At 37.8% G+C, this 288,358-nt stretch overlaps 3 protein-coding genes and 4 long non-coding RNA genes across 15 annotated transcripts in view; all 7 read left to right on the top strand.

The window, feature by feature from the left end:
* The window catches only part of tnk2b (tyrosine kinase, non-receptor, 2b), a 110,643-nt gene extending 76,463 nt beyond the window's left edge, over positions 1 to 34,180 (top strand). For 3 of the 9 annotated variants that reach the window (XM_087239613.1, XM_087239611.1, XM_087239609.1), the window contains 11 exons: positions 3,877 to 4,029; positions 8,407 to 8,684; positions 11,597 to 11,723; positions 14,603 to 14,844; positions 16,606 to 16,800; positions 18,366 to 18,457; positions 22,906 to 22,950; positions 25,050 to 26,443; positions 27,114 to 27,209; positions 29,158 to 29,285; positions 32,849 to 33,752. In XM_087239613.1, coding sequence (XP_087095739.1) covers positions 3,877 to 4,029; positions 8,407 to 8,684; positions 11,597 to 11,723; positions 14,603 to 14,844; positions 16,606 to 16,800; positions 18,366 to 18,457; positions 22,906 to 22,950; positions 25,050 to 26,443; positions 27,114 to 27,209; positions 29,158 to 29,285; positions 32,849 to 32,855 — 2,757 coding nt within the window. In that variant the 3' untranslated portion in view covers positions 32,856 to 33,752. Of the gene's footprint in view, positions 1 to 3,876; positions 4,030 to 8,406; positions 8,685 to 11,596; positions 11,724 to 14,602; positions 14,845 to 16,605; positions 16,801 to 18,365; positions 18,458 to 22,905; positions 23,026 to 25,049; positions 26,444 to 27,113; positions 27,210 to 29,157; positions 29,286 to 32,848 lie in introns of all 9 variants that reach the window. The other 6 variants (XM_087239610.1, XM_087239608.1, XM_087239607.1 and 3 more) reach the window with 3 other exon arrangements.
* A 3,594-nt stretch (positions 34,181 to 37,774) lies between these two features.
* On the top strand, positions 37,775 to 55,818 carry LOC141377736 (uncharacterized). Its single transcript, XR_015478160.1, has 4 exons — positions 37,775 to 39,940; positions 54,395 to 54,521; positions 54,618 to 54,723; positions 54,824 to 55,818. It is a non-coding gene; the product is annotated as an uncharacterized LOC141377736 (long non-coding RNA).
* A 13,020-nt stretch (positions 55,819 to 68,838) lies between these two features.
* On the top strand, positions 68,839 to 76,010 carry LOC147836992 (uncharacterized). Its single transcript, XR_015478157.1, has 3 exons — positions 68,839 to 69,828; positions 70,880 to 70,971; positions 72,253 to 76,010. It is a non-coding gene; the product is annotated as an uncharacterized LOC147836992 (long non-coding RNA).
* Positions 76,011 to 91,864: 15,854 nt separating this feature from the next.
* LOC147836991 (uncharacterized) lies at positions 91,865 to 95,621 on the top strand. The gene is made up of 3 exons (XR_015478156.1): positions 91,865 to 94,420; positions 94,542 to 95,045; positions 95,136 to 95,621. It is a non-coding gene; the product is annotated as an uncharacterized LOC147836991 (long non-coding RNA).
* A 24,272-nt stretch (positions 95,622 to 119,893) lies between these two features.
* On the top strand, positions 119,894 to 204,272 carry tmtopsa (teleost multiple tissue opsin a). The gene is given in 4 exon segments (NM_001118899.2): positions 119,894 to 120,327; positions 130,323 to 130,651; positions 179,371 to 179,604; positions 203,943 to 204,272. Coding segments are annotated over 4 exon segments (1,164 nt in total). The 5' UTR covers positions 119,894 to 119,957; the 3' UTR covers positions 204,174 to 204,272.
* On the top strand, positions 184,221 to 186,070 carry LOC141377735 (uncharacterized). Its single transcript, XR_015478153.1, has 4 exons — positions 184,221 to 184,325; positions 184,890 to 184,944; positions 185,060 to 185,123; positions 185,241 to 186,070. It is a non-coding gene; the product is annotated as an uncharacterized LOC141377735 (long non-coding RNA).
* A 70,145-nt stretch (positions 204,273 to 274,417) lies between the features above and the next one.
* On the top strand, positions 274,418 to 280,168 carry adipoqb (adiponectin, C1Q and collagen domain containing, b). The gene is given in 3 exon segments (NM_001045425.2): positions 274,418 to 274,483; positions 276,535 to 276,830; positions 279,416 to 280,168. Coding segments are annotated over 2 exon segments (828 nt in total). The 5' UTR covers positions 274,418 to 274,483; position 276,535; the 3' UTR covers positions 279,949 to 280,168.
* Positions 280,169 to 288,358: the final 8,190 nt, after the last annotated feature.

Genomic DNA, 288,358 nt, shown 5'->3' with positions numbered 1-288,358 from the left:
GTCAAAAACACAATAAAAATATTATTATTATGACAAGTAAAAATTATTATGAGTAAATTTATATTACACTGCTTCACTGAATCAATGTGTATACACTATATAAATATGCTGAACTTATGTACAGTATGTAAGGCAAGTAACTAATTAAATTACGTAAAAATGAAAAGTAATCCGTTTACTTTTTTCAGCAGAAAGGTAATCTAATTAAAGTAACCAGTTACTTTGTAAATAATTACACCCAACGCTGCTTGAGATGGACTCAAGATTGAGATTCAGTTTGTGTTATTGATGTGAGCGAAATTAATATCCCACTAATCTAGATTTTTTGCTCCATCACTTGAAATTCATCAAGTAACACCTCCATGGACTAATGACTGCAGCAGATTTTTGGCTGGAGCGTTGTTTGTGGCACTCAAAAACTGAGATCAACACAAGATTATCTTTCAGGCACTTTGTGTCTGAGATCCCACCTTTCCCTTGGAGTGTTCCAGGACTCCATGTGAACATCCTGTTTCAGGGCTGATCTTTACATGTCGCTGTAGCAGCTGTGTTCTCCGGAGGAGGCTGTAGAGTGGGAGAGACTGGCCTCTAATGACCTGATGAGGGGTCAGATGTCATGTGAACTGAGCCGGAGGCTGTAGTGATAGTCTGCGCTGCACACCAAAGGCTTCTGTCCACATGGGACTCGACTGAGAATATCTATCCTCTGTCCGATCAAACCCTGCTCTGTTACGCTGTACACAACAATGACAGGACAGCTAAGATTTATGCCAACAGATCTTTTTACAGGGGGTCTTAAAATGTTTCAAATGCTGAAATTTAGGTCTTAAAAAGTCTTAAGTCCACTGAAATATTGTGTTGTATGTCTTGAAAACTTTTAAACGGGTCTAATTTTCCTTTGTCCATGTAAAGGTACCCAATCGCTACAACTAACAATCCATCTAAAACAGACGTTTAACAAAAGTACAATTGATGAACTCCATTTACCAATTTGGCTTAATTATCATCCTCACATCCTTACGGTAGCATTTGTTTAAAAGTTTTTCATGCATTTATGCATTAATTGTATGTTGTGAATGAATTTAGTTCATTGTAGTTTTTAAAACTTGTCTTTTTTATTATAAAAAGTTATGATAATAATAAAAATACACTCACTGGCCACTTTATTAGGTACACCTTACTAGTACCAGGTTGGACCCCCTTTTGCCTTCAGAACTCCCTTAATCCTTCATGGCATTGATTCAACCAGGTACTGGAAATATTCCTCAGGTCCAAATTAACATGATAGCCCATCCATCTCAAGGTTGGACGTGTTGTGCATTCAGAGATGCTCTTCTGCAGACCTCGATTGTAACGAGTGGTTGTTTCAGTTACTGTTGCCTTTCTAGGTGTTACTTTTGACCCAAGTTTTGTGTAAAGTTATATTGGACTTGTTTCACATTGATACAAAATAACACCTGGTTTTGAAAGAGCAGTCTTGTGATAAAAATACACTTCTGCAAAAAACATCGAATATCTTTTAAAATGTGTTTTATTTATACAAAAGTGCTACTTTTGTCTCTGCTCTCCCCTACTTTTCTAATTGTTAGATGTATATAGTAGTGCTTGTTATAATCAATGTATCTGTGCACTTCATTATTATGTAAAACGTCAATTTCTGAATATTTTATCAAATAGCTTAACCTTCCCTCATCTCTTAAAACAACTTTTCTTCACTTCTGGTCACATGGCATACCTTTAGGGTAGGGCCATCAGGGCATGTCTCATTTCTGCTCTGCCTCATCCATTCATCAGTCTTCTTTCATTTTGTTAGCAACGCCCATCTTTCAAAAATCGAATTAATTCCCAAAGAACAAAATCATGCACCACCCTACATTTGGTATCTAATTTTCAAGAGTTCACACTTAGCTGATGATTGATTGTAAAGCTTGTTTGGCATGCTGTCCCGGTAGAGAGCCCTGATCTCATAAGGTCCTCGAGCTCGGGGCTCCCTCCTGTTTGCAAGGCGAGACTGGAGTTTGAGCTTAGGTAGATCTTGAACTCCCCTGCTGTGGTAGCTAATGAACAGATAGTGATTGCTCTTAAGAGATAACTACTTAGTAGGAGAGCATGTCTATGGTGCTGATTTGGATTAGTCAATTAACTTAAGTTGCATGCTTTTGGACAGTGGGAGAAAACCAGGGAACCCAAGGGTAACCCATGCGAGTACGGGGAGAACGTGTAAACTCCGCACAGAAACGTCAGCTGGCTTGGTAAGGACTAGAACCAGTGACGTTCTTGGTGTGAGGCAACAGTGCTAACCACTGGGCCACTGTGTCACCCATCTAGGAAAGGAGGAGGAGTAGGGGTGGAAAGGGGGATTCTTCAAAATACAGATTGCTTTTATATGAAACTTAGGGTGTTTATAGTGGCTTGGGAATCGTCTGATTGGTGAATCATAAATTGGATAATGTAGGATCAGCCGCAAGCAATCATAAGCACGTGATCCTCTCGAAATTGCTTTATAAATAAACTTCACTTAGGACCATTTCAAATAGATGTACATAACGTTAGTGAAAAAAACCTTTTCTTCTATTTTATCCCGACTTTAAACTTCTAAAACAGAAAAATAAAACACTTGTGTACAAATCTGGTAAACATGAACTCTGATATGCCTGTCCGGCCATCAGTATAGGCAAATGCTAAGGGCGCTGGACATCCGGGGGGGGGGGGGGGTGGGGGGGGGGGGTGCAGAAATGAGCGCACTTAAGTTGGTTTTGTTTTTGATATTCCTGACACATTCAGTGATAGATGGCAATAACTCGAAAACCTCTTAGCCTAAAAAGATGTAAAGTGTGTTTCCTACAAAAAGAAAAAGCTGGTTATGTTTCACAGCTGTCTTTTTCGTTTTTTTTCGCTCGACATTACGACCACTGCCCCGTTTAGCCGGAGATATGGGTTTAGCCGGGAGAGCTTGCACGGAGTGGAGCTTTCAGTAAGGGACCGTCGGAAAAGTGCTTCTTTTTTTTCGCTTTTTTTTTTTGCTCTGTCCCTCGTGTTTTATTTTAAACACAACTAATTTTCTCTTAAATGTGCAAAAACAGTTACCAAAGTAGTCGAATGCTTCATTCATTCATTTATTCACATAGATCTGGGCATTCTTACATGAACTAATCTGTTATCAAACAAAACACAATGAGAGATTCATCTGCTGCTCTTCACTAAATAACTACAGTAACTTTAACCAATATGCAAATACAATTAAAAGTGAAATAGATTTTATAGCTTTATTTAATTTCTGTATAGGCCATTGATTTTAATATAATTTTATTTTATTGTCAATATTTTCTATTTTTTGCTGTGTATTCTATCATTTAAAGCTATTTGTTGTCCCTTATTTTTTTACATCCCAACGTTGACATATTAATAACGTTAATTGCATTGGCATATTTATCAGATGTTTTTCCAGCTTGTAGTAGTCGATCAAAAAGCTATTTAGATTCTTATGACTAAACACTAGCAGTGGAATTTACTGCGATGTGACGGGGCGCCACCTGAAATCTTGCCTAGGGCGCCAAATTGGTTAGGGCCGCGCCTGTGTCCGGCGATCTGAGCAATGCCAGATGCAACACAATGTCAATCCAAAAGCTGGAACTTCAGCAAGAGTCCGCTGGTGCTCAGGGAGCGATGTTTTCTGTGCAATTATGCACTGAACTCCAGCAACAGAGCTCCCAGAGGGGGTCATTAGCATGTGTGTGGGATTGTTATGTGTGTACAGGTCAGTCCAGCTGCTCTGAGCTCTTGCCCAGCAAAGACAGATGTGTTGGCCTCCATGAAGGGATGTGGGATATGCATTCATTTCCAGTCTGTGTTGTTCTTTCAACATGTCCTCCTCAGCTCAATGTGGCAGTGAAGTGTCTGAAGACGGACGTGCTCAACCAGCCAGATGCTCTGGACGACTTCATCCGTGAGGTCAACGCCATGCACTCGCTCGACCACCAGAACCTCATCCGTCTCTATGGAGTCGTCCTCACACACCCCATGAAGATGGTGAGCGTGTGTATGTGTGTGTTCTAAATCATATTGGCGGCAAAGACCGGGCGCTAAAGTATCAAGGTCTTGAGAAGGGAGGGGTGGGCTAAAATAAGGCTTGACATTTGCATGCTCTCTCAGACTCATTATTTGCTGACACTGGTATCTGGAGTTGTTCCTGATTGGCAGCGTTCATTGTCTCCGGTGGCTAAGATACTTCTCAGCAGATCATTACTTCAGTTTTTATGAATTCAATCTTAGGGCTGCACGATATGTATATTGTTCCAGCATCGATAGCGCAATGTACACATGTGCAATAGTCACACCGCATAATGTGCAATGTTGAGTTGGGATTATACAGTAGCTGACCAAGAGCCACAGTTTAGAACACACAAGATTTATGGGTAACACTTTATAATATCTACACCAGGGCTCGAAATTAACCTTTTTGCTTGGTAGCACCGGTGCTCCTAACTTTAAAAATTTAGGAGCATAAGCCAAAATTTAGTCGCACCCATCAATTATGAGCACCGTTACTACAAGTTTTATACAAACATATTTATTGTATTTGAAATCAACACTAATCAAACTAACATGCAAAAAAAATAATACATATATTAATACATATATGCAAGCGTAAGGAAAATATGTCTTAACGAAATCCCGTTATCACAAGAAAATACATTTTTATAACAGAACCGAGTGACCAAAGCATACACGGAGCGCTCACAGTCCCTGCACGCACTTCTTGAATGAATCAGTTAACGGTATAACTGTGCTGTTCTCACAAGTGCTCTTATGTTGCACTGATGCTTTTGACACATACTGTACCTTATCATTTGCATACATGTTAATAGCAATACCGTTTTTTTATTAGTAGCGTTAGTTTACGTGGTGTACGTGGTGTTAAATTGGACATATTTGCACGGCGGACAGCATCTGGCGATTATATGAAGCATTAAACAGAAGCTCTCGTGCTAGATGTGGCAAACAGTTACCTGAAAACTCCATCTCTCAGACTTTTCATAGCGAACTTGAAGCCAATGGAAGTCTTCTACTCTTGGAAAAGTGTAGATGGTGGATTAACATTCAGCACATGAGTAACATGTGTCATTATTTGTAACTAGATGTTTTCTAAAACTAAATCTGCGAGTGTCATCTTCATTCTCATCTTCAGCGCTTTACAATTTTTCGCGGTAGTAGCTCTCTCTGTCATCCGAAACCAGAAGGCGCTGAGTGATTGACAGCTGATATTAACCAATCATTCGCGTTCAGTGCTAGAGCAGTGGTGGGCCAATAAGAAGAGAGCGAAGGCGTGGGCAAGCATTACGGACTAGGCTAGTTTACTGCAGCAAGTCCACATGACAACTGTTTTAAACCATTCCTGAGCACTGCGTTTCGTGCAGACAAAGAGCTTGGAGATGCATTCTGCGTGAATGTCTCCTAAATCCGCGCATGTGGTGAACATTTTGCAGTAAAAACTGCTCGCACACAACAATTTTAAGCACTCGCTGAAATGCTCCCAAATATATTTTAAGGTCGCATAGAAAAAATTTCGGGCGCATATGCTACCAAAATGGTCGCAATTTCGAGCCCTGTACACACTCTGAATCATTTGTTCATTTATTAATGCAATGTGTATTTATATGTATTGAGTATGGCCGTACACCCAAGCGCTTCACAATCATGAGGGGGTCTCTCCACACCACCACCAGTGTGCAACATCCTCTTGGATGATGTAATGGCCCGTTTCCACTGAGTGGTACGGTTTGGTACGCTTTTATGGCCGCTTCCACTGTCAAAAAGCGTACCAAACCGTACCGTACCACTTTTTCAGCACCCTTACGACAGGGTACCAAACGGGAGAAAGGGTGGAGCTGCAGCTGAACGCTGATTGGTTACAGAGATACGTCATGAGCTCGTGGAGCTACATAGAACGTAAACAAAGGAACCGCCATGTTTTTTTAAATACAAAGCCGAGATGAAAATACTATATGCATATAATAATGGGATGTACCGGGCTCAAACAAACCTTGTCGTCGTCTCGATGAACAGACACACAGCCAAGAAGAAAAATCTGCCGTGTCCTGTTGTTGTTTTACGAGGCCGTCTAAAAGTGCGAGCGGTATTCGCTTTCTTCCTGGAGCTTGCGATCACTTCTATATTTGATATAACGAATCTCTTGAGCTGATGATAATAACATGTGTGATTATTGAAGTGTCTCCGGCGTCTGATCCATTCAGAAAAAAAGGACAAGCGTGAGAGTGAAGTGCAGGAAAAAAAGAGAAGCCATCAAAGCACAGGAGCAAATTTGTTTTAGCAACCTGAATCATGAACAAACTGCCATGATTATCTTCGCCTTTTGGATTATTATGAACTGGGAACGACTAAATGACTCTCTAACAGAGCGTACATGCGCTGCTGAAGATTACAGACACAGATGAGAGGTTTACGCTGACTGTGGGCTATATTACGTGTGTTTTTGAACTCAAAATAAGGACTAAATGTTTGCTGTGTGTAATTTTTCTGTAATTAATAATATATCGGAGACCGTAAGGGGCTGTATGTGTTCATACGTTGCATTTATGTATTTATATAATTTCAGACGTTACAGTAGCTTATTTCGTCATTGATCTGCAGTTATAATCAAATCACGTTCATAGAAAAGTTAGTAATAAACATTTATAAACAAGTATTTATGTGTATAAAGCATCTGTTTTGTGAGAAGTGCTGCTCATTATGATATGTGAACGAGCCGTACAGCTTTACTGTAGACATTTATTCAAACGAGCATGACGTCGACTTAAACTTTGTCATACACCACGCCCACCAAAAGGGTACCCTTTGTGATGGAAACGCAAGCCTGATAAAGGTGACCCATACCGACCCGAACCGTACCGTACTGTACCAGTCAGTGGAAACGAGGCATAATGGCAACAACAGGGCGCTCACCACACACCAGCTACAGGGGGAGTGAAGAGACAGTGATAGAGCCAATTCGGTGGATGGGGATGATTGGGAGGCCATGATGGGTAAGGGCCAATAAAGGGAACTTGGCCAGGATACAGGGGTTACACCCCTAATCTTCAGGAGAAGTGCCTTGGGATTTTTAATGACCACAGAGAGTCAGGGCCTCGCTTTCTATACTGTCTATACTGTCCCATAGACGCTGCATTAGAGATGCCTCGCACAAACGTTTTTTTTTTTTTTTTTTGTCAATTGAAGCAAAAATGATATTGTACCAGGGTTTATACGGTCATGGAAAAGTCATGGAATTTTAACAGGGCATTTTCCAGGTCTGGAAAAGTTTTGGAAAAACAAAAAAACCCACAAAGTTTTGGAAAAGTCATGGAAAACAGATATCTGTATACTTGAATATAGGTTATTTACTTCTTTTCTGTCCTTGGCCAATCACATATTTTCACATTATTAGTGTATATCCAAATCAATTTGACATAGATATAAATATAAATCGAAAATAAATAGATTGTTGCATGTTTTACGATATGCTGTAATAAATTCGAACATGCATTGTTTTTCTTTTAGCACGCATATGTAGACATTGCATGAAACATTAGGTCATGAAAATTTACTTAAGTCTTGGAAAAATCATGAAAATCTCATGGATAAAATGTGTATGAACACTGTAATATGTACAAACTCTAAATACATAGAGTTGAAGTCAGAATTTTTCGCCCCCCTGAAGTTTTAGACTGCTTGTTTATTTTTTCCCCAATTTCTGTTTAACGAAGAGCCATTTTTTAACACATTTCTAAACATAATAGTTTTAATAACTCATCTCTAATAACTGATTTATTTTATCTTTGCCATGTTGACAGTAAATAATATTTTACTAGATATTTTTCAAGACACTTCTATACAGCTTAAAGTGACATTTAAAGACTTAACTGGGTTAATTTGGTTACCTAGGCAGGTAAAAGTAATTAAGCGAGTTATTGTATAACGATGGTTTGTTCTGTAGATTATCGAGAAAAAATTTAGCTTAAAGGGGCTAATAATTTTGTCCCTAAAATTGTGTTTAAAAAATTAAAAATAGCTTTTATTCTAGCCGAAATAAAACAAATAAGACTTTCTCCAGAAGAAAAAATATTATCAGACATACTGTGAACATTTCCTTGCTCTGTTAAACATCATTAGGAAAATATTTAAAAAAGAAGAAAAAAAATTGAAAGGGGCTAATAATTCTGACTTCAACTGTATTAATGTTCATACGTATTTAAAAAAATCTAAATATGAAAAATTTCAAAGATTTAGGATGCAGATGACCGTTAAACGCATCATACCAGGCTTGTGAAAAGGGTCTATTGTGCTCTGTTCTTTCCCCTCCTTATCTTCCCTGATTGACGCTTTAATTATCATCTTTCATTCTCCAAGGTGACTGAGCTTGCCCCTCTCGGCTCCATGCTGGACCGCTTGCGAAAGACTCTGGGCCATTTCCTCATCTCTACATTGTGTCAGTACACCATCCAGATATCCAATGGCATGGGTTACCTGGAGTCCAAACGCTTCATCCACCGGGACCTGGCTGCTAGAAACATCTTGCTGGCTTCAAGCGAGCAGGTCAAAATCGGAGACTTCGGACTGATGAGAGCACTTCCCAAAAACGACGACCATTACGTCATGCAGGAGCACCGCAAAGTCCCGTTTGCCTGGTGAGGGATAATTATTCTCACAACAGAAGGGTTTGTGTTTGAATCTGCAGAGAAGGGACACAGTTGAAGTTCAAATAGGATTTTTCTTTTTCAAATATTTCTCAAATGATGTTTAACAGAGTGAGGAATTTTGCTCAGTATTTCCTATAATATTTTTTCTTCTGGAGAAAGTCTGATTTGTTTTATTTCAGAGTGAATAAAAGCAGCTTTTAATAAAAAAAAAAACTAATTTAAGGTCAATATTATTGGCCCCTTTAAGCAATAAAAATAAATAAAAATCTGGGTGTTATTTTTGATGATGGCTTGAGATTTGATAAACACATAAATGTAAATCCTGCTTTTTTCAGCTTCAACTCTTAACAGGAGTCAAACCTATTCTATCTAGAAGATATATAGAAAAAATAATTCATACTATTACCTCTAGGTTAGACTACGGTAACTCACATATTTTTTTGGAATTAGTCGGACAACTTTATCTCGTTTACAGGTAGTTCAAAATGCTGCTGCAAGGCTTTTAACTGGTACCAAAAAACATGACCACATCACACCAGTCTCTCTTTGCGCTGTTTGCCTGTTCATTCATTCATTTTCTTTTCGGCTTAGTCCCTTTATTAATCTGGGGTCGCCGCAGCGGAATAAACCACCAACTTATCCAGCATATGTTTTACGCAGTGGATGCCCTTCCAGCTGCAACCCATCACTGGGAAACATCCATACACACTCATTCACACATATACACTACAGACAATTTAGCTTACCCAATTCATCTGTACCACATCTTTTTGGACCTGTGGGGGAAATCGGAGCACCGGAGGAAACCCACGAGAACACAGGGAAAACATGCAAACTCCACACAGAAATGCCAGCTGACCCAGCCGAGACTTGAGCCAACAACCTTCTTGCTGTGAGGTGATTGTGCCACCCACTGCACCAACTTCTCTTGGTTTTTACTGTAAATCACCAAATGGCTCGGCACCTTCTTATCTGTCAGATCTGTTGACTGAATATCAGGCCCTGTTTACACTAATGCGTTTTAGTTTGAAAACGCATAAGTTTTGCTACGGTTACGCCAACCGTCCACACGTTCTCGAGCGCCGAAAATGGAGCATTTAGAAAACGCTGGAGAGGCCGTTTTCATTCTGAAACGCTGCTGCTCTGTCTCAGCGTGGATGATGGAAAACGGAGACATCTGAAAACGGAGGCGGGGCTGCAGACATTCGCCTCTCTGATTGGGGCTTTTCCTGAATATTAAGTAGCCCACACACAGTTCAGTCCTGCATTCTCTCCGTGTAAGTTCAGACTTCGCAAGTTTGATCAAGGCTTCTCAGTTTGATATGGAAAAGCAGACTATACCGAGGACACGGGTAAATCTTTAAAGGGAACAGTGTACTTTATAACTTCATTCACATCACCCTGGCTACGTTGTTTCACTTTCTCAACAATAAAATGTAAACATGATTTAAGGAACTGCATATTTTCATTTTAATATTAGCAACTTAGACAGCAGACATGTTGAGGTGTCGTGCTGCATGAGCGTCATCTTCACTGTGTGGATATTTATAACAAAACGGAGCCTATAACAACTGTCTCCTTTCAATTTCAGTGTAAATACGAAACACAGCCTCTCTTTTGCTGAATATCAGTTTTAATAATCGATAATGGCCGTTATAAAAGTATAACATACAATAAGTTTATACATTATAGGAAATAAAGGCAAGCGATCAGTCAATATACAGAATGTACGTGGTTACATTAATCATTAACTTATCTTTGCGCTCAGCCAAAACACGTTACTTGAGAACAAGTAATAGATTCCAATGACCAAAGTCAGGGAATATGTTGTTAGATAAAGACAATAAGATGAATGAAATATCCCGTTTAATATATATAGTGAGATTAGATCCAGCGGGAGATGCTTGATGAGAAGTCCGACTAGCACAGCTCTCATCTGGGTAGATGGGCTCCAGCGCTTGCCCGAGAGTGTCTGTGTGGTCACGTGATGTGCGTTTTCAGCGTTTTGGTGTGGACGGAGAGCAGTTCAGAAACGCTGGGTAAAACGCGAGTGTGGACGCGGATCGTTTTCATTCTAAAACGCCGTTTGAAAACTAAAACGCACTAGTGTAAACGGGGCCTCAGCCTGGTCCTTAGTCATCAAACCAGAGAGTATTAGGTCGAGGCTGAAATGCAGGGGTGACTGTGTTTTCGCAGTTGCTGGTCCTAGATTGTGGAATGCTCTGCCCCTCTGTATTAAATCTATATCATCTGTCTGTTTTTAAATCTAGGGTAAAAGCTTACCTATTTGATTTGGCATTTTATCAGTAAGAATTGTTTATTTTAGCTATAATTTTATGTCTTTCTCTTTGTGATTGGTGTTGTGCAGCACATTGGTCAAACTTTGATTGTGTTTAGTAGTGCTATATAAATGAAATTGACATTGACAATATATATTTTTGATTGTCTACAGAACAAACCATCATTATATAATGACTTGCCTAATTAACCTAGTTCAGCCTTTAAATGTAACTTTAAGCTGAATACTAGTATCTTGAAAAATATCTAGTCAAATATTATGTGCTGTCATCATGGCAAAGATAAACTAAATCGGTTATTAGAAATTAATTATTAAAACTATTATGTTTAGAAATGTGTTGAAAAAAGTCTTATTTACATTAAACATTAAAAAATATACAGGAGTTTAAACTCATTTTGTTGATTTTGAATATATGCAGTGACTTGCCAGAGCTCAGAATACAGATCCATTATGAATGAGGTCATTGTTTGTGCCTGTTGTTTTGATTAAATGAGTTGTGCATGATCCTCAATTAAGTTAGTTTCCCACTGGTCATTTGTTCATTTTCAGGAATTACGCTGCTGACCTAATTTTTCCTCTGGTGTTTTTTTTTTTCTCATAGGTGTGCCCCAGAGAGCCTGAAGACACGCACGTTTTCTCATGCCACAGACACATGGATGTTTGGTGTGACGCTGTGGGAAATGTTTACTTATGGTCAGGAGCCCTGGCTGGGCCTAAATGGGAGTCAGGTACAACTTCCTCATACACTCTGAACTTCCAGTTGCTCATAAACAATCACCGAGTAATGCTTCGTTTACACTAAGTGGTGCGGTAGAGTTCGGTATGGGTCACCTTTATCAGGAATGTGTCTCCACTGCTAAATGGTACCAGTGGTACTCTTGTTCGACAGAAGTTGCAGTCCACATCATTCTCGCTTAAAGTTCTGCCTTTGTGCTTTGTTTTCTTTGTTTGCTCGTTCCTACACCCGTAGACAGCGCTTAAGTCCAGCATCTTCACGTAATAACACTGTCTTGAACAGTGCGGTTGAATGACACTTGCTCTGGGAGCACTGTACAAATATGGCGGCGCTATTAACGCATGCTCAGGGTCCCTATGTGATATCTAGAGTATATATCTATGATTGGTTGCTAAAGGATTTATAAAGCATTTAGATTAGGTCACTAAACCTGATGAAGTTGAGTTAATAAAGCATTTATTAATAGTAGCATTTATTACTATTACTAATATTAATAATATTATAATAATAATTATAATATTAATAATAATATTATATTATTAATAGTAAGCATGTATTAATAGTACGGTTGGGTCGATAGACTATGCCATCATCAATCACCAATGGCCAATAAGCATCACAATGTTGAGCCGGCATTGCGATGCTCCACATATTGCATGAGAAGCACATCTTACTAAACAAATGCTATATATACATAAATAGTTGTGTATAAATGTCAATTACTAACCTTTGTATAACATAATTTGATAATAGCTGCAGATCAGAATTAATGCAAATATCTATATAATATATACTCTCGGGCAAGCGCTCCAGCATTTTTACCCAGATGAGAGCTCTGCTTGTCGGACTGCTCATCAAGCATCTCCCGCTGGATCTAATCTCACTATATTTGCTAAACGTGATATTTCATTCATGTTGTTGTCTTTATCTAACGACATAGGCCAATTCCCTGACTTTGGTCATTGGAATCTATTAAGTTACTTGTTCACGGGTAACATGTTTTGGTTAAGCGCAAAGATAAGTTAATGATTAATCCAGGTACATTGACTGATCGCTTGCCTTTATTTCCTACAATGTATAAACTTATTGTATGTTATACTTCTATAATTGTCGATTATTAAAACTGATATTCAGCAAAAGAGAGGGTGTGTTTCGTATTTTCACTGAAATTGAAAGGAGGCAGTTGTTATCGTCTCCGTTTTGTTATAAATATCCACACAGTGAAGATGACGCTCATGCAGCACGGCGCCTCAACATTTCTGCTGTCTGTTAAGTTTTCTAATATTAAAAAGGAAATATGCAGTTCCTTAAATCATGTTTACATTTTATTGTTGAGAAAGTGAAACAACGTAGCCAAGGTGATGTGAATGAAGTTATAAAGTACACTGTTCCCTTTGAAGATTTACCCGTTTCCTCGGTATGTTTTCCATATCAAACTGAGAAGGGGGAGACTGCAGCCTTGATCAAACTTGCGAAGTCTTAACTTACAAGAAGAGGATGCAGGACTGAACTGTGTGTTAGGCTACTTAATATTGAGGAAAAGCCCCAATCAGATAGGCGAACGTTTGCAGCCCCGCCTCCGTTTTCAGATGTCTCCGTCTTTCCCCATCCACACTGAGACGGAGCAGCAGCATTTCAGAATGAAAACGGCCTCTCCAGCGTTTTCGAAACGCTCCGTTTTCGGCGCTCGAGAAATAAGTCATATAAGTCATATCTCTCTTGTCCCAGAAACCTCAGTCCCAAATGAGAGGTTTTTTTCTGTTGCAGGGGACATTGTAAATGCCCAGAGATACCAGCTTTTACCAGATTATATTTATATGATAATTTTCCTTTAAACCCATCTCTATCTAAGTGAGTGAGTGATTAAATGTTGAATGTGATGAGTTTTAAACAATACTAAATTAAAAACTTTATTTTTTTTTACATGGTTTAATATTTTTTTTGTTATTAAAATTGAAGTTCCTTTTCTAATTTGGCTAATTTGTATGTCATTGACACTTTTGGCACTTTTTTGGAGTATTTTCATAAGTTTTGTTTTTTCCTGTAAATGATTCAATAAATACCGTACCGTGACATTGATACCGAGGTATTACCGTACCGTGAAATTCTGATACCGTTACATCCCTAGTATATATATATATATATATGTATATATATGTATATATATATATATATATATATGTATATATATGTATATATATATATATGTATATGTATGTATGTATATATATATATATATATATATATATATATATATATGTGTATATATATGTATATATATATATATATATATATATATATATATATATATATATATATATATGTATATATATATATATATATATATATATATATATATCATTGAATCAAATTATTTACTTGTGTAAATGTGTGTAAATTTATATTTATCCAGTTTTTTTTTTATTAATGTCAGTTATATTATTGACTAATATGAAAACGTTTGTTGATTTATATACAACATAGTTTGTAAAACAATATTTTCTCTCTTTTAGTAGAGATATTATATGAGAGTCTTATATTGTTCACCAAATAGGTGGATCTAGATGGATTTGGATGTAAACATTAAATAAATGTTAAAAAAGTATTATTTTTCATTTACTAAGTTTTTAGTTACGATAATCCCATTAATCCACAGATTATTATTATTTTTTTTACAAAATTGTCCACAGAAATAGCAAAAAATATCCTCAGATTCTGTCTGGTGCTAAGAAGCACTAAATCCTGGAGGGTCAGACTATAACTGAAAATGATTACATTTACAAGCTCTTATTAGTTATGTCATCATCATTACATTAAACGTAAGGTTGAGACTACAGAAATATGAATAATAAATAACTATGTCTATCACAGATCCTTCACAAAATTGACAAGGAGGGTGAAAGGCTGCCCAAGCCAGAGGACTGTCCTCAAGACCTTTATAATGTAATGATGCAGTGCTGGGCTCAAAAACCAGATGACCGGCCCACCTTTGTTGCTCTAAGGGAGTTTCTGGTGGAGACCATGCCTACAGACATGAGGGCTCTGCAAGACTTTGATGAACCCGACAAGCTTCAAATCCAGATGGATGATGTCATTACCATCATAGAGGGCAGGTGAGTTCATGCACTACAGAATATGACGGAGATAATAGGTTTGTTTATTTGACCCGTTCATTTTGAAGGTAATGATCTTGGTAAACAAAAGATGACACACACATTTATCACACCAAGGTCCCCTCTTTGTCCCTTATGTTTGAGCAGCTCACTGACACGACACTTATAGTGGTTTATGATTTAATAGATAACACCTCTAACCCTCTTATGATGTTTGAGGGTAAGAGGGAAGACTGTGAATGACTGTAGACCTTTTTCTATGTTGCCGCATGGAGGGCACCATAGTGATCGGCACCTTCCGGTAGGATGCTTAGAACTTAGTATTGTCATAAGCGAGAGCAGCGCCTCTCAACTGGGTGTCAATACTGTTTTCAGTGGCTTACTGAGTGTTTTTGTGATGCAAAATTTAAATTTTGATAGAAAGATGTGTGTTAAAGCTGTTAAACTTCTATCAGATCCGGTTCAAGTGCAAGAGAAAAACGTTCTCCTAATTCAGTGTCTGCCCTCAGATTAGATGCTGAAATATAGCATCAGTGTTCCTGACCTGTTATACTGTACTCCGCGGTAGAGATCTGCGCGGGACCAAATTTTGAATCCCGCCCGCACCCGCCAGGTTTTAGCCCGAACCTGACCGCTCCCGCTTATATTAAGAATTTGTTGACCCGCTGCCCGACCCGCCCCGTTTTCTGCCCGCCGCGCCCGATCCCGCAGGTTGAGCGCCCCCTGCTGGCCTCACTAACACCACTTCCAACAGCAACCTAGTGTTCCCTAGTGGTCTCCCATCCAGGTACTGACCAGGCTCAGCCCTGCTTAGCTTCAGTGAGTAACCGGTCTTGGGCTGCAGGGTGACATGGCTGTGGTTCCTTAGCTTCTTTAAGAAGTACAGCCGCTGTTGTGCTTTCTTGACCAGCTGGGTGGTGTTCAGTGTCCAGGTGAGGTCCTCACTGATGTGGACCCCTAGGTATTTAAAACTGCTCACTCTTTCCACTTCAAGTTCGCGGATAAATAGTGGATGATGAGTTCTTTCCTTCCTCATGTCCACTATCATCTCCTTGGTCTTGTCTGTGTTGAGGGTGAGGTTGTTGGCATCACACCATGTCACTAGACTGGCCACCTCCCTCCTGTAAGCTGCCTCAAATGAACTCCCAAATGAACTCCCATTAATACAAATTTTTACCTGGGGTGCCCAAACTTTCGATCCCCACTGTAGTTGAGGACATAATGCTGCCGTTGTCTGTCCCACAACAGCATTAAAATAGTGTAGATTAGTGTAAAATGTTTTATATTTATTTTATAGTCATTTGACAAATTAGATTTTTCTAAAGTAACGCAATAATTACTTTCCCTGGTAATTAGTTACTTTTATAATAATGTAACTCAGTTACTATTTGTGAAAAGCAATTAGTAACTATAACTAATTACTCTTTTAAAGGAACGTGCCCTAGACTGACTACACATTACTATACCAGACCATACCTCTCAGTGGAAACGGCCCATTAGTTATGCCTTTGGTTGATCTACACCTAAGAATCGGAGCTATAATGTGTTTAAAGTTCTTATTCAATAACTGCTCAGAATAATTAATCAATATTATTGATTAAAAACCTGCTAATAGTATTCCCTCTTTTATAAATTAGGCTGTGCTGGTCATCATCAGATCTGCAAAGCCATTGAGCCATTCAAAAATGTTCTGTATTTGCACATCTTTAATAATGAACGTAAAAATCTGGTCTTTATAAACAGTCTGAATGTGTCCTGCAGGGCAGAGAACTACTGGTGGAGAGGTCAGAACAAGCGCACCCTGAAGGTTGGTCAGTTTCCCAGGAACACAGTGACGTCAGTGGCAGGTCTGTCGGCCCACGACATCAGCAGACCACTCAAGAACAGCTTCATCCACACAGGCCATGGAGACACCAACCCGCACCGCTGCTGGGGCTTTCCTGACAGAATTGATGAGTGAGTCCTCATATTCCTATTAACATGTTATTAAGTCCTCATAATAAAATTGTGTTCTTCTTACCTTCAATGTTTTCTCTTAGGAAGCCATTCACAAAACTGCTGCCAATTTTAATCAATTACACATTTATGTAGATGAGAGTAGGGGTCGTATTATTCAGGAAATTCTAGTGGAATAATGATCCACTAGAAGGAAACCACTTGAACCACTAGAAGGAAAACCACAAACACACACACACACACACACACACACATATATACAATATATATATATATATATATATATATATATATATATATATATATATATATATATATATATATATATATATATATTAATATATATATATATATATATATATATATATATATATATATATATATATATATATATTAATATATATTAATATATATTAATATATATATATATATATATATATATTAATATATATTAATATATATATATATATATATATATATATATATATATATATATATATATATATATATATATATATATATATATATATATATATATATTAATATTGTGTGTGTGTGTGTGTGTGTGTGTGTTTGTGGTTTTCCTTCTAGTGGTTCAAGTGGTTTCCTTCTAGTGGATCATTATAGTTCATTTATATCAGGGACGTGGCAAAATGATGTAAACAGGGACCTATTATTCCCCAAAGTTCTTCATACTGTACAGAGGACTTAAAACCAACAGAAACTAAAGAATCTTCAGCAGCAAGTCCGGGAAAATATTGACATACAGGTTTGACGTATGTTACAGCAGAAACTACACTGAAAAAAATATTTAAAGATGATTCCTTGGATTTACTTAATTTTTTTTTTTACGTTGAGTGGTTGTAGACAACTTATTTGGGCTGAATTTAAACAAACAAATTAAGTTGAACATTATTCAATTTAATTTGTTTAAATTCAACACGCATAAATTGTTTGCAGCAGTTCTGCATGCAACACTTTTTTTTCAGTGTCCAGGCTCTCATTTAGGCCCAACAAATTATTCATGTAAATTAATTAATTATTTATGTAAACTAATTATGTAAATATTTTCATTCTAACAGTTATCTGAATTATTTTGCCTTGATCCTATCAAAGATATCAGAAATTATCAAGATTAATTTGTTCTGACAGTTTAACTAAGAAGAATTGAACTGTCATTGTTTATAATCATTTTCTAAACTGTAATAATATAAGAAAGGTCTCTGAATTTATTGACTCTTCAAACAGAAAAATCCCAAGTTTTTAGACACAATAAAGGATATGAACGCTTTGCTTCATCAGCACAAGGTGGCAGTAGAACACAGCACACTCTGTCTCTACCATAAATGTGGTCAAATCAATGGCCATCACAGCTGTAAACACTTCCATAAAACATCCTGTAAAATCAGTGCAACTGTTAAAATATGGAATGTCTTTTTGCATCCTTGGTTATATACTGTCATTAAATCTACCAAATAAAACCCCAGTCCTGTTTTTCCATTGTTCAGACATGAACTCCTAAAGTATATCTGCTGAATGCGTGTGTCATTTGATTTCTTTTGCAGTCTTTATCTTGGGAATCCCATGGATCCGCCAGATGTTCTTGGGCTGGATTTGAACTCTGCCAGACCAACTCAACTCCCCGGACGGGCAAAAAGTGAGCGATTGCCTTTCTATTAGAAAAGATGAGATACTGCCGGGTCCCCGCGAGTCATTACACAGGGGACCTTAAGATGTCTTAAATTTCAAAAGCAAAATTTTAGGCCTAAAATAGTCATAAATTTACAGAAATATTGTGTTGTAGGTCTTAAATCATTAAGTCACTTAATTTTCCTATGTACATGTAGTAACCCAATCAGATCAACACCAATTCAATAAAAGTCTGAGGTTACTTTCACACCTAAACATTTGTTTCTGAACCTGTCTCATTTGACCAGTTAGCGCGGTTCATTTGGCATATGTGAATCCAGCAATTGTGCTCGGATTCCCGCTAAAACAATCTCTCCGAGATCGCCTGAATGAGGTGGTCTCGGCTCGATTGAAACAAACTCTGGAGCGAATCGATTGTGAAAGCGATAGGATCCGAGCCTGGCTATATCACAGTGTATTATGGATATATAATAGGCATATGTCTATATGAAGAGAGATTGATGAGTAGTGCGGGATGTCATTCCTACCGGTAATTATGCGTTTCGTGTAAAACGCGATAGTGAAAGCATGCTGAACTATTAACAATAGCTGTTTATCCTTTAAGAAAACTGACTGAACTGCAGTAGTTTATCTGTTATTTCTCTCTAGAATGTAAAGCCTATAAGGCATAAGCCAACTGCTGTGTATGAGGTAGTCTTACCTCTGCTCTATACTGGGTGCTTTCACATCTGTAGTTTGCTTCATTTGATCCGGACCAAGGGCAATAAATGATACATTGTTGCATTTTCTGCCGACTATGGGTCGTTTTCACACCACACTGATGCTTTGGTCCAACCAATTGAAAAGAACCAAAATGCAGTCATCTGACAAAATCCACATCTCTTATTGGCCAGATGTTGTTGAACATAGTTCCTAAACTGCTTATCGATTGGTCAGAATTCACGTGCGGGAAAATGCCAATGAATTCACATGAACACAGCTGCTGCGCTCGTGCATCCAGGTTAATCATGAACATGCACAATGCACTAGTTGCACTATCGCGGTCTGATTATGTTTCAATCAAGGTTTATATGAATCAAATTGATAACATCTGTGGCAAACATTTTAACTGACCAACATATTAACAATAATACAACCGTGTTGCCGAATTAAATGTATGCATTGGCATGTTACAGCCCTAATGAGTATGATTATGTGAAACTCCATATAGATGCATATTGCAATGATTTCGGGTACTTACTTAGCGATGCACGCACACATATATGCACAATCCTTAAATGCTCTGCTGATTTGGACTCTATAATACCTGTTTTATAACTTTAAACTATCAACAACCACCACTGAGCGATATTCTAGCGATCGTTCTCCCCGCTCTGTGGTGGATTTTGGCATAGTCCATTTCACGTGAGATGGCGGGGGTGAGTGGAAGAAACCAAGTCGCGGGGGGAATATTTTCTACTGAAATAATTTATGATTTCTGATGTGGCCCAGTATCAATTGTTCCACGGACCGGTACCGGTCCTCGGCCCGGTGATTGAAGACCACTACCATAATGCACAGCGCACCGGCCTACGGCAGCTGGATTAGTCCAAAAGGCGCAGTAGTTTTTGCAGTTGGGTCTGTTTTAGTTCGGATCATATTCTCACTTCAAACGAACCGCTCCAGGATTCGTTTAAAAGTGTACTGAGACCACCTCTTTAAGCAGGTCTCGGTACGCTTTTTTGGTAGCTTTTGGTGCGCACTTGAGTACAATTGCTGCATTCACACCTGCCCAAACGAACCGCACCAAGAGGGAAAACAAACTCAAGTGCGATTCAACCAAACTAAATAAAGCAGGAGTAAAAGCACCCTTCGTCTGAGGGTGTCACCATTCCAAATTAAAGCGCAGATTTTCGCTTATATTGTCTTAGTGCTCATCGTCATAAATTAAAACAAAGATGCATGATGGCTGAGCAGGACTCTGCAAAATAAAGCATGAAACTCTGACCAATGTGAGGAGAGTTTACTCGCACGTGACTTGTTTTAGCTATTTTGGTCCGTTTAGAAACTTTGCCGTGTGAAAGCAAACCGCTCCAAGAGCAAAGTGCAACAATGTAACAATTTAAGGGTGCTTTCACATCTGTAGTTCGCTTCATTTGGTTCGGACCAAGGGCAATAAATCAAACATTGTTGCATCTTTCGCCTTTGGGTTGTTTTCACTCCAAACTGCTGGCTTTGGTGCGAATCAGTTGAAAAGAACCAAAATGCACTCATCTGACAAAATGAGGCAAGTGTGAAAGCACCCTTAATTCCTGTTTCGGAACAAATGAATCGATTCACAGAATGTGAAAGCACCCTGATATTTCATTCATAATGGCTTTAAAAAGGTCTTAAAAAATTCATACGTTTGACTTGAAACCTGCAGAAACCCTGTTACTAAATCATCTCTAAATTCAGTTTCATTACGTTTAAGGTTATAAAAAGCATTGAATATCTTCAATTGTAAAAGAAATTTTGTATATGACGGATTAAAATATTTCCTTAATGTGCAAGAAATACTGTAATTGTGGCTTAATGGATTATTGCACGTCAAACGTGAAATATTTACAGTACTTTGATATTACTACTCTTTTTCTCAGAGGTTTAGCCTTCTGATTGCACGTTTTAGGGAGGCTCTCTCAAGTAAAAACATTATAATATGGCAAATTCTCAAAGTGTGGCATTTCAAATAGAAGGATTCTGTTTATACCGGCGAGATCCTGCTTTTGTAGATGAATGTTATTTTGCACAGTCTTGCAATCTCCATATTAGATTCCTGCAAAGATGACAGAAAATGCACCTGCAATTACGCTCCTGTGGCAAAACATGAAGGTATTTGCATCTTATAGCATACATGGACTGCTGATTGATTGCAACTCTGACACACCAGTGTGCAGGGTGATCATTTCTATCTACTGTATGTGCTGTGAAATGATTTGAGTGTTCCTGGATACCTTTTTTTATGTGGACAAAATGCTCCAGTGTAGATCTTGTGTTTCCAGGCCCTGAAAGTATTGGCTGCAAGTTATGAAAATTAATAATGTGAATAAAACAAAATTAAGAACTTTAATGCATTAAATGGCATGAAAAAATATCCAGGTTTAGATATTAATATTCAGATTTCCTAACAAGAAATGATTTTTTTCAATCAAAACTCAAAAATTTATTACAAAATTAAAATGAATGGCACCACAAGGTTAAATTCCTGGACATAAATGGCCCATAAACAGTGAAATTTATTATTATTAATATATATTTTTTTATTTATTTATTTATTTTTTTTTTAAGTTTTCAAAAATCGACTTTCATTCATTCATTTTCTTTTCGGCTTAGTCTCTTTATTAATCCGGCGTCGCCACAGCGGTATGAACCGCCAACTTGTCCAGCATATATTTTACGCAACGGATGCTCTTCCAGCTGCAACCCATCTCTGGGAAACATCCATACACACTCATACAATTCAGACAATTTAACCTACCCAATTCGCCTATACTGCTTGTCTTTGGACTGTGGGGGAAACCGGAGCACCCGGAGGAAACCCACGCGAACGCAGGGAGAACATGCAAACTCCACACAGAAACGCCAACTGACCCAGCCGAGGCTCGAACCAGCGATGCTCTTGCTGTGAGGCGACAGCACTACCTGTTGCGCCACTGCGATGCCTGACTTTAATTTTATTGATTTTAATTACATTACAAAGCCTATTGAACAGTACAGAATATAGGCTTATATAATATTTAAGAGTGTACATCCCCACCATAACATTTATTTAAAAAAAAGTTATACTCTATACAAAATAACACAAAAAATACATTTAAATTTATACACGTTATACACTTACTTTTTTTTTTAATACTTGCCCACTGAAAATAATGACAGGAAAATTATTTATAATTTAAAAAATACTCCTTCCGTTCTATTTTTTCCCCTTTTCTTACAGTACTTGCTACATTTTTTTGGGGGCATTTACTTTCTATCTTTTTTAAAGAGATGATTCACTCAAAAATAAAAAATCATTTTACTCTCCTTTAACTTGTGTCAAACCTTTTGTAAACACAAAAGAAGGTATTTTAATGAAAGCTGAAAACCTGTAACCATTGACATGCATCATATTTATTTTTCTTACTGTGGACGTCAATGGTTACAGGTTTTCAGCTTTCATCAAAACATGTTCTTTAGTGTTCAACAGAAGAATAAAACTCAAAAACGTTTGGAACCAATGGAGGGTGAATAAACAGTGAGTAAATATTCACTTTTGGGTGAACTATCCCTTTAATACTCACCCAGTGAAAGTAATGACTGAAAAAGGGTTTATTGCTATTTTAAAAGGGCAGGACCTCATTCTTTCAACCTTCTCTTTAGTTTTTTTTCTTTTATTTTCTTACCTGCTAATTTGTTTTGCATTTGCTTTCTATCTTTGGCTTACTTGCTCTGCAGAGGAGCCTCCCCCTCGGCCCCCTCAGCCGCCTTTGCTGGTTAAGAGTAAGTGTGGACCCTCAGTTCAGTTTAAGCACTGCTCATGCCCCCTCTGTTCACTTCTAGCACCCCTCATCAAAGGTACAGCACATCTGTATTGTTTACATTTTTTTGCTTGCTCCTGCATCCCTCCGCTTACCTCTCGACTGCTCGCCATTCTCTCCTAAACCTGTGTGTCGTGTATTTGCTGTGGTCGTTTGTGCTGACATACTGTAACATCTGGTAAATGTGTGATGCTTATCTCTCATTTATGGAGAGATAATTTATGGAGCTCTTTACTTATTTGTGAACTAAATAATGATCTGACTGCCACTATGTTCTGCCTATTATAGAGACCTGTTATAACAGACCTCTTTTACCATGTATTTGCATGTTGTTTTGATTATATAACAGGGCTATTACTATTATCTTTGCTGGTACGAACATAGACTTGTGTATTGAGCATTTTAAATTTACTTTGGATGTCAGTGGGACTATACTATGTTAACTTTAACTTGAGCAACAGTTTTGGAGGTGGATAATCTGTGGTCAGGGTAGCACAGTGGCTCAGTGGTTAGTAAGAAGGTCACTGGTTCGACTTCCCAGCCAGTTGGCATTTCTATGTGGAGTTTGCATGTTCTCCTGATGGGGCTGTGGGTTTCCTCCGGGTGCTCCCGTTTCCCTCAGAGTCCAAAGACATGCGCTAAAGGTGAATTGGGTAAACAAAATTGGCCGTAGTGTATGAGTGTGTGTCTGTGAATGGGTGTATGGGTGTTTCCCAGTGCTGGGTTGCAGCTGGAAGGGCATCTGCTGCGTAAAACATATGGTGGAAAAGTTGGCAGTTCATTTCGCTGTGGCAACCCCTGATAAATAAAGAGACTAAGCCAAAGGAGAATGAATGAATAATTGAATGAATGAATGAATGAATGAATGAATGAATGAATGAATGATCTGCGGTCCTTGTACCGCACAGAACCTTGTAAGTTTAGACCCCTGATTCACAATTCATTCTAGAATTTCTATCACAATCTTTGGTGTACAACATGAAAACATACAACATAATAAATGTTGAATGTTGGTGAAAAATGGGTATGAGATGTGGAGTCATTCATTAGTTTCTGAAGACATGTAAGATGATTAAAGGGATACTTAATACCGGAAATGAAAATCTATTCACCATTTACTCACTCTCGAGTGGTTATAAAGCTTAATCGTTTTTTTTCTTCTTTTCAACACTAAAGAAGATATTTTGAAGAAAGCTGGAAGCCTGACATCCATAGTAGTATAAACAAATACCATATCAATGTAAATGCTTACGTGCTTTCAGCATTCTTCAAATCTTACTTTGTGTTCAACAGAAGAAACTCAAACAGGTTTGAAACAAGGGTGAGTAAATGTTGACATAGTTGTGATAACTATCCCTTAAACCAGTGTTTCTCAACCATGTTCCTGGAGGACCACCAGCTTTTCGCCTGTCATTTTTCATGGCTGCGTCTGAAATTGCCTACTACTTAGTAGGTACTGCATTTGAATTTAAATTTACTACTTTTTTTGTATTATTTAGTTTTTTATTTAACATTTTTATAAGATATTTAACAAAAACAGTACAATACCAATAAAAAGAAGAAAAAAAAATACAAAATAATTGACATTAATTTAAATTTACTACTTGACCGCTAGAAAAGTAAGTTCTACACAGTTTTAATGGGAGTAGTATGAATGGAACTCGGACGTACTACATCTGCCATTTTGTCATGATCATGTGACCTACTCGCGTCAGTTGCGTCGCTTTACTCCCATTCATGAATTCTCTCATGGTACATCATGGGATAGTGTAGCGTGCATCAGATGTGCACTTCAGAATCTCGCCGGAAGTAGTAGGTCATCCAGGTACTTCTCGCATACTGTTTTTCGAATTCTATGAATTTGGACTGAAATTTGAATGAAAGACCTGTAATGGGTGCGACAAACAAAGGAGTCATCCAAAACATGCAGTTTTGGTGGTCCTTCAGGAACATGGTTGAGAAACACAGCCTTAACCCTTCAGGACTCTTCTCATGTATGTATGTATGTCTAAATTTCATCTAAACATTAATTTGCCCATGTTTTTTTTATCATCTGCCCAGAACCCTGTTATGATGCTGTTGCTGAAGATGAGGAACAAACATATTCCGCCCTTCGAAGGCTCTCTTTAAAGAAAAAGGGCCTTAAACTCAAACCAGCCGCCTGGGTATCAGCTACCAGATTAGGGGATCGCTCCTCATATGGTGCACGGACTCCAGGGGGCAGCACGCCTACAGAAGTCTCTCTCATAGACTTCGGAGAAGAGTATCCATCAGCTACATCATCACCCTCTCCTGTGGCGGAGATTCAGATCCCAACCCTTGCTAAGCTAGCTCTTGACGCAGAGAACATTTTGGACAGAACTCCTCCCCAGAGTCCCTCGCGGACTCTACCGCGGCCTCTTCACCCTACCCCAGTGGTGGACTGGGACGCCCGGCCTCTCCCTCCACCCCCAGCCTACGACGATGTAGCACAAGACGAGGACGACTTTGAAGTAAGTTCCATAAATAGTGCGGAACGAGCAGATGGCGAGCCTTGCTCTCCACACGCACCCTGCACTCCTACTGGCGAGAGCAAACCTCATGTAGAAGACAATTTATTTTTGCCCTGCAGGCTGAGCAATGCCTGCACCTTCTCGCAGTCCGCCGAGATCTTCCAAGAGCTCCAGCAGGAGTGCATGAGGCACCTTAAAGTACCTGTGAACTCTACCAGTCCTGGACTGGAACCGCATCGACAGATTGTCCTCACTTTTTCTGAAGACAAACCCCAGATACCGCCACGAATCCCTATACCACCTCGTCCAGTCAAACGTGCTGGTGGCGATTACAGTCGCTTGTCTGGTGACCTGTCTCCAGTTTTTGGAAATGAGGACGATAAAGAGCGTCCGCCTCAGATTCCCCCTCGCGACCCATTCTCTCAGCCGGGATCTCGGACACCGAGTCCCCATGTGGGATCTCCTCAGACTCGTAGTAGCCTCTGCTCCGCTGCCTCCATCTACGGCTCATCCTACCTCTCCACCTCACCCGCTAAACTCATGCCGACCACGCAGAGCTTTGCCTCCGATCCCAAATATGCTGCTCCCAAGGTCATCCAGGCACAGGGCAAAGATAAGGAGCCGACCAAAGGGCCCTGCATTCTGCCTATCGTACGTGATGGCAAGAAGGTCAGCAACACGCACTACTACCTCCTGCCCGAGAGGCCTCCGTATCTGGATCGCTACGATAAGTTCTTCAGAGAGGCTGAGTGTGGTGAGGAGAAGAAGCAGGTGAACACCGCCACTGTCAAGCCCATGGTTCATCAGCACGGAGAACTCAAGTCCAACTTCTCCTCCAACAACAACAGCAGTCTGACAGCTTCTGGATTTAGAGGCGGACTGAAGAGCTCCTTTAGCCTGTGCCGAGTAAGCTCCGATGGCTCGTTTAACAAAGCTGACAGCAACCATGACAGAGTCAGACTGGTGAGAGACATAAACTGAGAGATATTTAAACTGATTCTTTTTAATTTAAGTTAGCTAGCTTTAGTAAGCTAGTTTTTAGGTTAGTTTATAAGCACAGATGCTACTATAAGCTGGTTTGTAACAGGAGACAGCACTTAAGGCTAGTTTTTAACAGCAGATAATGCTTTAAGCTAATTTCTTGGCTAAGTTTTAACAACAGACTGGTTTTTAAGGCTAGTTTTTAACATTAATGACTCACAGATCCATCTCTCTGACAGTAAAAAGACGCTTTAAAAGCTACACAATGTAAAGATGATGACAATCGCAAATACCACCTACAGCAGGGGTGGCCAACCCTGTTCCTGGAGAGCCACCTTCCTGCAGATTTCAGTTGCTACCCATATCAAACACACCTGAACCAATTAATTAGGACCTGAACACCATGTGATAATTACAGGCAGGTGTGTTTGATATGGGTTGCAACTGAAATCTGCAGGAAGGTGGCTCTCCAGGAACAGGGTTGGCCACCCCTGACCTACAGTATTGATTAAATAAGTCTCTTAAATGTTGGCTTTGTGTGGTTTTTGAAGCAGTTCTTTGTTTTCATGTTCATTTTATAAAACTTTTATTGTATTTTAAAATATAGACTTACTGAAGTATTTTATACCTGAGTCTTTCTTTTCTTGTTTAGGTGCAGGAGGCCGTTCATGGAGTAACAATTGAAGAATGCCTGACGGCTCTACAGAATCACAGCTGGAATGTGCAGAAGGCTGTGCACTACTTGAAGGTAACAGCCATCAAGAAATTTTTATCCAAGATAGATGATTGTTATTTATACTACATTCAAAACATACACATTTACAAAACCTCTACAAGTGTATATTATAGTAGGAAAACCTTCCTATTTTTTGCATTTTATTCTGCTTCCATTAGATTTTTTTTTATTATTGTGAAGGACTATCGATCAACTACAGGTGTGTTAAAATGGGCTTTATAAATAATGTTTGCCTTGCCTTGAAGATCTTACCTAGTCCTTATCTAGTTTTCATTTTGAAAAATCTGGATCCTAACCTTGTGTAGCCATAGACGCTGGCCTGGAGGACAGAAAGAAAGAAAGAAAGAAAGAGCCATCAAAACTGTCTTGATTTTCTAGCTGCTTAGTTGTGGACTAATTGTGGATGGATGGATGGATGGATGGATGGATGGATGGGTGGATGGATGGATGGATGGATGAATGGATGGATGGATGGATAGTTAGATATATGGATGGAATGATGAACGGAGATAGATAGATAGATAGATAGATAGATAGATAGATAGATAGATAGATAGATAGATAGATAGATAGATAGATAGATAGATAGATAGATAGATAGATAGATAGATAGACAAAAACATAGATAGATAGATAGATAGATAGATAGATAGATAGATAGATAGATAGATAGATAGATAGATAGATAGATAGATAGATAGATAGATAGATAGATAGATAGATAGATAGATAGACAAAACATAGATAGATAGATAGATAGATAGATAGATAGATAGATAGATAGATAGATAGATAGATAGATAGATAGATAGATAGATAGATAGATAGATAGATAGATAGACAAAACATAGATAGATAGATAGATAGATAGATAGATAGATAGATAGATAGATAGATAGATAGATAGATAGATAGATAGATAGATAGACAAAAACATAGATAGATAGATAGATGCGTGGATGGATGGATGAACAGATAGATAGATGTTAACATGATTCTAATATGAATTAACATGTTGTTAGCATGATTCTACTTTTGCTCACATGATTTTAACACGAATTAGCATGTTTCTAGTTTAAATTTAGCAGAAGTTAGCATGTTGTCATCTCATTTCTATTATGAATTAACATGTTAACATGATTCTATTATAAATTAGCATGATTCTAGTATGATTAAACATTTTGCTCGCATGATTGTGGCATGAATTAACATGTTGCTAGCATGTTTCTGGTATGATTTAGTATGTTGCTAGCATGGCTTTAGCTTGTTGACAGCATGCTTCTAGTATGAATTAACACATTGTCAGGATGTTTCTAGTATGATTTAGCATGTTGTTAGCATGGTTTAGTATGGATTAGGATGATTCTAGTATGATTTAACATTTTGCTAGCATGATTTTTTTTGCATTAATTAGCATTTTGTTAGCATGTTTTAGTAAGAATTAGCATGATGGCATGATTTTAGTATGGATGAGCATATTGTTAGTATGTTTCTAGCATGGTTTAATATGCTAGCATGATTTTTAGCATGACTTACTCATAGTAGCCTGTTTTGGTAGCATGATTTTGGCATGATATAGCATATTTTGCTAGCACATTGCTAGTATGAATTAGCATGTTGCTAACATGTTTTTAGTAGGAATTAGATTGGTTGACATTTTTCCAAGTATGAATGTGTCAAGTTGCTAGCATGATTAGCATGTCACTAAAATGTTAGCATTATAAGCATGTGTTAGAACAACTAATCATATGGGGCAGTTGCTAGGGTGCTATAACTGGTTGCTAGGGTGTGGCTAGGAAGTTAAAAGGTCATCAGTGATTGGCTGCTCGCCAGACTAGGTTAAAGAGCCCAGCATTAAGTCTAAACGAATCTCTGTAAAAATCTGATGCATTTTTTTACACAAGCGTATGCATTCCTGATGCTCATGAAGGATCTAAGTTGAATTAGTCTTGGTGTCCAGGTGGAGCAGCTCTTCTGTCTGGGGCTGAAGACCCGGCTGGAGTGTCAGCAGATTCTGGAGATGTATGACTGGAATCTGGAGTTAGCCAGCACACAAATGCTGGACTCCTATGGCTCAGTAAAGCTACGGTAAGACGGTCTTTCACTGTAGTACAGGGCTATTCAACAGGCAGCCTGTGTCCAGCCAGTCTGAATTTGACTTCTGCTGGTATTATATTTTCTTGTTATGAATAACTACTGAAGCTTTTATCACTATATACGGATATATACAAGTCCCCCTGTTCTATTCTTTCTGTACTGCCCTCTACTGGCTATTGAACTTACCTAAATTCATTGGAGGATTTCTGATACTCCTCATCTGTCACTTTTTCAGAAAGCTTGCGTTCTTATCTGCACAGTCAACAAATTATCTCTTCTATGCTCATTGAGCAGATGGCCAAAATGAATTCGTCATACACTGATTGTCTGTTGTTGTTTTTTCCTGACGGTCCAAGTCTGTTCTAATTAATTCACCTCATAACAATGCATTACGATTCCTCAAGCAGTTTGTGACTTTATGCTGCATGCTTCACATGCTGCATTTTCATGTAAGGATTGTGCTGTTAGCTGCAACATTGGATTGGAATTTCTTTATTGTCCCTGAGAGGCAAGTTCATTCACAGCAATAGCTGACACAGAACACCAGACAAATAAACTTAAAGTTAACTATCAATATTAATGTTAACCATAATCAAATAATATGGTAATTATCAGTGTTGGGCATTTGCAGCACCGACATTCGGCATGTAATGGCACCAACATTCACAGAGCTGTGAGGTCAGTGTCTAGCTGATGAAAGTAAACCCATATCATGGCTAGAATGAGGAATTCTTCTGGTTCCTTTTTTACGGTATTCAACAACAAAGTTTTTGTTGCGTTACTGCCACCTCTGCTTGGCGATGTCGCCAACCGAAACTTGCTTGATGGAAAGATGACTGAGGGAGAGGAGTTATTTCTGAAGCAGGATTCCTTGTGACCTCGTGACTCAAGGATCACTTGTTGGAAAAAATACATAAAAAATAAACAAATTCATTGTTTTGTTTTTTGGTATATAAATATAAATTGGTATACTCTGAATAAAATAATATTATACGGTACAAATTTGATTATATATTATATATACACACACAGTGGGATTTCCTGTTCATCTAAAGTTATATTTTGTTTACCATATTTTTAAGTCAAAATAAAATACTAAATAATATAACCAAATCAAGCCCTTTTTATATATATATATATATATATATATATATATATATATATATATATATATATATATATATATATATATATATATATATATACATATATATGTATATATATATATATATATACATATATATATATATACATATATATATATATATATATATATATATATATATATATACATATATATATATATATATATATATATATATATATATATATATATATATATATACATATATATATATATATATATATATACACATATATATATATATATATATATATATATATATATATATATATATATATATATATATATATATACATATATATATATATATATATATATATATATATATATATATATATATATATATATATATATATATATATATTTCCATATATTTATTTATTTATTTATTTATTTATTTATTCATTTATTATTTATTATTTATTTATTCATAAAACTTTTTTTTTATTTTCTGGAATAACTAACTTTACAAAAAACTATTTGTAAAACATATCATTACTGTCAAATAAACATTCTTAAACTGTGAAAAAAAAAAAAAGTGGTCTTACTGCCCAGCCCTACTTTATACATTTCAATTCAGGTGTATAGCACTTTTTACAATAATAATTGTTTCAAAGCAGCTTTACAAAAGGTGCAGATTATTGCGTTACAATCAAATTAAGTTAACCTGAAATTTTATAGCATATAGGTGATGTCTATGTGTATATGTTTAATGAAGTGTATACTTGGACAAAAGTGAAATCATCCCTTTTCTGTTGATCCTGCAGGCACTTTTCCTCCATGTTACTGGTATAGAGGGATATGTTGCTTTTAATACATTTTAGATCATTTTAAACACAAACAAATATGCCCAATAGCATTCCTGTCTTAGTTTTAATCAGTTTCACTTCCTATCATCAATTGCCATCTGCCGTAGACAATTATGCTGTAAGAAGACTTCTTGACAGGGCCTGAGTATGCAAACAAGCAAATAAATTAAAAAATCATCAAGTGTTGAGTGCATGTTATCCAAAGTCAGCACATTTTGTTTTATTGCTGCCTGGAAAAAGAAGTTTATACACTACTTGTACCAAAATCTCTCATCAATGTATTGTTTGTGTAGCTTTTTAATCATAATGCTTTTTTTCCAGCTTTTTTATTTCTTTTTATGACAGTGTTGTGTAAGACTGAAGGGTTTCATGTAAAAAACAACCATCCTAGATGTACTTTGTCTCAATTATTACATGGCTACTTACCACAAAACATAAAAATGAGGCACAAAACATTGTTCTAAGCCATAATAGTTTATTAATCTCTCAATTAAAGGCAAAGCTGACAGAAACAAAATCAGCTGATGGAGTAAAAACTAACCTGCAAATTATTCAGTCACAAGATGGCGCCAAACAGTCAAAAACAAAAACAGCTGATGGAGTATTCACTAATCTGTGAATTATTCAGTCACAAGATGGCGCCAAACTGTCAAAAATGATAACAGCTGATGGAGTATTCACTAATCTGTGAATTATTCAGTCACAAGATGGAGCCAAACAGTCAAAAATGAAAACAGCTGATGGAGTATACACTAACCTGCTCATTATTCAGTCACAAGGTGGAGCCAAACTGTCAAAAATGAAAACAGATGATGGAGTATACACTAACCTGCTCATTATTCAGTCACAAGATGGAGCCAAACAGTCAAAAATGAAAACAGCTGATGGAGTATACACTAACCTGCTCATTATTCAGTCACAAGGTGGAGCCAAACAGTCAAAAGTGCTAAGCTGACAGAAATGAAAACAGCTGATGGAGTATACACTAACATGAGCATTATTCAGTCACAAGATGGTGCTAAACAGTCAAACACACAAAGCTGACAAAAACTAAAACAGCTGATGGAGTATACACTAACCTGCTCATTATTCAGTCACAAGATGGCGCCAAACAGTCAAAAGTGCTAAGCTGACAGAAATGAAAACAGCTGATGGAGTATACACTAACATGCGCATTAATCAGTCACAAGATGGCGCCAAACAGTCAAAAACGTAAAGCTGATAGAAACGAAAACAGCTGATGGAGTATACACTAACCCTTGCATCATTTAGTCACAAGATGGCGCCAAACAGTCAAATACGCAAAGCTGACTGAAATGAAACTGGCTGAATGAAGCATATACTAACCATGTATTATTTATTCAAAAGACAGCATTAAACGGACAAATGATGTGAACAATTTACTGTCGGTCAAAGTGATTCAAAGTTACTGGATGAGCCTGTGTTATTTAGCGGTTGTTATCTCGGAATAAGATATCATGGAATGTCATGACTGACCAATCAGAATCAAGAATTCCAGTCAGCCGTATAATATATTGGTATTAAACTCCTGTATTGTCAATTTAATAATAAATCTCTTTTTTCCTCTCTTTTTTTCATAGACGATGATGTTTGGGAAAAACCTCATGCCCTAAAAGATGTTTGAGAGGGACACTGAGAGCCAACCAGAACTCTATCCTAGCACATTTTACCTCTGTGTGTGTGTGTGTATGTGTGTGTGTGTGTATATGTGTGTGTGTGTGTACAAGACAGTGACTGGGTTCCTCCAGAACTTTCTCTCCAGAGTGCAATACCGAGTTCACAGGTCAAAGTGAATAGCAACAGATGGAAAACAAGGTGCTGCTTGTCAATTTTTCATACTTTTTTATGAAAGCCTGTACTGATGTAAATATTATCAGATGTTTTGCATATACGTGTGCATCTGATTAGAGTTTTTCTTAGATATTTGTCATGTTTTATTTAATGTTGTTCGGGGGTCACCTTTAAGAATGAGTATCATGCGTAGTTCGACTGTTGTGTGTTTGTTTAAACCGTTGAGCTATCATCCTTTGTTGATGTTGTTTTAAGACCCTCGCTTTGCCTTTTTTTGGTATTATTATTATTATTATTTTTGTACTTGTTCATGAGTCACTCATTGTAAGCGTCCGACTTTGCTGGTGCCGTCAGTAAAGTCACCAAATGATTATTTGCACAAAAACTGCTTCCACGTAGAAGGCAAAAAACCTTTGTACGAGCATTAGAAGACCTCCAACGCACACATATAACCGACTGAATCTCTTCTTCTTGCATTTTTTAGTTCAGTGTTTTTTTTTTATTTTTATTACTATTATTTATCTTTTAAATATAAAGCATTACTTTATACTTTATATAAAGCACAACTGTTAGCACCAGTCTCAAATACTTATTCAGTGATGTTTCTGCCATCATATCACTCCAATGTTGGAGATCGTCCAGTGAAGTGTTGGACCTGTCAAACTTCTTTTATAAAATCCCAACAAATTCTGATTGTGTGTGTAATTTATGAACCAGCGAATGAGCCCACAATGAGGTTTAAGAGTAAGATAACCTCCCCCCCTTGTGTAAATGAATGGCCGTCTAAACTGCAGTGCTGTTGACTTTAGCGCCCTTATTTTGTAACTGAGAATCCTGTAGACGCTGCTTCTGTGTTCATGATGAAACCGAACTTATATTTCCGTTTACCCTGCCAAACTCTGTCGTGCATTATGAAACACCATCCAGCTTCTGACCAGATTGGAAGCAAGTCCTAGTCTTACCTTTACGCTGTTGTAGTTTTACGAAGACTGAATCTCCCGGCAACTCCGTTCACATGCTCTTCTTTTATTTTTCTCTATCTCTTCCTGTTTGCTTAAATGGGTTGGCTCCGAATAGCTTTACAAATTAGAACCTTGGTATCGTAACTGTGTACGAAGCATAATAATGCAAAAAATTATGAGTATATAATTTAAATATATAAATGTATTTTTTATTAAAATTATTATTTTTATTACTTTTTCTGTGGAAGTGTGATTTATTTATTTATTTTTCCCAACAGGGAGTTTACCAGAGTGATGAAGCTTTTTTTAATCAGAGTGTCTCTTTACTCTAGTTTTTAAGAATGCTTTATCTTCTCAGCGCAGCAGATTAGGTCTCCACGAAATTATCGTTATTGCGTTAATACTATATGCAATAACCATATCGCGGAGAAGTGTAATACATTTATTTTATGTGCAAAACATTTGTGTGCTGCATGCATTGTTTATTCAAATCTGACCAATCAGATAGGACCTTTACTAGTTTTATACCCACCATTTAAAGCTAGTTATATTGTAAGAAATATCGTTAACACTCAACAACAATTTCGACTGGGAGAAAAAGTCGATGCATCTCGATACTTCCTCTTAACAATTCTAGATCGATCTCAGCAGTTAAGAATGACATTTTTATTAGAATTAGGCGGCTATGAAAACCGAAATCTCAGGTCGTCAAAGACATAGGCCGGGTCCGAAATTACATACTTCCATATTCCATATACAGACCGTTAAAAACAGCCAAGTAGTATGTGCGAATTCATAGAATTCAAAAAACAGCTTTAGAGAAGAACCCGGATGACCTACTACTTCCGACGAGATTCTGAAGTGCGCATCTGATGCATGCTACAATACCCCCCCCCCCCCATCCATTGTGTGGAACCAAACATTTTTTAGAGTGAACCCTGCAAAAAACTATGCCACCATCTTACACGACTTGCGAGTTAACAAGCATGGAAGGCAGGTACGTTTTTGTCTTTTCCTCTTTTTAAAGAACTCTTGATTCAGAAGAAAACTTTTGTTGATGTTACAGCGTCTATACTGTTGGTGTCAGTAAATTTTTACGAGGTAACCCTAAAAAAAAAAAAACAAGTCATGCATGCCTTCCATTTAATGACTGTAGCACCGAATTGCATTCTCAAAGAAATGTGCTGAAGATAAAGGCCCTGGCTCAGTAGACTATTGGAATGCTCTCCAAGGGCATTTATGTGCGCCAAAAAAACTGAAAAAGAACTTTGTTCACCAAAGTCTTCACTTTCGTGTTAGGTCAGGGTGCACTTTTACTATGGGAAATACTCCATTGGTGTGAGTGCAACAAGCAATCATCATATTGCACGTATTAAATGCGCACCCTGACTTGATTGGAAAGAGAAATACTGTGGGAGAACAAGGTCTTGGTGGAGTTGTTTTTGGCACACAGCGCTTTGTATAAATGCAGTTTAACCTCTTAAGACACATGAAAGTTTTTTTACTCCTTTTCTAAACTTTGAATGAGTTTCAATGGTGCTTGCTTAGGCTTCTTTGGCTGTGGACAATATGAACTATGTTTTGTTATCAGAGTTATGGTGTGGAGAAGCCCCAAAGAAGCGTACCACCCAGACTGTAGCATGCCCAGAGTGGAGCATGTGGGTGGGTCAGTGATGTTTTGGGCTGCAATATCAAACTATCAAGAGTGGTTTGATGAACATTAAAATGAGACTGATCTGGCTCCATATTGTTTGGGCTGAAATAGAGCTGCAGGATTCTGGCTAAAATTAGAATCGCGATTTTTTTGCTTAAAATAAAGATCACGATTTTCTCACGATTTTTTAGATGTAAAATAAAGGTATGGTAAAAACAAACATATGGCACAACATCGATAATAATATTATGTGTAGGTCTACTGGTTTCTATAAATAATTGTATTCTACTTATAATAAGTCTGATGTTGAATTATTAGAATTATTGAATTATTATTTGCCATTATCAGATTATATTCAGCAATATATAGGCTAGAGTAGTTATACTGACTTTGTAAACATTTATTTTCATGCACAACTGTGGGTTCGATATGAAAGAAAAAACATATGAAATGCTTGTCGCAGTCATAACTCTAAAATGCGATATGATCATTGAAATGAAGTGCACACTTTCGGTTTCATTTTGACTTCTAAGTACTGTTAATATTTCCCGCACGGCTCCCAATCGACCACTCTGTGCCACAAACTGAATATTATTTACAACTGTATTACCTGTTTCTCGCGACATACTGTATGCAGGGTCTGTTCCTTAAAGTACACGTGCGCGCGTCTATCATTAAGTAGACCGCGCATGCCCGCGCCTTTTCTGCTCACGGTCGGCAGCTCACGTCACGTGTGATTTCCCGGCCGCGAAAACATCATTATATGAAGACAACAATGACATTTTTAGGTGAATTATACCTTATAAATAGTGTATGTGACTCATTCAACATCATTTGGAGGTGTTAATGTCACTGAGCAACGTGTGTGAAACAATGAAAAGACTCGACCGGCCGCCTTTTCTTCCCTCCTGAACTTGAAAATATGATTGACAGAATCGTAGAAATGCAGAATTAAGATCGTCTAGGGGGTCGAATCGAGATCGCGATCTTTTAACGTTTAATTGTGCTGCTCTAGGCTGAAAGCAGGAGAGAGGGTGTGTTTCAGGACACACATTAGATTAAATTTAATTTTACAGGGAGGGTGGATAGTACATTTCCATACACACAAACACAAGCTTTTTGTCAGGAATGCCTTTGCAATCACTTATCCATCAATTTAGAAAAGTGATGTAAAATTATAATTTCCGTAATTTAAAAAAATGATTGAATACTGACATGCAGGAAAACTCCCGATCATATGTGTGTATATGTGTATATCTCCGGCTCTGGATGGCCACAGTCCTTCACTGCAGCTTGGTCCCGCATTCATTTCAAAGGAGCGCTACCCTGTACTAAAATGTCTGCTCTATTGACGCATTCCTTCCAATAGACAACAACAGGGTTGCCGACATCTAATGTTTATATCTATGAGATTCTCCTGGGGAATTTCTTCTGGTATTTATGAAGTACACAGTTCATTGATTTAGGAATCGATTCTTGTTTGATTTAGATACTGTACACAGCAGGAGAACCCACATGAAGACGACGCTCTGTTCCACACTCTCTTTTTCTGATCATTTTCTGCTCTCAGAGCTTCAGACCATTCATCTTTCTGTTCTGGGCTTTGTTCTCCGTCCCAACACCACAGCAAATTATTAATACCTGTCATCCAGATTATTACAGCATGCACAACCCGTCTTATTTGTAGAATCCCCCTATGAACCCCTGAGAAATACGTTTCTGCTGAGCTGCATTTCTGAGAGGGAACAGACGTACAGTACTTCTGTAATCTCTCTCTCTTTCTCTCACTGTCCATCAGTTCAGCACGGCTTGCTCTAATATACAGTACAAATCAACTTCCAAACTCCAGCCTTGAGGTGAAAACAACTGAAGAGGAGATGAAACGAGATGTGTTACCGCTAACTAAACTGACCAGGGCACGAGCAACAAAAAATGATCATGCTTCTGTAACATCACATCACCATTATGGGGGACATATCAGAGTTCAATCGTTGATGCGCATGTTGCTGGTGCATCTGTGACCAAGACGGAATGTCTTTATGATGTATCAAGAGCCACAGTATCCAGAGTAATGTCAGCAAACCACTAAGAAAGACAAAGGACATCCAACAGGAGTAAACAGTGGACGTAAGAGGAAGCTGTTAGAAAGGGATGTCCAGGTGTTAACCCGGAAGTGTGGACCACAACTCGTCGTCTACAGGGTCAATATACATGGCCAGGCTATATAGCTAAACTTTTGGTCACACATGGTAATACCAAACGTCGGTTTCAATGGTGCCATTAGCAAAATTCTTGGGCAGTGGACAGTGTGAAACCTGTTGTTCTCTGACGAGTCCACCTACACCGTCTTTCCCACATCCGGGAGAGTTACGGTGTGGAGAAGCCCCAAAGAAGCGAACCACTCAGACTGTAGCATGCCCAGAGTGAAGCATGGGGATGGGTCAGCGATGGTTTTATGAAGTCAGATCAGTCTCAAAAATAATACATTTGCAAAAATAAAACTCATACATGCACATGTACAATTCAAAACCCAATTCGAATATGCAAAAATCCAAATCAAAAATTTAAAACACCATGTGTGAATCCAGAAATTATTCAGAAATTATAAATACTTCCCCAAATTAACTGAATGAATTTACTTATTGAATTAGCATATTTATGAATTGTGTTTTGAATTTACGAATTAAATTTGTGTATTTATGAATTGTGTTTAGGATTTATGTATTGAATTTGTGTATTTATGAATTGTGTTTAGGATTTATGTATTGAATTTGTGTATTTATGAATTGTGTTTAGGATTTATGTATTGAATTTGTGTATTTATGAATTGTGTTTTAGATTTACGTATTGAATTTGTATACTGATGTACTGTGTTTTGCATTTACAAATTAATTCAGCATATTTATGTATTGTGTTTTTAATTACAGAATTGTGTTTTGCGTATTTGTGAATTGTTTTGCGTTCACAAGTTAAATTTAGATATTTATGAATTGTTTTAAATTTACAATTGGATTTAAATAATTATGAGTTGTTTTTCGAATTTATGAATTTAATTTGCATATTTAGTATAAATTGTGTTTTGAATTTGCGAATTGTATTTACAAATTTATAACTTGTTTTGCATTTCCAAATTCAATAAGCATATTTATGAATTGTTTTTAATTACCGAATTGTGTTTTGCATATTTATGATGTTTTGAATTTATGAAATTAATTTGCATATTTATGAATTGTGTTTTGAATTTGCGAATTCTATTCCTCTAAATGCAAATTGTATATGAATTTTTACAATTTTTTTTGCAAATGTATTATTTTTGAGACTGATCTGGCTCCATTTTGTTTGGGCTGCAATATCATGGCATTCCCTATGCCCAATACTTGTGCTAGATGAGCTCTGCCAATGGCTACCAAACCATTCTGGGGGACCCAATGGTTCAAACATTGTATCCTTAAGGCGGTGCCATGTATCAGGATGATAATGCACCAACACACGCATCAAGACTGGCGACAGTGGTTTGATGAACATGAAAGTGAAATTTAACATCTCCCATGGCCTGCACAGTCACCAGATCTAAATATTATTGAGCGACTGGGGTTTTGGAAAATCGAGTAAGGAAATATTTTCCTCCTCCAGCATCATGTAGTGACCTGGCCACTATTCTGCAAGAAGAACGGCTCAAAAGCTTTCTAGCCACCGTTCCGAACTTGTATCTGTCATTCCCAAGATGAATTGATGCTATATTGGCCGCTAAAAGAGACCCTACCCCATACTAACTAATTAATATTATTACAGGTTGTCATAAGCACACCATACTCCTTGTAAAACATCGTGCAATACTGAATGTGCTCCACACAGGTGAGTGGGCTTGACAAACCACCTGTAGAAACACAATTTCTACTTTCCGTATGCTCACAGTCGCTTTGGATAAAAGCATCTGCTAAATGACTAGATGTAAATACATCCTTTTTAAAGTTACACATCTTTTTTAAAGTTCATTATTTTAAATGTAGACGAGTGACAAAAGCATCTGGCTCCACCCTTTTGGTACTAAAAACCAAGGCCTAAAACTTTGTGATTTTATTTGTTTTAGTTTTTGCCATTTTTCTCTGCAGATTGTCCTTAAGGTTGGATCGCTGCTATCTATCAGTCACTTCTAGGACCCTGCAGAGATGTTTAATTAGGATCATCAAGTCTTGGATTTAAGACTGGCACTGAGGCGTCCATCTAGTCAGAGGATTGGAGTGCTGCAGTGATGCTTTTCTTCAGTAAGTTCCTCTAATCTCCACACATGATCTCTGGAGCTCAGCCACAGTTGCTCGGCTTGGCTGGACGTCCGGTTACAAATGTACCCATTCTGTGCTCCTGAGAGTGTTCAATGCAGCAAATTTCTGTCTCTTTTCCAAGATCAGATCTCTACTTTAACACAGTCTTGTTCCTGAGTCTGCAGGCAGTTCATCAAACCTCTTAAGTTTTGCATCGATATGCATTTTTAATATACAATTTTCACTATTAAACTATATAGCCAGCTGTGTGTTTCCAAATCGAGAGATTTCCACAGTCAGTGTGTTATTAATGATGATCCAGAGTTAAATGTCTGATGTCGCAGCAATACAATCTATCCATTTTCATTACTGTATATAGAGTGTATTGATGTGCAAAATCTGTTTACTGAAGTATTGATATTTAATCATTCATTGACCAGCCAATGTGTTAGATTTACTGTCCGGCTTTTGTTTCTGGTTAAGTGGTTTTAATGAGCTCAGCTTGTGACTGAAGGCTTGGCTTCTGACTGTCACCGCTGAGGCTTGAAGCTCAGTTTCTCCAAAGCAACACGAGCGTTGATTGACATTAATGAGTACCAATCCAGCTAACTGCCTAGGGAATGTAAAGACAGCTCAAGACATTTCTGACACTTCCGTATTATCCTAAAGATAATGAGGCTAAATTATTTGAGCTTTGCATAGACTGTAGATTAGTTTTCATTTTAGAATGTGCCTGTTGACTCTTTAATTTGATTTGTTTACAAGTTATTAATTTCATTCATTAATTAAATAAAAATCACCTAGATTTTTTTAAATTGCTAAATTGATCTTGAGAGATGTTTTAGACAAAGTACAACAATGTCATTCAGACCTGCAACACATGGAAAAAAAGTTGTGACAGGAGCAATTTAGGGCTAGTAACCAGGTAAATTGGTTAAATAATGATACGATTTGATTTGGTTTAGTCCTTTGGGAGCAAAGATGGGCTGAGGATTGCCAATTAGCCAACAAATATGTGAGAATATTATGGAAATGTTTAAAAACAAGGTTCCTCAAAGAATGATAGGAAGACATTTGGATATTTCACCTTTAGCAGTGCAGAACATCATTAAAAGATTGAAGAAATCTGGAGGAATTGCAGTGCGTAAAGGACAAGGGCGCAAGCCAAAGCTAAACAACCGTGATCTCTGATCCCTTAAGCCTGGTTTGAACTTCTGCGTCAAGTGATCAGCGTGACTCACGGTGCATGCAATGCGGGTAGCTGTGCATTTATAGTTCTGTATGCTGTTTATGTTGGTCTGCATTAACACTTTCAAAATGCTAGCTGGCAGTGAGGTGTTTAAGTTCCTCTGTGTCAGGTTTCTTCTCTGGTGTTTTGTTTTTTTCTGAACGCTTCCTTAATGTACACGTGGCTCAAACTCGCTCATTTTGAGGCAGGAACCGGCGGACGTGCAGCAACTTTAACCATGAGGTAAACACAAAACAAAACTTTCAATCCGAAGCTCCTTCCCAGGACTCCACACTTGTAAACAATCGCTGTATCGGGCTCGCGCGACTCTCTGTCCCACCCACACTCATCAGCTCTACCAAGCAGACCAATCACAGTGTTTGTGCTTTGCGTCCTTGCGACGTGTAATTGCATTTTTTAAGAGGTGCGCGTCAGCGACAGCCATGGCGAGGGCTATGCTTCCACGCAAAGGCCGCGCCGTAGCATACGTGTGCTCTTGATTCAGAAGTATAAATCAGCCTTTAGGCGGCACTGCATCAAGGATCATCATGCAACTAGAAGCGATTTCACCACATGGGCTCAGGACTATTACGTAGTAACATCCACAAATGCCAGGTATATCTGTGCTGTGCCAAAAGGAAGCTCTATGTTAACAGTGTCCAGAAGCGACGTCGACTTCTCTGGGCTCGGAGGCATCAAGAAAAGACGATCACACAGTGGAAACATTTACTGTGATGAAGCAGTATTTTTGGGGAGAAATGCACGCCGTGTGCTCTGGACCAAAAAAGAAAAGAATCATCCAGCAACAAGTCTAAAAGCCAGAGTCTGTCATGGTATGGGGTTGTGTCAGTGCCCTTGGCAAAGGTAACTTGCACTTCTGTGATTGCATCATTACTGTTGAAAAGTAAATTTAGTACTATTGTACATATTTATTTTGGAGCCCAATATGCTGCCTTCTTTTCCAGGGACACCCATGCATATTTCAACAAGACAATGCAAAACCAGTCTGCACACATTACAAAGTCCTGGTTGTAAAGGAAGAGAATACAGGTATTTGACTGGCCTGTCTACAGTCCCGACCTGTTTCCAATAGAGAATTTGTGATGCATTTTAAGCGCAAAAAATATTGGGTGTATTGGGTGGTGTTGCACGACGTGTGCGAAGTATTAGGGGACCGGGCGGGATATGCGCCATTTCCAAGAGATTATAATTTGTTCGCGGGCGTCCCACAAATGCATAGAGAGTCCCGGAACTTAGAAAGAGACTTGGGTTGTCTGAAAACTAAAAAAAAAAAAAAAAAAACGTAGCTCCTGGGATGTACTTGGCGCTCTCCAAAAATGTATATAGCGGTACATTTACAGAATGAGCCCGAGTTGCTCAAAACGCTTTTTTTTCGGATGCATTTTTTTTTGATGGACAAAAGTTTTTGATGTAGTGTAAATGTGACTGACCCAATATGACGTCCAATCAGATTGATCCAAACTCACTATAAGTAGCCTAGTTAGAGCTACTGCCTTAACTTCATTTTCCGAAGAAACCCCCCCCCCCATCCACTCCTTCTCCTCCTTTCCTCCTTTACCATGAGGAGCTCTCGAGAACCACCTGATCTCGTACTCCCCTCACATGCTCTATAGATTAGGCGGGAGCCCTGGGCTCAACTATCTCAGAGCTCAGGGTTCTCTTCCGGGACAGCATGCCAAACCTGCTAACTTGCTAACAGTTGTCAAACAATATCTAAGTGTGAACTCTTGAAATTTCAGTTTTGGTTTGCAGTGAACTTAATTTCTTTTTTTAAACAAACAGAAGTGAGTTCACACAGAGGGCAGCTTTTTGTTAATTTTTCCATACGTTCGGTCAGTCAAGTTTATCGCTTCATACGAGTTCCTGTATGGTTGTGTTTAGTTTCATCTCTCTCAGTGTCTCTTCTCGATTGCGGCATGCGAAAGTGACCTCAGGTGTTCAAGGTGTGGGTTTATATTCGAGAAAATGAGCCTTGTTGCCTTGAAGACGTGAGCTAGGAGTGTCTGGCATGAATAATTCTGTGCTCGCCTGTTGGTTTTTACTGTTCCCGTTGTGCTAAGCAAGAAGCTCATCAATTGTTGCTGTCAGTAGCGCAGTATTCCTGAGGGCTCAGGTGTGTTTACTGTCTAACAGGGGAATGTTTTGCGCCTTGCTCCCAGAACTGTGCATCAGCTCTGATCAGGCTGTGTAAACGGTGTGTGTGTTATTTAGTTTGAACATTCTGATGTGTTTACAAGTGCAGTTTCATAAACACGTACATATTTTGCACATAATTTATGGCAAAGCATCAGATTTAACTGTACAAGTCATTTTTTGGAGGCAACTTCATCTAAATGGCTCAGTTTGAAATGTTCTGCTTTGTGTTTTGCTGATAGTGTGCTTTTTTCTTTTGTAATGCACAATGAGTGCCATAAAAACATTACTAGTAGCAGTCAGACAGTAGGAAGAATCTTTTTAGAATAACATACAGATCAGATTGGACTACTGAAAGTGAAATGCTGTGTAGCCTTAAAGGTGCAGTAGGTGAACTTCCACAATGCTAACAGCTTAGCATAAATCTCTGAATCACAGTCCCTCCCCTGGTGTCTAGAGCCACGCCTCCTTAAACACGAGCACAGCAAAAGAACCCTCTCTCATGTGTTAAAAGCGACTAGTGCTTGTCCGGCGGCGAGCAAGCCAAACTGACATGCGATTTCAGAGCGGATATTTAGAGTTGCATGGTAAACAATATAGGGAGAGACTAGGCGGAATAGCGCTATTTACTTGTGTTTTGTTGTTAAACTAATTAAAATCTACATCATCGATGCTGTAAAGGTCCCTCATGAAACTGAAAATAGTCTTGTTAATCTTTCATCTGATGATTTTAGTGGCTGAACAACACTTCTGTGAGGATATAACCTGTTTGTAACAACAACATCTAACGTTACATCGGCTTTGCGTGAAGCTAAACAGTTTTACAACAGAACATTACCTGTCTAAGAGAAATCCTTCAGCCATAGTGTCATCCTTTCTCCAACGTGCAAAGGTAACTCCAATATCGATTCAGGTTTTTAAAAAGTTTTGATATAGCAGGTTTTTACCGATCGCGCGCGTGCTCTCTCTCTCATGAACGCGCGGAGGTCGGCGGAGCTGCGTACAAGCGGCTGCGCAGTTGTTCAAATCTGCTTTTGCTGACAGACAGATTGGGCTATTATCGGAATTATGAGAGATGTCGGCCTGACTCTATTTAAATGGATGAACATTTTTTTGTTTTTTGCCTTACCTAAAATATAAAAGTACATTTAAATACATTTAGATCATTTACTGCAGTGGTACCCAACCCCCGGGCAGCAGACCGGTACCGGTCCATGGATCAATCAGCACCGGGCCACACAAGAATTAATTATCTTTAAGTTGGCAGATAAAGTAGCTGCATTTAAAGCCAAACTGGATTTGTGGGGACAGCGCGTGAACAGAATAAAGTTATTACTTCCTAATGTTATAATAACATTGTAATGTTGAAGCAATGTGCTGATAAAGTTCCATATAAGTACACAGTGGATTCAGGTTTACTGTTGTTATTATTTCAACCCCCGGTCTACAGTAAAATTATCAAGCGTTGACCGGTCCGCAGTTAGAAAAGGTTGGGGACCACTGATTTACTGTAATCATTACTATTAGACTGTAAAGAGACTTTCAACCAGCACAACAAAAAATGCTTTTGAAGACAATCAACTACTGCACCTTTAATAAAATGATAAAATGTATCTTTACATTCGTAAACCTGATGATAACGCCAGAGGCAATAGGAATGGAGCAAGAAAGAGAACCAGGCTTGGGATGTTTTATATTGTGTGTGGCAGAGAGACAAAATGTGAAATTTGTGACTGAAGTTGCATGAGTATATTTGTAGGAATAACCAACAATACAGTGTACACTGAAAAAACGATTCATTGTATTTACTAAATTGTACTAAATGTGGTTACAAACAATTGATATGGGCTGAATTTAAGCAAATTAAATTTAGTAATGTTCAACTTAATTTGTTTAAATTCAGCCCATATCAATTGTTTGCAACCACTTGGCCTAAATTTTGTAAATCCAATGAATCATTTTTTTCAGTGTACAATTTTTTTTCCCCCCAAAAATCATTCAAATATGTAAATTAGGTACCACAAATATATCAAATCTTCATTTTTTGATTAGTATTATGCATTTTCAACTAAATTTTGACTATTTTTAAAGGTGCAGTATGTACATTTGACACCCAGTGGCTTTACTAGGTATTGCACGCCTGATTCAAAACGCACGCAAGCGCAGGTTGCCAGATTGATGTCACCAACAGCACTGTGCCTGACAGCATCAACGCTTCCCATTCACTTTAAATGATTGACTTCATGCGTTGTCTAACTGAATTGTCGTCAGTATTTCTTAACCTTTTAACTGTTAACGAAAACATTAGCCAATCACTTCACTTCATGCAAATACCCCTGTTTGGACAGTAGCGGACTGTGGACTAATTTCATTGCTTGATGCTGCTATGACGATCGTTGCCCCAATTTCGGACACGCCCTCCATCAAGTGACACTGAACACCTATGTGAATTGGGCATAACTGTCGAGCCTAAAGGCTGATTTAAAGGGCACCTATGTTGAAAAATCTACTTTTCAAGCTATTTGGACAGACATATGTGTATATATAGTGTAAAGACCATCATATTGGGGTGATATAAACACACCCAGTCCTTTTCATTTTCAATTTAAAAACATAAAAATGGTGGACCAATTGTAGCGGTTTCCAGACTGACCGCAACTTGACGTAGGAGTGCGGTCCCCCCGCCCACCGAATTGATTGACAGCTGCGCGCATTAACATGTCCCGGTAGTCACATGTATCAACAAGACCAGACATACGCAAAGCAACCAGGAAGAAGAGGTCTGTTCAGTTCAGTAGGATCAGCAATCATCATCAAATGTGATCAAGAGTGAGTTTCACATGTTTAAAGTGTTTTAAAACAGTGCACGTGTGCAATGAAGTACAGCGATTTACTTCAGCTTTACTTCATCAGCACAGCCTCGTGCAGGCCCGGATTGGCTAATCGGGAGGACCGGGAGAATTCCCGGTGGGCCGGTCTGTTTTTTGGCCGTGAGGGCCGGTGTTCCTAGCTCCAGAATCTGTTGCTTTCAGCAGTCACACTTTTTAAAAATAATTTATTTATTTACTTGACCACAGCCTTCTTATTCATTATTTTACCGCAGCTCTGCTCTTTTTATCTATTTTTTATCTAGTAGATAAGTCACTTCTTTATGCACAGCTGTTGTGGTACAGTGGTTAGCATGTTACGTTGTGGCGCTGCCAACCTGGGTTCGATCCTCGCCTGAGAAACACACTTTTTTTTTTTTCATTTTTATTGTTAAGACAATACTGCAATGGTTGTTGAACATTTGAAGTTCTAAAACAGCTGTTTTCTCAAAAAAAAGATGTGATAGTGTAATTAGAAACTGAATTGGAAATGACCTTATTTTAATATAGTCAGTGGTGAACTGAGGTGGGCCGGTCTAAGGCTTGAAACTCCAGGGCTGAAAAAGAGTTCCACTCCGGCCCTGGCCTCGTGTCATTTATAACATTTATAAAAGAAGATGCTTCAATCCCGGTGGACGTTAAATCAGGTTCATTTTGTACACTAACATAATTATGTTAACCTAATCAATTTCCATTGGCACAATTTGAAGGATTTGTGTGGAACCCAGCATTTTTGCAGTGTACATTTTTCAGTGCAGGGTTACACACATTTCATTCATGTTGTCCCAACACAAACAGATTAGGTTAACTTAACAAACGTAAGTGGAATAAACATAAAACAATTAAGTTGTTTAAAAACTCAAAAATTGTGCTGTTTCAGCTCATTTGAAATATAAACCACATTAGTGGCACATTAAATTTGTAGAGTCGTACTGTTTTTTAGTTCCATTAATTACAATTGCAAACATGTTAATGTTATTCACTAAAATGTGCAGGAATTGTTTGCAAATCTAAGCCCCAGTTCAAGCTGATAGGAGCAACTTCATAGAGCAGCTCCTCTAGATGGCGCAGGCTGATAATCCTGCTGTTACCTGTAAAGCTGCACAGCTGACTGCAAACTGGAGCTTCAGCAGCCAGTGAGTTTAAATCCTTGGCCAGTGTTTTCTGTAGGGTCATTCCTTGGCTAAAATTTTCATTTTCATAGATGGTAATGAAAGTGTTTGTATTAAATGCCATGTGGATTTTTAAAAAAATGTTCTTATAACCTAAGAAATAACATTAATAATTTGTCTCAAAGAACTGACCCTGAGGTGACCCATTCTTTAATGTCCAGTCCAGCATACGCATCTGAAAGCGTTCAGTGGTGTTCCGATCAATTGGCAGTCAGTTCATGTGTGAAAACAAAGCCTTCTTTCACAGATTGAGCCCGCTCAATTTTATCATTGTCATCCTGGAAATTGCCCGTGGGGTGCGTCTTATGGTAATTGAAGACCAGGGTTGTTCCAGCAAATATTGATGTCTTACTACTTTTGAAGTTTAAAATTTAATATTGTGCTATATAAAAAGAAATACAGACATGTCTGAAAACATTTCTATTATTTTATGCAAAAAAATTGGGAAGAAGAAATGTCATCAGATGTTTATGTCATCAGATGAAGTATGTTTTACTAAAACACTTAATCCATTTAAATCAACTTAAATTAAAATTTAAACTAAATTAAATTTTTTTTTTTTATAAATATTTCAATAAATATAGGTCATATATTTTGGTCCATTTGAACAAAACAGATTTATTTATTTAAGGGATATATTTATTACATTAATATTTTAGTCACTGGACATCTTTAGTAACAGGAAGATAATGTATTTAAAATCAATGTGAAATATTGGGAAAAAGATTACAAATTACAACATTTCAATAGAATTTTATACATTTTTTGTTTCTCTTGATTTTTGTTCTTTTTCAATTTTTATCAAGTATTTTTCCCTAACATACATCTTACCTGACAAAAGTCTTGTCGTCGATCCCAGTTGTAAGAGCAGCAAATAATAACTTGACTTCTAGTTGATCATTTGGAAAAGTGGCAGAAGGTTGATTTGTCTGTTAAGCTGCATCCCAATCATCACAAATACTACAGAAGACCAACTGGAACCCACATGGACCCAAGATTATCAAAAAATTCAGTCAAGTTTGGTGAAGGAAAATGTCATGGTTTGGGGATACATTTAGTATGGAGGCGTGCGAGAGATCTGCAGAGTGGACGGCAACATCAACAGGCTGAGGTATCAAGACATTTGTGCTGCCCATTACATTAAAAACCACAGGAGAGGGCAAATTCTCCAGCAGGATAGCGCTCCTTCTCATACTTCAGCCTCCACATCAAAGCTCCTGAAAGCAAAGAAGGTCAAGGTGCTCCAGGGTTGGCCAGCCCAGTCACCAGACTTGGCCATTATTGAGCATGTCTGAGGTAAGATGAAGGAGGAGTCCTGGGAGTCCTGCAAGAACACTTTTTTTTGCCATTCCAGATGACTTTATTAATAAGTGATTTGAGTCATTGCAGAGATGTATGGATGCAGTCCTCCAAACTCATGAGAATCATACATAACAAATATTCTTTCTCCACTGCAGCATGACTTTATACTCTACATTGCACATTATTGTAAAAGTGACAAGACTTTTGTCTAAGCAAAGTCAGACTTTACTGTCTTAATTAAATAACTAAAAATCAAGACATGATCATAATTTATTTTGTTAAAATAAGCGTAATCTAAAGGTCTTTGCCTTTCATGTAAGCCACTTCTGATACCAAATGATCAACTACAAGTCAAGTTATTATTTTTTGTTCCTAAAACTTGGATAGGCGGCAAGACTTTTGTCAGGTAGTGTAAATGGATATATTCTAAATATTATTTAATATCGTTAATATCATTTATATATACAGTATAGGCTCCTGAGTGAATTTGAGGTATACCTGCAAACAAAGAGACGTCTATTAATAATTCATCACCTTCATTTTGAAAACACAATACAGAACACTGAGAATTATGAATGCCTCTTATTTTGTATTGTATTTACTACTTTTATCTGCAATAAACCCGCATTGCTTAATTTATGAGCGGATTGATATCTCAGAAAACGGGCAAGACCTCACCATCACACCTCCAGTCTTGATGGATGTGGGATCAACAGGCCATGTATGTAAATTCAGAGCATGTTTTCTGCGCATCGGATGCACCAGTGTCTCTCTCTCTCTCACACACCCACACACACACACAAGCTGACTGACATCCACTTAATGGAAAACATTTCCTGTTTTTGTCTCAACCCTAATTTAAAATAAGTAAACCGGTGTTTCATTGCAAAAAACAAACAAACAAACAAACAAACAAAACAGACATGGGTGTCTTTGATGCAAAAATAATGTTATTCAGAATCCTATCAAATATTAAAGATAAGAATTGTAAGTAGCCACTCAAACCACCTCTATACTTTCTTCTTCTGAAGCGCCTAGGTGAACTGAACCAGCGCTGTGTGTGTGTGTGTGTGTGTGTGTGTGTGTGTGTGTGTGTGTGTGTGTGTGTGTGTGTGTGTGTGTGTGTGTGTGTGTGTGTGTGTGTCTGTCTTCCTATAATTAAAAAAAAAAACATTAGTAGTTCAACTAGCATTATAAAACCAATTTTGTATAACCAAAGGTATGAAGCTAAATCAGTCTAAAAAAAAAATACATTAACAATGTGATCATAGATGAATTAAATTTACAAATTGGAATGCAACACACAATTAGTAAATTCACACGTAAAAATATTGTTGCCAAATGACTCTGATTTGTTTATTTATGAATCGTGTTTTGATTTTATGAAGTGGATTTGTTTATTTTTTAATCGTGTTTTAAATTTACGAATTGAATTTGTGTTTTTTAATGGTGTTTAGAATTTTATTAATTGGATTTGTTTGTTTTTGCATCGTGTTTTGAACTTATAAGTTAAATTTGTGTGTTTTTGACTGGTGTTACTTTTGAATTTACAAATTGGATTTGTGTATTTTTTTTAATCGTTTTTAAATTTATGAATTGGATTAGTGTATTTGCGAATCGTGTTTTATATTTATGAATTGGATTTGTGTGTTTTTGAATCCTGTTTTGAATTTACGAATTGGATTTATGTATTTATAGATTGCGTTTTGATTTTACGAATTGGACTTGTGTATTATTGAATCATGCTTTGAACTTTAAATGTGTTTTTTGGGCGAGGCAGTGGTGCAGTAGGTAGTGCTGTCGCCTCACAGCAAGAAGGTCGCTGGTTCGAACCTCGGCTCAGTTGGCGTTTCTGTGTGGAGTTTGCATGTTCTCCCTGCCTTCGCATGGGTTTCCTCCGGGTGCTCCGGTTTCCCCCACAGTCCAAAGACATGTGGTACAGGTGAATTGGGTAGGCTAAATTGTCCGTAGTATATGAGTGTGTGTGTGAATATGTGTGTGGATGTTTCCCAGAGATGGGTTGCGGCTGGAAGGGCATCCGCTGCACAAAAAAAACTTGCTGGATAGGTTGGTGGTTCATTCTGCTGTGGCGACCCCGGATTAATAAAGGGACTAAGCCAGGTGTGGGCAAACTTGATCCTGAAGGGATCCAACCCTATTCAAACAGAACTCCCTATAGAGTTCAAGTGATCTGGAAGACACTGATTAGTTTGTTCAGGTGTGTTTGACTAGTGTTGGAACAAAACTCTGGACTCAGGCCCGGATTGGCTAATCGGGAGGACTGGGAGAATTCCCGGTGGGCCGGTCCGTTTTTTGCCCGCGAGGGCCGGTATCCCTAGCTCCAGAATCGGTTGCTCTCAGCAGTCACACTTTTTAAATTTATTTATCTATTTACTTGACCACAGCCTTTTTATTCATTATTTTACCGCAGCTCTACTCTTTTTATCTATTTTCTCGCAGCTTAGTGAGCAAGTTGCGGCCTGCAGGTTAATAATGATAAAACTTGGTGTTTTCACTCAACAGCTGTTGTGGTTCAGTGGATAACATGTTAGTTTTCGACCCTGTAGACCCGGGTTCGATCCTCGTCTGAGTAAATCTTTTTTTTTTTTTTTTCATTTTTATTGTTAAGACATATAATACTGTTAGGGTTGTTGAACATTTGAAGTTCTAAAGCAGTTGTTTTCACAAAAAAAGACGTGATAGTGTCATTAGAAACTGAATTGGAAATGACCTTATTTTAATATAGTCAGTCGTGAACTGAGGTGGGCCGGTCTGAGGCTTGAAACTCCAGGGCTGAAAAGGAGTCCCACTCCGGCCCTGCCTGGACTAAGCCAACAAGAAAATGAATGAATGAATGAAATGTGTTATTTTTGAGACTGATCTGGCTCCATACATAGGCTCTGTCTACATATCCACATGTACCCCTACAGCCACACACCGCGTCAGATCCAAATCCCCTTAGCACAGCTTTTCTCCGGCGTACTGTATGAACATAATCTGCCAAAAAACATAATAAAGAACTGCGCTTTTTAATCAGAGTTTACTCAACAAGCCTGTTCGCCTTGCTGGAGGTATGATATCATATATATTGATCAGAGCATAAATCAGATTAAACGCATAGAGTACGTGTTTAAGGTAATTTAACTGCTTGGCAGGATAAATGCTGAAAGCACAATCTATAATTCAGTTTTATCACCTGTTCACACACACTCAGGCTGTTTGTACATCTGTGAGTTGGACTGAGATTTTCCAGGGATGTTCTCTGAACCCGCAGGCCTGCTTTGTGATTCATGGCCTTTTTTGCATTGACTTAAATCCTCATAATTCTGAAATGTCCCACAAAGCCTCAGCACATGATAAGCCTCTCACTCGCCACACACGAATTGTGTCTTTAAGCACATTATCATCACCTCCGCCTCTTCTTTGCTAAGCTATGTAATTGAATCCAGGCTTGAGAATAATCACAGCTTCTTTTCGAGACAATTTCCTGCGCATTTGCATTCGCTGGATGGTGGAAAGCCTTTCAGTTTCCCTGCCAAGAGTTTTGTTGAATGCACAGAATCTTAAAATGGGTTGATTATTATTTCTCTAATTGATTTTTGGTAGTATGATATTCTGCATGCTAATGCTACTGTATGTACGCTCTAAAAAAGGATGTTAAAATGGTATTTAGTGTTGTTTAAATTTAATTGAAACATTTACATTTAGATTTGTCATTTAGCACAGCGGTCCCCAACTTCCAGTGCCAGTCTGTGGATCAATTGGTACCGGCCCGCGCACACGAAAAAGTCATCAATTATTTCCATTTGATTTATTGTCTTGACGAGATAATGAAAGACCTTTTATTTTGAAAAATCTGGTCACCCTTTTATTTTGATTGTCCGTTTGTTGAATTCAAGTTACAATTTTCTTTGTTTCTTTGCGAAGGTGAAAAGGCCCAGTGAAAGACCCAAGAACTGCTAAGGCACAGGTGTCAAACTCAGTTCCAATAGGGCCGCAGCTCTGCACAGTTTAGTTCCAAACCTAATTAAACACACCTTATCAAACTAATTGAGTCCTTCAGGCTTATTTGAAACCTACAGGTAAGTGTGTTGGAGCAGAACTAAACTGTGCAGGGCTTCGGCCCTCCAGGAATTGAGTTTGACACCCCTGTGCTAAGGAATGGATGCGCAACCCATTTGTCAACAAATCGGGTGAATCCAGCAAGTCTGTGCAAGAAAATCAACTGCTGTAGATCGCAAAGGATGGCGGTCATTCACATATAGGGAATATGCCGAGCTAGTGTTTTTCCCATACTGATAAACTTCCGGCGACCTGTTATTGTGAACTTTTTTCTGTTTTATACGGTTCCTTTTACAATATTGATGTTGAAATGTCATTAAAATACATTCAGTTAAATAAACTTTGCCATTTATTTAGTTGCTTAAGCATAAAACGAGACAAAAAGCCGTTTACTCGCACGCGCCCGTCAGAATCGGCAGGCTAGCGCAGAAGATCCATTGAATATACTGGGGTAAAACAAATGCTCATGTTATAAAGACATGGCGGGGGAACATGTTATTTAATGCAGTGCTTCTTGTACAATCTGAGACCCACTTTAAATCGGATATCACTCAGCTAGTAGAGATCGCTGATTTTTAAAGAAAACAGACGTTAAACGCACCGATTTTGCATTTGCATTCAATTGGCCGAAAGCGCTTAACCCAGGTTAATGGCAAATTAAAAGTCATATTAGCATGCTTCGGCATATACCCTATTGCATATTCAAGTTCGTTATTTCCAGTGGAGGTGCGCTGTTTGGATTTTGCAGACACTTTTGGCCAAAGCAACTTACAATTGAAGAGGCATTCAGCGATTCAACAGGAGGCAATACATGCAAGAATTGCTATCTATAGAAATTAGCTGTTAGTGCTTAGAGAATGAATACAATTCATCTTTATTCCTACAGGGTATATGTGTAACGGAGGCCAGCTAGTAAGTGCTGTTCAGGTAAACCTCACTCCTCTGACCTCTAAAGGTGCTCTAGCGACAGACGCTAAAGGCATGGGTCTTTAGCCTCCTTGTTAGAGCAACCGACTCCCATACGAAAGATTATCGGTTCGATACCTGGTCTGAGCGGGTTGGGTGGCGTTGCACCGGCGGGGTTACATTGGTGCTGTGACCCGGATGGGAGTGAGGTTTTTAAGCGGGTGAGTGTAATGGAGGCCAGCTAGTAAGTGCTGTTCAGGTAAACTTCACTCCTCTGACCTCTAAAGGTGCTCTAGCGACAGTTGCTTGACTCATGGGTCTTTAGCCTCCTTGTTAGAGCAACCGACTCCCATACGAAAGGTCACCGGTTCGATACCTAGTCTGAGCGGGTTGGGTGGCGTTGCACCTGCGGCGTTACATTGGTGCTGTGACCCGGATGGGAGTGAGGTTTTTAAGCGGGTGAGTGTAACGGAGGCCAGGTAGTAAGTGCTGTGCAGGTAAACTTCACTCCTCTGACCTCTAAAGGTGCTCTAGCGACAGACACTACAGGCAACGGTTAAAAACTTAAATCACTTTGTAATCATTCAATTCTAAAGGAGAAAAAATAGTTGTGCTGGAAAAGTGAAACAAAGTGCAGCCTCTTTCAATGTAATGTGTCTGGTCAACTCTGATGTCTCCCCCCCTCATGGCTCTGAGCAGATGTGATGAACGCTCCTCTGAGAGCCGTTACAATTTCAGAAAGTTCTTATTATTCTTTGTTTTGCAGTGTGGCATGAGGCTTTATCGGTGCTGTCGTATCTGGAGCAGACAGTCTGAGGCCGAAACCCTTGACTGAATAATGAGAGCCTTGTCTGTCAGCACTGGAAGAGCAGGAGAAATCTGTGGCTTTCCAGGTAGCCGACGTTTTGTATACGTGTGTACACTTGTGCTGTTTTTAAATAAACACCTGAACAAAATCATTTGTTTATTTGTCTTCGACTATTTATCAGGGCACGCCAAGTGGAATAAACAACTCCAGAATGTTTTATGCAGAGGATGGCTTACCAGCTGCAACCAAGTACTGGGAAAGCTAGTGGATTGTAATGCAGTTGTACTGTAAGTATAGTCACTTGTTCATTTATTAATTTTCCTGCAGCTTAATCCCTTTATTTATCAGGGTATTGTTGCTGACAGTGTCCATCCCTTATGACCACAGTGTACTTTTCTGATGGCTACTTCCAGCAGGATAACACACCATGTCATAAAGCGCAAATCATCTCAGACTGGTCTCATGGACATGACAATGAGTTCACTGTACTCAAATGGCCTCCACAGTCAGCAGATCTCAATCCAATAGAGCTTCTTTGGGATGTGGTGGAACGGGAGATTCGCATCATGGATGTGCAGCCGACAAATCTGCAGCAACTGCGTGATGCTATCATGTCAGTATGGACTAAAATCTCTGAGGAATATTTCCAGTGCCTTGCTGAATCTATGCCACGAAGGATTAAGGCAGTCCTGAAGGCAACCTAGTACTAGTATGGTGTACCTAATAAAGTGGCCGGTGAGTGTAGTGCAGATACAGTGGTCACTAAGAGAGAATGAATAAATAAAGCTAATCATTTCTGAGCTTGAAAACACGTATGAAAGTCAGCCGCACAAATTCTGTTATTGATTACAAATAATTGCCCAGAATCAAGAGGTGCTTTAGATATCCTGTCAGCCCGTGTCCAATAGTCGAACTCCAGGAATCATGCTGGCGGTTGATGTGGAAATCGAGTGTGACCAATGCTCCCCCTCCCTGCCATGTGTTTTAACTGGGTTAATGCCATTGATACCCTCACTGAGCTGACTTCAGCGGACTGCTAATATCCATCAGCCCTCTACAGACTTCTTTAATGGATTCCTGAGAGTCAGTGTGAATGAATGCGTGTTTCACTCAGCTCAGGCCTCATTTATATAAATACATGTGTACAAAAACATTTGATCTCAAAGCCACGCGAATGTTCATACTGTATTATTACATTCGGAAGTGGCTAAGCCTTCCCCGATGTCTGTCATATGCAGCCCTTTTCAGAAGCGACATCTTGAGGCTCACCTAAACTCTGGAACTCTGCCTTCGTAGCACAGTTCTGGAGGCAGACACTCTCTGTCAGTTTAAAACTAGATTAAAGACACATCTCTTTGCATTAGCATACACATAAAACACAAATGCTGATGACATCCAAATCCTCTAAAGCAGGGTTGTTCAAAATTGGTCCTGGTGGGCCGGTGTCCTGCAAAGTTTAGCTCCAACCCCAATCAGACACACCTGGGCTACCTAATCAAGCTCTAAATAGGCTTTCTAGAAACATCCTTGTAGGTGTGTTGATGCAAGTTGTAGCTGAAATATGCAGGACACCTGCCCTCCAGGACAGAGTTCCCTGCAGAAAAATCCAGCTTAAACCAGCCTAGGCTGGTAAGCTGGTTTTAGCTGGTCGACCAGGCTGGTTTTAGAGGGGTTTTGGCCATTTCCAGGCTGGTTTCCAGCCATTTCCAGCCTGGTCTTAGCTGGTCAGGTTGGAATCTGACCAGCAAAATCCAGCTAAAACCAGCTTGACCAGCCTAGTTTAAGCTGGACATAGCTGGTTTTGGCTGGGCTCCCAGCCTGGCTAGGCTGGTCAAGCTGGTTTTAGCTGGTCATCTCCCAGCCTGGAAATGGCTGAAAACCAGCCTGGAAATGGCCAAAACCTCTCTAAAACCAGCCTGGTCGACCAGCTAAAACCAGCCAATCAGCCTAGGCTGGTTTAAGCTGTTTTTTTCAGTGGGGTTTGGACACCCCTGCTCTAAAGCAGTCCTGGAGGGCATGTGTTCTGCATATTTTAGTTCTAACCTCAATGAAACGCACCTGAACCAGCAAATCAAGCTCTTTCTAGGTATACTGAAAACTTCCAGGGAGGTGTGTTAAAGGTAGTTGGAGCTTAACTCTGCAGGACACCGGCTCTCCAGGACCGAGTTTGGACACCCCTGCTCTAAAGCTACTTTTCAGCCCGCGACTCCCAAAATGACAATGCCAGTGACTTGCGACCCCCAATATTCTCTGAGGTGGTTACAAATACAGAAACCTAGCATGCAATGGCGCAAACACATCAATAGACCCAAGTCTATTCTCTGTTCAATTTTTATGTATGTCAGTGCTGTAAATTGGCCAGAAAGTTTAACCTGGTGTTATAAAATCTGCTGCATCTGACGGTATTGCTGTGTCTTTAATATAATGTAATTACCCCAGGGGTCAAAATTCAATAGAACTAATAACTATAAAGATCTATAAACTATATAAAACTTTATAAAACTATAAAAAAAAATCTCAGAATAACCTTGACCTAGGCTATCTAAAAAAAATAAAGCATCTTAAACGACAATTCTATCAGCCCAAACAAATTTAAATATTTTAAAATATGTGGGGTATAGCTGATCTCATTATCTTTCATTTAATATTTTAATAATAGAAGCAGCACTAACAAAACTTTCAGGTACAATCCAGCACAAATGAAACGCACACAAACGAGACTATTTTAGTAAATATGTAGCAACTGGGGTGGAGAGACCTCTTAATGATCTGATATTATTTTTTTACAAATAATATTTTTGCAGCACAAACGAGCACAATTTGTGAGCAAACGAAAGTAACATATTTTGTGCACAATTATAAATATCTGATGTTCCTTTTCATGGCACAAACCAGCACAAATCTAACCAAATATTTCAGTTATATCCAAGCAAGGAAAACAAATAAAGTGTTTATTAACGGCACAACCAGCACAATTGAATGACGCCTGTTTTGTGCGATATAGAGTGACGTCGCAGCTCCCGAAGTGTTTTGATTAGGCAATATCTAAACAATACAAACAAACTGTTTATTTTAAATGGCATAAACCAGCACAAATCCAGCACTAAAGAATCACTTGTTTTGTGCGCTTTAGAGGAAATAATGGGGCGCTGAGTGACGTCATGGCTGCCGAAATGTTTTGATTAGGCAATATCTAATCAATAAACGTAGATAAAGTGTTTATTTTAATAGCACAAATCCATCACTAAAGAATGTCACCTGTTTTGTGCGCTTTATCGGAAATAATGGGGCGCTGAGTGACGTTGCAGCTCCCGAAATGTTTTGATTAGGCAATATCTAATCAATACCCTGCTGAAAAATCCAGCTTAAACCAGCCTAGGCTGGTTGGCTGGTTTTAGCTGGTTGACCAGGCTGGTTTTAGAGGGGTTTTGGCCCTTTTCAGGCTGGTTTCCAGCCATTTCCAGCCTGATCTTAGCTGGTCAGGCTGGAAAATGACCAGCTAAATCCAGCTAAAACCAGCTTGACCAGCCTGGTTTAAGCTGGATATAGCTGGTTTTGGCTGGGCTCCCAGCCTGGCTAAGCTGGTCAAGCCGCTTTTAGCTGGTCATCTCCCAGCCTGACCAGCTAAGACCAGGCTGGAAATGGCTGGAAACCAGCCTGGAAATGGCCAAAACCCCTCTAAAACCAGCCTGGTCGACCAGCTAAAACCAGCCAACCAGCCTAGGCTGGTTTAAGCTGTTTTTTTCAGCAGGGTAAACGTAGATAAAGTGTTTATTTTTATGACACAAACCAGCACAAATCCAGCACTAATGGATGACACCTGATTTGTGCGATTTAGACAACCTGGGGTGGAGAGTGACGTCATGGCTCCCGAAATATTTTGATAAGGCAATATCTAAACAATAAACATAGATAAAGTGTTTATTTTAACGGCACAAACCAGCACAAATCGAGCAAAAACAAATGAGACCAGTTTGGTGTGATTTAGACAACATGGGGTGGAGAATGACGTCACGGCTCCCGAAATATTTTGATTATATCTAAACAACGGAAATAGATAAAGTGTTTATTTTAACGGCACAAACCAGCACAAACGACCTGTGCTGTTTTGAAGTCATTTGCGCCACATAGGGTGGAAAGTGACGTCACACGGTCAAAAAAATAATGCTTAATAGCCCCTTTCACACATACAGACCTTTCCGGAAAATTGCCGGCAATTTTCCGAAAAGGTTGTATGTGTGAACAGGTCCTTTTTGAAAATACCGGTAAATTCGTTCTGGCTATTTTCCGGAAAGAGAAGTTGTAACATTACCGGCAATTTGCCGGAATGCTGCGCTGTGTGAATGCAGAAGGAAGATTCCCGTAATAAGCGCGTGCACGTCTAGAACGTGCTGACGTGAGACGTCTGCTTTAGCCAATCACAACAGTCAGACGCATTTACGTCCGAGCGGTTTGTGAGGATAAAAGCCTTTGAATATTTTTCCAGACACATTTAGCTGCTAGAAGTTAGTCAGATCACGTTTATATGTTCTTCTTAATGCCAACTGTGTAAATAATCATCGATGAAATGCTTATGATAAGCCGTTGTTTGTTTACCTTCAAGCTTTGCGTGCGCCTATGAGCGCCTGCACACGCATGAACATCTCGACATGCGAAAGTGATCCTGCGAAAGTTGTTCACAATATTGATCATCCACAGAGTTTGTAATTTATTCAAATGTTTACAAACACAAGCGCAGCCGTTTAAAGCTCATTTGTGGTGAATGATGTCAGAATTTACCGGTATTTTGGAATGGATGTGTGAATGCTCTTTTCCGGAAAATTTCCTTAACGTCCTCGCCTGTGTGAACAGCGCTTTTTTCAATATACCGGTAAAGTCGTTCCGGAAATTTTCCAGAAATTTACCGGTATCACTGTGTGAAAGGGGCTAATATCTCAGACCCCCCCCCCCCAACATTGAGAACCACTGCTGTAAAGGATTGTTAGGCTGCATTAATTAGGGCAACGGGAGCCGGAAACACTTTCCAAAAGACATTATGATTTAACGGCATCCACACTGATGTTAGTCTGTTTTTCATTATCCCGTGGTCTCCATAATCCTAGACCGGACCGTATCCTGAGCAGATGCAGTGGCAGTCATGGAGGAGTGGAGAGCATGAGACAGATTCCTGACAGATGAGAGTTTTTGAGCTGAAAGCTAAAGTTACCTGCTTACTTATCTTTAAACATACTTGGGTATCTCGCATAACCTGCTTTCTGGAAAACTCCCCAAGAAGAGAGGTGTCCTTGCTACAAATCTAGCTTTTGGCCACTTCCAGGCTGGTTTCCAGCCATTTCCAGCCTGGTTTTAGCTGGAGAGGCTGGGAAATGACCATCTAAAACCAGTTTAATCAGCCTAGCCAGGCTGGGAGCCCAGCCAAAACCAGCTATGTCCAGCTTAAACCAGGATGGTCAAGCTGGTTTTAGCTGGTCACTTTCCAACCTGACCAGCTAAGACCAGGCTGCAAGTGGCTGGAAACAAGCTAAGAAGTGGCTAAAACCCCTCTGTAACCAGGCTGGTAGACCAGATAAAACCAGCCAACCATCCTAGGCTGGTTTAAGCTGGATTTTTCAGCAGGGTAATCACATGATTTTCTACTCACCCTTGTTTTCCGAGAATCACTCTTTTGAGAAATGATCTTCGAACACATTTAGGAAAGTCAATACACGGCTCTTTATAAACGAGACCCCTCATGTGTTGTATAAATGCTCATCCCACCCTAGAGAGGTCTAGGAGGCTCGTTTCTCATGTTGGACTGACACATCTAATCCACAGTCATGAAGTTGGGATGAGGTGTCGGCATGTCCACCGAGGGGGCTGAAGTAATCATAGTGGCCTGTGTGAGAGAGATCATCAGGCGTGCCACTTATGTGTAAAGCCCCCTCTGCGTGTGTCTGAGACTCTTGGTTATGGTGTCTTATCAACAAGCCCATCTTCCTCTAGATCCTGTGTGAAAATTGGTTTGGGGGCTCTGCAGGACCTCATGTAATGGAGACAGTGATAATCATTACTGTAGTATTACCTTGATAGCCCATAGACATCATGTGTAGAATGGGACACTGTGAAAGGGATTTCAAGGATGTTGCAGAAGATATCTACTACATAAGCAGTGCATATGAGTGAACGTATAGGCTGAAGTAAATTATGGTTAATATGGAATCTTTCTGGTATGGTCACGCGAGGAGATCAAAGCAAGGAGCAACAGAGACGAGGATCCAAGTACAGATAAAATAAGATTATATTTAAGCAAAACAGGGACAAACAGAAGTGGCTGATACAAAAAGGATAATCCAAAAACGCATAAGGTCAAAAATAGATGGCAAACAGGAATCAAACAATAAACAAGGTTAAAGTCAAGAAACAGGCAAAACAACAAGAAGCTAGGACATGCAAGGTACAAACATCAACATCAAAGACTCCGTACTAAACTGGTGTATGTGTGGTGTATAAATAGTCTGACTGATCAGTCATCACAAGTCTCAGCTGTGTCTCATCAGCCTTGATGAGCAGCTGGTGTTTGGCTTGGCCTGATAGGACTTGTAGTTCCTAAACATGACATTTGTAGTTCACCAGCGATCTGTCAGGAAGGATCACTTGTGAACATGACAGGTTTTTTTAAATGTTGATGTGTGTTAAACATAGGGTTGGGTATCGCTTGGGGTTATTTCAATACCAGTGTTAAATGGATACTTTTAAAATTACACCAGTGCCTGAACTGATACTTTTGAGCCACAAAATTATGGTGGATGACTCTAGAAAAATCTTTTATTTGACACAATTTTTAAAAATTATTTTAATTCATTCATTCATTTTTTTGTCAGCTTAGTCCCTTTATTAATCCGGGGTCGCCACAGCGGAATGAACCGCCAACTTATCCAGCAAGTTTTTACGCAGCGGATGCCCTTCCAGCCGCAACCCATCTCTGGGAAACATCCACACACACACACTCATACACTATGGACAATTTAGCCTACCCAATTCACCTGTACCACATGTCTTTGGACTGTGGGGGAAACCGGAGCACCCAGAGGAAACCCACATGAAGGCAGGGAGAGCATACAAACTCCACACAGAAACGCCAACTGAGCCAAGGTTTGAACAAGCGACCCAGCGACCTTCTTGCTGTGAGGCGACAGCACTACCCACTGCGCCACTGCCTCACCCATCATTTTAATTGAAGGATTTAATTAAATTTATAATAGTTGCATTTTTAAAATTAGTTTTAGTTACTATTTCGTTTAGATTTTTTTGTTTTCAAATTCAGTTAGTTTTAATTAGTTTCTAGAGGGAGATTTACTAGTTTTTATTAGTTTCTATATTTTGAAATTATTTAGTCTTAGTGTAGTTTTTATTAGTTTCAGTATTACCTTTAGTTTTTTTTTTTCCTCAATAAGGATAATTGTTTGGTGCAAGATCCAAAATCAACGAATAAATATTGTATAATAAAAACTCAATTTTTTTAAAAAACTGTATTTACAGAAGACATGAACACTATCATCCACCAATACCATCTACCCATTCTCAAATTCAAATATAACAGTCCACAAGATAGCAGCCTTCAGTACAATATTTGTGCAAGGCTGCTATGAGGTTAGATACACAGTAGTGATGGAAAGTTCAGATTTTTACGCGGATGTTTGGCTCAACATACCTAAATGATGTAGTCAGCAATAGTAATTTCAGTCAGTTAAAGCATCACCATGATACTGTAATTGTCTTACAGTAAAGTTTTGCAACCTAACTGAAGTATGATTCACTTCTTTAAATTCCATTACGACTTTCTGTTATTTAATAAACGTATGTTTTTTCACCAGATCCTCTCATTTAAGTTGTTCAAGTTTAGTTCACTCACAGCAGGCTGTCATGTACTGTTTGTGTTTGGTTCACTAAATCACGTATGTGCAGTATTATCGTTTCACCGCTTCTTAAATTTGATGTCAGTATAATGTTACTGTTCTAATAACTGAATGAGAGTATATATTGGATAATTTCAAGTAAGAGGGGGGTATTACGCTTGTTAAAACGTCGTTTGTGCATAAGTGCTTACTGGAGACACAAATCGTTTCAAATGATTCAGTTCGTTTTGGTAAACTCGTTCAACCGGTTAACTTAGAAGATCCAGTTAAAAGGAGGGATTTTGCATACTCTTCTGCTCGACGCCAGTGAAAATCGATTGGGTTTGAATCCGGGAAAAACGCTGACGATAAACGCAAAAGTGCCCCTGTGTGTTCTAGCCTTTAGAAATAACTGAGAAACTAAGAAATGTTTTTTTTGTCCAAGAAAAAGTCTGTAGAAAAAGCATTGAGGCCACTCATAATTGACTGCTGGAACATTGTTTACAGTACAAATGCAATAAATGCTGCGATGTTATTACAGGGTTCCTCTAACTACACTTTAACAATGACGATTGATTCTTCAGCATGGTGATCTAAATGTAATTACTGGATCGTACAACAATTAAAAGAGGTGGTTTTGGCAAACCAAGAATAAACCCCTTCTGAATGAATCCATTCTTTCAGTAAAGCGAGCCTTCATTGTGGAAGACATAAAAAATGTGCGGGGTCCACTTCAACTGACGTCAATGAGCTGTTAAAGTCAATAGTGTTAGTTACTTCACCTAAAGCCACTTTGTTCAGCTCGCTTTATCTCTCCGCACACCCACATATGTGTGCTTTTAAACTGTTACGCCTGTAAAACAGAGCACTTACACTGTGATAAATCTTTGACCTCTTTCTTCCTTGCTCGCACACTTTTCCTTTCTTTCTCCTCTGCACAGCAGGTCTTCCCTATTCAGATAAACAGATCATTGCTCTCCTTCTGGTCACTGATGCACTGAGTGATGGTTGTTAAGCGATGTACAGGAGGAGACCATGAGAAAAATCCCAACGCCCAGAATAAGTTCTCAAAATCCCTTTCTTTTTGGCTTAGTACCTTTATTAATTTAGGGTTGCCACAATGTAATGAACTGCCAAGTTATCTAGCATATGTTTTAGGCAGCGGATGCCCTTCCAGCTGCAACCCATCACTGGGAAACATCCATACACACTCATACACTACGGACAATTTAGGTTACCCAATTCACCTATGCTGCATGTATTTGGACTGTGGGGGAACCCTGCTAAAAAATCCAGCTTAAACCAGCCTAGGCTGGTTGGCTGGTTTTAGCTGGTTGACCAGCCTGGTTTTAGAGGGGTTTTGGCCACTTCCAGGCTGGTTTCCAGCCATTTCCAGCCTGATCTTAGCTGGTCAGGCTGGGAGATGACCATCTAAAACCAGCTTGACCAGCCTAGCCAAGCTGGGAGTCCAGCCAAAACCAGCTATATCCAGCTTAAAATTGGCTGGTGGGCGTGGCCGACCGGCACCATTTTGTTCGCACGTCATCACACCAACAGTGAAATACCAAACAAGGGAAAAGAGGCGGAGCGTGAACGGAGCTACAGACGCCTGCTAGCATTTTGCTTAGACCTAACTTTTCTTTGGGAGAAACTTAATGAAGTTTAACACTTCATTATCTACGATTGGTTTGTGTTCTGACCACATGTGCTTGGTTGTGCACTATATCAACAAAGTGTTTAGACTTATAATACATTGAGCCACTAAGCATTAATCTTATGATGTGTTTCAACAGGAGGAAAGTGCAAATGACTTTCAAATAGAGGTCTGCATTCCCGCGGCTGTCCCACGGGACAGGGTGCGAATACATACATATATATATATATGTGTGTGTGTGTGTGTGTGTGTGTGTGTATATGTATATATGTATGTATGTATGTATGCGAATACATATATATATATATATATATATATATATATGTGTGTGTGTGTGTGTGTGTGTGTGTGTGTGTGTGTGTGTGTGTGTGTGTGTGTGTGTGTGCGCGAGCTTTGCCTGTGTTTGTGCTTGGTGCTTATAAGTGTGTGTTAGAGGGCGCGCGCGTGCTTATGAGTAAGAGAAAGCTTTTTCCGTGTGTGTGTGCTTGGTGCTGTGCGTGTGTGTGTTTATACAGACAGCTTGTTATAGGCTGTCTGGACTGTATCTTGTTTTCGGTTTTGTTCTCTCCCCGCTCTTTAGCGGGATCGGGCGCGGCGGATAGAAAACGGGGCGGGTCGGGCAGCGGGACATCAAGTGCTTAATATAAGCGGGAGCGGTCGGGTTCGGGCTAAAACCTGGCGGGTGCGGGCGGGAGCGGGATTCAAAATTTAGTCCCGCGCAGATCTCTACTTTCAAACACTTTAAATATAGTCTGTGTTAGTAAATGCAAGACTATTGATGAAATCCACTGTATGACAACGCTTCAGATGACTGTTCTAGAGCCTACAGCTAATCAATCTGTCAGACTTTTTCGGGAGAAATAACAAAACGGGAGGGTGGCGAGAGATGGGTCTAAATGATGGGAGACTCCTTGGAAAAACGGGGGTGTTGGCAGGTATGCTATAAGGGTGCGCCCTGCCTCCCTACGAAGAAACTCATTTTGGCCACTTGTATCCGAGATCTTGTCCTATCGGTCATGACCCAAAGCTCATAACCATAGGTGAGAGTAGGAACGTAAAATTAACTGGTAAACCAAGAGCTTTGCCTTTCAGCTCAGCTTCTTCGGTCGTTGAGTGCGTGAAGTGTCCATCATTACACACTTCATTTTAGCGGCTGAATGAGTGCATCATCTGGGTGATTAAAGTGCACTTATTATTTTTAGACTTTTCAGTGTGAACACACTATTTATACTACAAAATGGCGTAGAATAGTGCATAAGTATGCGATTTGGGATGCAGTTTTTGTTAATGTTCTTCTCCCCCACTTTATCTCCTCAACTTTGTTCCCATGTTCAGCTGGTTTTGGGGGTTGGTTTTCACTCATGTTTGACGATGCTTTGCTCAGGTTATAATAAGGAAAGGTAACTGTTGATCCGGGAGAATGGCTTTTACTCTGCATCTCCCGCACAACGGTGCGTAGCCTCATATGCTAACAAAGGCAGTTTCGCTGTTTTTATTGCTCAGCAGTGCACGTGTAACAGCTAATGTCTTTACACAGGATGCTAGTTTGTTTCATTCTACTGCCTGTATATTTAAACATGCAACTTTATAAACAACTTTGCCTGCTTCAAGACCTAGAGATTCTTTCTCTTTATCAATGATGGTAACAACTTTAATGGAGTCAGATTGATTACAATGGAGTCAGATAAATAATGGATTAAAACACGCCATCCTTCAACTGCTTTCTGTTCCCGGCTATTGGTTCAAAATAGCAGCGTAAGCTTCAAGCCTTACAACACTAATGATATTTTAAGGGATATACTATAAACTAATAAATTATTATTTTAGTGGAGTTCTTTACACAACAACATATAAATTCGTCTAAACAATATCTATGATTTGTAATTTAATACATTAGCATAGCCTCTCCCATCACAATATGCACACTTTTCTGATGAGATCAATCTGCTCGGTTGCTTATTTTGTACTGTGTTGTACTTGATGCAAAGTCCTTAGTTTTAAATCTGGTAAAGGATGGATTCACAAAAGAGATAAAAGTAATGCAAAATCAAGGTAAAGCTATGTGGTCACGGTGTACTTTTCTCTTATATTTGCTTTTGAAAGCACTATTGGTTGGGTTTAGGATTTTGGTCAGTTGATGCATTCGCTGGATGATTTGTATGTGTACAGATAGGATGTGTATATGAGTCGTACAACAAAACGTATGCCAAGTGAAACAAGATTGTCCGTTCTGTGGCTTAGCTGAATGGGTAGCCCCTGATATAGGGGCTCATACTGCATGGCTGTTATTAAACTGCAGCCCACCTGGATTTAAAGCAGACCGTCTGTCCCCTGAGGGTTCCCGTCATGGGCTAATGCATGTGAAACAGCACAAGAGTAAAGACAGGTCACCTCTACTAATGTACTGCTACCACATGTGAAGCAAAGCATAGAAAAGATCATTCTAGAGCAGCACATAGATGAAAGAAATTTTCCTCCTGAAGCAAATAATCCGCCTGTCTGTCTGTCTGTCTGTCTGTCTGTCTGTCTGTCTGTCTGTCTGTCTGTCTGTCTGTCTGTCTGTCTGTCTGTCTATCTATTCGTCTGTCTGTCTGTCTGTCTGTCTGTCTGTCTGTCTGTCTATCTATCTATCTGTCTGTTTGTCCGTCTATCTATACGTCTGTCTATCTATTTGTCTATCTGTCTGTCTGTCCGTCCGTCCGTCCCTCCCTCCCTCCCTCCCTCCCTCCCTCCCTCCCTCCCTCCCTCCATCCATCCATCCATCCATCCATCCATCCATCCATCCATCCATCCATCCATCCATCCATCCATCCATCCATCCATCTATCTATCTATCTATCTATCTATCTATCTATCTATCTATCTATCTATCTATCTATCTATCTATCTATCTATCTATCCATCTAACTTGCAGTTGGGCAAAATAACTCACTTATTTGTAAAGTCCACCTCTGCCCAAAACAATGTTTTACACAAGTTGATGAGACTGCAAATGATTGCAAAATGATTCCTGAATGTTGCCAAAATCTCACTGCATGTCATTCAGGTAAATGGAGCAAACTATGTTCAGAGTCAATGTCTGCCTTCGGTCTATGTGTCTGAAGCTCTGAGATTGCACAGGTTTTTTCAGTCAGGTACCTGAGCAGTACTGCATACTAATCAAACACTTGTGGGCTTCATTACTAGAAATTATGCAAACAATATGCTAAATCTGCTTCTTAAAAAGAACAATGCATACTGTAGTTTAGTCAGAGATGAAAGATGACAGAAAGTTACTTAGATGGCAAGAAATATGAATACAGTTCATTTATTTGACTGGCAGTGAATGCATGCGTGTTGCAGTTTTTCTCAGTCGTTTGGTGCATTTATCACTACACTATTTACACTTGCACAACAGTTGATGCATTTCTCAAAACCATTAGTGCAAACTGCAAAAGCTAGCTGATAACCTGCAAAAGCTCGTCACATTAAAATGGATAGTTCATTCCTCAAAAGCAAGTATTCATGTCAATCAAAGTGTCAGTATCGTCAAAATGAAAAGTCCTGACACCATTGTTTATGAACAAGATAGTCAAATGGCTTAGTTATGTTTTCATTATGACAATTCACTCTGGACATTTTTTCAATGCAAAAAAGTCAGATTTTGGTGACACTTCCTGAAAATGCTCAAGACAGCACTATAGACTATTTGCACAGCCATTTGAAAACTACAGTAAAGTGAGACATCATTGCATTGAGTGAGTTATCTGAGTACAAGACACTAAATATGTATGTTTCACATTTTTACTGCGTTTGCTCTTTGCAATCCTAATTTACTCACAGCATTGTGCAAAAGAATAAACACACCCTTATTTACAACAAACATAAACTTCCTTTAGGTAGAGCTGTGCACAACTGTAGACAATATTGCAGTACATAATGGAACTGAGCCTACAACATACAAAGGTCTGTATATCATTAATCAAATTGTTTAATTTTAAAGACATTTTCAGGAAAATAAAGATTTAAATTTGTTTTATAAAATTTGTTTGACAGATTTTGACAACTAGTTCACCATTTTTGTATGTAATGACTCATGTAATGAAATGAGGACTATTAGTTTTATATGGAGTGACTATTCAGCATTTACAAGTTTAGTTCATTTTGACTGACATGACAGAAGCAAATGATAATGTTATAAACAGCAGAGAGTTGTATGAAAGCAATTGATGCTTGTCCAAAAGCATTCACAATTTGTTGAAAAGAATGAGAAACTGCTACTAGGATGTGCACAAATGACTAATTGTTTTGAGAAATGCATTAACTGTTGTGCAAATGTAAATAGTGTAGTGAGAAATGCACCAAAGCGACTGAGAAAAACTGTAAATCTGTCAAAAATAGGCTTAAGTGTATAATATAAACTCAGTCATGACCACTGGAGTCTCATCAATGGAGAATACGTGTGCTGAAAACTGCTACCCTGGATCATAACCTGCTCAGCAGAATAAGATGCTCTGGCTAATTGCGTAACCTGAATACGAACCAAGTTTCTGGAACCAGTTGATTAGATCATTCCTTTACCTCTCTGTTGAAAAGAACTTCAATTTATGGAACATCATCTTGGCCAAGTTGGGAGATCGATAAGACCATGTTATATTAACTGTGTATTTAAAGAACAGAGGCAGTTGTTTAGGAAGACTAGTTCACCATTTTTGTATGTAATGACTCATGTAATGAAATGAGGACTATTAGTTTTATATGGAGTGACTATTCAGCATTTACAAGTTTAGTTCATTTTGACTGACATGACAGAAGCAAATGATAATGTTATAAACAGCAGAGAGTTGTATGAAAGCAATTGATGCTTGTCCAAAAGCATTCACAATTTGTTGAAAAGAATGAGAAACTGCTACTAGGATGTGCACAAATGACTAATTGTTTTGAGAAATGCATTAACTGTTGTGCAAATGTAAATAGTGTAGTGAGAAATGCACCAAAGCGACTGAGAAAAACTGTAAATCTGTCAAAAATAGGCTTAAGTGTATAATATAAACTCAGTCATGACCACTGGAGTCTCATCAATGGAGAATACGTGTGCTGAAAACTGCTACCCTGGATCATAACCTGCTCAGCAGAATAAGATGCTCTGGCTAATTGCGTAACCTGAATACGAACCAAGTTTCTGGAACCAGTTGATTAGATCATTCCTTTACCTCTCTGTTGAAAAGAACTTCAATTTATGGAACATCATCTTGGCCAAGTTGGGAGATCGATAAGACCATGTTATATTAACTGTGTATTTAAAGAACAGAGGCAGTTGTTTAGGAAGATACAGTATAGAATATGAAGTCATGGTGCAGTGAAAAAAATGAATATTGTGTATGACTCCTATGAGCTTGGAGGTTACATCTCTGCAATAACTCAAAGAACCTATTAATAAAATCATCTGGAATGACAAAGAAAGTATTGCAGGACTCCTAGAGTTCATCAAGATTCTTTGGATTCATCTTTAATGCATCCTCCTTCATCTTACCCCAGACATGCTCAATAATATTCATGTCTGGTGACTGGGTTGGCCAATCCTGGAGCACCTTCTTTGCTTCCAGGAACTTTGATGAGGACACTGAAGTTTGCAGCACAACATGTCTTGATACCTCAGGATGTTGATGTTGCCGTCCACTCTGCAGATCTCTCACACGCACCCATACTGAATGTAACCCCAAACCATGATTTTTCTTTTACCAAACTTGACTGATTTCTGTGAGAATCTTGGGTCCATGCAGGTTCCAATAGGTCTATTGCAGTATTTGGGATGATTGGGATGCACTTCCACAGATGATTCATGGGAAATATCCACCTTCTGACACTTTTCCAAATGATCAACTGTAAGTCAGATTATTATTTGCTGTTCTTACAACTAGGATTGACGACAAGACTTTTGTCAGGTAGTGTGTATAAAAATGTGCACCTTTTTAAAAGAAGAGTCGGTCCCACTTTATATTAAGTGGCCTTAACTATTATGTACTTACACAGGAATTAATAGTTTGTTACAATGTACTTATTGTGTAAATACATCTATTTACTGTGTACTCATGCTAAATACGTGTATGTAATTACATCTGTAATTAACTTTTGTAACTACATTTGTAAATACACTGTTGACCATCCCTTACACCTTAACCCACCCTTAAACCTACCCATACCACCAAACCTTTCCATAACATATCCTCTATCCCAACTCAAGGGCACCACAAGTGTTCTCAAATACATTATAAACACAGTAAGTACATTGAATTTTTTATTTATTTATTTAGTTTTTTTTTTTTTATGCAAGTACATAGTAGTTAAAGACACTTAATATAAAGTGGGACCGGAGAGTCCTGTACATTTATTTTGGGGAGTACATAACAATGACACCTCAATCCCTTTTAAACTAAATGTTGAAACACTGCAAACTTTTTTAAACAAATGCCTATTTTTTACATTATATGGCTAGGGAACAGAAAAGAAGGTTAAAACGTATGGTAAATCTGTCATTTGTCAAACAGAATAAATATTTTTTTTATATATAACTTAAAGATAGAAAACAAACTGAGAAATCCTGCTTCTATAAGATAACATGGCTACACCAGGCTTTAGAGCGAACACTAGGTGATGAAATAAAATAGTTCAACTGGATTATACTGTATGCAATATCATGAAAACAAAAATCGATTTACTTCACCATGTTTTTCTGTGGAACAAAAGATCTCTGAAGAACATCTTGTGAAAGTCGATAGGCTTTTCTGCTACCTTTATGACCCTTTTGGAGCTTTGGCTTGAAGCTTAGAATATAGACCCTTTAAAAATGCTGCATAATCTTCTGCTGTGTTCCACAGATAAAAGACAATAGTAATCCGCCTAACATGACCCATATTCCCCATGTGTATTTTTAAGAGAATGTTGACATAGTGATGAATGTACAGTGTAAACAGCAGGAGGACAGGTTCATTGCTGTGGGTTCCAAACTACAGAGGCAATTTAGGCAAGTAATTACTACTGCTCACACAAACAGTGTTTTTGCTGACATTTCTGAACTTTGGTTTGTGCTTTATTTTAAGGTACAATTAACAAACCAATAAAGGGCACCTATTTTACCCCTTTTTAAGATTTAAGACAAGTCCTTTGTGTCTCCAGAATGTGTCTGTCAAGTTTCAGCTCAAAACACTCTTCAGATTATTTATTATACCCTTAAGAACAGTAGAATGTTCTGCTCTAAACATAATGTAGCTGTTTTTGGTGCCTGTGCCTTAAATGCTGGTTCTCCCAGCCCACCAATCTCACATGCCAGTCAGAGTGTGCCTCAATCTCCGCCTCTGCTGCGTCAGATAAACAGCACATTGACAGACATGAAGGAAGCAGCTCTCACGTAACAATTGTAAGAAATACTACAGTAAGAACTTTAGCAATGATTATTTTATGTATTTGTTGTGGAGTTGCATCGATGAGTCACACACAATGTCGTTACAAAGTTCATACGCACAAACACACACAAACAGCACACACGTTTAACTTTGCACTGTTTTTGCATGGAATACACGTTAATATCCACTGCTGTATGGATATCTGTTAAGTTAATGCACAAAATAAACCTGATTTAACGTCCACAAACCAGGATTGAAGCAGCTTTTATAATTGTAATGACATGCGGCTGTGGTGATGAAGTAAAGATGGTAAAATCACTGTAATTCATTACAAACATGCACTGTTTTAAAAACGTTTTAAACTTGTAAAACTCACTCCTGATCACATTTGATGATGATTGATGATCACAGAGAGCTCAACAGATCTTTTAACGGTAGTTGTTTCTGTCTTGGTGATACGTGTTACTGCAATGACATGTTAATGCACGGCTGTCAATCAATTTGGTGGGTGGTGAAACCGCACTTCTACGTCACGTTGCTTTGGGCCTCAAGGGATCTAATTTAACGTCAGGAAATTTAAAAAAAGAAATGTACTGTCTTTATATCACCCCAATATAACTCTGGACACACTATACCTACACGCAGTCCTGTCCAAACCACTTAAAAAGATGAATTTCATCATAGGCCCCCTATAACTATGACTTTTGCCTTAATAAACTCTTAATTTGCTGCTTATATTGGTAAAGTTTAGGGATGTAGAGTAGCATCATGAAAAATATGTAATTCATAAGTACTAATATTTATCTATATTTATAAAAAAAAATACTAAATACATTGCAATAATTAAATGCTTTGTTTCCAGTAAGAACTTAGAGAAACTTGTTCATGCTTTTATCACCAGCAAAGTGGATTACTGTAATGGACTCCTCACTGGCCTTCCCAAGAAAACAGTTGCAGCTCATCCAGAACGCTGCCTCCAGGATTCAGACCAAACCCAAAAAGTCAGAGCTCATCACGCCTGTTTTCAGGTATTTACTCTGGCTCGCAGTTACATTCAGAATAGATTTTAATGTGTTACTACTAGTCTATAAATCACTAAATTGCATAGGACCCCAATACATTACAGATATGCTCACTGAATACAAACCTAACAGATCACTCACACATTTAGGATCAAGTAAATTAGAAATTCCACAAATTCAGTCAAAGCAGGGTGAATCTGCCTTCAGCTACTGTCACCCCCGCTGCTGGAATCAGCTTCCAGAAATGATCAGATGTGCTCCAACATTAGGCACGTTCACATGTTTAGCTGTGCTTTTACTGAATGAGCACTGTGCTATGTCCCACAGATCGCACCATTATGTTTTTCTCTTTTTTTCATTTTTAAAGCTTGTTTTAACACTTATTGTGTATTTTATTTGATTTAATTCTTTATTTTCTCTTTTTTTTATTCTTGTTTATAAAAATCACTTTGGATCACCATTGGGTATGTGAAATGTGCTATATAAATAAACTTTCCTTGCCAAATAAACTAATAATAGGCAGAAAATAAGGCATTATTAAGAATTGGTACTTTGACTAAAGTGTTTTCGGGTTTTCTGTTGCCATCGCTACCTATAAGCAAGAATCTTCCCAATACATGTGTGTGAGTGCACACATACAGTTGTTGACTTGCTCTTAAATAATCACTGAAGAAAAAAATGCCCTTTGAATACTGATAGACAAATTAAGTCAAGGACAAGGAAGGAATATAAACCCGAGGAACGTGACTCTCATCTCTTTCAATTTAAATCTTATAGCACTGTCTCTTGGGTAATGTGCACAGGTGTGTTATTAATGGGTCTGGGATTGAAATCACAGGCTTCATGCATCCATGAGCCTATATCACCTTTCTCCTTCACTTGAAATACAGCATCTCGCCAATGCCATTGCAGGTAGAATTTAAAGATGATGGGCAATTCAGTTCCTATGAGAATGTACTGTCAACATAATCGGGATGCCTCTGCTGCTCAGGCTCCTTCCATCAGCGATCCACAGCAACCTCAAGATAAAGGCGAGTGACAAAACAATATAGGGAACCCAATTAAATATGTTTTTTTTCATCTCTCCCTCTTAGAAAAGTGATACCAAGAGAGTTAAGAATTGTCTACAGGAGAGGTTCAGGATGGTGCAGTGTAATTATGCAGCCAGATGTTGCCGTGATGGAAGAACAAGTACCTTTCATCCTTGAAATACAGCAAATTCACTCATTACCTTCTCAGCGTTTCAGAGCATGCTCGGCTTTTGCGTCAGTGAGCAGGCAAGGGCGAACGTACCTTTGTGCATTTTATCAGGACATGGCTGTCATTTTCTCGGTGTCAGCGAGTAACGTCTCTATCTTGGCTGGTTGTTAATTTACATGCAGTCTGTACCACTCTATGAGCCTGTCCACGATTGACCTCATGCTTGAACCGATAGATGTAAAGGATTTTTTTTTTCCATTTAATGCACCAGAATCTTTTAAGAATGAAACTCCTGATAAGACTGACACAACTGCCTTTAAAAAAAAAAAACATTGCAGAACAATATTTCTGCAATCTTGGAGAAGAGATCAGTGGGCAAAGACACAGAAAGCCATTTGCCCAGTACTCTCCGCTCATACATCCTAAACCATACCTTTCCCACTCCTTTTTCACCACTTAATTTAAAAAATAATGGGTCTTTCATGGAAATTTGCTGGTACTTGCACTATTGCTGACTGACTCCTCCATATGAATGGCTTTTCTGATCAGTTTGCTTGGTAGCTCACCTGGGGCCTCATGTACGAAGACTTGCGTTGAAATCATACTAAAACATTGCGTACGCACAAAGCTGTAAACGTGCGTACGCAGTAAAAATTTCAGATGCATGAAACACTGTGTACGCCGAATCCCACGCATATTCCCTTTGTACATCCGAATGAATGAACCCCTTCCTGCCTCCGCCCCCGTATGAATATGCTAATGACTCTACTTTGGCAAAACCCAACGAAAAAGCAAAGGCAAAAGCAAGCAAGAAGAGAAACTTTGAACAGAATGTGAATTGGAGGTGCTAATTTCGGAGGTAGACCGGAGAAAAGCGGTGTTATTTGCAAGTTTGTCCTCCGGAATTAATAACAAAAGAAAAAAATGGTGGGAGTGGGAGAGTTTAGCTGGTGCGGTTAACGCAGTTGGGTCTGAACATCCAGCTAGATCTCACGAGAAAACGTAAGTATTTTACGTTTTGCCAGTCTAGTGGCGAATTTTTAAAATCGTACAATTTCGCACGACTGAACAAAGGAGGCGTGGCACCTAACCCCACCCCTAAAGCCAACCGTCATTAGGGGATGAGCAAATCATACTAAAATGTACGAAGTAGATTGTACGAATTCATACGAACTAGCCTCTAAATGAAAAAGTTACGAATTGCCGTGCAATTGGGTTGGAACATCGCACTGAGTAGACTAAAAAAGAAATAGTGCAAAGTAAAGGCGGTCAATTTTGTAGTGTCTTTAACAGCATGAGTGGCGGAGCTCGTAAAACGTATGTCAACATATTTTGATACGTTCGAGCATGAACTCGGTTCGAATCCAGCGTCAGATGAAGACGTTCTTCTTTTTTCCCCATCGCTACATGTCAGATTTTGCCTACTCTTCATCACGAGGAAGACAAGTAGGAATCATTAATAAGTCATTTATCGAATGTAAATGCTTCTGATTCACGTAAACAAATTCGTCTTCAGGTGCCATCTTTATAGCAATGTGTGTGCAGTCGATTGCTCCGATTACAATGGGAAAACCGGCGAGCGCTGCAAATTGCGCTTTAATGTTCGGCTGGTCAACTGCATGGTTTGGAAACCTTATATACCTGCTAGACATGCGGATGAACCTGTCTCATACAGCTGACATTACACGGTTCAAAGATATAGTGTGCAATTTAACACAACTGCCTCTAGGAGTCGCCAATAGAATCAAAACAAACAAAACAAGAAATGTGCGTACGCCAGGTGTAACAGTGGTAATAGAGATTCATTGTGATGAATGACATGAAATTAAGAGTATGCATGATTGATGCTTTGGTGCCCCCTACTGGTTAAGAGTATGCAGGCGTTTTTCTTTAAGATGTCCTTGCGCAGCTACCGTAGTTCAGCAGACGATGGCTGATGCTGCTACTGGTAAGCGTGCTCTGAACATAGGAGTGAAAATATAATGATTAAAGTGTATAACATGATTATTTTTGGATATAAAAGAGTGATTAAGTTGTCAACAAATGTATAATACTTCTAATAGATTTAAACAGCGAATATGTATTAAGAAATGCAACATTATTGAGCTTTGTGTTTCTCATAGTAAAAACCGTATGTTGATATCATAGCATTGTATTAGAGAGTGACAAGACCACACTTAAAGTGACAGTGTTGTTTATTTTACATCTTTTGTTTGTTTCAGTTTTACCTGCAGTATATTGCCGTTACATGTGATGTTATGTGATTTGACTTGTTTCTCAGGTATGTAAAAATTGATTCTTTATAAGTTAATTTGTTTCGTTAATGTTAAAGTAGTTCAGCAGACGATGGCTGATGCTGCTACTGTTTTGCCTGCAGTATATTGCCGTTACATGTGATGTTATGTAGTTTGATTTGTTTCTCAGAATAAAAGAAATGATGAGAATCACTTTTGGAGGGTTTCATTACTTTAAGTTGGTGACGATTGCAGTACAACACAACGCAGAGGTCAACAATCGTTACACAGGCATGAAATTGGCATGGACCAACGCACATTCTCACGTTCATTTCATCGGTAATAAATACAAACGTGAGCGTGAAATCTGGCGTACGCAAAGTTGATACATGAGGCCCCTTGTATGTTGTCAGACTAAAGCAAAACCAAAGTAACTGGTAAAGCAAACCCCCCCCCCCCCCCCCCCACCCCCACCCTCAAAAAAAAAAAGAAACAGAGTGAAATCATGGTAAAAGCATGTGGTCTGTAGTTCATTTGTGAAAAGGTAGACATCATTGGAGCAATGTATTTCATAGTTGCCAAAAGTAGCCCCGTATCTCCAGTGAGCCTGGGTTGGGTTTATGACAGAAAGTAGCAATCAATGTCATTCTCACTCAAAGAAGAAAGCCATACGGGCTCTCTGAAAACTTTTATGTTTTGTTTTTGACAGATATCTCACCAGGTCTCTAAAAAGAACATTTTCATATTTTTTTGCCAGGTGTGACCCTTGGGTTTACACCTAGTACATAATTGTCAGTCTGATCACAAGTGGACAGCGCTAAATGCTAAATTCTAAATGTAAATGGGGTCTGGAACATTTTTGGCTTGTCAACTTTTAACCACTTTCACAATCCGCCAGGGTCTGTCCACAGCACAACGCATCATGTTATTTGAATATTAAACACCAGCACCTGCCAGCTCTCCAGTCTCAGCTCATTGTACAGTCCCATTTGTATAAAGTTAAAAACTTCTTGTTCTCCTCCAGGGTTGTTGTTAGAAGGGATACAGCTGCATCCGTAAGTTAACGAGCATTATCTATATAGTTTATTAAATTACACATTAATTATGTTCGTCACACTTTATTTTGATGGTCTGTTTGTTGAAGTTAAGTTACATTGCATCTACATGCCAACTAATTCTCAACAGATTATAAGTAGACTGTTAGGTTGGGGTTAGGGTTTAAGGTTAGTGTAAGTTGACATGTAATTGCAAAATTTCTTAGTCAGTTTAATGTCTGTTTAGGAGCCGTATCAACAGATATTAAGCAGACAGCCTGCCAATACTCACATGAACCATCAAAATAAAGTGTTACTATTGTATTATATTAACATCTACCCCTACTCCAACCCTAAACCCGTCACAGTAATGTAAAAACTGCAATTATACAGAGTATTATTCATATTATTTATTCTATTCCCGTTAAATTGTTTAATTAATTAATTAAATAATTATCTAGGCAGTAATCAACAATAAAAAAGTGCACAATTTATTCAGAATGTAATGCCACTGACATTGATTTATTGTGACAAAACTTAATGTAAATCATGTAAACTGTATTTTTATATGCATCTTTTTCATTGTCCATGTAGACGTAACATCACCAACACTGACAACCTTATCTTAGGAGTGCTAATTTCAATGAAAAAATGATTTGAATCTTTAATAAAATAGAGTAGAGGCCTGTTTACAATAGCAGGTGTAAATAAATGTGAAAAAACACTGTATTATATTTTAGATCATCAATAATTGTATATAGACTGGACATACGTTTTCAAGAAATTGAGACTTTATTTGTACGGTTTTCCAAATCTTCCACTTTAAATGCACACTTATATTTTCAGGTCCCCAAAATGCCAATCTCATTTACATAGAAACCTTTACTTAAAAACTGATATAAATATAAATGCCCTTTAAATTCCAGTGGAGTTTCCTGCAGTGTATGAACAACTCTTAAGCCGCTAGGGAGCAGGACCACGAAAGGATGTCATAGACGAATGGTGGTTATTGAAGGTGAAGTTCTGGGTGAGGAGGAGACCAGTCAGTTTGCATAGGAAGAGCAGTTCTCCTAGAAGACTGTGAATGTCATCACTCCTCGCAGGAATATGCCACTCTCTAACGTAGATGCCGGTGTGAATGGGATAGAGGAAGGTCATCTATAAATATTTCAGTCCCACCTTTGTCACCGTTCCCCTCTCTTGAAAACCCTGTGGCTTTTAAACATTCTGGACCCCACCGAAATATGGAGCCAGATCAGTCTAAAAAAATTATACATTTATGTAATACAATTTGCAAGATCAAAACACGATGCAAAAATAAACAAATCCAATATGTGAATTAAAAACACGATTCATAAATACACAAATCCAATTCGCTAATTAAAAACACAATTCATAAATACACAAATCTAATTCATAAATTCAAAACACAAATCCAATTTGTAAATTCAAAAATACACAAATCCAAATCGTAACTTCAAAACACGATTAAAAAAATATACAAATCCAATCCGTAACTTCAAAACCCGACTCAAAAATACCCAAATCCAATTCGTAACTTCAAAACACGATTAAAAAAATATACAAATCCAATCCGTAACTTCAAAACCCGACTCAAAAATACCCAAATCCAATTCGTAACTTCAAAACACGATTAAAAAAATACACAAATCCAATTCGTAACTTCAAAACACGACTCAAAAATACAAAAACCCAATCCGTAACTTCAAAACATGACTCAAAAATACACATATTCAATTCGTAACTTCAAAACACGATTAAAAAATACACAAACCCAATCCGTAACTTCAAAACACGACTCAAAATTACACAAATCCAATCCGTAACTTCAAAATACGACTCAAAAATACACAAATGCAATCCGTAACTTCAAAACACGACTCAAAAATACACAAATCTAATCTGTAACTTCAAAACACGACTCAAAAATACACAAATCCAATCCGTAACTTCAAAACACGACTCAAAAATACACAAATCCAATCCGTAACTTCAAAACACGACTCAAAAATACACAAATCCAATCCGTAACTTCAAAACACGACTCAAAAATACACAAATCCAATCCGTAACTTCAAAACACGACTCAAACATACACAAATCCAATTCGTGACTTCAAAACACGACTCAAACATACACAAATCCAATTCGTGACTTCAAAACACGACTCAAACATACACAAATCCAATTCGTGACTTCAAAACACGACTCAAAAATACACAAATCTAATTCGTAAATTTAAAACACAAATCCGTGAAAAAGTGGTGACTTTGGTGGCTTTTCCTTGATAAATATATTAACCTGTGAGGTTGTAAAAATGATTCTTAAATGTAGGTTCTAACCAGAATTTTTTTTAATGTATCTTGCATTGCGGTATTGGCACAGTCTGATTTAAATCTGATCCTGCCTGATGTTAAGTTACTTAAATCACCATGAATGTGTGCTTTTTCCGCTATCGTGACATCAACTTGAAATGATAACGATATAACCGACAAACTTGACGATGATAATTAGTTGACATGTACATTTTCAATCAACTTATTTTTTTATTTTTTTTATTTTACCTTTTAAATGGAGTTGTCAGACATTGTAATTAGCCTACGGTGATTATTTTGGTCAAACTACTAAATTACAAACCTTTATTTAAAAAAAAGAAGTAGATTAGTAATGAATATTTAGCATATGGAAACGATCCTGTGGAATATAAGATTGATCTTCCAAATGTTTATGACCATCATTTGCTCGAATACCAGAGTAAATATGAAGACAATATGAAAGACTGATCAAAAAAGGCAGATTTCCCCCAGCAAAACACAAAGCAAATGTGTATATCTTCACTGCGAAAGGTACAGGTTCTTAGGTCTTACTCACACTAGGTACAGTTGCCTCGAACCGGTCCAAAGCACGCTTGTCCCCCCTCCCGTCTCCCCCGACGGCCCGCACTCACACCACAAATGGGTCTCGGCACGCTTACGTCATCGCTGCTGCGCTGTTCAGTGAGAAGCGCTCTCTCACTCAGCAGCACAGTGGAGATTTCTCTAGTTATATTGTTTCAGTCGTTTATTATGCAGTGACATGCAGTCAAATATTTCGCCAAACAGTCCTTAGGGATGCAGTGACACGCAGTCAAATATTTCGCCAAACAGTCCTTAGGGATGCAGTGACGCGCAGTCAGATATTTCACCGAACAGATCCGCCACTTTTAAACAATCATAATGCGCTCGTGCTTCAGGAATGAGGAGGTCTGCTGAAGCCGCGCAGCTGTCGTGCTGTGAGAAATTTTCGTCTTTAATAAACTACGGCAGTTTGCCTTCACTGAACAGTAAGAATGATTAATAAATCCATATGAAACAGTCCCTTTAAAGTCACGTCTCGCTTTTAGTTTCGGGCTTTGGCGCGTTTTGCACTCACACACCAGTGTACCGTGCCAAAGCCCAAGTGAACCGGGCTCAAGCACACCTCTTCCAACCGGGCCCGGCCCGGCCAAGTGAACCGTGCCTGAGCCCGATTCAGCGCACTCACATTTCTCAAACGATCCGGGAAACGGGCCTGGGCACGGTACGGATGGCAAAGTGTGAGTAGGCCCTTAGTCAGAAAATATTTTTTGGAGATTTGAATGTTGTATGCTAAACTTTGTGCCCAACAAAACAGTCAGTTTGCATGTTTCTTTTTCATCATTATTTTAAGTGAGGTAAACTAATTCGATTTTACAGTTAACCTTTTGTTTAGACTTTATTTGGGGGAGTTGGCCAAAATGTAGGACCTGCTTAATATAATATGAGCTTGTCTTTCTGCTCCAAATATCTTGTGATGAATGACAAAATGTATTTAAAAAGAAAAGAAGAGATTTTAACGACTTCATACAGTCACACAGGCTCCCAAAGACACACTACATGCACTCTGAGCGAAAGCCATTAAAACTCTTGAAGCTTATGTGGGGAAACGTGAAATTTCAGGTATAATTCCTTGCCCCTTCTCCCCCAGGTCCTTAGCCCTTTGTGACGGTCAATTAAATTTCCGCTTACCTCAGTGGTGGAGAGCATAAAACAATCACAAGCTCTGCGGAGGGGAGAAAATGGCCTCTTAGGGAGATGATATGGATCTCATTTTGTATTTACAGGGTGGCTGTCTTGATGTGTTGGGGCAACACATTGAATAATCGGGGCTGTGTTGTCAGCACCTTTGCCCAGGCATACAGCAATTCAGTGGCCTGCCAGTCCCGATGTAGGATTTACAATATTAGCTACATATTCTCAATAGCAACATAACAAACAGGTCATCGGGATCCTGTTTGTGAATTTCGGCTGTTGTATGGATTGGATGGATGGCTCATTAGATCTATCTATCTATCTATACAATCCATCCATATGTTCATCTGTCTGTCCGTCTATCTATTCATCCATCCATCTATCCATCAACTATCTCTCTCTCTATATGTACATCTGTTCATCTATTGGTCGGTCGGTCCGTCCGTCCATCTGTCTGTCTTTCTATATGTCTATCTGTCTCTCTATAAGTCCATCCATCCATCCATCCATCCAAAAAGTAATAGTAAGGGCATAGTAAAATGCACCAAACCACACTGCATCTAGCACGTTTTACAAGCCTTTTTTTTATTCAAAACTTGACACATTTAATTTGGTTGGTTTTGTTGATATAAAAGAGCCCATATTATACATCAAATAGGGTCATGTCTTGGTTGTAAGGGTCTCCAACAACAGTCTAATATGCATGCAAGGTCAAAAAACACTTTTTCATGGCCAGTGATTAATTTGTTCCCAAACCCCTCCTTAGCGCAAAGCTAATCTGCGCTGATTGGACCGATGACAGTCTGTTGCGATTGGTCGACTGCCTCCAGTCAGAGAATGAAATGCCCAACAGCTAATCAGCAATATAAAAGTAATCACAGTTCATACACGCTCGATAGTGTAGGCGTGGATTTTAGCTGCCAGTGGGTCAATGTAAATACAGACGATGGACTTGAAAATACAGACGACTGACTATTTTATTGAGCAAAAACTCCAAAAACAGTTGAGGAGATCCCCTAGCTTGTCTCACTCTGCTCTTTTCACACACACACACACACACACACACACACACACACACACACACACACACACACACACACACACACATTGCCCTCGTCCTTGCGCGTGCACACACACACACACACATACACACACACACACATATTGCCCTCGTCCTTGCGCGTGCACACACACACAAACACACACCTCCGGACGACAGCGCGCGCACACGCACACACACACTACCCTCCTCCACGGAGCTCCGTAAACAAAGCAGCACGCGTCGCGTTTTTAACGTGGCTTTGCATGCGATATGAGAATATAGCCAGTTAACCTGATACAGTACACGCGGTTACAAGTAACAAATCACAACTAAATACATTTGCAAGCTAGAGTAAACTAGGCAACAACTTTAATCGCACGTACTTACACTTGAGAAATGGAGGAAGAAAAATCCATCCTGACAAGTTAATCTTTACTGATCCTTCCTGCTGATGAAGTATTCTTTGTAGTATGTAGTTTCCAGAAGTTTCCAACTGCTTGGTTATAATGCTGAGGTTTCATCTTTAGGTAGAAACTCAATAATATCCATCTGCAGTGTGACTTCAATCAACCGGCATGTTTGTGTGTGTGTGTTTGTGTGTGTGTGGGTGGGTTTCTGTGTTAGAGGGCGGGGCCGCAGGTTTCAAATCTCCCAGGTTTGCGCGTGCACGTGAATAACTTGGTTTCGTTAGTACGTCATGGCGAAACACCTAATGACTCGTTATCAAGGCGACTCGTTTGAAGCACTATGAGTCGACTCTTTAATAGCTGAATCAATAGTTTTAAACACTGTACACTTACAGATTTAAGCCTTAGCTGGATACTTCACTTCACTTCACTTAGAGCTGTGTTACACACTACATGGAAGGGCATTTTCAAAAACCCATAATATGGACTCTTTAAGAACTGCAGCTATTCATGAATAAAACATTTAGTGAATGATGCTGAAATCTTCATGATCTGTTTAAAAGAAAAGTTCCACTGACACAAAACAGAACAGCTAACTCAACTGCTAAAGCAACAATGCTTTCAAAAGTTTGGGTTTGACTAAGCTTTTTGCTTTTATTATATTAGGTTAATATCGTAGGCTTCTAGCGACAGTCCACCTCTGCCACTGATGAATGAAGTTAATGTACAGTACATAGCCTTGCTTTATGTTTAGCCTTACTAAAGAAAGTCATTTCTTTTGTGAATTACTGTACCAATATGGATCCTTTAGGTATAAATGTGTTGCTTTTGTAAAGGTTCTGCCCCAGTGACAGCTTTTGTACCTTTATTTCTGAGACTGTGAAGACTCTTTACAGCGTAATGTTAACAAGACTGCTCTCTCTCTATTCTGGCTAATTTAACATTTGAGCCGAACTCACAGCAAACTACTTAAAGCAGACGTTCTGGCACTCTGACAGGTTGACAATCTGGATTTCCCAGTTTAGTTATCAGCTGCTATCTGTTTGACTGACTGAACTCGAGGAGGAGTTCTTTAATGTCTGCCGCTCCATAGGGACCCCTTGTCTTGTGATTAACAGCCTCGGTTGTGTCTGCAAAAAAGCCATCCATCTGTCCTTGCGCACTCCATCTCTGTTAGGAAGGCCGGCCTCAGTGCCAGGCTGAATTATTATCACTCAGTGGCTTTGATGAGTGTCTCTCGCTCGGTTTCTGCCGCTGAGGGCTGAAGCTCATGTTGATGTTTTGCTGATCGATAGATTTTCGCTCTTCTGTTGGCGAAGTGTGTTTGGAAATGTTTGCAGCGAATATGATGGCAGTCATTGCTGAGTCCACACTGTTTTTCTTTTGATGACTTCATTAAGCTCTGAAGCTGTCAGTTTTGTGTTAAGCATTATATCTAAAAAAAATAGAGTCAATTTATTAATATTTGAATATTTACATGGGGCAGCATGATGGCTCAGTGGATAGCACTGTTGACTCACAGCAAGAAGGTCAACGGTTTGAGTCCCGACTGGGCCAGTTGGCTTTTCTGTGTAGAGTTTGCATAGGTTTCCCCCGGGTGCTCCGATTTCCCCCACAGTCCAAAGACATGTGTTATAAGTGAATTGGATGAACTAAATTGGCCGTAGTTTATGGGTGTGTGAATGTGAGCCAGTTTCCCAGTAGTGGGTTGTGGCTAGAAGGGCATCCGCTGCATAAAATATATGCTGAATAAATTGGTGGTTCATTCCGCTGTGGCGACCCCTGATAAATAAGGGACTAAGCCGAATGAAAATGAATGGATATTGTATATAAAGAAAAATTAAACATTCTATCTTTTAATAAAGAACTTATCCTCTTAAGAATGGTTGTGCAGGTAGAAAATAACTGGATTATGAATGTCTCCAAAGACATACTTATTAATGCACTCAGAAATGTAACCAAAACTGCCATTACACTGTTTACTACGGTCAGTATTGTGGGTAAAACATTACAAGTAACATGAGTTACGAAATAATATTACTTTTCTAAGTAACAAGTAATGCATTACTTAAAAAAATGAAGTGATAATATTTGAGTTACTGTTCTAAAAAAATAATGTGAGTTACTTTTTAATTAATTTGTGTTTTTTTTTAAATAAATTGCTGAATTATAATTAACATAGTCAACGGATGTCCCTTTGCTTTAAACTTTCCTTAATCTGTATATACGGGATGTACAGCTCTAGGCTCAGAAAGTTCTTAGAAGGTATGATTATCCTAAATTATTGTTAATATTATTTATATTAACAATAATAATTATAATATTTTAAAGGTAAACGAAGGTGTAGGTTATAGGTGTTGTTAGTTGCAGAGCTCCTTTACTGAAAGTAAAAGAGTAATGTGTAAAAGTAAAGTAAAGAGAACGTAAAGAGGCTGAATGGAGGAGGCTCGTTCTTTATCCTTGCGCTGCAGATGGTCGGTTCACCTGTTTTCTCGCTAGTGATGCATACATTTTTTCCACTTACAAAGTCCACCATGTAAACGGCAAATGCACCATGGTGCGAATCAACTGCTTAAAGGAAATGTAAGATGAGACATTGATTGGTTTAATGCAGGTTATGATTAAAACAGACCCAGAGAATAACAACCCTGTAATGCTGTGTTCACACCAGATGCAGAAGAAGCGTCAAGCCTGAGTGCTTTAGATGTTAAGTCAATGCAAAGACGCGAATAGACATCCTGCGGCACGAAACGCACGAATGAGTTCGAGTTGGAAAATCTGAACTTCAGCGGACATTCGCACCCTGTTAACCAATCAGGAGCTTGCTCTTGAGGGGGCGAGATTGTGACATAGCGCCTGTTGTTGGTGTTCCATGTCCTCACCGGGCAGACAGAATCCCATCACGCGAATCTATTGTGAAGTGAATTTGAAGCGCGACTGGAGCGGATTTGAAACACGAATGAAGTAAGTGAACTCAAAATGTTCACGCGTCTATTTACGTGTGAATAGCGCAATTTATCTGCGCGTTCCGCTTCTGGTGTGAACACAGCATTAGACTATGCGCCGGGGCATAGAGCATTTTTTTTTGTCCTTAAGATAGCAGAAGTGGATTTAGACATGCTCTTAATGCTTTCGCACCATGCGCTTTAACCTTTGCGCTTAGATCGTTAAAATAGAGCCTTAATGCCCTGTTACCACTGAGTGGTACGGTACAGTTCGGTACGCTTTTATGGTCATTTCCACTGTCAAAAGGCATACCGAACCGTACCGTACCACTTTTTCTGCACCCTTTCGAAATGGTACCAAACACGAGAATGGGTACCGCAAGGTGGAGCTACACCCACAGCTGAACGCTCATCTGGAGCTAGCCAGAATGAAAACAAAGAGACCGCCATGTTTTTATACACAGCCGAGAGATTACAGCATAAAACTATATGCATATAATAACAAGCAATGGACAACCCAAGCTCAAACAAACCTTGTCGTTGTCTTGATGTAGACACAGCCAAGAAGAACAAAATCTGACGTGTCCTGTTGTTGTTTTACGAGGCCGTCTAAAAGTGCGAGCGGTTCGCTTTCTTCTGAGAGCTTGCGATCACGTCTATATTTGAAATAACGAACTTCTTGAGCTCATGATAATAATGTGTGTGTGGGTGTGTGTGTGATTATTGAAGTGTCTCCGTCATCTAATCCATTCAGACAGAAAAGGACAAATGAGAGAGTGAAGCGCGAACAAAGAAGCCTGACAAAACAGAGGAGCAAGTTGTTTTAGCAACCTGAATCATGAACAAACTGCCGTGTTTACCATCGGCTTTTGGACTATTAAGAACTCAGAATGACTCTCTAACAGAGTTTACATGTGCTGGTGAAGATTACAGACACAGATGAGAAGTTTGCACTGACTGTGGGCTATATGTTGCGTGTTGTTTATGAACCTAAATAAGGACTAAATGTATATTGTGTGTAGTTTTTCTGTATTTGGTAACATATCGGAGACTGTAAGGGTTTTTATGTGTTCATATATGTTCATTTATTTATTTATTTTATGTAATTGCAGACGTTACAGTAGGCTATTTCACACTGTTATTGATCTGCAGTTAAAATCAAATCATGTTCATAGAAAAGCTAGTAATAAACAACTGTTTATGTGTATAAAACATCGGCTTTGTGTGAAGTGCTTTTTATGATATGTGAATGACCCATACGGCTTTACCGTAGGCATTTATTCGAGGGAGAATGACGTTGATTAAAACTTGGATGTAGAAACGCAACCCTGGTAAAGGTGACCCGTACCGACCCGTGGTTGTCAACATTGGGATGTGAAAAAAAGGGATATGCCCACCATAATAAGGGATTGCCCACCCCCTTAAAAAAATTCCAAATTACTAAATATGTTTATTTGGAGCTGTTTGATTGTAAATAAACATTTAACTGGTCAGTAATATGTTTTAAAATGACTATTAACAAAAGAAAAATAAATATATACATTAGCAGCAAATACATTAGCAAACAGTTCAGCTTATTAAAGTTAATAAGCGGGTCTTCGCTGAGGCCATCTTCCAGCCTCCACCACGGCGAATGAAGCTCTGCACAAGACTTTTGGCCAGCGGAGAAATTAAAATGGTCGTGCCCAACTGAGTCTGGTTCCCTCAAGGTTTTTTTTCTTCACTCCCATCAGGTGAAGTTTTTTTTCCCTCTCCGCTGTCGCCACTGCCTCGCATGGTTCAGGATTGGTAGAGCTACACATCGATGAATTGGCTCTTCAGTGTTTGAACTCTCAGTAATGATTAAATCACACTGAACTGAGCTAAACTGAACTGAACTGAACTTAAACACTAAAACCTGAACCACACTGTTCCAGTTACTATGACCATTTATGTGAAGCTGCTTTGACACAATCTACATTGTAAAAGCGCTATACAAATAAAGCTGAATTTAATTGAATTGAATTGAATAGCTATTATAATGAAATAGAATCAAGCTATAAATCTCATTAGCCGTTTCTCCACTGTATAACATTCTGATTAAAGAGCAACAAATGAATCTCTCATTTATTAATTTTTTTTTATTACATTAAATAAGAGGTGTCACTTTAAAAATGCACACGTCTAACGTTATAATGAAAGCATTTGACTGCTTTCCTACGTTTTTATGCTCGTTTAAGACGAAATTAGTTGTGTTTGGGAAAAAAAACCCCGCCAAGATCGACATCTTTATATATCTTTATATATTATTATTATTAATTATGTGTATAAATCTGTTTAAACTAGCACCCAAAAGCCAGACTTCCTCCGCTTCAAATCGCGTGTACAGATTCAGTTTGGGAAACAGCGTCTGTTTATCACTAAGGAGCACGTCAGCTGACAGTCCTGCACCCAAATATAACTGTTTAAGGGATTGTATAGGAGGGGGGACGGCACCTGTAATCAAAAGGAAATGGAATTGCGCTGTTTTTAATATTTATTTAGTGTTTTCATTCCTAAACAAAGCGAAAGCACAGAAGACTCACGTTTTAGAGCAAGGGGCGACCCCTGGTGGTTCGGCGGTATAGGTTGTGTATAGGGAGGCTCGGCTGTCCAGAGAAAGACTGAAAATACGGGAAAACACCTTTACGGGATGAAAGCGGGATAGAAAAGTAAAATACGGGAGAATGTCGGGAAAAAACAGGAGGGTTGACAGGTATGACCCGTACCGTACTGTACCAGTCAGTGAAAACGGGCCATAAATGTCCAACACCGCTGCCTGCTCTTTCATTTTGGCTCCCATGCAATGTGAGGGGCAAATAATCAAAACTGGATCTTTAAAGAAACCCTAAAAATGATAACAAACTGTCCATATCCAGTCAGCATAGTTAAGATACTTCAATTCCGTTTAACTCCCTCAAGCAAAACTCTTGGACGTCTTTTAAAAGTATTATGATCAGGACCCTTGAAATATCCCTAAACCCACATAAGGCGCCCATGTATTGAAACTCATATTTCTCAAATGAAATAATCAGCACTGTATTGTAACGCCTTGTCATTTGGAAGATGTAGGTGGGACTGATGTGGCAATCCCATTAGCCATTTACGAAATAGAAAAAAAAATGTAATACGCTTTTAATTTCAACGATTTTATAGCTCTGCAGTGGCTTGATTTAAGCTGAAATTGTTTGACATTTCTCTTTGAATGCTACAACCAAATCCAGGTGAATAATATAGAAAAAGAAGCAGAGGGGGTAATCATGCCTTGCTCCCTGGATGATTGCTTTTGCATGCGGCGTAACAACTCCTATCAACATCCAATGGCGATTGATTGCGAAATTGCATTTTGAAAACATAACTTTGCGTATTGATTCGCTAAGTGTCAGGCGCAATGATTAGCTCTGTGAGCCCGGAGGCTAATGGATTATGATTTATACCTCAAAACACTATCAGAGTTTACCCTCAGTTTATCACGAGGCTGACAATGGGTAGATAATTTGTCAATGCTTTCGTAAAGCGCCAGACGTTTTCAGCCTGAATATCTGGCTCCAAGAATACAGATACCACGCTGTTCCTTGCTGCACTGTTGCATTTACATAAGCTGCGGTTTGATGAATGATGGTGCGGTGGCCTGATGACCCAGTCCAATACAGAGCCCTATTATATTTAAAGGAGAGTGCTACATGTCTAGATCTGCACCCCTGGGATCTGAGGTACACACAGAGCTGGGAAATCAGTCAAAACATCTCCCTAAACCAATGAGATCATTTAGAAAGTGTCCTATTTCTCTTTGTCAAAAGCAGTTTCTCCTCTTCATTATGTTGTTTTATTCAGGTTATCTAGATAAGTGGTTGTGTTCATGTTTTATTTCTAAGTATCATCTTGTAGTTAAGCTGTATGGAGCCAGATTGGTATCAAAAATAATACATTTAAGAAATAAGGTCCCACTTTATATTAAGTGTCCTTAACTACTATGTACTTACATCAAAAAATAAATACAATGTTCTTACTGTGTTTATAATGTATTTGAGAACACGTGGTGCTTTTGAGTTGGGATAGAGGTTGGGTTATGGACAGGTTTGGTGGCATGGGTAGGTTTAAGGGTGGGTTAAGGTGTGAGGGATGGTCAACAGTGTATTTACAAATGTAATTACAAAAGTTAATTACAGAAGTAATTACATACCTGTATTTAATCAAACATAAGTACACAGTAAATACATGTTCTTACACAACAAGTACATTGTAACAAACTATTAGTTTCTATGTAAGTACATATTAGTTAAGGGGCACTTAATATAAAGTGGGACCAGAAATAAAATTGATAAATGCACTGGACTTATTCACATTTACCGAACCCCCCCCCCAAACAAAAAAAATATAATAATAATACAACAAACAATTTGTGAATTCACAAGTAAAAATTATAAATACTTTTACCAAATGAATTAGATTTGTGTAATTCGTGTTTTGTATGAATTGGAGCCTAGGCTGGTTTAAGCTAGACATAGCTGGTTGACCAGGCTGGTTTTTTGAGTGATTTTGGCCATTTCCAGGCTGGTTTCCAGCCATTTCTTGCCTGGTCTTAGCTGGTCAGGCTGAGATGACCAGCTAAAACCAGCTTGACCAGCCTGGCTGGGAGCCCAGCCAAAATCAGCTATGTCCAGCTTAAACCAGGCTGGTCAAGCTGGTTTTAGCTGGTCATTTTCCAGCTAAGAACTGGCTGGAAATGGCTGGAAACCAGCCTGGAAATGGCCAAAACCCCTCTAAAACCAGCCTGGTCAACCAGCTAAAACCAGCCAAGCAGCCTAGGCTGGTTTAAGCTGGATTTTTCAGCAGGGTTTTAATCCAGTAAATTATGTTAACCTGCTACTTTTGTCCTACCTTCTGTCACATTATGTATTTTTGAATCATGTTTTGAATTCACCAACTGAATTCGAGTATTTAACGAATTGTGTTTTGAACTTATGAATTGTATTTTGTAAATATAAATTGCGTTGTGGATGTATATGAATTATATTTTGTAAATGTATTATTTTTGAGACTGATCTGGCTCCATGAAGCTGCGCTCGTTTGCATAGTTTTGCATGGTGCGCGTACATCCCTGTTTGACTTGTGGCATTCCCTCCAGCTCATGAAGGTTATAGCAGAATAAGGTTAGCTGACAGAAACTGTGCTTAACATGCTGCAGCCATACAGTAAAGATACTCTAAGCATGCCTGACAAGCCCAAGACAAGCTAACCATATCCTTTCCTATCTCTCCCACACCTGCCCACAGCTGCGAGCTTCAGCACATTCTTATTCGTATTCCACACACTAGCACACGATACTCGGGCTGCATATTCCCATGAAAATTCATGCGGTGGCTCTAGTGGGCCTGTGATCATTCCGGTCGGTCTAGGAGATGTCATCCGACAGATGCCTTTTACATCATATGAGGGAAACCACCTGTTAAACATTTATGGCTTGAGCTTCGTGCCTGGAATTCTGGCCAATTAGATGCAAAAAAAATAAAAGTATTTCAATTCACATAAAATAAAAAAGAGAATAGACACAGTTGATATACATTGAATTCAGTTATGTGGAGCATAAGAGCGATAATGCAAAAAGATGAAGTCATTATGCATTTATCGGAGCTGATGTTCAGTCGAATGCCAAGACTGGCTTGTCTTTTTCTTCCAAGATCCAGCAGGATCATGGGTTTGTAGGATAACTGTGAACAACACATTGTCACTCCTGACTCGTACAATATAATGTTGGAAAAAGAAATCTCTATAAATCTTTAACTTGTGGGAGAAGATTGTTTTCATCCATTGTAGAACTCAAGATATTAATATTGGGAGAAAATTTTCCAACATGCCCTATTTGTAAAAGCACTTTAACTATTAGATTGTGTTGGGTTTAATTCTGTGTGGAATAAATTTTATTCAGTTCTATAATTAAAGCAATTTTAAGTTAAATTAAACACAATTTTGAGTTTGTAGCAAAAAAATTATTGTAAAAATGTAATAAAATCTACATCTGGATACACTTTTTCTATCACCATCGACAATAGCTCTAGAAGCTGGCATGGTGTGAAACTCAAACTCAAGCTGCAGTCACACTAGAGTGTGATAATGCGAAATTCTGTCGTGCGGGGCTGCGAAAAGGTGCAGGAATAAACAAGATTTTAAAAAGCGAGCAATTGCTCCATGTTTTACATTTGTGTCCAAAGAGGTCATGTTTTGATCCTCGGTTGGTCTCACGCAGTCAAGTGATGCGTTTTCACAGGTCAGAGTTCACCAAGTTTGAACTTTGCACCGCAGCAACCTGCGAAACTTGACGTATGACCCTGCGTTTACGGTCTGACGCATTCGTGTGCGTATGACTGTAAGTCTATGGGAGGAAAAGCCCAGTGTGACCGCAGCTTAACACTCCTTACCAGTGCTTAATTTGTAAATTGCGAGGTCCCGGAACAGTTTAGGGCAGGGGTGGCCAACCCTGTTCCTGGAGAGCCACCTTGCTGCAGATTTCAGCTGTGAGGAGGGGGATCAATAAAATGAGGTGCTGGATCAGATTTCAGAGGTGCTGGATCAGGATCCGGCTTGTTCCGGCACAAATTATGCTTGGCTCTCGAATCATCACATACTGACATATCTGCCAACACTCCTGGAAAACTCACATAATTCCAACAACTCTTACCCCCTTAGGTTCTCAAATTTGGTACAGTACCCTAACCCCACCAGGTGTCCTGGAATTTCAAAGACAAAGTTGGCATGTGGGGCGATGCAGTGGCACAGTAGGTATTGCTGTTGCCTCACAGCAAGAAGGTTGACAGTTCGAGCCTCGGCTGGGTCAATTGGCATTTCTGTGTGGAGTTTGCATGTTCTTCTCGTTTTGGCGTGGGTTTCCTTCAGGTGCTCCGTTTTCCCCCACACAGGTGAATTGGGTAGGCTAAATTGTCTGTAGTGTATGTCCTGGTCCTCCAGGTTGGGGGTTAAGTGTTGGGCTAACGACTTACCTCATAAAAACTATAGATGTTACGAAACACCAACATGGTGCGGCTGGAAATCAACTTTGAAATAAATGGCCCTGGGAGTAAGAATAATTTTAGTTTTCCTGCTTGCTTTTCTAGTTCACTACTTAGGGCGTACTCACACTATGCTATTCAATCAGTGCCCAGACCCATTTCCTGGATCGTTTGAGAAGTGTGAGTGTGCTGAATCGGGCTCAGGCACGGTTCACTGATTGTGGTTTACTTGCGGCTTTGGCGCGGTACGCTTGTGTGTGAGTGCAAAACGTGCCTGAGCCTGGAACTGAAAGTGAGACGTGACTTTTAAGGGACCGTTTTAATATGGATTATTTAATCATTCTTACTGTTCAGTGAACGCAGACTGTCGTAGTTTATTAAAGACGCAAACCCCTCACTGCACCACAGATGCACACCTTCAGCAAACCTCCTAATTCTTGCAGCACAAGGACTTTGACTGTTTATGGGCGTCAAAAGTGGTGGATCTGTTCGGTGAAAAATTTGACTGCGTATCACTGCATACCAAACGACTTTAACGATATAGCTAAAGAAATGTCCACTGCTCTGAGCGAGAGCACTTACTGAACAGCGCAGCGTCGATGACGTAAGCGTGCCCAGGCCCGAATGTAATGTGAGTGCGGGCCATCGGGGGAGATGTGAAGGTGGACAAGCGTGCTTTGGCCCGGTTCAAGGCAACTGTACATAGTGTGAGTACGACCTAAGTCTAGTTGCTTTTTAATTAGTACCTACACATTCTGTTTTTTCTCTGATTACAGTTCACCATGTCTTCCTCAGGTCAGTGTCTGTTACCATTTATGTTTGTGTTGAATTGATTGACCGTTATCCCTCTGTTGAAACATTTCTTCTTTCTTGCCATTGATTAACCCTCTGTCAGGAGATCAGCAAGAGGCCATATTTGGGAATTTATCAGTTTAGTGTACACAGCTTGTTTTCCTGGACACTCACAATTCTTTTTTTCTACACTATACCTAGCAAATCCACCAAGGCAGATCTTCTAGTGGACAGTCCAAGGAGGGATTTTGACATGTTTCTGGAATGGCTGTTGATCTGCATGGTCGAGGACGGCATCACCACCCCCACTCTCTTGACTTGCAGCCAGGCCAGTCACAGCCAACACACTTTACAAAGCAATTGGCTGTGCCTACTGCGGATGAGCCTGCTGTGATGTCAGTACAAGAGGGAATAACCACTATGCTGACATCGCTCTGGAGCCTAAGCCAAACAGATTTCCTGATCAGGTGCGTGAGTCAGAAACACCAACCTTTACAGATATAGTGCTTGTGAAGTTTCAGTGTATTGAATAGAGCTCTGTACACACACTCCCATCACTGAGACGGGACTGCAGCTGGCCTCTGTAGCATTCTTTGAAGGTTTAGGACAGAGGTCACCATATTCAGATCTAGAGAGCCAGTGTCCAGCAGATTTTAGCTCCTACCTTAATCAACCACAATCTAAACAAGCTATTCAAGGTCTTGCTAGGTATACTTGAAACTTCCAGACAGGTATGTTAAGGCAAGTTATAGCTATAGTAAAGTTTGCAGGACACTGACCTTCCAGGACCAAGTTTGCTGACCCTTGATCTCTAAATCAACTTTCTTCACAATTTCTATCCAGCCCCCAGTCACCTGCATCTCTGCTGATTTGGTCGACCTTGAAACCCAAACAGTTGCCTTCCAGGCTACTTCTCCCAACTTTTTTATTCTAGCTAGATCCCTGACCCAGTCTCTGCTGGCTTCCATCACACCCTCAGTTCCATCCGGTTTTGCAGATTCAGTCAAGGTCTGTTAGTTCCCTGCAACATCTTGGGATGAGACATCACCCTTAACTCCACTTTGGCCCTCTGACCCATCTGCACCATGCACCCTCATACACTGCAAAAAATGCTTTTCTTACTTAGATTTTTTGTCTTGTTTCTAGTCCAAATATCTAAATACTCCTAAATCAAGAAGAATTTTCTAGACAAGCAAAACATATTGTCTTGTTTTGAGAAATAATATGCCAAGATTAAGTGAGTTTTTCCTTAAAACAAGCAAAATAGTCTGCCAATGCAGTAAGCAAAATAATCTTACGTCAAAAGAAAAAACAAGATTATTTTGCTTACCCCATTGGCAGACTATTTTGCTTGTTTTAAGGAAAAACTCGTTTAATCTTGGCACATTATTTCTCAAAACAAAACGATATGTTTTGCTTGTCTAGAAAATTCTTCTTGATATAAGATATTTTAGATATTTGCACTAGAAATAAGTCAAAAAATCTAAGCAAGACAAGCATTTTTTGCAGTGTATTCACCATATACAATCATCCTATTGACTCAACAAGGCTGTGCCTTGGTAAGTAGTTGGCGTGCTTTGGCATATAATATAGGCCTGGCATTGCAGACAGCATTTAAGGCTTAGATACACTTTTTTCGCTCTTCATTTTAAGGGAAAAAAATAGTTAGAAAATGCTGAGAAATAGTATACTTGTTTTGCACACTTCAACATCTGCTGCTCTCTCAAAACAACAATGATGGCTGTGAGAGAAAAACTGTTTTTTAAACATCTGGCAAACAGCCTTCTCTGTGTTTTCTGACATGCAATAGACTGAAGGTGCCTAAACTCTGTCCTGGAGGGCCGGTGTCCAGCAAAGTTTAGTTCCAACCCCAATCAGACACACCCGGGTCAGCTAATTAAGCTATTACAAGGCTCTCTAGAAACATCCTTGCAGGTGTGTTGGGGCAGGTTGGAGCTAAAATCTTCAGGACACCAGCCCTCCAGGACCAAGTTTGGACACCCCTGCCATAGATAGACAAAGAATGGAATAATGTTTAGAACTTTAAGATAATGTAATATTGAGATATTATAAGATCAGTCAGTGAAAGTTTCTAGTCAGACATGCAATTTAGCCTGGGATTAGGCTACAGCCTTGTCTGTGAAACCAGGAAATAATGTTTAAATCAGGCATTGGGCAAATCTTGTCCTGGAGAGCCTCGATACTTTAGAATTGATAAGGAACCCTGGGCCTGGTTTTTCAAAAGGTTTAATTCGGATAAAATTGATCCGGATTTGGTAATCCTGTTTTAGCAATCCGTGATCTCGTAATCCAGCTTACTTTGAGCCAGTTTTTCAAAGCAGCATCGCATTGGATCAATCTGATTCGGATAGGAACTTTTCAGGATCACTAAATCTGGATTACCAGTGCTCAATCAGGATAGGAAATCACAATCACAACTATGCTACGTAAAGAGCAACAAGTAGAATAGCCAGTATGGGGTCAATACAACTTTATTTTTATTTAAAATGAAAACACACACATTTGAAAAAAAAAACTAAAAACAAGAAAAACCCCAGTCCATCCTTGTACAGCAATCCGCTCATCTGAGACCTACAACACAAACACTGTACATTGAGGTTATTAAGTTTCAAAAGTAGATGTATTGAATTAAAAAGCCTTAATGTCAAAACCTCCACAATAATTTCAGTCTTCCTCATCTGATGTGGAGAGAGCAGCTTGTCTGAGCGTAGCCTTTAGGAGTCAGATCTCAAGTCTGGCTTTGGTTTGCTGCAGTTTGGTCAGAGTCAGTTGTTCCTCTGCCAGACGAAGCTGTGCTTCTGCAGTTTCAGTCTCTTTTTGCAATTGTTGAAAAGGATTTCAAAAATCAGTCATTGCCATTCTTTGCCTTTTTAAATATTCTAAAAACTTAAAAATTTTCATTGTGATGAATATATATATCAATTAGTGACAGAATAAAATGTATTGTTTTTGGTCAATTTTGACAGCTATTTGGGGGATTATTTTATGAGGCCAAACTCTTCCTACTTTGCTGTAGGACTATACTGAAAGGCTGAATACGTTGAAGCCTACCTAATCACTATAGCCTGATGGTAGAACAAATACAATTAAAACCTTATGAATAAATATATCTGAAAACCCCAAACTAAAGGTTTGATCCAGATCAAAACCAAGATTGGATTACTGGATCTAATCTAATTATTTAATCAATTTTAATTTTAACTCTAATGAATTTAATTACTTGAATCTATTTAAATTGTTTAAAATCCTTAATCTTTTGTAGTGCATAGACAATAAAGGTTAAATCCTTTATTATCTAATTGTAAGTCAAGCATGGCTTGTCAAGTGCAAGCTTCGGTAGAAATGTAAAATAGAATTATACTGCAAAATTTCTCAAATTAAAAAAAAAACTGAGAAAATACAATGAAAAATTAATACTCTGCTTATTTGACTTTATACCTTGAGTTGCAATTCCCAATTTTTGACTCCATTCATTGATTGATTTTATTTAATATGCAATCTTCTTGACTATTGAAACTATCGTTATCTTAAAATATAATTATTCTGTTAAATATATTTGACTAAACAACAATGCATATATATATTTTTTTTTTAAGTAATTTTTTTTTCAAACTGCAAGCTCAGTGACTCTTAAATTTGTACAGTAGTAGTACAGTAAGTAAAGTAAAGCAGGTGGGTAATCATATCAGTCAGGGCATGTAAGACAAGACAGAGGCTGTTGTTGTGAAAGGTGACTGATTTAATAGTATGGGGGATGAGGTGATCTCTGACAGGTGTGCTAATTAAAGAATTGGGTGCAGGTGTGGATCCAGGGGAATCCTGGGTGATGGAGTTCTTAATAAAAGATGATGACTGAGCTAGTGAGAGGGCTGGCAAAAGGGTTCTGCTATAAATAAATTAAAAAAAGATCTTGAGTCTGTTATTTTTAATACATTTTTTTTATTAAGGTCCATCAAATACCTTAATAAGGCACTTTCATACAAAAACAACAACTTAAGTTCTCAAATTCCAGTTGATCACAGATGTTTACAGCCAATTCAATGTAGTTCAAAGTGATCCAATGTATAATCAAAGTCCACGCTTTTGGGGGCAAGTGTATTTAGTGTATAAATATAACAAGACTGTTTCTAATAAAATGTTGTTAACCTTCCCTAGGTGTATGTGTAGAGAGTTATATTACTGGTGCTTGGGACCGGTGCAGTGCTTTGAAACTGTAGAAATGTGTGTAATCGATGCCTCTAATCTCTCGTAATACACTTTACTAACCCACAAAGGTGTTTAAACCTTTAATGTTTGAAGCAATCATGTGGGTATTACACGCCTTATTCTGCAATATGGAAGTGCACTCATTTTGCGATTTTATTTTAAAACTTTTTATTCAGTCGCATAGGGGAGAAATAACTGTGTAAGAAACGGTAGTAAGATACTGAGCAAGAAACGGCAGAAAACGGTCAAACTACCTGCTCTACATACAAGTCTTTGCTTGAATATATACATTATAAAACCCAAAAAGCTAAGGTAACTCAAACCGTTTCAAGAAACCGATTGTAACAAACCATTTAAAATCAAAAACTAATCCTAATGAGTACTGTGAACTGTAAACAAAGCAATTTGAGCACAGTAAAACCTTAAAAATGAAGAGAACTCAAACCAACTGAGTACTGTAAAACCCAATGGGTTAAGGCAACCCGTTTGAGGAAACCAATGCAACAAACCATTTAAGTTAAAAGTAAGTAATTGAATAAGACCAGAAGTCTTGAGCCAAAAAGACTCAAATGGCTGCACCTGCACATACCTGAAGAATAAAGTCAATAGGCAAAAATGAAGCATCGAACATCACTCATCATGTGATTACAAAAACAAAATTAAAATACTAAACAGTACATAAAAGGTTTTATTTTCTGATTTTAACCATTTTTTTTTTATTTAAAGACGTCTCTTAATTTTCATTTTCAAATCTCTTAACTGCAGACTAACTTCATTCATCAACACTCCACATCAACCTACTCCTCAAAAACGTCCAGCAGGTCCTCAGAAGAGATCCCAAGGCAAGCTGAGAAACCTTCAGCATGTCCTGGGTCTTTCCCAGGGCTTTCTTCCAGTGGGACGAGCCTGGAACACCTTTTCAAGTAGGCATCCTGGAGCCTCTTAGTAATTTTGCAATGTGCTACTGCTATGGTCGGTCAAGCAAATGTGTTTACTTTGCGTCTATTTAATGTTATTGTAAAGCGAATTTATTTCAATATTGATGTCTAGAACTCTTTCCCCAAACTCCCCGCTGTCCTGTATCTTGCAGTCTCATTGGCTGTAGGTCATCGCCAATGTGTTTTTCAGTCAGAACTCATTTCACACAGAATGATGACAGGTCCATGTCAAATATATCACAGATTCTCTCTGATTGCCTCTTTGATTATTCACACTGTATGAATGTCGCTCACGTGAACAAGCACTGATTTGCTTGTGATTTCGGGCATTCGTCAGCAATTTCAGAAAACCTGTCAGTGAGTAGAAATCACGGTTTAAATTGTGCAGTGTGAACTCACCAAAAGGGTCCATCCTGTGATTGAAGCTAACTTCTGTCGCTTGTATCCTTGGTCTTGTCTTTTCGGTCGTGGCCCAAAGCTCATCAGCATAGGTGATAACATGAACATAGATTGGCTGCTAAATGAAGGTCTTTGTCTTTAGGACACCTTTTATTCACCACAAACTGGCCGCATCGCTGCTGCCCCGATCCTTCTGTTGATCTCACACAGATTTCCACTCACTGAAAGGTTTGCTGACGAATGCCCGAAATCACAAGCAAACCAGTGCTCGTTCATGTGAGCGAAATTCATACAGTGTGAATGATCAAAGAGGCAATCAGAGAGAATCTGTGATATATTTGACATGGACCTGTCATCATTCTGTGTGAAATGAGTTCTGACTGAAAAAAACATTGGCAAAGACCTACAGCCAATGACACTGCAAGTTACAGGACAGCGGGGAGTTTGGGGGAGGAGTTCTAGACATCAATATCAGAATAAATTCGCTTTGCAATAACATTAAATAGACGCAAAGTAAACACATTTGCTTGACCGACCATAGCAGTAGCACATTGCAGAATTTCTCATCGAGGCTCCAGGATGCCATTCCTCCACCCGAAGACACTTGAATGTTTGAATATACTCTGTCCCAGGTTGAGGAGTTCATTGTAACCTCTCTCCATAATCTTGTTTAAAAAGTCAGTACTTTGTTGTGTATACGATTTTCTACAAATTGTCCGCTTCAAAATGTAGCTTGCCAACTAGTTTACTAGAAGTGGAATGAATAGCTCTCCCCATGCAAAAGTCTACTATGGTCAGTAGGCCACCCCCAATCATGCAAATGTCCTGAAAACTAATACCATGAGTTATCTTCCTCAAAAGAAAGAAACATCGAGCAATTTGTATCAAGAAAAGGGTGAGTAAACTCACAATTTTAAGTTTTGGGTTTGGGTGAACTCTCCCTTTATGACACCGAAAACTGTCTGACTTAAGCAGGGGTCACCAAACTTGTTCTTGGAGGGCCAGTGTCCAGCAGATTTTAGCTCCAACCCTAATCAAACACACCTGAACAAGCTAATCAAGGTCTTACTTGGTATACTTGAAACATCCAGGCAGGTGTGTTGAGGCAAGTTGGAGCTAAACCCTGCAGGGACACCGGCCCTCCAGGACCGAGATTGGTGACCCCTGGACTTAAGCCTAGTTCACACTACAGGATTTTAAACATCAGCAGATCGCTGTGCCGTTCACACTACATGACTTGACTTTGTGTCTTTTAATCGCTGTGGCGTTCACACTACGCAACACTACGTGAATGATCCACGAAGAGGGGGGTCACACACTACATGATCTGACAACAACTCATTTTCCAACAGCTCATTCAAGCTACCAAACCACAGCCAATGAAATTTTGAGGGAGTGGTCAGAAATAGCTGAACACTATTGGCTGCTTGTGTGCTGATTACATCACTGACAGCGTTTCAAGCATTCGAGGAAGCATTTAAAAACATCGTCAAATCAGCTGATGCATCAGCGGATTAATCACTCATCTGCAAGGTTCGAGTGGATAGATACACAGAGAGTTTTTAATTTTTGTAATTTTATAACTCTTTGAAATAAAACTAACATATCTATAACACCCTGCCACTTTCTAACTATCAGTGTATTTCTTTCTGACATTGTTATTTATTTATTTTTAATTACAAAACAGTAAAGAACTGAGCATTTCTGCCTTAAATTACCATATTGGTCAAAATGACTGCATGCATGTCTGATACTTTTCGCTGTGACTTTAAATATGTGTGCATTTTTTTTGCCTGGCAACTTCCTGCTAACATAAACAAAACTTTCTGATGGCAAAAACATCAATTTACTTCAGATATCTTTCAAAACAGCATATTCTGTGCTGTGAAATAGCTCCTGTTTAAAAGTGAAAACGAAAGCCAAGACCTTTGCGTGTTCTAGTATCTTTACTACATATTTATAGGCTGTATTACCAAAAAAGAGCGCCGTGCACCCGCAGATTTCTTTCCGATCACAGCCCGATCCGTCGGCGAGCTCGTTAACTTCCAAATCAGGCTCAAATCAGGCTTAAAATCCTGTAGTGTGAACTAGGCTTTATAAAACATCTTGAAAGCAAAAGGTTTTGTCCGCAAAGCAATTATCGGATCTAAATACTCCCCCTAGATTCTTGCCCACAAACTGTAATAGTCAGCAAAGTCTATTGTTGTTTTGCTGGCAATATTTGTTTTATTTTTACCATTCTTTATCAGTAAAACCCATCTTAGGTCCCAAACAGGGTACAATATGACTCAACTGAGCATTTGCAGCATAATGATACCCTTGGGTGCAGCTTTTGTGCTTGTTACAGAAAGGTATGGTTATGTTTGTGTGACGGCCTTGGACACCAGCAGTTCCTGAATGGCAGGCAGCCATAAATTCCAGGATTATGAACCTCACAGTGCTTATTTTTGGTGGCATTAAAATCACAAAGGTGCTGATGCAGGTCTGTTTAAATTGCACATTTCGCAGTTATCCTTTTAAACAACATCTTGTCTCTGTCCGTGAATTTTTGTTAAGGTTTGTATTTATCATTGTTTGTTAGTAATTATTGTTACTGATAGACCGGACATTCTTGTGCCAAAGTCACACAGGTAAAGTGTTCTGGTCTTTTCTCACATTTTCTTAAACTTAGACACTATTATGTAGACCAGTGGTTCTCAAACTTTTTTTCCTCAAGTACCACCTCAGAAAAAAATTGTCTCTCCAAGTACCACCAAAATGAGCAGTTTTGAAATACAGTAAAGTAGTAGGCCCAGTAAAGCAGCTACAACTCTGCAAAGTAAAAAAAAAACGTGGCAGATTACCTCAGAAATATAGGCTATATGTCATTTATGGCATATTATATACATCATTTTTGTTAAATTTTGAAATGTGTGTAGCATATACATGACATATTTCATTCCTCCGCGTACCACTAGAAGGAAGTCTGCGTACCACAAGTGGTACACGAACCACAGTTTGAGAACCACTGATGTAGACATTACTTGGACCGGGTTGGACCCCCTTTTGCTTTCAGAACTGCCTTAATCCTTTGTGGCATAGATTTAAAAAGTTACTGGAAATACTCCTCAGAGATTTTGGTCCATATTCAGATGAATCTCCAAAGGCTCCATGTTATCAGAGATGGTTGAACGCGTTCCTTTATGTCATTCAAATGGAACAACTACATCTTCTGAAACCACATGGGAACCTATCTTAAGACTTGGGAGTCTGGCATTTTAAGTTTGGAAATTCTCATCTTTATTTCTAACCTATATATTCATGTCACTGGCTTTGTAAAAATATGAGTATTGTCACAGAGACGATCCCTCCTTTAATTTTGTTTATCTGTTATATTTGTTTATTTTGTAATCCGTCAATTATTTTTTTACTATTTTTATCTTATCTTTATTGATAATTCATTCATTCATTTTCTTGTTGGCTCAGTCCCCTTATTAATCCGTGGTCACCACAGTGGAACGAACCTCCAACTTAAGTTTTTTTTCTGCAGCGGATGCCCTTCCAGCCACAACCCATCTCTGGGAAACATCCACAAACACATTCACACACACACTCATACACTATGGACAATTTAGCCTACCCAATTCACCTGTACCGCATGTCTTTGGACTGTTGGGGAAACCGGAGCACCCTGAGCAAACCCACGCAAACGCAGGGAGAACATGCAAACTCCACGCAGAAACACCAACTGAGCCGAGGTTCGAACCAGCGATCTTCTTGCTGTGAGGCGACAGCACTACCTACTGCACCACTGCCTCGCCTTTCGATTATTTATATGTTTGTTTATTTATTTAATTTTTTAAAGTTATGCACACATTCTGAATATGTCCCACTAATATACGTATATTGCAGACGTTGCAGGCATATCACAGTAATTTTTCCAGAAATTATTCACTATTTCCTTGGGGAGTGCACAAATTAATTGGGGAATGCTATGACCAGGGTTTTGCGAAGGGTCAATTGTTGCAGCTGGATGATTTCAAGTAAAGGACATGGATGTTGACTAGTGCACCTTATATATGCAAAGATCTACTGAGGGGAGACATACAGTAGGATAGGATATACACTAGAACCTTGTTGGGTAGGGAAACTTGAAACATACAGTATGTGGTTTGTGCCCTACTAGTAGCATATTCAATTCAGCCTCCAGGGTGAACCGCTCAAGGTCATTGTCAAAAGTAAAGGATATGTTGGCTCCCTGCGGGGAAAGAGGTGAGAAGGTTGTTGAAACACAGCATGAGAGTGTTAATACTGTGTGCTCCACCTCCGTTTATGAAGTGTACTGCCAGTTTTGTCCTTACAAACTGTCTGATTCTTGCTTCTGTCTTGTGACAGGAGGTCCATGATCAGATCTTGAAAGCTACTTGCTATAAAGCAAGTAATAAAAGTACAAAAATGAGGTCCCAGGTATGTGTTTTGGTTTTGAAATGTTGGATATTTGACACTCAAATGGTTCTAATACAAAAACCTAATGTAGTAAAGACAAATGGACACAAATATCACACTTTAATAGATGCTGACATAATGCATCATATGAACACATCTAAACTGAAGGTTGCCTACTTCTGTCTGGTTAATTAGCTGAATTACAGATGTTGCATTACCGGCCACTTTATTAGGTACACCTTACAAGTACCCGGTTGGACCCTTTTGCCTCCAGAACTGCCTTAATCCTCTGAGGCATAGATTCAACAAAGTACTGGAAATATTCCTCAGAGATTTTGCTCCATATCAACAAGATAGCATCACGCGGTCTGGCTATTCTCCTCTGACATCAACAAGGCAATTGCGCCCACAGAACTGGCGCTCACTGGATATTTTCTCTTATTCAGACCATTCTCTGTAAACCCTAGAGATGGTTGTGTGTGAAAATCCCAGTAGATCCGCAGTTTCTGAAATACTCAGACCTGTCCGTCTGGCACCAACAACCATGCCACATTCAAAGTCACTGAAATCACCTTTCACCAGGGAGATGGATTATATAATTTATACAAGTTAAACGTCATTGAATACATAAGAAGTCCATATAAAGATAGCTGTATGTGTGTGTTTGTTGCAGGTACAGTAGTGCACTTCTAGAGCACTTCAAAAAAGGTCCAACAAGAAGAAAGCTATTCAACAAAAACACCAGGGGCCTCATGTATCAACGCTGCGTACGCACAAAAACTTTGCGTACGCCAGGTTTCACGCTCAGAATCGCTCACGTTTGGATTTACTAACGATGAACTGAATGTGGAAATGTGCGCACCTCCACGCCAGCTTTATGGCTGGCGTACGCACATTTTTTGTGCGTGTCTGTTTTATTTCCATTGGCGACTCCTCGAGGCAGTTGTGTTAAATTCCTCTCTACAAAGTGTCTGAGCCTCGCAATGGCAGCTGTATGAGACTGGTTCATCTAGCACAGGGGTCTCAAACTCATTTTACCTGGGGGCCGCAGGAGGCAAAGTCTGGGTGAGGCTGGGCCGCATAAGGGATTTCACAAAAAAAAGTCCTCAAATGTCATTATTAACAGTTTTAATTATTTCTTCTGAACATGAAGTGTCCTGAACATTAATAGAACATTGAGTGAAGATTATGAACAGTTCTTCTGAACATGGCATCTTTTGCCTACTTCTTGCTGCCAGAGACTTGACAGCGCTTCTTCCCACAAATCTGAACCACATTTGGCTTTAGAGCGGAAGTAGTTGAGACCCTCAGTATGGCTTGAAGATGATCATCATTAAGTCATTAATAAGTCAAAGTAACCTGTACTTTGACTTATTGAAGTCCTAGGGAAAAAAGTGGGGGAACTCACTCAAAACTTCCATTCCCTCACCTAAAAAATGAGGGATAATGTATGTATAAATAAAACACCCCCCCCCCACTCCAGTCACATCAGTCTGTACCAGTCTGTATCTACCTATAATATATATAAGATGCAGGCTGTAGCTAGGTAGGTGGCAGGCTGCAGATAGGTAGCTAAGTGGCAGGCAGGGGCGGGAACAGCTTACCTTGGTTCTGGCCGGCGCGAGTTCCCTCCTAACACTTCCCGCCTGTCACAGCGTCTAACAAAGGGGCGGGGTGCGTGGTGACGTCACCGGCATCCCCGCCCCTTTGTTTACATGGCAGGCGGGGAATGCCAGTGACCGCTGTGTACGGATAGAATCAGCGGAGCGGGGAGCGCTCTCTCTCCCCGCTCCGCTGATTCTGTCAGTGAACAGCAGTCGGCGCGGGCCACAAAATATTGCACTGAGGGCCGCAAATGGCCCGCGGGCCGTGAGTTTGAGACCCCTGATCTAGCAGGTATATAAGGTTTCCATACCATACAGTTGACCAGCTAAACATTAAAGCGCAATTTGCAGCGGTCGCCTGTTTTCCCAATGTAATCTGAGCTATCTACTTTACGCACATTGCTATAAAGACACTATCTGAAGATGAATTTGCATGCGTGAATCAGAAACATTTCCATTCCATAAATGTGCAAATAAAATATTATTCACAGACTTATTAATGATTCCTACTTGTCTTTCTCGTTATAAATAGTTGACAAAATCTGATATGTAGCGGGCGAAAAAAGAAGAAAGAGTTCATCAGACGCTGGATTCGAACCGAGTTCATGCTCGAACATGTCAAAACATGTTGACATGCGTCTTACGAGCTGCGCCACTGAGACTGTTCTGAGTACTGCAACATTTTACACCTATAAACCACACTATTTATTTTTTAATTCACTCAGTGCGGTGTTCAGACCCAACGGTTAACCGCATCAGCTAAACTCTCCCACTCTATTTTTTTCTTTTGTTGTTAATTCCGGAGAACAAACTTGCAAATAACACCACTTTCCTCCGGTCTACCTCCGAAAGCAGCACCTCCAATTCACATTCTGTTCAAAGCTTCTCTTTTTGCTTGCTTTTGCCTTTGCTTTTTCGTTGGGTTTTGCCAAAGTAGAGTCATTAGCATATTCATACGGGGGAGGAGGCAGGGAGGGGTTTTGTGCTCGTGCATGTTGCGCTCAGTTTCACGTTCATTCGGATGTACAAAAGAATATGCGTGAGACTCGGCGTACGCAGTGTTTCATACATCTGAATTTTTTTCTGCGTACGCACATTTACAGCTTTGTGCGTACGCAACGTTTTAGTAAGATTTCCACGCAAGTCTTCGTACATAAGGCTCCAGGATTCATAACTCCATGTAAATGTAAGGTGTCTTGGACATGTTGAAAGATTACTACTGAAACGGCTGAAGATTACAGCATACGGAAACTAGTAGGAAGCGTGAGGTTGGTTACAAACCCATCCATTCTGCTGCTACCGATGACTGACAAATGGGAGGTTTTATGGTTCCTCAGACCAATGGAACAGAGGAGATTGGAATCCACAGACACACTAGAATGAAGTGAGTTTAATAAAAGACTGGATGATTTAATTGTGATTGGGACCACACAAATATTGTAAGCTTATACACTGGGAGTGGGCTAGTTCAGTCCTTTAATGTCCTCCAAGAGACCTCAACACATGATGGAATATGATCTCCACGGTCTCAAAGGATTTGGGCAAGTCATGGAGTGATACGGTCCACCACCACCAAGATTCAAGGGAGTCATCAAGGAACCTTGGACATGGCAGATTGAATTCAACCTGTCCTTGTAGGAAATGATAAAGCTGTTCGCTGGCCTGAGTGTACTCACAAAGATGGACAATGGGCTCTGTGGGGGAGTATGTGACGGGATCATCTTATGAATGTAACCCCATGAAATACTAGGCAGGACATGAATTCAACTTTAACCTTCTGTGTTTAAATGCACTGAGGCTGCATTTTGATAATAAAGGTGCCTTAAAATGTATTGATTCATTATGTTAACAATATGATTTATTTAGTTCTCTATTTATTTCTTTATTTAATACATTGTACTATATTGTAGAGCTGTAATCAGGCCATAAAAGTTAGGTCCGATAAGACTCGAGCCCGACAGAATTCGGCCTGAGCCTGATAAGTACATTTTGATTGATGTCTTTTTTAAAAGCCGGATCCTGTTTACAGCGAAATGCAAATGTGCACATGCACACAGCTCTTTTGCCTTTTTTTTTTCAAGAAAGAGTCGTCGTTTATGTGTTTTAACATAGGAGGCAGTCCCTTAATAATGTCTCTGGGGGCCCCCTAAATGTATGGGCCCTTAGAATCATCCTAACCCTCCCCCACCCAGCAACGCCCATGTATAGGCCACTTGGAAAAAAAAAAAGTCCTCTAAATAAGCACTCTAAATAGGTACATACTTATGCCGAGTTCAGACTGCATGATTTTCAAAGTACTCGTGTCTCAGATGTTTTCACACTGCATGACTATCTGGGCTAGCGGTTTGTCGCTGCTTTGTTAACACTTGCAAGATGGATCAGCGACAGGGGCTTTCACATTGCATGACTTTGAATCAAAGATAACTTCCTCCAAACTACGTCTCACAGCCAAAAACACGTAGTATATCTTTTGTTATTAACTACATAACAAGAAAGAAGCATTTAATGGGGTATAAAATCTACATATTTGCTCACCTTGGTTTGAAGGGAATTAGCAGTTTCTCCTCAACTTTCTTTTTTAACTTTATGTGAAACGTCAAACACACCGGTGTTCCTGTCAAACCTCCACTTGTTTTTCCTCCGTTTCTTGGGTCCAAATAAACCGAGCGCTTTTAACTTCTCCATCAATCTCCCGCAGGCCTGCAGGTACACACACACACACACACACAAGTGAATGCTGCTCTCTCATTGGCTGTAGGTGATTTTCAGTCAAAACTCATTTCATATGATTTGAATCGTCAGAAAGCAACTCCAAAAAGTTAGCACGCCAAATATCTCACAGGCATCGGGGACTTATTGGTGGTTCTCTCAGATCGTGTCTTTGATAGTTCATACTGTGTGATTGTCACTCACGTGCACAAGCAACGATTTGCCTGTGATTTCAGGTATTTGTTGCGTTTTCTCAAAACCTGTCACCGTGTCAAATTCGGGGCTAAAATCATGCAGTCTGAACTCGGCATTAGCCTTTAAATTGGCCAACACACCAATAAAAATGAGTCTTTCTTAACAAATTAAAATGAATTATAAATTATGACTGGTATTTGGCAATAACGAAATTAAGATAAAGGCTCTGTGAGATTTGTTCTTCACAATCTAGCATTAAGGCGACAGTGATGATGATTTAAAAACCGGTTTCCCCCACAGTCCAAAGACATGCGGTACAGGTGAATTGGGTAGGCTAAATTTTTTATAGTGTATAAATGTGTCTGTGTGGATGTTTCCCAGAGATGGGTTGCGGCTGGAAGGGCATCCGCTGCGTAAAACCTTGCTGGATAAGTTGGCGGTTCATTCCGCTGTGGCGACCCCGGATTAATAAAGGGACTAAGCCGACAAGAAAATGAATGAATGAATGAATGAATGAATTTAAAAGTCCCTCACTCGCCAAGATTAGGCTTCCTTTTGTGGAGGAACATGATTTAATCCACTGTAAATGGCTTTAGCGCAGTACTGCGCTCACTGAGCAGCACTGAACACCCTTTCACTGCTGCTGCTACCTGGCTGGGATGCATACTGTTCCGGATAATTTAGCATGTTTTGGGTAAGATTCAGTGGCGTAGCGCAAAATGGAGGAATTATTGACGGGGCCCCTTGTGAAAAGGGCAAATTATACAGTAAAGGTTGTGTGGGCCGTCATAAACTGAAGAGCGAAAGGGGGTGGGTGGGTATGATGAGGTTGAGCGAGAAGAGGGTTGCATTGCCAACCCAACACAATGGGCAGCACATTGAACACATTTTATAAGTGGTCAAAAACTTGTAAATAACTCATGAAAGAATAAAGTTACGTTAAAACCAAACAAACCATTGTTTTTCTTGTGAAATTCCCAATAAGTTTGATGTCAAATGACCCTCTTCCTATTGAAAAAAACAAAAGTTGGATCCAAGATGTCCAACTTTAAAAAGGCGACCATGGTCACCACCCTTCTTGAAAAGTTTGCCCCCTCACAAATACTAATGTGCCACAAACAGGACGTTAATATCACCAACCATTCCCATTTTATTAAGGTGTAACCATATAAATGGCCCACCCTGTACTTAAAGGTGCACATTTAGCCAATTAGTTAGTTAGAAAAGTTCTGACTCTGGCTAGACTCTCCATGAATCAGCTTCGATGACTTGAATACAAACAACTATTATTGGATTCAAAATATTGTAAATATTTAATCAGTTTCTTCATCCTCTCAGGACTGAATCAATGACTTTGGCATTGCGAGTGCAAACAATTGATTTTACATGTCATTACAAGGCTCTATTGTCAGCAGTCAATGCAAATTTAACTGCAGCACAGTATTCATGTGTTACATTTTCAATTGGCAGAAATCCTAAATTTTGTTTCAGTTTTAGCCAGAGCATTATTAATTCAGTGAACAAATCCATACGTACAAATTGAACAGGATTTTGACATGGGTAGAAAAATACAGAACGCTGTGCAGTCATATATATTACATGCTGCTCTTGTTGTCCATCATGTTGAACTTGCGTTAAAAGCTTGAATGTTTTAACAAGCCTCTCGATGTGCCGGCATGCAGTATACAAGGCAGCAGAAACATTTAAGAGGCTCTTTAATAGACCTGTTTCACATTACAACGCTTCACTGACAACAGTCAATTAAAATTCAAGCAGTTTGCAGAATACGATTTTTTTACGTGGTCCATTGTGTGTAACAGTGTAATTGTAAATGTCTTGTAGAGTCATTAAAACAATCAGTCACATTTAATTAATTTACAAGATTATGTGAAATGAGATACAAATTGTGAAGGCTTCTTCTCATGCAGCGCAGATTTTAATCTGCCTTTGCCAACCTGATTTCATCAAGTAGGACATGATACTGGATTAACATCTATGTTGTTCCTAGAACCTGGAATAAGCCAATCAGAAGTAAGGGATTCGTTTACCGTTTATGTTAAGTTTAGACTTGCGGTTAGGTTTTTGCACTTCTACATGATTGTTATCCACTTATTATTGTGATTTGAGAATAATTTACAGGTATGGTTGGGTTTAGAGGTAAGGAATAGGTATGGATTACATTTCCCAATAAAAATGGTGCTCCTGGATCAACATATTTTTAATCCAGGATCGCATCATACTTGGAAAAATCATGATGTCTCACAGCCTGTGACACAAATCCAGTTGCAGTTTTTGTAGGCTGTGTAATGGTTAAGGTAAAAATAACTGCATCTTTGAGTGGATCTACAGTGTAACTGTTGTCCAGGTGTGTAGAGAATTAGAAATACTGAAATTTCTGCAAGTGAGTAGTTTTTCTCAGGAACTGTACTTTAGTACTTTTTATTCCTAGAACTGCTCGATCTTGCAGATTCGCACTCTATAACATCAGAAAGATCCGACCCTTCCTATCTGAACATGCAGCTCAACTCCTTGTTCAAGCTCTTGTTCTCTCCAGACTGGATTACTGCAACTCTCTACTAGCTGGGCTTCCAGCTAGCTCTATCAAACCTCTTCAGCTGCTCCAGAACGCAGCAGCACGAGTGGTCTTTAATGAACCTAAAAGAGCACATGTCACTTTGCTGCTCATCCGTTTGCACTGGCTGCCAGTTGCTACTCGCATCAAATTCAAAGCTCTGATGTTTGCCTACAAACCCACCTCTGGCTTTGCTCCTTCTTATCTGCTCTCACTACTGCCGATTTATGTGCCTTTCAGAAACTTGTGTTCAGTGAATGAACGTCGCCTCGTGGTTCCACTTTCCCGATCTCTCACATTCAATCTGCCCAATTGGTGGAATAATCTCCTTAACTGCATCAGAACGGCAGAGTCACTCGGTGTCTCCAAGAAATGACTAAAAACTCAACTATTTAGTCTCTACTTTCCTTCCTAATCTGCAATTGCCTCTCTGGCTACATCACTAACTGTACTCAAAAAACAACAACAACAACAACAACAACAACTTACATTACTAACCCTTTCCTTCTTAGACTTTACACACCTGAACCTTACCTACTGCACTTATTCATTGTTGCTCTTATAGCTGTGTAATTTGCTTCCTTGTCCTCATTTGTAAGTCGCTTTGGATAAAAGCATCTGCTAAATGACTAAGTGTAAATGTAAATATAGTAGTTTAAAAATGTGAAAAACTTGATTTGTAGTTTGAAAAGTTGAAAAATCTCACAACAAAGTTGCTAAATTGGCACACAAACATTTCGCCTATTAAGGGTTATTTTTGGAATGTAACTTCCATGAATAACGAGGGACCACTGTAACTAAAAGCACTACAGAATGTTACGTTTTCAAACACATGCACTGTTTTTAGTATCAGTGCTGCACGAGCTGTTATTGTGATGCCACCAGCTGGACACTTGTCTGTTGTTTGTCAGTGTTCAAAGCAGTGTTGCCAATTTAGCAATTTTGTTAGCAATTTTTCGTACTACGAATCATTTAGTTAAGCCTAATACTCATTACTCACCACCTTTGAGTACTTTTAGAAAGGCTACTTTTTTACCAGTGGTGTAAAGTAACTAATTACAAATAATCAGATTACTGTAATTGAGTCGTTTTTCTCAGGAATTGTAATTTAGTAAGTAGTTTTAAACACATGTACTTTTACTTTCCCTTGAGTACATTTTTACTGCAGTATCAGCACCTTTAGTCCACTACTTTCCTTCAACCTGCAGTCACTACTTTATTTTTTTCTTGTCTATAGAGATTAGAAAAATCAGTCATGTGATCCCTGTACAATCAAATCGCACAAAGAAGGTAAATCACATCATAATGAACTACCTCTAGCAAGGCCGGATTAACCAATGGGCCTTATGAGCACAGTCCCAGGGGCCCATGTGCACTTGGGGCCCCTGTGTGGGGAGGAAAAAAAAGCTAATTTCGGAGTGTCTTTTTAGGCTAAGTGCAAATAGTACACCTAGTCGAATAAGCTGTTCAACGGTTCATCAATGCCTGATCGACAGAGACAGCATGACTACAGAGCAAAGCAGGATTGCAGTGTGAGTGGGGTACCTCGTAAAGTGCACAGCATTATCTTTACACACATTCGATCATCAACCCCGTTCAAATCCACCATCTGCTGAACTCATGCTATTTTTTCCTCTCAGCATTACAAGTCAGATTGGAAATATATTTATTTTAAATAAGAAAGAAACATAAAAAAATAATGCAACTGTGATATAAAGTCACAAGTGCCTCGTGGGTATCTAATAATGTTTAACGTTAGCCTATTTCCTATGTGTAACAGCATCTAAATAGTGATTATATTCTATAAAGTTATTTTCCACCTGGTGTTAAATGTTAGCAACATTAGGTTTGTAATCAAGTTGATCTATGCTGATTGAGTAATCTTTATCACGAGCAGAGCAGAGAAAATACAGGGAGAGGAGGAGAGAGACAGTAAATCATTAATAAGTGTGTATTATGAAAGACTCGGATACATAGAACTGGATTGGAGAGGCATTGTGTGTTAAATGCCATGGCAATAATATGCTTTATAAGTTTGTAAAAGTTATACATCATCTTTACGCACATTCGTATCATCTTTACACACATTCGATCATCAACCCCGTTCAAATCCACCATCTGCTGAACTCATGCTATTTTTTCTCTCCGCATTACAAGTCAGATTGGAAATATATTTATTTTAAATAAGAAAGAAACATAAAAAAAATAATGCAACTGTGATATAAAGTCACAAGTGCCTCGTGGGTATTTAATAATGTTTAACGTTAGCCTTTTTCCTATGTGTAACAGCATCTAAATAGTGATTATATTCTATAAACAGTTATTTTCCATCTGGTGTTAAATGTTAGCAACATTAGGTTTGTAGTCAAGTTGATCTATGCTGATTGAGTAATCTTTATCACGAGCAGAGTAGAGAAAATACAGGGAGAGGAGGAGAGAGACAGTAAATCATTAATAAGTGTGTATTATGAAAGACATAGAATTTGATACATAGAACTGGATTGGAGAGGCATTGTGTGTTAAATGCCATAGCAATAATATGCTTTATAAGTTTGTAAAAGTTATACATCAAAAATTCTCTTTAAAAAAACAATTATCTACTGTCCTATCAAATAAAGGTTAAAACCCCCCAAAAAAATTATTTAAAAAAAGCTACACTTTTATTCGTTGTGAATAAACGCCCTCTAGTGGCAAAAATTACACACAGTGGCTTTCAACATCAGACGTTATCAAATTTATCAGTGTTCCTTTCTCCTAGAACTTTCTGACTTTGATTTATCGCCGTGTAAATCAAAAAATGTCCACTCATCTTTTTACTGCACTGAAAAAGTATATTTGCTACACTTGTATGTAATGCACTTTGCTGTTTGCATTCTCCGTGCTCTGCAAGTTATACGCTAGATTAATGCTCTTGTTGAAAACATGATCCAAAGCTAGCTTGTTCATTTCTGGCTACAATATTATTCACCGAACGGCCATATCCACATTTTCTTTTGGTGTACATATTAAACTTCAACCTGAGTAACAGAGAACATTGGTCCAATTAGCTACACTAGCGCACAGCTGGATGTAGATTTAATATGCTGCTATTATTTTCCATCCCATTGAACCTGAAGGAAATTACAGTACAAAATGGATTTGAAAAAAGCTATACAGCTATACATTGTACAGTCATGATGTGGCAGCATATGCAAGGCTGCAAAAACCTTTAATAGTCTACAACGCTTTCAATCGCACTGTGTATTGACTGGAATCTTCTTCTAACAAGCGCTAACTTATTGTATGAGGTGTATATTGAGACATTATTATTCTCTATGGGACTATAAAAGCGGGCGCTGGAGTTGTGCTCTTTGCCTTGTGTAGCAGAGGAACTAATTAGACCAGTGTGCAGTTTAGTTTCACAAAAAATCTTTACTAGCCCAATAAGCATTGTCCTAGGATGGCAATCAGGTCACACTTTACTTAAAGGAGGTGTTTATAGGAGTGTTATGAAATATTTAATAATGACATGACAAATGAAAGTTTATGACAACAGTCATTAAGTGTCATTCCCTCAGTTATGTCATTTTATTTTCAACACAGGCTTATTGTGAACACGTACCCACGTATACATTTCTGGAGAGCACAAATTATGTAGCCAGAGCTATGTATTGCCTCATTTTGTCTTTAAAATGAATGCTACAGGGCGGTATGATACTGCCGACAGCTTCTGTTTCTTTTTGCACTACCAGTTTTACCACTATGGCTATTCCACTGTTACCAGTTTGCAGCACACTGCGCACATTGGCGTACTTAAGATGTAAAGCGGAGTTAATCGCGGTGACAGGGTTCAAGTCTGGCAAAGAACAGCTCCAGAAAGCATGTAAAACAAAAACAAAATGCAAAAAAAATTTAATAAACAAGTAAATAACAGGATGAGAATGTGGTGAAATGTGAAAACGAAGCCATGAATGGTTTTCTTTTTCTAGAATGCTTTTGAAAACACTGTTGGTTGGGTTTAGAGAAGGCGGTGGGAAGGTCAATTGGCGCTTTTGAAAACACTATTGGTTGGGAATAGGGAAGGCAGTGGGCAGGTCAATCAGTGCTTTTAAAAAACACTATAGGTTGGGTTTTGGAAAAGCGGTGGGTGGATCAATCGGTGCTTTTCAAAACACTATCAGTTGGATTTAGGGAAGGCGGTGGACAGGTTAATCAGTGCTTTTGAAAACACTATTGGTTGGTTTTAGGGAAGGCAGTGGGCGGGTCAATCGGTGCTTTTAAAAACACTATTGGTGGGGTTTAGGTAAGGCGATGAGTGGGTCAACCAGTGCTTTTTAAAAACACGATTGGTTGGGATTAAAGAAGGCAGTGGGTGGGTCAATCTGTGCTTTTCAAAACACTATCAGTTGGGATTAGGGAATGCTGTGGGTGGGTAAATCAGTGCTTTTAAAAAACACGATTGGTTGGGATTAGGGAAAGTAGTGGGCGGGTCAATCTGTGCTTTTGTAAACACTATCAGTTGACAGGCAGCCGCAAATGGCACTTGCAAGAGAAATTTGAGATCTGAAAAAACGTACACAGCGGCTTCTAGAGCAATCGCAAAAAAATAAAAAAAATAAAAATAAACCTGCATAATAACGTACCTCTTTGGATGTATTTCGCACTGTCCAGCAATGTATGCAGGGGTACATATCAATATTGAGCCTGGGTGGTTTATTTTAAATGCAATAGTGAAATTGAGATGTCTTTATGACAATTTGACATTTACAAACACCATAGCCTGTCTTTGTCTTTGACCTGACAACTTAACATCATCAAGACAAGATAACTTGTCAGAAATCTGTCATAAACATGACTGTCATAAGGTCATTGTAATCGTGTCAGATTTTATAACAGCATCGGTAATATTTTTGTTGACCTCAGACACAGTAATACAAGTTGAATTTGTCAAAAAAATGTCATCAAATATTAATGACATTGTTATAAAATGATTTGAGTAATGACACTTTAACTGAGGAATTTGGATGACAAATTAATTTTGGTTCACTGATAAAAAGCGATCAAAAAAATGTTCATGACACACTGTAAAAATTATCCGTAAATGAGCAGTGTTTCATATTTTGTGGTGCATGTTTTTATTTTTCCAGTTTATTTATGATTTTGAATTGCATTATGGGACCTTGATCTTTCTTCCAACAACGTTTAGCCTTGAAAATTTTAAAAGTAACTTTATTAGCATTTTTATATTAATATTTTTATGCCTAATTTACTAAACTGCCAGTACCTTTTCTGTTATTTTAGACTTGTTTCTCTCTCTATTTATTATTTCTTATGCCTTATAATATTTTCTTTTTTACAAATAACACATGCATGAACTCTTATTCATATTCATGACATGTCATTATGAATGCTTTATGACAGTCTTATGAATGTCCCCTTCAAGTAAAGTGAAATATTAAACTAAATACACATTCCAGCTCACCTCTTACTTGCTAATTACTTGCTGTTTTTTTCATTGTGAAACACTGAAGTGAACATTGGGAATGTGAAAAACAGTGAATTAGAAATAACAGTGTCCTCAGCTTTGTTCGTATGTTTTTGGCTTTTCTTCATCCCCCAGGAAGCTCTCAATTGTAGCCTTCTAGGATATATTTAAAAGTCTCTTCCCCTAAGAGCGATGCAGAGGGCTGGTTGTTTGTCAGACACCCTGTCTCCCCATTTTCTGTCTTACAACTCAATGTGTTGTGCACATGCATCTGTTTTAGCCAAGGCAGATTTACAGCCATTCATAAATTTCAGTAAGATCCAGGGCGAGGAACAAACAGAATGTCAAATAACCCAGAAAATCAAAGCGGCTGAACAAAGCCTGCATGAATGTGAAGGGGTTATATGGAAACTTTGCTACACAGAATACAAAGACCACAAATCAAATAACATATCAAATGCACATTCATCATCAACAGGTCTATATATATATATATATATATATATATATATATATATATATATATATATATATATATATATATATATGTATATGTATATATATATATATATATATATATATATATATATATATATATATATATATATATATATATATATTTATATATAAATACATTTGTTTTTTGACAATTTAAATATATGACCCTGGGTATAAATATGGGTTATTTATTTGGGTTTTATGCCAAAACTCAATCATATTAGGTAAAGTTCGTTTTTTTTCTCACGAAGCAAACTTGAGCACCATGGACAGAGCTCAGACCAAACATGTGAACAAGTATGAGCGATTCAAATGAAAACAAACATTGGGTTTTTATATATTTACAGTAGGACATTTACTTAATGTACACATTTGCTTATCACGTGATTACAAAAAAAAAAAAAAAAAAAAACGTGTGAAGTGAGGGCACTGTTCAGGGACTGGGTTTGGTTTTGGGCTAGTTTGAAAGGACACTGGGATACTTTTGTTGTAAAACCTGGCAACGCTGAGTAACAGTGAAGCGAACAGACCACAAGTACGTTCCTAACCACAGTCGACGCTTTGGAAAAATCCTGAACTGCTCAAAAGTCAAAGTTTTTTTGTTATGGAGCAAACTTAAGCACCATGGACAGCGCTCAGACCAAATATGTGAACAAAAATAAGGGATTCAATTTAAGTTATGGATGTCAAACTTGCCCTTGTCTTAAATTGAACATTGCCCTCGAGAGAGATAGAGAGTAAACTAAAATAAATGTTTTGAATTTTTTTCCTCAGGCTTCTATGTGTACAGTAAGTTTATTAACTTTCTTTTATCATAAATAATAGGTACTTTTCATTGCCTTTAAATTGAGTTACTGAACCTACACACACAAACACAAACTAACCCGAGAAAAAAAAGATCAATTACAAAAAAAGAATTGGAATCTGAGAGTCCAAAAACAAAATAGAAATACTGAGGAAAATGGCTAATGTTGTCTAGTGCTCAGTAATACACATTACTAATCAAACAACGGGTTTTGATATATTAACAGAATGACATTTACTTAATACCTACATAGAACATGACTATGGTCTTTACTTAAAATCCAAATGAAATTTGGCATAACAAAATCTTTCATTTTGACCCATAAAATGTATTTTTTTGGATATTACCAAAAATTACCTGTGCAGAATAAGTCTTTGGGTTTATGGTCCAGGGTCACATTTGCTTACATAAATCACATGAAGTGAGGGCGCTGTTCATGGACTGGACTGGACTTAAGTTGAGTTTTGATTGGCCTTTGGGCAACATTTGGTGTGAAAACCTGGCAACCCTGAGTAGCAGTAAAGCCAACAGAACACAAGTACGTTCCCATACAGTCAACGCTTTGAAAAAATCCGGAACTGCTCAAAAGTCGATGATTTTTTTCTTATGGAGCAAACTTAAGCACCATGGACAGCGCTCAGACCAAACGTGAACAAAAATAAGGGATTCAATTTAAGTTATGGATGTCAAACTAGCCCTTGTCTTTCACTGAACATTCCCCTCGAGAGAGATTGAGAGTTAAACTAAAATAAATGTTTTGCACTTTTTTTCTCAGGCTTCTATGTGTACGTTCAGTAACTTTCCTTTATCATAAATCTTATGTTCTTTTTATTGCCTTTAAAGTGAGTTAATGAACCTACACACACAAACACAAACTAACCCGAGAAAAAAAAGGATGATTTAAAAAAGAATTGGAATCTGAGAGTCCAAAAACAAAATAGAAATACTGAGGAAAATGGCTTTAATCTTGTCTAGTGATTAGTAATGCACATTACTAATCGAACAACGGGTTTATTCACAGCAGGACATTTACTTAATACCTTCATAGAACATGACTGTGATCTTTACTTAAAATCCTGATGAAATTTTGCATTACAAAATCTTTATTTAATTTTGACCCAAAACAAATGTAATTTTGAACATAACCAAAAGCATAAGTGTGCAGAATAATTCTTTTGCCTTGTGGTCCAGGGTCACATTTGCTTATCTTGCGATTACAATAACACGTGAAGTGAGGTGTTTGTTTTTTGTGTTAGTTTAAATGGACATTGGGCTAGTTTTAACTGACCATTTCCCTGCTGAAACATCCAGCTTAAACCAGCCTAGGCTGGTTGGCTGGTTTTAGCTGGTCGACCAGGCTGGTTTTAGAGGGGTTTTGGCCACTTCCAGGCTGGTTTACAGCCATTTCCAGCCTGGTCTTAGCTGGTCAGGCTGGGAGATAACCAGCTAAAACCAGCTTGACCAGCCTAGCCAAGCTGGGATTCCAGCCAAAACCAGCTATATCCAGCTTAAACCAGGCTGGTCAATCTGGTTTTAGCTGGATTTGGCTGGTCATTTTCCAGCCTGACCAGCTAAGACCAGGCTGGAAATGGCTGGAAACCAGCCTGGAAATGGCCAAAACCCCTCTAAAACCAGCCTGGTCAACCAGCTAAAACCAGCCAACCAGCCTAGGCTGGTTTAAGCTGGATTTTTCACCAGGGTTGGCTACCTTTGTTGTGAAAACCTGGCAATCCTGAGTAACAGCGAAGCAAACAGAACGCAAGCATGTTCCCATGCAGTCTACGCTTTAAAAAAACACTGAACTGCTCAAAAAGTTGATGTTTTTTGTTTCTCACGGAGCAAACTTTGAGCACCACAGCGCTCAGACCAAACATGTGAACAAACATGAGCAATTCAATTTAAGTTATCGATGTCAAACTTTTCCTTGTCTTAAAAAAACATCTTGAACACAAACATTGGGTTTTAATATATTTACAGTAGGACATTTACTTAATATCCAGGGTCACATTTGCTTATCACATGATTACAAAAAACACGTTAAGTGAATTGAGGTAAAGTTGGTTTTATATTCACACATTTAAACTTTGTCCTTTATAATTTCAGAAAGGTATTATTTGCAAATTTTAAGTAGGGAAATGATATTAGCAGCCAATATCAAAGCACAGTCAATTAAATGTGTTAATGTTGTTTAGAAGTCATACTTGCATGTTAATTCAATATTAAATGTACAAAACAGAGACTGGGTCACAAGTTGTCATTGTTTAAAAATGAATTAACGTGCGAACATAAAACCAACTTTACCTCAATGTGAAGTGTGAGGGCACTGTTCAGGGACTGGGCTTGAATTTGGGCTAGTTTGAAAGGACACTGGGGTACTTTTGTTGTAAAACCTGGCAACCCTGAGTAACAGTGCAGCGACCAGACCACAAGTACGTTCCTTATCACAGTCGACGCTTTGGAAAAACCCTGAACTGCTCAAAAGTCGATGTTTTTTCCCCTCGTGGAGCAAACTTGAGCACCATGGACAGCGATCAGGCGTGCGAACAAAAATAAGCGATTCAAATGAAGTTATGAATGTCACACTGACTTCCCCATCTCTGAATATTCCCCTCGAGAGCGAGAAAATTAATGTATTGCAAACCATTTATTGCGTCGTGCGTCAAAACACAGACGGGCAGATGTGCTGCAGAGGTTTTCTGCTCATAACCTGGATGATGCGTCCAGTAAAGCTCAGTAGAGCAGACAGACTCGGGCGTCAGAGAGGAGGTACACTACTTACACCAACAGTACACTTTCACCGCACATCAGGACTGTAAACACCACACGGTGGAGCAAAGGGACGCCAAACTTTATTCCTACTTTTAAAGTTGAGCAATTGCTAAATAATCGTCGCGCAACACCCAAACTCTTCAGCAAAAATACGATTAGATTTGCAGACTGTTGTCAAAACAGCACATCAAATGTGTCGCTTTCCCCTCAGAAAACAAAGCAGTGACTTATTGTGCTCAATGGATTGCGGATTGCGATGATTGTGTCCAACTTGAGTGTGCTCAGTTGCAGGAGGAACAGCGCGCTGTGTCTCGGTGCAGTGGAGGGACATTTGGAGGCGTCCTCCTCCTATCGCACCCTCAGTCCGACTGGACACATCCTCGTGGCGGTGAGCTTGGGATTCATCGGGACTTTCGGATTCCTCAACAACCTCCTGGTCCTCGTGCTCTTCGGCCGATACAAGGTGCTGCGCTCCCCCATCAACTTTCTGCTGGTGAACATCTGCTTGAGCGATCTCCTGGTTTGCGTTCTGGGGACGCCGTTCAGCTTCGCGGCGAGCACGCAGGGGCGATGGCTCATCGGGGACACTGGATGCGTGTGGTACGGCTTTGCCAACTCGCTGTTAGGTGAGTGTTTCGAGGAATGAATCTCCATATACTGCAGCCTATGTAAACTGCGACCCTTTTAGTTCATCTGTTTGATTGTTTTTGCATGTGAAAAAAAAGCTGATTGAGCGTTTGAAATCGACAGAAATAAATCAAAAACCTGTTGTTGAAATACATTGGTCTCCAGTTGCAGCTTTATGTTTATGAGTAATTCAAGTTATGTGACGTGGGATGCTGCAGCTTGTATATTAGTCGAATAATAGTCGACTAATATATTATTACGAATTAGTCGACTAATATATTATACGAATTAGTCAACTAATATATTAGTCGCTTTGGATAAAAGCGTCTGCTAAATGACTAAATGTAAAATGTAAATGTAAATAAAAAAAGCAATATTCTGAAGAAATGTTTTCCTTAAAGTGTCTGCACGTTGTCAAACTGACTTTGAATCAGTGAAAAAACGTGTTTCTTATTTTCAGAAGCATCATTAAAGGAATGTAACCGTTGTTGTTTTATTGACCTTTAAAATGTTTTTTCCCCTGAATAAATTTAGCAAGTTTGACTTGTCCTTCAGCGAGAAAACATTACAATGACTTGCTGTTAGGTGATTGTTTCATGGAATGAACCGCCACGTACTGCAATCCATCTGCTCAATCAAAGCTTATAGTTTGTGTTTGAAATCAACAGAAAAAATGAATCAAATTATCAAACTTGATATGAAATACATTTCGTCACCTTAGAATTATAAGGTTCTATCTGACATTTTTGTCAAAATTGAGTTATTGACATATTCTTATTAATTAACAACTTATTTATATTATGGGATGTTTTTATTTAATTTAATTTTTTTTTACAAATGTTACACACATGCTGTTTGTTATGGATTGCAAAAACTTTGAAGCTCATTATTTCAAAATCATTCAGAACTCAGATAGAACCTTATATATTTCCAAGGTGAAGATTTGTCTTCATGTTTATTTTTATAAATAATATAACTTGTATGGCTTTCCCAGAGATGGGTTGCGGCTGGAAGGGCATCCGCTGCGTAAAAACTTGCTGGATATGTTGGCGGTTCATTCCGTTGTGGCGACCCTGGATTAATAAAGGGACTAAGCCGGCAAGAAAATGAATGAATGACAACTTGCATATCGTAGGATGCTGCAGCTTGTATATTAGTCGATTAAAAAAGCAATATTCATGAGAAATGTCTTTAAGTGGCATTTTATATTTAAGTGGCATTTAATATTCCTAAATGATGTTTAACAGAGCAAGGACATTTTCAAAGGATGTCTGATAATATTTTTTCTTCTGGAGAAAGTCTTAGTTGTTTTATTTTGGCTAGAATAAAAGCAGTTATTAATTTTTTAAACACCATTTTAAGGTAAAACTTAATACCCCATTTAAGCAAATTGTTTTTCGATATACAATAACTTGCCTAATTACCCTAACCCGCCTAATTAACCTAGTTAAGCCTTTAAATGTCACTAAGCTGTATAGAAGTGTCTTGGAAAATATTTTTTCAAATATTATTTACTGTCATCATGGCAAAGATAAAATAAATCAGGTATTAGAAATGAGTTATCAGAACTATTATGATTAGAAATGTGTTGAAAGATATCTACTCTCCCTTAAACAGAAAAATAAACAAGGGGGCTAGTAATTCAGGGGGGCTAATAATTCTGACTTTAACTGTATATATATATATATATATATATATATATATATATATATATATATATAATTTTATTTATTTATTTTTTGATTATTATTATAAACAGTCTAAACCAACACAATCTCACGGCAGTTCGTAACTTTTTGATTTAGTGGCTAATTCGAATGAATTTGTACGATCTAATTCGTACAATTAATTTGTACGTTGCTCATCCCCCAATGACAGTTGGGTTTAGGGGTGGGGTTAGGTGCCGTACAATTCATACAAATCGTACAATTTCATCCGACTGAACTAGGTAAAATGAATAAACTAAATCATCCGTAGTGTATGAGTCAGGGATGGGCGATACCACAAATCTTTAATTCGATACGTTACCGATACTTTTTGTTAATTTTTTTACGATTCCGGTAAAAAAAAAATCATTACATGGAAATCTGATTTATTATTCTTATTATTTATTATTTGTATTTAATTATTATTATTATTATTATTATAGTTATTATTATTATAGTATATATTAATATACTATACTACTATTTGCTTACTATGTTTATACATATATATATATATATATATATATATATATATATATATATATATATATATATATATATATATATATATATATATATAGCAATTATTGCATTGAATTGGGGGGGGGGGGGGGGTTGCTTCCTTTTAAACTCACCTATATTGTCTTTTGTCAGACAGAGGGAGACTGAGCAGAGGAACACTAGACATCTTGTTTTTGTTTCGCTTTATAAGTTTCAGGTTGTGTTGTCTGTAAGTGTTCATAAAGGCTGCTTGTATTGTTGTTGTGTACGACTTTCCAAAAATATTGCTCCTTCATCGCTTTTTCAGCTGATGAGCACCACAACTCGCTGCGTTAACTCTGTCATTCCGTAATGCAGACGTGTTGACTTGCGTGTGTTGCGTACGTAAGTTATCTGAAAGGCACATGATTGCTCACGTCACGTTCCGCAGCAGATGGATTGGTGTAAGGTCTTGTATACAAAGCGTGACAGCGCTAAAACATTAAGTTATACAGAAATTATTAAAATATCAATACTTTTAAAAAAATATCAATACTAAATAGAAAGCTTCTAAGTTTCGATACTCGAGCATGGATGTGCACATCCCTTGTATGAGTGTGTGTGTGAATGAGAATGTATGTTTGTTTTCCAGTACTGGGTTGCGGCTGGAAGGACATCCGCTGCGTAAAACATATGCTGGAATAGTTAGTGATTCATTCCTCTGTGGCGACCCCTGAAATGGAGACTAAGCCCAAGGAAAATGAATGAATGAAAGTTACTATGACATTCAGAAAGTGAAAATCTGTTAATCATACCACAGATGTTTGTTCAAACCAGTAGTCTGCTTAAATGACTGGCATAATAGTTTTTAAATACTCTAAGACCTAATGAGAACTCATAGACAAAATCCACAAAAGCTGCATTGATAGAAGGAGGGAAGTGTAGTTTATAGATATGTATGAGGGTGATGGATATTTTCCCTTTTAGAGGCGGTGAACTGTATGCCAGAATAAATGCTGAATCTCTGATGTGATTCTTTGTCAATAACTCAGCTGATGAAACACAAACATTTGCTTATTGGGTTCAGTGGGAGACGGATTGAAATCACTATTTATTAAATTTCAGGAATTGTTATGTTCATCGTTATTAAAAAATGAACTGAAGCGAGGCATGAAGAATCTGATCACAATTTGAAGATTGCTTGTTACTGGTTTCACCACTTGACAAGCATGCTAGCCTAATAGCTTGTATTCAAGCCAAGTCCAGAGTTTATTGTCATTCTGCTATATGTGTGGACATAAGAGTGGAATGAAATGTTGTGTCTTGCTGGACTACGGTGCTACATAAATAAAAATAATCATAAATATGAACAACTTTGGGCACAAGAGCTGTTATAAACGTATTATAAACATAACTGACATATTACATATTACAGCAGTAATCTAAGTATACTATGCATGTACTACATAACAGTTACTATGTAAGCAGCTAGCTCTCTGCAACTCTCACATGGTCGCCCACTGAAGCTAAGCAGGGCTGCGCGCGGTCAGTACTTGGATGCGAGACCACATGGAAAAGCTAGGTTGCTGCCGGAAGTGGTGTTAGTGAGGCCAGCAGGGGGCGCTCAACCTGTGGTCTGTGTGGGTCCTAATGCCCCAGTATAGTGACAGGGACTCTATACTGCTCAGTAACCTGTGGTCTGTGTGGGTCCTAATGCCCCAGTATAGTGACGGGGACTCTATACTGCTCAGTAACCGCCGTCTTTCGGAAGAGATGTTAAATAAGAGGTCCTGACTTTCTGTGGTCGTTAAAAATCCCAGGATGTCCTACGAAAAAGATTCCTGGCCAAATCTGCCCACTGGCCTCTGTCCATCATGGCCTCCCCATATCATAATTTCCTTCATCACTCTGTCTCCTCTCCACCTATCAGCTGGTGTGCGGTCTGGAGCAAAATAGCTGCCTTCGCATCATCCAGGTGGATGCTGCACTCTGGTGGTGGATGAGGAGATTCCCCCCAATGTGTAAAGCGCTTTGAGTGCCCAGAAAAGCGCTATATAAATGTAAGGAATTATTATTATTATTATTATTATTATTATTATTATTATTATTATTATTATTATTATTATTATTATTATTATTATTATTATTATTAAGATCAGGCTGGTTATTTTTACATTGACAACCCCAGCTCATTGTGCCTCAGCCTTCATTTTTACAAAATATAAAAAACGTTGCTCCGGGTACATTTCGTTGTAAGTTTCAGATGCATTTCGTCTTTAAAATGAATGCAGCGGGGCGGTATGAATCCATTCCTTTTCTTGCTTACCAGCTGACCACTTACCTCCATATTGATGGCTTTTCCGATGTTACCAATTTAGCTCGACACGTACGTCGGCAGACTTTAGACACAGAGCGGAGTTGACAGCAATGACAGGGTTAGAGTCTGGTGGAGAACAGTTTTAGAAAGCAGGCAAGATAAAAACAAAAGCCAAAAAATAAAGTAAACAAGTAGAGAACAGGGTGAGAATGTGGTCAAGCGTGGTCAAAATCAGGCTGCAAGGTCTTTTTTTTTCTGCTTTTGAAAACACTGTCGGTTGGGTTTTATGGAAGTGGGTGGGCGGGTCAATCTGTGCTTTTTAAAACATTGTTTGGATTTAGGGAAGGGGGAAGGTGGAGGATCAGTTAAACGGTCAGTCAGCCAGTCGACAGCGGCCTCTGGTGCATTTATGCGAGAACAGCAGGCGCGCATGGTACTCGCGAGAGACATTTGAGATCTGAAAATTGTACACAGTGGCCTCTGGTGGATTTGCGAAAGCAAAAACTGCAAAAAACATCCTGGGATGTATTTGGTGCTCTCCAGAAATCTATACAGGGGTACATAATCAGAATGAGCCTGGGTTGTGTTCAATTTTCCCCACTGTCTCCAGTGGAAATTACCTGCCTCTAAATATCATTAGCGTGAAAAGCAATAAAAGTTGCTGTCATACTGCCCCCTAGTGTTCATTTTACCTAGAAACTGCTGTCAAATGTATGTTGAAGTACACTTTTTTTATGTGGTTTAACAAAAATGTAGGCTGAAGCACGTATTTCCAGTGAGCCTGTGTTGTAAGTTCAGTATGGTGAAATACTTCTGATTGTATTAGATCTCCAGGCTGCATCACAGATCAAACCAGCCCATGTGCAACTGATGTTCTCCACAAATGTTGCATCGGCTGATGTCGAATTAGGTGTGAAATGGAAAAGTCTGGAGAAGTATCACCACTGTTATAATTTGATTTGAACAGAATTTGTTTTTCATTGAAAGGCTGCCAGTGAACGCAGGAGAGCATCATTTCTTTGTCTGTGGGACAAAAATCACCTCTTGGCAACTTAACATAACCAGAATATTAGATTTCTGAATCCACCTCAGTGTTGCAATATTGAGATCTTATGCAATTTTTCAGGCACTTGCCTCATCAGATTCATCTCCTGCGAGATGTTTTGTAGGCAATTTATCATTAGAACAAGCAAGGGGAAAAAAAAAGCCTCTCGTCTCATAAAATGCTGTTGGTTTCATCTGGAATCGGTTTGAAGCAAGTAATCAAAAAGCGATCTTAAACTCTGATCCCCGAAGAACGCTTTAACAGTCTGACTGTGAGTGAAAAACCAAAGTTACATCTTACTAGTGCAACTGTTTGGCGGCATTTTGAAGCAATTGACTGTTATTTTATTCACTCATTCATTTTCAAGAGTTCACACTTAGCTCATGATTTATACATAGCTTGTTTGGCATGCTGTCCCGGGAGAGAGCCCTGAGCTCAAGGGATCCTCGAGCCCAGGGCTCCCCCCCTTTTGCAGGGCGAGTGGAGATTGAGCTCAGGTCTATCTCAAACTCCCCCGCTGCTGAGGCCAAGGCGAACTTCCTGAGAGTAAGACATTATAAAAAAGGTTTAGGCTTGTTTTATCTATAATATAGAGCACATTTGGGTGGTGGGAGGAAACCGGGGAACCCGGGGGAAACCCACGCGGACACGGGGAGAACATGCAAACTCCACACAGAAATACCAGATGGCTCAGCGAGGACCCAACACCATTGGTATTCTTGCTGTGAGGCAACAGTGCTAGTCACTGGGCCACCGTGCCGCCCATTCTGGATAAAGGAGGAAGAAGGGGAGGAGGGGGGGGTTTCTTCCAGACGAAGATAGTTGTAGAAAGGAAATGAGGATATATATAGTGGTTTGGGATCCTTTGATTGGAGGATCATAATTAGTTAATGTGGACCAGCTGGGTAAATCATGAGCACATGCTCCTCTCGAAATTAGTTTAAAACTAAACTTCACTTCGTTTCGGCTTAGTTTCTTTATTAATCAGGGTCGCCACAGCGGAATGAACCGCCAACTCACCCAGCATCTGTTTTACGCAGCGGATGTGTCTTGACTGTGTTTGTCCACCGGATGCCACTGTAGTTCGCCAGCAACCCCCAGCGAACTACAGTGGCTTAAGAACTACATATCCATACATACATCGCGCACACATCGGAATTCACGTACACTGATATGCAACCACAGCTGTCCTTGTTTACCGATGATTACCTGGACTATATATTCTGTCATTCCACCTCTGTTTGTTAGTTGGTCGTTGTCATCTTTGGTATGTTGTTCCTGATCTCGCTCTTGTATCTTGTTAAAGTCTAATTCGAGTTTAATCTGTCTTAGTTTCTTGCTTTGTTTGTTTGTTTGCCATTTTGTTACTTTGAACTTTAATTTTCAAATTGAACTTTTAATTTTTGTTACTTAACTTGAATTTTTGGTCACTGTTACTGCAAAATTCTATATTGAATCTGCACTTGGATTCTACGCCCGTTTTTGTTCCTGTTTTGATCACTCTAACGTGACAGGATGCCCTTCCAGCCGCAACCCATCACTGGGTAAATGTTATTTTATGATTGATTGATTTATTTAGCAATGTTTGTGTGTGGTGGCTCGGTGGTTAGCACCGTCACCTCACCGCAGGAAGATCACTGGTTTGAGTCCCGACCGGGTCAATTGGCATTTTTGTGTGTAGTTTGCATGTTCTCCCCATGTTCGCATGGGTTTCTTCTAGGTGCTCTGGTTTTACCTCAGAGTCCTAAGACATGTGCTATAGGTGAACTGAATATGCTAAATTGGCCATAATGTATGAGTGTGTGTGTGTGTGTGTGTGTGTGTGTGTGTGTGTGTGTGTGTGTGTGTGTGTGTGTGTGTGTGTGTGTGTGAATGCGAGTGTGTATGGGTGATTCACAGTACTGGGTTGCAACTGGAAGGGCATCCACTGCTTAAAACATATGCTGGAATAGTTGGCGGTTCATTCCGCTGTGGTGAGAGAGAGTAAGCCGAAGGAAAATGAATGAATGTATGTGTGTGTACTGGTTTTAGTGGTTTACAAAGAGATTTTTTTGTATAGTGACGTGTGTATGACCTAGTTGTACTCTATTATGGTGGTTTACGAGGACATGTTTGATGTCCAAATGCTCCAAATTCACACTTAATGGAATTTCTTGATGTTTAAATTTTGCCACAGGTTTCCTGTGAGGGTTGGGTTTACGGGTAGATGTGGAGAAGGGCTTTATAATAAGTGTTTTTTTTACTGGATGTAATACATTGTGGCTACTGAGAGTCCCTGTAAACCACTAATACCAACCTGTGTGTTTGATTTGTGCAGCTTATACCAGTGTTGCTGATCATGATAGTTAAAATTCAGTAAACTTTAAGGGTATAAACATAAGTTGTGAAGTAGTAGTTTTAAGGGAGAATTAAGTTGTTGTTTTTTTTGCACACGTTGTTCCAATGATGGAGTACGTAGTGGCTCAGTGGTTAGCACTGTCACCTCAAAGCAAGAAAGTCATTGGTTCGAGTCCTGGCTGCGTGGAGTTTGCATGTTCTCCCTGTGTTGGTGTGGGCTTCTTCTGGGTGCTCCGGTTTCCCCCACAGCCCAAACACAGCCGCTATAGGTGAATTGAATAAACTAAATTGGCTTTAGTGGATGAGTGTGTACGGATGCTTCTCAATACTGGGTTGCAGCTGAAAGACGTATCAACTAAATAGTTGGTGGTTCATTCAGCTGTGGCAACCCCTGATAAATAATGGACTAAACTGAAGGAAAATGAATTAATGAATGAATTGATAAAAAAACTCTAAGGTCATTATTATCAGCCCACTTTATTATTTTTATTATTTTTCAGTTCCGATTGACTACAAAAGCAACCTCTGTTGTGCAATGACTGACTTAGTTAACCTAATTAGGCCTTTAAATTACAGTTTAAACTGAGAACTAGTATCTGGAATAATAACTAATAAAAAGCAAAGATAAAAGAAATTAGTTATGAAAAATATTATGTTTATGCATTGAAAAAAGCATGTCCCTTAAACAAAACTTAAGAAAACATCAACCCAGGCTCATTCTGAGAACATAGTCCCGCGGACGTCTCTGGAGATAGCGAAATACGAATCTCGGGAGGTATGTATTTGTGCAGTTTTTGATTTCATGAATCCACGAGAGGCTGCTGTGTGTGCTTTTTTGCATCTCGAACGCCTCTTGTGAGCACCTGTTCACGCCCGCGCTGTTCTTGCGTGAACCTTCCAGAGGCCGCTGTCGAACAACCATTTGTCTGTCTGCCTGTCTGAATGACAGAATGATTGACTGTGCGACCGGCCAATCGGCTGACCCACCCTCCTCCTTCCCTAAACCCAACCAACGGTCCAGAACAAGAAAAGCCCTCGTCTGATTTTTTTTTTTTTTTAACCACGTTTTCGGATTTTACCACATTCTCAACCTGTTATGAACTCATTCACTTTATTTTTTGGATTTTGTTTTTATTTTCTTACCTGATTTCTGGAACTGCTCTTCCACGGACTCAAACCCGGTCGTCGCCGTGGTCAGCTCCTCTCTGCACCTCGAGTCTGCCGTCATTACTCAACGAGCTAACCAGACAAACTGGTTGCAGCAGGAAAGCCCTCTACATGGAGATCAGCGGTTGGCCGGCCGGCCGGCAAGCGCGAAAGGGAACATCGTCACTCCGTTTGCTTAAAAGATGAAATGCAGCCATACGTACCTCTGGCTACATAATACGTCTCCAGAAACGTCCGCGGGACTATGTTTTCAGAATGAGCCTGGGTTGGAAAACATATAAAAGTATAAAAATGGGTTAGTAATTCTGACTTTAACTGTACATACATTTCTTTGAGTGGCATTTTTATCAAATCACCCAATTATATGCATAAAAATTGTCATTCAAAATATATTTTAAATGCCACAGAAAACTATAAATCATAAACTTTTGGAAAAGCTGAATAATGATGACAGAATTTCAATTTTGGGAGTTTCTTTAAGATCTGAAAGTCTCATAATCATGGCGGTTGTCAGACCAGCGCATTGTTTTCCCTATAGATCCTCTGAGCTGGTTTATTTGGTACTTAAGTCATGCTCTAGTGGTTTAGTTAATGGATCAGCAATCGAGCTGGAGAAGGATTAGATCTCCATTGTGGTTATGCCCTTGAGCTGGTGCTTAAGTTTATGTATCATCCCCATTACACCATCACACAGTCAGATGAACTCACAGTATACACAGCTTTCAGAAACATCCATGCAAAACCATTATGTGACCTAAACAAATAAGTGTGGTAATATATAAGTGTTATAAGTGTAAATGAATAGGGGCAATAAATAAACTTTTCAGTGATGTATAGCTTTTTAGGATACTGCATGTAGTTTAAATTCCACAGTACTATATACACCTTATCATTAAACCAATGTCACAGCCTTATTTTAATGTGATCTTAAATTGTTTGCAGGCATTGTATCGCTCATCTCTCTGGCTGTGCTGTCATACGAACGCTACTGTACAATGATGGGCTCCACAGAGGCTGATGCGACCAACTACAAGAAGGTGATCGGTGGGGTGCTGATGTCCTGGATCTACTCTTTAATTTGGACCCTGCCTCCTCTGTTTGGGTGGAGCCGCTATGGCCCCGAAGGCCCCGGGACAACCTGCTCTGTAGACTGGACGACCAAGACCGCCAATAACATCTCCTACATCATTTGCCTCTTTATTTTTTGCCTGATCGTCCCCTTCCTGGTCATCATATTCTGCTATGGGAAGCTGCTGCATGCCATTAAACAGGTGAGTGAAACATTATTTACTCGTTGTCAGCGCACAAACACATTGACTCTCAGTCGGGATCCCTGCTTGACATTCTTTGGGATATCCCGATGGCATCAGATTAAGACATGCAGAGTCCTCCATTGTTTTAAATGAGAAAACGTTGGCCTTGACGCTAAAAGTAAATCTCAAATTATTATTATGATAAAAGGGTCCAGTGAAATGTTGATGTTAGTAAGGGTGTTGCTAGTTTAAAGGATGTCGTGAGCTCCAAAAAAGTGACAATATTTGCATTTAGAAGATGCAAAACTGATTCCGACTTGTTACTTCTGCCGAAACGGAGTAACGATTTTATTCACGTCACCTCATACTTCAGTTTGTCATTAAAGGGTCACGAAACACCAAAACACATGTTTTGAGCTGTTGACAGCCGTATGTGTGTCCCACACTGCTAAAAACACTATTAGGACACCTATATTTCACTAAAAAGTGTAAATTGGTTGTTTTTGTGTTATTTCAAGCAAATTCGTACTTCCGGTTTGAAACGAATTTTTGAAGCTGCGTCACGGTCATGACATAATAGCGTGTATTCCAGCGTGCAGACTGGACGTCTGTGCCAGAGTGTGCCTTATTACGTCTTACACTGTGCTGCATTAATGCATGAGTAAGGATTGGTTCAAACCAATCAGCGCGCTCTATTGTGCAACTTCATTAATATTCATTACTGTCACAGTGTTTAGACGACAGAGACGCCACGTTGTGTTGGCAGAACAAGCGTGAAGTGTTGCTTTTATAGTTTGCTGCCGTTAAGTTTTGTTTTCATTTTCTCTCTGTGAGAGCTCAGCTGGAGTCACGTGTGGATTAACAGTGTATGCGACGCTCGACAACATTAACTTACGTGTCTGAGGAGGCACATTGTTTACCTAAGAGCTGTTCTCATCTGCAAACGCTGAGATCCGGATTCGCTTGTAGTATTCTCTTGTTGCTGGTGATTGTCCTGTCTCTACAGATTTGGTAAGTGAGCGACCAGCGCTCTTTGCTTATTCAGTTTGTTCGTATCGAACTAAGTTAACTATTGCACCGAGTGTAAACATGTTAGCACCACAACCAAACTTTAAACTCGTGTAGGGTTTTCACAGCATTTAGTGACCGGAATAACACACGCGGCTTTCTGATGCTACCTGCCGTGTGCATCTAAGTTTCCGGGAATGCAGAGGTTTTTTTTTCTCTCATTCGCCGTGCGGTATCAAACATTGCATGAAAAATACACGCTTAGAGCAGATCCTCGAATCAAATATCTCGTTTGTCGCGAGGGGCATGAATGAATTCCCTGAATGAAAGAGCCAAACTGCAGTTAAAGTCCACCATTTAATAATTTGGCAAATAATTCGACTACAGATGTCCATGTAGGTTAAACACCATCACTTTCTACTGTGTGTGTGTGTGTGTGTGTGTGTGTGTGTGTGTATTTTGACTCTGAAACTCACGCGTGCCCAAATAGACACTCCAACACCATCCCACTTTTCTTCCTCCGACACTCCTCCCTAAACAGAGCTGGACACTCCCACTTTTCTGACTTTTTCCAAAGTAGAGGTGTGAAAACACCCTGCTGAAACGAGGGGGTTTCATGGCCCTTTAAATCTTCTGACCAATCAAATGCTCTCTATTATCTGACATGCCCCGCCTCCTTTAAGATGCTTCTCATTTTCCTTTTATGTGATGTGCTTGAGCTCAACCACTCTCACAGGCAGGGTTGTATGAAAAACGGAACGCTATAGAGGAGATACTAGCCTACATCACACATGACGTCACACGGGTTCTCGGTTGCAAAAAAAAAAAAAGGCAGCTTGCAATAGCAAACATGTCGTGTTGTGCGGTAGGATGCCAAATTTGAATAGAAAACTTAATGTTTACCGTGCACCACATTGCTTTTAATGCCAACTTCTTTGGCTAAAAGGGAGGTGAATGGAGTGAGGACCTAATTAATTAATTAACAAAACTATTTTACGCTTTGCCAGTTTAGTGGCTAATTCGTTACGTGGTACGTTTTCCAAAGCATCACAAAGTAAGAAGAGATTTTAACCAAGGACCAGTATCTGATGGGTCGGGACTCAGGAGTGAGAATGGGTTGCACTGAATGATTTCTTGAAAGTGTTTTCCCCTAAAAATGTTGCATTTTGTCCTTGATAGTGCGGATAGTACCTAATAAAGGTTATAATTTCTGTCATTTAGCAGCTGTTTATAGTTTACTTACTGCAGGGAGCATCCTGGGGTTTTGTTCTTTGTGCAAGGACACAGTATTGGTAGGAGATCTCAATAACTTTCGGGTTGCCTGCCATGATCCCTAAAGGTTCGCAAAATGTTCACCTTAAAATAAACATGTGTTTCTTTATTTAACTTCTCTGTGTGTTGTTTTAAACATGTATTTTCACCAGAACACAAATATATCTTATAGTTTTATGCTCCGATTACATGGTTTTTAAATTAAAACTACAACCAAAATTACCAGTAATACTGTAGCAATTTTGTACAATGTATGTGTTACCACAGGGAGTGACACAGACAACTGAGGTTTGGATCCAAATGCAGGTTTAATCAGTGGTCAGGCAAGCAATGGTCAATACAGGTGCAAACAGGTATATGAAGACTCCAGAATCGTAGTCAAAGTAACAGGCAAGAGGTCAGAAGGCAGGCGGCAGACGGAGACAAAAGGTAAACAAGGTCAAAACAGAGAAACAAGACAAGGAAAACGTGTTGTAGTGTTACTATACAGTTAACAAGACTCGGCAAAGTGAAGGAGTGAGTGTGTAGCTTAAATAGTGTGTGCAATCAGTCTCTGACAATCCTCAGGTGGTGTGAATGTAATCAGTCTAGCTGAGGAAGCATGTGTAAGTGTGAGCGGACTCAGCGGAGTGCATGTATGAAAATGTAGTCCAGAAATGGCGGATTTGTAGTCCATGCCCTGCTGAAAAATCCAGCTTAAACCAGCCTAGGCTGGTTGGCTGGTTTTAGCTGGTTGACCAGGCTGGTTTTAGAGGGGTTTTGGCCATTTCCTGGCTGGTTTCCAGCCATTTCCAGCCTCGTCTTAGCTGGTCAGGCTGGAAAATGACCAGCTAAATCCAGCTAAAACCAGCTTGACCAGCCTGGTTTAAGCTGGACAAAGCTGGTTTTGGCTGGGCTCCCAGCCTGGCTAGGCTGGTCAAGCTGGTTTTAGCTGGATTTAGCTGGTCATTTTCCAGCCTGACCAGCTAAGACCAGGCTGGAAATGGCTGGAAACCAGCCTGGAAATGGCCAAAACCCCTCTAAAACCAGCCTGGTCGACCAGCTAAAACCAGCCAACCAGCCTAGGCTGGTTTTTATAGTAGAGTGGTTATTGTTAGTAAAATCCAGCGATCTTATGAAATACGATCGCTGGTAATCGTGACAGTATGTACAGTGGGGAAAATTGAACACGTCATTTTTTCATGGGACTAATATTTCTAAAGGAGTTGTTGACATGTAGTTCAACCAGATTTTTAGTAAAACCCAAACAATACAGACATAAAAATAAAACAAACTAAACCATTTAAAATGAGTTATGTGTAGGGCCAGACATTTAAAATATCTGGTTTCTGTTAAAAAAAAAGAAAGTCAAACATTTTTGAAACAATTAAAAAAACGTGTAAAGGATTGAGCAGACTCCAAACTCCAAAGAGAAGTACCTAGAAGGTATATTTTCTTAGTTTAAAAGATGTAATGACACACTTGAATAAACTTATATTTTTTTAAAGGGTTATCAAAGACACGATCTGACAGAAGCAGTGATGTTTCACTGATGCCCGTGAGCCTGCTGAATATCTGGACATCGCTGTGACTCACAGTTGTCACAGTCCTGCAGTGTGAAAAGTGTTTTTGACTGGGAGTTGTACTGGCAATGACCTCAAGCCTGTGACAGAGCAAGATACAGGGCAAGGGAAAGTTCAGGGGGAGGAGTTGTAGAGTTGACACAAAACCAACCCAGGCTCATTCTGAAAACGTACCCCTATATACATTTCAGAAGAGCACCAAATACGTCCCAGGAGGTACATATTTTGCAGTTTTTGTTTTCGCGAATACACCAGAGGCCGCTGTGTACGCTTTTTCACATTTCAAATTTCTCTTGTGTCATTTGCGCCTGCTTTTCTGACGTAAATTCACTGTCGACTGACTGACCGACTGACCGATCGACTGACCCACCCTCCTCCTTCCCTTCTTTTCAAAAGCACTGATTTACCAGCAACCACCCACTTCCCTAAACCCAACCCATAATGTTTTTAAAAGCAATCCAGAAAAAGAGAAGCCCTCGCCTAATCTGTTTACCACATTTTCAGATTTCACCACATTATCGCCTTGTTATTTACTTATTTTACTTTTAGCTTTTGTTTTTGTCTTACCTGCTTTCTGGAACTGTTCTTTATTGGACTCAAACCCCGCCATCAGAGTCAACTCCTTGTTGCGTCTCTGGTTTGCCAACAAGCCACTGGACAAGCAGGTAACAACGGAAAAGCTGTTCACATAGAGGTAAACAGTCAGCTGGTAGCACGAAAAGGAATGCTGTCATACAGTACCACCCCATAATGTACTTTTAAAGATGAAATGCAGCCATATTTACTTCTACATAACTCAGCTACGGCGAGGCAGTGGCGCAGTAGGTAGTGCTGTTGCCTCACAGCAAGAAGATTGCTGGGACGCTGGTTCGAACCTCGGCTCAGTTGGCGTTTCTTTGTGGAGTTTGCATGTTCTCCCTGCCTTCGCGTGGGTTTCCTCCGGGTGCTCCGGTTTCCCCCACAGTCCAAAGACATGCGGTGCAGGTGAATTGGGTAGGCTAAATTGTCTGTAGTGTATGAGTTTTTTGTGTGAATGAGTGTGTGAATTTTTCCCAGAGATGGGTTGCGGTTGGAAGGGCATCTGCTGCGTAAAAACTTGCTGGATAAGTTGGCGGTTCATTCCGCTGTGGCGACCCCAGATTAATAAAGGGACTAAGCCGACAAGAAGAAATAACTCGGCTACATAATTTGCGAAGTCTAAAAGTGTATATAAAGGTACGTTTTCAGAATGAGCCTGTATTCTGTTTTCATAATCATATTTTCTTCTCAATTTTTATTTATTTTATTTCTTTCACTGCAAATCAGCAATACAACTACAACTCTTTCCTTTCATTGTGGTAAACACACAATATTTAGACCTATAAGATTTATGTATTCTAATTGCATTTAAAAATTTTATCCATTTGGATTACTTACTTTTTTTATACACAGTGGTAATTCAGAGTGTCTTACATAAACAGGAATAAAAGAGACAAGAATAAGAAAAAAAACAAAGAATAAAAGTGATTGAAAACCGATAAAAACAGATCACAATGTGTTTAACAGGTTACAAAAGAACAAAAATGTAAAGAAACACTAACAGTGCGATCTGTCGGATGTAGCACAGTGCTCATTCAGCAAAGGCACAGCTAAACAGATGGGTTTTCAGTCTTGATGTGAACGAGCCTAATGTTGGAGCACATCTGATCATTTCTGGAAGCTGATTCCTGCAGCGAGCGGCGCTTTTAGTAGCTGAAGGCTAATTCACCCTGCTTTGACTGACCTCTTGGAATTTCTAGTTGATCCTAAAGTGTGAGTGATCTGTTGGGTTTGTATTCAGTAAGCATACCTGTAATGTATTGAGGTCCTTGGCCATTTAGTGATTTGAAGATAGGTAATAATATTTAAAAATCTACTCTGAATGTAACTGGGAGCCAGTGTAAAAACATGAGGACAGGTGTATTGTGCTCTGACTTTCTGGTTCTGGTCAGAATCCTGGCCCTTGCGTTCTGGATGAGCTGCAACTGTCGGACTGTCTTTTTTGGCTGCAACAGTAATCCACCCTGCTGCTGATAAAAGCATGAACAAGTTTCTCTAAGTTCTCACTGGAAACAAAGTATCTAATTCTTGAAATGTTTTTGAGATGCTGACTTACTTGCTGCTTTGACATAACTATTAAGACTCAGATCTGACTCCAGAATCACACCAAGATTCTTGACATTATTTTGTGTTGTTTGACCCTTAGAGCAAAGGTACGCATTCAATGTACTCCTTCCAGTTAAAGTCAGAATTAATAGCCCTCCTGGATTCTTTTTCCCCTCATGTTTTGTTTAATGGAAACAAGATTTTTTCAGCACATTTATAAACAATATAATTCATTAATAACGCATTTCTAGTAACTGTTGATTTGAAGTTCTTCTTTTGTCCGCATTTGTACAGTAAGTCACTTTGGATAATGAATAAATGTAAGTGTGAACTTGTTTTTTTTTTTTTTTTTGCTGTAAGTTTTTTGGTGGGTTACAACTTTTGACAACACATCTCAAGTGGCCAAGACTGAACTAAAGAGAAACTTTGTCTTTCAAATGCAGGACTGGTAACCAAAATATAGATTTTTGCAGAGACTAACTTGGACACCCGAGTTTTAATCCCAAATGAAAACACTTTACAAAGCACCACAAAAAGGAGTGCTGGCAAATTTGAAAGTTTCCTGTGATTTTACAGAGTTTTGTTAACATGGCTTCTATCGCCCACCATGTTCGACTTCTTCTAGAAGATGAGGAGACTGCTGTGCAGAGAAGTGGCATGGGAGAGAAGTGTAAGAAGATACTAGGAAGCAAATCATTCTCAGCGAGTGAGGGTGGGCGGAATTTAAAGCAGGAAAATGTCTGTCAATGGTGAGTCTGAGTGTTGCTTCTAGTGCAGCTCTACTGCAGTGTTTCCCAACCTTGTTCCTGAAGCCACACCGACAGTATACTTTTTCAGTCTCTCCCTATTCAAACACCCCTGAACCAACTCAAGTTAATGGGACAGATAAGTAGAGTCATTGGTGTGCTTCGGGAACAGGGTTGGGAAACACTGTGCTACAGAACATTGCCAGCAGAAAGATCTTGAAGATCTTAAGGCCTTTTTTAATCCTTTATATTCTTTTCATAGCAACTTTGAAAATATTTTTTCCCCCGCAAGTTCACTCATGCCTCACAGCAAAAAGGTCACTGGTTCGAGCCTCGGCTGGGTCAGCTGGCATTTCTATGGGGAGTCTGCATGTTCTCCCCGTGTTTGCGTAGGTTTCCTCCTGGTGCTCCGGTTTCCCCCACAGTCCAAAGACATGCGGTACAGGTGAATTGAATAAACTAAATTTCCTGCAGTGTGTGTGAGTGTGAATGAGTGTGTATTGGTGTTTGCCAGTGTTGGATTGTGGCTGGAAGGGCATCCGCTGCATATAATATATGCTGGATAAGTTGGCGGTTCATTCCGCTGTGCTGATCCCTGATTAATATAAGGACTAAGCCGAAAAGAAAATGAACGAATGAATGAAGATTGGCGACGCAGTGGCGCAGTGGGTTGCACGTTCGCCTCACAGCAAGAAGGTTGCTGGGTCGCTGGTTCGATCCTCGGCTCAGTTGGCGTTTCTGTGTGGAGTTTGCATGTTCTCCCTGCATTTGCGTGGATTTCCTCCGGGTGCTCCGGTTTCCCCCACAGTCCAAAGACATGCGGTACAGGTGAATTGGGTAGGCTAAATTGTCTGTTGTGTGTGTGTGTGTGTGTGTGTGTGTGTGTGTGTGTGTGTGTGTGTGTGTGTGTGTGTGTGTGTGTGTGTGTGTGTGGATGTTTCCCAGAGATGGGTTGCGGCTGGATGGGCATCCGCTGCGTAAAAACTTGCTGGATAAGTTGGCGTTTCATTCCGCTGTGGCGACCCCAGACTAATAAAGGGACTAAGCTGAAAAGAAAATGAATGAATGAATGAAGATTACTGATCCACCTGGAAAACATCAAAGAAAAACTCATAGGCCCAGTTTCACAAACAGGGCTTAGATTAAGCCAGGACTAGGCCTTAGTTAAATTAGGCTATTTAAGCCACATTTATAAAAATGGCCTCAGAAAAATATACTACTGGTGTGCACCTGGTGATAAAATATGGCACTGACATATTTTAAGACATCTCACCGCAAGTTATTTTGAGTTCATACAGCTCAAACATGCAATTTAATCTTGACTAGCCTTAAACCTTGTTTGTGAAACCGGGGGATAATGATTTTTGTTCAGCCGTCTGTTTCTTTTTCTTCAGCTGGCTCTTTTAAATGGACTAATGAAAGCCTCTGTAGCTGTAAACATTCACTTTACCGATGCATCTTAATTGCTGGTGTCATTCTGCCTTTACAAATGTGTGATAAATAACAGTTTAAAATCCATTCAGCTACTGACATAAATACTGCTCACTGGTATATTATTTATTTATATTGACCTTATTCTAAAATGCGGAAGTGTGCCTGTTTTCGCGATTGTCTTGGTCACACTTTACAATAAGGTTCATTTGTTGATGTTAATTAATGCATTTACTAACATGAACAAACAATGAACAGTACATGTTCATGTTAGTTAATGTTAGTTAATGAAAATACAGTAGTTCATTGTTAGTTCATGTTAACTCACGGTGCATTAACTAATGTTAACAAGCATGGACTTGGATGTTAATAATGCATTAGTAAATGTTCAATTATGATTAATAAATGCTGTACATGTGTTGTTCATGATTAGTTCATGTTAGTAAATGCATTAACTAATGAACCTTATTGTAAAGTGTTACCATTGTCTTAGAACTTCTGTTTCAGTCGCCTATGGGAGAAATGACAAGGAATAATAAACAGCAAAAAACGGTCAAACTACTTGCTCTACAAACAAATGTTTGCATGACTATACAGACCAAGTAGAATAATATAACAAGGAAATATCAGTTTGCAACATCAAACAGCGAAACGAGCAGTTTTTAATGTCTAAAAATGAATGATACCGGAAGTCTCGTGCCAAAAAGATTCAAATGGCTGCGCCCGCTCCTCTGCGGAGAATAAGCTCTAAAAATGCTGAATTTTTAGACACACACAAAACATTGCATGGGGCAACTTTTTGAGCAATGCTGCCAGGCGCTATTGCAGGGTAATGTTGCTTGACTGATGCAAATTTCTAATCAGCCAATCACATGGCAGCACCTCAATGCATTTAGGCATGTAGACATGGTCAAGATGATCTGCTGCAGTTCAAAGCGAGCATCAGAAGGGGGAAGAAAGAAGATTTAAGAGACTTTGAACATGGCATGGTTGTTCGTTGCCAGACGGGCTGGTCTGAGTATTTCAGAAACTGCTGATCTACTGGGATTTTCACGCACAACTATCTCTAGGGTTTACAGAGAATGGTCTGAACAAGAGAACATTTTCAGTAAGCAGCAGTTCTGTCGGTGCAAATGTTTTATTGATGTCAGAGAAGAATGGCCAGACTGGTTCCAGCTGATAGAAAGACAACAATAACTCAAATAACCAAATGGTGATAGTGGTGTAATGGTGTGGGGGATATTTTCTTGGCACACTTTGTGCCCATTAGTACTAATTGAGCATCATGTCAACACCTGAGTATTGTTGCTGACCATGTCCATCCCTTTATGACCACATTGCACCCATCTCTGATGGCTACTTCTAGCAGGATAACGCGCCATGTCATAAAGAGCTAATCATCTTAGACTTGAACATGACAATGAGTTCAATGTACTCAAATGGCCTCCACAGTCACCAAAGCTCAATCCAATAAAGCACGTTTGGGATGTGGTGGAACGGGGGATTCGCATCATGGATGTGCAGCTGACAAATCTGCAGCAACAGTGTGATGCTATCATGTCAATATGGACCAAAATCTTGGAGGAATATTTCCAGTACCTTGTTGAATCTGTGCCACAATGGATTAAGGTGGTTCTGAAGGCAAAAAGGGGATCCAATCTGTTATTAGTAAAGTGTACCTAATAAAGTGGCCAGTGAGTGTATATATATATATATATATATATATATATATATATATATATATATATATATATATATATATATATATATATAGCATAGTTTTCTTCAGCATTTACATACCTTAGGTTTTTACATTTTAAAGAAGTAATTTTAACTAATTAACTAATTAAATCAATAAGGATAGAAACCCTGCATTTTAATTATAGACTGTTTAAAGTACAAAATATGAGGTCATTTGTGATTTTCGTTTGTGTTTGGACTGCAGTTGCTTGCAATTATCAAGTTGAATAATAATACCTGTGCCAACTGAATATTTTATATATGTATATACATTAAGTTTGTCTCAAGTTTTAAATCTACATACATTTTCACAGTAAACGGATACAGGGTAGGGCTTTTCATTAATAAGGATGACTATGATTAATATTTGCATGCATTGCATGCGACTGTGTAATATTTATACAGTGCGGTTTTTGCATATTCAGTTCCTTAGGTTTGCATAGTTCAGCTTTTGCACATATTCTTTGTGCTTTTCCTGTATGTTTGACTCTGATCAATACCACAGAGTTATGATTTTGCAGTTTATACTGGTTTTGACATCAGCTTGACCTTTTCAACAACACTTGAAATGATCTTCAATGCTGTATGGAAGCACTAGCAGATAGCTGATTCCTGTTCCTAATTATTCAGAATTTTAATTTATAACTTGATCATCTTGGTGATGTGATTATAGTGTGCTTGATGATGAACTTACATGCATAAGCTTAACTTTCTTTTGCACAACCCTCATCACAGCTGCTTTTCATACAGTGTAAAATTTACCACACACATTTCTGTTCTAACATCTGTGAATTAAGTCTGGAATATTGTTAATGATATATTATGATGTACAAGAATCCTCATTATCATTAGTGCATTGCTTGAAGACGTGGCTATAAATACAGCAGCAAAAAATGTCCCCACTACTTTTTTTTTTTAGTCACTGTTATAAAAAGCAGAAGACTAGATTTTTGGTAACACTGTATAATAACTATACACGGTCCCACTTTACATTAATTGTCCTTAACTACTATGTATTTACATAAAAAAAAAAAAAAAAAAAATATATATATATATATATATATATATATATATATACATATATATATATATATATATATATATATATATATATATATATACATATATATATATATATATATATATATACATATATATATATATATATATATATATATATATATATATATATATATATATATATATATATATATATATTTATAATGTATATGAGAACACTTGTGGTGCTTTTGAGTTGGGACAGAGCAGGGGTTGGCAACCCAAAATGTTGAAAGAGCCATATTGGACCAAAAAAAAAAAAAAAACAAATATGTCTGGAGCCGCAAAAAATGTAAAGCCTTATATAAGCCTTATAATGAAGGAAACATGCTGTATGTATCTATATTAGCCTATTATGAATATGTCTAAGTTGGCTACAAATACATAATGAGCCTTCATGATTAAATAGCCACTGAAATCAGGAGGTTGGTGTTTATTTCGTTGTCATTTAAACACTTCAGCACAGCCTTTGGTCTTTCAGTGGTATTAATTTGATCATTTCTTCTTGAGGCCCATCAGAGTTCACATACCTGCATAAACGCGCGTTGAATATCGGTCACATCACAGGCAATTGAGTATGCTGGCACTGAATTAATGTCCTTGGTTTGCTGATCGGTGATGTTACCTGCCATTTTAATAGCCCTTTCCTTCACTGTCTTAGCGGAGAGAGGTATATCTTTAATTTTTTGTATTATCTTGGTTTTGTTTTTGAAATCTGCAAATAGGTGTTCTAATATGTTGATGAATGACTCCTTCATGTAGTCACCACTGGTTTTCCATGCTTTATTATCTCCCGGTTTGTTTACAACAGCCACCTGCCTGGCATCCCGCCCTGCTGATACGTGTGTCGCAAATCTTCGTTGACAGAAATGTTGAAATTAAATATTAATTCTACACACTTTTACAGCATTTGAAAACTTTAAAAATGTTTGTCCTCCTATAGAAATAATATTAAAACTGAAAAAAATATATTAACCTCCCCCATCTTTTTCCATTTTCAAACATTTTTTGAAAAAGCTCCAGGGAGTCACAAGGGCAGCGCTAAAGAGCCGCATGCGGCTCTAGAGCCACGGGTTGCTGACCCCTGAGATAGAGGTTGTGTTATGGACAGGTTTGGTGGTATGGGTATGTTTAAGGGTGGATTAAGGTGTAAGGGATGGTCAACAGTGTATTTACAAATGTATTTACAAAAGTTAATTACAGACGTATTTAATCAACCATAAGTACACAGTAAATACATGTATTTATACAATAAGTACATTGTAACAAACTTAATTTCTGTGTAAGTACATAATAGTTAAGGCCACTTAATATAAAGTATGACCCTATACACTATTAATCATTCATTGAGCATAAGCATCTAGTGAGTTCATTATTTGTTCAGCATTAACTCTACATATATGTTAGTAAGCAGTTTATAACTGCAGTTACAAATGCTGTATTTTGTTTTTATGAACGCTTCACATTTGATGTGCTTGAGCTCAACCCAGGCCCGGATTGGCTAATCGGGAGGACTGGGAGAATTCCCGGTGGGCCGGTCCGTTCTTTGGTCGCGAGGGCCGGTGTCCCTAACTGCTTGCACTCTTAGCAGTTGCACTTTTTTCATTTATTTGTTTATTTGAATATAACCTCACTCTTTTTATTCATTATTTTGCTGCTGCTCCACTCTTTTTATTTGCAAAATGCAGCCCACAGGTTAATTTGGGGTCATTCCACCCCAAACAGCAGCACCTTAGTGAATATTAATTAATATTAATAAATATTACACCTGCTCAATGAAAATCAGATGATTCACTACATTAATAAATCTGACATAACTTGATCAGAAATCTAAAAAGGGGAGAAAAAGAGTAGGGTAAAAAAAGAGAGTAGACATAAATAGCAGCAGATAACAGTGCAATACTTATTCTTTATTCCGAACACCATCTCTTAATAGCGTCTTAATAGCATCTCTTAAAACATATTTTTTTCATTTTTAGTGTTAAGACATATAATACTGTTTGGGTTACTTATGTAGAGGTACATTTGTGTGTGTGTGTGTGTGTGTGTGTGTGTGTGACGACCGTTACAAACGACTGGATATAAAGCATTAATCTTCTCATATTTATGAAAAACATTTGAAGTTCTAAAGCAGCTGTGTCCTTGAAAAATGAGTGATAGTGTCATTAGAAACAGAATTGGAAATAACGTTATTTTAATATAATCAGTCGTCGACTGAGGTGGGCCGGTCTAAGGCTTGAAACTCCAGAGCTAAAAAGGAGTCCCACTCCTTAATAAAACCAAACACAATTGGCTGGTTTTTTTTTTGTTTTTTTGTTTTTAAGGGGAGGAGCTACTATATGCCCTATCCTTTCTTTATGTTTTGGTTGAGATTATGTCAAACATTAAAATGCACATTTCAAAACATTCTTATTTAGCATTAGCTTCCTTTTTTTTTTTTTTTTTACTAACTGCGAAAAGATTCCCTTCACGTTAGGATTGAAAACTCGGCTACTATCACAAATGACTTGAGCTGCAGTCCACAGCTCTGAACAATGGGTATAGCCTGAAGGTATGTGTCAGAACACGGGGGTCTGGAAACAGGAGCTTGTCAAGAGAGGCAGGGGAGGTGTACTGTAGATATAAATTCTAATTAAAGGACGATTGTACTGTTCCTCACCAGTCTGGGGAGCACGTAACCAACAGGGCCTGCATCGCTGTGATTCAGCAGCGCAACATGACAGAACTCAGAGTTTGGCCTCAGGTGCTGGTTGTGTTCAGAGACACTGGACGGAGCCGTTTGGACATTATCAGTCCTGCTGCAGCTGTGTGCGCGGTACGATCTGGCCAGCTCATTGCCTTGGGCGCAGGCTTCTCACACACAGATACAAATCCACACGTGTTTGTACAGCCTGAAGACTAACAGCCTAACCTATAGGGGAGGGAAAAAAAGCTTGTGTGAAGCGAGAAAATTAAACAAGTAGGGCTGCATGATACTGAAAAACTGACATTGCGATATTTTGGATTTCTGCAATATACAGTGGGGGAAATAAGTATTGAACTCATCACTATTGAACATGACATACTTCTAAAGGTGCGGTTGACGTGAAATTTTCACCAAATGTTGGTAATAACCAAAGAAGTTATGCATAATAAAGTGAAATGACGCAGGGAAAACGTATCGAACACATGAAGAAAGGAAGATTTGGAAAGGCAGGGAAGGCCCAGACAGCAGCTGAAATCTCTCAGTAGTTCTTTAGCAACCCACTGCTCTTTTGCATTGTAACTTAATTCCTGGAGGGCCGCAGCCCTGCACAGTTTAGTTCCAACCCTAATTAAACACTGAATTAAACTAATCGAGTCCTTCAGGCTTGTTTGAAACCTACAGGTAAGTGTGTTGGAGCAGGGTTGGAACTAAACTGTGCAAGCCTGCGGACCTCCAGGAATTGAGTTTGACATCCCTGTTGTAAATGAATATCAGCTGCTTCAGTCCAATATCTACATTAGCAGGATGATGAGGATGAAACCAGGGTGGACATTTCAGCAAGACAATGATCCAAAACTTCAAGCGTAAATAAGTACAGTACAGACAAGCTGTTAGATATTTCTCTCAGGACTCTATAAATCACTGCATTAAAGCACACTAATAGTTATTACTAGAGTGTTTTTGATCCATACTAAAGCACTTGAATTATTCTGTTGTGGTATTTCTATAGTTGATAGTAAAGTACGTTTGAGGAAACATTATGGACCCTTCAGGTACAAATATGTACCTTTTGAAAAGGTACTGCTCCAGTGGGCGAAGCAGTGGCGCAGTAGGTAGTGCTGTCGCCTCACAGCAAGAAGGTCGCTGGTTTGAGCCTCGGCTCAGTTGGCGTTTTTTGTGTGGAGTTTGCATGTTCTCCCTGCGTTCGCATGGGTTTCCTCCGGGTGCTCCGGTTTCCCCCAAAGTCCAAAGACATACAGGTGAATTGGGTAGACTAAATAGTCTGTAGCGTGTGAATGTGTGTATGGATGTTTCCCAGAGATAAGTTGCAGCTGGAAGAGCATCCGCTGCGTAAAAAACTTGCTGGATAAGTTGGCGGTTCATTCCGCTGTGGCGACTCCGGATTAATAAAGAGACTAAGCCGACAAGAAAATGAATGAATGAATGAAGGAATGAATGAATGACTGCTCCAGTGACAGCTCCTGTACCATTATTTCTGAGAGTGTAGAAATTAAACTTCGTTATGGTTGTCTGGAGAGTCTAACAGTATCGAGGGACAAAAGTTAAATAATAAATGTAAAATAGATAAGAATGTCCAGATCATGTGATCGTAAATCGGACCCAATCACATAGTTTCAGATTTGATCGAAATAGGACGTAACCTCCCGATTAAATATATATATATATAGTATTTTTTGACACATCTATAGACCGCTTTCTTGACTTCACGCAGAAACAGCAACGCATGTGGCATGACATCACTTTGTTGCAGAGACGCTGTTAGTTAAATGTCAGCAAAGTAGAACACGGAAGCAGCTTGAGTTAAAAAGCGCGAGTATGTCTGCAGTCTGGTGCTATTATAAAGTTGATGATGACAACATTGCCAAACAAACTGTGAGATATGTAAACTTGGAATTGCCTGCTGGGTATTTTAAGTTGAGGTGCTCTTAGTTTTTATATTAGACTAATATTTATACAGAACTTTGAGACCTTAAAATCATACCAACACAATCTCACGACAATTCTTAACTTTTTGATTTAGTGGCTAATTCGTATGAATTTGCACAATCTAATTCGTACAATTTGCTCATCCCCCAATGACGGTTGGGTTTAGGGGTGGGGTTATAGGCCACGCCTCCTTTTAAAAATTGTACAATTTCATACGACTGAACTTGTACAAACTCGTACAAATTAGCCACTAAACTGCCAAAACGTAAAACACTTACGTTTTCTCGTGAGATCAGGCTGAGCATACACGGCTGCCACTGCTTGATCCGTAAAAACTAAAAACTGCAGAAAAACTTGGCTCCTGAGGCGTGTTTGGCACTCCAGGAATGTATATAAAGATACGTTTTCAGAATGAGCCTGGGTTGGTATAATTCTTTGTGCTCAAATTGCTTGAGCTTTTAGTCACAGGCCCCAAAAATCTCTATTAGGGTTAAACTTTGCATGTGTTCTGAACTGTTTTCTGGTTAATTTATCATCCCAACTTGATATTGGAGATCCTGCCATGTGACTATTCTCACACATCGATGCTGAAGTGATTTATTTTGCAGCCCTTGAAACAAGTGTAATTCTCTATTGGTAAAAGAAATGGGTTTTTATGATGTGATTTTAATTGGGTATGAGCTACTGCTAATATCACCAAGCTTTTTAAGCGCGACCGTGTAAAAATGCTTACATAATGTTGCATTCTGATTGGCAAACCAAGCTTGTAATTAGCCTCCTCCAGAGCTCTTTTTTTTTCTTAGATTACTTAGCACCTTGTGGGTTGTGTGCTGAGATTAAACCTACTATGAATTGCAGTGAAGCGCAGTGTGGATGCCTGTGTGTGTGTGTGTGTAATTCATGCTTAGGGAACTTATTATCCTTGTATTAGTGTAAACTGTACTTGGCAGATCGCCTGCGCCAGGTGTCATTAGCATGCATGATTATCTGACCCACTTAATTTTGTTCCCTTTGCTGGTTGTGAGTAGCACATACGGCATGAGAAGTTTATCATTACTGTTATACAGCACTTATCAAATTTCCATCGTTGCGGTGTATCGATTTCTAGTAAATACACTTGGTTATGCTTTACAGTAAGTCTAACTGAACCAGTTAGAAAGAAAACTTTTTTTATGAATGTTTACTTTGCGTGACACAGTGGCGCAGTAGGTAGTGCTGTCGCCTCTCAGCAAGAAGGTCACTACAGTAGTTCGAGCCTCGGCTGGGTCAATTGGCGTTTATGTGTGAAGTTTGCATGTTCTCCCTGCATTCGCGTGGGTTTCCTCCTATAAGAGCCATGAGTTCATTGTTTTATTTATGTTAAATTTGTAATTTTGTGAAAGGCAAAACTTGAAAATATTTTGATAAAAGTCATTTAATTTTTAATATAAAGTATATGCTGATGTCACTTCCGGGAAGGAAGAATTTGTGTCATGAAGATGGAAGCAAGACAGTTTTTTGACCGTGTAATATAGTTCAGTTAAGTTGTTATTAAACATTTTCAAAAGGTGAGGCAGTGGCGCAGTAGGTAGTGCTGCCGCCTCACAGCAAGAAGGTCGCTGGGTTGCTGGTTCGAACCTCGGCTCACTTGGCGTTTTTTGTGTGGAGTTTGCATGTTCTCCCTGCCTTCGCTTGGGTTTCCTCCGGGTGCTCCGGTTTTCCCCACAGTCCAAAGACATGTGGTACAGGTGAATTGGGTAGGCTAAATTGTCTGTAGTGTATGAGTGTGTGTGTGTGTGTGAATTTGTGTGTGGATGTTTCCCAGAGAAGGGTTGTGGCTAGAAGGGCATCCGCTGCGTAAAAAAACTTGCTGGATATGTTGGTGGTTCATTCCGCTGTGGCGACCCTGGATTAATAAAGGGACTAAGCCGACAAGAAAATGAATGAATGAATAAACATTTTCGAAACGACATCACTGGACTGTATATTGGGGATACTCATCCCGAGGTCCTCAGATTATGCGGAGTCACTGATTGGATCCAAGACCAGCGACGAGATGATCCCAAGGTTTCCATATCCGGGACCAGGCCATATCCTGAGCTGCTGCTGCGCTGATGGTCGTGGGGAGTGGAGAACATGTGTCTGATTCCAGTAACGCTCCAAGGACAGATGAGTCTTCGCTGAGGCCATCTTCCAGCCTCCACCACGATGACTGAAGCTCTGCACAAGACTTTTGGCCAGCGGAGAAATTAAAATGGTCGTGCCCAACTGAGTCTGGTTCTCTCAAGATTTTTTTTCTTCACTCCAATCAGGTGAAGTTTTTTTTCCCTCTCCGCTGTCGCCACTGGCTCGCATGGTTCAGGATTGGTAGAGCTACACATCGATGAATTGGCTCTTCAGTGTTTGGACTCTCAGTAATGATTGATTCACACTGAACTAAGCTAAACTGAACTGAACTGAACTTAAACACCAAAAACTGAACTACCCTGTTCCAGTTACTATGACCATTTATGTGAAGCTGCTTCGACACAATCTATATTATAAAAGCACTATACAAATAAAGCTGAATTGAATTGAATTATGTTACTCGCGTTCAAATCCTGCTATTTCAAAGAGAGAAACAAGACAAGAAGAAATGGATTGATGGCACAAACACCTCCGGTTTCCTCCACGGTCCAAAGACATGCAGTGCGGGTGAGTTGGGTAGGCTAAATTGTCCTTAGTGTATGAGTGTGAATGAGTGTGTGTGGATGTTTCCCAGAGATGGGTTACAGCTGAGAGGGCATCCATTGCGTAAAAACGTGCTGGATAAGTTGGTGGTTCATTCCGCTGTGGCGACCCCGGATTAATAAAGAGACTAAGCCGAAAAGAAAATGAATGAATGAATGTTTACTTTGCCAACAGCTGTAATAATATGGAGGAATGAAATATTGGCGCTGGCTTACATCAGACAATATATCTGATGCAATAAATAAATAAATAAATAAATAAATAAATAAATAAATAAATAAATAAATAAATCAAATAAGGATGCTAGCCTTCTGTAACTCAGAAGACCGTAATAAGCTATTTTGGATATTAGAAGCATGGAAATGAATATCCAATCATTAGGGACTTATGGTCAGTTGAAGTTCTAAAGAACCTTTTTAAAGGTAAACACCTACTTAAAGTATTTATTATAAAGCACTAATTTAGGAAGAATTGCAAATGTTTTTTTTATTTTGCTGATTTTTGCAGCCTGTTTGAACCTCAACGTTCATATTATGTCATTACTTGATTGTGTATACTTGCAGGCCTATTTTAATAAAATAGAAAAAATATATAATAATTAAATATAAATCAAATGGTGTAAAATTAGATTGCGTATGTATATTTGTTTTATGCAGCGGATGCCCTTCCAGCTGCAACCCATCACTGAGCAACATATATACACTCATTCACACCACATACACTACGGACAATTTAGTCTGGAGGAAGCAAGTGCAAATCTGCAAATAAAGTGACATTTAAGGCTTAGGTTAATTAGATTAACCAGGCCAGTCATTGTATAACAGTGGTTTATTCTGTATGTATATATATATATATATATATATATATATATATATATATTTAAAAAAAAAAAATATATATATATATATATATATATATATATATATATATATATATATATATATATATATATATATATATATATATATATATATATATAGCTTAAGGGCTAATAATATTGACGTTAAAATGGTGTTTAAAAAATTAAAAACTGCTTTTATTCCAGCCGAAATAAAACAAATAAGACTTTGTCCAGAGGAAAAAATATTATAGGAAATTCTGTGAAATCCTTGCACTGTTAAACATCATTTAGGAAATATTTGACAAATAAATAGAATTCACAAGAGGGCTAATTACTTTGACTTCAAATGTACATAATAAATATATGCACATATATTTTGGATGCGAATAATCGTGATTAATCTTTCCCCAGCACTAATATATTAGCTAACGTTAACTTATGAAACCAATCATTCATCATACCTTTTGCTCATGCTGTAAGCACATAGTTATAAATGTAACGTCAATAACACCCAAACCCCATTACTGCTGCTTTCAGCCATCGTCAAAAATCCCAGCAATTTGCATTTCATTATACACAAGACCTGGACAAATCATAACTAAAGTTCATAGGGAATAACACCATGCAATCTTTGAGCACTTAGAAAGAATTGATTTCCTAGAGAGCAGCCGTCCTATTCATTCACTGTCATTTTATCAAATTAAAATCACATGTATGGTGCGCAGCTTCGACACGCATTGAGAAAAAGATCAATTATTCACCTGTGAGAAAGGCTGAGTGACAGGTGAAGTGGCGGTTGTGTCAGGAACTTGACTCCCGGTATTCAGTTTGAGGAATGGCTTCAATTGTTGACTTTTGTCCCATCAATAAATCCAGCAGCCCATGACTGTAATTTACATTCAATTATGTTGTGTCTTACTCTTTGACTTTTTCTGCTGGCACAACAGTTGACAGCTTCATCTCTCAGATCGTTTCCGGTGATTTTTTTCAAGCCAGAACAGCAATGTATTTGAAATATTTGTTGAGATTAGTTTGTCAGATGTTTCTCAGATAGGAAAATGGCTTAAACTCTGTCATCGACTTTCGCACTAAGATTTAAAGGGCTAGCATTGCACCAGACACCCGTAAGTGGTTTCGTTTGAACGTGTAGAATCTATATTTTATGCACATATGCATCACTTTGGTTTTTATTCCACTGTACAAAAGTTATTTACACTTAAATACACAGTATTTTGGATACCCGAGCTGGGTATTGAACATTGGTTCATTTTCATATTTTTCAAATGACACATGTAGAAGTTATAGCTCAAATGAAAGCTCTTGCCGGTGCTCATACAGTTCTAGCATTCTTTTTACTGAATTATATTCACATATCAAACAGTTGTTGAATGAATCGCGGTGTTTCCATGACACAGAAGTGAAAACAATACATTCATGATCAATAAGCAGCCCCAGATAGCACAGACAGCTGTCATCTCTTACCTTATGCTGTGCGCTTCAGGGCCATTCTCCTCTGTTTTTGAGGTTTTGTGCATAAGTAATCCTTTTATATGTCTGATGTGGTCCAAACACAGTGAATTATGTTTGATTAAACAAAAGCATAGTGAAATATGAAAACAATGATCGCTCCCTGTGGCTTGTACAGCACCTCTCATCGGTTGGAATCCAATAACTTTTGCATAGATTATGGTGGAGACATTTTTCTTTTTTCCTATGATTACAGACATGTGCAGGAACCACCAACATTAATTACAGCACGTTAAACCACCTAAAAGCTACACTTTCAAATTTAAGTTTATAAAAAAAAAAAAAATACAAAAAGCGCCTCTTTTTTGTGTTTATTATAACACAGACAACATATACAGATATTTCAAACACTTTCAATAGTGTTTTATGAAAATTCAAAGGGTTTTCTTTAAAATGAGACCAAATTTTTGCATTTACACCTCTGCATGTGGATTTGGGAAGCTTTTAAATTTGGGTAGGCAAAATAAAGGTGGAAATCCCAAAATAGCACTGGAGTTTAAGAGGTTAAATAGTAGCTGCTTATCAAGGCCTACTACATTACTGTTTCCATACTGGTCATTATGGTGGTACTTGGAGAACGTTTTTTTTTTTCTAAAAGCTTGACGACCACTGTTCCATATATTAGTATGATTCTCTGTGAGAAAAGTTGTTTGATACGAGCATTGGTTCATTATATGACAGTCTCTTCAACACCTCTTGTGCTCATGTCTGTAACAAATTGAAGTTGTGTAATTGTTAGTACTTCAAAACAAAAGCAAATTATATGAAATACGGTAAATTAACATAAAAATTTAGAAATTTTAAAAGTTAACTTAAAAGTTACATTTCGACAACCACAGCTTCTTTTACTGTAACTTACAGATCATTTTGTTTTTTGATTTTTTGCTGAGGAAATTTATTTTTCAACTTAATAAGGTTACATTTATCAAGACGCTTGGAAACAATGAACTAAACAAAGATGTGAGAAATTATTTTAAGAAAATACAAGGTACACATTCAGAGAAGCAGAGTGATAATGTGCATATATTTAAACTATTTAAACTAAACTACAAAAAATATTTTAATCAAGTAAAATAACTCCAGATTATACTTTGTTTACATACAGTCATGATGACCACAGCTCCACTCTCGAGTTTTACAACCTGCGCTGGGTGTGTGTGGTGTCTGTACTACTATGCTGTGAGCTAACTCTGACCTCTTAGCGGAGATACAGCGGAAGAATATTATAGTTCCCTTTCGTGTTCCTATTTAAATAAATATTTTTATAATATGCAACGCTTTAATTATTTAGACATTCTTAAATCTCTGATCACTCAGTAAGAAAACCCCCCAGAAAGATAGATACTTTTACTTCAGGATCGATCCTTTTGATACATTCCCAGTATCGAAAATAACAATATTTCAGGGTCGATCTGCCCATCCCTACCTGTGACAACAACAAAAAAATCCAACACAGTCTCATTGTGAATATGTACCACCGTATACATTTCTGGAGAGCGTGAATTATGCAGCCAGAGGTACGTTTAGCTGCGGTTCGTCATTAAAGTAAACGCTTCAGGGTGGTATGATGCCGCAGATGGCTTCTGTTTCTTTTCTTTCACGCTATCAGCTGACCACGTACCTCCATGTGGACAGCTTTTCCGCTGTTACCAGTTTGCACAGTAGCTCACCACCTACAGCGGCAGACTTAAGAAGCAGAGAGGATTTGATTGCGATGACAAGGTCTGGCGAAGAACGGTTCCAGAAAGCAGGCAAGACAAAAACAGAAGCCAGAAAATTAAATAAATAACAGGGTGAGAACGTGGTAAGATTTTTCAGGTTTCTTTGTCTGCATTGCTTTGAAAAAACACTATCAGTTGGGTTTAGGGAAATGGGTGGTTGGGGTCATCAGTCGGTCGGTTAGTCATTCGACAGCAGCCTATGTTGGATTTACAAGAGAACAGCAGGCACGAATGGCACTAGCAAGATAAATTTGAGATCTGAAATAGCGTATACAGTGACCTCTGGTGAATTCTTGATAACAAAAACTGCAACAACAACAACAAAAAAAAAAAACGTAGCTCCTGGGACTTGTTTCACAATCTCCAGAAATGTATATAGGGGTACATGTCCATAATGAGTCTGGGTTGAAAATGTCTGTCTTTCAGACGGCTGTAAAAATGCAACATTTTCCTTTTACCTTTTTATCACCAGTATGCTACATCATTTTGTGAATGACCCTTAAAGCAGATGGGGAATGGATGGACTGGATAATGGGGACTTTTTCAGGAAGATAAATCAAATGCAGGGCCTGCTGCTGAAAGCAAATTTCTATGTTATGTAAATGTACCCACTTATAAATAGAAGAAAAAAAAAGAAGTTTCACCATGTTTAGGCCAACCCAATTAAGTTGAGGATCCTGGTGAAGACTATAGTAAATCTGTAGGCAGCGCTGCAGCTCTGACACACACACACACACACACACACACACAAACACACATTGCACATTCATAGCAGGTTTATAGGATTGTGGCTGCTCAATTCCACCTACCGCTCTCATTGAACATGATTTGTGTCAGGGTGCACTGTCTCACTTCTGTATGCACACCACTTTTCTCACCTATAAGGGGCTGAACACAGTGGGCGACAGATGATACTGTGCTGAACAAGTTAATTTTAGTAAACTGATTAAACACACACACAATGAAATGTGTTCTGGGTGTACAACTCTAAAAATAGGAGCAAATTTGTTGCTTGTGGATGAGCTTTTATCACAACTAAAAGATTCTTTCTTTATTTTTGATCACCAGCAGCGCCCTATTTTCATTCCTATTTTCGTTTTAGATATAAAATGATAGTAATGTTTATAATAATACTAATAAACAATCTAATCTAATAATACTTACTTTTAAAAAATTGTTTAAAAAGAGTGTGTTTTTTGTTAGCCAAACTAAAAGAAACAAGACTCACTCCAGAAGAAAAAATTATAATATTGGAAATACTGTGAAAATGTTCTTAGTCAGGTAAACATCACTTGGTATATTTTTAATAATACAACTTTTACAGGAGGACTAATATTTTTTATAATAATTTCAGAAAAATTATATATATTTGTGCTGTCATATTATTAATCACAATTAATTGCATTTAAAAAAAAATCTCTTTACATAATGTGTGTACTCATTGTGTATAAATGTTAAGTATTATATAAATTATATTAAATACCAAACCAATATCTTAAATTTATACAAAATAAATCTGCACAATATAGACACATGCCGTATTATATAAATATAATGTAAATATAAAATATACAAGCTTTTTTTTGGATGTGATTAATGTTTTATATATATATATATATATATATATATATATATATATATATATATATATATATATATATATATATATATATATATATATATATAGATTCGAATACATTTTGGATTCTAAAGTCACGGTTCGATTTGATTTTAGATAATGAATAATTAATTAATAACAAATTAAATATTTGTAGCCTACCGTTTAAACTACCTGACCTGCATGGTCTTTGTTTTACCCATAAACAAATCATACAGTAAATGAATAAAGGCAAGATACACACATAATTACCACCTGTCAATCACTTTTTCTGCGGGACTCGTGAATAGGCAGTGATCTGTGTCGTTATAATGGCGTCGGTAAAAAAGACGCACAACCAACAGGAACCAGCCAACAGTATCTGAGGTGTTCGCTAAAATGACTAAGTACAAGTGAGTGAAAGATTGAAGCAGTCTACTGACCATCTGACTGCCTGGACTCGCTGTCTCGAGCGCATGACTGTGTGTGCGTCTTTTTGTGAATGAGTGTGTGTGGTCACGTGATGCGTGTTTTCAGCGGTAGTGAGGAAGGAGGGCTGCTCAGAAATGCTACACGCCAGTGTGGATGTGGATCGTTGTTGTTCTAATATGGCATTTAAAAACAAAGACCTATTAGTGTAAACAGGGTCTGAGTGTTTACTTTTCGCTAGCGGATTTGCAACAGGGGCAAGGCGGGGCGGAGGATCGCGATGCGCCCATCGTCTATCGGCCCAACCCTAATACATACATAGCAGAGCTTGCAAACTGCGTTTTTTTTTTTTTTTTTTTTGTCGACAACACGAACGTTGTCAACATAACTCACTGGATATCAAAAATAGTTTCACACCGGCAACTTTATAAAAAGAGGAGAGGGGTTAAGTTCTGGCGATGGGTCTCCTGCGTCTGCAGTTCAACAAGCACTTCAACAAGCCTGTTTTTTCACGCTTGGCTGACGTGACATGGGGGTGTGGCAGCATCGACGATTCTACTTTTTGTTTCGATAATCGAAATTGAGCATAAATTTTAATCGATTTTAAATCAAAATCGTGACACCCTTAATGTATATATATATATATATATATATATATATATATATATATATATATATATGTGTAGAGATTGTAACAAATGCAGTTTATTTATAAGGATAGTGCCTATTTCATGCCGTTTAGCCTTATAACCCTAAAATCACCAGTTTTGTCATTACTTTAGACATCCGCTAGAGAATCATAGGTAACGTTAGATTAGTAATAATTAGGTAGTAAATTAGTAATGGCTTCTGCTATACTGGCGTCAGCTGCATCATTCATGTGAATGAATGGTGGAAGAAAGTAGTTCCTCATACAAAAGGGTTTTCGAGACTCTCCGTGTTTGGTTTTCTTTTTTTATAAACACGATAATGTCGTCGAACTGTTGTATAAACGCAATATCACACTCGTAGCAGTGCGATATTGCTGTATATGCTACTTGTGCTGATATAAAGCCACATCACACATGACACATCTAGTGTGAGTGTGATGTTGCTCATATATACTATGCAGTTTTACTATGGGGTTAGGCTGTGTGTCTCTATTCCAGAATAGCTGGAATAATTTTTTTGGCGATCAGATCTCTATGAAGGCCTCACCATCTGTTGGTGGATTTGGATAAAAGTTTAAACAGAAATGGGAATTATTATGATGTTGGCAACAGAAACTTTTGCAAATAAGAAAAGTTGTTACAACTTATTTCATGAATGATTTTCATCATTAACTATGACAAAAAAAAGTTACTTGCGGTTCTGAGATGCCGGATGGCTCATTTAATCGAGCTCCATATTCATCAAAAGCAGCTTATATGAGGGTTAATTGGTTAAGCCAATTTTCTAATAACATCCTTCATCTGGAGAGGACCGCAGCAACGTCCAAGACCAAAATTGCAATGCTGTTTTGATCTTTTTCATATCCGAGAGCACGAAGCCAAATGATCATGTCAAGCAGTGCACACCATCTGTGTATCATCTCCCATCCAACCCCCAAAATGAAGATGTGACACATTTGCAAGTTCCCACATGATGATAAACATGATGATAAAATGGACAAGACAAACTAATTCAGTCAATTAGATGAGCAATATCGCACGACGTTGTGCTGTAGGTAATTACAGCCATGTTGATATAGGGCCATATCGTATGCAAATGAGGGCGATATTGCATTTATGTAACTATATAAGATTGTAAATAAAGAAGAAACGACACAGAAACCCATCTGTGTTAGAAATGATTTCCTTCTGCCACTGATTCAACTCTCAAATTGACATTTAAACAGCTGAGCAAAAGCCTACAAGTTCATAAACATCTCTTTAGGACTGGTAGCTAAGCTAAATTGAGTTTTTATGCGTAGTGTTGGGTAACAATTTAGTATAGGAACCAATTCAGTTTAGTATAGGGACCAATTCTCGCTATTAACTAATGGCTTATTGCCAGAATCTGCAGACATTTTTTTTGCTATTTTTGCACAGAAGTTTGTAAATAATATCTGCAGATATATGAATGATTTTGAGAGTATAGTAACTAAAAATGCAAAACATGTCACTTTTTAATTCACGGTTTACAATACAAATCTAATTCGAACCGCTTGTTGAGCATAAAAAGTCATTCTCTCATAAAATTTGTTTACTAAAAACAGAAAATATCCCTTTTATGAACTGTATTGTAAATAAACCATATGCACATTAGCATATTATCCAGTAATGTTACTAAAATTAACATAAAAATTAATGAATATTTATTTATGCACATTTAAGTTCAGATGGCAAACTTAGAAAAGGTTTCAACTGCTCAGATTAATGAAAAGTATAAATAATAATGATTTTGCCCAAAAAAGTCGCTGTTAACACACCACACAACACAAACAAATATGATAAGAAAATCTTTAGAACAACTAAGATAATCAGGACATTACCCAGTAATGCAGGAAGAAGATAATTGCAACCCAGGCTCATTGGAAATATGTGCCCAGGACTACATTTTTGAGAACCAAGAAATATGTAGCCTGGACTACATTTTCTTGTAGTTTTTGTTTCCACAAATGTGCGCAGTGTAAATTTTTTTACCATTTCAAATATGTTACTGAGCCACATTTTCTCATACATGTGTAGTTCCTAAGCCACCCAACCTGCTCAGAGTTGGGATCGAACCAGCAACCTTCCACATGGCAGTTGGTTGCTCTTCCAAGTAGGCTAAAGACCATTGCCTCTAGCGTCTGTCGCGAGAGCACCTATAGAGAAGTGAAGTTGTAAAATGGTGCTCAGCACTTCACTAGCTGGCCTCTGCTACACTCACTCCCCTAAACCTCACTCCCATCCGGGTCACGGCACCAATGTAGCCCTGCCGGTCCTACACCATCCAACCCGATAGTGTTTTCAAAAACCAAACTATAATAGAAAAGGTTCTACCGTGACCTCACGCTGCTTTTTTGTGCTTTGTTTTACCTGGATTCTAGAACCTTCTTTTGCCAGACTTGAAACGAACCCCAGTCTGCTTGTTTTACACACAAAATGTAGCCATGTGTACCCGAGAGCACATATTTCTCGGTTCTCAAAAAATGTACACCACGGCACATTTTCCTAATGAGCTTATGTTAAATAATTAATCTCAAAATCATCCCGAGTATCTTGTGGTCTGTGCTTGTGGTCTGTTTAATTCTGTTGTTGTTTGAAAAAAAAAACATATCCAGGACGCAGCTTTCATTCATTTGAGTGAGTTGAGTTTAACTCGACAGATTACAGAAAGTTCACCCTGTCAACTTTCAGATCGTATAATTCCCTTCATATACAACAATCAGAGGAAGCGCCACTTCAGAAGCTTCTCTGTATGTATGAAGGCACATTATATTGTTTACAAAATAATGAAATGCACAGATACATCATTTATAACAAGCTCTACTATATACAGTTGAAACCAAAAGTTTACATACACTAAAAAAAGGAACATATCCATTTAAAAATATATATATATTTGATGGTAAATCATACTAAATGTTTACTATTTTAAGTCTGTTAGGCTTACCTAAATGATTTACATTTGCTAAATGCCAGAATAATGGCAAACAATAAAAATAAAATTGTTATTAATTTCTAGACTGTCAAAACTTTACATACATTTTCTTGGTATTTTTTAGCCTTGCTTTTAAACTGTATAACTTTGGTTAAATGTATTGGGTATCCTTCCACAAGCTTCTCACAATAGTTTGAAGAAATTTTGACCCATTCCTCCTGACAGAAGATTTGTTGGCTGTCTTGCTTGCACAAGCTTTTTCAACTCTGCCCACACATTTTCTATAGGGTTAAGCTCAGGGCTTTGTGATGGCCACTCCAAAACATTCACTCTGTTGTCCTTTAAGCACATTTTAACTAATTTGGCAGTATGCTTAGGGTCATGGTCTGTTTGGAAGACCCATTTGTGGCCGAGTTTGAATTTCCTGGCTGATGTCTTGAGTTGTTGCTTCAGTATTTCTACATAATGTTCTTTCTTCATGATGCCATCTATGCTGTGAAGTGGACCAGTCCATCCTGCAGCAAAACAGCCCCACAACATGATGCTGCCACCCCCATACTTCACAGTTGGGATGGTGTTCCTAGGCTTGTAGGCTTTTCCCTTTGTCCTCCAAATGTAACACTGGTCATTATGGCCAAACAGTTCAATCTTCAATCTCAGTCTTTTTTCCAGTGTAATTTAACAAATTGTAATCTGGCTGTTTTTGTTAATTCTGATTTGTTGTTGATTTTCCCATGTTGTCACACAAGGAAGCAGTGGGTTTGCTTGTGTATGCTATTCTAGAGTTGTGCCCCAATTAACTCAAATGTTGTCAATTAGCCAATCAGAAACTTCCAAAACCGTGACACCATCATCTGAGAGGCAGAATAATCTTATTGTATGTAAACCTGACTTTCAAGAAAAGTTGGTCCCACTTTATATTAAGTGTCCTTAACTACTGTGTACTTACATCAAAAAATAAATACAATGTACTTACTTTGTTTATAATGTATTTGAGAACACTTGCTGTGCTTTTAAGTTGGGATACAGGTTGGGTTATGGACAGGTTTGGTGGCATGGGTAGGTTTAAGGGTGGGTTAAGGTGTAAGGGATGGTAAACAGTGTATTTACAAATGTAATTACAAAAGATAATTACAGATGTAATTACATAGATGTATGTAATGTATTTACACAATTAGTACATTGTATTAAACTAGTAATTTCTATTTAAGTACATATTAGTTAAGGCCACTTAATATAAAGTGGGACTGAAAAGTTATAACAATTTCTCAAAAAAATTCTCATTATTCTGTTGTTAAGCATATCAGAAACACATTTGATAATCCTAACTTACCTAAAAAGGAAAAAGTTTAGTCACATTAACATCTGACTTTTTTAAATGATTATGTGCCTTTTTATACAGTTTATGTAAACTTCTGGTTTCAACTGTACATATTAAAATAAGAAGACTACATTTAGATGTCATGCCTGCTTTAAAGTAAACAATTTTTGAACAATTCAGGTTCATGTTGCTTATTACACACACAGGGATGCAGAGCAGCACACAAACATCTTTAAAGTATAAAAAAATGAAAGGATTAAAACGTGAAAGATGATTTTTGTCTACAAAAATATTTAACACATGTACAGACTTTGGATGCATCAAAATGAAAAGCTGTTATTCATTTGATTGGGTTGAGTTTAACTTGACAGATTACAGAAAGTTCACTCTGTCAGTTCACTCCCAAGTCTTATAATTCCCTTCATTTCTGGCAATCAGAAGAAACGCCACTTCGCAGGCTGCTTTGAGCAGGGGAGGTTGAATTGAGTCTCTGATTGTAATTTGATGTTAATCTTACATCTGATGATCATGTGGGTCCCTCGCCTTCTGCTATAAATTTGTGAAATTAGCCACCGAGGCCTTGCTAATTCGTTTAGGGCGTCTGCCCCACTGTGACTTTGATGACTTGAGAAGCGCGGCCCTTTCTCTCTCTCCGCTGAAATCAAATGAGCAGAGACACAGTCCTCACTCCCTGGCATTTGTAAGAAGACTCGTTTAATGACTTGTGGTCCTCATAAATTCTGGAGTGAGGCTGGGATTCGGCGTAGATGCTGCTGTCACCGTTAATTTCTTCTGCATCTCCTGCAGGGAGTATCAATCCCGGTTCCTTTGAGAGTTGCGAGAAGGAATCAGGGCAGCAACTCGAGCCGATTATCAAATGTTCCATCCGACCCACTTTCGCATATGCACTTTTAAATAGGTGGGTACTAATTTCAGGGTCCTTTTTGATCTCTTTATGGACCAAACGACAGCGTTTATATGCACATTATTTCCTAATTAAATTCCATATTCTGTTATATTCGATTATGAAATATATAACACTGCAAAAATTAGGGGCCTATCTTACACCCATGCAGCCAGCGCAAGTATCATTTTTATATTCAATACTGTAGAAGATCTATTGGAACCCGCCTAAAGCCAAGATTCTCACAAAAATCAGTCAAGTTTGCTAAAGATAAAATCATGGTTTGGGGTCGCATTCAGTATGGGGGCGTGCGAGAGATCTGCAGAGTGGACGGCAACATCAACAGCCATGAGGTATCAAGACATTTGAGCTGCCCATTACATTACAAACCACAGGAGAGGGCAAATTCTCCAGCAGGATAGCGCTCCTTCATACTTCAGCCTCCACATCAAAGCTCCCCAAAGCAAAAAAGGTCAAGGTGCTCCAGGACTGTTCAGCCCAGTCACCAGACTTGACCATTATCGAGCATGTCTGGGTTAAGATGAAGGTGGAGACATTAAAGATGAATCTTGATGAACTCTAGGAGTCAATTTCTTAGGACTCCAGTTGACTTTATTAATAAGTTATTTGAGTGTCAGTGACAAGACTTTTGTCCAAGCAAAGTCAGACCTGACTGTCCTAATTAAATCATTAAAAATCAAGGCATGATCACAATTTATTTAGGTAAAATAAGCGCAATCTAGAGGCCTTTCATAAAAGCCACTTCTGATGCTAAATGATCAACTAGAAGTCAAGTTATTATCTGTTGTTCCTAAAACTTGGATAGGCGACAAGACTTTTGTCAGACTCTTTCAGAGTGCACTGCTGTCTGATGATAATATGCTTTCTGCAGCCTTTCTTTTCCTCTTCACCACTCTTATTTATTAATGGTGTTTATGTCCATGGTGATTTCAAGTCTGGGATTGATTACTTACCTCTGTTGGTCTGGAAAAAAAAAACTCTCTACACTGGATACTGTATGCTACTTAGCTGAAGAGAAGAAGAAACCGGCATCGATGTTCAGCTCAAATTAATTCAATTCATCTTTATTTCTATAGCGCTTTTACAATGTCAATTGTGTCCTAGCAGCTTAACATAGAAGTTATAGTAAATTAAAACTGTGTCATTGCAGTTTTCAATGCCCTTTTTTTCCTAGCATATTCATGAAATTAACAAATGTGATGTTTGTTTAGCTTTATTAATCACCCATGTCTTATTCAGATTACTGGATTAATCTTTTTAATGCGTTTGCTATAAATTTTATAAGTCACACAGTGCCAGTGAATAATAATCAGCTATTTAAATATGGCTATAACCAGTTTGATGCCAACATAAGTGCATTAATATCACTTACACGACTTTGATTGTGATTTATTGTCACACCAACTCATACTTCATTACATCCGTTATGATGAAGTCTCTGTTAAATATTCACGACATTCAGATTTCTGCCGGTTCCTGAGCATTTACTGATTAGCAACAGTGCAGAACTGAGTACGTGAGTAAATCAGAAGCTACCTGACAGCACTCCATCTGTTTTCATTCATGTAATACCAGGCTTGCACATTCAGAAATCCTGAAAGCAAAAATAATCGCGTTGATCAAAAGGATTTGAGCGTGTCACAGTTGAATCAAAAAGGGCTCCAAACCTCTTCATTGATTTCCTTCAGAAACATAATCCAAGAGTCTAAGCGTTTAGTCCAATCAGTCGTGCAATTTTCTTGGGAATGTCAATAGATGTATACAAATCGCTCTGCTCAAATGGACATTGAAATTGCAGAATTGCAATAAGTGCTGTTGGATGCATCTGCCATGCTTTGGTTGGATAAAACAGGGCCTTTCAAATGTAGATCGAGACAGGCTAACTACATACCGCTTTCAATCTCTTTAAGCCATCGTATATTTCAACCAGAACGTCCTAAAAGTTTTTTTCTTTTTTCTTTTTAACCCTCAAGATTTCCTAAGGACAGTTTCCCTAAGGCAAAATTTTTTTGTTTTTATTATTTTTTAAATAGTTTCCTTAATTTGACCAGTCTTCCCAGAGATGGGTTGCGGCTGGAAGGGCATCCGCTGTGGCGACCCCAGATTAATAAAGGGACTAAGCCGACAAGAAAATGAATGAATGAATGAATGAATGAATTTGACCAGTTCAAAACTTGACTTCACTGTAAAAAATATCTGTTAATGAAAGGTTTCCATATTTTGCGATTCACAAGTGTTTTCCGTTTATTTTTGGTTGTGAATTGCATTATTGGAGCTTGATCTCTTGACATTTGATGCTGAAATTCAACTCTACAGTTTGACAAAGTCACTTTTATTGACCTTTAAGTAGTTTAAAGTGATAGAATGTTCAAGAAATAAAGTATATATATATATAAAAAAAGTCTAATATAAGAGGAAATGGCAGTACTGACAGTTTATTACAATGGACTTTTAATAACATACAGCATCAACCCAGACAATATAGTAATAATAATAATAATAATAATAATAATAATAATAATTCCTTACATTTTTATTAGATTAGATTAGATTCAACTTTATTGTCATTATGTACAAGTACAATGCAACGAAATGCAGTTTAGGTCTAACCAGCAGTGCAATAGCAGCAAGTGCAGGATACAGGTATAAGTTATAAACAGGGCTTGACATTAACACCTGCCAACCCGCCAAATGCGGGTAGATTTCACCTGTGGCGGGTTAGACACACTCCTCCAATAACCACTTTGGCTGGTTGAAAATAATTTTGTAATGGTCGTTTTCTTAGAGGCAGGGTTCGATAATAAAGATGGCCCAATATTCGCGAAAATGTGATCTTAGAATCAAGTAGCACGACCGACAAATATAACAGTTTTCGTGCGAGCAAATGAAAGCAGGTGAATACCTTGTGACAGGATGATGACTCTATTAAAAAGAGCATGTGTACAGTGATATTTTGCTTGTTTTGACACATTTAAAATTTGTGGCTAAAAAATAATAATTTATTTTTGGTGTGGTCAGAGATAAATTTGGTTAAACCTTAATTTTGACACCTGAAAAGTTATGTGAAATAAAAACCTAATTGCAATGCGACACATTTGCACATTCACATTGAGCAAGCTCATACACGACACTCACGAAAAGTGAAATAAATAAGGAGGCATGTGGACATAACACTAAATCAGGTAATTTTAGCATGTCAAAGTCAAATTTATGCATATAAAATATATTATCTCAATGAAAAATTGTAACTAGTGAAAATGGCTAATAATGGCTAATAATAAAAGTGGCTAATAATGTTGGAAATCTACTAGCCACAGTGGCTGGCGATAAAAAAAAGTCAATGTCAAGCCCTGGTTATAAAGTGCAGTTATAGAAAAACTATGGTGATATTTACAGATGGATGTACTATCAACATTATATACGTTGTATTAGCTATGAACAGAGATTTACAATAAATGAATGTATGTACCGGTTGCTATTAATAATGTAATGGGTCTCTTTGAATTTGAATTTTCATATCCGATAGGTGGATATATCCGATCCCTGGACCAGAACAATGCAATTTGGGTACATTGCCAGAACATAAGCATATAAGTACCTTGTGCAGAGTTGTCATAGATTTTATTTTGTTAAACCGAGTTGTGAGGGACCAAGCCAGCACGTACAGTAAGGGGCATACAAAAAAGAAGATTTTCAAAAATAATTATTTTTAATAAATTCAAAAAAGGTTCACAAAAAGTTCAAAAATAAATTAATTAAATAATTAAATCAATTGAAAGAACACTAAACTAAACAAGGAAAACAAACTGAGTTCAAACCAAACAAATCATGTCTAATCCAAAAACAGAACTCCATGAAATGACAAGACAGACCACATTTATAGCACAGGGACTAGTCCACATTAAACAAGAAGGGGGAGACAAAAACATACAATTTACAAATACAATAAACTAAGCCAAACATCTAAATACAAATCTAAATATAAGTTAAATAAATTATAAATAAAGCAAAACTAAATATAAATCTGAATAAACAAACATTGCAAATCATTATTGAACTAAACTAAACATGAGCTCTCCCTCCAAGCCATTAAGCCAATGGTATCGGCAGGAGGAACCAAAAGACGGCCTCTTGCGGCACATCGGACCTTTACTTGGGCGGACCACACCCGGAAACTCTTTTCCTCGTCGGCACTGCAGCACGGTAACTTAAACTCAAAAGAAAACTAAATTAGCAAAACATACAGTACAGATAACTGATTTTGTGTGCACCCAAAATAGTAATAAATGTACTGTGAATAATAAAGAAAGGTAATGAGAAACTGAAAAAGTGTATGCGTCTTATTTAAATCAGATATGTATGAAACGAAAATGTATAAACACAATAACTGAAATTGTGACCAATAAATAATCTTAAATGAATACGTATAACGTGTGTGTGTGTGTGTGTGTGTGTGTGTGTGTGTGTGTGTGTGTGTGTGTGTGTGTGTGCATGCCTCACTCTCAGGGTGCTTTCACACCTATGAATCGATTCAGTTGTTCCGAAACAGAGATTAAAATTGTTACATTGTTGCTCTTTGCTCTTGGAGCGGTTCGCTTTCACACTGCAAAGCTTCTAATCGGACCAAAAGAGCTAAAACAAGTCACGTGCGAGTAAACTCTCCTCACATTGGTCAGTGTCAGGGTTTATTTTGCAGCGTCCCGCTCAGCTGTCAGGAGAGGTGGTGGTTTGGTGGTGATCGACAGAGTGCGCGCGCGTGACGTGTCTGAGGAGAGATGTGGTGGGGAGGGGTGAGAAGGGTGCGCGACGATGCCTATTTGAGGACTGGGAGAGAGACGCGAGATTACCGGGAGATCAACACTCGTTTGCGGGCGTATCGGAGACTCGCGAAACTTCCCGCCCTACTCATAATTCTCTCTTCATATAGCCGTAAGCCTATTACATATCCATAAAACACTGTGATATAACCACGCTCGGATCGGATCGCTTTCTCACTGCAATCGAACCGCTCCAGGGTTCGTTTCAATCGAGCCGAGACCACCTCATTCAAGCGATCTCGGAGCGATTACTTTGGCGCGGAACAGAGCGCGATTGCCCTGTTCACATATGCCAAACGAACCGCGCTAACGAGATACGTTCCGAAACAAAAGTGTAGGTGTGAAAGCACCCTCAATGTGTGGCCACCACACTGGCCATCACACGAGTGATAGTGATATTAAAAAAAATAATAACAAAACATTAGGTTCACACTTGAGACCTTCCTGCTCAAAAATGTCCACTATTCAAAGATTAAGCAAGGGATGCTTAAGGGTTTAAATGGATTAAATGTTCCTCATAACTGAATTGGCTGAGCACAGGGTTACCACGTCTACATGCTGAGAAGCCAAGAGGCATGACAGACATATAGGGTAGGCTGATGAAGTGTAGAGCATGTCTACAAAGAGCAAAGCAGGACAGATCGTTGTTGAAAAGAAGCCTCAAGCCGTCTTTGCTGATGACATGAAATCCTGACAGGGTGAGGAATCCGATGTCAGGCAACACACAAAAGCAGGGCATGCCATATATCACATTAAGGCCCAAAGAGACAAGACAAGTTTTCTTGTTCTCTTTGTTTGAATGAGAGTGAGCATGTGGCTTTGACAGTGGACATAAAGCAAATTATTTCTGTTGAAAAACAGCTAAAAATGTGTGCTATTCAGCAAAACCAGTGCATTCCTAAAGGTTTGGAATGTACTTGTGGTAGCCGAATTGAAAACACACCATTTACCCAAATTTCAACTATATGCGACAAACAATACATAATTGATTTTTTTTTGTTTGTTTATGATTTATTTAACATTTTTCCATTTTACAAACATATTAAACAACTATAATAGTCTCACATGGTCGCCCACTGAAGCTAAGTGGTCAGTACCTGGATGGGAGACCACATGGGAAAGCTAGGTTGCTGCCAAAAGTGGTGTTAGTGAGGCCAGCAGAGGGCACCCAACCTGCGGTCTGTGTGGGTCCTGATGCCCCAGTATAGTGAAGGGGACTCTGTACTGCTCAGTGAGTGCCGTCTTTCGGATGAAACAATAAACCGAGGTCCCGACTCTCTGTGGTCATTAAAAATCCCAGGATGTCCTTCAAAAAAAAGTAGGGGTTTAACCCCGGTATCCTGGCTAAATCTGCCCACTACCCTTTGTTCTTCATCGCCTCCTAACCCTCCCCATATCATAATTGGTTTCATCACTCTGTCTCCTCTCCACCAATCAGCTGGTGTGTGGTGTGCGGTCTGGCACAAAATGGCTGCCGTCGCGTCATCCTGGTGGATGCTGCACACTGGCGATGGATGAGGAGGTTTCCCCCAATGTGTAAAGCGCTTTGAGTGCCCAGAAAAGCGCTATATATTAATGTAAGAAATTATTATTATTATTATTATTATTATAGAAATAATAATAGAAAAAATATATAAATACAAATAATAATAAAATAATAATAAATCAAGTAACATTATAATAAAGTAAAATAAGACCAAATTACACAAATAATGAGGGGCAGATGTCTACATTTATGCAATAATCTCAATTTGTCACCGAGTCGGTCCCAGTCATTCCCCTCGCTGGCCAGCAGAGGCCGCCATCTCCGGACTTCTAGCATTACATCATCCACATACGCTGATTGTGCATACACCTGTTCTGAATCAAGCTAACGACCCACGTACCCTTTATAAGCCAGCTCCAAACACTCAGTCAGTGCGAAGTCTTGTTTAGCCCCGGCCAGCATTTCTGAGCGTTATTCCCTGCCTAATTCTTCGTGTATTACTCCAGCCTGTTTCTGACTCTGCTTCGCCTTCTGCCTGCCCACGACCCACGCCTGGTACATGGACTCTGATACTCGCTACCTGCCCACGACCCACGCCTGATACACGGACTCTGATACTCGCTACCTGCCCACGACCCACGCCTGATACACGGACTCTGATACTCGCTACCTGCCCACGAACCACGCCTGTTATACGGACTCTGATACTTGCAGCCTGCCCTCAACCTATGCCTGGTAAACCCCTCTGTGTCTGTTCATTGCCAGTCTTGATACTTCATAGACTGTTGTGGATGTGAGTTTGCACGCTAGTGCATATTGTGTGTTTGAGTGAAAGCTTGACTAATAAATACTGCATAATGGATCCCTCCGTGTCAGTCTCCTCGTTACACAATTCGAGTAGTGAAAGATAACAAACGGATGTATTATTATTGTCAAGGGCTAGCAAAGGTGATCAGTCTAGATCCAGCCGGAGAGTTTTCATAACTGAATTTTAACAATAATTTTATTGTTTATCTTATTTATTATTGTTTATTTGTGTATCTTATTTTGATGGTACCTTTAACACATTTTGAGTTCAAGCTACATTGCATCTACATGCCAACTAATTCTCATTAAATTATAAGTAGACTGTCTGGTTGGGTTAGGATTAGTGTAAATTGACTTGCACTTGCAAATATTGTTATGGTCAGTTAAATGTCTGTTGAAAGAGCTGTATCAACAGATGTTAAGCAGACAGTAATATTCAAATTAGAAGTAGTTGGCAGGTAGTTGCGATTCAACTTTTAGTCAACAAAATGTGCAGTAGGGACTATCAAAAAAGTATTACCGTTTGCTTCTCTCTTTCTTTCAAGTTCAAAGCAAACTTGAATGCCAAAGCATTTTAGATATGTATGTAAAATAGCATATAATATTAACATCATCAAATTAATTAAATAATCAGCAAATGAGAAATAAAAGACTGAAAGACAGGAATAAAAACAGACGATATCTCTGAATATTATTATAATTACGAGATTAAAACCTGTCTATTTAAATAAGGCAAATGCGTTGATTACCATTACTAAAGGTCTGCATAAGTTTTGCAGCAAATTTAGACCAGTCTCTTCGAGTATATAATAAAGTTTTTCTGAGTCATTTAGATTAAACAAAATTATTATTAATTGTTTCTCTTGTGACTGTGCGCACACAGTCCCTTGCAAAGCCAAGCGAAAGTAGGGTTAACCAAAAAAAAAAAAACAGCCTGATCTCAAGAGGAAATGTAAATATTTTACGTTTTGACAGTTTGGTGGCTAATTCGTACGAATTTGTATGAGTTCAGTCGTACGAAAAGGTACGATTTTAAAAAGGAGACGTGGCACTCAACCCCACCCCTAACCCCAACCGTCATTGGGTAATGAGCAAATCGTACTAAATTGTACGAATAGATCGTACAAATTCATACGAATTAACCAGTAAATCTGAAAGCTACGAATTGCTGCGAGAATTTGTTGAAAGACAGTTATAGGAGATTTTGAAAGCCAGGCCGGACAAACTTTTTAAGTCCCCAAGAGGCACGCCTCTGTGGGTCTGCAGAGCACATGAGACTGTCTGCGGGAGTGTTGACATTTCTCGCGCACACAGAACGAAACGGGTAAACGAGAGAAGATTTTCCACTACTTAATCGATCATGGAAATTTTGGTTATATTAGGCGGATACAAAAGAATGTAATAGGATGTTGTTGACAGTTTTACTTAGATGTAATGAGCTCAGAAAAATATCTATTACCTTTTAGGTTTATTTTAGGTTCGAATGTGTGTGTTTGGGAATGCGAGAGTGGGATTGCGAGCCTAAAACTCAAAACTGGCTCGAATAATAACAACATCAAGGTTTGAGCCAAACATATGAAAGAACACAGATGCTTGAATTAATATTTGACGTCCCATCAATAAAAGCTTTAATTTCCACAAATTAAATATTCCAAAAGAGACAAAACATTGACAAAAATCATGTAGACAGGTAGGGCAGCTAAGAACAACAGGTCTCTGATTATCACTGTTTTTAAATGGACAGATCTTACCTACAACTCCAGGGAAAGGAATAAAAAACAGGTGAGTTCTCTGGGCCACTGCTTTCCTTCGCCAAATTAAATGAATAACAAAACGTGACTATGAAAAATAATCCACTACCTGCTACAAAAAAACAAAGTATCAAAATAAACAAACTAGTTTAAACATTAAGAAAACTAAAGATTCAAAAAGTTAACAAGAACACAATTCTAAAGAGACTGGCATGCAGATGGATCCTGGCATGCGGGGCACCGCCTGAACGCAAGCCATCACCGAGCTGAGAGAAAGAGAGCGAGAGACTGAGCCGTCATTGTTGTCAGACTTATAAACTGGGAATCCCTAGTGAGGTCACGGGTGTCATCCAAATTAAAGAATTAAATAAAACACAGACCTGCGTAACAGAAAGCATTAAAACTTGTTGGAGCAGAGATTGAAGTCCCAAAAGGCAATTTAAATATGGGGAACTATTAATTGAATTATCCTTGTTGGAAAAAAAACTATGACCGATATGAAGACATTTAAATCTTCTACGATTATTTAAACCAGCAGTTTGTAACTTTTTAACATTTTCTTGGTTTTAACTTGAAATAAACAGCTCTCTGTGCCTATATGTGAGGTGAAACAGGTGAAGAATGAGATCAGATCGAGGCAGAATTGAACTGTCTCCACACCACTGCTTCTGTGAACAAATTAGTTCCTAACTTTGAATGGCTTTACTGGGCGTTGGTGGGCAGAGCTGGAGTAAATAGATGGGGCTATTTGCACTAATGGAAATGGATACTCTGAAAACACTGTGCTTATGAACAAGCAACAGATTAAAATGTGAAAACATTTGACCAAAATGATTAACAAGTACAACGCTCACTCACTCTAGCAATATACAGTTGAAATCAGAATTATTAGCCCTCCAGAATTGTATATTTGTATATTTGTTCCCCAATTTCTGTTTAACGAAAATATTTTTTTCAACACATTTCTAAACACAATAGTTTTAATAACTCATTTCTAATAACTGATTTATCTTTGCCATGATGACAGTAAATAATATTTGACTAGATATTTTTCAAGACACTACTATTCAGCTTAAAGTGACATTAAAAGGCTTAACCAGGTAAATTAAGTTAACTAGGCAAGTGAGGGTAATTAGGCAAGGTGTGTTCTTGTCACAAATACCAGCGATCTAGTCCATACAGATCGATGGAGAACAAATAAAGAACTACAAATCCCATTTTACCTGTTCACACACACCTGTTCCAGATTACCAATGAAGAGACACACACATAGACACACAGCTGAAGCTCATCATTGAATCATTTACTGGACTATGAAGGGAGCTCTTTTTGCAAAACACAGTCTTGTTTTACCCTGTGTAAAATTACAAAGTGGTTGTCCTTTTTCGTTGTGTCATGTTTCAGTCCTTGCTCTGTTTTTATTCTTTGCCGCCTAGCCTGACCTTTTGCCTGCATTTCGACCATGTATTTTTGATTATCGCCTGCATGACTTTTCTTAATAAAACTGCACATGGATCCCTAACTCTGTTGTCAGCGTCCATATGTTACCGTTTTATAGACTATTAAGAAATTATTTTGACATTATTGACCTTACTGGAGTTTGCCCTGTGCGCTTGCTTTTTTTTTTTTTTTTTTTTTTTAGTTACTTCTTTGGTTTGGTGCATCAATCTTATCGATGCTATTATTAAAAAAAAAAAGGTAATGATTCACACTCAGTTGCTTCGTACTGATTTTATTTTTTATTTTTCTTACATTTTACGGGTGATTAAAAGACAGAAGTTTCAGCTCAAAGCCTTCTTCAGTGTGTGACACAATTCTTTAACTCCACCCTTTTATCCCATAGTCACACACCTGTTTTTTTTAATTGTGTCACACACTGAGGAAGGCTTTGTGCCGAAACGTCTGTCTTTTAATCACCCGTAAAATGTAAGAAAAATAAAAAATAAAATCAGTACAAAGCAAGTGAGTGCGAATAATTACCTTTTTTTTGGACATTATTGACCTTAAAATAGTTTACAATTTCACAACTGCTTTTTATACTAGTTGAAATAAAATAAATAAGACTCACACCAGAAGGAAAAATATTATAGGAAGTACTGTGAAAAATTCCCCTGCTCTGTTAAGCATCATTTGGGAAATATTTCAAGACAAAAACTCACAGGAGGTCTAATAATTCTGACTTCAACTGTACCTTGTTGTAATATTGCTTTATTTTTCTCTGTTTAGAAGTGGGACAGTTGCTCTGTTTGATCGATTCAGTCTGTACTAATCTGGCAAGTGTGGGAAGCCTTTCAGCAAGGTCTTGCTGTAGATCAGGCAGTAGAGCGCGTGGTGCTAGAAACATCAAGGTCACGGGGTCAATTCCCAGGGAAAGCAAGAACTGACAAGATATCAACTCTCGCTTTTGGAAAATCGTCTGCCAAATGTGCAAATGTGGAAGTGAGCATCACTGTCACCTACTTACTCTGAAGGGCACACTCCTTAAAATGGGAAATCTGTGGGGAGCGGGGAAAGGGTGTCTCATGATGTGGCACACTTGGAGCAATGTAAAACTTAGCTTTTTTTTTTATTTGTTCAACAGTCATTCATAGTTTTCATATAGTATATCCCTTTACACAATGCTAAATATTCCCTTTAGAGTTTGCATCAACACAACACAGGCTCATTGTGGATACGTACCCCTGTCTATATTTCTGGAGATCGTGAAATATGTTCACAGAGGTATCTCGCTTCATTTCACATGTAAAACGAATGTTATGGGGCAGTATGATGCCACCAACGAATTGACCGCTTACCTTCATTGGACGGGTTTTCTGGTGTTACCAGATTGCCCAGTACCTCGCCAGATATGCCAATGTTAGGAGGTGGAGTTGACCATGATGATGGGGTTTAAGTCTGGCAAAGAACAATTCCAGAAATCAGGTAAAATATATATATAAAATGTATAATATAACCAGTATATATATATATATATATATATATATATATATATATATATATATATATATATATATATATATATATATATATATATATATATATATATATATTTATATATATATATATATATATATATATATTTATATATATATATATATATATATATTTTTATATATATATATATATATATATATATATATATATATATATATATATATATATATATATATATATATATTTATTTATATATATATATATATATATATATATATATATATATATATATATATATTTATATATATATATATATTTATATATATATATATATATATATATATATATATATATATATATTTATATATATTTATATATATATATATATTTATATATATATATATATATATATATATATATATATATATATTTATATATATTTATATATATATATATATATATATATATATATATATATATATATATATATATATATATATATTTATATATATATATATTTATATATATATATATATATATATATATATATATATATATATATATATATATATATATATATTTATATTTATATATATATATATATATATATATATATATATATATATATATATATATATATATATATTCAGTGCAGGCTGATAACTTTTATATCAGATCTACTGGTGGTTTCGATCACAGAGCTTAACCTCCTTTGATTTTCCAGCTTATTCCGAATCTCCTCAAACACGCTGCTGTTGCATTCTGCATCTAAATCAACTCCTGTCCAGCAAGTTCAGCACAACTAACGCATGCTAAATACTCCCTCATCACCTTTTATTGTGTCTTTTCATCTTCTGACTGCTGACAGTGGGATGAAATGTGTTTGACGAGGTTATGCTCTTCACCATCAGTCACTGCGCAGATCCTCAATAGTGGATGAAACTGAATTTGTCAGTGACTTTGCTACACTGGCTCCTACAAATGTGATTTGAGTTATGTCCAAGAGACGAGAAAGAGCAATGCTCAATCCTAATTCAATCAGAAGTGTTGGGATTTGTTTTTAGCCGTTTAGCTTGCTAGCTTCAAACCTTTTTTAAAGGGGTGGTTCATCCAAAAAGTGAAAATGTACAATCAATGGTAATACTTAAGTTTAGGTCACAGTACACATTATTAACAAAACGTTAACAGATTGACAGATTGATTGATTGGCTCTAGAACACTCATCTGAAGTGTTGTCATACAGTGTTATGCTGGATTTCATCAATAGCCTTGCATTTACTAACACAGACTATATCTGAAGTGTTTGAAAGTCATTCGCTTTTTCCTCCTGTAGGAAAACATCATAAGAACAATACTTAGTGGCTCAATGTAGTAAAGCAGTGTTTTTAAAAGACTAAACACTTTATTGATATAGTGTACAGCCAAGCACATGTGGTCAGAACAAAAACGAGTCGCAGGTGATAAAGTATTAAAGGGCCATGAAACACCCTCGTTTCAGCAGGGTGTTTTCACACCTCTACTTTGGAAAAAGTCAGAAAAGTGGGCGTGTCCAGCTCTGTTTAGGGGGGAGTGTCGGAGGAACTAAAGTGGGAGGGTGTGGGAGTGTCTATTTGGGCACGCGCGAGTTTCAGTCAAAATACACACACATGAGAAAGTGATGGTGTTTAACCTACATGGACATCTGTAGTCGAATTATTTGCCAAATTATTAAATAGTGGACTTTAACTGCAGTTTGGCTCTTTCATTCAGGGAATTCATTCATGCCCCTCGCGACAAACGCGATATTTGATTTGAGGATCTGCTCTAAGCGTGTATTTTTCATGCAATGTTTGATACCGCACGGCGAATGAGAGAAAAAAAACTCTGCATTTCCTGGAAACTTAGATGCACACGGCAGGTAGCGTCAGAAAGCCGCGTGTGTTATTCCGGTCACAAAATGTGGCGCTATGTTTGCACTCAGTGCAATAGTTAACTTAATTCGATACGAACAAACTGAATAAACAAAGAGCGCTGGTCGCTCACTTACCAAATCTGTAGAGACAGGACAATCACCAGCAACTAGAGCCGCGTCTTTATGAAGAGAAGACTAACGTTACAAGCGAATCCGGATTACAGCGTTTGCAGATGAGAACAGCTCTCAGGTTAACAATAATCCTCCTTAGACACGTAAGTTATTGTTGTCGAGCGTCGCGTACACTGTTAATCCACACGTGACTCCAGCTGAGCTCTCACAGAGAGAAAATGAAAACGAAACTTAATGGCAGCAAACTATAAAAGCAACACTTCACGCTTGTTTTGCCAACACAACGTGGCGTCTCTGTGGCGTAAGCGCGGTGACACTAATGAATATTAATGAAGTTGCACAATAGAGCGCGCTGATTGGTTTGAACCAAGCCTTACTCATGCATTAATGCATCACACTGTAAGACGTAATAAGACACACTCTGGCACAGACGTCCAGTCTGCACGCTGGAATACACGCTATTATGTCATGACCGTGACGCAGCTTCAAAAATTCGTTTCAAACCGGAAGTACGAATTTGCTTGAAATAACGCAAAAACAACCAATTTACACTTTTTAGTGAAATATAGGTGTCCTAATAGTGTTTTTAGCAGTGTGGGACACATATACGACTGTCAACAGCTCAAAAAATGTGTTTTGGTGTTTCGTGACCCTTTAAGCGTTTTCCCAAAGTAAAGTGTGTCTGAGCCAGGTCCAAGCAAAATGCCAGCAGGTGTCTGTAGCTCCGCTCACTCTCCGTATCGTTGTCCTTGTTTGGTATTCCGCCATGAGTGCGATGACGCACGAACAAAATGGCGACGGTTGGCCGCGCCTATTTGTGGCTTCTTTTGCGCTCTTCAGAAACCTATGGGTGACGGACACTACGTCCATATATTTCACAGTCTATGGTCCCAAACCACATGGACAAACATTAAAAACACTTAACGAAAAGCAGAGGAAACTGAAGGACTTAATTACACAGAGTGATGATGAAATGAAAATTAAGAGATCTGTAGAACTATTCAATTCAGTTTAAATAATCAACATTCAGGTGACACAGCAGCTTAGTGGTTAGATCTGTCGCCTCATAGCAAGAAGATTGCTGGTTTGAGTCTGGCTGAAATCGGTTGGAGTTAAACAAAAGAAACTATGTTGTAGCGTTGCCAGCAGCACTACACCACCTGACAAAAGTCTTGTCGTCGATCCCAGTTGTTCGAGCAACAAATAATAACTTGACTTCTTGTTGATCATTTGGAAAAGGGGCAGAAAGGACCATCTTTCTGATGAATCTTCTGTTGAGCTGCATCCCAATCATCACAAATACTGCAGAAGACCTACTGGAACCCACATGGACCCAAGATTCTCACAGAAATCAGTCAAGTTTGGTGAAGGAAAAATCATGGTTTGGGGTTATATTATATTTGGGGGTTGGGTTTGTGGAGAGGATGGCAACATCAACAACCCGAGGTATCAAGATATTTGCGCTGCCCATTACATTACACATTACAGTGGTCTTTCTCATACCTCCACATCAAAGTTCTCGAAAGCAAAGAAGGTCAAGGTGCTCCAGGATTGGCCAGCCCAGTCACCAGATATTAACATTATTGAGCATGTCTGGGGTAAGATGGAGAAGGCATTGAAGATGAATCCAAAGAATCTCGAGGAGTCCCGCAAGAACGCTTTCTTTGCCATTCCAGATGACTTTATTAATAAGTGATTGGAGTCATTGCAGAGATCTGTGGATGCAGTCCTCCAAGCTCATGGGAGTCAGACTAGTGGCGTAGTGTAAAATGCGGAGGCCCCCCTGCAGGGATCACTGACGGGGCCCCCTGATGATTGGGGGGAGGGGGGACAACGCTGGGAAGCGATCACAAACTAAGGAGCGGGAAAGGGAGGCAGGGTGGAGCGACAACGTAGGGAAGCCTTCACAAACAGAGGAGCGATCACAAACCTAAAGTTGCAAGAGCGTCAAAGTTGCCAGAAGTCATTCAATTTCATTGAGAACCAGCAGCTAGAAACAGCGCGGCCCGTCTTCTCTGGTGTGAGCGTCGAGGAGAGTTGAAATCAAGTCAACTTTATGGTATGAGCTATGACGCGGTTCGGCAGCAAGCAATCAGAATGAAGTAGTCCACCGCTTGAGAGGTGTTCAGAGAACACAGACCTGTGAACTTCGGTTCCAACCACAGTTGTTCCCAAGAGTTTGATTATTGCGGTTGCCGGATTTTCAATTATTGAAAATAGCGACGACGCGAATCACGCGGGGCCCCCCCCGCAGTGTGTGCCCTGCGGGCCCATCCGCTACGCCACTGAGTCAGACACAATATTCATCCTTTTTCCACTGCACCATGACTTTATATTCTATACTGCACATTATTTCTGTTAAGTGACAAGACTTTTGTCTAAGCAAAGTCAGACCTTACTGTCCTAAATAAATAATTAAAAATCAAGGCATGATCATCTTTCATTTTGGTAAAATAAGCGTAATCTAGAGGCCTTCGGCTTTTTATATAAGCCACTTCTGACACCAAATGATCAGCTAGAAGCAACAAGATTTGATGCCATAGTGGAAACCTACTGTAAGTCTCAGGGTGGCTTTAAAAGAGATTACTCAGATCCACAAGTCCCCTAAAAACACTCAGAACAGCATCACATAGGAACAATTTGAAGAGTGACTCATTTTTAAAAATGCCACAAATGTACAAATGTCACTGGTGGAACTCAACAGAAAAAGCCTCGGTTTCTTTGTGCTGCAGAAAAAGTAAGGGTGTCTAGCTTTCATTCACATTTACATGACAGCAGCGATGAGGTATTTCTTATCACATGCTGCCAGTGAAGTCCCACCTCCTCTCTTAATCACCCGTTCTCATTGTACGTCTGAACCTGGAACAGTGATAAGAGGCTCAGGACAAGAGGATGTGGATCCCTCAACACAGCAGTGGCTTTTCTTAGTGTAAACGGACAATGAAGGAGATGACGTGCACATTTGGAATCTCTTTTACTGTCTAGCACATGGAGGTCGGTTATATAATACAATGATCAATACCTGACCAATGGCGCACACAATTACTATACGGCATGCCTTTTCTTCAGTGCTAATTAGTCTTCTTTTTATCCCTTCACACATCGACCTTCCACCTTCCGTCTTTTTTGTGTTCTCATTTATAAAAACTCGTGATTAATGTGTGAACTCTAAACAAAGAGGTTTAAATAGAAATCAATCATGAGTGATGAAGCTGTCAAGTTACAGTCTATGAAAGATCGAGATATTTAACCCTTTACGAAGACTTTATCCTGTTTACATGTAGCTTTCGAAGACCCCTAAATGGTCTACTACATGACTAGAGTTGTTTGATTAATAGTTTGTACTCTGCAAAGTCAAGTAGAAGGTCTTGTGCGGTGTCTGCATAATTATTGTTCATTCATTTCCTTTGGCTTAGTTCCTTATTCATCAGGGGTCGCCACAACGGAATGAACCGCCAACTATTCTGGCATATATTTTGCACAGCGCCTTTCTAGTCACAACCCAGTACTGGGAGGCAATCTCGCAATTACACACACACACACACTGTCACGTACAAAGAATGTTCAGATGGATCCAAGTGCAAGTGAAAAGAGTATTTATTGACACAGTCAAGATAAATGAAAAAAAAGAAAGAATAGATGGATGAACAAATTAATGAATTATTAAAAATCAATGAATTAATGGATGAATGAATGAAAAAAGAAAGAATATATGAATAAATGAAAAAAGAATGGATGGATAAACGAATCAATGAATTAATCAAAAAGTCAATGAATGAATGAATGAATGAATGGAAATTTATTTATTGAAAATGAATGAATGAATGAATGAATGAAAAAAGAATAAATGAATTCATTAATGAAAAATGAATGAATGAAAAAATGAATGAATGAATGAATGAATGAATGAATGAATGGAAATTTATTTATTGAAAATGAATGAATGAATGAATGAATGAAAAAATGAATGAATGAAAAAAATGAATGATTGAATGAATGAATGTAAACATTTATTAATTTATTAAGAATAAATGAATGAATGAATGAATGAATGAATGAATGAAAAGAAGGAATTCATGAATGAAAAAATAAATGAATGAAAAAAATTAATGATTGATTAATTGAATCAATGAATTAATGTAAACGTTTATTTATTTATTAAGAATGAATGAATGAATGAATGAATGAATTAATTAATTAATGAAAAAGAGAATGAATAAAGAAATAACCAATTAAAATACCTCCCTAAAATGCAACTTTTGCCACATTTAGTGTATGAAAATCCCTGAAACTATTTCATTCTGTCTACAGGTGTTGAGCAGTTTCTCCAGAGGATGCTTATCTGTTCTTGATTAAAACTTTATTGTTCCTTGAGGGGTATTTCAGTAGAAAGAAAGCTTTCTTAGTCAGCAGAGTTCTAGCCTTTAGAGAGAAACACTATTGGACTTCATATCAGAACAAGCTTAAGAGATATTAAGGTTCACAATAAGTTCCTGCACCAAATGTTTGTGAAATAAGTATGTTTTATTATATTATATGTAACTAATAAACATACTAAAATGTGGTTATTCTTATATCTAACATATACAAGTGTTGTTACAGATGAACAGATGAAATGTTGTTACTGATGCTCCATCTATCTGTATTTGTTTCTATCTGATGATGAAGGTCAGCAGTGTGAACACGTCTGTGAGCCGCAAGCGTGAGCACCGTGTCCTACTGATGGTCATCACTATGGTGGTTTTCTATCTGCTGTGCTGGCTCCCCTACGGCATCATGGCCCTGCTGGCCACTTTTGGAGCTCCAGGACTCGTGACGGCGGAAGCCAGCATAGTGCCCTCCATCTTAGCCAAGTCCAGCACAGTCATCAATCCTGTCATCTACATCTTTATGAATAAACAGGTGAGCATGTGGAAAGATATAGCTGGATTTTGAGTAAATGTGAATTGACCTTATGCACTGATAATATGGATTTGATTAGTCATTTTCATATTGTTATATCATTTTATATTTGTTGTGTTTAAAGGTGCCATAAAAAGAAAATCTAGAAATACCTAGAAAGAAAGAAAGAAAGAAAGAAAGAAAGACAGAAAGAAATAATGAATGAATGAATGAATGAATGAATGAATGAATGAATGAATGAATGAATGAATGAAAATAAAGAAAACAATAGTTAATGAATGCATGAATGAAAAAACAATGGATGAATGAATGAAAAAAATGAATGAATTAATAAAAAAATGAATAAATGTATGGATGAATGAGTGAATGAATGAATGAAAAAAATAAGAAAACAATAGTTAATGAATGCATGAATGAAAAAACAATGGATGAATGAATGAAAAAATGAATTAATTAATAAAAAATGAATGAATGAATGAATGAATGACAAAATAAACAAATTAATTAATGGATGAATGAATGAAAAAGTAGATGAATGAATGTAAAATGAACTAATTATCGAATTAATTAAAAATGAATGAATGAATGAATGAATGAATGAATGAAAAAGAATGAATGAACAAAAAAGAATGAATGAATGGTTGAAAGAATTAATAAATGAATGGATGATGACAAATAATGAATAAATAAATGAATGAATAGATGAAAACAATAATTAATGAATGCATGAATGACAAAATAAACAAATGAATTAATGGATGAATGAATGAAAAAGTGAATAAATAAATTCAAATGAACAAAGTAATGAATTAATTTAAAATGAATGAATGGATGGATGGATGGATGGATGAAAAAGAATGAATGAATAAAAAGGAATGAATGAACGGTTAAAAGAATTAATGAATGAATGGATGATGAAAAAGAATGAATGAATACACAAATTAATGGATGAATAAATCAATGAATAAAAACAATAATTATAGAATGCATGAATGAATGGATGAATGAATGAAAAAATGAATGGATGGATGAATAAATTAATTAAATAATACATTGATAAAAATTAATGAATCAATAAAGGAATAAATAAACAAAAGAACGAATGAATGAATGAATAAAAAAAATCAATAAAGTAATTTTAAAAAATGAATGAATGAATGGGTGTGAAAAAGAGTTAATGAACTAATGAATAAATTAATAAGTGAAAAGAGAATGAATAAACTGAAAGAACGAATAAAAATGTGTTTAAAGATGTCATATAATAAAAATTTGGAAACACCCTGGCATAGTTGAATAATAAGAGTTCAGAGCATGATGAATCCAACATCACTGGCTAAAAACGTAAATTTTTTACATGAAAATTGAACCAAAACAAATGCTAACAATTTCAATAAAGGCTCAGGTATTTTTGTCAAACATTTATGTGTGCACATTCCATGCGGGCTTTTTAAAAACTAAAACTTTAGATTTTTAGCTTCCTGCCATGAGAAGAAGCTCCCTCGAAGCCGAGTCTGCTCATTGAAGTTTTCCGAGTCTCCAGAAAGTGGGTGCCAGGGATGTTGTAGTCCAATCCATCCATGCTGTCAGCCTGATAAAAGTGATTCGACTGGTTTACTTGCGTACTCTCGTGTGAAACAATCCAATTCATTGTGCTTGTTGTGCCATCCGTCAATCTGTCAGCGGTGCAGTGTGGCACCGATGAAGAGGGTAAATAGCTCTGTGCCCTCCACATGTGCCTTGGGACCCACTATTTATACAAGCAAATCAAGCTTCTGCCAACCTAGGAGAAGTAGACTATGTTAACACTCCACTAACTCAATAAAGCTGACTCTGTTTGGCTCTGAGAGGTGGTTTGTAGGGCGAGAGTGTTTTTTTTTCTTCTCGTCGAGTGCGCTATTGGGTTGTCTCATTGCAGGAAAGCAGATCTCTCTGGAATAAGATGGAATGCCATGCAAAGGTCATAGACGGCCTGTCAGCTCTGCAGTCTGAAAAACCACATCAGTGAGATGCTTAACTTCCTCTAAATCCCAGATATGTTTTACTCTTGGCACCAGACTCTGCTTTGATTGATGGGGCTTGTCATTTGTCCTGTCTAATGTTGTCTGTGAACCAAAGAGCACAACAAGCAGTTACACACTCCACATACCTTCAGAAGGGAACACTGGTGCATCTCTGTGTAAATATCAGCCTGTTTTGAGAGATTCCTTCCTTCCAGTCTCTTGTGTAGCCACGGAAACTTACTATAAGGTATTTTCAGTTTGTGTAAACTCCATGTGGCCCGTCACATCTCAAATAGTTTGGAAAGCAAGAAATACCAAGCCTCAGCATAAAATACATAGTCTTATGATCTAATGTTTACAGTATTTAAAAAATAATAATAATAAAAATAAATAATTATAAAAAATAAATAATATATATATATATATATATATATATATATATAAAGGCCATGTTTTCTAATTTTAATGGTAATAGCTACAATGCGTACAAAACATTGTTCAGAACTTCAATAGTTAAATCATTCTTCAAATTAAATGCAAAGCTGGCAGAACTAAAAACAGCTGATGGAGTATACACAAACCTGCAAATTAATCAGTCACAAGATGGCGCCAAACAGTCAAAAACACAAAGCTGACAGAAACGAAAACAGCTGATGGAGTATACACTAACCTGCTCATTATTTAGTCACAAGATGGAGCTAAACAATCAAACACACAAAGCTGACAGAAACAAAAACAGCTGATGGAGTAAACACTAACATGTGCATTATTCAGTCACAAGATGGCGCCAAACAGTCAAACACACAAAGCTGACAGAAACGAAAACAGCTGATAGAGAATACACAAATCTGCGCATTATTCAGTCACAAGATGGCGCTAAACAGTCAAACACAAAAAGCTGACAGAAACGAAAACAGCTGATGGAGTATACACTAACCTGCTCATTATTGAGTCACAAGATGGAGCTAAACAATCAAACACACAAAGCTGACAGAAACAAAAACAGCTGATGGAGTAAACACTAACATGTGCATTATTCAGTCACAAGATGGCGCCAAACAGTCAAACACACAAAGCTGACAGAAACGAAAACAGCTGATGGAGTATACACTAACCGGCACAATATTCAGTCACAAGATGGCGCCAAACAGTCAAACACACAAAGCTGACAGAAACGAAAACAGCTGATGGAGTATACACTAACCGGCACAATATTCAGTCACAAGATAGCGCCAAACAGTCAAAAACGAAAACAGCTGATCAAGTATACACTAACCTGATCATTATTCAGTCTCAAGATGGCGCTAATAGTCAAAAATGTAAAGCTGACAAAAATTAAAACAGCTGATGGAGTATAGACTAACCTGATCATTATTCAGTCTCAAGATGGCGCCAAACAGTCAAACACACAAAGCTGCCAGAAATGAAAACAGCAGATGGAGTAAACACTAACATGCGCATTATTCAGTCACAAGATGGCGCCAAACAGTCAAACACACAAAGCTGACAGAAACGAAAACAGCTGATGGAGTATACACTAACATGCGCATCATTCAGTCACAAGATGGCGCCAAACTGTCAAAAACGAAAACAGCTGACGAAATATCCACTAACCTGCGCATTATTCAGTCACAAGATGGCACCAAGCAGTCAAACACAAAAAGCTGACAGAAATGAAAACAGCTGATGGAGTATACACTAAACTGCTCATTATTCAGTCACAAGATGGCGCCAAACTGTCAAAAACGAAAACAGCTAATTGAGTATACACTAACCTGTACATTATTCAGTCACAATATGGTGCCAAGCAGTCAAACACACAAAGCTGACAGAAACGAAAACAGCTGATGGAGTATACACTAACATGCGCATCATTCAGTCACAAGATGGCGCCAAACTGTCAAAAACGAAAACAGCTGATGAAATATCCACTAACCTGCGCATTAATCAGTCACAAGATGGCGTCAAACAGTCAAACACAAAAAGCTGACAGAAATGAAAACAGCTGATGGAGTATACACTAACCTGCTCATTATTCAGTCACAAGATAGCGCCAAACAGTCAAAAACGAAAACAGCTAATGGAGTATACACTAACCTGTACATTATTCAGTCACAATATGGTGCCAAGCAGTCAAACACAAAAAGCTGGCAGAAATGAAAACAGCTGATGGAGTATACACTAACCTGCTCATTATTCAGTCACAAAATGGCGCCAAACAGTCAAAAATGAAAACAGCTAATGGAGTATACACTAACCTGCTCATTATTCAGTCACAAGATAGCGCCAAACAGTCAAAAACGAAAACAGCTAATGGAGTATACACTAACCTGTACACTCAAAAAAATGAATTTTGGCTTTTGTTGGTCCAAAGAATATAACTATGTTTAAATTAAACAATTTGCTTATGTTTGTGTACTAAAAATAAAAGTGTTATGTTGGAAAAAATTAGAAAAAGTAAGTTTTCACATTTAAACAGCTTGCTTAATTAACATGAATGAAAGGGAGTTGTGTTGCTTCTGCAGTACTGCATTTTGGTCAATAGGTGGAGTAATATCTGCACATGCGCAGTTTCAAAACAACACAGGAAGTCAGAAGATTCAAACCACAACGATCACTCTCAGCTCGTTTAGATCGGCGCCATAATATGGGAATCAAAAGATGAAGATTACAGTACAAATTGAGAACGTGCACAGAAAGCTTTCCTTAATGTGGACGCAGGTGAGATTTTTTTACTTTGTATATATTCATACTGAGGCTGTGACAACATTTGAATCATTAATGAACTTCCTTGTAATACTATGTTGTGTTTGTGTATAGTATTGTTATGAAATTGTCATGTTTCCTGTGTCTTTTTCACATTAAAGGCAGATTAATTTCTAGTTTTTTTGCATTCCTGTGAAATTTTAAACTTGGTATATATTAACCCCAAAATAAAGTTGCAAACGTTGGTAGTAAGAAATAGTCTAATTTTAAATGAGTGTCAAGCAGTTTATCAAGTTTTAATGCCAGTTTTGATAACTTACATAATATTAATTAAAAGGTGGTGTTGGCACAAGCATATGTGACACTTACTGTATATAGGATGACATCTAGCATGATGACATATTTAATGTAAGCTTATATGTTTGGTCATCTAACACATTTAAACTTTTAAGTTTAGTAGTTTGCAGTTTTTTTTTCATTTTTATTATTATAAATATATTATTCTAAATGCTATATATTTATATTATTATATTTTATTATTACAAATCTTTGCTCACTCGCATCTTTTTTCTCCCTCAGGGTTACAGCTCAGCCTCTGTCCCATATCTGGTTGAGGAGACTGTGGATAATCCAGGTACTATGCCTTTAGATGCCTAGACACGCATTAAAATGATGTACAGTAAAAATTACTAGTAATTTTAACTACTAATTATTTAGTAAATTACTAATTGTCATTTCATGTCGTTTAGAACATCACCAGTGGAAAAAAAGGTGTGAATGCATTCAGAAAAAGCCCTTGTGAGTGAGTACACGGTAAGCCATTTACTTTTTTTTTTTTTTTTTACATTTTGCATTTTCCTCTTAAACTATTTCCTCCTTTCACCTTTGATCTGTTGGTAAACTTTTTATTTTTTTACTTGACATTTTTAGGATGCTGGGCATGATGAAGCACAAACCTTGATGTGCAACACCACCTTATGAATCTACAGTAGTTACATTAACATTTAGCAGACTCTTTTGTCTAAAGTGACTTACAATTGAGGAGACATTCAGCAAATCAACAAGAAGAGGCAATACACCCAAGATGTGCTAATTATACAAAAAATGTTAAGAATTAAGAATGCTTCTACATGTGGTTTGTCAAGCCCACTCACCTGTGTGAAGCAGACTTCATGCACAATGTTTTTTTGCGTGTGTGTTTGTTTTTTTAGATATAGGGAGTGGTTGTAAGAAAGTGTCTAGTGCAAATGTGCAGAAATGGTGCCCAGAGAGATGAATGTGTCTAGCTATTGCATGTTCTGTGATGGTTGGTCTAATTTATGATGTAATGCTGATTGTGTTACATTGCTTTAAAGTGGTAATCTTTCTTTGAACAACTAAAGTGTTATCTGCTTTTTCAGTGTAAAGAAGTTACAGCATAGTTTACAAAAGAAGACTTAATTTTTCTAAGTATATTTTTGTAACTCATTTAATGGCAGAATATTATTTTTAAATGTTTTTTGTAATATATGAAAAGTAATTTGAAAAGTGTATTTTATGATGTTTTTGTAAGCTTATTTTTGTAAATCATTTATTGTTTTTAATTTACTTCATACTTGTATTAATATTAATTTAATAGTATATTGTACATACAGTATTTAACTTATTGTAATAAGTGAAGATACAGATAAAGACAATATTTGGATTTTGATAATCATTTTATTGCTGGAAAATTTGTAAAACTGTAAAAATGCTATTGAATAAACTCAATGAAACAGAAACTGTTTTTTTATTTTGTTAAACATAACAATATAAATTTTAGAATAATTGAACTTAAATAACTACATTGATTAAAGCTAAATTCTGAATGTTACATTGATTGAACTAAACAACATTACATTACCTTTATGTAACTAACTTAAGTTCACTAAAATAAATATTCTTTCTTAAAGGTAACTTAACTCAGTTACGTGGAACGAGTGGACAAAAAAAAGTTAATTAACGCCAACATGTCATTTTTTTGAGTGTACATTATTCAGTCACAATATGGTGCCAAGCAGTCAAACACAAAAAGCTGACAGAAATTAAAACAGCTGATGGAGTATACACTAAACTGCAAATTGTTCAGTCATAAGATAGCATCACACAGTCACTGCTAACTTCATTCAACAGGCTACAGTCCTTTCACTGCCTCCAAGTGTTCATTTTACACAACAACAAAAATGTGTGTTTTTGCACTTCTGTAGAAGTCTAGTGTCACGTATTTGGGGTCTTGTTGAAGGAACATGTTGTTTGTAAGTGGCCGGACTTAAGGTATCTGTCCACTGGCACAGATTGGTGAGATTGATAGCAAAGCAGTGAGAGCGCAAACGTTTTCCCATGCCAAGCAGAAGGCAATTGCTTTTCATTCGAGAGCAGGCATGTCTGTGGTGATAGCGTTTCTGGTGGATTTAGTGATTAAATCACAGAATACCGCTGTCAGTCCTGAATACACTTACAATCAGGGATGCACTTGATACCTATAGTGGAAATTCGCATACTTATTATACGATCTGACACCAACAACTGATCTGTGCACAGACTGAGAAATACAGACAACAGAACAGAATGGAGATATCAAAGAACGTAAAAGTAGATAGAGAGAGAGGTAGGAAGAAAAAGAGAGAGGGCATACTGTTACATTTGGTATCATAAATAAATATATAGAATTTATAGTTGATTCACACAGGAAATGTTGCATCCCACACACCAGAAACGCCACTGATTACTGACCGACAGAATAATTAGAATGAAATGTAAATATATTTAAATGGTTTTAAAGGGTCACACCAAAACACATTTTTTGAGCTGTTGACAGTAGTATATGTGTCCCACACTGCTAAAAACACTATTAGGACACCTATATTTCACAAAAAAGTGTAAATTGGTTGTTTTTGCATTATTTCAAGCAAATTCGTACTTCCTGTTTGAAACGAATTTTTGAAGCTGCGTCACGGTCATGACATAATAGCGTGTATTCCAGCGTGCAGACTGAGCGTCTGTGCCAGAGTGTGTCTTATTACGTCTTACAGTGTGATGCATTAATGCATGAGTAAGGCTTGGTTCAAACCAATCAGCGCGCTCTATTGTGCAACTTCATTAATATTCATTAGTGTCACCGCGTTTACACCACAAAGACGCCACGTTTTGTTGGCAAAACAAGCGTGAAGTGTTGCTTTTATAGTTTGCTGCCGTTAAGTTTCGTTTTCATTTTCTCTCTGTGAGAGCTCAGCTGGATCACGTGTGGATTAACAGTTGACGCGACGCTCGACAACAATAACTTAAGTGTCTAAGGAGGATTATTGTTTACCTGAGAGCTGTTCTCATCTGCAAACGCTGTAATCCAGATTCGCTTGTAACGTTAGTCTTCTCTTCATAATGACGCGGTTCAAGTTGCTGGTGATTGTCCTGTCTCTACAGATTTGGTAAGTGAGCGACCAGTGCTCTTTGTTTATTCAGTTTGTTCATATCGAATTAAGTTAACTATTGCACTGAGTGCAAACATAGCGCCGCATTTTGTGACAGGAATAACACACGCGGCTTTCTGACGCTACCTGTCGTGTGCATCTAAGTTTCCGGGAAATGCGGAGGGTTTTTTTTCTCTCATTCGCCGTGCGGTATCAAACATTGCATGAAAAATACACGCTTAGAGCAGATCCTCAAATCAAATATCGCGCTTGTCGCGAGGGGCATGAATGAATTCCCTGAATGAAAGAGCCAAACTGCATTTAAAGTCCAACATTTAATAATTTGGCAAATAATTCGACTACAGATGTCCATGTAGGTTAAACACCATCACTTTCTCATGTGTGTGTATTTTGACTGAAACTCGCGCGTGCCCAAATAGACACTCCCACACCATCCCACTTTAGTTCCTCCGACACTCCCCCCTAAACAGAGCTGGACACGCCCACTTTTCTGACTTTTTCCAAAGTAGAGGTGTGAAAACACCCTGCTGAAACGAGGGGGTTTCATGGCCCTTTAAGCAGGGCCGGCCCGTGGCATAGGCAGTATAGGCAAATGCTACGGGCGCTGTACATCCAGGGGGGCGCCAGAAATGAGCGCGGTTGAGTTGGTTTTGTGTTTGATATTCCTGACACATTCAGTATTAGACGGCCAAACCTCAAAAACCTCTTACCCTAAAAAGATCTAAAGTTAGTTTCCTACAAAAAGACAAAGCTGGTTATGTTTCACAGCTGTCTTTTTCTTTTTTTTTTTTGCTCAACACTACGACCACTGATCCGTTTGAGCCCTCGCAATCTGCGTTTAACTGGAAGAGCTCGTGCTGAGCAAGCTCTCAGTAAGGGACCGTCAGAAAAGTGCTTATTTTTTTCGTTTTTTTTTTTTTTTTGCTTGGTCCTGCTTGTTTTATTTCAAACACAACTAATATTCTGTTAAATGAGCACAAACGTGTACTAAAGCAGTCGAATGCTTTATTATAGATCTGTGCATTCTTACATTAACACCTCTGTTATCAAGCAAAACACAATGAGAGATTCATTTGCTGCTCTTCACTAAATAACTAGTAACTTTAATCAATATGCAAATACAATTAAAAGTTAAATAGATTTTATAGCTTTATTTAATTTCTGTTTAGGCTATTGTTTTTAATAGGCTAAACCTTTTATGTTATTGTCAATATTTTATAATGTTTGCTATGTATTCTATCATTTGAAGCTATTTGTTTTCCCATGTTTTTTTACATCCCAACGTTGACAGATTGCTAATCAATAAATAGCTATAGTGCTATCTGTTAGTTTTAACGTCAGCTAATGTTATGGAAGGGCATGGATGTTATGTAAATAGTACTAGTAATGTAACCACCCCCATCAGTCCTTCCTCAAGCAAATGTGTAAATATTAGATCTATTCAGCAATAACATTAATTGCATTGGCATATTTATCTGACGTTTTCCCAGCTTGTAGCAGTCAATCAAAAAGCTATTCAGTCTCTTATGATTATACTCTAGCAGTGGAATTTACTGCGATGTGACGGGGCGTCACCTGAAATCTTGCCTAGGGTGCCAAACTGGTTAGGGCTGGGCCTGGTTTTAAGCATCTAAAATGTACTGTATGTTCACTTGCTTATTGTGCCTTTATCCGTTTAAATTCACGTCAACTACACCATTTCCCAAATTATTGTGCAGTGACATATCAGTAAGACTAAATTAAAATAAATGCGCAGATCTTAATTTTCAAAGAAAGGGTCTTTTTTATATCGAATATTAATCTTAAAATGAGGATACACAGGGCATTCAGATGAGACACAGGTCAACTATTTAGTGCAATATATACACTCACTGCTCACTTCATCAGGTACACCTGTCTAACTGCTTGTTAACGCAAATTTCTAATCAGCCAATCACATGGCAGCAACTCAGCAATCACATGGCATGGTAGTTGGTGCCAGACGGGCTGATCTGAGTATTTCAGAATCTGCTGATCTACTGGAATTTTTACGAGAATGATCTGAAAAAGAGAAACTATCCAGCGGCAGTTCTGTGAGTGCAAATGCCTTGTTGATACCAAAGATTAGAGGCGGGAAGGCCAGATTGGTTCGAGCTGATGGAAAGACAACTGTAATGCCTTGTTCAGACTGCGTGATTTTCGCCCCGATTTTGGCTCGCCGATAGGTTTTGAGAAATCGCCAACTAATGCCTGAAATCACAGGCAAATCCTGCTCGTGCACGTGAGTGACAATCACACAGTATGAACGATCAAAGACGCGATCTGAGAGAATCGCCGATGAGTCGCCGATGCCTGTGAGATATTTGCCGTGCTGAATATCTAAAGCTGTCGGCGATTCAAATCATGCCGTGTGAATTGAGTTTTGACTGAAAATAACATCAGCGATCGCCTACAGCCAATGAGAGAACAGCTTTTGCTTGTGTGTGCGTGTGTGTGTATACCTGCTGCAGGCCAGCGGGAGGCCGGGGGAGAAGTTAAAAGCGCTCTTTTTCGGTTTATTTGGACCCACGAAATGGAGGAAAAACTAGTGAAAAAACTAGTGTTTGACAGGACTCAGGAGCAACTGTGTCTGTTTGACGTTTCATACAGAAAGAAATTAGTTTATTATCAACGTTGAGGAGAAATGGCTAATTCCCTTTAAACCCAGGTGAGCAAACATGTACATGTTCTACCCCATTAAAGGCTTCTTTCTCATTATGTAGTTAATAACAAAAGATATACGACGTGTTTTTGGCTGTGAGACGTAGTTTGGACGAAGTTGTCGGCGATTCTTCCTATCATGCAATGTGAATGTCCCTGTCGCCGATCCATCTTGCAGTGTAAACAAAGCAGCGGCGAAACGCTAGCCCAGATAGTCATGCAGTGTGAAAACATCTGACACGACTACTTTGAAAATCATGCAGTCTGAACTCGGCATAACTCAAATAAGCACTCGTTACAACTGTGGTCTGCAGAAGAGCATCTCTGAACACACAACACGTCCAACCTTGAGGCAGATGGGCTACAGCAGCAGAAGACCGCTCCTGTCAGCTAAGAACATGAAACTGAGGTGACAATTCACACAGACTCACCAAAACTGGACAATAGAAGATTGGAAAAACATTGCCTGGTCTGATGAGTCTCAATTTCTGCTGTGACATTCGGATGGTCGGGTCAGAATATGGTGTCAACAACACGAAAGCATCGATCCATCCTGATTTGGATAAGTGTTTCAGGCTGGTGGTGGTGGTGTAATGGTGTGGGGGATATTTTCTTAGCACACTTTGGGTCTATTAGTACCAATTGAAAATTGTGTGAATGCCACAGCCTACCTGAGTATTGTTGCTGACCATGTCCATCCTTTATGACCACAGTGTACACATCTTCTGATGGCCACTTTCAGCAGGACAACTGTCACGGTTGCAGGTTTGTGCGCTTTCCAGAGTGTCTGTTTGGTCACGTGGGTTTGTTTTGTTTTGGTTGTCCACGTGTATTTGCTATGGTCATGTGCCATGACGGTACTCAGCTGTTTTGATTAGCTCACCAGCTGAGGCTCACTATCGTGCCTATATCTGGGCGACGCTTCAATGTTTCTTTGTCAGTTCGTTGTGTTTGCTCATATGTGTCTGTCTGTGCTCAGGACTGTGAGGAGTGGCTGCTGGACCCGATCTTTCTGTTTCCTGAGCAGCCCTTTACTCCTCGTGAACCTACACTATTTCCCTGTCCTTTCTTGTTTATCCTGACTGTGTCAAATAAACTTTTTACTTGCATTTTAGATCCTACTCTGAATCTTTATAACTGTGACAGATAGCGCAGCATGTCATGAAGCTTGAATCATCTCAGACTGGCTTCTTGAACATGACAGTGAGTTCACTGTACTCAAATGGCCTCCACTGTTGAGGACCAGATTTGATCCTTGTTAAGTTTTGTCCTTTCTGTGCCCTGCTCTCACCTGTTAGTCCTTGTGACTAACCTGTTCTAGCTTTACTCTTATTGGCGTCCTTATATCTGGCTTGCCCTTCATACCCTTTCTTGTCAGTTTATTGTTGTTACGTGTTTCATCTCTAGTCTGCATTGCTCAGCTTACCTTCTTTGTTCTGCCCAGTCCTGTCTCGTTCCTCATCTGCTTGTATACTTTGATGAATGTACTGTGAGATTTGTTATGCCTCTCACTCTGCCCAGACTGCCAGCGTGTTGATGTCGGGTGTTCTCCAAGTAGCTGTGGGCTAACCGTATCCTCCAGCCCTCATCTCTGTTCAGGTTAAGCTGATGGCTTTTGTGTTTTTAGAAGATCCAGCTCTGCGTTCCACTTTTCAGTTCTGTTTTTGAACGGCAGACTGCCTATTTTGGACTTTGATACAATAAGCTCTTTTAACTCGCCTTTTTTGTCCATAACATCCACAGTCACTAGATCTCAACAGCACAATTTGGATCAAAGCCTGACAAAGGTAGTTTCATCAAGTCAAAAAAAAATATTTATGTGGTATTTTGAGCTGAAACACTGTAGGATTTATCAGAGGCTTATTTTTTTTTTCTTGTAAAAATGGGTAAAATAGGTCCCCTTTAAGAAATTTTGTAGTATCATTTCCCTCCATTTTCCATTTCATTCAATGATGGGTGGTCCAAATGCATGGATTTCTGGATGGCTGCTGAATGGAGTCTCTGTTCCAACAAGACGTCAGCAAGCAGGTGGTGGATGGAGATTTGGTTTGGAATATTAGACAGTGAAAAGGTTAGATGCCTTCAGGGGTACTGAGAGCATCAGGCCGTCTGTCTTGAGCCCATAACTGACCATTTTTGCCATCTGCTGTGGTATAAATAAACGATCTTTTCTGCTAGAAATTAAAAATGTATATTTATTTTCATTAATCACAACTTTTATTTTTAATTAATCACATCGTACTGCACTGTGCAAATTACTTTTTTTTTATTTAATAAATTATTTTAAAAAGTAACCATGCAGGTTTTGCAATAAATAATCATAATAATAATAATAATAATAATAATAATAATAATAATAATAATAATAATAATAATGAAAATAATAATAATATAATAATAACAATAATAATAATAATAATATTAATGATAATAATAATAATAATAATAATAATAATAATACTATAATAATAATAATAATAATAATAATGATAATAATAATAATAATAATAATAATAATAATAATACTATAATAATAATAATAATAATAATAATAATAATAATAATGATAATAATAATAATAATAATAGTAATAGTAATTGTAATAAATAACCTAGTGATGTGTAGTACAAAATAACCACAACAAAAATAAATAACTAAACTAGACTAAACTAAATTAGACCAAACTAAATTAGATTAAACTAAACTAAATGACATGAAATAATAAATAAATAAATAAATTAATAAATTAATTATTCAATTAATTAATTATTCAATTAATTAATTAATGCTCAAGTAGTTCAAAAACCTTTATGAATCTCTTTTTTCTGTTGATCACAAAAAGAAGATATTTTAAAGAATGTTCTAAGTCTATGACAACTGACTTCCATAGTTGGAAAAACAAATAGAAGTCAGTGGTTATTGACTTTGACCATTTCTCCTAATAACTTCTTCCAAGTTCAATGGAGGAAAGAAACTGAGGTTTGTAAGCAAAGCGTGTGTAAACGGTGGCAGAATTTCCCTTTAAAAACTGTGCGTTTACCACCAGCCCAAGATGGAATGATAAAAATGTAACAAGATTGTAATTACATTTTTAACATCTGGTAAAGGGAGAATTAGGAGTCAAATGAGCTGTTATGTTTTACTGCAGTTGCTGTTTTGGCATATTTTTAAAAAGCTGTTTACAACTGAGTTTGAGACATTTTTTAAGAGAGCTAAAATAAATAAAAAAATAGCTTTGCTGACATAGTGGTGGACTTTTCTGACCTGGACTTGCCAAAATAAGATGATTTTAAAAGCAATCGGGGTTTTAGTATAATAATAACAACAATAATGATGATGATGATGATAATAATAATAATAATAATAATAATAATAATAATAATAATAATAATAATAATAATAATAAACCACCTAGAGATTGTAGTACAAAATAACCAAGATCAAAAAATAAATAAAAAAATTAAATAAATAAATAAAATAAATATATCAAATAAAATTTATTTTTGTTCAATCAATTATTTTTAAGATGGTTAAAAAAGTAGCTATGATTTTAAATGATAATAATAATAATAAATACATAATAATAATAATAATAAAAATAGTAATAATAATAATTAATAATAATAATAAGCAACCTAGGTTGTGTAGTACAAAATAACAAACAAAACAAGCAAAATTAACTGAAATGTGTTAATAAATGCGTTAAAAAAATAAATAACAAGACCATTCAAAACAACCTACTGCATATAAGCAACATGCTAAAAAATCAAATAAAATAAAATAAATTGCAGTAAAATAAAATAAAATAAAATAAACCAACACACCATAAAATCCATCAGCCACAGCAGTACCACTTAAATTTCTTCCACTTTATTTTTATCTCATGTGATTTTTCTCATATATACTACATTTTTTGGCCAATACAAATTATACAATATTACAATGCTTTGTTAATGAATGCTACAGCATACCTGTCAAAAGTTTTGTCATCAATCCCAGTTGTTAGAGTAACAAATACTAACTTGATTTCAAGTTAATCATTTGGAAAAGTGGCAGAAGGTCCATTTGTCTGACGAATCATCTGTTGAACTGCATCCCAATCATCACAAATACTGCAGAAGACCTACTGGAACAGAATTGGCCAGCCCAGTCTCCAGACATGAACATTATTGAGCATGTCTGGGTAAGATAAAGGAGGAGACATTAAAGATGAAATTAAAGTATCTTGATGAACTCTGGGAGTCCTGCAGGAACGCTTTCTTTGCCATTCCAGATAACTTTATTAATAAGTGATTTGAGTCATTGCAGAGATGTTTGGATGCAGTCCTCCAAGCTCATGATGGAGTCAGACACAATAGTCATTCTGTTTCCACTGCAGCAGGACTTTATATTCTATACTGGACATTATTTCTGTGAAGTGACAAGACTTTTGTCTAAGCAAAGTCAGATGTCACTGTCCTAATTAAATCATTAAAAATCAAGGCATGATCATATTTTATTTTGGTCAAATAAGCGTAATCTAGAGGCCTTTGCCTTTCATATAAGCTACTTCTGATACCAAATGATCATGTAGAAGTCAACTTATTATCTGTTGTTCCTAAAACTTCAGTCGAGAGTTTTGTCAGGTAGTGTACTGTTATAGTATAAATAGGTACAGAAAATGTGGGGTAATTTGATGAGATCACTACAGTATTATTACTGAATTACCACAACAGATTAATTCTAATGTAATAAATTATAATTTTAAAGTAATTTATTATAGTGTGGTTCAAAAACCCTGTAGGATAGTGTTTTTTGAAGTGGGTTAACACTGTTATCCTTCTCCCTAGTCTAATGATTTCCCTATATGTAATGTGTATTTATATAGCGCATTTATTGTGTATGGCCACACCCCCAAAGCGCTTCACAATCATGATGGGCGTCTCTCCACACCACCACTAGTGTGCAGCATCCACTTGGATGATGCGACGGCAGCCACAGGACAACGGCGCCAGTGCGCTCACCACACACCAGCTATTGGTGGAGTGGAGAGACAGTGATAAAGCCAATTCGGTCATACCTGTCTACATTGGGGATAAGGGATGAGATATAATGGATATGCCCACCATAATAAGGGATTCCCCCAACACCCCAACCAACCCAATATGTTCATTTAGAGTTGTTTCATTTTAAATAAACAGTTAAATGGTAAGTAATATGTTTAAAGAGCAACAAATTAATCTCATATATTAAGATTTTTTTATTACATTAAATAAGAGGTCTCACTTTAAACATGCACACATCTAACGTTAAAATGAAAGCATTCAACTGCTTTCCTTACTTTTTAATGCTCATTTCAGTTAAAAATTAGTTTGGGAAAAAAAACAACAAGATCAACATCCTTATATGCTGTTATTATTAATTATGTGTGTTCCATATGTGTGTATGGAAACAGCATCTGTTTATCACTATGGAGCGTGTCAGCTGATCATGCACCATTATATGACTGTTTTGAGGATTGTATAGGATGGGCGACGGCACCTGTAATCAAAAAGAAATGGAATCACGCCGTTTTTAATATTTATTTTTAAGTGTTTTCATTTCTAAACAAAGCAAAAGCACAGAACAGACTCACGTTTTAGAGCCAGGGGCGACCCCTGGTGGTTCGGCGGTATGGGTTGCGTATAGGGAGGCTCGGCTGTTCAGAGAAAGACTGAAAATACGGGAGAAATACGGGAAACTACCTTTACGGGATGATAGCAGGATAGAACTGAAAAATACGGGAGAATCCCAGGAAAAACGGGAGGGTTGACAGGTATGAATTCGGTGGATATTCACTGTAATGTATTGTTATTGTACGATCGCTTTGTCCAGTCTCAACATCTTGAGTCAGAATGATGCCAAAAACATCCTTACAAACATCCTCGACTTATATTTCGCTGGTAAATCATTGCATTGATTTACAATCAGTTCATCCCAGGTTAATTATGTGTCTGGCACTGAGCGTCTGGCTTTCCCTTTTATATAGTCTTTCAGGAAAAGACGAGCGCAGCATTCATTGTGCTTGATTAATTACCTCTTTGCTCTGATATGCTTCATCTAACAACTGATTGCGCTCTTTTTCACGCTGTTGAAATAAATGATTAAGCAGCACATTTCCTGCGCTCGGACACGGTTTTGTGCGTATCCAAAAATGCCACAGATCTGCTGCAGGCTGCTTTAATCCAAGTTCAGCAAACTTCAGAAGAATATGTCATTCCAGCTGCATACAGACGCACCAAAAACGCAGAGACAACAAAGAAGCGTCAGTAAAGTCATGTCTGTCGTTGAGACGCATCTCTCAGGACGGTTCAGAAAGACTCTTGTCAGATGTGATATCATATCAAAACCTCTGTCCTGCTTTGTTGCGTGGCTTTTATCATCTGTCTGAAGCAGTGCATTCTGACGAGATCAGCCTTCTTGAGTCTGTTTGTGGTAGATTTAAAACTGATTGGACAAGTGTGGGCGACGCAGTGGATCAATGGTTAGGACTGTCGCCTCACAGCAAGAATGTCAATGATTCGAGTCCCAGCTGGGCCAGTTGGCATTTCTGTGTGGAGTTTGAATGTTCTCCTTGTGTTGGTGTGGGTTTCCTCCTTGTCCTCCGGTTTCCCTCACAGTCCAAAGACATATAGGCAAGGCAAGAATGTGTGGATGTTTCCTAGTACTGGGTTGCAGCTGGAAGGGTATCCGCTGCATTAAAAAAAATGCTAGAATAGTTAACGGTTCGTTCCGCTGTGGCGACCTCTGATAAATCAGAGACTAAGCCAAAGGAAAATAAATGAATAGTTAAGTTTAGATAATGTATTGACTAACATGAACTAATACTATGAATAATAATACATCCAGACAGTTGTTATCGCTAAATAAAAAGGCTTATTATGGAGGTCTTTCTCACCGCAACCAGTTTGTCCGGTTAGCTCGTCATGTTACGTTGGCGGAGCGGAGACTGGTAGGGTTCGAGTCCGGGGAAGAGCGGTTCCAGAAATCAGGCAAGACAAAAAACAGAATCCGAAAAATAAAGCGGCGAGAATGCGGTGAAATCCGAAAACGTGGTCAAAATCAGATTTTCTTTTTCTGGATGGCTTTTGAAAATTGTCGCTTGGGTTTAGGGAAGGAGGAAGAGGAGAGTGGCTGGGTCGGCCGATAGGCCAGTCGCCCAGTCTATCGTTCAGTCATTTAGTCAGTCATTCGGACAGTTGGTTGCTCGACAGTGACTCAAAAGACTTGAAATGAACGATATCACCTGCACAAATGTGCACTTGAGCGGATGAACGAATCACTCCCTGAGAGGACTCGTAGTTCCCAAATCATATTGAAGATTCGTTCAAAATGAATGAATCGTTCAAGAACAAACTATTACTAATCCGCAATCCTAACATTAAGCGCCAATGTTTCAAAAGAATTAAACATAAGTCCATTTCTCTAATTAGCATTAAAGGGGTGGTCCACTTCGATATCATATTTCAAACTTTAGTTGATGTGTAAGGTAGCTGTGTGAACATAAACAACATCTCTGAATGCAAGACTCTCAAAGTTCAATGCAAAGGGAGGCATTGGCTTTTACAGCGTTAGCTTGGTGCATCTTACAGCGAACAAAGCTTGGGGACTACAATGGTTAATGATGTCATAATCCCTTCAGGTTACACACACACCCCGTGCAGTGAAGGGGCGTGTCCAGAGCCGCTGTAAAGTTATAACAGAGATGCTTCCTAGTGATGTGAATCACAGCACGTTATGTTAGCTGACCAATCAGAGCCTCTCGAAGGTGGGTCTTCAGAGGAACTAGGAAATATGACAGTCATTTTCATGTTAGCAGAGTAGCTGTTTATAATTATTAAAAGATATATATAAAAAAATTACCTGATTTTCTACAAATGAACCACAAGCACACATTGCTTTGCACCCCATAAACACAACCAAACCTTAAAAATACAGTCTGAACCACCCCTATAAAAAAATATCACTAAAGATTAATGCGGCTCATGCTTATAATTATATCCTGAAAGAGCGGCTTCATTTAAACTAATATAGTCATTTTGTTTAAGTCAGGTTTCAGTAAGACAGAGTGCATTAAGATTGTTGTCTGTTATTATATCAACACAGAGATGGATTTTTTTGTAATTCATATAGAGTGCTCCATGCCAGACAAATTCTTATTGGTGCACAGTATAAGAGATGTTTTCAGGTATTCATCAAACTCCAGCTGATGAAGAAAGATTCTCCTGTATGTCATTTTCAGTCTTCAATTCCTCCCAGCCCGTAACTATGGAAACTGTGAGTTGAGGCGAGTTGAAGACTAAAAATGCTGTACAGATACAAGAACCATTTCTTCGCTATCAACGTCCACCAGAAAACTCAGGAACAGAAGATCTGCGGTGAGTCCAGCCTGCGTTTTCTCTGGTTGCGCTTCAACTTGCTTGAGCATCCGTTTGATGTGAAACTTGATCTGGGGTTTCTTACTACCATATTGTTAGTGAAACAATCTCGCCGGTTATGGCAGTTTCCCATAATGTGAGAAAGTGAGTATGAATTAAAAGCATGGATTTTAAATAACCAGTTCGCTATGTGTTTTCCATCATTTTGTTTTAAGATGAAGGTTGTTTTGAGGTTTACATTGTTGTGCACAGTCCAAAGACATGTGCTACAGGTGAATTGAATAAACTAAACTGTCCATAGTGTGTGTGTCTTTCACACTCATACACTATGGCCAGTCTATTCAATTTATCTAAAGCACATGCCTTTTACTGTGGGGGAAACACCCTGAGGAAACCCACACTAACACAAGGAGAACATGCAAACTCCACACAGAAATGCCAACCTACTCAGCCAAGACTCAAACCAATGACCTTCTTGCTGTGAGGCGACAGTGCTAACCACTGAGCCACAGTGTCACTCCTAGGTATTTTATATTTATTTGATTTTTCCTCCTAATGCTGAAATTTTGTTCTTTAGCCTTCATATGGTTATTTAGTGGGTTTTGCCTAGACACAGACAAGAGGCTGAAAGCAATCATTTAGCAAGTCTATCTTACACTGCATACTCAAACAGCAAATAAATAACACATGATTATTTCACTGACCATAATAATAGGCCACAATTTATACTGATTGTGTAAACACAATGATGCTGACAGTTTATTTGGCGCTGAGTTGAGTGCAATGGGGAAAAAAGACTTACTGTAGAAAATGATCTCACAGTAGATGGATGGATGGATTGATGGATACTGTAGATAGACTGATATCTATATAGATAGATAGTGGGATGGATGCATGGATGGATGGATAGATGGATAGATGGATGAACGGACTGATGGATGGATGGATACTGCAGATAGACTAATAGGTATATAGATAGATGGCAGGATGGATGGATGGATGGATGGATGGATGGATGGATGGATGGATGGATGGTGGTGGGTGGGTGGATTGGATGGATGTATAGATAGATATATGGATGGATGGATGGATAGATACTGTAGATAGACTAATAGATATATTGATAGATAGTGGGATGCATTCGCAAGTGTGCATGGATAGATAGTGGGATAGTAGGATGCACGGATAGATCTCACAATAGATGGAAAGATGTATGTATGGATGGATGGATGGATAGATGGATACTGTAGATAGACTGACAGATATATAGATAGATGGATGGATGGATGGATAGATGGATACTGTAGATAGACTGACAGATATATAGATAGATGGATGGATGGATGGATGGATGGATGGATGGATGGATGGATGGTGGGTGGGTGGGTGGGTGCTATGGATGGATGGATGGTGGGTGGGTGGGATGGATGGATGGATGGATAGATTGTGGTGAATGGATGGATGGATAGATAGACTGATATATAGATGGATTGATGGATGGATGGATGGATAGATGGATACTGTAGATAGACTAATAGATATATAGATGCATAGTGGGATGGATGCATGGATAGATAGATAGATAGATAGATAGATAGATAGATAGATAGATAGATAGATAGATAGATAGATAGATAGATAGATAGATAGATAGATAGATAGATAGATAGATAGATAGATAGATAGATAGACAGACAGACGGACAGATGGACAGATAGATAGATAGATAGATAGATAGATAGATAGATAGATAGATAGATAGATAGATAGATAGATAGATAGATAGATAGATAGATAGATAGATAGATAGATAGATAGATAAATAGATGATGGATGGATGGATGGATGGATGGATGGATGGATGGATGGATGGTGGTGGTGGGTGGGTTGTTGAGTGGATGGATGGATGGATACTGTAGATAGATACTGTAGATAGACAGATAGATATATAGATAGATAGTGGGATGGATGGATAGATAGATAGATAGATAGATAGATAGATAGATAGATAGATAGATAGATAGATAGATAGATAGATAGATAGATAGATAGATAGATAGATAGATAGATAGATAGATAGATAGATAGATAGATAGATAGATATCTATTGTTTGTTCGTTAGATGGAAACGCTGCTTTATTCGCATGTCTTTTATGCAATATTCCAGTTTCGCACATGAAGTTAATAAGCTTTTTCGTATGGAAACACAGCTACTGTTTGCTTTATCATGTAATGAACGTCATGTGTAAATGTTGCACCTTTCAATTTCTTGAGGAAATGTAGTTGACTATAAGTATACTTATAGCAGACAATGTATACTAAGTACACTACGTTTTCTTAGGAGAAGTGAGATCCCGAATATTATTTGAAAGAGAAGCGCCACACATCTGAGATTCTCCATTTAATGGTTTGCTTGTCATGTTTGCACTAAACTACAGAGGTCAAACTTTCGGTCTTTCAGTGTCCACAAAAAATAAAAAATAAAAAAAAAGATGACAAATGAACCATCTTTGTTGATCTTTTTATTTAATTTTCACATGTTTTGATCAGGATAATTGCATATCTACTATTCGTTATACAAAAACAGACCTGTTATATGACAAGTCTGTCTTATTATGCCTTGTCAATGTGTCATTTAATTAGCGCCATTTACCTTTGTTAGCCTTACAGATGACCCCCCCCCCCCCTTCTTTTTTTTCCCTTTGTGACTAAATGGAACGGACACAATTACTCCAGATGATCAATTCCAATGGAAATAATTGAGCCGGTGTACATTATCAGCACATTATTAAATTGCAAATTGCATAATTGTGCTGTTTAAAATGTGTAAAATGTCATTTAGATAGCATTTTCAAATAAAACCAATGATGAATATGAAAAGGATCTCTCTGCGAATGGCGGCGCTGATAATAATGAGGGGTGTTTGGATAAGAGAAGGGTCCTTTTCTAATCAGACTTCCTAAATGAGCTGTAATTGTTGTCTAAGCTTAGCTATAGCTGATGGGCTTGTTCTTAGTTGCAAGCAGGGGGGAAAGTGACTCATTAGTGTTATGCGGCTCTTATGAAGTAAAGGCACTGAAGTAAATGTGCATGCAAGGTCATATGAAATCAAAGAACTGGGAGAAAGCAGAACAAAACTAATGAACTACAACCTTACATGCAGTGCTCAACGTATAAATGACTCCCTCAAAAATCTCTCATTTAAACTAATATATTCTATAGGAAGCTTTACAATATTATATTTGTGCAAATACATTAGATTAGTCAGTACTGGAGACAATTTTGGAGATAATCTAACAAAATACCCGACTAAACAGTCTAAAAGTAGTACACCCAAATGATTATGTTCGGGAAAAATATTAAATTAAAAATGAAAACGTTCAAAAAGACCCACAAATTTGTACAATTTGTGGAAATTTTGTACGTTTTCCCCAATATTTTACATGAATTTTAATGTTTTCTCTTTATATCTAAAGATGTTCTGCGACTAAAATATTATTTTAATAAAAATATCCGTTTAATAAATCTGTTTTGTTTAAATGCACTAAAATACATTCACCGGCCACTTTATTAGGTACACTTTACTAGTAACAGGTTGGACCCTTCAGAACTGCCTTAATCCTTCATGGCATAGATTCAACAAGGTACAGCAAATGTTCCTCAAAGAAATTGACGCGATAGCATTACAGATGCTGCAGATTTGTTGGCTGCACATCCAAGATGCGAATCTCCCGTTCCACCACATCACCAAAGGTGCTCTATTGGTTTGCTTTGTAATGTGTTTTACAGTGCTGGGCAAGCTACTTGAAAAGTGTAGTGAGCTAAGCTACTTAAAATGTAGCTTAACTACACTTAAAGCTACCCACTTGGAAAGGTTGTAAGCTAAGCTAAAAGCTACTCAGCAAAAGTAGCTCAGCTACATCCAAGCTATTTTTGCAATTTTCATATTTAAATCGAAGCAACTTAAATCCAAGTCTAATCTTAGTGATCAATTAAACTGTCAATGAAACATATGAGACATAATAGTTCAGATCAGTTGTTTACTGTAAATAATATACTGTACTAAACAGAAACAAATTATAGTATGTATCAGCTAAAACAAAAAATCCAATAAAACCAGGTGTTACACAATTAAAAAATTATAGTAATTTATAGTAAAGGGAAGTATTTTGACATAAGCATTATAATGTATGAATATATATTGCATCTTATAGGGGTATGTACTTCTCGAGCTATGGTCACGAGGAATCCTGCTTCAGAAATAACTCCTCTCCCACAGTCAACTTTCCATCAAGCATCCGACATCGCCAACCAGAGGTGGCAGTAACGCACCAAAAACTTAAAAAAACAGAAAGAAGAAGAAGAATTCCTCATTCTCGCCATCATATGGATTTACTTTCATCGGCTAGACATCGGCCTCACAGCTCCGTGAATGTCGGTGCCGTCACTTATTGATCCGCGATCAGTAAATGTAGCAATTAGATTTAGAAGGTAGCAACGCTACCGCCACACTACTGAGAAATGTAGTTAAGCTAGTAGCGTCACTACTTGTAGCGACGCTACTGCCCAACACTGGTGTTGTATATTGAATAAATGAAGAAATCGATTTAACTACGATCATTTTTATTTCTATCAAGGGCAAGGGGTGAAGTATTCGAAACCCAGACAAATAACCTGTTGTATAAAGAACAACAAGTACCATTGGTTATTCATTATTTTGAATAATTGAATCATTTATTTTACCATTGCATTCTTCAGCATGATTTTTTTTTGTTTGTTTATTTTTATCACGTTCGTTAAAGGGACAGTTCATCCCAAAAAAAAGTCCTTAACATTTACTCCCGCTCAAGTAGTTCAGATGTTTATGAATTCATTTCTTCTGCTTAACACAAACGAAGATATTCTGAAGAATGTTGGAAACCAGCAGCCATTGGCATCATTCTTCAGGATATCTTCCTTTGTGTTCAACAGAAGAAAGGATCTCAAACAGGTTTGAATGAATGAGTAAATTGACAGAATTATTTATTTGGGTGAACTATCCCTTTAATTTGTGTACCCCCATTATTCCTCTAATGTTTTGTATTTGTTTGTGTTTGTGTGTGTGTGTTAAGTTCTACAGGTGTTTCAGAGCTCTTCTCAACTGCGACAAACCACAACGAGGTTCTAGTCTGAAAAGCTCTTCAAAGACCAAACCTTTTCGTCCCGGACGCCGCACGGACAACTTCACTTTTATGGTTGCTTCAGTGGGACCCAATCAGACAAACCCAGTGGAGGACGGCCCACCATCAGCAGATAACACCAAACCTGCAGTGCTCTCCCTCGTGGCCCATTATAACGGATGAGAGTCATTCTCCATCAGAAATGACAACACTTGAAGAACTTTTCACACTAAATGAGGGAAATGCAGTGTGAGATTTGGATTTGTTTACAGGCGAGTGGCATTTACATACTGTAAGATATGGGAAATGAATCCTGAGGGAAGCTGATTTTTATTATTATTATTATTATTATTAAAGGGGACCTATTATGCAAAAATCACTTTAATGAGGGGTTTTAACACACTTTTGTGGCGACAGTGTGTGAATACAGCCAGTCTCTTATGGTAAAAATGAATTATTTCTATATTTTTATAATCACACTTGATGAACACTTCGTCTGCAGAAACACTTTGATTGACATTCTTCCTTTGTACGTGTCATCAGACCGAGAAAGCCCCACCCACTAGTGATGATCTCTCTCTTATTCGCAAAGACAGCCCTAAGTGAGAAGCAGCCAGGGCCAGAGCAAGCTGAAATGCCGCTCTGGGCAGAGGACGGTCATGCCACCCTCAACCCGAAAGTGAAAACGAAAGTGACCGCTTATCAAAGTGAAGAACTGGGGTGGTGAGGGAGGTGTTGCGGACACCGCCCTCTCTATTCTGCTGCCCTATGCACTGATCTAACTGAGGACGCGAGTAGTGAGGGAGGTGTTGTGGAAATAACTAATAACGCAGGTGGTGAGGGAGGTGTCACGGACATAACTGATGAGGCAGGTGGTGAGGCAGGTGTTGCGGACGCCGCCCTCTCTATTTCGCCACCCTAGGTCACCTCTATGGACGCGCTGGCCCTGGAAGCAGCCGTCATTAATCCTGTTTTGAATGTGCCCCTATGCTGACACATAGGCAAGTATAGCTCCGCCCTCTTCTGAAAAGAGCACAATCTCATTTGAATTTAAAGTGACAGTCACCAAAATGGCACATTTCGAAACAAAGCCGTAATGGAGCAGTTTCAAATAGTTATAAAACATTTTTCGTGTAGTATTTTGAGCTGAAACTTCACATTCATACTCTAGGGATATCAGAGACTTAGTTTACATCTTGTAAAAAGAGACATAGTAGGTCACCTTTAAGTTTATTTTTGCGTTCCATGTATGTCTGTAGTAATATGTAGCTATCCGCTTCTAGTTTTGGAATTTTCTTCAGATTCTGTTGAGATGACTATTTTGTAGACCAGTCCAAAAGCCTGCAGAAAATAGAAAGAAAAAAACTCTTCCGTAAACAACTGTCCTTGAATGTCTTTTTAAAACGATGATCTTTTTTGTAATACTCTACACTGAAGATATTTTTAAAAACGCACTCTTTTTTTCAATGTTAGTATTATAACAAAAGGTTTTTTTTACATATGTATGCTTACTTTCCTGGTGTTAAAATGCCGTTTTCACTTTGTTAGCAGTGTTACTGCTTGGTGTGTTCGCAGTGAATGTAAGTTTTAGTTAAATCTTTTTCTTATAATTTATGATTGTATTACAGTTCAATGTATGTCTAAATGCATTCAGTAAGCCAGTACCTAAAAACCTACTTTAAGTATTAGATACTTAACGGTTTACTGTTTAAATGTGTTCAAATGACATATTACACAAAAAAATGAAGTTTGCTGTTTGTTCAAACTGCTTTTTTAAAATGAGCAGAAACAACACAATGTTTTATGGTTAATCTATGGAGCCAGGTCAGTCTCAACAATAATACATTTACAAAATAAAATTCATACACAATTCACATTTACAGAATGGAAACCGCAAATTCAAGACACAGTTCATAAATATGCAAATTCAATTCATGAATTTAAAACACAATTCAGGAATACACAATACACAATTCGAAAATTAAAAACACAATTCATAAATATGCTAATTCAATTCGGAAATTCAAAACTCAATTCATAAATACAAAAACAAATTTGTAAACTTAATACACAACTAATAAATATGCTAATTCATTTCAAAAACTCAAAACACAATTCATAAATATGCTAATTCAGTTTATAAATTCAAAACACAATTCATAAATATGCAAATTCATTTCATAAACTCAAAACACAATTAATAAATATGCTAATTCAGTTCATAAACTTAAAACACAATTCATAAAAATGTTAATTCAATTCATAAACTCAAAACACGATTCATAAATATGCTAATTCAATTCATAAACTCAAAACACAATTCATAAATATGCTAATTCAGTTCATAAACTCAAAGCAAAATTCATAAATATGCTAATTCAATTCATAAACTCAAAACAAAATTAATAAATATGCTAATTCAGTTCATAAACTCAAAACAAAATTCATAAATATTCTAATTCAGTTCATAAACTCAAAACACAATTCATAAAAATGTTAATTCAATTCATAAACTCAAAACACGATTCATAAATATGCTAATTAAATTTATTAACTCAAAACACAATTCATAAATATGCTAATTCAGTTCATAAACTCAAAGCAAAATTCATAAATATGCTAATTCAATTCATAAACTCAAAACAAAATTCATAAATATGCTAATTCAGTTCATAAACTCAAAACAAAATTCATAAATATGCTAATTCAATTCATAAACTAAAAACAAAATTCATAAATATGCTAATTCAATTCGTAAACTCAAAACAAAATTCATAAATATGCTAATTCAATTCATAAACTAAAAACAAAATTCATAAATATGCTAATTCAATTCGTAACTCAAAACAAAATTCATAAATATGCTAATTCAATTCGTAAATTCAAAACACAATTCATAAATATGCAAATCTAATTTGTGAATTCAAAATTCATTCATTCATTTTTTTTTCGCCTTAGTCCCTCTATTAATCCGGGGTTGCCATAGCAGAATGAACCACCAACTAATCCAGCACATGTTTTATGCAGCGGATGCCCTCCCAGCTGCAACCCATCTCTGAGAAACATCCATACACACTCATACACTATCGACAATTTAGCCTACTCAATTAACCTGTACAGCATGTATTTGGAATTGTGTGGGAAATCGAAGCACCTGAAGGAAACCCACACGAACACAGGGAGAATATACAAACTCCACACAGAAACGCCAACTGTCCCAGCCGAGACTCGAACCAGCAGCCTTCTTGCTGTGAGGCGACATCACTACCTACTGCACGATTGCGTCACATAAATTCAAAATTCATGTCATAATTACACAAAACACAATTGATAAATACACAAAACACAATTCGTAAATTCAAAACAATTCATAAATATGCAAATCCTATATGTAAAATCGAAACACAATTCATAAATATGCTAATCTAATTCAGAGATTTAAAACACAATTCATAAATATGCTAATCCTATTTTTAAAGTCAAAACACAGTTCATTTGGGGAAGTATTCTTGATTTTTGAGTCTAAATTCACGGTGAGATTGCGTTGGTCATTTTGAGCAGACAATGAACCCAAGATCTCATAAAACAGCATGTTAATCTGTAAAAAACTGGAGTGCAAATTCATAATTGCATGATGGGAACCAGGGCATGAAGGGAGCACAACTCAGAAAGTAATTCCTTCATTTTATCTCTTTGATATTTACTCAAAGACTCATTGTAAACATCATAAACAATTTGAAGTAGCGTGTAAATCCATGCTTTAACTCTTCTACAAGCGTCAATTGAGTAATAATATAAACTTTACGGTTAGGCTTTACTTAAAAGGGGTGTTCATAAAAAAACATTTATATTCACGACACATGTTATGAATGTGAATGAATATTCATTTATGCTTAAGATAACTGTCTTTAAGTGCCATTCGGACAATTATATAATGTCTTTATGAGTACTTGACATTTAAAAAATAAATCTCAACTCAGCCCTGTCTCATGGGGAAAGTAACTATTTTATGTTTTGTCAGTTCAGCTGTAAATTCATATGAATTCATTCATTCATTCATTCATTCATTCATTCATTCATTATCTTTTTGGCTTTAATAATCCCTTTAATAGTCCCATTAATAATCTGAGGTCGCCACAGCGGAATGAACCACCAATTTATACAGCATATGTTTTACGCAGCATATCCATACAAACTCGTACACTATGGACAATTTACCGCATTTCTTTGGACTGTGGCCAAACTATTAAGGTGTACCTAATAAAGTGGCAGGTGAGAGTATTTTGAATTTGTGTCTGAACTTTTTTCTGAGATACGTTTAATGTAGAAATAAACAAAAACTATTACTCCAGCTTGATGTCACGCAGAAACATAACTATTTCACATTTTGTGAGTTTAGTGGCTAATTCGTGTGAATTCATATGAAAAAGTAAAAATTTTAAAAGGAGGCGTGGCATAAAACCCCACCCCTAAACCCAACCATCATTGGTAATTGAGAAAATCGTACTAAAGTGTACGAAAAAAACTGCGGTCACACTGGGCTTTTCCTCCCAAGAATGCGTCAGACCGGAAACACAGGGTCATGTGTCAAGTTTTGCAGCTTGGTGAACTCTGACCTGCGAAATCGCATCACTTGACTGCGTGAGACCAATCGAGGATCAAGATGTAACCCTCTTCGTTGGTGTGCTTCCCCAAAATGTCTCTGCGTTGTGTATGTGTGAAAGGATGAATAAGGACACCAAGACCGTGGTTAAGCCAAACAGCAGCTTTCCCTTTAATGGACTCCTCTCTTCATTTTGTCACTTCACAAAATAATTACAATGTGTAACAAATTATTAGATAGAAATGATGTAAATGCTGCAGCTACAAAACTAATAAGCTAGCTGTTCACAAACTAGCTTAAACGATAAACTAGAACATATGAAAGGCAAATATAAATGTTAAATATATTCAGGATATAAAGAACCAACCAAATAACAGAAATTTAAAACATGGAGCACACGCTTGCTTTTTTAAACGTCTAATAATCTTGTTTAACCCCACCCCTTTTCGCAGCGCCGCACAACAGAATATCGCATGCTCAAACTCTAATGTGACCGCAGCTTAAGATCATACGAATTAGCCACTGAAAAGTTTCCAATTGCCGTGAGATTGTAGCCCCTTTCACACAGTGATACCGGTAAATTTCTGGAAAATTTCCGGAACGACTTTACCGTTATATTGAAAAAAGGGCTGTTCACACAGGCGAGGACGTTACGGAAATTTTCCGGAAAAGAGCATTCACACATCCATCGCAAAATACCGGTAAATTCTGACATCATTCACCACAAATGAGCTTTAAACGGCTGCGCTTGTATTAGTAAACATTTGACTACATTACAAACTCTGTGGATGATCAATATTGTGAACAACTTTCGCAGGATCACTTTCGCATGTCGAGATGTTCATAATATGTGCGTGTGCAGGCGCTCATAGGCGCACGCAAAGCTTGAAGGTAAACAAACAACGGCTTATCATAAGCATCTCATCGATGATTATTTACACAGTTGGCATTAAGAAGAACATATAAACGTGATCTGACTAACTTCTAGCAGCTAAATGTGTCTGGAAAAATATTCAAAGGCTTTTATCCTCACAAACCGCGCGGACGTAAATGCGTCTGACTGTTGTGATTGGCTAAAGCAGACGTCTCACGTCAGCACGTTCTAGACGTGCACGCGCTTATTACGGGAATCTTCCTTCTGCATTCACACAGCGCAGCATTCCGGCAAATTGCCGGTAATGTTACAACTTCTCTTTCCGGAAAATAGCCAGAACGAATTTACCGGTATTTTCAAAAAGGACCTGTTCACACATACAACCTTTCCGGAAAATTGCCGGTAATTTTCCGGAAAGGTCTGTATGTGTGAAAGGGGCTTGTGTCAATATTACAACATATTTTTTATCAGCATATCAAACCTATACATTAGCACTTTATATTGTAGCATATTTTAAACATGTTAGAATTGTTATGTCTGATTCCTAATCACTGTGTAGTATTTATTAGTTCTTTTGAATTCACTATGGGAAACTACTTCTGCATTTCCGACTTTAAAAGCTTGATATAATTGACACATTTTTGATGTTAGGCTGGACATTCATGTTCTTGAGTGGAATTAAAGCCTTTTCATTTAATTAACATATTAAATTAGTCACGCTCTCCAAACGCATTCCATTTCCGAGCGCACAAACACATCCGAAATTTTAAGATGCTCTAGCACACAAGTTCAAGGCTCGTCAATGTTAGGATGTTTAAAAAAAAAAGCTTGTTTAAGCGTTTTAATCAGCTCTGCGTCTGCTTGTGCTCAGCGTAGGCTTATATAAATGAAATTAATTAGTCGTGCATGACTTTGTGCTTTCATTCATTCACCCAGAAACTCTGTAGTCACAATTACTTTGGTACAATAATGCAATAGCGACACATTTCTGAATGATGCAAATTACGCAGTGCACAAGTATTTTGCCTTGCTAATGACAGTTTGCCTAAAAAAGGACTATAAAAACGTGCAAATCAGATGCAAATTTTGTGAATAATTTTCTGTAGGGACTGTTAAAGATGGCTTTTTATCCAAACTCTTATTGGAAGAATTTTAATTTATCTTTCAAATGACAAACTTGTCCACAATGCCATATGAATTTTGAAAATGGACTATTCTGATCTTCGTGTTTGATAATAAGTCGTTATTTGATTTGAAATGTATACTTTTACAATAGTTATCTTTGTAAAGTGTGTAAAATCTCAGTCTGAGGTTGTCACGTTTGAGATTGAACACAGTATGATCAATAAAGGTCTTTTAAAAGCATCATTTTTTTCCCATATATGATTTTTTTTTATTATTATTGGTTGATCTTCCACAACATAACCTCTGGCTTCTGTCAACAGTCTAGTGAGTTTCACTCATCCTTTAAATGTGGAGATGATTATGTGACTTGACAGAATGGCAGTTTCTAAAGAGGTTAAACTGTCAGTCAAGCAGAAGAAGCTCAACACTTACGATGTAAGAACTTAAAATAAACTTTGACTTCGTGGTAAGCTTCAAACTGTTGCTAAAAAAAGAGGACTCAACTTTTCAAGTATACTTTATATATATATATATATATATATATATATATATATATATATATATATATATATATATATATATAATATATATATATATATATAAACAACCCAGGCTCATTCTGAAAACATAGTCCCGTGGAGGTTTATGAAGACTGCGAATTGGGTGCATGACTGCGAAATGGCTGCATTTAATTTTTTAAGTGTACGTTATGGGCGGTCATGTATGACTTGAGATGCAGAAAAGAGCTGAACATGATAATGACCGGGTTCGAGTCCGGAAAAGAGCGGTTTCAGAAATCAGGTAAGACAAAAACAGAATCCAAAAAAATAAAGTTTTATAACAGGGTGAGAATGTGGTAAACTCTGAAAACGTGGTAAAAATCAGACGAGGGCTTTTATTTTTTTGAACGGCTTTTCTAAATTGTTGGTTGGGTCAAGGGAGGTAAGCAGGTGGGCGTGTCGATTGGTAAAATTGGTTGGGTTTAGGGAAGGAGGAGGGTGGGTAAGTCGATTGGCCGGTCGCCCAGTCAATCTTTCAGTCAGTCAGACAGACGGTCGTTCGACAGTGGCCTATGGTGGGTTTCGGCACTCACGAGAGACATTTGAGATACAAAAAAAATGCACACAGCGGGCTCTTGTGGATTCACAAAAATACATACCTCCCAGGACGTATTTCGCGGTCTCCAGAAACGTCCACGGGACTACATTTTCAGAATGACCCTGGGTTGTATAAAAAATACTACAAACACAACACAGGTTCATTCTGAAAATGTGCCCCTATATACATTTCTGGAGATTACAAATTATGTAGCCAGAGGTACAAATGGCTGCATTTCGTCTTTAAAACTAACGCTAGAGGGTGGTATGACGCCGTTTCTTTTCGCACTCACCAGCTGACTCTTTACCTCTGTATGGACAGCTTTCCCGCTGTTACCAGTTTGTCCAGTGGCTCACCATGTACGGCGGCGGACTTAAGATGCAGAGAGATGTTGACTTCGAGAATGGGGTTCGAGTCTGGTGAAGAACAGTTCTAGGAGGCACACATTATGAGACGTTAATATTAGGTTAGTTTTAGGTCGTGACTCCAGGTGACCAAAATTCAATGTCTAGCCAGCGTCTAAGGACAACGTTATTTTGACGTCAAATTACATTAAAGTTTGGTTGATTTTAGGTTGTATTGTACAGTGACTAATGTCCAACGTCTGATAGACATCACATTGGTAATGTCCACACAATGTCAAGGTATAACATGATTAGAAATTTGTTATTTGTTTGATTTTAGGTTGATTTTTTTGTTGGACGCTGAACTTTGACGCCGGCCTGATGTTAAGTTCTGACGTCAACCTGATTTTCATTTCCAAACAAATCCAACGTCCCTCCGATACAATGTACAATGGGGTACAATGTCAATGTGATATCATGTTAATGTCCTGTGCCTGCAGGGGCGGTTTCAGAAAGCAGGTAAGACAAAAAAATGAAATAGACAAGTAAATAACAGAGTTAGAATGTGGTAAAATCTGAAAACATGGTAGAAAAAAACAGAGGCCTTTCTTTTTTAAACTGTCGGGGGTGATCAGGTCATTCTGTGCTTTTAAACACTATCAGTGTTTTACCATTTAGCCACAGGGAGATCTGATGAACCCAATTGCCAAGGCACAAGGTCTAGTTCAAAAAAGGTGTTTATTCAGGAAATCCAAAATCATCATAAAAAAAAAGCAGCCAGGCAAAAACATAGAAAGTCTACAAGCTAACTAGCTAACAAACATAAAGTTCTCCGTAGAGCAAAGGGTACTTTAACCAAAAACACAATTAATGAAAGGTAATGACTAGAGGACTTACGACAACAGCGAGAGCACATCAAACTCAAAAACCAAGTGACAAGTGAAGACAAGAGGGTAGAATAATTAGGCTAGTCTAACAAAACACCTGAACAGAATTAACACAAATGAACCCTTAACAGAAACACTAGGGAAATAGGCGACATCATTTGGAGAAAATCAACAATAGCTCAGAATATGACACAGTTGACAGGAGCCTTTGGTGGATTTACGTGAAAACAGCAGGCGCCAATGGCCCTCGCGAGAGAAATTTTAGATCTCAAAAAGCGTACACAGCGGCCTCTGGTGGATTCGCAAAAACAAAAAGACAACTAAAAGCGTACCTCCTGGGATGCATTTCTCGCTCTCCAGAAATGTATATAGTGGTACATTTTCAGAAAGAGCCTGGGTTGTACAAAGATGTAAACAAACAGTCAGCGGGTAAATGAGGAGTTTATGGATTACCCAATAACGTCATGTCTCTTGTTTTTCCTCCAAGTTCAGCTTCTGATACCCATGACACTTCAAAGCGTGTTTCATCAAAGCTTCTTTTAAGGGGAACAAGACGCTGTTGATGTCAGACACAATCAGCCACAGAGATCCTGTCTCAGTATCCTCAAGCAGAAAATTACACATAAGAAAAAAATACCATCAGATCTGTCTGGAGTCGATGTGGGCAGACCAGCACTGGCCGAGTCATGACAAAAAAAAACTGTAGGGCATGCTTATGAACAGTTACCTACAATTTCAGCTTTTGAAAAAATGTTCCTTAAACATTCTTATTAAGTTACAGTATATATTGAACTGTCATGTAGTCTCTGAGAGATTTGGTATGGTGATAAATATGTTTGGACTTGGTGGAATAAACCTGCTGCACTGCTGCTGCTTTAATTATCACACCAGAGCAAATATCGAGAGCACTAGAGCAGAGTACCATGCAGACTTTCCCAGGCATGTGCTGAAAATACTGAAAGAGTTGTGTCTGTGTGTGTGTGTATGTGTAGGGTTGAGCCCTATCTGTGCACGTGCTTGACTGCCAGTATATTCACAGACATGCAGTCTGTAATTACAACACACTGCTGCTGCTGCTAACATAACATATATTTAACACACAGAGCAGGTCTAAACAGGTGGCGCGGGGCTGGAGGAGGGTCTCTGAAACAGTGTTTCGAACTATTTTCAATGTAAAGGCGCTAAGCTTTGCCTGAAAAGTTGCTAAATGTTGCTAGATTACATCATACGTCAATTTGCATATTACTGACGTCATCACGTCCAACTATTTCTGTTTGTTTATTAAACTATGGTTAATAAAGGAGTATATTTATATTTGCACTGTGCTTTATGTATGCATGTCAATTCAACTAAATTTATAGCTGATTAAATACAGAATATCAGTATAGATGTGTAGTGAATGTGCAGTAATCTCTGAGGGGTAATAAACTCAAACAAGTTCTAAAACTTTCACTAAAATCTCTCTGTTTGTGAACAAGAAAAGAATAAACGGTCAAATCAAATTGTTAAATTTAAAAACAAAAGAGAAGAACATGAGAGTCTATTAAAACCTCCAGTAACACCAAAAAAAGTGGCTAGATTTTGTCGCTTGTTGCTTTTTTTTATTTGTTGCTAAGGGGGTCTGAAAAGTTGCTAAATATAGTGACAAAGATGCTAAGTTGACAACAAAACAACGATGAGGCATTTAAAATGCTAAGGAGCAAGCTCATTGGCTGCTAAGGCGACAGCAACCAATCACCCTCTCCATAGTTGATTTCGGACATCCAGAATGACCTATCAGCCTGCACCAATAAGTTTTATGACAGAGCTAAATATGTGTGTGTGTGTGTGTGTGTATATGTGTGTGTGTGTGTATATATATATATATATATATATATATATATATATATATATATATATATATATATATATATATATATATATATATATATATATATATATATATATATCATACCGACCAATACATATATACATATCATACAGTCCCATCTACAGTTTTTGTCTGTCTCCCGAAAACTCCCAGAATTTCACTTCAGTCAACTTAATTTAAGGAATTGTGTGCAATGCAGCATTTTTTTTTTTTTTTTTTACAATGCTGTAAGCTAGGTGTACATCTGAATTAATCTACTCACAGCTTCATTAAAGCCAGGACCATTAACTCTTTCCATACCACCTAAAAAGGACAGCCTTTAGACCAATTTCTGCAAGGAATATATGAGCATACTGTAGATGCTCTATAAGACATAGTACTAAGTCTCTCAACACAGGCTAATTCTGAAAGCGTAGCCCTATATACATTTCTAGAGACATGATGGCACATGATGTAGCCAAAAGTACATATGGTGGTATTTTGTCATTAAAAAGAATACGATAGGTCAGTTCCTTTTCACACTTACCAACTGATTTAAACCGCCTCCATATAAACAGCTTTTACTAGTTTGCCCAGTGGCTCGCTTCATCCGTAGAGAATTTGAGACGCAGAGCAGAGTTGATCATGACGAGGAGGTTCGAGCCTGGCAAAGAACAGTTCCAGAAAGTGGCTGAGACAAACAATTAAATAAATAAGTAAATAACAGGGTGAGATTGTGGTAAGATCTGAAAATGTGGTCAAATATCAAGCTGCCACAAGGGCTTTTCTTTTTCTGGATTGCTTTTAAAAAAAACACTGTCAGTTGGGTTTAGAGAAGGCGATGATCGGGTCAATCTGTGCATGAAAACACTATCGGTTGGGTTTTGGATGGGGGTGGGTGGGGGCATCGCTCAGTCAGTCGACAGCGGACTCTGGTGGGTTTATATAGGAACAGCAGGTATGAATGGCATTTGCGAGAAAAAAATTGAGATCTAGAAATCGCACAGGCCTGGTGAATTCGCAAAAACAAACACAACAACAAAATGTACCTCCTGGGACATATTTTGCGCTCTCCAGAAATATATATAGGGGTATGTTTTCAGAATGACCCTAGGTTGAGGGCTTTCAAAGACAAAGAAACAGTTGGTACGGTACAGTGGGTTTCATCAAAACTGCAACATTTTTGACAACCTTCACACCCCCATTTTTTTAAGATAAATAGCATAACACACACACACACACACACACACACACACTTTGGTTATTTCAACAATGGGAGAGAAACAGTTAAAAATAATTCAACGGATTAACATCACTAAAACGATAAGAAGATACTGTTGCTCTTTCTCTGCTGGAGGTGCCTGGAAAACAAGACATAAGCATGTTTTATAAAAGTTGTATTCTCCGCTGGCAAAGATGAAGTGCAGTCTGTCTCGGTGATAAATGGACTCGGTGATGAAAAGCCTCAGTGAGACACACAGAAGAAATTCTGGACCATAATTGGGCCATAATTTTTTCTCACTTCATCCCTTCTGGGAATGTCATGGAGTCCTAATAAACTGAACCCTTAAACTACAAGTAAACTAAATAAAGTAAAGGATGCAGACACACTCAACAATACTGTGAAATAAACTAGGGCTCGGAAATGGCTGCACTAATTATTGTAACCAACCAACTAACTATACTAACTATACAAAAAATAATAATTACATTTAAATCTAGTGTGAACACAGCATTAAAGGGAATGGTAGATGAGACTCTGATTAGTTCAATTCTCAAAACACAACCATAACTCATTAAGAGAATAAGCTCAACCCTGTTAGACCGTGCGCCAGGGCGCAGACCACATTTTTCCATCTTTAAAATAGCAAAAGTGGATTCCGACACACCCTTAATGCTTTTGCGCCATGCGCTTTAGACTTTGTGCCTAGATCATTAAATTACGCTGGCTCAGTGGTTAGCACTGTTGTCTCACAGCAAGAAGGTTGCCTCAAGGAAGATGGTTCGAATCCCAGCTGGGTCAGTTGGCATTTTTGTGTGGAGTTTGCATGTTCTCCTCGTGTTGTTGTGGGTTTCCTCCAGGTGCTCTGGTTTCCCCCAGAGTCCAAACTCATGTGTTATAAGTGAATTGAATAAACTAAATTGGCTGTGAATAAACATATAATAGAATAGTTGGTGGTTCATTCTGTTGTGGCGACCTCTAAAATAGAGACTAAGGGCGTGCCAAATGGCACACTATGCACTCATGAACTATGTACTTATGCACTTACACACTCAACGGGATAGTATATGTATGTAGTGGCGACCCAAATGGCACACTAATGTTTTTTTACTAAGCGGATATTCAAACCATTTCCCCGATGATGTTTGACGATTGCCAAATCAGTGAAATAAACGACTGAATAATCAAATAATACCTGCCGTAAGTACTGCCGCATTCACTATCGGGAGGCGCTATAATCACTCTCGTAGGAGAATTTTGCTTTCACCATCCAAAATAAATAAAGTTATTCAACATGTGCGTCCGATAGCTCCGCCCCTTCCGCTACGTAAGCAAACCTTCGGTCATTGAGTGCGTGAACTGTCCATCATTCCACACTTCAATTTAGTGGCTGAATGAGTGCATCATCCGGGTAATTAAAGTGCACTTATTATTTTTAGAGTTTTCAGTGTGAACACACTACTTACACTATTTATACTACAAAATGGCAAAGAATATTGCATAAGTATGCGTTTTGGGACGCAGCTTAAGCCAAAGAAAAATGAATGAATGACTTATCTAAACTCTTCTTATAAAAAATTGGACATTTTTTTTCAGCATAGCACACAAGAGAAGGAAAGTCAGTGTTCGAACAGGATTTATTGAAAAGCACAGGCAAATGAGAAGCTGGAGACTTCACTGATGGATGTCTTGTTTTGCAGGAAATTGTCAGGAGAAAAGGATGATGAAGATGCATGTACCTTTTCAAGTCAAGTAAGTATCACAGTTAAAAAAAATAGTCAAAGATATCTTAACTGACTTGGAGAATATTTGAAACTTCCTCTGACTGAAACATGCTCAGGAGAACACAGGAGACACATATGCACTGGAGACCCAATGCTGGAGACTGCAGATAAACTTACAAGCCATGCAGAAGGTTTCTTGCCTAGTTGGAAGCTAGAAGCAGACTGAGTGATGGTGAGTGCCTATGTGTGTGTGCAGGGAAGGATTGTTGGCTTGATGAGTAAAGTACACTGTAAAAGCTTTGGTTGTATCTTCTCAATCACCCCTTATACCCTTAAAAGGGGAGCTATTATTTTTACAAGATGTGCAATATCTCTCTGATGTCCCTAGAGTGTGTATGTAAAGTTTCATCTCTGAAACTACCCCTTTCAGACTTTGATGCTAATTGTGCTGCTAACAGACGTTTTAAATTTAAATGAGATTGTGCTCTTTTTAAAAAGGGTGACGGTACAAAAGCCTGTGTGTCAGCATAGTGGTAGATTCAAAACTCTAATGGAGGTTGGCTGCTTCTCACTCAGGGCTGTTTATGCTATTGAGGGAGAGATCATCACTAGTGGGTGGGGTTTTCCCCTTCTGATGACATGTACACAGGGAGAATGTCAATCAAAGTGTTTCTGCAGACTGTTTTTATAAAATGTGATTATAAAATATGTTTTTTTTTATGTGTTTCATCTTAATTTAAAAAGTTAATCTGGTTTCAACTTTTTTTTTAAGTTAATTAAATTTTAGCTTGATGTTTTAAGTCAGCTTAATTAACGGAAGTTAAATCCACTTGTAAAGATAAGAGATCTCATACAGCCTCTATAACCAGTGGTAGAGAACCTATGGCTCACAAGCTCACAAGCAAACCTGTATTATTTATAGTAGTAGTATACACTGGGGTGTAAATATACCCCAGTGGCTCTTTAAAAAAATGCATTTGGCAAAAATATTAGAAATGGCTCTTTGCTGAAAAAAGTGGTGGCCTTTTCACAACTGCGTTTCATCAGCTGTTTTCTTCTCCTCTCCAAATAGGATTTCACTGTATGTTTTTATGTTACTCTAACTTAATTTAGAAAGTAATCAGGTTTCAACTTATTTTAATTAATCCATGTTTAAATCGATGTTTTAAGTCAGCTTTATTTATGGAAGTTAAATTCACTTGTAAAAATAAGTGATCTCAGACAGCCTCTATAATATTCAGCTCTGGAGCTGTGGAGGCCATTTCATGACTGTCTGTGTTTTATCAACTGTTTTTTTTTTTCTTCCCCCCCCCCCCCCAAATAGGATTTCACAGCATTTTTTACATTACTTCAACTCTAACTTGATGTTTTAAGTCAGCTTAATTGATAAGCTGACTGAATAGATGTCATAGCCTCTATAATTATATTCAGGTCTGGACCCTATGGAGACCTTTTCATGACTGTTTCATCAGCTGTTGTTTTTTTTTTCTAAGAATAGGATTTCACTGAATTTTTTGTTACTCTTACTCAATTTAGAAAGTTAATCAGGCTTCAACATATTTTTTTTTAAGTAAAATTTGACTTGATGTTGTAATTCAGCTTAATTAACGTAAGTTAAATTCACTTAGTAAAGATAAGAGGTCGTATACAGCCTCCATAATATTTAGGTCTGGACCCTGTGGAGACCATTTCATGACTGTCTGTGTTTTATCAACTGTTTATTTGTTTATTTTTTAAATAGGATTTTAACCTTTTTTTTTCTTTTTTTTTTAGGTAAATTTTTACTTGAAGTTTTAAGTCAGCTTAATTAACAGAAGTTAAATTCACTTGTTAAAATAAGAGATCTCATAAAGCCTCTATAATGTTCAGGTCTAGACCCTGTGGAGGCCATTTCATGACTGACTCATCAGCTGTTTTTTTTTCTTCTCCAAACAGCATTTCACAGCTTTTTTTTTTTTTTTTTTTTTTTTACGTTACTCTAACTTTTTTTTAGAAAGTTAATCAGGTTTCCACATTTTTTTAGCTAAAAAAAATTTAACAATGTTTTAAGGCAGCTTAATTAGCAGAAATTAAATTGAACTTAAAACTTAAAAATTGAAGTGCGCAAAATATTTTTACAATGTGTAGATGTAGAGTGAACTTCTGAGTTTAAAATAAAAGCCTTCAGCTCTATTTAGAAAAAAAAGAATCCAGTGTCTGCCAGTTTAGTACCTGAAGTGCACATTAATGTCCCTTTCTGTTTCTTTTTATATAGAAATGTAATAGCATGTGGTCACACCAAAGCGATTTCTGAAATAAGTGAAGATGATAGACACGCAGTGGCACGCTTCAAAAGTGACAGATCATTTATAAACCAGAGCCAACAGTGGGGGGATTCAGCCATACTCCAGTATTTATCTGTGATTCTTGTTATTTGGATTCTGTCATACAGCAGAATAATGATTTGTCCTACTGCTAATAACACACTCCTCAGCAAGGTATATAATTACTGTCTGCAGTTCTTTACTGAGTGGGGGAAAAAACTCCCTCTTAACATCAAACAGCTCCACCCAATTGTTCCACTTTTTTGTGCTAAAGAAGAAAGAAGAATATATACAGTTAAGGTAAAAAAAAAATAAAATAAAAATAAATAAATATATATAGTATAAATATATATATAGTATATATATATATATATATATATATATAAATATATACAAAACAAAATACTATATATATATATATATATATATATATATATATATATATATATATATATACTATATATATATTTATACTATATATATATATATACTATATATATATTTATATAATATATATACTATTTTTTAGGACGCTCAAATTTCAGAAATCAAATCTCAGAATGCATTGTGATTCTGTATGGTTGCACAATGTCAAAACTTTCATTTATTAGTAATCAGCTCTCCCTGAGAAGCGAGACCTAAGGCACCTTGTAACATTGCGGACCTGACAGAAGAAAGCCAGAAACACAGAAGTGATGCAGGACACGTGTACAATGGTGCTGTGTATTCCAGCAAAGCAGGAACACGCTGTTGTGCGATGGGTCTGGAGACACTTGGCTTTAATCCCGGTCTGGGATGAGAGCCAGGAGTAGAAAGATGAATTTTAGACAGATACTGACAGCTCAACGGGTCATTTATTAATTCTACACCTACCAAATGATAAGGATAATATGTACATATATTGTTGACATCAAAATTATTAGCCCTCCTGTGATTTTTTAAAAATATTTCCCAAATTATGCTTAACAGGGCATGGATTTTTTTTCAGTGTTTTCTATAATATTTCTTTATGGAGAAAGTCTCTTCGTTAAACAGAAATTGGGGAAAAAATAAACGGGGGGCTAATATTTCTGACTTCAACTGTATAACAATGGTTTGTTCTGTACTATCAAAAAATATACTGCTTTAAAGGGGCTAATAATTTTGACCTTAAAATAGATTTAAAAAAATTAAAAACTGCTTTTATTCTAGCCGAAATAAAACAAATAAGACTTTCTCCATAAGAAAAAATATTATCAGACATACTGTGAAAATTTCCCTGCTCTGTTATACATCATTTGGGAAATATTTAAAAAAGAAGAAAAAAAATTCAAAGAGGGGCTAATAATTCTGACTTCATATATATATATATATATATATATATATATATATATATATATATATATATATATATATATATATATATATATATATTTATATATATATATATATATATTTATATATATTTATATATATATATATATATATATATATATATATATATTTATATATATATTTATATATATATATATATATATATTTATATATTTATATATATATATATATATATATATATATATATATATATATATATATATATATATATATATATATATACAGCTGAAGTCAGAATTATTAACCCCCTTTTGATTTTGATTTTTTTTTTTAAATATTTCCCAAATTATGTTTAACAGAGCAAGGAAATTTTCACAGTATGTCTGATAATATTTTTTCTTATGGTGAAAGTCTTATTTGTTTTATTTCAGCTAGGATAAAAGCAGTTTTTAATGTTTTAAAAACATTTTTGGGACAAAACTATTGGCCCTTTAGACAATTTTTAGTTTTTTCGATAATCTACAGAACAAACCAGTGTTATACAATAACTTGCCTAATTACCCTAACCTGCCTAGTTAACCTAATTAACCTAGTTAAGCCTTTTAATGTCACTTTAAGCCATATAGAAGTGTCTTGAAAAATCTCAATTAAAATGTTATTTACTGTCAGCATGACCAAGAATAAATCTGTTATTAGAAATACGTTTTTAAAACTATTATGATTAGAAATGTGCTAAAACAACTTCAACTGTATATATATATATATATATATATATATATATATATATATATATATATATATATATATATATATATATATATATATAGGCTGGCATACTGCAGAGATGGGGTATATACATACATATATCTCATCTCTGCAGTATGCCAGTCTTCAGGACAGTTGCAGCTGTTATTATACAGCAGTTTTCTAAAGGGTATAATTATTTCCACACGCTGGTGTTGTAACAATCAAACATTTGCTCATACAGCAATAGTCTGCGCACAAAATGTCCATTCAGCTGTTCTCTGACACCAAATGATTAGTCATTTTTTTCCAACATTTAGCCACTGCATAAGTTAAGTGTCATTTCAAAATTGCATTTAACAAACAAAACAAAAACCAAGTCAGGTAAGGTCAGGTATATTTGTAGCATTTTCTACAATACATATTTTCAAAGCAGCTTTACAGGTTGCATTATTATATCATGAAATACAATCCAAAATTATTAGCCGTCCTCTGATTTTTTTTATGCTGGAGTATTTGGCAGTTCATTTTGCTGTGACGACCTCTGATAAATCAAAGACTAAGTTAAAGGTGAATGAATGGAAAGAAAGAAAGAAATCTAAGGGTGCCTATAATGTCCCTAGAGTTTGTATGTGTAGTTGCAGCTCAAAATACCCCACAAATAATGTTTTATAAGTCTCAGAATCTGCCCCTTTTAGGTTTTGATCCTCATTGGGCCGTTTTGGAGACTGTCGCTTTAAATTCAAATGAGATTGTGCTCTTTTCAAAACAGGGTGGAGCTACAAATACCTATGCATTAGCATAGTGGCAGAGTCAAAAACAACTAACATTCTATCAATGACTACGTTTACATGGACACCAATAATTCGATTTTAATGCGATTAAGACAATACTCTGATTAAAAGTCTACCATGTAAACAGCGATTTGTGATTAATTTAATCAGATTAAGGTCGTAATAGAACTAAAGAGAAATCGAATTAAGACATGTGCAGTATGGTGATTTTAGTTGCATTATTAAAGTGCATTACAGGCATGTAAACACCTTAATCGAAATATTACCGTCATGTTGGGCTTTTCGCCGCGTTTTGTGACAGGATAGTCCACACACACACACACACAGACACACACATACACATGGCTGTTTGACACTCTTTGCCCCTACCAAGTCAGTGCAGACCACAGACGCCTGCCTCGTGAAATGCTGAGCTTTTTTTTTCTTTCATTCAGGATGCGGTATGAACTTTCATTAAAACAACACTCTTCCAGGAGTTCATAGTTGCAGCCAATATCTCGTTTGTCACGGGGAGCATGCCCGAATGAAAGTGAAAGTGCCTAACCGCAGTTAGGGTTGACAAATTAATAATGAAACACCCGAAATTACATGAAACTTCGGAGGAAATGCGGATATCGCGGTGACAATGACGTTAATCTAATTATGTGCTCTAACATGTAAAACGAGATCATGAAAGAAACATTCAAAAAGCAACTCATGTAAACGCCTTAATCTTATTAATGTCTTAATTAGATTAAGGAAAATAATTCGATTACTGATGTCCATTTTAACGTAGTGAGTGTCAATTTTTTCATCTTATAGACTGATTTCACACGGCCGTCTTTTTAAAAGTAAAATCGAGGCTGCACTGGGAAGAAACCCAGAAGTATCGCCTAGAGTCACACAGGAATGTTGTGTACCTGGCTGTATATCTTATCAGCGAAGAGAAAGTGACACAAATTTATCATTTCACGACCTTCCGAGAGACCTAAAGGTCTGTTCTGAATGGATAGTGAAAATAAAAAGGGATATCAGACCTCATTTCAGCTAAAGCCTAGTTCACACTACAGGATTTTAAACATCAGCAGAGTGCTGTGCTGTTTACACTACATGACTTGACTTTGTGTCTTTTGATCTCTGTGGTGTTCACACTACGCAACACTCCGTGAACGATCCACAAGATCATGACAACGATCACATGATCTGACAACATCTCATTTCCCATCAGCTCATTCAAGCTACCAAACCACAGCCAATGAAAATTTGAGGGAGGAGTCGTCAGAAAAAAGCTGAACACTATTAGCTGCTTATGTGCTGATTACATCACTGACAGCTTTTCAAGCTTTGGAGAAAGCATTTAAAAACATCGTCAAATCAGCTGATTTATCAGCGCATTAATCACTCATCTGCAAGGTTCCAGTGGATAGATACACAGAGAGTTTTTAATTTTTGTAATTGTATAACTCTTTGAAATAAAACTAACATATTTATAACACCCTGCCGTTTTCTAACTATCAGTGTATTTCTTTCTGACATTGTTATTTTTTTTTATTACAAAACAGTAAAGAACTGAGCATTCCTACCTTAAATTACCATATTGGTCAAAATGACTTTATGCATGTCTGATACTTTTCGCTGTGACTTTAAATATGTGTGCATTTTCTTGCCTGGCAACTTCCTGCTAACATAAACAAAACTTTTTGATGACAAAAACATCAATTTACTTCAGATATCTTTCAAAACAGCATATTCTGTGCTGTTAAATAGCTCCTGTTTGAAAGTGAAAATGAAAGCCAAGCCTTTAAGTGTTTTAGTATCTTAACTACATATTTATAGGCTGTATTACCAAAAAAATATTATATTTTTAGGGTAATGGTGTCATTAAATGTGATGCCAGACATTCAAAGCTTAATTTTAATATCTCAATAATAGCTTTGAATATAAATATGTTGTGACAATTTGGCGTTTTATATGAGAACGGTCAGAATGAGCAGTATGGTAATTCTAATAGTTACAGATTTCTAGTTCCACTGTTAATATATCCTACTGTCATGTCTGTGCTAACGCAGAAAGAAGCGAGTGCACCGATGCCCATTCTGACCAATCACAGATGTTTCTGCTGAGCTCCTGAACACACAGGCATTCAGCTCATGCTGATATGCTCTCTCATTGGCTGCAGCTAGTCACTACATCTGACCACACGTGGGGTTGAGTCGGCCGACTGCTCTGGAATATTTAGCATGCTGAATGTTGGATTTCCGTCTGCGAGGTGTCGGCGACGCGTCAGCGAGCCTTGTTGATGCGTTGCTCAGTAGTTCACACATAAAGAGCGGCGAGCGCCGAGCACCCGCAGATTTCTTCCCGATCACAGCCCGATCTGTCGGCGAGCTCGTTAACTTCCAAATCGGGCTCAAATCAGGCTTAAAATCCTCCAGTGTGAACTAGGCATAAGTTAAGGGAAATGGCACTCGTTAGCTAACATTTTCTTTCCCAAACACACGTTTTAGATACCGTTTATCAAACTTAGATGCCATTTAAAAAAACGTCAATTTGATCAAATTTGAGCACTGTTGAGCGCGTTCTTAATCACCACTGATTTGCCATAGTATTCACCAGTATTCAACAGAATGGACTGTGATTGGCCTAGAGCAGGGGTGGCCAATCCTGTTCCTGTAGATCTACCTTCCTGCAGATTTCAGTTGCAACCCTTATCAAACACACCTGTCTGTAATTATCAAGTGGGTTACTGGTCCTAATTGATTGGTTTAGGTGGGTTTGATCAAGGTAGGAGCTAAACTGTACAGGAAGGTAGATCTCCAGGAACAGGATTGAGCACCCCTGGCCTAGAAGGTCATCAGTTCACTGCACTTCACCGATGTTTACTGAGTGCAAACACAAATGAGCAATCAACTAATCTTCGCTGCTTTAAAATGCTTCAATGTCCCTGTATTTGTGTTTGCACTTGATGAAGAGCAGTGAACTGATTACCTTCACCCCATGTAAAAGATTTTTGCTCAATAGCTCCCCTTTAAGATCACTTGCATAAGCTTGTACCTGCAAAGTTAGTTTTTTGTTATACTTTTCCTCCACTCACAACATGGTAATTAAATTCTGCTTACTCTTTGGTTTTAGACCATGTTATTCAGAAAGACATGCAAACTGCAAGTAATCTGAATAATAATCTGTCATCTCTTTTCTTTGCCAGGAGCTTTCTGTGATAAGAAGCTAATGTGTTTTGTAATGACAGCTAATAAACATCCTACAGTATATACAGCGCAGTGTAATAAACGTGTTCAGCACGGCGGTTTTTGTAGATAATCTTTGCCCTGCTAAGGTTCGCAATTTGATGTGGTTTAAAGATTTGGGGGGCATTCATGGCCTCAAGACTAGATTATTGTAATTTATTTTTTTTTGGCCGGTTGTCCACCTAAGCTGCAGTTTTTGCTGAAGCCAGAGAGATTTCTAGATCCAAGACGAACATTCACAACAGCCTCTCGGGTTATTTCCAAACACAATGTTGTTTGCCTCGAAATAACTAATATACAGTTTAAGTCAGAATTATTAGCCCTTTAAAATTAGCCTCCCTGAATATTTTCTTCCCCAATTTCTGTTTAACGGAGAGTTTATTATTCAACACATTTCTAATCATAATAGTTTTAATAACTCATTTCTAATAACTGATTTATTTTATCTTTTGCCATGATGAAAGCACATAATATTTGACTAGTAATTTTTAAGATACTAGTATTCAGCTTAAAGTGACATTTAAAGGCTTAACTAGGTTAATTAGGGTAACTAGGCAGGTCATTGTTCTGTAGACAATTGGAAAAAAAAATTGCTTAAGCTGCATTCGAAATTGCAAACCTCCATACTACAGTGCATCCGGAAAGTATTCATGGCGCTTCACTTTTTCCAAATTTTTTATGTTCCTGCCTTATTCTAAAATGTAATTTTTTTCTTCAAAATTCTACACACAATACCCCATAATGACAATGTGGAAAAAAAAAAAGGTTTGTTGAAATTGTTGCAAATTTATTACAAATAAAAAAGCTGAAAAATCACATGTGCATCAGTATTCTCAGCCTTTGCTCAATACCTAGTTGATGCACCTTTGGCAGTAATTACAACCTTAGGTCTTTTTGAATATGATGCCTTAAGCTTGGCACACCTGTCTTTGGGAATTTTTGCCTATTCCTCTTAGCAGTACCTCTCAAGCTCTTTCAGGTTGGATGAGAAGCGAGGGTGCGCAGCCATTTTCAGATCTCTCCAGAGATGATCAACAGGATTTAGGTCTGGGCTCTGGCTGGGCCACTTAAGAACCGTCACCAAGTTTTTGTGAAGCCACTCCATTGATATGTGCTTTGGGTTATTGTCCTGCTGGAAGATGAACCGTCGCCCTAGTCTGAGGTCAAGAGCACTCTGAAGCAGGTTTTCATTCAGGATGTCTCTGTACATTGCTGCATTCATCTTTCCCTCGATCCTGTCTAGTTTTCCAGTTCCTGCTGCTGAAAAACATCCCCACAGCATGATGCTGCCACCACCATGCTTCACTGTAGGGATGGTATGAGCCTGGTGATGAGCGGTGCCAGGTTTTCTCCAAACGTAACGCCTGGCATTTAATCCAAAGAGTTCAATTTTAGTCTTATCATATCAGGGAATTTTGTTTCAGAGATGGCTTTTGGCAAATTCACATATAAATAAATATCAAGATCACATCCGGGAAGTTTCACGCGTCCTCCGTACTTGCGGTCTTGAGTATTGGAACTGAACTTAGGCAGCTGATGATGACGTTGCACGAGAACACGAGGATGCAAGACCGCTGAAGAACGCATATTGAGAGACAGCCTGAGAGTCCAAACACTGAAGAGCAAATTCATCGATGCGTAGCTCTACCAATCCTGAACCATGCGAGCCAGTGGCGACAGCGGAGAGGGAAAAAAAACTTCACCTGATGGAAGTGAAGAAAAAAAACCTTGATAGAACCAGACTCAGTTGAGCAGGACCATTTTAATTTCTCCGCTGGCCAAAAGTCTTGTTCAGGGCTTCAGTCACCGCGGTGGAGGCTGGAAGATGGCCTCAGCGAAGACTCGTCTGTCCCTGGACCGTCGCTGGAATCAGACTCATGTTCTCCACTCCCCACGACCATCAGCGCAGCAGCAGCTCAGGATATGGCCTGGTCCCGGATATGGTACAGATACAGATATAGTATGTTAAAAGCACATTTTAGTTCAGTTTCAGGATGTCTCAAAATAGCACAGTTGAGTACACTTAGATGGTATTAAGCTTATCTTAACACATACTTAATACTATCTTTTAGTATATTAAGTACAAAATTAGTGTGCGAAAATTGAGCACTTTTAGTGCATTACTGAAAAGTGTACTAAGTATACTTAAATAAAGTGCAATTTAGTGCACTTTTTTTGGTCACACTTTACTATAAGATTCATTAGTTAATGTTAAGTAATGCATTTACTAACATGAACAAACAATGAACAATACATTTACTACAGTATTTATTCATGTTAGTAAACGTTAGTTAATGAAAATACAATAGTTCATTGTTAGTTCATGTTAACTCATGGTGCATTACCTAATGTTAACAAGCATCGACTTGAATGTTAATAATGAATTAGTAAATGTTCAACTATGATTAACAAATGCATTAATCATGTACATGTGTTGTTCATGATTAGTTCATGTTAGTAAATGCATTAACTAATGAACCTTATTGTAAAGTGTTACACCTTTTATTTTACCTGGGTAATCACATTTTATAATAATTTCTTCACTTATTTCTTAAACCTACAAACACAGGACTTTTCCCCCTCAAAATATTATCAACCGTGATGTTTATAAGCTCCTCAAAGAACGAGGTGCCATAGACTGGAAAGTAATATTCCCAACACCATGGCGTACAGCATCTAGGGAGCTCCTCTCCACAGAGTGGAAGTTTCTTAAAGAGTTCTAGTTGCTATTTCAAGACGACCTTATTGGTCTGAAGTATAAAGCTGACCCGATACCGTCCACTTGGCCCTGTTTTTGATGAGCTCTTTGGCAGAAAGTACATCATTTAAGTATGTCACTTACTTTCCCGTAATTCATAAAGCATATAGGCTCTACCCGCTTGTACACTTTTATAGGCATTCTCAGATTTTCCAAATGTTGCACTCTGTCGCTCACTGAAATCATAGCACCGTGTAATGTTGACTATAAAGCTGTCAGGGAGGCAGGGGGAATAAGATATATTTCATTGCTAGAGCAAACAAGTGTTACTGCAATTCCCAGTCTTCTTCCTTTGGGAAAGCATCATCATACTTTGGTTCAGACTGAGATCTGCAGTTTCAGTCAGCATCTGGAAGGGATTTCCGCACATTATGAAAAGCCCTGCATTATTAATCAGTGTTCACTTTTATACCCATGTACTGCTGTACATACTGTCACCGACTCGGTCCTAGTCGTTCCCCTCTCTGGCCAGCAGAGGTCATCATCACCGGACTTCTAGACATTACATCATCCACTTAAACTGATAAGCGCACACACCTGTTCCTCATCCCGCTAACGACCCACACTCACCTATATAAGCCACACTCTTACTCCAGTTCAGTGTGAAGTCTTGTTCTGCCCTGGCTAACACTACTGAGTGGTTCCTGTTCATTGCCTGCTTTCCCGTAGACAACTTTGGACTGTATTCTCTACTCTGTACAGCCTGCCCTGAACTCTAGCCTGCATCCTGACTGATTCTCGCCGCCTGCCTTTGACCCATGCCTTAATATTCACCCTGTGTTTGCCAGCCGCCAGGCCTTCGACTAACTACAACTAGTGGTGGGCAAAGCGAGGCTTCATGAAACACTGAAACAGTCGAAGCAAATGTGTCGAAACTTCGAAACGTTTCGAAATCCCACTCTACAGTGACACCTAGTGGTCATTTTTTCATGGATTGCACTGAAACAGCTGCAGAACAGTTGAGCAAATTGAGGTATTAAACCCCACTTTGTAAGCTTGGACTTAAATAAAGAATTAGAATAAATATAGCGGAGCGGTTAACGTGTCTGACAAGTGTCTGGTGATAGTTGGTTCGAGTCCGGGCTACTACAGATATTTTGAAATGCTTTAATAGCAGTTGGAAATGCTTTGCTCTTGTATCGTTTTGTTTTAACATTGGTCTAATATCCGAATAAACAATTTGTAAATAAATATGTCTTGTTTTGGTCTTGAAACAGGGTTGTTGCGAGATCAGAAACTGTGGCCTGAAGTTATCAAGAATTATTTATATTATTCATAAAATTTCCCATTTATTGTATTTTATTAACGTCTACCCAAACCCTAAACCAAACTATCACAGTACTGTAAAAATATTAATTATTTTTTTACAGTGTTACAAAAAGGATGCTCAATTGATGGCGTAACTGCAGCTGTATCCTATTTAGGCTACACAAAACAGAAACATGATAAAAACACATAAAACCATGATTTCGGAGTATTTGTTCAAGTCGGGATTCAAACCCAAAAAGTCAATTGATGCATAGTAACATCATGTACACGCACAGTCCACTAGGCCATATGAAACAGGATTTTTCCAAACCTTGGCAGCCAAATGGAGAGTCGCCAGGTCAACGCTTCTAAGGTGATCAATGCTTTGAATCGCTTTAGTCACATGACCAGGTGTTTCGAAACACTTTAGTCACGTGACTTGGGTACTTCACATCATGCTTTGGTGCAGTGTTTTGAAACACTTGCGCTTCGGGATCTCGACACTGTGTCGAAACGTCAGTTTCACGTCAGCCATCCCTAACTACAACTGTGTTTGATGTGAGTTCGCACACGCTTAACATCTGTGTGCTGTTTGTCATTAAACTGTTTAATAAATCTACTGCAAATGGATCCCTCTGTGTCAGACCCTTCGTTACACATACCTTTGTGATTGCCCTGACTGATTCGTAATACTTGTACTTGTTGAATTAAATCAACAGGTGCTTACATGTACACTACCTGATGAAAGTCTTGTTGCATATTGAAGTTTTAGAAACAACTGAAATCTCTGCAATGACTCAAATCACTTATTAATAAAGTCATCTGGAATAACAAAGCGTTCTTGCAGGACTCCCAGAGTTCATCAAGATCTATTAGATGTATCTTTAATGTCTCTTTCATCTTACCTCAGACATGCTCAATAATATTCATGTCTGGTGACTGGGCTGGCCAATCATGGAGCATCTTGACCTTCTTTGCTTTCAGGAGCTTTGTGGAGGCTGAAGTATGAGAAGGAGCGCTATCCTGCTGGAGAATTTGACCTCTCCTGTGGCTTTTAGTTTAATTAGCAGCACAAATGTCTTGATACCTCAGGCTGTTGATGTTGCCATCAACTCTGCAGATCTCCCGCACGCCCCCATACTGAAGATTACCCCAAACCATGATTTTTCCCTTCACCAAACTTGACTGAATTTCATGAGAATCTTTGGTCCATGCCGGTTTCAGTAGGTCTTCTGTAGTATTTGTGATGATTGGGATGCAATCGACCTTCTGCCACTTTTCCAAATGATTAACTAGAAGTCGAGTTATTATGTGTTGTGCTTACAAATGGGATCGACGACAAGACTTTTGTCAGCTAGTGTAGGACCACTCGTCCTTCATAAATAAGCCCATTTTAAGTCTGCGAAAACACTCAGCAAATTGAATTGATTTGAAACCATCACTGATCTGTCAACCTTGTCCTGTGAATAAACATGATTTAATTAATTCGTTAAATAGGACACGGTCTTAGGCTAATGCTTCTAGTCCTGTAAAGTACATCCTTTGCTCAATGACACACAAAAAGGATTAAATTCGCATTTTGAAAACTATTACCTCAGTAGTGCCCTTCAGCAGGCATATGAATGAAAAATCGTATACACAAACACATCTTTTTGTATCTATAAAATATGTTCACCTTCAGACTTTTCAACACCAAGAAAACTTCTACCATGGAAGAAGAAAAACAAAAACTGGCTGTGTTCCCATCCACAATCTTTGCTGTTCTGACAAACTAGGAATTGCTCCTCTATATCTCTCTTTCATCTTTCTTTTTTAACTCACACACATTTTTTCAGTGTCTGACTCAAATTGCCTAATCGAATCAATAATGATCTCTATTACTCTTCCAGCAGACACATCCAACTACTCCAAAGACAATCTCTGGCCCTCCGTAGATGGATAATTCAGTAAACTTTGCTGAAGACTTTGCCTAGAGAGAACAAGAAACAGAGAGAAATTTTCATTCTTTTATTGTGCCCTCTTATGTTGATTCGTTCTGCATTTACATACTTAACCTTTAGGGCCCTATCATACACCCGGCGCAAGGCGCGGCGTGGCTACTTGGTAGTTTCAGCTTGGTGCAAGAGTGGTTTTGAGGAGTTGCGCTACGCTGTTTAAATAGCAAATGCATTAGCGCTCGTATGTGCGCCCATAGGCGTTCTGGTCTAAAAAGGAAAGCGTTCTGAGGCGCACTGCTGGCGCGTTGCTATTTTGAGAAATTAAAATAGATTTTTCATTAGACCAAAACAAACCCGGTGTAAACTCCGGCGAAGAGTTGCGCCTCGCTTACACACTGCTTAATACGCACAAGAGAGCAATAGGCAAATATCTTTACATATGAAAACATTTAAATATTAAGGATATATATAGGATATAATAAGAATATATATAGGATATAAATATTAAGGATTAAAATATTACAAAACATTATTTTCTAGCCTACATAAATATGAAAAATCACTGCTTTTATGTCTTCTTCATCTCTGGAGGCTTTTTCAGTTCATTCATAACAATTTGCTTTTGTATAATGTTATTATTATTATTAGCATTATTATTTATGATATCCATATTTATATTTGTTTTATAAAAAACAAGCTTAGATTTGCCCACCTGTCAGGTTTTAGACCATATGGGGCACAGCATGTGTTTTAGGATATAACTCAGGTTTTTGAGCACACTTCGTTATTATTGTTCATTTTTTAATTTGCTGGAAATTAGAACTGAATTTAGAAATAGTTTTGAAACGAATATTTGCGCTTAACAAACACAATTAATTATTTATAGACTAATTGATGTCTGTGCGTAAAGGTTTCCCTATCCAAGAGCGAATGTGAAAGTGATCCATTATCTCTCATTCTCACACAGTAGATGCTCTGTTTAACAGTTTTCTGTTCAAAAACTGTTAACTGTTTGCTAGTGAAATGCTCAGTTTTTCCACTTAGACTTACTTTACGTCATGTAAATAGCGAATGCGCTTATGGCGCGACACAGTTGGCTCTTAAAGGGAATGGGAGATGAGACTCTATTTGGTTTATTCTCAAAACACACCTATAACTCATTATGAAAATAAACGCAACCCTTTTAGACCATGCACCACGGCGCAAAGCGGATTTTCCCGTCCCTAAATTAGCAAAAATGTGTTCTGACACGCCCTGAAAGCGTTTGCGCCCTGCGCTTTGCGCTCTGCGCATGGACCGTCAAAATAGCTCTTAATCTGTAAATGTGAACATTCATTAATTTTTCTTCGCTTTAGTCTTTTATCTATCAGGGGTTACCACAGCAGAATGAACCGCCAATTATTCCAGCATATGTTTTATCTATAGCGCATGTCTTTAGACTGTGGGGGAAACCAGAGCAACTGAAGGAAACCCTCCGGGTATGTGTATGTGATTTCAGATGCAGCCATTGCGTTCAAAGCAGAAAAAAAAAGTTCTTGTTTTTTACCCAGGCGTTTAAAAAGAATATATTTGAGAGCAATAATTACAATACTATGAAACCTTGATATTATACCGTTAAAATCTGATGCCGGCCTATGCCAAGTCATTTCTGGAGGAGATTCACCATCAAGACCAAGTCGTGAATTACTTCTGAGCAGCGCGATCTGACGAAACATTAGCAACAGGACGATGTGTAGAACGGCCATAAATGAGGTTTGTGTCGTGATCTTGTTCTTTTCGGGCGAACATTAGCTTGGGCAAGCTGGAAATATGCTGAATTTGTTTGATTTGAACATTTAAAAATAAAACTTACGAGACTTTGTGGTTGAAGTTTTATTTAATTAGTGATTCCAAATATGTAATTTAATCGTAAGCTTGGCATACAGTTTTGGAGAATTTGATGTTTCTCTATTCGGACAGAATGCCTAAGCATAACTGACCAGGAAGCATTTTAAAGATGGCTTCCAAGTGAAATGACTTGCCTTAAAGGCACTTTGATAGAATTCAGTTTTAAGCCATAACTCTGTTTACTATGTTGAGCAGTGTTTTTAGTCCTTTATATCAGTGACCAGACCAAAAACACTCTATTGTGCCTGTGATATCTCAGAGGTTAATTAATTGTTCACATGCACTTGCTGTTTGCAAATTTAAACCCCGGCTTCAACTTATTGTTCAGCCTTGTCCTTGCATTGATTTTCCTGAATGTTCTCCTTGTTAAATGAAAATCTGTTTAATTTGCGTGTGATCGATCAAACTCCACAGCATTACTGAAGGAAGACTAAAACAAATAAACAATAGATTGACCTGCAGTTCTTTCACTCTGCATAAGAACAGGGAGATCAGTCCCTTGAGGATCATGCAAAACCCCTTTTAGATCAAGTGAATGGAGCCGGATGAGTCTCAAAAATAAAACATTTGGAAAAATAAAACTCATACACACACATGTACAAAATCTAATTAGTAAATTCAAAACACAATTCATACATGCAGAAATCCAATTCGTAAACTGAAAACACAAAATGTGTGAATTTAGAAGCAAAAATCATAAATAATTCCCCAAATGAACTGTTTTGAATTTACAAATGACTTTAAAAGGAATGTGCCCAACACTGATGATTATTTTGCAAGTTTATTTCACATGTTTTATGTGTGTGTGTGTGTGTGTGTGTGTGTGTGTGTGAGAGAGAGAGAGAGAGAGAGAAAGAGAGAGAGCAAGCACTGTGTCAGAGCTGAGCTCATTAATATTCACAACCCTTCCAAATATGGTCAATAAGGACCATCTGATTCTAGAGGTGTTGTATAAAGCAATAAATAAGCATGTTAAACTATTTCTGCAGAATATTTGAACCAACCTAGCCACATACATTACCTACTATGTAGATATCACAGAGCAATATAAGGTATGGAATCAAATCACCTTTAATTGACTATAAAAGACTGAAGAATACACAAGAATTGGCACTGGAAAGTTTTACAGGTGGAAAAGTGTAACGGCGAATATGGCGAATGAAGCCTTGTAGTACAGGAGCCAATCATCAATCGATTTAGACTGATGATTCTCCCGAGGAGGGGCTCGAACCAGACATGAGTTTCTGCAGATTTTGTGTGAGTTGAACGCTTCGAAATGATCTTAAAAAGACGGTTATTTCATTTTATTTGTGATTCCTGATATGAAATTTAATCGTAAGCTTGGCAAGCAATTTTAGAGAATTTTCAAACAGAATGCCCGAGTGGCATTTCAAAGATGGCCACCGAGTGAAATGCCTTGCCTTAAAGTGACTTTGGTACCACTTACGTCTGTGATAATGTATTAAAATGGGATAGCTGTTGGACTGGAGTGCAGGCTTTAGACATGACTGTGATCACCAAGAAAACAGATGGTGCACTTCACTTCCTCTGCTCCATAAATCATCCCACCGCTGACATTTACTCTAAATTGCAGTAGTGGGATCATCGGTTCATACTAGCTCCACTCCCCCACCTTTATCGGCTACTTCCCCGATGAGAAAGCATCCCTCTTGCTTTTAGAAGGGGCTTCCAGAGATGTGGGTCCACTCCATTCCCATCACTTCCATGCTTTTACTTTTGACCTGAGTAAAATGATCCTGGTATAGCACGTTAAGGGCAAATGATGTTTTACACCAGAGTCATTTATTAGTCCAGAGTTCACCCTGACTCTCAGAGAGAATGGAAAGGACTTATAAAATGGCTGTTGTATTGGCAAGGAAATGGCTTTTTCGGGACAAACTGAAAAATGCATTATTTATACTAGACAATATATTTCAATGTGAAATTCTGTAAAATATATAGTTTTTTTATTTTATTTCTTACCACTTGTTTGCTATAAGAAAAACAATTGAATATTGAATTAATTTTAGCAGAAAGAAAATAGAGCAATCTGTAAGATAACAGAAATGACCTGGCGGCTTACTACAAGGTTTTTGTACTGTGATATTCAACACCAACCCAGACAATATATCACTTTAAACTATTAAAAATGCTAATAAAACTCACTTTTCCCAACTTTTTAAGGTTAAAAGTTGTCAGAAGAATTATCAAGGTGTCGTAATGCAATAAATAAAGGGGCAAAATTTGGAAAACTGCTAATTTATGGGTATTTTTTACAGTGCACATGGTTATTTTGCAAAAATAACTGGCTAGATGTGTATATATATACTCATTATTACACAGCTGTTTGCTTTTGAGGTAAACAATTAGACACAAAACATAGATTTGATCTGTAGTAATTGAACTCATTAGTTAAACGTAAAGCTTGCAGAGAGGATTACGACTAAAAGGAGCATACACTAACCTATGTATTATTCAGTCACAAGGTGGCGCCAAACAATCAAAAACAGCGACAGACAAGCATACGAATATAAACTCAATGGCCACTTTATTAGGTATACCTGTCCAACTGCTCGTTAACGCAAATAAGCCAATCACATTACAGCAACTCAATGCATTTAGGCTAGTCATGGTCAAGATGATCTGCTGCAGTTCAAATCGAGCATTAGAATGGGGAAGAAATTGATTTTGAACGTGGCATGGTTGCTGGTGTCAAACAGGCTGGTTTGAGTGTTTCAGAAACTGCTAATCTACTGGGATCACACGCATCTTTAAAGATTTTTAAAGGATTCACAATTATAGTCTTACCACAAAGGGCCTGAACAATGTCAGTTAGGGAAGTTATACAGCATGCTGGCTTGTCATCTGGGAAATTCACCCCAAATCCATTGTAGCAATAATAGCTGACACTTCATTAAATGAAAGAGAATGCCAGCAGTTTCAAAGATGGCTCAAAGCCTAGAACTACACTGTGAACATGCTTTACCATTCCTACCATTTTTTTTTTTTTTACATTTTTTACAATTTTTATATATGTTATATATTGTAAGAAATTATTTTATGCTCAGTTTGTACAATTTAAAAATGACGGCATGGTATGGTTTGGTATGGCATTATGTGAATTAGAGCATATAGTGTGCAATGATTTGTGCAAGACTTAATACGAAGCACTGAAGCTTGTAAATATTAATTAATTCCCATACTGATTTATTTTAAATGGGGTTAAAGGTTACAGAAATTCAATTTACCGGGGATATTGAAAGGCAGCTTACAAAGGAAGGGTGCAAAGTTTGATTATAGCATGAAAAACTAAATTATGCGTCAGTAATGCACAGAAGTGCAGATACTGCTCTAAAGTTGGAATCACTATGACTTTTTTCTTTTATTAAACAATGTGTAAAATTTATGCTCTTCGTTAACCTTTTGTTCATTAAAAAATAAATAAAAGGTCTTTCATAATGCACTTACATAATTACATAACACACTTACTAGTACCGGGTTGGACCCCATTTTGCCTTCAGAATTGCCTTAATCATTGGTGGCAGAGATTCAACAAGGTACTGGAAATATTCCTCAGAGATTTTGGTCCACATTGACATGATGGCATCACACAGTTGCTGCAGATTTGTCTGCCTGGTGTAGTCTTCTGCTGCTGTAGCCCATCTGCCTCAAGCTTGGATGTGTTGTGTGTTCAGAAATGCTCCTCTGCAGACCTCGGTTGTAACGAGTGGTTATTTGAGTAACTGTTGCATTTCTATCATCTCGAACCAGCCTGGCCATTCTCCTCCGACCTCTGGCATCAACAAGGCATTTGCATGGATATTTTCTCTTTTTCAGACCATTCTTTTTCTCTTTTTCAGACCATTCTAAACCCTAGAGATGGTTGTGTGTGGAAATCTTAGTAGATCAGGAGTTTCTGAAATACTCAGACCAGCCCGTCCGGCACCAATAACCATGCCAGGTTCAAAGTCTCTTAAATCACCTTTCTTCTCATTCTGATACTCGGGTTAAACTGCAGCAGATCGTCTTGACATGCCTAAATACTAAAATATTCATTCATTTTCCTTTGTTTATCCCGCTATTAAACAGGGGTCACCACAGCAGAATGAACTGCCAACAACTCCGGCATACTCAAACTCTGGCCCATAAAAATCTTATAAAAAGTGCCATTTTAGATTTTGAATGGTAGGATCATCATCATCATCATCATCATCATCATCATCATCATCATCATCATCAATTAAAAAACTTAAATAAATAAATTATAATTTAATATATTTATACTTTTTTTTTTGATGATGATGATGATGATGATAGTTGGACCCTACCATTCAAAATCTAAAATGGCGCTTTTTATGAGAGTCCATAATTCGAATGTATGATTTATTTCTTACTTCAGAAAGAGAAAACTACAAAAAATACACTGTAAGAAAAAAATCGTAAAAAAAAGGTCAAATGACTGGCAGCTACGGCTGCCAAACAAAAACCATAAAATTAACCATAAAAAAACCTGCTGCCAAACAAAAACCATCAAACACCATCAATAAAGTCACTTTATTGATGGTGTTTGATCATATTAATCTAGGAAAAGTCTGTATAATAACAGTTTCTTTGTAAAACTCGTAGTGTGTAACTTTATTAAACGGATTTGATCGTAATAATCTAGGAAAAGTCTGTACAATAACAGTTTTTTTCTGTAAACATTTTTATAAAATTATCTGTAGATTTATTATTTTTTGCACTTTATTTCAACAAAGACATTTTACCATAATTTCATGGTTTTTGTTTGGCAGCCGTAGCAGCCAGTCATTTGACCTTTTTTTTTTTTTTTTTTTTTTACGATTTTAAATTTTTTTTACAAAGCAAGTAATTGCAATTTATTACTTTAATTTTACTTAATTTTAAATGTACTTAAAAAAACAGGGAAAAAAACGATTTTATTGTAATTTGTAATTTGTCATTACTTATATAGTACTTAAAATAACAGTCAAGCTGTTAATTTACAGATAATGTTTGTAATTTTAACGGATTTATGAATATAATTTAAAATAACAGAAGAAATACTGTATAAATAATACTGTAAATTCCCTGTATAAAAAACAAATATGTCAGTAATTTGTCTTTAATGATAAAGTACCTAAAATGAAAGTCAAACTGTGAATTTAGAGAGATTGTTTGTCATTTTACTAAGTTCTACATATAATTTTAAATGACAAAAAATGACTGTAAAAAATTTAGGGATATTTTCTGTAAAATTAATTTTTTTTTTTTTTACAGTGTAGTTGTAAAGCTTGAACAGTGTAAATAACAGAGCATCATAGGGTTAACTGAGAGTCATCTCTCCCTGTTCAAGCTCTCCTGCTGTGTTGAACTATTATGCTGTCAAAGAAAACTGACATGCAGCTCAGTGCTAAGAAAGACACGGCGGGGTTTCTGCTCTACCTGGGAGAAGGTGCAAGATAAATGAAATAAATGCTGAGCATCATGTCTCCTTTCATCACTTGGTGTATGTGAGAAATCTCCAGAGGTTACGCTTCAAAAAGGACAGGAACTTTTAAGGTGGCATTTCATAATTGACAGTGATACATTAAAAATACTAAGAGTTGAATAAAATAGTGCTGAGTGCTATATAATAAAAAAACAAGCAACCACAAAACCTGAACTAGAGTGTTTAATTATGACTTCACATTGGCAAGATTACTTGTTCGATAAGATTTCTTGTTCGATTTTTTCCAATATGAGGCAAAGTTTACATGACAGCGATGTAGCCGTGCATTTGAAAAAAGTTTCACATTTATGCAAAAACGTTTTTAAAATGATCTACGCTTACACACCTGCAAAGCTGGGGTCTGTTCTTCGTACCTCGCTTAAATTATCTAAGATGATTTGGCAGATCCTGGATCTTTTAATCTTGATAACTGATCTCTCGCTAATTTGGTTCATCAAACAAGTTCGGGAATCAGATTAGAATGTCTGGATAAACTGATCTGAGATCGCTGCGTGTGTTGTGAAGGACAGATCTATCGATCCTCGAAATCATGATCAGCAATGCAACGATTGGCTGACGGCACAGCAGCGTAATGACATCCTCTGATTAATATTCAATTATCCATGCATTTCAATGCATATCAATGTATTTAGTTCTACATTTAGAAAATATTTTCTTTATTACAGTAGCCGTTTTTTTAATCGCTGTATGGAATAACTGGATGTTTACAAAAGCATTTTGATATTGGTAAAGACGTCTGCAACTTTTGTTAAGCATAATCACTGGCATATTAACTGTCAAAACATGTTTATGACTGCATTAATGTATTATTTCTTTTTTTTAAAAGTCACACATTGTGCATTTCTATTATACACAAATTGTACTAAAGCGATCTAAAAAGTTCATATCAATGTTTTCTCTTTGCACCACCAGGTGGCAGTCTTTGTACTTTCATTTCGGGGGTGCAGATTGCATTAGTTTTATTATTATGTATAACTTTATTTATTTTATTAATAACTATAACTTTATATATATAATTAAAAATAGTTACTATTTTCCCAAATGTATATAACTACTATTGTAAGAAAATATCAGAATTCGGTACATACTTTCTCTATTATCTTTGCTTGAACTGACCCGATTTAATCCTGTTTATATGAATTGAGCCTGCTTCCGATCAGGTTTGAGCTAGCAGAACTGTTGCTATAACAACAACTCTCGGATCAGCTTTGAAGAACGAAACGATCCTGGATCGTGTCAAATCGTCAATATCCAAATCCAGCTAACTGAGTAATCCACGTACGAAGAACGGACCCCTGAATGTCAAAAACATCAAAACATCATTTGGCCCTTTTACTTTGTTACTAGTTATAGGAGAAACAAAGCATTTTAAAGCTTTGTTCGTCAAATGCCAGGGACACCAGGTGGTCAAACAGTGTAAATACAACAAAGACAAAACATGGATAAAGCAGATAAAACGTAACCATATATGTGCCCGGGAATACATATGGCTGCATTTTGTGTTTAAAATGAATGCTATATTCTGGTATGATGCCACAGACAGCTGATTTTCCTTTTCATGATATACCACAAGCCATTTATCTCCATATGGATGGCTTTTCTGGCATGACCAGTTTTCTCGGAAGCTCACCACATATGGGGCAGGACTTAGACTTGAATGTATTTGAGTTTGCCAAAAATGTACATGGGGCCCCTAGTGGATTTATGAAAACTGCAAGCATATGTAACCCTGACACATATTTCACGGTTCTTAAAAAAGTAGCCCTGGGCACATATCTCTTATGGTGCGTTCACACCAGACACGGATGAAGTGTCAAGCGAGAGTGATTTACAAGTTAAGTCAATGCAAAGACAGGAATAGACATCCTGTGGTGCTAATTAAGTGAATGATGGCATTCGCATGAATGAAGCGTTGTGAATTTAGCACTTTCTGTGTTTGACGTTTATGCCGCATTAACCAATCAGGAGCTTACTCTAGAATGGGCGAGATTATAACATAGGCTCTGTTGTTGGTGTCCCGAGATGAAATCTCCCTGCCAACACCAGACAACAGTTTATCAAAGTGGGTTTAGCCGAGTCTGAAGCACCGCTGACAGCCTCCATCTTCCAGGTATAGTTTCTGGAGGAGTTGATAAACTCACAGAGCCGGGTGCACCTCAGAAAGGATCTAGTGGACTCAGACAAGGCGCCGAATGAATCTACGCTGTTTTTCAGCCTTCTTAAAGCACATAAGGCACAGATAACTCTCACTAAAATCCATGTTTCATACATTCAGCAACAAACCCAGAGTCACTGGGCAGACAGAAGCTCCACTCATGAAGCTAATCCTCATTTATTGAGAAGTGAATTAGGCGCAACAATGAAGTGAGTGAACTCAAAATGTTCACACATCTATTTACGCATGAATACTAAACACACCTGATCAAACGAATTCAACACACTTATCTGTAGGTTTCAAGCAAGCTTGAATGATTAATCTGAGCATGTATGTTTAATTAAGGTTGGAACTGAGCTGTGACCCTCCAGGAACTGAATTTGACACCTGTGCTCTAGAGTAATAATCGAGGACCAATTAAATGTAAAAGAAACTGATGTTTAAATTCCACATTTCACAATATAATTTGCCGCTTATCAGCTGAGATTAAATCAAGACGTGTCTATCAAGCTTATTTTGATTTTGCCCGAGGGCTGAAATGACATTTTATTCTCCAGTGGCCTTTTAAACTTAATAACATTTTAATGTCACTTCAATAAGGTGTATAATGCCTCAGTGGTGAGATTCATTAAGATTAATGTTAAAGGTAATATCGGGATTCTTCTTAAGATTTCATGTTTAATCAAGGAAGACCCTGTGAATCAAGTGATCTGCTCACCCAAGAGAAGCAGTTCAAAAACATCATTCTCAACTTGCGCAGTTATTACGCATTATACCATTTAATAAAGGCGATTGACATCACAGAGAGATTAATGTACCTTTTAAAATACAAAGCAGAGTCTGTTTAATCATATGCAAATGTTTAGACTGTAAACAGTAGGTTATGTTTTTTAAAGTGTCAAATTTGTGACTCAAATTGTTTTGCTTCTTTGCCCATTCCATTCATTTGAGAATGACATGAATAAAAACGTTGACCCATTTAGGCAGAAGTAACAAACTACACAAGCTGTACATGTTTATATCAATTTTATATCTCCTAAACACAAATTTCGTCACGGCTTGTGTGCGCTTTAGCTTATCGATGTCCTAAAAACATTGATGCTAACATCTAAAAGTAGTTTAGATGTAAATAGTTTGTCATCATATCAGATCTGTAGAGCTACGCATTGATGAATTTGCTCTTCAGTGTTTGGACTCTCAGTAATGATTTCAAACCACACTGAACTGAGCTAAACTGAACTGAACTTAAACACTAAAAACTGAACTACCCTGATCCGGTTACTATGACCATTTATGTGAAGCTGCTTTGACACAATCTACATTGTAAAAGCGCTATACAAATAAAGCTGAATTGAATTTAATATCGAGACCAATTAACAGTGGAGGTTCTAGGGGGAGAACGGGGAGGGGGGTGCCCCAGTGTCAACAAGCCTAAATTTGGACACGTATTTTTGTGTCAAAACGCCACGGAGAAGTGTGTGCGTGATAGTGTCAAACTGCAGAGATATGACTGAGGCCCTTTTTTGCGCTTTTGGTGTCACTCCCTCTCTCGGCTTTCGCGTGCACCACCTCTCTCAGTGACGGTGCTGCTCGCATCAGTTCCTCGCATTCCTCAGAAGTTAACCCCCGAATTTACAAAGGTAATGAAAAGATTTAACTTCAGTCATGTTCATGTTATGAATCACTATCAAAATGTCCTCTGCTGATATTAGACTTTTGTTTTCAATAGAGATTTTAAAACTTTTAATATAGGAAGTCCTCAGCTATCCGATTGATAAGTGGTGACGTTTTCGTGACGTATGGAATATTGTTTCTGGGTCCAAGCCGCCGATCATTTGAATTGAGAAAATATTTGTTTATGATCACTTTTTATTCATATCACACATTAAAGTGAGTTTTATGTGACATCATAGTGTACACAACAATCTCTGGGCTTGCTGCATCACAAATGCAAAAATTTTAACAATTTATAAAAAAATGTATCACTTTCCGGCCATCGGATATTAAGCTTGGACATATATATATTGTGATCGTGATTATCGAAAGTACAGCATTTTATAAGTGTTTATTATTATCATTTCATGAGTCTTAGTTTGATAGAGTGCTTGGACCCAGAAGCCACTTTGCGTGACATCACGCTTAACAAGCGAATGCAGAGGCTATTACTGATCAGAAATTTAGTGTGCAAAGTTTTACATTAGGAAATTCAGTCTTGAATTTACAAACAGTCAGCAAGTACCGAAGAACAAATGTAGCACATTGATCACATTTAGTTTTCAGTCATGTTGAAAGTAATATTCAACTCAGACTAATTAGTCAAGTTATTGCATAACTGATTTGTTGTGTATCAAAAATATACAGTAAATATTTATTTAAAAAGATAATAATACTGACCTTGATTGATATATATATATATATATATATATATATATATATATATATATATATATATATATATATATATATATATATATATAATTAAAAACTGCATTTATTTAAGAAATAATACTGTATCATGACTGCAGAAGAATTATTTTTGGTTTACTAGAAATACTGTGAAAATTTCCTTGGTTTGTTAAAGATCACTTGGAAAAAACTATTTTGAATGAACGGGAGGGCAAAAAAAATGGACTTCAACTGTGTCTGTTTACAAGTGTAAAAATGTGCCTTGACGTTCTTGAATGTTAGAAATGTGTTATTCTACTACAACACAAAGTTACTTGTCAAATAAATTAACATGGAAGACTGTTTTAAGTTAAAGGGTGCTTCAACACCTGTGAATTGACATAGTTATTCCGAAAGAGGGATTAAAATTGTTACATTGTTGCTTTGTGCTGCAGATCCGAGCGCAATAGCTGGATTCACATATGCCAAACGAACCGCGTTAACTGGGCAAACGAGACAGGTTCCAACAAAAAAAGTCTAGGTGTGAAAGCACCCTAAGTATTTAATTATCCTGTTTATGAAGACTGCAGAGTGATGCATGAAAAAAATGACTTTGAAAATTAAGTAGTTTGTGATGTATGTTAATGTGTGCCCCCTAAAAGTACTTACTTTTTTTACCCTCTGACATGCCCCGCCCCCTTTAAGACATTTCACATTCGATGTGCTTGAGCTCAGCCACTCTCTCTGGCAGAGCGGTGATTAAAAACAAAACTCTATTGGCTGTTTTTTTTTAAAGGGGAGGAGCTACACTGTCACACCCTCTTATTTCTTATTATGTCAAACATTGAATATAAGTGCAGATTTGAAAGCACTTCATGAGACCTTTAACCTTAAAAAGGCACAAAAACGTCATGCTCTACATACTATTTATGATGGTAACTTGAGTAACTCAATCAGAAGAGTCTTTTTCTCCTTTATTCCACTTTCCAAAAATGGTCTGCCCTTGAACAGGATAATCACAGACTCCATATATCATCCAGCCTGCGAATGAATCAATAACTCAGGTGTCTATTCAGGAGGGACCTCCACACCGCACGACTCATTTCAGCTTCTGCGAGGTGAACTGCTCCACAACAACAAACACGTCCATCATAGTTAAGTGTCATTGGTGGGTGTTAAAGCGGGTTCAATTTATTAACCCGAAGAACCAAAACAGAAACACTTCCCCGCTGAAAACTCCCACCTGGAGAGTCTTGGCAAGCGTATGTTACTACTAATGCAATTTACAGAGTTTATCAGTTTGTTCCTGTGAATGTAGTGAAGCGCGGCGGAGCGGAAAAGTGCTGCTATGATATTTTTAAGCTGTCTCAGCTTTCTGTCTCATTCATATCGCTCTCAGAGGAGATCTTCAGTTTGTTTTATGGGAGCGTTTTGCTGTTTTTAGGTGAAGTCGGGGTCACTAGAGTCGTGTTTCCAATCAATGCTCTTTTGGCATCTTCTATACACCCTCATACCTGATCTTTGAGTGAAAGCTGACCTCTGATTGCTCTAAATATTTAAAAGTTTTTCTCCTTCATTAAGTTTTTATGAGGTTCTGCGACTAAATAAAATAATAATCAACACCTGCACAGACTATAAGGCCCAATCCCAATTCTATTTGTGTACCTCTTCCCCTTGGCCCTTAAAACAGAGTGTGAAGGGTTTCAAAATTTACCCATAAGAAATGGGACAGCACTACAACACCCGCACTGATTATTTTGTGTCATTTTAATCTCTTGCTTCATGTGAGATTACAGATGGCGATTGCTGTCACAAATCACTAAAGGCAACGACATCATGTTATTGTAACGATATAAAGTGGCGATAAGCTCGTAATTGTACAGTGCATTTACACCGTGGCCATATTTATCGAAGTAAACACAAAAACATTAACATTATACCACGGTAAAAGGTCATTCCCAGCCATGGGCGTGGTAGTGGGGGGAAAAGTGGACCTGACTACCCAGGGCCCCATCTAGGGAGAGGGCCCTTTGAAATCCCACCAATTTTTTTATTTATTTTTTTTTTGTAGCCTACTTCGAATTAATTGGCCCCTCCAATTTATGTCAATGTCATTATTTATTTCAAAATATATTGATAAATATTATGCTAATGTTAAATCTTTAGCTTAGTTTGTCAACCAGGCTGCTTGTTGCTGTAAGTAAATTATGAGCCAGGCCAGCTAATGTCAGGTTGCCAACATTAACCAGTTTCAGAAACAACCAGTGGTTCCGACACACCAGCCGCATCACTCAATGGTGGTGAATGAAAGAACCAGTCATTATTATAATCTGATTTGATTATAGATTAAAACACTATTTGTGCATGTTTATATTCAAATGATTAAAAAAAATGTGTAGGGGGCCCACTGACATTGAGAGGGTACAGGGCCCAGAATTTGGTGCTACGCCCCTGTTCCCAGCCACTAGACTTTTCTGACAGGGTATTCGAGTGTCATCAAGTGGTCGATGTGGAAGTATGTTATGAGACTGCTATATAGGAGTTATTATTAGGCATTAAAGATAGAGAAAATTAGCGGTTTCTTTTTTTTTTTTTTTTAAGCGTGACGGTAAAACACGAATGTCATTGTGAATGTATGAAAACATATGCTTGTTTCTTGTAAAAATTAGTAATAATGACAAAAAAATCTCATAAATAAAGGGACTAAGTCGGAAAATAAGCTAATGAATAAATGACTTAAAGAAATTAATCACAGATGTAAAAACAATGTATTTATTCAATAACTACATTGTAACAAATTATTAGTTTCAGTGTAAGTACATATTTGCTTAAGGCCACTTAATATCAAGTGGAACCAACAATTAATATTGTATCCAGTATTTCCGAACCTTTGAAACTGATGAAAACTATGATTAGAACTTTTAAATTGAGACATTGAGAAACTCTTTAATAAATACACTGAATGCAATGAATGTGGACAGGTCTGTATTATATATGAAAGTAAGTACAGTGGTATTTCTTAGTGTCTTAGTGTTAGAAAGCTCAGAGCTAAGAGCTCAGAGTCTTCAACAACACTGTCAACAGAAGACGATGATTTATGATTCGCACTAGCAGAACTTCTCTAATAAAACCTATTCAATATCTAGTGGTGTTGCTCCTACAGTGAAGGAGTCAACAACGACCACATAAAAGATATCAGAAAGACTAAAGGAGTTGAACTGCAGTCTAACTTCCCTGAACTTGCGTCTGGAGGTTTACGTGAGGGCATTTGGTAATGAAAATCTGTTGGTGCATTAAAAAACAACTTTTCACAGCATATAGATCAATGTTCTGACCTGTTTGACTTGTTTTCTTCCAAGGATGAATTTTAAAGAACTCCTGGCCTTTCTAAAAGGCACTACAAATATTGTCAATGGTTACTGAACACAAATATACTAGGTGTCAAATTTGACACAGTCTAATATGGTCTGTCAGGCCAATCAAAACCCCAAACCATCAACAATTATTAGTAGTCATGCTAACAAGTCTCAACAAGTAAACGTAATGGTATATTTTAAAATCATTAACTAATGATTCAATAAATTTGACAGCCGTAAACTCTCAGAAAAAAGGTACACATCTGTCATGTTTTTTATTTTTTTCATAACAGGTCCTCAAAGGTACATATAACATCTTAAAAGTACAAATGTGTACCTCATAGTACCTCAAAAGTACAAAAGTGAACCTTAAATGTACGAAAGTGTGCTTTAAAGGTAATAATGTGCAACCGTAAGGTTCAAAGGTACATTTTATAAAGGTCCACTCTGAAATAAAGGTACAATAATCTGTCACTGCTGTGATAGCTTTTCAAACGTTTTTTGTTCCCAACAGGTCCTTAAAGGTACATATAACATCTAAAAAGTATAAATGTGTACCTCATAGAACTTCAAAGATACAAGAGTGAACCCTAAATGTACAAAAGTTCACTCTAAAGGTACTAATGTCGAGCTGTAAGGTTCAAAAGAACATTTTATAAAGGTCCACTCAGAAATTAAGGTACAATAATCTGTCACTGCTGTGATAGCTTTTCAAAAGGTTTTTTGATTTTTTTTTTTTTTTTTTTATCCTCACAGGTCTTTAAACTCAAAGCCAAAGTCAAAGTCAGCTTTATTGTCAACCACATGCACGGGACACATAGAGAATTGAAATTACGTTATTCTCAGATCCTAGGTGCCTAACATATAATATGAATCCAAAAAGTAGAGTTTTAAGAAAGAATTTACAATAAATACAATTATACATAAAATGTAATCTAAACATATACATAAAATATACATAAGAGGTACATATTAACACCTAAAAGTGTAAATGTGTACCTCATAGTAACTTAAATGTACAAAAGTGAACCTTAAAGGTACTAATGTGCAACTGTAAGGGTCAAAGGAACATTTTATAAAGGTCAACTCAGAAATAAAGGTACACAAATCTGTCACTGCTGTTTTTTTGTTCCTAACAGGTCCTTAAAGGTACATATAACATCTAAAAAGTACAAATGTGTACCTCATAGTACCTTAAAGGTACAAAGGTGAACCTTAAAGGTAAAAAAGTTTGCTCTGAAGGTAATAATGTGAAACTGTAAGGGTCAAAGGTATCTTTTATAAAGGTACCACCACAGTGACAGTGTCTGTACTTATATTTCTGAGTGTATAAGATAAATTATGTTTTTTTGACTCAAGTGCTTATTTTAGGTGCTATATTATATGTAAAGGTTCTAGTACTGTCACAGTCAGCAGTTAGAGTGCTATAGGCACTATACACCACACAACTGTCACCCAGACTTGATAAACCAGAATTAAATGCGTCTTACACCTGACTCCCTCATAAACAACCTCTGATGTCTTGTTACTGTTAAGTGCGTTTATAAGTGTTTTTTATATCCCTCATCTTGTTTGGTTTTGAGTGGACTGTTTCTTGTTTTAGGATTGCCTGCCTTGACCTATCGCTTGTGTGTTGGATTGTACTGTTTTGATTACCTCTGATGTTTATGTTTGCACCTGTTGAACCTCTACCTGTTTCACCATTCTTAATAAAAGCTGCTTTTGGAACTTCACCTCTGTGTACACACTCTCACACATTACAAGTACTTACTTATATCAATCCCATTAATTAAAGACTACTATTTCTCTGTTGCAATCGGGATATCACAATAATTAACCCCGAAGAAGCCAAAGCAAAGAAATGGGTGAAATTGGGTGTACTAATTTTGGGCCGTTATCATGAGTTATTTAGCTAAATAAGCTCCAGATTTGGCTTCAGTACTGACCAATCTAATGTATATGCACAAATGTAATATTGTAAAGCCTATAGAAAATATTATTTAAATGAGAGTTTTGTGAGGGGTCTACTCATATATGTTGAGCACTGTATTTTTATTTTTTAGGGTGGGGGAACTGTTTGTAATATTACGTTGTAATAACATTTCTGAGGTTGATGTGAACTGGCAGAGTTTGTACACAGCTGCAGGAACGTCCTCAGTGTGTTGCAGTGGGAGCCGCAGCTCAGTATCCTGTGAGACTCAAGCCGGGACGACTCAGCTGTTTGCTCCACCACTGTCCCAATGCAGAACAGCAGAGTGTCCAAGTGGGAATTTCTGCTTTTCTTCCTGAACTCAGCTCATTGCTAATACAGTAAGTAAACACAGAGGATTAACTATGAATAATGTTCCACTCACAGAAAGTGGCCCAGTATGTTCTTTACACATTACTAAAAGTGAGTTTGTTGTTGGTTTGTGAGCCTGATACAGTTCCATCACTAAACATGGGTTCTGATTTTATGATAACCTTGGATAAAAATTGATTACTGCTCTAACAATGTTCTTTTTTAAATGTATGAGTAAAAAACAACAAAACAAATCCCTTTGAACACAAATTATTGACTTCTGCTGTCTTCATTAGTTTCAAAAACGCAGACTATTTTAAGAGAGACATTAGCCCCTTTCACACATACAGACCTTTCCGGAAAATTGCCGGCAATTTTCCGGAAAGGTTGTATGTGTGAACAGGTCCTTTTTGAAAATACCGGTAAATTCGTTCTGGCTATTTTCCGGAAAGAGAAGTTGTAACATTACCGGCAATTTGCCGGAATGCTGCGCTGTGTGAATGCAGAAGGAAGATTACCGTAATAAGCGCGTCCACGTCTAGAACGTGCTGACGTGAGACGTCTGCTTTAGCCAATCACAACAGTCAGACGCATTCACGTCCGCGCGGTTTGTGAGGATAAAAGCCTTTGAATATTTTTCCAGACACATTTAGCTGCTAGAAGTTAGTCAGATCATGTTTATATGTTCTTCTTAATGCCAACTGTGTAAATAATCATCGATGAGATGCTTATGATAAGCCGTTGTTTGTTTACCTTCAAGCTTTGCGTGCGCCTATGAGCGCCTGCACAATTATGAACATCTCGACATGCGAAAGTGATCCTGCGAAAGTTGTTCACAATATTGATCATCCACAGAGTTTGTAATGTAGTCAAATGTTTACAAATACAAGCGCAGACGTTTAAAGCTCATTTGTGGTGAATGATGTCAGAATTTACCGGTATTTTGCGATGGATGTGTGAATGCTCTTTTCCGGAAAATTTCCGTAACGTCCTCGCCTGTGTGAACAGCGCTTTTTTCAATATACCGGTAAAGTCGTTCCGGAAATTTTCCAGAAATTTACCGGTATCACTGTGTGAAAGGGGCTAATAACACTTTATTTTGACGGTCCATTTGAGTATAAGTAGACTGTCTGCTTAATACAGGGGTGTCAAACGTACGGCACACGGGCCGGATCAGGCCATACCTGTCAACCCTCCCGTTTTTCACGGGATTATCCCATATTTATATTTAGGAATCATCTGATTGGTGAATAATAAACTAAATAATGCGGGACCTGCTGCAAGCAATCGTAAGCATGTGATCCTCTCGAAATTAGTTTATAAATAAACTAACTTATAAACAAACTTTAAAGGGGTGGTCCAGAATGTAATTTTAAGGCTTGGTTGTGTTTGCTGTTACACTCCAGTTAGGAGAGCATTGGCAATTGCTGTATTTTTTTTTTTTTCAACGCGTTACATGACATCTTTCACGCATATGCGGAATATGCCTGTGTAAGTAACATAAATCGTTCACATATTTTTTGCGACTTTATTGTCTGAGTTGTAAAACGCATGGAAAAGCTGCCTGAAGACAATAAGTGCAGTCGCGCACACACATAAGAGACACACTGCCGACTCACACAGAAACGTGCATGCTGGCCAAGAGTGCGTTTATGTATGTGAGTGTGTTTACAGCCGTTTGACTGATAAGTATGGATTTGTAGCTAAGTCGTTAGCGGTGAACATAATTTCCCGTTGTTTACATCTTTGCTACAACACACCGTTAAGGCTAGACGCTATTCATGTCTTGATCAATTTTAACAAATAAAAACACTTACAGGTTGTGTGGCTCAGAGTTCACAGCGTCTCCTTGCTCCATCTTTGAGGAGATTTTAGCTGAATCCAGCACTGAACTGGGAGAGCACTTCTGTGCTTGTGTCGTGTCATTTGGAAGCCCAACAACAGAAACGGAGAAGCTCTGTGGAAACAGCAGGATGGCATTTCTCCCTCTGCTGTAATGTTACAGCGCCTCCGGCCTTTACCTGCGCAGTGTGGGATGCGCAATAATGAACTTTTGTGATCTCACAGGGGGCGGAAGTATTTTTTGTAGTCCCCAAAATTCGTTCATTGTAGGCTTTGCTAAGCTAACTCTGTAAAAATCAAGGTCTCCCTTTGCATTGAACTTTGAGCATTTTACATTCAGAGATGCTGTTTATGTTCACACAGCTACATTACACATCAACTAAAGTTTAAAATATGATATCATAGTGGACCACCCCTTTAATTTAACAGAGTTTACATTTTTGGGTAAACTAATACTTTAAAATGAAACCATCCTTCTATTTTCAACTTAAAATGCCAAGATAGTTTTTCTTTGTATGCCCTGAGAGTCCACGTATGACGAGGGCTGATGTAAATCTATTCGGATTTTCTTACTGATGCATTCTAAAGCTACTCCTGTAATCCCTCTATTGATATACAACAACAAGCAATGCATCCTGAATGATGATATAAAAGAACACAGCGGGTCAGCCACCGCTTGCAATAAATAGGATATGATTGCAGGTCATCTTGTGGTAATGTTTGTGGTAATGGCAAGTTTATCCTTGAGCGGCAAAGATGAATTGCAGTCCGGCTATTTTTTTCTTTTTTAAAGAACACGAGTAGAGTTAAACCCAAAGCATTATATTTCTGCAATGACATGATTACTTTTAAAGGTGACATTAAATAAAAAATACTAGACAGTAAAGCTTTTGAAATTGATCTATTCTCTGATAGATGTTCACCCCGCTGCCTGATTTACCGATGCCCATTTTACTGTGTCAGTTATGGTACGTTCCTGAAGATATTTCATGTACAGCTTTAAATTGATATTAGAGGCCTTTTGTAATTTTCTGCTAAGGAAGTTCAAGTCATTGACTTTATTGACTCATTGTTTCTCTTTGTTCAATTTAATTCTAGTCTTTCTGTATAGCATTTTGACTCTAATTACTGTTTTGAATCAGCTTTACAATAGATGCATTACAATCAGATTCAGAAAAGTTAAGAAGTTGTTTATAGGGTGGATATTATAAATAACCTGCAGTTATATAGTATATAGTGTCCTTCCAAAAAACAGATGATGTCCATGTGTACATGTTCAATGAAGTGTATTTGTGTATTAAGTGTACAGGGCAAAAAACCTGAAAAATCACATGTACATCCAACCCGGGCTCATTGTGGAAACGTAGCCCCGCGAACTCCCGGGAGGTACGTATTCGAGCAGTTTTTGTGTTCGCGAATCTGCGAGAGGCCCCTGTGTGATCTTTTTTGTGTCTCGGACGCCTCTCGGGAATGAGCCGCTGTGGAGCGACCGTTCGTCCCACTGACTGGCTGAACGAATGAACAATCGACAGGGCTGCCCTCCTCTTCCTCCTCCTCCTTCCCTAAACCCAAGTGACGATTTGCAAAAGCCGTCAAGAAAAAAAAAAGCGAAAGCCCTTGTCTTTGATTTTGACCGCGTTTTCGGATCTCGCCGCGTTCTCGCCCTTATTTTTTGGAATCTGTTTTTCATTTTTCCTGATTTCTGGAACCGCTCTTCCCCGGACTCGATCCTGTCCCCGTGGCTGGCTCCTCCTCCTCCGGGCCTCCGCTCTGCCGACGTAACACTGCGAGCTAAGCGGACAAACTGGTTACAGCGGGAAGCCCTCCACACAGAGGCGAGCCGTCAGCCGGCGAGCGTGAAGAGGAGGAGCGGAGCGGCGTCACACTGCCCCGTAGCGTTCGCTCGAAAAAACTAAACGCGGCCATACGTACCTCTGGCCACATAATTCGCGGTCTTCAGAAATGTCCGTGGGGCTACGTTTCCAGAATGAGCTTGGGTTGTGTGCATCAGTATTGACAGCCTTTGCCGTGAAGCTCTTAATTGAGCTCATTTCCACTGATCATTCTTTAGATGTTTTAGCAGCGTAATTGGAGTTCACCTGTGGTAAATTCAGTTGATTGGACATTTTTGAAAAGGCAAACACCTGTCTATATAAGCTCCCTGTGTTGAAGCCAAAGCGCAAACCAAGCATGTAGACAAAGGAATTGTCTGTAGACCTCCGAGACAGGATTGTCCCGAGGCACAAGGCTGGGGAAGGTTACAGAACAATTTCTGCTGCTCTTAAAGTTTCAATAAGCACAGTGGCCTCCATCATCCGTAAGTGGAAGGTGTTTGGAACCACCAGGACTCTTCCTAGAGCGGGCTGGCCATCTAAGCTGAGTGATCGAGGGAGAAGGGCCTTAGTCAGGGAGGTGATCCATAACCAGATGGCCACTCTGTCTGAGCTCCAGCGTTCTTCTGTGGAGAGAGGAGAACCTTAGAGAAGGACAACCATCTGTGCAGCAATCCACCAATCAGGCCTGTATGCTAGAGTGACGGAAGCCACTCCCTGCCTGGAATTTGCCAAGTGGTAACTGAAGGACTCTCAGACCACAAGAAACAAAATTCTCTGGTCTGATGAGACTAAAATTGAGCTCTTTGGCGTGAATGCCAGGCGTTATGTTTGGAGAAAACCAGGCACAGCTTATTACCAGGCAAATACCATCCCTACAGTTAAGCATGGTGGTGGCAGCATCATCCACCGACGGTTCATCTTCCAGCAGGACAATGACCCAAACCACATCGGCAAAATATCAATGGAGTGGCTTTACAACAACTCGGTGAATGTCCTCGAGTGGCCCAGCCAGAGCTCAGATCTAAATCCTGTTGAACATCTCTGGAGAGATCTGAAAATGGCTGTACACCATTGCTTCTCCTCCAACCTGATAGAGCTTGAAAGGTACTGAAAAGAGGAATGGGCAAATATTCCCAAAGACAGGTGTCCCAAGCTTGTGCCATCATATTCAAAAAGACTTGTGGCTGTTTTTGCTGCCAAATGTGCATCAACAAAGAATGAAGCAAAGGATGTGAACACTGATGTACATGTGACTTTTCAGCTTTTTTATTTTTAATAAATATACAACAATTTCTACAAATAATTTTTTCACATTGTCATTATGGGGTATTGTGTGCAGAATTTTGAGGAAATAAATTAATTTAATCCATTTTGGAATAAGGCTGTAACATAAATAAATGTGGAAAAAGTGAAGCGCCATTAATACTTTCCGGATGCCCTGTAAAAGCAACTTTACCTCAACTTGGTTAATTTGATTCAACTTATTTGAAGCAGCATTTTATTTTCTTTGGCTATTTATTTATTTATTTATTTATTTATTTATTTATTTATTTATTTATTTATTTATTTATTTATTTATTTATTTATTTATTTATTTATTTATTTAAAAAGGTGTGTCTTTTTTCTTTTATTAAAAACTTCAAACCTTCTGTGACATGTTGCAGGAATGTTTTAGTGAATGTTTTAATTGCTGAACAGATTGTTTGAACAGAATTGAACATGTTTCTGTGAGAACGCTGAGCCACTCAGAGCAGGTTTCAGTCTGTTCCCTGATATTGTCCATCTTTTGGAGTAGCTGTGGTGGAATAAAATGCTGAAAAAACAGACGGCATCACCTGAAATAACACGCTGTGTGCTATCAATTCATCTCAAGCACCGCAGTTGCAGCTGAGGGAACTTGTTTATGGCTCTGCCCACACAGTAGACATTTTTGTCTGTCTGGAGCTTTTCAGTAAATATTACTTTCAAGCGTGAAATATCTACACTCCCTCAAAAACCCCTTAGATTGGTCTAAAGCTGTTTGCGTAAAAGTCAACAGTTCTATTGCTGCACAAATATATGGCTATATATAGACTGAGACACAATAGTGAAAAACACACTGTAAACATTATTGTTTCTTGCATAATGAGTTTTAAATCATAAAACAAAACATTATCAAAGAGTACACATGTTAATTTTGCATGTTGTGACATAATTTATTTATTTTTTCTTCAGTCCACATAACAAGTTGATCAAAAGCTTAAATCAAAGTTTTCCTATAACTACTGAACAGCATTCATTCTTATTATATGACAATTTTGCATTTGGGTCCATTTTGATACTTTAAACGTACAGATATTAGTTCCAAAGTTCTAAATATTTTAGGTACTAACAGTGTTGGGTTAACGTGAGTTACGTAACAATATCACTTTTTTTAAAGTAACAAGTAACGCATTACTTTTAAAAATAAGCAATATTATTTGGGCTAAATATAGTTAAAAAAAAAAAGCAATATGAGTTACTTTTTACCTTGCTTAATTGGCTTTTAAAATAAATATTGCAGAATAAAAATTACCTTAGACAGGTTGAATCACACACTCATTGAGAGAGCGTACTGCAAGAGAACAGACAGTCAGCTCACATTTATCATCATCATCAGGTCTCCTTTTTCACTGCAGACGAGTCAGTGTACTGTTCTAGTAACTGAATAACTCAGGATATTGGCTTATTTCAAGTCAGAGGTGGTGTCTGGTATGTTAAAAAGAAAGTAATTAAGTACTTACTGAAGATGCAAGCCATTTCACGCTGACTCAGTCTAATTTAATGAACTTGTTTGACCGGTTCACTTAGAACAGGCATGTCCAAACTCAGTCCTGGAGGGTTGGTGTCCTGCAAAGTTTATCAGACACACCTGGGCTAGCTCTTAACAGGCTTTCAAGAAACAACCTTCCAGGTGTGTTGAGGCAAGTTGGAGCTAAAATCTCGGGTCCTCCAGGACTAAGTTTGGACACCCCTGACTTAAAAGATCTGGTTAAAACAAAGGATTCATTCGCAAATTGATTTATTTAGATTTTTTTTTGTCTTATTAAAGGTTTAAAATCTATTATTACCTTAATATAAATTATTTATGTGTGTACTCTTAGGCTTTATTGCGATCTTTATCTCAACGGACCGTGAATTTACAAAACTAATAACACAAAACATACAAAAGTTACAAACACATTACTTTACATGCTTTCATTAATCTGTAAATAACACATCTATAACTCTGGGCTCACAAAGTTCTCAAAATATAATATCCTACATTTAAAAAAAAAAAATGAAGGTGTGGGTTATATAGGTGGCTGTTAAATGCAGAGCTTCTCTATAAAAAAAAAGGTGAGAAAACACCTGCACGTTTTGAAAGAGATCAAACCTCAGCCAGGTATAAGGTAAAGTAATGCACAAGTAACTCAAAAGTAATTTAACACAGTACTTTCCAAAAAAAGTAACTAAGTAATGCAATTCTACTTTCCATAAAGTAACTTACCCCAAAACTGGGTACTTCTCCACTTATTAAGTGTGATGTCATGCTAAGTGGCTTCCAGGTCCAAACACTATATTAAACTGTGTGGAGAGACTCGACAAATGGTAATAATAAATATTTACCATGAGATGTAATACTTTCGGAAAAATCACGATATATATATATATATATATATATATATATATATATATATATATATATATATATATATATATATATATATATATATATATATATATATATATATATATCCATATCCATGCTTAATATTCATACTTATGTGCATGTGATTTTTCAGCTTTTTTATTTTTAATAAATTTGCAACAATTTAAAAAAATATTTTTTTACATTGTCATTATGAATTATTGTGTGTAGAATTTTGAGAAAATAAATGAATTTAATCCATTTTGGAAAAAGGCTTTAACATAAAAGAAAAACATTACGCTATGAATATTTTCCGGATACACTGTATATTTAGGTATTAATATGGACCCTTTAGGTAAAACTGTGTCCCTTTTTGAAAAGTTACCTCCCCATTGAAAGCTCTTTTACCTTTGTTTCTGAGAGTGTAAATACAGTAGCATATAATCTGTAATGACGCTAGTCTGACTTTTCTATTATTATTATAAATATTATTTGCTTCCATTGTGTGAGGCAGTGTGTGTTGTCCTGCACAGTTGCAACGCACATGTGTCACACATTTCAGATTTCTATTGATTGAGATGCTCGCCGTTAGTCCTTTTATTTTATTTATTTTATTTTTTTTTTTTTTTTGAGAACGTTACGGGATGTATGGGAGCCCATCAGGGAGATATCAAGATAAACATTAAAGCAGTTCAAGGCTGACAGGAAAATAAGAGTCATCCATCAAACACACACATGCCTTGTCAGAGGAATGCCGAGCCTGGCGATGTGTAATACAAGCCAGCAAACTGTAGTCAGAAGTTGCCAAAAGCCATCAAAAAAAGCACAAAGGGCAGTTTTATTTAGAGATGATGCTTTCTGCTTCATAGATCTCACACCTCACTCTGTCTTTAAAACACCGGAGATACTCACAACTCACACTGACCTCCACAAAAACACCTCATCTGTTTAACAGAGCATACAATTAAAGTCAGAATTATTAGCCTTCCTGAATTAGGGTAATTAGGCAAGTCATTGTAAAACAATTGTTTGTTTTGTAGATAATCAAAAATATATCTATATGGCTTAAGGGGGCCAATGTTTTTGACCTTAAAATGTTATTATTATTATTATTATTATTATTATTATTATTATTATTAATAAAAACTTTAATTCTAGCCGAAATAAAACATATAAAAATTTGACCAGAAGGAAAAAAAATGATAGTAAATACTGTGGAAATGTTCTTGATCTATTAAACATCATTTGGGAAATATTGAAAAAAACAACAAAAAAAAAAAAAACACAGGAGGGCTGATAATTTTGACTTCGACTGTATATTACATTCACAGACAGTCTTGATCTTGATGCACAGTGATTTGAGGTGTTTGTCTTGTTTTTGTCCTCCAAATGTAACTAATGTGTATGCTAGTGGTTTGCCTGCACTGCTCTTACTAGTTGGCCTCTGTTGCATTTACAAGAGCCTTTAGGTGTTTTCCCCAAAAAAAAAAAAAAAAAAATGTCTGACGCAGAGCTATTAGACATGTCTGGTTGAATCTTTCACCCCACAGCAAATTGAGGTTAAGGGCACAAAGATAACATTGCGCAGAGGAACGAAACAAGATTTGTTGCCATAATGGCTGTCAAGTTAATCACATGCACTCTCCAGTATTCTGCTCAATGCCATGCAGGAATGAACCGGGTTTTTATTGCCTCCCCTGAGCCAGTGTATTTTAGGTAAAAGGGCCCTATCTTAGAACTCGTGTTATGCGGCAATTTTGTTTACCTAGTTTTAGCCCGGCGCAGTAATTATTTTTTTAATGTTCTTCCTCATGTTATATATCTATAACACTTGAGATACAATGTAACAATATAATCGGCATAAGGATAATCCTGTCACATACAGTACCTCTGTCAAAACACAACATTTGCTGATGATTGATTGATTATCAGTCAACTAACCAGTCGGTCAGTCAGTAAGGCAATCAGTCAACCAACCGACCAATCATCAACCAACCAACCATCCATCCATACATCCATCCACCAATCAGTCTATCAATCCGTCCGTCCATCCAACCAATCATCCATCCATACAAACCACCTACCCACCAATCATCAATTAATCAAATCAGTCAATTAACCAACCAACCAATCAATTATCAACCAATCAACTAACTAAACATCCATTCATCAACTCAACCACCAATCATTAACCAACCAACCAACCATCCATCCAACCACCCACCCACTCGTCCACTCACCTACCCACCAATCAATCAACCAACCAACCATCCATCCTTTCACCCATCCACTCAGTCAATCAATCCATCCATCCACCCAGTCAATCAAGTCATCCATCAATCCATGCATCCATCCAAATATCAATCCAGTCAATCAATGCATTCATCTATCCAAACAATCAATGAGTCCATCCATCCAACAAATCATCCATCCACATACCCACCCAGCCACTCACCTACCCACCAATCAGTCAATCAATCAACCTACCAATCATCAACCAACCAAACAACTAACCAAACATCCATCAATCCACCTACCCACCAATCATCAATCAATCAGCAAACCAACCATCCATCCATTCGCCCATCCACTTAATCAATCCATCTATCTATTCATGAATCTATCCACCCAGTCAGTCAATCTATCTATCCACCCTGTCAATTAATCCATCAATCCATGCATGTATCCATCCATCCATCTATCCACCCAGTCAATCAGTCCTTTCAACTATCTACTCAGTCAATCAATCAATTAATCCATCCATCCACCCAGTCAGTTAATACATCCATCCATATATCAATCCATGCAGCTATTCATCCACCCAGTCTATCAATCCATCCTTCCACTTAGTCAATCAATCCATCCATCCATCATTCCATTCATCCATCCACCCAGTCAATCAATCTACCCATCCATCCATCCATCCATCCATCCATCCATCCATCCATCCACCCAACCAGTCCATCCATCCATCCATCCATCCATCCATCCACCCAACCAGTCCATCCGTCCCTCCATCCATCCATCCATCCATCCATCCATCCATCCATCCATCCATCCATCCATCAATCCACCCAATCAATCACTCACTCACTCAATCAATCAATCAATCAATCAATCAATCAATCAATCAATCAATCAATCAATCAATCAATCAACCTATCAACCTATCCACCAGTCAATCCATCCATCTATCCATCCATCCATCCATTCACTCAGTCAATTTATTCATCCATCTGGATCCATTCTGCAGACATCCAGTGCAACAAATTTAAGTTGTTGTTTCCAAATAGCTTCCCATCAACAGTGGTTATGTTCACTTATGGCATCATGAAGGCCTTTCTGCCAAAAGAGCTGCTGCTAACTGTACTTTTTTTTTTTTTTTTTCGGACCATTCTCTATAAACCCTAGAGATTCTTGAGAGTGAAAATCCCTTGAAATCAGCAGTTTTTTTTTTTAATACTCAGACCATCTCTCTCCCTGCAGAGGCTTTCAATGTACAGTAAAGTCCATTTGAACAAAAACCTCTGTGAGATGAGATGTTTTCCACTGCAATTTCAGTCCAATTAAATAGCAGTCTTTAAGCAATGTCAATTGGACTGTTCATTAACATTATTTCATAAAAAGGTTGTAATTTGTTCATTATCAAGACTTTTGGTCTGTGGTTTGCTTGATGATCTGTATAACAAACCCCACCTATTCCTGGGCGTGTACAAACAAATATATAATACATATGTATATAATATAATACATACATTATAATATAATACATTTGGATGTATTGATAAATACATCCAAATATCAATCCAGTCAATCAATGCATTCATCCATCCAAACAATCAATGAGTCCATCCATCCAACAAATCATCCATCCACATACCCACCCAGCCACTCACCTACCCACCAATCAGTCAATCAATCAACCTACCAATCATCAACCAACCAAACAACTAACCAAAAATCCATCCATCCACCTACCCACCAATCATCAATCAATCAACAAACCAACCATCCATCCATTCGCCCATCCACTTAATCAATCCATCTATCAATTCATGAATCTATCCACCCAGTCAGTCAATCTATCTATCCACCCTGTCAATTAATCCATCAATCCATGCATGTATCCATCCATCCATCTATCCACCCAGTCAATCAGTCCTTTCATCTATCCACTCAGTCAATCAATCAATTAATCCATCCATCCACCCAGTCAGTTAATACATCCATCCATATATCAATCCATGCAGCCATTCATCCACCCAGTCTATCAATCCATCCTTCCACTTAGTCAATCAATCCATCCATCCATCATTCCATTCATCCATCCACCCAGTCAATCAATCTACCCATCCATCCATCCATCCATCCATCCATACACCCAACCAGTCCATCCGTCCGTCCATCCATCCATCCATCCATCCATCCATCCACCCATCCATCCATCAATCCACCCAATCAATCAATCAATCAATCAATCAATCAATCAATCAATCAATCAATCAATCAATCAATCAATCAATCAATCAATCCACCTATCCACCAGTCAATCCATCCATCTATCCATCCATCCATTCACTCAGTCAATTTATTCATCCATCTGGATCCATTCTGCAGACATCCAGTGCAACAAATTTAAGTTGTTGTTTCCAAATAGCTTCCCATCAACAGTGGTTATGTTCACTTATGGCATCATGAAGGCCTTTCTGCCAAAAGAGCTGCTGCTAACTGTATTTTTTTTTCTTTTTTCTGACCATTCTCTATAAACCCTAGAGATTCTTGAGAGTGAAAATCCCTTGAAATCAGCAGTTTTTTTAATACTCAGACCATCTCTCTCCCTACAGAGGCTTTCAATGTACAGTAAAGTCCATTTGAACAAAAACATCTGTGAGATGAGATGTTTTCCACTGCAATTTCAGTCCAATTAAATAGCAGTCTTTAAGCAATGTCAATTGGACTGTTCATTAACATTATTTCATAAAAAGGTTGTAATTTGTTCATTATCAAGACTTTTGGTCTGTGGTTTGCTTGATGATCTGTATAACAAACCCCACCTATTCCTGTACAAAAAGGAGGTGCATCTGAAACATACAACAAAGCATCCTAAGTGACTTATTTTACATTTACAAGAATGTAGACAGGGCGTCACAGTGGTGCATGATCGCCTCACAGCAAGAAGGTCGCTGGTTCGAGCCTCGGCTGGATCAGCTGGCATTTATGTGTGGAGTTTGCATGTTCTCCCCATGTTCGTGTGGGGTTCCGGGTGCTCCCATTTCCCCCTCAAATCCAAAGACATGCGGTATAGGTGAATTGGGTAAACTAAATAGGTTGCATTGTGTGTGAATGTGAATGAGAGCGTATGGGTGTTTCCCAGTGATGGGTTGCAGCTGGAAAGTTATTCCCTGCGTAAAGCATGTGCTGAATAAGTTGGCAGTTCATTCCGCTGTGACGACCCCTAATTAATAAAGGGACTAAGCCAAAGAGAAATTAAACAAATGAATGAGAATGTAGACAGCGCCCTCTAGTTGATGTGTCATCTGAAACATATATCAAAGTGCAAACAGAGCAACGTGTTATGTTTTGTAAAAAAAAGAAGAAAAATGCAGCCGAGAAAAAAAAAGAGGCAAATTATTTGTTCTCATATTTAATCCTAGGTAAACTCCATCCTGATTTGCATGTTGCTGTGAATTATGAGGACCAAGAAGAATCACTAATATGACATAAATTAGCAAGGCTGTTCTCCCACAGGCGCAGTAATTCTCCAACCTTTCCTCAGTAATTGGTCCCACTAAGGTCAAATATCTTCACTTCCGAATGACACGAATGAACCAAAATTATAACGTGCTGTCAGAGCATCATCTGAAACCCGAAGTTCTATTAAAGAGATAACAAGACTTCTCCACCGCACATGGGTGAAGGTCTTCTTTGCAATTATTCTAGATAATTTTAGGCCTCTGATATAAATATATAGCTGGGAGTCAATGGCATGTGCAAATGCATTAGCACAGTGCTAGATTTATATTCCGTTCTCTCTGCTTTGTTGCGTTTCTTAGGTGGGCTGGGGTGGGGAGGACATCACCACACAATGCTGCAGAAAACACTTAGCAGGTTATGTATGGGCAGATTGGTTAAATGAATGTTAGGAAGGATTATATGCGGTCCTTTGATCCCTAATGTGTAATGCCAAGTTAACATAGCGGCAACCCAATTCATCACTGTCACAACAGAGCCAGCAACCAATTTGTTTGCGTCGACTTCTTAACTGTTTTACTGCGTTCTCGTCTGACCGAAGTCATGTCATCAATCATCTTGGAAAGACGAACAGTAATATTTTGCATTCAAACATATTTTGTTGGAGAGATAGCAAGGTGGGCGGTTATGCACGCTGAAGCAACATAAGATCTTAACAAATGAGAAAAAGTACAACGATTATTGAGCGGCCAGGCTTTTGTTGAGCAATTGTTTATTAAGCACAAGTGTATTGAACTGTTAATTAAAGCCTTGAAAAAAAATTAATAGTGGTACAAGCTGAATTAATCGACTTTAATTAAATCAATTCTTCCATTGTGCTTTTAGCCTCGTTCAGCAAGTCAAGCAAAAGTGGAAAATTCCTCAGTCAGCCAGTTTTCCCATTGTCCAGTGAACACACAGTGTGATACTGTTTGGAAAAAAAGAACGCAGTACGGCTTTTACTTGTGGTGTGATCAGTACCAGCATGTTAATCCATACCAAATTACGAAGTCACTCATGTGTCACAAACAATTTTAAAACGAGAAAGTTTTCATTCGAATTTTCCTGTTGGAAAAAAGTAAAACTTGCAAATGTATGTTTATGTTTTATGTTTATGTTTTGCAAATGTATGTTTACTCTGTTCTGAGTACTGAGCTGCTTGTTTTTTTTTTTTTTTTAAACAATATTTACCAAAGGTTTGAGACAGTAATCCATGCTTTGATGACCACTTTGTTAGATTACTGTAATTCAGCTGTACAGTTGAAGTCAGAATTATTAGCCCCCTGAATTATTAGTTGGCCTGTTTATTTTATTACCCAATTTCTGTTTAATGGAAAGTAGACTTTTTCAACACATTTCTAAACATAATAGTTTTAATAACTCATTTCTAATAACGGATTTATTTTATCTTTGCCATGATGACAGTAAATAATATTTTACTAGATATTTTTAAGACACTTCTATACAGCTTAAAGTGACATTTAAAGGCTTAACTAGGGTAAAGAGGTGAACTAGGCTGGTTAGAGCAATTAGGCAAGTTATTGTATGATGATGGTTGTTCTGTAGATCAGAAAAAAATAGCTTAAAGGGGCTAATATTTTTGTCCTTAAAATGTTTTTTAAAAAATTAAAAACTGCTTTTATTTTAGCCGAAATAAAACAAATAAGACTTTCTCCAGAAAAAAAATATATTATCAGACATACTGTGAAAATTTCCTTGCTCTGATAAACATTATTTAAAAATTCAGGTCATCAGTTTACCGAACGCTGTTTACTAAGTGTAGTCACAGATACAGGGACACTGGAGCGTTTTAAAGCCGCGATTTATCAGTGGATTGCTCATATCTCAGCTTACAGACAAACCAGCTGAACGATGTGACTGAAATGCTCCAGTTTCCCTTTATCTGTGGTTGCACTCAGTAAACAGCAGTGAGTTCGGTGAACTAATGACCTTTATGGCCAATCACAGCTATTTCTGTTGAACATGTGAACACAATAGCTAATCGGCGCTGTTCAAGAATGCTCTTAAACGTTAGCAGGAAATGGACATTTTTACAATTTTAGTATCAATTGGTATTGAATTCCAGTATCGTGACAACATCTAGAGCTGAAACACCACTATAAGCCAACTCATTCTCTCTGGTCAGCTGATCAGCTTTTCCTGATTGTGCCAAAGACTAAGCGTAATCTTAGAGTGGATCACCGTGGTAGGTCCTAGACTTGCCCATCTTTTTTTTTTCGTTGGCATTTGACACCTGATCTTACTAATTGGTTATTTTAATTTATGTGATTTTTAGGCAGTTTAGCTATATTTTATCTTGTATTTTATATACTATTATGCTAATTTTGTTGTATATTTATGTACTGCACTTTAGCTCACTTATTTGTTTTTAAAGTGCTCTATAAAAAAAGTTAGTGTGTCGCGGTGGTGCAGTTTTTTAAAAAGTTCCAAAACGTTTTCCCAAAATATGTGTCAAAATAAGATTTGCCACCAACAATCATTCCATTTGCTGAAACACAGAGAAAGTTGTGGGAAAATTAAGCCTCAAAATCACCCTAGAGTGGATAAAAACTTCCACAACAGCGCCATAACCCTAAAAACTTCCATAACCCAGCATTTCTGTGTAGTTTCTGGTTTTGTTATTAACCAGCTGCAGCATGAACTGGTGGGCGGAGTCAAACAGACAGTGAGGTAAAAGTAGGCGTTGATCATCTACTTTGGAGGCGGAGTTTAGACACACTATCATCACATAATAACAGAGTGGCTCATTCAAAGTGGCTTGAATATTCAAAGTTTTGGTCCAATTGAGAAAGTTATGAGTTATTTCTGAAGTACAAAGTTCTCTTGAAATGTCAAAGGATTTTTGATTTCTCAGTTTCCATTATTTTTATTGAAAAAATTCCCTTTAGCTCCCTTGAATAAACAGAAATGTACTTTTGGCTAAATCAACACAGCAGTCCTCTAGCTCAGGGGTTCTTAAACTCTTCCGCCCGCGATCCCTAAAATAACAACACCAGTGACTCGCAAGCCCCTCTATGCTCGGAGGTGGTTATAAGCATACAGATATTGCATTCAATGGTGCACACACACACACCACAAGGAACTATATAAACAAGTTTATTGACCGCACAAATAAGTGCAACAGTCTATTTTTTATAATCATTATTATTTTGTTTAATTTAATATTAATCTTGCTTAATGAGCACAATGCTTATAGCACAAGACTATTCTTAGTTTATCTTTGGAGGCTTGGAGATTTACCTCCTTGTTCAGTCGAGGCCTTTATTTTTACTGTATGGGAGTGCTGCAACTGACGGCATTGCTGTGATGTTAATCTAGTATAACAACCCCAGGGGTCGCAATCCAATGGAAGGCTGATGACTTTATTTGCATGTTTATGTAACTATTAAATATCAAGTATATATTACATTTATCTCAGGTTAAAAAATAGTTTTATATTCTGCAGGTTATGGATGAAATGATAATTCTAATAGTTTAATAAAATATGTGATTTTTGAAAATCACCAAGGGACCCCCTTCTCATTGTCTCACGACCCCCACTTTGAGAACCACTGCTCTAGCTGAACCTGTCTAGACCTTATAAATGAAACCTCTCTGGACACCTTTTTTGGTCAAGATGGTTTATTTTTTCATTGATGTCTTACTTTTGTGATGAATAAATCTCTTTTATTTGAGACGTACGTCTTCAGACATGGATTTAAAGAATAATGAGAAAGGCTGTGAATTTTGTCAACAAAAAAAAGCTGATAGAGACCAATTAAGATGATGGATATCTAAAAGGAAAACAGCAGGGATCTTCTTTTTTTCTTGTGGTTCAGATCTAATTGGCCAGGTTCATAAAAACCTTTTAAAGTGAACGCATACTGGTATAATAGTTCGAAATAAATACGCATGTCAGCGATGGGGTGGTGATAAAATTAAACACTTCTGCTTGTCACATCTTCTCTAATGAGAGCCAGAAACTGTGCATTGAAAGTCATACCTAAAAATATATATATATAGTTTTCTGTCTTGTTCTATTTTGTGATTCATGTTTGTCCTTTTTACTCATTTTGTTAATGCTTTTGAATTGCATTATGTACTTTTAATGTTTCTTCCAAGAACTTTTAACCTTGTTAACCTTTTTAAAAGTTTTAAAAAGAGTTTTTTATTAACAGTTTTAATAGTTTAAAGGGCACCTATGTTAAGAAAATTTTTGCAAGCTGTCTGAACAGACCTATGTTTAGGTATAGTGTGTCCACAGTCATGTTGGGTTTATATAAAGACAGTAAGTCTCTTTTTTTAATGTCCTGATGTTAAAATCGGATCAAAATCCCTCCCATTTTTGAGGCCCACCGCAACGTGATGTAGGAGTGTGGTTTTATATATTACTATACAAAAACTTTGTAATAAACTGCCAGTACATTTTCTGTTATTTTACAGATTTATTTCTCTGTATATATTTATTCTTACACATTATATTGTTTTAAACTACTAAAAATTGTTAATTAAAAGTCACTTTGTTAAACTGTAGAGTTGAATTTTAACATCAAAAGTCAACAAAGCTGAGGTAAAGCTCCCATAATGTAATTCACAACTGTAAATTAATGGAAGACAGAAATCCTAATCTATTGTTACGCTTTTAAGACTTTATTTTGGTGGTCCATTTGAGTATTAGTAGACTGTAGGGATGTAACAATATTGTAAATACCGTAATACAGCAATATTATATGTTTATAATATTACCGTAGGCGAATGACTCAATAAAACTATATTTCTGAAAAGTTTGCTTAGGCGAATGAAGCGAATGGGAGGTAGCGGGAACTACAATTCCCATCAGCCTAGGCGTGGCCATCATCCTTTGTCCCTACGAACCTAAAGCGGGTTTTAAATCGGATGTGTGGAAGCATTTCGGTTTCTTTCTATAAAGATACGAAAAAGGAGAAAAGGTGACAAACAAAGAAAAAAACAATATGCAGGCACTGCCAGACTGTGGTGAAATATAAGTCGGGAATACGACTAAAAACAGTCATGGGGACTGCAGAACACAGCACACTTGTTAGATTAATGCAGACATTGACTTGTACCGCAAAGAGACCTATATCTCACTCATGGCTTGTCCTCTCAAGTGGTGGAAAGACAATGCACAGCGTTACCCACTGCTGTCAACCTGGGCCAAGTCATATCTCTGTCCCAGAAACCTCAGTCCCAAATGGGAGGGTTTTTTTTCTGTTGCAGGGGACATGCCCAGAGATCCCAGCTTTGACCAGATTATAGTTATATGATCATTTTCCTTAAAAAACCCATCTCTATCTAAGTGAGTGAGTGATTAAATGTTGAATGTGATGAGTTTTCAACAATACTAAATTGAAACTTTATTTTTTTTCATATGGCTTAATAGTTTTTTGTTATTAAAATTGAAGTTCTTGTTTCAAAGCTTACAGATAGATGGCTAATTTGTATGTCATTGATATGTTCTGTGCTAAGGTAAATAAACACTTTTGGCACTTTTTTCGAGTCTTTTCATTAGTTTTGTTTTTCCTGTAAATTATTCAATAAATACCGTACCGTGCCATTCGTACCGAGGTATTATCGTACCGTGAAATTCTGATACCGTTACATCCCCAGTAGACTGTCTGCTTAATATCTGCTGATACTGCTCCTTTAATAGACATTCAACTGACTATAAGAAACTTTGTAAGTACAAGTACACTTACACTAACCCTAACCCCAACAGTCTACTTAGAATCTAATGAGAATTAATTGGCATGTAGATGCAATGTAACTTAAATTCAACAAACAGACCATCAAAATGAAGTGTGACCAATCTACCTTCAGCGTTGGTCTGCATGGCTGGTGCACTGCAGTTGTTTTTAAAAAAAAGAAGAAGAAGAAGATGTAAGTTTAGTTTCTCAAACTTTTTCTGAAACAAGAAAGTTGTAATGCGTCAAAATCTTCTGTGAGCTGCAAATAAGTAAACGGATTAAATTTGAAGAAGCCCATCAGGGAGCAGCATGATATTCTCACTAAAATAACTTTATGTGGACAGCAGCGTCCCAAGGCAAGTCGTATCTTTCAAAAGAGACAAGGGGGACCTGATTTTCCTCATTTTAGTCAATATTGTGGGTTTTGCTAGCAGGATACATCAAAGATTTTGATTGTGAGGAGAAAATCATTTGAAGGGAAACTCAGTCAGCGTGTTGTTGTGAATTACAGCAGCATCAATTTAGGGTTTACTTTGAACACCAACTTCACTGCTAATGTGACACAATTTTTTTGTTTCATAGACTTCGATTTAAAACTTAGAACCCAATTTCTGTTTAACGGAGAGAAGATTTCTTCTACACATAATAGTTTTAATAACTCATTTCTAATAACTGATTTATTTTATCTTTGCCATGATGACAGTAAATAATATTTGACTAGATATTTTTCAAGACACTTCTATACAGCTTAAAGTGACATTTAAATGCTTAACTAGGTTAATTAGGTTAACAGGGTAGGGTAATTAGGCAAGTTAGTGTATAACGATGGTTTGTTCTGTAGACTATCAAAAACAAAATTAGCTTTTAGGGGCTAATAATTTTGACCTTAAAATTGCATTAAAAAATTCAAAAGTGCTTTTATTCTAGCCAAAATAAAACAAAGAAGACTTTCTCCTGAAGAAAAAATAGATATATCAGACATACTGTGAAAATTTTCTTGCTCTGTTATACATCATTTGGGAAATATTTAAAAAAGAAAACAAAATTCAAAGGGGTGGTTTAATAATTCTAACTTCAAGTGTATATTGCACTAAAATATATTGCAATAAATGGTATTACTGTCATTTTGAGAGCATTTTATGCCACTTATTATATAATGCCAGAACGACAATAATAATATCATCACAAAGCAAGTACACTCTTCCAAAGAACACATCATATTTGATTTTTAATTTAATTATAGTCATTTTAATAATGAGTCATTGGAATCAGAATGTGAAAACGCATATCCTTGATAAATAATAATATATGTTAACAAAATAGTGTAAGATAAAAAGTCACAACACCCTTTCACACAGAAAATTTCCCGAACGACTTTACCATTAAATTCAAAAAAGCGCTGTTCACACAGGTTACGGCATTTTTCCGGGAAAGAGCATTCACACATCCATTCCAAAATATCAATAAATTCTGACATCATTACCCAGAAATGAGCTCTAAACAGCTGCGCTTGTATTTGTAAACATTTAACTACATTACAAACTCTGTGAAATGGTATTGTGAACAGCTTTGATGAAAACATATAAAGAAACACTTTCGCATGTGGAGCTGTACATAATATGTGTGCTGGCGCTCACTGCTTCACGGGCACACGCGACACGACAAGCAACTGAAGGAAGCAGAGCTTGAAGGTAAACAAACATAAGCATCTTATCGATAATTATTTACAAATTTGGCATTGAGAAAGAACATTGTCTGACTAACATCTAGCAGCTAAATGTGTCAGGAAAAATATTCAAAGGCTTTTATTTTCATTAACCCTGCGGAGGTGAATGCGTTGGATTGTTGGGAATGGCTAAAGTAGAAGTCTCACGTCAGCAGGACGTGCTCTTTCCGGCAATCTTCCTTCTGTGTTCACACAGCGCAGCATTCCAGCAAATTACCGGTAATGTTACAACTTCTCTTTCCGGAAAATAGCCAGAACGAATTTACCGGTATTTTCAAAAAGGGCCTGTTCACACATACACACCTTTCTGGAAAATAATTTTCCGGAAAGGTCTGTATGTGTGAAAGGGGCTACAGATGTTGCGATATCTGCTAGCAGGTCTATTTTCAGTCATCAGACACCCACGTGAAAATATTCTATAGTAATTTATTGTAAATACTACAGTGTTTATTAGCCATACTGGCACTGACACCTTCAGTAGAGATAGAGATGTCAGTTAATATGTTGCTAGAATTGATTTTTATGCATGGGCGATATATATTGCATCACCAAAATGATTGAGGACATGTCCATGTGTTGTGCGATGAGTGGATCATATTGTGGCAGGTCTAGCTTACACTTAACAATTACTTTTGCTGCTTGTTCAAGCTACTTATTTAAAATGAGTTGAAGCACGAGTTTTTTTGGGGGTAACAACTTAATTGTTTAATATTCAATCCACATAAATATATAAAAACGACCAAGTTAACTTAATTAGTTTGTGTTGGGACAACATGAAGGAACTAAGTTAACATAGTTAAGTTTACAAAAATAAGTGCACTGTAAAAATTACAGGGTTTCACACAGTTCCTTCATGTTGTCCCAACTCAAATTGAATTGTTTGTACAAATGTAAGTGGATTCAACACAAAACAATTAAGTTGTCCCCCCAATGAAATCAAGAATTGTGTTGTTTCGAATTTATTTAAATAAGTAGTTTGTTTAAATAATAGATGTTTTATTTTTTTGAGTGTTATGCTAATTACATTGTTTCACTTTTACTCATTTAAATTTTTTTAAACACATGATTGTTATTTAAATTAAATAAATACAATTAAAAAAAAACAGCTATTTAAATCTGTGTACACTGACAACAATAATTCAAAGAGGATTATTTGGATTTACCAAAGGTAAGTGGTTTTAAATAAAATTGATTTAGGCTGAATTTAAACAAACAAAATAAGTAGTAATTTGTTTAAATTTAAAACATAAAATGTTTGCAACAATTTTGCAGACATCTTTTTTTCAGTGTACTTGTGGGTTATTTATAGATCAACTTTAATAATAATTTAGTGTGATTTTAGAAGCATTTCTTTTAATAATTGTTTCTTTGAACTGACATCTGGTGGACTGACAGCTGATCTAGAAAGTCTGTTTCTGCCAGCGAACCTAGCTAACCTACTTTTACATCTGTGAAATGAAATATGTATTGTAAATTATTTTTTGCCAACAGTGTTTTAAAGGGGACAGAGAATGTACAGTAATGGTTGAAAGTGTAAACACAAAATAGCATTAGATGAACATGTACTGCCACCATCTGGTTGAGCTCTACTTTGTTCTACTCAACTCAAATAGAGGGACCAGGATATTTACTGATGCAGATTTTATATTTTTATATTTTACATAAAAAAATAAAAGATCCAATACTGCAGAAGGGGGGGGGGGGGGGGTAATGGTTATATTCACAGCTTTTGCTTCCAGAAATACACTCAAACAATACTTTTTCTGCTTGTTTAAACTTCATACACTGAAAAAAATTATTCAAAGATGATTCCTTGGATTTTCTTTTTTTTTTTTTACGTAAAGTGGTTGTAAACAATTTATTTGGGCTGAATTTAAATAAACAAAACAAGGTGAACATTATTACATTTCATTTGTTTGTTTAAAATCAACACAAATAAATTGTTTGCAACAGTTCTGCATGCAACACTTTTTCAGTGTATTTAAAATTAATTGCTTTTTGTGAACTACTCAATAGTTTTATGTTCATTCCACTAAAGTTAAGTTAATCCATTTGGTTTAGGACAACATGAAGGAATATTTTTTTAACAGTGTAAACTGGTTAAATTTTTAGTAAATATCAAAAGTGCAGGATAAGTGAGGATTTTATTGAAATTCATAGGCATTTAAGAAATGCATATAATCTGCATAGAAACCTTCCTAAAAGTGAATGTACACCTAAAAACTTTATTTATGCTTATGACTCAAATGAGGATTCAAGGTGGTTTAATTCGAACCCAGACTCATTCTGAATACAAACCCTTTGTACATTTCTGGATAATCTACCAGGAGGAACTTTTTTTTTTTTTTTTGCAGTTTTTGCGAATCCACCAGAGGCTGCTGAGTATGCTTTTTGAAATCTGAAATTTCTCTCTCGAGTGCCATTTGCACCAGCTGTTCTTGTGTAAATCCACCAGAGGTCGCTGTTGACTGACTGACTGAGTGACCCACCTTCCTCCTTCCCTAAACCCAACTGATAGTTTTTTCAAAAGTAATCCAGAAAAAGAACTGCCCTCGCAGCAACCTGATATTTACCACGTTTTCAGATTTTACCACATTTTCACCCTGTTATTTACTTTTTGGCTTTTGTTTTACTGCTTTCTGTAATTGTTCTTCGCCAGACTCGATGTACACGGCAAGCCACTGGGAAAGCGATCAGCTGGTAAGCGAAAAAAGGAACGATGTCCTACCAGCGTCGTTTCAAAGATGAAATGCAGCCATACGTTCCTCTGGCTACATAATTCTCGATCACCATATATGTATAAAGACCTACATTTTCAGAATGAGCCTATTTTGCTACTACAAAACTAAAAAAGACTCCGCGAAAAGGAGTCTTATTTATAAATGTGGCTTACTCACAAAACGAGCGGAAAAGTGCATTCCCAGCCTGATCTCAAGAGAAAACGTAAGTATTTTATGTTTTGTCAGTTTGGTGGCTGATTCGTATGAATTCGTACAAGTTAAGTCGTACAAAAATTTACGATTTTTAAGGCGTGGCACCCTACCAGGCCCCTAAACCCAACCATCATTGGGTGATGAGCAAATTGTATTAAATTGCACAAATAAGATCATACGAATTAGTCACTAAATCAAAAAGTTGCAAACTGCCGTGGGATTGCGTTGGCATTCCGCAATATTTTTATAAGCTTTTCACGCTTACCAGCTGACCGCTTACCTCCATGTGGACAGCTTTCCAGCTGTTACCAGTTTGCCCAGTAGCTCGCCATGTATATCAACGGACTTGAGACGCAGGGAGGGGTTGACCACAATGACAAGTTTTGAGTTTAATGAAGAACGATTCTGGAAAGCAGGTAAAAGAAAAAAACAAGCCAAAAAATAAAAATAAACAAGTAAATAACAGCGTGAGAATGTGGAAAATCTGAAAATGTGGTAAAATTCAGACGAGGCCATTTCTTTTTCTGGATTGCTTTTTAAAACTGTCCGTTGGGTTTAGGCATGTGGGTGGTTTGGGTCAACCGGTGCTTTTGAAAACACTATTGGTTGGGTTTAGGGAATGAGGAGGTTGGAGAAGGGTGACATCATTTACAATGGAAAAATGCACCTGTCGTGTTACTTGAAATCCACACAAATCAACCAAAAGTAAGTTTCCAGTTCATTTGCGTTGCCAGTTACGACGTTGTCAAATAATTCTAAGTAGCCTACTTACGTTGTACAACATGACAGAGGAAGTTTGTTGCTACAATCTTAATGAAATCCATTACCCCAGAGATTTTTCAGCCTCAGGGACACCCTTAAGTTAAATTACCAGAGGACTTTTATGCAAGAAGACACAGGTGGCGATCGTAAATAACATCAATTGCAGAGGAAGTGCGGTTGCTTGAGCGTGCAAGCCTGGAGGTGCATGTGCAAATCTGCAGCCAGACTATATTGGGGGGGTGGGTCAGTCGAACTGTAAGTCATTCAGTCAGTCGACAGCGGCCTCTGGTGGATTTATGCAGGCACGAATGGCATGAAAAATGTACACATCGGCCTCTGGTGGACTCACGAAAACTGCAAAAGAAGAATACCTCCTGGGACGTATTTGGCGCTCTTCAGAAATATACATAGCGATACGTTTTCAGAATAAGCCTGGGTATTTCTGTTGTTCTTCAAATACCGTAGCATTTAAATCAAGCCCTCCTTTAATAGGGTATGTCTATGTCAGACAGAATAGATTCAGACCGGAGAAAGTGGCCTGATGTTTATTGAGCCATAAATACATTTTAGACTCTGATAAATATAGTTCAGAAAAGCCCTGAGCGATGACAGTGAGTCTCCAACAAAAGCAGCTGCATCGCTCTGCGGTTCCTCTCACTGCTCTGTGCTTTTGGGCCCCTTAGAGAGCAGGTAAGAAAAACCTCTTTTTCATTTGATTGTGCTAATATAGAATCTTTGAATCAGCAATAGTTGGATCGAACATGATCTGTTTGTTTTGATCTCACTAAAAAATATGTTTTAAACAGTTTAGATGAAACATTGAAGACTTCAAAACAGCAAGTCAAAAGAAGTGTATGATCTTTGAGGTTTATATGAAATATACACTATTACAAAATAAATAATTGAATGAAATGAATAAAAAGGATTCCAAATAAATGTATTAACCGCAATGTCATAGAAATAGTTTTTTTTTTTTTTTCCCCACAGAAGCTTTTGGTGAACAAACTGCATTTGTTTTGTCTTTGGTTTGAAGAACAAGACATTTCAATGAACATTTTTCTCGATATTTCATACACCGGATGATGTTCTGAAAAATCAAAATTCACTATATCCTTTTGACATTTTTGAGAACTATCTTTGTCTCCAAGAAACCCCCTTCCTCCCGTTCTTCCACCTTTATCCAGAATGGGAGGCTGTGGCTCAGTGACTAGCACTGTTGCAAGAATACCAATGGCGTTGGGTCCTCGCTGGGCCATCTGGTATTTCTGTGTGGACATTTACATTTAGGCATTTAGCAGACGCTTTTATCCAAAGCGACTTACAAATGAGGACAAGGAAGCAATTTACAAAACTATAAGAGACAACAATGAATAAGTGCTGTAGGCATGTTTCAGGTATGTGAAGTGTAAGAAGCAAAACATTAGTAATTTTTTTTCTTCTTTTTTTAATTATTATTATTATTATTTTTTTTTTTTGTAGTACAGTTAACGGTGGAGCCAGAGAGGCAATTGCAGATTAGGAAGGGAAGTGGAGACTAAATAGTTGAGTTGAAGACAGCGAGTGACTCTGCCGTTCTGATGCAGTTGGGGAGTTCATTCCACCAACTGGGCAGATTGTATGCAAGAGTTCGGGAAAGTGATTTAATCCCTCTTTGGGATGGAACCACAAGCCGACGTTCATTCACAGAACGCAAGTTTCTGGAGGGCACATAAATCTGCAGAAGTGAGAGCAGATAAGAAAGAGCGCAGCCAGAAATTGCTTTGTAAGCAAACATCAGAGCTTTGAATTTGATGCGAGCAGCAACTGGCAGCCAGTGCAAACGGATGAGCAGCGAAGTAACATGTGCTCTTTTAGGTTTATTAAAGACCACTCGTGCTGCTGCGCTCTGAGTGGAGTTTGCATGTTCTCCCCGTGTCCGCGTGGGTTTCCCCTGGTTTCCACCCACCATCCAAATATGCTCTATATAATAGTTAAATAAGCTTAAATCTTTTTTCCAATGTCTAAAGAACTATCTTTGTCTCGAAGAAACCCCCCTCCTCCCCTTCTTCCACCTTTATCCAGAATGGGTGGCACGGTGGCTCAGTGACTAGCACAGTAGCCTCACAGCAAGAATACCAATGGCGTTGGGTCCTCGCTGGGCCATCTGGTATTTCTAAATGGAGTTTGCATGTTCTCCACGTGTCCGCGTGGGTTTCCCCCGGTTTCCTCCCACCATCCAAATGTGCTCTATATTATAGATCAATAAGCTTAAATCTTTTTTTTCTAATGTCTTACTCTTAGGAAGTTCGCCTTGGCCTCAGCCAAAGGGGAGTTTGAGATCGATCCTGAATTCATTCTCCCCTCGCCCTGCGAAAGGGGGGAGCTCTGTGCTCGAGGATCCCTTGAGCTCAGGGCTCTCTCCCGGGACGGCATGCCAAACAAACTATATATTTAAATCATGAGCTAAGTGTGAACTCTTGAATTTGCATTTATGAGGGAAACGCTTGGTTATGGATGTGACACCTCTCAGTTATCAATGTGACAGATGGGTAATTGCCACTTGTGTGACTTTGGTAAATCAAATATAATAGTTTTGACAGAAAAAAACATTGACAGAAACATTTTTGAGTGTTTTACAAGTATTGTAAATAATGTAGATGGGATTTCGCTATTTTGGTATAAACTAAGCCAAGATTGACATTTGCATGGAATTGCTCATAGATTAACATGTTTTTTTTTTATGTTGTTTTATTTACTATCAGCATGTCACTACTAAGGACAATCATTTTGGGCATCATCCTGACTGGACATCTGTGTGGAGGTCAAGACGAACTACTAGAGGACAGTTTAGAGACAGCAGTGGATGAAGTGGCCACTGAGGGAATCGAGGAGCTGGAGGAACCTGAGGAAGAGGGGTTGGATCTCAGTCCACCTGATGACAGACAGCCATGTGCCATGTGGATGGGCGGTGTTCCAGGCACACCTGGGCACAGTGGAAAACCTGGAAGAGATGGCAGAGATGGACGTGACGGACAGAGGGGCGAGAAAGGAGATCAAGGTTAGACTAAATACTCTACTCATTGAAGATTTGTTTGAAACAATAGAGCGGCTCCATTTTTGACGAGTGGCATCTACAGCGGGTAAAATAAGTATCGAACACATCATGCTTTTTCCTGGTAAATGTATTTCTAAAGGTACATTTAATTAACTCTCTGTAATTAACTCTATAATTTGGAGATTTGGGTATAAATGCAAACAATCCCAAAACACAAATACAAATAAAACAAAGCCAAGGTTATTCAGAAAAATGAGGTACAAAGTACTGAACTACTGAAATGTGAATCTTGTTTATGAAATCTGGTCTTTAGCTCTTATTTTCTATTGGATTCAGGTTTGGTGATTTTAGCAGCTTTATTTTCTTTTCCAAAATGCAGTTGAGAGTTTCCTTGGCTGTGTTTGGGTTCATTGTCTTGCAGAAATGTCCATTGTATGGTTTCATCCTATGTTCTCATTGACTTCATCTAGTAAGGTAATGTAGATAATATTCATTTAGACTGACGGAACAGCAGGATTAGTTTCTAAATGAGAGATTTCAGCTGCTGTCTGGGCTTATCATGCCTTTTTACACCTTGCTTTCTTCATGTGTTCAAAACTTTTTCCCTGTGTCATTTTAGTTTACTACACATACCTTAAATTCTGAACTAGTTAGTTTTGTTTCTTTATGTGTATGGATTTGCTGTTATTGTTACTGTTATCTGGTGAAACTTTCAAGTCAACGACACTTTTAGAAATATATTTTTGTGATGTGTTCAATGCGGTCAAAATGGTGAGACAGCATCAATAGACAAACCATTGGACCAACCACAATGTAAAACATCTGAAATGTTGTTTTGATCAGTCTAAAATGCCTCAGCCAAAGTCAAAATCAAAGTGTTTTAGAATTATTACCTCCAGAACGGTCTTAAGCTCCCAAGGAGCATCTCACACACCCGAAACCATCAAGCAATCATTGCATTTAGTCTTCTAAGGTGCAAGTAATTCATTATAATATATATATATATATATATATATCAGTGCAATGTATAAGCCATAGAGAAGCGCAGGGCACAAAGTAACGCGAGGTTAAATGTAACACAGATTTTTTAGGTATTTGCTCAGGGTTGAACTTGGCATGCTTCCTAGGTTTTCACCACAGTGTCAGCAGACATCTTCCTGCCAATTATTGACAAAATTCTGGGAACGAGGAACACAGGAGAAACCATTTTTGCAGCATAAAAATATTTTTTATTATAGTCAATACTTTTTTATTTTTAAAAAAAATCAGTGAAAGTTTGTTAGTAAAGTCTTTTATTGTTGTGATCATCGTCTTCTAGGCTAAAAGTTGGAACCATATTGAAAGATGTAAAACACACACAGTGACTGCTAGCCAATTTTGAGGAAAAAATAACACAACACAAGTTGTAACAGGGTGTTACAATTAACCCACACACTGTTGGACACCAAACTAACACAATATTTTTTGAATTTTGAGTTTACTTTTGAGAACTTTTTAAATAAAAACGTTTTTTTTTTGGGATAAAAATATATAAAATATTTTTTTATTGCTAATAATGCAAATAAATGCATTGTATAATAATGGATACATGGATAATATTACAAATAGATTCAAATGTGTTTATCCGATAAACAAATGAATACATAAACATACTGTGCTATGTAGAATAAAAAAGAAAAGAGGCAACTACTGAGGAAATATAGCTACTATTTAAAGTAAGTGAAGTTTCACAAACTAATGTCGAGAGGAGCACGTGATATGATTGACTGCAGCTGGCCACCCATCTACACTCATTAATTAACCAATCAGATCAATCTTAACTCACTATAAGTAGCCTAGCTAGATTTGCTTTCTTATCTTCGTTTTCCGAAGAAACCCCCCATCCACCCCTTTCTCCTCCTTTCCTCCTTTAAGTTCTCGAGAACCCCCTGATCTCGTAATCCCCTCACATGCTCTATGGACCTGGCAGGAGCCCTGGACTCGACTATCTCCGAGCTTAGGGTTCTCTCCCGGGACAGCATGCCAAACCTGCTAACAGTTGTCAAACAATATCAAAGTGTGAACTCTTGAAACTGAATTTAAATAAATGGTGTGAAATCTGCTACCACAAGCTCCCTGTCTGTTACAGCTTGCCCTGTAGGTGGGGTAAATAGTAACATTTCTGCTTCTGGCATTTTTGGCAATACTGCACAAAAACCATTGGTCCGGCGATCATAATTCCAGTGCTCATTTATAGGAGAGGCTTGTGTGTTATTAATAAAAAATATGGTTTGTCTAACCCAGGGGTGGGCAAACTCGGTCCTGGTGGGCCGGTGTCCTGCACAGTTTAACTCCAGCTCTAATCACACACACATGCTTAAAGATTTCTAGTGATCTTGAAGACACTGATTAGTTTGTTTAGGTGTGTTTGACTAGTGTTGGAACAAAACTCTGCAGGGACACCGGCCCTCGAGGATCAAGTTTGCCCATCCCTGGTCTAACCTCATTATTTTGTTCATTATTTGCCCAAAGCCAAAAAGTGTTACTTTGTACCTCGCTCTCCCCTACTGCAAACCCAGTTGTGCGTAATGTTTCTGTGTTATTTGCAGGTGAAGCAGGTGAGAAAGGCGACCCTGGAGAAAAGGGAGACATAGGCAACGCAGGACCAAGAGGCTTTCCTGGCAACCCAGGCCTAAAAGGGGCTCGAGGCGAAAGTGCCTCGTCCTACCATTCAGCTTTCAGTGTAGGTCTCAGTGAGATTGTTTCCGCCACCAACGTGCCAATCCGCTTCAACAAGTTCTTCTACAACGACCAGCACCACTATGATGATGTGTCCGGAAAGTTCCGCTGCGTCCTGCCTGGAGTCTACTTCTTCACGTACCATCTGACCGTCTACACTAAAGATGCGAAGGTCAGTCTCTACAAGAACGACAAGGCCATCATGTTCACTTATGACCAGTACCAGGAGACCAATGTGGACCAGGCGTCAGGCTCTGTGATCTTGCGTTTGGAGGCAGGAGATGAAGTGTGGCTGCAGGTCTATGGAGACGAGACGGTTGGAGGAGTGTATGCTGATAATACCAATGACTCCACCTTCTCCGGTTTTCTCCTGTATCCTGTTAGTCCCGCAGAGAGACGCTGATGATTTCCTTAAATTATGAATTATTTGCCTATGTAAGTTTCAGTTTTGCGCTACGCTAGAGTCATAATTCAACACAACTTTGTATGAATGTTGAAATATTTTTGTGTCCACTATAACTACATGCAAATTACTCATTATTCTTTTCACTATGTAACATAAATGCATAGGTTAAACTAAGGTTCCCTTTCAAGGTTCCTACCTTTATTTAAAAAAAAAAAAAGAAGTTTATTCAAGTGTATGATTAGTATAATGTTAAAATGTGCTTCAGGTATTTCTCAGGAAATACTTAATATTGTGCTCACAGTGTAAATATACTTGATTTATACTGTCAGAAGTTTTTTTCTGTACGTTAGACCTTCAATGACATATACACTCACCGGCCACTTTATTAGGTACACCTTACTAGTACCTGGTTTGCCCTTTTGCCTTAAGAACTGCCTTAATCCTTTGTGGCATAGATTCAACGAGGTACTTTATTTATTTCTCCGAGATTTTGCTCCGTATTGACATGATAGCATCAAGCAGTTGTTGTAGATTTCCATGAACCATGATGCGAATCTCCCGTTCCACCACATCCCAAAGGTGCTCTATTGGATTGACATCTGGTGACTGTGGAGGCCATTTGAGCACAGTGAACTCATTGTCATGTTCAAGAAACCAGTCTGAGATGATTTGCGCTTGATGACATGGTGCGTTATCCTGCTGGAAGTAGCCATCAGAAGATGAGTATGGCATTGGCACGATGGTCAGTTGGTACTAATGAGCCCAAAGTGTGCCAAGAAAATAACCTCCACACTATTACACCACCAATGATAGTGGTTATTTGAGTTACTGTTGCCGTTCTATCAGCTGGAACCAGTCTGGCCATTCTCCTCTGACCTCCGGCATCAACAAGGCATTTGCGCCCACAGAAACATCACTCACTGTTATTTCCTCTTTTCAGACCATTCTCTGTAAACCCTAGAGATAGTTGTGTGTGAAAATCCCAATAGATCAGCAGTTTCTGAAATACTCAGACTAGCCCATCCGGCACCAACAACCATGCCACATTCAAAGTCACTTAAATCCACTTTCTTCCCCATTCTGATGCTCGGTTTGCACTGCAGCAGATCATCTTGACCATGTCTACATGCCTCAATGCATTGAGTTGCTGCCATGTAAATGGCTGATTAGACATTTGCGTTAACAAGCAGTTGGACAGGTGTACCTAATAAAGTGGCCGGTAAGTGTACTTAAAAGTATAATTAAATATTCTAAGTATACTTGGTTGTTGGTGTTTTCACTTCTTTGATTGAGTGGTCTACTGAATACTTTTGTCCACATAATATGACACTCTCCCCTGCTTTTGGAGATGACTTTCTAAGTAAAAATATGCTCCGTTGTAACTTCAGTTTATTTTAAGTTAGGTACAGCGCTAATTGCACTTAATGGGTGGATTCCATTTTGAAGGGCTTATTATTATGCCCTAATCCCATCGAAGGGTCACTCTGAGGGGATTAATGCATAGGGACGACCCTTTCACAATATACCAGTGTGTGACAGCTACCCAAATTTCCCAAAGTGAGCATCAGCTGTATTTTTTAAATCCTTCATTCCAAAGGGCCCTTCAATGTGTCTAGTTTAGATCACTTCAGTTTGGAGTGGCTCAATGTGGCACGATTTTTTCACCCTGAAGTGTCCATTGGAGGGCGATATATCCCATTTCGAGCAAATGGTTTGACTTCAAACTATCCTTAGTGAAAGAAAATACTAAGTACACTTGAAGGAAATAAAGCTACTACTTAACTAAGAATACACAACAGAACCCCTGCAAGTATGCTTGCATTATAACACTAGAACTCTACCAGTAAGCGTACACTATACTTCACCGCTTGTTATGACATTCCTTCCTTCCTTCACAAATTATTTACAAGTATTCACTTGCAGTACAAATGAAAAACTTGCAATATATTTAAAAGAAAACATTAATATACTAAAAAGGGGGCCAATTTAAACCCAAGTGGTTTTCAAGTAGTACACTCACCAGTATACTAGTACATAGATGTTATCATATTTACTACATGAACATACATATATACTTTAAATTTAGTATGGTATGAAGACCAGCAATGAAAGTATTGTCAGGAGTCTTGCACTGGACACTGTCCAGCTCCAACAGTTGTTGCACAGTATGACCTAATTTTATGAGTCTATTTTTAGTCTAATTGATAGACACCGGAGAGCAACACGATCTCTTTTTAGGTGAATATAATGCTCAAGGAGAAGATTTACCCATAATAACACAAAAAAAGAAGATCTATTCTGAATTTATTGGCCTTTCTATGCAATTACAATAAGAGCAATGAATCTTTTTAAGTTTAAAGCTTCAGACTTTTGTTACACTGTATAAAATTGTACCAATACTTCATCATTTGGAAAAGTGGCAGAAGGTCGATTTTTCTGATGAATCATCTGTTGAGGTGCATCAAAATCATCACAAAGACCCACTGGAACCCACATGGACCAAAGATTCTCACAAAAAACAGTCAAGTTTGGTTGATGGAAAAATCATGGTTTGGGGTTACATTCAGTATGGGGGCATGTGAGAGATCTGCAGAGTGGATGGCAACATCAACAGCCTGAGGTATCAAGACATTTGTGCTGCCCATTACATTACAAACCACAAAGGAGGGCAAAGGCTTCAGTTGGATAGCGCTCCTTCTCATACTTCAGCCTTCACATCAAAGCTCCTGAGAGCAAAGAAGGTCCAGGAGCTCCAGAATTGGCCAGCCCAGTCACCAGACATGAACATTATTGAGCATATCTGGGGTAAGATGGAGGAGGCATTGAAGATGGCAAAGAATCTTGATGAGCTCTAGGAGTCCTGCAGGAACGCTTTCTTTGCCATTACAGATGACTTTATTAATCAGTGATTTGAGTCATTGCAGAGATGTATGGATGCAGTCCTCCAAGCTCACGATGGAGTCAGACACAATATTCAATCTGTCTCCACTGCAGCAGGACTTTATATTCTATACTCGACATCATTTCTGTTCAGTGACAAAACTTTTTCTAAGCAAAGTCAGATCTTACTGTCCTACTGTCCATAGATCATATTTTATTTTGGTCAAATAAGTGTAATCTAGAGGCCTTTGCCTTTCATATAAGCCACTTCTGATACAAAATGATCACTTAGAAGTCAAATTATTTTTTGTTGTTCCTAAAACTTGGATAGTCGACAAGACTTTTATCAGGTAGTGTATATATGGTATAATTAAGAACCCTCATCATCCCCTAACCCTACACAGTTTTACATTTATACATCTAGTGGAGACCCAAAATACAGAATAACTTTTAGTTATTTAGCAGTTATTTAGTCTATATTATGAGTTCAAATATTCATATATTCTGAATTATTAATAATGTTTCATTATTAAAAAAAAACGTATTATTTGTGAAATTATGTTTTTCTACTATGGTAGTCAGTAGGTGCCAGTAAACATTAATTCATTCATTTTCTTTTTGGCGTAGTCTCTTTATTAATCCGGGGTCACCATGGTGGAATGAACCACCAACTTATCCAGCATATGTTTTTACTCAGCTGATGCCCTTTTAGCTGCAACCCAATACTGGGAAACATCCATATACACCCATAAAAGCACATTCACTACGGACAATTTAGCTTACCCAATTCACCTATACCACATCTTTGGACTTGTGGGGGAATGCGAAGCATTTACAGAAAACCCATGCGAACACGGGGAGAACATGCAAACTCCATACAGAAACGCCAACCGACCCAGCTGGGCTCAAACATTCTTCAAAATATCTTAAATATAATAATTTAAAGGTTTCAAATAAAACATTTACCAAGGGTGTGCTCTAAAAATGCTAAACTCAATCTCACGGCAATTCGTAACTTTTTGATTTAGTGGCTAATTTGTATGAATTTGTGTGATCTAATTTGTACAATTCAGTACTATTTGCTCATGACCTTAATGACGGATAGGGTTAGGCGTGGGTTTGGGTTGGGTTCCTCCTTTTTAAAACCTTACATTTTTGTTCTTGTACAAACCCAACTCCTGGGTTACATTCAGCATTTGGCTTTGCATTTTACCCCTTTTGGGTTGAAATAACGCAGCATTTCTGCACTGAAAAACATATGATCAGTTAATCATGACAGCATACTGTATGTTTTAGTACACAGTAACTTATTAAACTTATTTTAAAAAGTTAATCATGTTCTAACTTAATTTTATAAGTTACACAATCTGTTTTAAGTCAGTTTAACGTAATACAAGTTCAATGGACTGATAAGGTTAATTTATTTCAGCTGAAAACTTTAAGGCAACCAGGATTTTTTTTACAGTATGACTGTGCTTTTGTATTTAGTAGAGGACACTGTATATATATATATATATATATATATATATATATATATATATATATATATATATATATATATATATATATATATATATATATATATATATATATATATATATATATATATATGTGTGTGTGTGTAAACACACATATTTTACTGTAGATGGCAGCACAGATCTGTTTTGGATTTGGCCTCATGGGCCATTTCAAGTTTGTCCGGTTATCATGGGCAAATGAGCCCCTCTGCTGGTGTTTATACTAACTACACAATTTTGTCTGAGAAAAACCCTATTTCTCCATGTAGATAACTATTAAAAAGTGAATTTTTTATGAATTGTGACTTTGACTGACCATACAGATGTAATAATAATAATAATGTGTTATAAGTTTTTTTTGAAAAAGAATGTTTTTTGGTAGTCCTCATCCTGTGTGTTTCAGTCCCATACCAGACGTTTTTATTTTTGTTTTTAATTAAGGTAAACCAATGTTAATCTGTCAACTCCACTGGATTGTTTATTTGGCAGACAAAATGGCGTACAGTTGAAGACAAAATGGTAACACTTTATTTTGCTTATTCATATTGCACATTTTGTTGACTTTGCAACTACATGCCAATTATTGCTCATTTGAGTATTAGTAGACTGTCTGCTTAATATCTGATGATACTCCTCTTTCAACAGAGATTTAACTGACTGTAAGAAACATAGGCCATACATGTTAATTTACATTAACCCTAACCCCAACCAGTGTTAATTTTGTTGACAAAAAATGACGTCATAATTTTTGTGACGATCTTCTTTCGACGAAAACTAAATAAAAAACAAGTAATGATGATGAAAACTATGATAAAAATATACTGACAGTTTCGTTTACTAACAAAAACGAGACGAGAATGTGATTGAGGGGCGTTTTGGTGTGTGATGCATGATGAGCGGCTAACTTTAACATTAAGTGCATATTTTAGGCTTAATAAAGTAAGTTATACTAACGTTACTTCGAATAAAATATTGATAAACCTCTCATCTACTCATAAATCTGGAATTAAAAGTTAAAACTTTTATAAACAAGAGCTTGGTAGCCTAATGCTAATGTTACCACTGCTAAGATGCTAACACACTTTTTCCAAAGACACAACCATGTCTATAAAATAAATGTTCAACAGAAATGTGTCAATACTAGCAAGAAATGTGTCAGGAAAAGTTGTATGTAATATTTGCGTGATTTTAGGGACTTGGGTGATTCTTTAATGGAAAAGCTCTAGTCCTTAATTTAATTAAACTTTATTATTTAAGTTTAAGTTAGAATATTTTGTATAGATAAATGTACTCAATATTTAATTAAATTACACATAAATTAAACCCAATATATTTTAGTCAACTAAAATGAGTCAGAAGACTGAAATACGACTAAAACTAAATCAAAATTTGCTGTCAAAATTGCACAAAAAACCAAAACACATGTTTTGAGCTGTTGACAGTCGTATATGTGTGAGGACACACATATCTCACTAAAAAGTGAAAATTGGTTGTTTTTGCGTTATTTCGAGCAAATTCGTACTTCTGGTTTGAAACAAATTTTTGAAGCTGCGTCACGGCCATGAGATCTTAGCATGTATTCCAGCATGTAGACTGGACGTCTGTACCTCAGAGTACCAGGTGACATCTCGGAGTGTGCTGCATTCATTCATGAGTAAGACTTGGTTCAAACCAATCAGCAGGCTCTATTGTGTATGCGGTGCAACCTCATTAATATGCAAGATAGCTTAAAAGACTGTTTGCACACGTACAGTGTTCAGACGGCAGAGAGACGCCACATTGCGTTGCAGAGCGGGAGAACAAGAATTGTTTGGAGATACGGGTCGTCAGTGTTGCTTTTATAATTTGCTGCTCATTTTCCCTTTATGAGAGAGCTGGACTCACGTGTGGATTACAGTTCACGCGACACTCGACAGAAAAACATGTCTGAGGAACATTGTTTACCCGAGAGCTTTTCTCATCTGGAAATGGTGAAATCAGGACTTGCCGCTCGTCTCCTTTAATAAAGCGCAGCTCCAGTTGGTGTTGATTGTCCTGTCTCTACAGATTTGGTAAGTGAGCGATCAGTGCTCTTTGTTCAGTCAGTGTCAAAGTTAGTTCGTATTGTCAGCAGTGCTCTTTCAGTGTTTAAAGACGGACCTTAGTCAAATGATTTCTAAATTAATAAAGTTTACCGTACAATAATATCACTACAATATTATGGACTAAAGGAGATCTGCTGTAAATGCTGCTCTCCGAGTGTAAACATGTAAGCACCACAATCAAACTTATCGTTGTGTAGGATTTTCGCTGCAGTTTGTGACAGGAAAAACACACACAGCTTTCTGACGCTACCTACCGAGTGCATCTAAGTTACAAAGAAATGCAGAGGGTTTTTTTCTCTCATTCGCCGTGCGGTAACTAACACTGCATAAAAGATACATGCTTTAAGCAGCTCCTCGAATCAAATATCTCGTTTGTCACAAGGGGCATGAATGAAATTTCTGAATGAAAGAGCCAAACTGCAGTTAAAGTCCACCATTTAATAATTTGTCAAATAATTCGATTACTGATCTCCATGTAAACACAGTCACTGTCTTTCTCCTGTGAAAATCAGCTTGTGCCTCTACCGACACTCCCATTTTTATGCAAATTTTTACGGACCTTCCCTCTTTCCCCTCCTCTGATACTCCCCTCTAAACAGAGCTGGACACGCCCACTTTCCTGACTTTTTCCAAAGTAGAGGTGTGAAAACACCCTGCTGAAACAGGGGGGTTTCATGGCCCTTTAACACAGTCTACTTATAATCTATTGAGAATTAGCAGGCATGTAGGTCTCATTTGTAAGTCGCTTTGGATAAAAGCGTCTGCTAAATGACTAAATGTAAATGTAATGTAACTTAAATTTAACAAAATGCGCTAAAGGGACCATCAAAATAAAGTGCTGAAGGTTATTTTACCCAACACCTTCCAGTAAAAGAAAAAAGTGCTTGTTTTAGTTGTGCGCATAAATTGCATATGCTGATCCAACCCCCCACCCCCTGTATCCGAGGCCTTTAATTGTAAACTCTATGACCGATGCAGAACGCTTCAGGATATGGTATGCTTTCCATTTGGAGCTCTAAACTAGACCATTGTGCTAAATTTGCCATCAAATCTTCCATTGAAAGAGCTAATAATAAAGGACTTTGGCCACCAACGGTATTAATAGAAGATGCAGTAAGTCAGTATGAAGCTTCTGCAATAGCTGTGGTAAGAAAGACACAAAGTCCTTTTATATCATATTTTTCTGCAAAACTGCAAATACAAGCCGTTTATTTCTGGCTGAGCAAAGCTACTAAAAGGGCTGATTCAGTAAACAGAGGCCGATGTTTATCCTGCTCGCTGACAGACAAACGTGTTGGAAAGACGGAGAATTAGAGAACTGACCTGATAATGCAAAGTCATTGTTTAGATCCTGGGTAACACTTTAAAATAACTATCCGTTATAACTAGTTAATAGACCATTAATAAACTAGTAGTTAATACGTTATAAATGACTTGTTAAATAAAAGTTAATAGTTTGTTTATTATTTATATCTGTGCCTTATAGATGGCTAATGGATAACTTACAAGCTGTTAGTTAACGAGTTGTAAATGACTTCTTAACTGTATTTTAATGATTTATAACTATACCTAATAAATTAGTAATAGATCATGAACAAGCGGTTAGTAAATAACTTAATAAAGACTTGTTAAGTATCAGTTAATAGTGTATATATGTTATTGGGACGTTATTCTAAAGTTGCAGCTGTTTTTAATTTATTAACTGTTAGTAAATGAGGAATAGTTGCAACTTTAGAATAACCACCCAATAACATACATAAGCTAATAACTAACGCTTAACTAATATATTTACTCACACTTTACAGATCAGTTGTTCACCATCTAATAACACCAGTGAAACTTTGCAGAACTTTAATAAAACAAATTTTTATTTATTTCGTTTTCATGTTTAGCGCTTCATGGGTTTGTATTCTTGTATACTGCCGT

This window comes from Danio rerio, chromosome 2 (assembly GCF_052040795.2).
Source record: "Danio rerio strain M-AB ecotype USA chromosome 2, GRCz13ab, whole genome shotgun sequence".
NCBI lineage: Eukaryota > Metazoa > Chordata > Actinopteri > Cypriniformes > Danionidae > Danio > Danio rerio.
Note: the sequence above shows the minus strand (reverse complement) of the source record. Positions and strands in the feature narration are given on the sequence as shown.